The sequence below is a fragment of the Tyto alba genome, unplaced genomic scaffold, assembly GCF_018691265.1.
Source record: "Tyto alba isolate M040663 unplaced genomic scaffold, T.alba_DEE_v4.0 Super-Scaffold_10, whole genome shotgun sequence".
In the NCBI taxonomy this organism is placed as follows: domain Eukaryota; kingdom Metazoa; phylum Chordata; class Aves; order Strigiformes; family Tytonidae; genus Tyto; species Tyto alba.
The window spans coordinates 2,722,611-2,941,322 of NW_024881262.1; the positions used below are offsets into that span (position 1 = coordinate 2,722,611).

At 45.8% G+C, this 218,712-nt stretch overlaps 1 protein-coding gene across 4 annotated transcripts; it reads left to right on the forward strand.

Annotated features, from left to right (window-relative positions):
- The first annotated feature begins 4,485 nt into the window (after positions 1-4,485).
- On the forward strand, positions 4,486-213,469 carry LOC104362320 (schwannomin-interacting protein 1). Of its 4 annotated transcripts, none has more exons than XM_042793719.1 (11): positions 4,486-4,503; positions 74,040-74,104; positions 75,018-75,098; positions 79,275-79,425; positions 168,209-168,739; positions 202,860-202,978; positions 206,435-206,552; positions 207,219-207,416; positions 207,989-208,112; positions 209,421-209,514; positions 210,988-213,469. In XM_042793719.1, the coding sequence occupies exons 1-11, from the start codon at positions 4,501-4,503 to the stop codon at positions 211,037-211,039; spliced, it is 1,536 nt and encodes a 511-aa protein (XP_042649653.1). In that variant the 5' UTR covers positions 4,486-4,500; the 3' UTR covers positions 211,040-213,469. The 4 variants fall into 4 exon arrangements, with proteins under 4 accessions (XP_042649653.1, XP_042649644.1, XP_042649649.1 ...); XM_042793710.1 differs by lacking the exon at positions 4,486-4,503 and adding an exon at positions 24,334-24,443; XM_042793715.1 differs by lacking the exon at positions 4,486-4,503 and adding an exon at positions 70,186-70,234.
- The last annotated feature ends 5,243 nt before the right edge of the window (positions 213,470-218,712 follow it).

The window sequence follows — 218,712 nt, forward strand, 5'->3', positions numbered from 1 at the left end:
CTTCCATCGCATCGGGGTGAGGTCGTCACTCCGGTCTCGCCCTTCCGTACGAGGTCGACAGCGAGAACCCCGTGCTCCTTGAGATGAGATGCAGGCCACATTTTGCCTGCCTTTGATAACAAAAAAAGACACGTTTGAAGAGGTGTCTCAGTGCAGCGAAGCCGTAAATGCCACGCGGGCTCTCGTGCTGGTTGATGCGATGCTCTTACGAAGAACGGTGAGTGTATCGTGGAATCGGTTTCAGGAGGTCTGTCCCCGTGCAAACACAGTCATTGGCATTTTCTCCTTCGTTACTGAGGACATAAGTTTCCTTTTGAGGCTCCCTAGGCCTCTGAAAGCTTTAATGCACATTAAAAATGTATGCTTTTTAGATTCCTGCTTCATCACCTTGTCAGCTGCTATTGAGCTGCCCTGGGGAAGGGGAGGGATGGTTTTGTCGTGTGTCAAGCAGCCCGCTAAAAATGCCTTGGCTCTACGGGGGGTGCTCTGAATAAAGGCTTTGCCGCGCAGCACTAATCGCTTCGGGAGGAAAGATTGAACACTTTTCAGCTGGGAGGGAAAATTATAAATACAGATATCAGCGCAAACACATTTTTGATGACAGGGGCTTTAAGACCCCTGAGACGTGAGAGATCCAAGTCATGATAGGTGTGCCTCATCTCTAAAATTAAATACAGGGCAAATGAGAAGGAAGGTTAATGTTTGTGGAGTCCTTGGCGTGACATACTGTTGCTCAATTGCTGGGAAACGTGTAGCACTGTATTAATAGTGAGCTTCCAAAAAAGCTGAAAGGCTTAGATTCGGGGAGAAAGAAGAGATAATAATGATTAGGTGGCTGAGAAGCCTGGTGGAGGGAGTAATTGCTCACTATAATTGAGGAGGAAGATCAAAAGAGCTTGACACGAATGCTTGACTTAAAACAGTGGGAGGAATTACGAAGAGACTTCAGAAAAAAAAGTAATTAATAAGGGAAAAATTTCAGTCTGTTTTGTAGTTGGAAGAAGTCATTTAGATATTTGGCTGGTCCAAAGACCTTCTACTCTTTCTAGAAAGGTATTTCATCATCCCTCCAGTCATATGTGAGGACGTGGCATAGGACGCTCTGGCTGCTTGCTCTTCGGCAGAGGAGCAAGCCACGCTTCAAGGTCCACCAGCTTCTGGAAGACCATATCAAACTACATGTCAACTACTAAATTATTATTTATACCCTAATACTTAACGGACCAAAATTGTAGAACTGGGTAGTTTTGAAGGCTGAAAACCAGTGTTACAATCAACAGTGTTACAAAATACATGGGGAAGAGAAAGTTCAGGAAGAGGTGTACAAGGGAATAAAACCTCTCGTTGCCGTTTTCAAGCTGTGGAACTGCCCTGTGAGAGTAGTATATGCTAAATTAAAGGCTAGAGTCCGACGCGCTTGCTTATGTTGAGTAAGGACTTTAATTCTGTTGAGTTTAGTGTGCTGATGCATGCTCATGGTATTTTGCCCCTCGAGGTACTTAGAATCCCTGGTTTCAGTGACTCGCTTGAGGAGTAATCCTGCTTAACATGACAAGAGGTATCAGAAAGCAGCAAGGCTGTTTATGTAAATTCAGGTGGTCTCAAAGTATTGGGTTTCCATCCTTCACCAGTGACTTCAGCGTTACTTATAACTCTAAAGAGGCTTAAGCATTCATTTTCATTTGGGCAAAATTTATCCTTGACTCCCATGTAAGAAAAATGGGTGTTAGTTCAGGAGCTTGCAAAGTAACAGTTGCGTGCTAGCTGTCCAAATGTCGTAAAAGCCCTGTGACTGGTACAGACTGCATGACAGGCAGGAAGATTTAAGGATTTTCCTTAAGACCGGAGGGATGCAGACCTGATCTGAAAGAAAGGCTGTGCATAAAGGACTTTTAAAAAGCATACCAGGCGATTGAAAAACAAAAATGAGTGATGATTTGTGTGTCTTCCCTTGGGCAGGTATGATTTAATTGTATCCAGCGATGCACAGAGGTGGGAAATGATGCCGTCCTTCCCTTCCAAGTCAGGAGCCAAACTAGCAAGAGGCTCCAGCATGTCACAGGGCAAGCGTGCTGCTCCACAGGGACGGGGAGGTTTTTCCTGGAAGGAAAAACATGCCATCACCAAGGCTAATAAAAATGTTGATTCAGGGTCAGGTAGGTTAGCCCAGGCACCTTCCTTCAGCGTGCCTGCAGCTTTTGAAGTCTTAATTTATGTTACAAGTCCCCAGAAGCTAGGACCAGCTCATGGGAAAGAATGCAAAGATGTTCCTGTTAGTAGCATTGTTTAACCACCTCATTTACCAGGTATGGTGGGATGGTCCAGTGGGACAGTCCACGTGCATGTACCTGAGGACAGGCAGCTGCCCCCAAAACTCAGCAAGACTCTTATACAGCTCTCCTATGCCCAAAACATACACAGTCCCTCCCCAAAACTGTGTTTTATCCAGATGTCACCAAGAAATTGGCCAAAAAGTCTAGGCATTTTTGAGAGACTCTGGTAATTGCAGATGGCTAAATATATTAAAATGCATTTAGCTGCTGTCCTGTGTCAGAGTTTTTCCTTCTCCTTTGGCTGGTGTTGCATTGTAACTCTGGGGATCTCTAATCATGTCATGATTTGTGTGTGAAGAGTTCCGAGTCTCAGGGGGACTTTTCAGAAGGAAATATTTCATATTAAGGGGGAGATGGAAAGTATTTTTTGGATATTACACTTTGAACGCTCAATGTGTAATACACGTTACACTCACCAATCCAAAGACTATTCATAATTTTTCAAAAAGAAAACGGTAAGGGTTTTTTTGCTGCTTCTCTGCTTGGGTATTTCCTAATTTTATTCATTTTCTGGATTGTCAGTTCAGTGTTTGAGAGTTTTGCAACCTCTAGAAGTCTCCTGCGGAGTGGGAGCACAGTGTTTAATCACTGTAGCACTCACCTTCACCCTCTTCCCCAAAAGTGTTCAGATCCTGCCACTGAAACGTTACTTGGGAGGACAAATGCCTCCCTTGGTGCCATCAGCTTTTCCCCCAAATGGAGCCGATATGAAGATCTTCCAGTGCTTATTGCCCTTTTCTGGGAAGGTCTTGTTTAAAGACATCGCTTTAGACGTTTTCTCTCTGCAGTGTAAGAACTTGCTGCCTTTGAACTCTTTGTCTTCCCCGTGTCCTCCTGACTGATGGCACGTCTTCGCCTCCGTAGGTTTGGACCACCGTGGGTTGCACTCATGTTTCTGTGTGCTGAGGAGCAGAGTTGGCACCAGAACACCCAGCCCTCTGCCGTTGTCTCCTCCCAGCTCTGAACAGAGGGTTTCCTAAACCATTTTCTAACAGCAATGACTGAGAAAGTCAGTGAGATATGCCCTGAATCCCATCTATGTGTACACATATATATACATGCACGTACACACAGAAATAAGGATGAAGACCTTGTGTGTATGTGTGTGTGTGTGTATATATGTCTACATGTAGAAACTTATTTGTGTTCCCTCTTGGCAGAGATTCGGGTTTTTTTCTCCGTTCAATCTTTTTTCCACAGCAGCCACCACGCCGTAAGTGCTTTCGGAGATGAGCCTTGCACTTTGGGCTGGATGGGAGGGTAATGAGGGATTTGTGTAGGACTACTCCTGGAGGTGAAAATCAAAGGCATATGCAGCTTTTTATTTCCCCGGCAAAGAATTTATGCACATTGTTCAGAAGACAAAGGCCAGATCAGTAGATTGGGTATGATGGTGGTATTTGAGATCATAGATTGACTTTGGGTGCTTATTTTAATTTTTTTTTTTTTTTTTTTTTTGATGTTGTAACAGAAATGCTGTTTGTCTGCAATGCTGGTGCAGAGAGGGGGTCGTGGCTGTATCTGCACCCGCTCCCTTCTCCCGAGGATAAAGCACAACACGACTAATAAAAAGCTGCATCACCCGCTTTTCAGCGCTCCAGCACACACCTTCTCAAAAGGTCTGTGGAGTTTGGTAATTTATCGCCCGTTGTTCCTCTGCTGTGGCAGAATGGACAAACTGGTGCTCAGCCCCCGAGCGATGGGGATTTGGGCACGGGTCAGGGGTGGCAGCGGGCACCCAACAGCGGCCACTTCCCAAACTGTCACCCCAAAACCCCCTCCCTGCGCCGGAGGGGAGACGGTGCTCGGGGTGAGGAGCTGCCGTAGCTGTCCTGGCACAGCTCGCTGTGCACAGGGCACACGTGCTTTCTGCCAGCCCTTCGGATTGAATTCCTCCACGGCAGCGGGGCTGCGCTGCCAGCATTTCAAATTGAGAATTTTGTTCCGCGCGCGTGCATTTTTAACAGGGCGTCGGGTTCGCTTTTGGGGGGTCAAAATGGCTTTTCCTACCCAATGTTTCAGCGCTGTGGTTGGCTCAAGCTGGCCCCGGGAGCCCCGACCAGCGTTTGCAGTTACAGCGTCCTCAGCTGACAGCAGGAGGCTGTTTGCATGTTTTGCTCTCGTTCCTTGCATCTTCGTGTCTGGAAAGCAGATCGTTTTCTGAGAGATGGTAAGTGGCACTAAGGGAAGAATAAGGAGACTGGGGGCAGGTCGATTCTGTTTGCAGGAAAAAAGTTAATAAATGATGTGACAGGATGGAGGAGTGTGAACATAAGTCTCTTTTGATCTTCACCGCTGGCTTACAGATCATGTGAATTTAAACAAATTTGATTGTACCTCAATCTATTAGTGATACATGCTGTTGTTAGAGGTCTTTTGCATGTCTGTTTATAAAGCCCTACTTAACATACAACAGCAAAACTGTCATCAGTCAGCCAGAGATTTACTGTTCAAACCACAGTTCATCACGTATCTTATTTCTTCCTAGACACTTCTAGGTTTGTATATGAATCTTTATCATTCACTAATGAGAGTTGTGGGGATTTGGAAAAAGTGATGTCTAGTTCACCGTGGCATTGATGAAATGTCAGTAGCGGTAAGTACAGCACTTGCTTTGCAGTGGAGGAGAGGTCATTCCCTTAACGAGTTAAGATCCAGAGGTAATACAGAAGCTATCACAATTTTCTTTGATACATGAATCAACTTGTTACTTAACATCGCTTCTGGACATTATCATCCATGGTGATTTGTGTTCGGAAACATTCACGAGCATTTCAGTGCAACCCAGTCCCCAACTATGTCTTTCTACGGAACAAAGTGTCTATTTTTAAATATAGTCTTCCATTTTAATTCTATCAATATTTGGTGTAACTATACATTGCCCCTTATTTGGTAAATAATCTTCAGTCTGTTGTCTATGGTACTCAAACCATGTAGTAAATTTTGAAAACAATTAAGTATTGTCATAACTGCTAGACAATGTTGGTCTTCTGTGCTCGATTTTGGAGAGATTTTGTCGCATGGTCCGTGGCTCTCGTCCAAACCCTTACAACAGATGATTTCATATATAATTTTGTGAGGGATTGTTCAACAATACGAGCACAGCAGGCTAGTCTGGTGGTGAAATGATAAAACAGCCCTTCAGAATGAAAATAATAATTAAAAAAAAATAAATCCAGGACTCTATAAAGAAGTGGTTGTAGAGAGAAAGGGCAGATTCTTCACTGTAAATATTGGAGCTGGTAGAAAGTCAAGAACGTAGAGAATAATAATGCCAACTGTTAATTTTAAACAGGGCTTTAACTACTTGGCACTCGGTGCTGGTTGCTGCTCAGAGCCCAGGGGTGTGGAGGCTGACGGAGACGCTGAGGAGCGTGGCTGGGAGCAGGTCCCTGCCAGGCCAGGGGGCCAAGCTGGACAGCCCTGGAGGTTCCCGTCTGCTCAGAAATTAATTTTTGGGGTGGTCGCAGGGGAGTGTGAAGTCAAAAGTTAGCATTTTTGAACAAACATGGAAGTCTGTGGCTTTAGCTTTAGTTAGGCTTTAGGGATATGTTTTATTCAAACTGCTCCTGAGCAGAGAATTTGCTCAATAAAAGGACCAAAATTCTGATTAGGATCAGCCCGAAGAAAGCTCGGCTGTGGATCCACATCCACGTTAATAGCATCAGCCTCACCTCTAGTGAGTTGGGATGTGTTTCCTCGCGGTTTGGCAGCTGAGCTGGCTGCACAGTCCGTACCGTGCCGCGACAACCCGCGATGTCTGCAGCAGAGCCGCGCTTGCATTTTGGACTGCCGCCGTTTGTTTTGCCAATCGACGGGGTTAACACAAAGGACACGGACACCAAGCTAAAGAAATAGGCTTATTTTACTTTAGTAGAAGTAGAAATTTTACTATAGTAGAAATAGCAGAAAGAATAAGCAAGGTAATGCACCTAGACATTACTATTTAAAGCTAGCTATAGTGATTAAGAAAGATCCATCACCAATTGCCCTCCTACTTTACCATCATCCAGACCCGTGCACCAGCTGGGGAGCCCCGTCCCAGCGAAGGGTCGCAGAGCCTTTCCCGGCAATTGGGAAGTCCCACGCAGGGCGTCCGCTCGTAGGTGGGGTCTGCGTCTGTGCTGTGAGAGGGCCCAGCTTTTATACAGTTTAACAAACAAGTCTAAACAAAACGCACAGGAGATATCTGGTAGATTGACGTGCCTCACTCAGGCATGTCTGGATCTGGCCAGGATCCGGGCATGTCTGAGGAGTTTCTGTTTTTCTTTACATTTGGGATTTATAGTTACATCCTATTGTTTACTTATAGTTCCCAAGGATTGTTCCCAGGGTTACATTTTCATGCTGATAAGATACTGGTTGCTTCAGTCTGCTGATAAGATGCTGATTGCTGGTCGGGGAATTCACTCAGAAGTCAACTTTGGTTTGAGGCCTATTGTTTGGGCCCCTTTTTGTTTCACCGTTAAGCGCAGATAGAGGTTTATTGCCACTTAAAATAGCAATAGGATGAATTAAGCGTTTACCTGGGAGTTCACTGTTACGTGCTACCGTGGATGGAGAAGGGTCTTGGTGCAGTGCAGCAGCGGGACTGCACGACAGCCCTCGTCCCAGGACGTTTCGTGGTATGTTGTGAGGCACAACCCAACGCCCGTCCTCCTCGCTGTGTGACTTACCGAAATTCAGTTGGCAAAGGGAGCGAAGGCATCATTTCAGTTCAGGTGGACGGGGAGGACAATGAGAGAGGCTGGATCTGGACTCAGGTTCCTTTGTTGGGCGTGTTATTAATTTCCTACATTCAGTGCTGCGGCTTGCCCTGCTCCGCTCTGCCCGTCACACCGAAGAGCGAACGCTGAGCGCGATTCTCCGCCTGCCTGGCGCCGGGCAGACGCGGGCGGCGAAGGCACCGTGTCTCAGCCTTTGGGGGGGTCGAGGGCAGCAGCAATCCTCGCCCGGGGACTTGCTCGCTCCGGGAGCCTTGTCACAGTCACCGGTGGGTGCTGTCTGCGGGGGGGGTGATAGGTCTTAATAAAACGCGGTGGGTTTCGGCAGCGCCGCATCGGACCGTGCAGGAGTGCCTGGGTTTTGCAGCCCCGCTGCTCTGCTTGGTGGAAGCTGCTTAGTGGCGGGTTGCAACTTGGGATCTGAATTTTAGCTCAAGAAATCCAAAGAGGCTCAGGGGGGATGTCCTAAGGTGAGATTATTACATGTCGTTGAACATTGAGCAAGACTTGAGTTGGAAAAGATGTTACCACAGCTCCAAAAATGGCTTATCAGTATTTTTCTAAATTAGAGCGGGAATTGCGGATTTTCCCCAGGTGACATTTAATTTACATAAAAAATAATAAATTCAACATTTACTCATCTATTATTTGGCAAAACACGGTGCAATGCGTTGCTCACGTTTGGCTTTGCTCTGACTGTAAAACGAACTTTCTGCCAGTGCAGTATGACCACGTTCAGGAGCGGTCGGAAACCTTCTGGCCCCATGTGGGGCTGCAGCCCTGGGGCAGGAGACTTTGCTTGGAAGGAGAATTCAGAATGAGGCGTTTGTGGCTAAAAGACTGAGCCCCTGTACGGAGGTGCTGTGTTTTTTATAGGGTTATATGCAAATCAGAATACCCTATTTTCACCCAGCTGAAATGATGATTTTTTTTTTTAGCCCATCACGTGGTATATAGTAACAGATTGCCTCTAGGAAAAACTCTCAGTGTTGTGATGTGAAAGCGGTCTCCCGCATTAATCCAGACTGATCTATATGGATTAATGTATTGATTTTAGCCTTAGATAACGGGAGAGTTTCTTGCAGGGGTGATGGGTATGAAGAGACGTGCAGAAGCTGGTGATGCAAAGGTCTTTGTTCAGTTTGCTAAAACTCATTATGGTCTTTCTTGCATAATCTGGTATTATGCAATTTCATTAAAAAGAAAAGTTGAGTATATCTAAGGGTGGTTCCTATAATTACCGAATTTCTTTGAAAACTCAGTTAAGAAGCCATCTGGCCTAGGGATTTTATTGACCTGTCGCTGGCTAATTATGTCGAAAATTCAATCTTTTATGATTATCATTAGTAACTGCCCAGTGCTTTGAAAAAACCTTTTTGTCTCCAAGTGTTGTCATCTTTAAATTTCAGAAAGTAATGAGGGGAATGTTTTTATAGCATTAGAGGAAATGTTCTCTTAAGAGTGAAATCCAATATATTATAAAGATAATTGAAATGCACGGTGGTCAGGAAATGCGAAAGCTTGTTTTTAGAGCCCTAATTCAGAAAACACACGCCAAGGCTTGAATATGCATGTCCTTTCTCATAAAATTATCTTGAGACCACGGGATTCGGGGTCGGTACTTTCTGTGCTCCGACAGACTACGTCCTGTGTCCTTCCATGTGCTTCGCCTCTTGGCGTCTCTTCTTCACACAGAGCATCTCCAAGGTTATGCGGGCGTCTGAAGGCTAGAAATGAAGCCAAATCTGTAGACTGGTGTTTTGGGGGAAGAATACTGTTTTGTCTTGGTTTTGTTTCACGTCTGCGTGCTCCCGGTGCTTCCCCGTAGCTACCAAGCCCGCGGCCCCCACTGCGTGAGCATTGGAAGATCAGCTTGAAGAAGGCTTGCTTGGGAATAATGAATCTACATGTGAACTATGAATGGAAATTCACGGTATTCTGAATTTTAGGTGCTGGCTGGGAGATGCCCAGCCTGCCTGCTCTGCTGGAGCAACAGCCAGGGATGCTGGAGGGATGTGCCACCACCCTTCTCCCGCTCCCTGGCCTGGGTGGTGTCTGTGGGAGCTTCAAACACCCCTTTGGGTTGTAGCCTAAACGTGTATCAAATCCTGCCCAAGGGTGGGTGAAACCCCACTCGTGTCCTGGAACTGGAGAACCCAGGCGTGAATCTGCGTGGTGCCTATCCCATGGCATCCCATCTGGGCGGTGTTGTGGGGTCAGTTCGGAGGATTTTGGCTGAGTCCCCATCAGTCACGAGGAGATGACATTTCCCTGCTGGGACACCCTCTGGAAAGCTCCACCCCCCCACCTCCTCTGGCTCTGATGATTTTTCCATCCTGCCCTTGCGTCCCACAAAGAGTTCCTCCATCATCTTGCTATTAATTATGGATAGTATGCCAATGTTCTTGAGTGTAAACTAATTAAAATAAATTGCATTCAGGTGGGCATTAGGGCATATTGCTGTCTTTCCCCTGAAACATCTCGCAGCGCTTGCCAGCGGGCGACAGCCCCTTCCTCCCCGGGGATTTTCTCTGCCTGTCTTGCATGAAGAGCTTCCAGTGGCACCGTTTTAAATGGGATATTTCCACTATTGGTTATTTCTCTCACTGCTGCCATCACTTTGGAGGCGTATTGACACGAGGCAGCTGATCACCATCGCTGCAGACCCTGGGACCAGCTGGGTGACAGGGGAGGCTTTTACATCGGGCCCCCCACAAGCAGGTGGATTGTGGCAAGTTCTCCATCCCACTTATTCTTATTAGGACAGACATTTCTTCTGTATAAGTAATAATTTATCAAAGGAGGGTACTCTGCTAGTCTAGTATCATTTGATGAACCCGTGTTGCCTTATATCCCATTTTCCAGCCGTTCTTGCCTTTACAAAGTTCTTTTGAAGTCTAACGTATGTTTGAGGTCAGACTAACAGGTCCCAGTCTCTTTCCCTTCATGGCTGAGATATAAATGATGCATTTGGAATCCTTTAAGGAAGTATGTAAAACCTCCGTTTACGAGATGACAGTATGAGGTGCTGAGTTCTTGGTTTGTTTTAAGATATATTGGATTAAAAAAGTGTTTACCTATTAATGACTTCTTATCCACTGGAGTCCTTTAATATGAATTGCTATTACCAAAGAAGTACTATTTTATCTGGGTTTACAGTTAGCCTTCCTCCATTGGCTCCTTAGTGCAGCTAATTTAGCAAAATAGCATTTAAATGAGTCCCTGATGAGAGACCCAGAGTTCACATTTTTCTTTTAATAGACATGTTAGTCTTCCTGCATGCTAAAATTCCATAAATGGCTCTTTACTCTTCACATGCAAGACAGCTATTATATATCAGCCAGTGCATTATATTCCCGGCCTCACCGTGGGGAATTACCAAGTAGTCATGGTGCTTCTTTGAGCTGAAAGACAGGCTTTTAAAATTGGATAATTTATATTTATATAGTGGTTGGTGTCCTTTATCAGAGAAGTCATGTAAAAAAGCTTATTTCAACAAAGTTAATTTCAAAAAATAAATTAATTCAATAAAAATAAGATTATGTTTTTATTCAGGCTGAAGCCTTTGAAAGTTAAATTGTTTTAATTTTGGGCTTGCTGTTGGCAGCCTGTTACACAGTCCTGTGAAAATCCCGCAGCTGATGTGTGAAATACGTTAGCTGGCAAAAATATTGGGATGATCCAGGGATTCTCTCCTCCTCGACCTCAGTTGGACTTCTACAAAAGTCCCTTTCTGGCTAAAGATGAAAAAACATGTGAGCACAGTGGGTAAATATGTCCCTTCTCTTTAGGCAGGGTACCTGTAGGTAGAAAAGCCTGCTAGAATAAAAGGAATGAAGCCACACAGTCCTCTGTAGGGTTTTGCACCGTTTCATGTGGAAGAGGAGCATCTGATCTGCAGGCACGTTGGTCTGCGGCAGCTCTGGTGCCGCTTTAGTAGCAAAAGTTGGAAGTCCAATTAAAATATTCCTCTTATTCCTGCCTGACCAGGGGGAGCCTGCAGCTGCTCTTTGGTGCTGGGAGGAAATAACCTTGCTTTTCTTTAATGGGTTCCTACCCACGGCAGTTTAAGCTGGATTCTGTGCTTGGCAGGGTGCAATATTTTCTGTGAGTTTTGTGCAATGATCACAGTGTGAACCCAAGGTCGGTTCCTGAACCAGACCCACGTGTGCTGCAAGAAGTAGCCTTTACTGCAATAGTCTTAGTTCTCTGTTCTTAGGAGGAGCAAGAACAACATGTTTCGGTCCTAATTACTCAGGTGCAGGCCCTGTGTTGCCTGCAGCTGTCTATAGAATTGAGCAGAGGAATTCGCCTTTTATATGTGAAGAAAAAAAATAGTAGGGCGGTTGCCATCCTGTTTGCAACAGAAGAAGAGCTTTGCATCCGCACAGGACTTACTTTTTTCAGCTGGTCCTTGGCAGAGACAAAATGATCTAAAAGTGGCAGGTTTTTTTTTTTTTTTCTATCTGAAGTGGCTTACATTGAATTTAGTTATTAAAAAAAAAAAATACAAATTCATGTTAATGAAACGTCATTTTTCTTACTTGTGACTACAACATCTGTGCTATTGATTTTGCAAACCTGTTTGCAAAGTTCTCATCTAGGGCAAGGCTCTCTCTATTTTCTAACATTTGCAACTTTAGGGCTTTTCCTTGCCCCAGAAGCTGTGCTTCTGCTGCACACGAGAAACGTTGCCGGGGGAGGATGGACAGGAGGTGCTGGTAAATAACGGTGATGCGGGATGCCTGGGGCTGGGCAGGAGACAATCCTTTGTCCCTTCCCCACACCACGGACGTGCTTCCCACAAAATCCGAGCCTTGAAATGGGAGTCTCACATCAACCCATCAGCTGTGGGAAGCGGCGCTTGAGTCCTTCATTACTTGAAAAATGCATGTGAAGGCAAAGTGTGGGTACAAGCAGTGCTTTTCTGTTTAAATTAATTTGATTCGTAACCCGAGTGGCATGTTTCACGTCGATCGGCAGTGTCGGGTCCCCCTGTACCTCAGTGTCACCTCAGCAGTCTCCCAAGGAGAAAATGCTTAAATTGTCCCTGTAACCTCAAAACCTCTCAAGCAGTCGGGAGAGCTGCAGCAAATGTTTTGGCTGCCATTCCTTGCCTAGAAAAAAGGGAGGTGTGGATCAAGGGAAATATTTTATGAATTCCTATGAATTTTGATTAAATGCTTTGGTTGGGAAAAATTCCACACAACAAGTTTCATGTCGATATTTCAAACCAAAACATGGATTTATTTTATTTTTTCCTGTTCCTAAGTGTTGTGTTTCTAGTGTAACCGTTCTCTACATTAAGTGCTGGTGTTGATCTCGGAGTTCTGGTGAACCTTCTTCTTGTGATGTCTATCTAAAAAAAAAGAAAATACGTCAGCGTCCTGCTGCCAAGGGGGACTTTGCTGGCGCTGCCTTTCCTGCCCGATGGATTTCTGTGACAGCCTCCGGTGACCCTTTTATGGTTTAGTTACGTGTTTCCACCAGGAGAATTTGTTGGCAAAGCTGGTTGCCGGCCGCTGTGTCGATGCCGAGACCTTCGCTGCACCGCGAAGCTGACGTCGCTTCCCGGAGCCCCGTTTGCAGGGTACAAGCTCTTCCATTTGGCCTGTAAATCTCCCCCGCTCCTTATTTCGGGGGGGTTCCTGTGTGTCTCGGGTACCACGCGGGGAGCGGAGCTCCCTGCCGTGGTGTGCCTTTTGGAGCAGGCTCCCCGCCGATGCCAGCCGGGCTCCCGCAGCAGCGCGTCAGTCAGGTCCAGGCGCAATTAGTGATAATCCAAGGGTTTACTTTGTTTAGACTGATGCAATCTTTTAAATTTTATAAATCAGAAGAGACCATTTATCTTATTCCCCAGGCACCACTAATGACTAATTAAAACCCATAATTAACTGGAGCAAAACCATGAGAAATTGCAAGGCAGCAGAAACGCAGCTCCCAGCCACCTGGAAGAGCATCTCCCCCCGCACTTGCACCCTGGGGGTTGGCCTGAGAAGGGGGCTGACATAGGCAATGTAATGGATTTTTTTTTTTTTTTTTACTGTTTGCTCTTCAACATAAAGGTTTGGTATATAAATAAGATGATTAATTTATCTAAGTGAATTTTGGGCTCAAAATTCAGAAAGGATGACGGACGTCAGTTGGTATTACTAAAACAATAGAGCCAACGAGCAGCCCTGCCCTAAACAGCAATGGATACCTACACATGTATACAGCGATGTATATACTCAGTTACTCAAGGGATTTGTCTCTCAACAGCAGCCCAAACCCCGAAACCTTTTATTAATGCAACACTAGCATTTACCTCCACATAAGGCATCATTTTCCCTTGCAAAGCTTTGGTGTTTCAGCTGGCTGTAATCCCGGCACTCTGGAAGGTACAGGCTGGAAAGGGCATTTTAAAGAACTTAAATCGTGCCGGTAGGAAACAGGATGGTATTTTGAAGTTTTTCCATTCACTCCTGCTTCAGACTGACAGATGGGATGTCTGGATTTGATCTAAGCTCTATGGGAGTCAGCCGGGATTGTGCTTTAAACGAGCAAGGGCATCTCGCCGAGTAGCCTATGGAAAGACAAATGTTATACTTTCCAAGTGCTTCCACTTGTCCTGCACAGTGCAAGGACATTCAAAATAAACATTTTTGAGATAAATGAGTTTCTAAAATATATCATTCACTCAAAGTACCGTTGTTCATTGCTCTGGGAAGCCTCCTGAATGAAAAAAATAAGCACTGTGAAGCTTTAAATAGAGCAGGATTCACAGTAAAAAACAGAAAGGGGAAGTATGGCTGAAATAGGTCTTGGGCAGGCTAGTTCATTACAAATGACAGCTAATAAAAGGGATAGGAAGGACAACACCGAGTTTAAAGAGAAATTAATGTGAATCTGCACTATTTGTGCTGCTTTTCTGAGGCAGGCTGGGCTTTGCACCATGCAGCTCTGCTTTGGGATTGGAAGGGCGTTTTGTGCTGCAGATTTGTTGGTTTTAGAATGGAGATGTTGAAAATGTACCATTATTTCAAAAAAATGTGGAGACTGTAGTTGGACCAATAAATATATAACAGACTGAACCAGGAACAGTATCGGGGGAAATGACTTCTAAATTAGCTGCGGTATTAGAAGAATAATTAAGCAGTATTTACTTACAATTATATCCAATAACTTTTTTATGCTGTGATTAATTGAATTCTATGATTTCCTCATAGTCTCTGCATATATTAAACATGGAAATTAATTTTCTCAAACAACTCATTAAGGTCTTGAAATGCTGTGGATTCCGCTTTAATCAGTTATTTTTACTTTGCATTGTAAATCTTTACATACGCATCAATCAGTCTGAGTTCCCAAACAGAACCAGTGGGGAGCTGCAAATTATGGCCGAAGCCACTTACCTCTGCTTTTATAGAGTAAATTTTAGCTCTCTGTCTTTTGAGAAAATAAAACTAGTTCCCACTTAAGCCATTTTTATTTATTTATATATATTTTTTTTAACATTGGGTTCTAGTAATCTACCAGATAGGACTGAAGGGGGGAATTTCACACCAACAAAATGCAGGCACTGAAGTTACCTGCTGATGTAGATGGGAGCATGCAAAATCATCTCCTGGTGCTTTCGTGCTGAAATCCAGCATTTGTCAGGCATATCTATGTGGAACGTTTTTATTTTAAAATAATTCTTTAATTATAAAATCTTACTCAAATACACAAATGCTTCTATCTCACGCGTGAAATAGTAGGTGAAGTCTCGCTTTTCATCCAGACGAGGAAATCTGAAGCAAAATCTGAGGTCTGAAAGTGGTGAGTCCTGGGGGAGTTGGAATCGGGGCTCGGCAGCCTCAGCCCGTCACATCCTATTGGAAAAGGTGCGTTTTTGTGTGTATCGCTTGGCCCCCTCAATCCCCTTCCCCTGGCAAAATGGGAGATGACACCGGCATCTTCATGGATGCTCGGGAACTGCGTTTTCCAGGCTTAAAATGAAACCAGCAGTTTTGAAAGGAGTTAGAGATTCATACAGATACCCCCGTGTGAGAACGCTGCAATGAGCTGCATCCAGGATTCACTTTCTGTTGGATAAACATCTCTGGAAGCAACTGAGCGCGGGTGGGATGAGACAACTTCTGCTCAGTCCAATATTTGAATTAGGCAGTTCGATAATTGAATTCTTAAATATATTAAAGTCTGTTTCTTGAAATTTGGCGAAGGCTGTTAGAGCTGTCCAGGAGCTTTTGTTTGGCTGTGGTATCTAAGAGTTGAAATCCCAAACAGATACAGTACTAAGAGATTGCTGAAAATTTCCAGCAAGTGTTTCCACACTAATTAGCTCCCCAGAGGTATGAGATTTGAGCAGAGGGAGCCAGCTTTGCTCTTCTTTTCCATTGGCATTCAGGGAGTGTAGAGCTTAAAATCTCAAGCCATAGCTGATCGCCATAAATGATTAATATGCTATTTATAGGATACAATTCCTTCCGTATAAAATAGGCGTGGTTTAGTCAGTCTTTCAAGACTCCTAAAACCAGATTACACTGAAAGACTGCTTGTTAGGTCTGGCGCTAGTCAAAAGCCTAAACCGATTCAACATGTAGCCTTACACTGTTGTGAAGATGAACTGACACAGCATATATGACACATGTCCTGTCTGATGATGTCAAGGACAGACTTTACAAATCCCTTTTCCTTGATAGGTGACAGACTGCCCCGGCTGTGGCTCAGGAGGGGTTTTGCCTGTACCACAGCTATGCCCTCAAGAAGAGGCGTGAGATATTTCTGGCTCTTGCCCTGAGAGCTGGGGATGCCGAGGAGCATCTTGCCCCAACTGGACCACCCTACTCCAGCCCTGCCTGGGCAGTGAGGTCCAAAGCACCACAGCTCGTAAAACACAGCAGAAATACAGTTAACTTCAGCAGATGGGAGCAGCTTCTTCAGAAAAAGTTGGTTAAACCATACTGTCTCTCTTTAAATTATATCTGCATACATGCATGGCTGGATATATATTTAGTACTAGCTCTGTAGACCACATTGCATATCTCTTATCCGACTAATTAGTTGGGTGAGAAAAATACTCCTTTAGCTTTACTGACTTAATTCCTGGGCTTAAGGCTATTTACAAGAGGGTTCACAGGCAGTTTTGGGTGAGGCACAGGAACGCAGGGGCTCCTGGGTTTTGGCTGACTAGCTGTCTTAAAATCTGCTAGTTGGGCAGAGAGCCCTCGTTATTTAAAGAAGCAAATAGGAATTAAGCAGATTGGATACGAGCAACTTGCACAGACCCTCGTTTTCACAGCTATAGCTGTTTGCATCCTTCCTGCTCCACCAGGCACCAAGCGGGAACCAGCTCTTCTTCCTTTCCATCTGCTGTCCCAACGCCATCCATCAAGCTCTTGCCGTGGTCGTGCTGCTGGTCCACCAGCTCCTGGGAAAGTGGGGAAGGGCAAGCGCGGCTCCCGGGGAGAGCAGAGAGGGTTTTCCTGTGTGGAGGGATGAGGAAGAGGGCCTGAAGCAGAAGAGACCAAATAACTTCACAGAGAACTGGGGTTTGGAGGCGTGAAGGAGCACCGAGGGTTGGTTTTCTTCTCTTGGCATCAAACTTGGGAATGAACCGAGGAATGTACTGCCCAGCGTGAGAGCTGTCAATCTTGCCAGCTTTATTTTGTGCTCAGAACTCAGGGTTTCTGGCTGAGAGCAGACTCACGTGTGTCTGTCCTGGGTTGAGTGAGTGGTGGAGTTCTTTGGTGGCAGGGGAGGGGGCTATCGGGGCGGCCCCCTGTGAGAAGCTTCTCGAAGCTCCCCCAGCTCCAAGCCAGCTCCACTTCTGTTTGGGAAATTGAGCCAATCGGCTGCACCTCTGCGATAACGTATTTAAGAAGGGACGTGGTGACGTGCAGTCGGACTGGTGAGGAGGAGTTGCGGCAGCTGCATGAACACCAAGGTCAGTGGAGGAATGGAGGAAGAAAGGAGGGGGGAGGTGTGCCGGAGCAGAGACCCCCCTGTATCCTGTGGTGAGACGGCAGGGCGGCCCCCCCCTGCCACCCATGAAGATCTACGGTGGAGCAGACACTGATTTATGTCCTGTGGCTTCTTCTTGCCTGATCAAGGTTCTGTGCCCGAAGAAGGCCGGGGTCTCATGGGAAAAGGCAGCCCCGCTGCTGTAATTCAGCGCTTGGAGGATTGCAGCATGCGGGGGAGTCCCACGCCGGAGCAGCTCAGGAAGGGCTGCAGCCGTGGGAGGGAATCCAGTCGGAGGAAGTTGGTGACCCATGACGGAGCAGTGTGGGGAACGCTGCGGCCCATGGGAGGGACTCATGTCAGAGAAGGTTTGTGGAGGACTGTCTCCTGTGAGAGGGGGACCACGATGGAGCAGGAGGAACAAGTTCTGGACACTCCCCTCACCAAAGATAAGAGAAGTGGCAGCGCTGACTGCACCCCCCATTCCCTGCCCCTGTGCCACTGGGGGAGGAGGTAGAGATATCGGGAGCAGAGCTGAGCCCGGGAAGAAGGGAGGGGTGGGGGGAAGGTGTTCTCAAGATGTGGCAATGCTTCTCACTGTCCTACTCTGTTATGTGTTGTTAGTGTCTGTAATAAATGTATGTTGTTTTTTTTTTCTTCCCCTAACGAGTCTGCCTTTTGCTCGTGATCATAAAAGGGGGATTTTCCCCCATCCCAGTCCTATCTCGGACCCCAAGCCTGGCTCTCTGTCCCTTCTCATTGCCGGAGGGGAAGGGAGAGAGAGGTGCTGCATTGTGGTTGGCTGCCAACCAGGCCCAAACCACGACAGTGCCTTTTTGTGGGGCATGGTGGGAGGCGATTGTGCAGCCTGCTGGGGAGGGTTTCGTGGTGCCTTGCTGTGGCTCGCAAACTTTCTTGAAAAAGGCTTAGAGATGTAATGGTTGAGACGGATTTTCTCTTTTATTTATTTATTTTGACGCGGGGTATAATGTGGCAAGCTTAACTCTTGCAAGGCATCATCTGGACAATGTCTTACCACCGTGGTGAGCGCAGGACAGTGAAAATCCATCAAGTTTCTCGGAAGGTCTGTTCATTCCCCCTTTAAACAATCAAAGAAAGAATCCTCTTCTTTGCCGTGGCTGTCAAACAGGAGTGCTCGGGCTTCACTTACAGGAATAGGTGAATATTTCTTTCCTAAGTCACACAGGTGACTGCAAAATCAAAAATGCTCTTAAAAACTCGGTTTGCTGTCGATGGAAAGGAGAACTGTCGCTGCCCTGCATGGACAGTGGTCACCTTGCCTGCCAGGGGCTCAGAGTGTGAAAGTCCCTGGGACCCCCAGGCAGGGCCGGAGGGAGGGCACGGGGAGGGGAGGCAGCTCGTTCTGCATCTGATTGAGCTGGTGTGTTCATAGAAAATAGATCCTCCTTGCCAGATCTATAATTAGCTGACTTTGAATTGTATTAAACCGCAGTTAATTTTAATTTCTGATAAAGATTGGATAATAAAAATCAGATCTTTTTCTAATGGTGCATTATTATCTTACAGATAGAGTAATTCAGCTCATTAATTATTCCAAGATACCCAGGGCTTCCTTTCTTTATGAAGAAAATCCACATTTCTTTTCTTCCATTGTCTTGTCTAGTCCAGATTAGTAAAAGTTGCCACCATAGGTCTTGTATAACTGTGTTTTGTTGCAAAGTCTGATTTGGGATCCCTCTCTCAGAGGTGGCAGCAGCCTGGGGCCGTGGGATGTGCAAGGTCTGCCAGGAGGGTTTGGATGCTGCGACTGGGTCACGACAGCCCACCCCGGGGACAGGGAGGACCCACCAGCCTCGGGCAGGTGCCAACGCACCCAGTTCAGGTCCTATGTCTGGAGGAAGAAGCAACGAGCCTCGTCAGCTGCCTAAAAAAATTTGGGGCTGATGCCCACGCAGCAACTCGCTTCCATGACGAGCCCCCCGGTTTCATCACGGCGAGGCCAGGGGAAGGTCCTTTTCCCCTCTCTGCACATGGATTTGCGCACGAGATGGCTCCTCCGTGGTGGGCAGATGGCTGCAAGATTGATGTTTGCTTTGCTATTCCTTTCTTCTTCTGAATTGTTTTTATTTTAGTATGTGAAAAATTGATTATGAAGAAAACCCGGTTAAACCCAAATCCTTCTAACAGAGCATATAAAACTGAGCTGACCGTAGTGCGGTGGGCATGGGGGTAATCACGGGTGGGCCCGGGCAGCTGCACCTCTGCCAGAGACCTTGTGTCCTCTCTTTTTTACGCAGGCAAATGATAGAAATGAGATCTGGGATCTTGACAAAACGCTTGGCTCAAAGAGCAGCTTTCTGGTGATCTTTTTATTTGTGGGAAAATTAAATTTTTCTCTAACCAGTATTCTCCAGATTAGATACGCACCTTTTTATCGACATAACTCAGTGTTTATACAGAAGATGAGCATGCCTGGAAATCAAAATGTACACCAAAGACTGAATTTGGAAATGCTGTCACTGGTGCTAAGGAAGCTGTGGGGGGGGGGTGTAACGTTCCCAGGGTGTCCTGGGGAAAGGGGTCCAGTCCCCAGCACTCCCCCGAGCCCCTGGCACCAGTCAACCGTAACTTTTTGGCACTGGAACTGGGTTTTGACAGCATGGGAGAAGGGCAAACAACTTGTTTTCATTTGTTATTTTTATAAATTATATTCTATACTTTTATATCATTATATTGCTCTCTGCAAAGCTGCTCAAAGCAGAGGGAGAGTGTTTTTCAGTCAATCATCTGCTGTTATAAATTGAAGGGAACTTTGTGAAGTGTCTAAAGGCAGAAATCCAATGCTCTGGGAAAAAAAACCTCAGGCGCACATAAAGGATGTGTAACAGAGACCTTAAAGCCATTTCAGGCCAAGGTGTTTCGAGTTTTGTCTTTGTGGTGAGAAAAACAATTGCATGTCAAGCTAAATGAAGAAGTGCTGGAGCTGGAAGTTACGGCTGTGCTGACGTGGTTGTTGGGACTCACTGGCTGAGAGAAGTGATGTGCACAGCAGGCTGTCAGACAGCAAATAGAAAAACGGCAAAAAAAAAACCCCAACCTCAAATGACATTAGCTCCGAGCAAAATATGCTTCATCAGCTTGGCAACTTTCATTACCTATGGGTAATGATCTCTCTTCAGTCACAGGGAGACAGAGGACAAATTAAAAAAAAAAAAAAAATCTACTGAGCATGTTATACATTTCAGACTTTCAGTGCAATATGTAATTTAGACAGAATCCAGCTCAGGAAAATCCCTTGAATAGCTAATATTCGCACACTGGCTCTCTGCTACCTCTCCTTCCTCTGCCCAGCCTCTCGGAGCCCGTAACTCTTAACAGGTTACGACAGCTTCAGCATCTTCCCGGTCAAAAAAGTGCATGTTTCTTTTTACATGCCAAAATATGCGACAGAAATGGATATTCTAAATGTACCAATGTAGCAAGAGGGAATGTTGCTGAGGACAGGACGCTTTCTGAGTATTTACTTGTGTTCATCGTGGGACGATGCTGGGTCTGCGTGGCTGGATCTGGGATGTCAGGGACTGCCCATGAGAAAGTCCTGTGGTGAAAAGAAGTGACTTTGTGAGTTAGTTTTGCAAAATTCCAGAGTTGCTTGTGCTGGGACAGCTTTTTTCCCTGGCTCTTTCCCCAGGCGTGGAGCTGTCATTTTGAGGGGGGATGCTTTAAAATTGAGGGACCCTTACACAAAACCCAGGAATATTTTCCCATGGTGCAATTACCCCTCAGGTTAAATTCTACAAGCGGCAGGAGATTCTTTTTAATCTCAGTCCTTAGAAAGGACCATTGATCATTTGGTTTGACCTTTTCTTCATCACAGGCCATTGAGCCTCACCTGGGTGCCTCAGTATTAAGTCAACAGACATTAGTTAGACCAAAATGTTCCAGTCCTTGAGAAACCCACTGTGCCACAGGGGTTTGAGGTGCCTGTAGAGGCAGGGAAGTGGTGAAATAAGATATTTGATCTTGCCTTTTCAGGGTCTCCCAGGTTTCACTTCCTCCATGCAATCAGAGATTTCATCTGTTTTCATAGCCCTGATGTGTTTTCTCAGTTTTTGGTGAGGTTGCTCGCTAGATAGTGAAGCTGGCTGCTTTGGTCTTTAGGTCTTTTCCTGCCATGGCAACAAGAGGGGCTAGGGGAGCTGCTGGCGTGGCACGGGGAAAATCAGGGAGAGAGTAAGTGAGCAAGTGCAGCTCTCGCTTGTGGTTAGGGTGGGGAAATTGAAATAGGCTGCGGGAAGTGGGATGCAAATTAAGACTGCTGGTGAAAAGACTTCTGAGGTGAATGGAGGTGCATGGAGAAGCAAACTCGCCTCAGAAAATACTCCAGCGCAAGATGGGTTAAATTCGGGGAATTCCAAATCGGAAAAAAAAAAAAAAAAAAAAAGATTTGGGGAGAAACTTAAGGAAAGGTGGAGAGGAAAGTGGGTGTAAATGAGAGTACGGAGGAATTGTTAGAAAGTCAGCATGGGTTCATGTTAAAAACCACAAACCCATGTAGGTGTGAAAAGCCAGATGCTGTGTCGGCCTCCCGCCAGCCGTCCCCATCTCAGGGACGTGCTCCCGGGGCGGGTGCTGCCAGTACCTTTCTCTTCATTATTGATTCATTAATAAATACGGGAGCGGGGCTTTGCTGCTGCTTTGCCTGCAAGTCAAAGCAGGCTCGCTCTAAATCCAAGCCCTGCAAGCTCAGTCTGGCCTTGGGAATTCAAACTTTGTTCTGCTTCCTACTTGCCAGCGATCAGATCCCCGGCCGAGAAGTTGGTGGGTGACTGTGCTGGTTGACGAGGCAGACGAGGGGACATCTCACCCAGCTGCAACATCCCAGGCTCTGTCCCAATCCCCCCCCCCCCCCCCCCCCCCAAAACCCAGGATCCTGCCGGGAGACGGAGCACAGTTTTTTAACCAAGTTTCCAGGTTTTGAGCCATCCCGCCGATGCTCGCTCTGCCGCCGCGTCATCCTTCAGTTTCCTACATTCGTGTTGCCGGCCTGCGGTTCGCTCGGCAATTTCTAGTCCCGCTTGGAGGCAGTGAAAGCCATCAGCCCCCGGGAGCAAAGCGGAGTCGGCCAACAGGTTTATACAAAGCGTCCAGTCTCAACCCGAACTCGATGGTACGTGCGGTCTCCAAATCACCGCTTTTGCTTTCAGCAGTAAGAGCGCCCGGGCCAACCTCTTCACGTGCTGGAATGTCTGATCTTCCCTATTTTGTTAGAGATACCCGCTTTAGCTTTTACTAATGATGCTATTAAAAAAAAACTGGCTGTCTACCAATATAAATGCTCCGGTAAGAAGCGCAGATTCACAATGCAAACCCCAAGAGTAAGTTTTGGACAGAGTTTTCAGCTTATGTTTCGGGAGCTCTGCTGTGGTGGGTTGGTTGCTCAGCCACCTCCAGGAAACCTCCTCCTTCCCAGCCCACCCGTGGCATCGTTTGGGTTTAGTGTGTGCGTCCGTGGGGAAGAAATGAGCTGCCATCCTGAGTGGGACACGCAGCCAGCCCGGGGATGTGGGGGGGGGACCGTGGGCCTCCGCAGCAGGAGCTCCCGCCCAGCTCCAGCGTGCCACCGTCTGTGGAGGCAGCGGGAGGCGTGGACGAGAGAAGAGAAACGGGACTATTTGAACAAAATGAAATAAATCCCTTGGTGCTTATGGGGATGGCAGACGGATGCGGCCACGTTCCCAGCGCGGCGGGGACGGCTCGGGCTCCGGCAGCCAGCCGGTGCCTTCCTGAACTCGACATCGGCACAGCTGGGCACAGCTGGCGCTGCTCGGCCTCTCCGTCGGCGGGGCTGGGACTGCAAACTGGAGACGAACCAAATGTCGTAGCGTCGCTGACATGAGGGAGGTCTGTGCTTCTGTATAACCAAAATGGGCAGCGAATGTTTTGCTCTCTGTCATGGAGCTCTTCTGCCTTCCTCGGCATCGCCTTCTGTGTCACTAATGAATTCTTATTTGTTTGTTACTGTTTGATTTCCTTCCCACAGAGGGCTGATTTATTAATAGGAAGAAAACAAGCAATAAAGAATCCCTCCAGTTATTTAGCTTAGCTTGACTTCTTACTCTTCTTTGTCAGCTAAATTAAAAGCAATCCACATCTACAGGAACCTTACTACTAATTTGGAGCGCTGTAATTATTAGGAGCTATATTTGCCAAGGCACTGTCTGAACTTGTAACCAGATTTTAAACGAGTGCATTATCAGGGTAGGGAATAAAAGCAGCTGAATTCAGTTACGCAGTTTAACCCACACCGCGTGGAGCCTCCTTTCCCTTTTCATGCCAAGAAAGTGTTTATTTACAAATTTTTCATGAGTTGACATTCACTTTGCATACACGACTGCAAAATATCTAAACACAGCAGACTGCACATCCCTGAGACGTGCTGGAGCCAGGGTTCAGCATGAAACACCAAAATTAACCATGTTCACTACCAGTATTTAAAGCCACCGATTTTTGCATTTTCCACAAATTCAGATGTAAACGCTTTCTTAGTGATTGTGGTTGCTTACGCCTTACGGAGCCTTTTGACCTATGAAAAATTTGCAACTAGCAATATTTCTGGCTTATTATTTTCACTATGGACTTGTTTATTTTCCTTCAATTAGCTGAAAATGCATAAATGTTGGGACAAGTTTAGTCTCTGTGTGCTGACACTTTTGCCACATGCTTGAAAACATCTGAAGTATCTCTATAAAATGTATTTTAGCTTCCTGGCAATACTAGAAAAAAAGCCTAAACAAATCTGTTTACGTGCCTAAAGAGCATTATAAACCCCTGTGAATCCACTTTGATACATAACAGGAATTTGAGTTGCCACTGTATTTCTGTGCTGGGTTTAATAAAATTCACAGCAAATAGTTGATGGAATGAGCCATCTGAAGTTTGTGCTAGCAACTTGGCTGAGATATATGTGTGTGTGTGTCTGTGTGTATATATATACATACCTACCACCATGCTATTTAATTTGTGATCCAGCATTGTTCCTAGATGAGCCTTGTAAAACGAGCTGAGCTGCAACCTGTGCATCTTTGCAGAACGATTAGAGCAGGATCCAAATCCGCCTGTAAATTCAAGTTTCCCTTCATTTCCATCGCTATACGTCTCTGAATGACAGCAAATTCATTCCTGCGCTGGAGACTTGCCAGAAGTTTCTCATCTCGCTGTCTGTGGGCTGCTCGCTCCCGCTCTGGCTCTTTTTTTTTTTTTTTTTTTTTTTTTTTTCTCCTTTGAGGTTTTTCTGATGCCTATAGAGTGAGCTCAACTCAAAGGTTTGCAGCTTCACTCTCGTCTGCTATTCTGTAGGAGCCAGCCTGGGCGCCGGTACAGTCAGGAGTAGTGTGTGAACGTCGGATTTTCTGCCTTATTTCCCTGCAGGTGACTCAGAAACTTCACAATGCGGCTGGTAATGTATTTAATTTTCTAAATAAATACTTAAGCGTTCCTCTTGTGCAGCTTTGTCAGCTTTTAGATAGACCGGCTTCCTTAGAACTAATTAAATGAGGAGATGTCGGGGGGTGGCAGATGCCTACTGGGACATGGATGCTGTTTGTTTTACTCGCCAGCCAGAGATGTACAGGCAGATTTCCTCAAGGAATCTTAAATCAAGCAGCACTTTTTCCTTTAGATAAGGAGGCTTGAACAAATACAGATTAGCAAATGCAATTCCTAATGTGCACAGAGCTGCAGTAAGTTTATTAGGGAAGCGGAAATTTAAGGCTGTGTTATGTTGTGGGCTCGGAAAGGAGAGAATCATCTCCGTGTGCTAACAATTTAAAACAGTGTTTGAAAAAGATGCCTGAGGATTCGGAGGGCTCTGCTGAGCAGTGGTCATGCTGCTGTGGCAGAATTTCTCTAGGTTTAACTGCCCTTTTCTTTTTGCTCTGCAATTATTGGAAAAAAAAAAAAATGTGGCTACGGTTCATGGGGTAACCCTACAGGGCTTTTCAGCTTCGGTATTCAGCAGGCATTTCAGCTCCTCTAAATACAAGCCCTTGAATAGTAAGCAGATCAATGTAGGGCTCCTGTAGCCAAGAGTTCAGCTGTTTGTCAACATGTAAAATCTCACGGCTTTTGTCGGGTGCAGTACAGGCAGCTGGCTAGATTCGTATGAAGTCATCCAGGAAACGCTGCGGGGACCAATCCTGGCTCTGACAACGGTCCAAGGACCGAAGTAATTAATCGCAGATTGATTTGATTTTTTTTTTTTTTTCCATTCCTAACATAGTTGTTGAGATAGGCAGAGATGTAGTTTAGAGGGGCTAGTTGTACGTATTTAGCATCAAAGCTCTTTTAAGAGCAAATTCTGTCTGTCTTCCTTCAGCAGTACTTCCCTCCAGACTAGCTTATGCAGTGTGTTATCTTTACACCTGATGCTGAACGGTACATCATCTCAGTACAGGGCAGAAATAGCCCACGAGGCTATTTTTCTCATTTTCTTCTGCTTACAAACAGACCGCTTAAACGTTGTATGCATCATTACAAATCTATCCGTCGGAAGGCAATGTATTGAAATGACTGTATGTAAACACCACGGGGTAAAAAAATAAAACTAGGTGCTATTAACTCTGAAAAGACAAACATGCTTCTGAGACAACACATGGGAGTTAGGGCTAATTGTGAGTGGTAGCTGAGGCATTTCGTGGTGAGGTTTCAGAGGCAGCAGGTGAGGATACATCCTGCACCGGCAATTCCTCACCGCGTGGCATCCGCTGCTTCTCTTAATTCAGTGGGAAAGGAAGAGGAGGCTTAGCATGTTGGTATTGACGTATCTGACATGGCATAGAAGATATGGCTCTTGAGTTCGAGTGTGGGTGGATGTAAATAAGCAAATATTGAATTATCATTTCTACAAAGCTAAAATTAACCCGAGCTTTTATGTTTTCCAGGACAACTTGTCAGACAATGTAAACTAATTTGCTGAATTGCACAGGAAAAAAGAATGTATTAGGAATATCTAATTTACCTAGAGCTGAATATGTCTTGACTCCTTTTATTGCCTGTTTCAAGTTTTTCAGCATTCCAGTGGGCTAGATAAGCTCTGTAGGTAGTCTTAGAAATAAAAGAAATACATCAAGAATTTACCTTAGTAGTAAGACGCTGGGATTTACTTAATGTTCACAATGCAGCACTGTAAAGCTTCGTGCATTGTGTCAAATACTTTTCTCACCTGCTTGCCCTATGCCTTTCCAAGTATAGATCCTATAGGAGTCCTTCACTTGGTTTAAATCTCTGGCCTCTTAAAACTCTGATTTTATGTTACTTAAGAGTCCTGCAGGTTCTCACTTTTGCAGTTTGTGGACTCGTGTAATTTCAATAAAACCAAGGAGGCTGTTTATATGCCCACGGGCTGGATCATCTGTTTTGTGTTTAAAAGCTGGTATAGACCTGAAATACAGAAATGAGATCAAATGCAAGGAAAATGTATGTACTTACAGTAATTTCCCTGGATGCCAAAGAAAATACAGTAATAAATGGCATATCATTTGTTAGTATGCTCTCTGAAGGTTTCAGAATACCTGCAGCTATTATACAGACTTGTAGCTCTATGTACGGTGCGCAGTAAAACCAATATTTAACACTTTTTACACCCGAGAAACCTGCATTGTAGCATCCCGGAGCATTCGAAGGGCAGTGATGCAGGTGGGTAGGAGAAGTGTGGCCTCCAGACGCTGCCCCGGGTCACTGTGCTGTCTGCTGAGCAACGGGGGCTGCTACCTGAGTCCAGATACGCTCCTCCCCGACAGCTCGGAGGTGGAAATGCAGTGTGCACATCCACCCACAGCTACCCCAGAGGTAACTTGAAAATTTCTCAGGAAGCAAGGCTGTCGTCAAGAGTTTAACCGGAGTTTGTTCATCAGACAGATGAAGTCAGCTCTGCTCCCCCTGGATTTGGCAGGATTTAGGTGAGGAGACATTGTCATCTGGCAAGGTCAGGTCCTTCAAAGAGTATATAATGTGTTTTTGAGAAAAAACGGTGCGTGGGAAAATATCTACCAGGCAAGAGTAATGATCAGGTCTCTTCTTCAACACCGCTACAAGAACGAGAGAGTCAGCTGAACTTAGACAATTTTTCATTTAAAAGTATGTCAAAGAAGTGAAGGCAGACGTAGCCTAAAATTGTCCTTAGGAAAACTGTGATAAATGGGTGTTGGTGGAGCCAGGCTAACACGGTTTGTATGTAGATGCTGAAATGGGCCATTAAATGGGACTAGAGGATCCGGACTGAGCTGCTGGGAGACAAAGTGGAAAGAAGCTCCCAGCCCATCTGACTGGGTGCGTTTCCCAGGCAGTCTGCACGATGGATGTACAAACACCTCGAAGCAAGAGGCTTCCGAGTGGAGGCAGCTACCTTTGGAAATGGCACTTGGCCCCGAGCATCGACTGCAACGAGGCACCTCGGCTGTGGTCAGTGCTCCTGCCAGCCACGATGGCTCAGGGGAGCTGGTTCCTGGGAAGATGCTAAAAGTGAAATACATATCATTTGGCTAAATAGGAAAGCATCAGGAACGTAAACCACTCACCGGCCTGAAACTCTGTAGTTTTCAAGGAAGGAAATTGCAAGGAATTATTTGTTGTGGAAGGAAGAGATGTAATGAATAAGATGATAAAGGCATAGTTATCCTGAAAATCGGAAAATTTTCCTGTTGCAGGGTCCTTTTTACAGTATGCAAAATAACCTCTACAGGGAGCCAAATGAAATTTTACTACTTAAGCACTGAAAAAGAGCTGTGACAAGCTCTGTGCCCAAATGAATATGGCACATGTTGGATCAGGCAACTGGAGGTTTTTTTGTTTTTTTTTTTTCAAATCTCTATTACCATTCTGTGGCGAAAGAAATTTGTAGTAAAACTTGAAGTTATTTTCAGAATTCAATGAGGTGTTTAAATAGGACTATTAAATTATAAGTGTTTAAAACACCTATAAAATATAGATGTTCAACAGGGCTATTAAATGCAAAGCATAGCTGAGGTGCATTTCAACATCAGCAATGCTGTTCAACCTTTCTGGCAAGAAAATAGAACAATAAAACCAGGAGAACATGGTAAACTTCTCCAATAATTCTTGCCCAGGACTGACAATATTGTATCTGATGCTCTGTGCAAGCCAGCTGGGTGTGGAGATTGGTGCAATCAACCCACCATGCCCAATTTTAACTGACATATCTGAAAACAGCTAAGCTACTTAAATGCGAAGGCATTTGCAGGAAAGTGCTCCCAAGCCCTTTGCCTCTCTCAGGGGTGGCAGCACGGCTGCCAGTCACTTTATGGAATTACCCAAAAGTACTTGTAAAATCACTTTGTAGTGTTGGTACAATTCGCACCGGCACGAATCCCCCGCTCCCACCAGCAAGAGATTTTGCTGAACTTTCTCCGCCCAAAACCCCCCTTCCCACCCAGGCAAAGGGCACAGGAGCAAGAAGTTAAAAGTCTTGGTGGTCTCTGAGCACATTTCCCTCCTGGGAGCTTTAGTTTTTTGCAACGATTCTGAGGTTTTATGAAACGCTCTCATTTTAGTGCATCAAGCTAAAACCAAGACAGGCTTCAGCTGCAGGGTTTTCCGTTGTAATTACTCTTATTGCTGCACCTGAAATACCTGTAATTAGCCCCAGCCTGGTTGGCTGAGGGTGTAGGTAGCTAATTACCAAGGTGCCAGCATCTCCACCCTGGTGGGGTGGGAGCCAGCACTGCTCCCTTCCCTGCCTGTACCCCCCACTAGTGCCTCCTGGAGTGGGGAGAGAGCAGGTTTGCTCTTTGCTGCCTGATGTTAGAGCCATCCTCCACCTTCCATTTCACTGTTGTACTTGAGTGGTGGTGGGGAAGAACAGGTAAGAGGGTGTTATTTGTCTTCTCTGAAGGGCTGGGGATGTGCAGGCTGCGTCTGCTTGCAGGAGAGGGATCTCCTGTGGTTATTTATCTTTCGTATTTATACCCTAAGAGAAGGAAATCTAAAGCATGTCACTGGGGGGGGGGGGGGGGGGGGAAGGTGTAACTTGCCATATAGAAATATCCTGCAGGCTCTGGAGAGAGATGGCTGCTTTTCTCAGGCATTCCCTGCCTGCCCAGGTCCCAGGGGGTCTGGTGTGCTACTGCATTCATCCCGTGGCTCTCTGGAAAGCAGCTTTTCTCCCCAGGTTGTGGTGGGGTGGGAATGAGAAACTCTGTTGAGATGCTGTTTGGGCAGAACCTGCTTTTCTGAGCAAGTAGGTCACAACCACGTTGTCTGTGTAAAGCTTCTGTGATACCCTGTGCTGTTTCTTTTTTTTTTTTTTTTTTTTTTTTGTGGCTGTGCCCTAAAGCTGAATTACCTCCACAGACGCTATAGCTAGTGTGCATTTTCTTTGATTAGATGTCAGTGGGACGTGCCTGACCTGGCCTCGGTTGTGTTACTGCTTCTAAATTTAACGACTGTGTTTGATCAAATTTTTATGTGATGGAATGGACAGTACTTTGTGGTTTTGTTCACACGGTATGTTTGCCTCCCGGAACAGAATGCAATAGTATTTTCTTCGGGGATAGATATTTGCTAAACTCCAGCTTTGAGAGGAAGTGGTTTCCCCTGATCACAAACTGGAAATAATAATAATAAAAATTAAATATCCCCTTTGTTCTTAGCTGTACCAAAGGCTGCTGCCAGGGCCTCCTGGGCTTAGATGGGACCGAGGAAGGTCCCACCGCTGGTCCTTCCCCATGGAGCAAGAGCCACCAGAGATGGGCTGTGATCAGATCTGGAAGGGACCGGTGGTTTAGGAGAGAAGGGGCAGAAAGCTCCCGCCTCTTTGTTCAGAAGCTGCGTAGAATTTTGGTACCTGGAGACATTGCGATACCTGTTTAGAAGGGTTATAGTAACAGATCCCTGGTAATGCAGTTTCCAAACCGCGGGTGAAGCGAGGAATCTGGTATTTTTACAGAAGATGGTGTTACCGATGGGTGAGATAAGGTGCAGGTATGAACCGTCACCTATAATCCTGACAAATCTTTTAATGCGGGCGGGGCTGAGGCTAGAAACTTCACGGTGGTGAAAAGTGGCTGCACCCACGCACGGGTGGGTGCTGGTCGTGCCGGATCCTCCTGCCAAGGGACTGGGGTGGCGGCAGCACCGCAGTGGCCTTCGTGTCCTGGTTATATCGTCCAGTGATGCTCTGCTCCCATCTTGCTTGGCGTATCTGAAGCGTGAGCGGCGTCTCGGGTTGTTGTCCGCCGTTGGCTCCCTCGGCTCTGAAGGTGGCTCCCAAGTCTGGGAGCTTGGCTAGCGTTTCCAGCAGCGTCAGCTGGTGTGCTGAAAGAGATTCGCTCTGCCCACAAACCCGCTCTCTCCCGTAAGAGGGAAAACAAACAAACCAACCGGGGAGTTGAACCAGGTGATTTTGTTCCTCCTGCAGTTTCAGGGCAAAATATTTTTCATTTGCTGTACTAAAGATGCGTTGGGCAGCGCGGTGCCGTGTGGAAGCATTGCAGGGATTGATTACCTGCAGCCAATTTAATTGCAGAGGAACAAATACTGTTTGCAAGCCGCTCCACACTAACATTTGATGTGAGGTGTGATAAGGTATGGCACTGTAAAGCTTGATATTAATTTTTAATAATCTTTGGATACCCTTTGGAGGGTTGCCCTCCATAGAATATTAGTCCCTGCCCTTCAAAGCTACAGCTTTTTTGATGGACAAATTGTGCAGTAGGAAATAACTATTTCCAAGGGCTCACAATCAACCTCTACTTGTTTGGAAGTAACTGGCAGCATGTCTCCTGTCCAGGGGCATGTCTGGTTGCAACAGGACAGAAGCTTTTGATTATAGAAAATGTAAGTTGTTCCTAGTCCGATAAGAAAGAGTGTTTTGAGAAGCTCCTAAGGAAAAGATAACTCCATTAACAAGAAGCTGAGATACCCCTGGTTTTTTTTTTTGATTGTTTGTTTGTTTGTTTTTTAAAGAAGAAAACCTAACAGAATGCTTTGTAGGCTTTTATGTACTAGCTTTGTTTAAAGAACAGAGACATCTTTATACAGTGCTCAAATACATCAAAAAATGCAGTTTTTCTACACTTTGCAACTCTGCTCACTCTGAGAATGATCAGAAATGAGGAAAATCATTTTGGAGTGCCTTTGTCTCCTTACTTCCCCAAGTTCCGCCATACCTTTATGCATGTTAGTGAGTCCTAGCTCTGGTGTGTTAATTTAGTGCATCTTGCTTATTCTTGATAAGCATGAAACAAATTAGGGCACGTTAACATCTACTGCAGCCCTGCCTCAGATTGCCTCTTGGCAGATATCCGCACATCAATTTCTGCAGCACCGGAGGTAGCTGAGCTTGATCCTTCTTTTGCCACCCTGGGCGTAATCCCAGAAATATTGGGTTTGGAAGTCTTTCAGCAGAAATGGCTGGTGATTATGCTAGCTGCCTGCCAACGCGTGGCGCGCCAGGAAGCGGCAGGAATAACGTCCACACCTCGACAAATGGCCTAACGAGCTGCATTCACAGCCCTTTGGAAACAGGTTATTCATGAGCGCAAAGCGGGCCCAACAGCTCTTGTATTACCTCTTAGACCCTTCTTAATATTCTGTTTTCTTGCTCTTGGTAGACCAGTTTTGAATAAGCAATTACTTCTGTGTCGATATGTGGGTACCAGTCAGACGCTGGTGTTGCAGGAGGAGCTCAAGGGCTGTCGGCCTTTGCTAGTTCCTCAACTGACCCATCTCTGCTGGCATGACTTGATGTGGCCAGCTCCACCAACGGCTCCTGTAATGTAAGATATTGCAGGCTTTTGTATTTAAACCAGGAAATAAATGACTGTTATGAAATCGCAAGGAAAAAAAAAAAAATATCTTGAGTGTAAGCTCACGGGGTATGGAGATTAACAGGGCATCACAGCCTGTAAAATAGTGAAGGACAACCAAGGATGTTCTTCGTGGGCTATTCCCATCGCTGACCTGCTGGCACCTGCTGCCGACAGGAGTGGGTCACAGTGGACGTGCCTCTCTCACGAGCTGCTTTTCCTTTTTGTTTTCCCATCCTTCCCCAGGATGAAGCTGCAGCTGCAAAGGTCGCCAGATGTCAGATGCTGCAAGTCGGTGTTGTTATCCTTGGAAGAAAATTGCATCACTTAAGCTAATTACCAAATGGCATTTCTTCTCTGAAAAATTACATACCTGGGCTCTCTAGGAACACAGAGTGCACAGCTTTGAAAGCAAAATCATTCCCGAGGCTTTCTGAGCGATTTAGTTAACCTACTTCCTAAAGCACAATTAAATGTAGCTGAATAATGGTTGTACAGGAATGACCTTTCCTCAAAAAAAGCTAGTCCTCGTGCATTTGGTATTTCACAAAGAAGGTTTGCGCAGCAGCTAGCGTGCAGTCAGTGCTCAAAGAGTTACCAAAGTCATTCCCTGGGAGGGCAAGCATCTCTCCACTCTTGATTTCACCTTGGCTGCAGAAGGGTTAGCCCACTGGCCAAAGCACCCTCCCTTCAATTTGTCAGCTTCGTGGAAAGCAATGGAATGAAAATCTTTGGGATGGAGTTTGAGGGCGTGGGGAAGCAGAGGTGCTTGTAGGTGTTGTTTGGTCTATAGGTGTTGGTTGGAGGGGGTGACAGGCAGAGCAGCTTCTAGGTTTTGTATTTGTTTTGTTGCCTTTTTTTTTTTTTTTCCTCCCATAAGAGGATGGGTGAACAGATCGTTCCCTTTTTGTATGTTCCCAGCAGTTCATATCTTGCATAATCCTGGATGTTAACAGCAGTGGTACAACCCAGTAAAGGTTTGGTCTTGTTTCTGAGTACTTTCAGGATATTTTAAAGCCAGATGCAAAATTCTTAATATATCCCTTTCTTTCCTGTGACACTTTCTGTTAGAACATCCTTTAGTAATAAACCCAAAACTCTAATCAGTACAAGTGAACGAGTTTGAAAAAGCTGTAGTCAAAAATGTGACCTCAGCTTGTATTTTTCAAGCCAGCAGGTTGTCTGAGTCTCTAGCGTGAGTCCCAAAGGCAGGTTTTAGTGTAGCTTTCTGTTATCGAAAAAAGCACTGAAAGAGCAAAATCTGAAGAGGGAAGATTGGCTAAAATCGCACTTTGCAGATTCGCAGAGCTTTTTGCATCAGATCTGCTGGCAGGGTCAGATGAGATATTGTTGATACATCAGTATTAAGAAGAGCTTGCTGTTTGTTCTCCAGCTTCACGTTGTGCAGAAATATCCTTACTTCAGATTTTTAATGAAAAAATGTATTTCTGGCCTTCTGTGTTTGCAGAGGATAGCTTACAAATGTGAAACCCAAAGGCTCAAAAACCCAGAGCCAAATAAAGCACCAATATTTACAGCTGTTTAGAGTAACTCTCTTTTTAATTGAGTTTCATGACATTTGGTGTTTTGGTTTATGGATTTTGAATGATAATACACTGGTTTTGAAGTATCCTGCAAAGTATTAACTCTGTATCAGATTTCATAAGTTAATCTTAAATGGTATAAACTACCATGTGGAAAATATTATTTTTGAAAAAATATAGAATTACATTTTATGAATCCTGTTTTGAGAGATTTCCTCCCATCTCATAAATTACTTAGAAATTATTTAAGGAAAGAAGAAATAGAAAGTAAAATTGCAACCTTTGATTTAGTTTTTCTCTATTTTTATCTTTCTCCCCATTTTTTATCTCCTTCCCATTCCAAGTCTTTAATGTAGTGACTGAGGACAGCATTCCTTGTCCTCTGTATAAAATGTAATAGAAGGTAGGCTCATTTTTAACTATTGCTACATTGTCTAATCATCTAGATTTCCCTGCTGTTACGTGCATTATACTGGCAATGTGCAGTCTCAGGGAGGGGGAAAAAATTTTTTTTCTGTTCTTATTTTCCCTATTTTTTTTTTTTTTTTTTTTTCAAATCTGTCTTTTACCGAAGGCTCTGGCCACTGTGCAGAAGTGTCCCCGCCACAGCAGTAGCCTGGATCCCAAGTGGTGGTGGCCAGGCCAGCTGACATCCTTTTAGGTGAAATAATTCATTTCACAGTCCAGAGGCTTAGGTGAGCTTACATCCTTCTGTGGTAACCTAGACATCATGTTATCCTTTCTCCCTATACATCTAGACCTGCCTTGCCCCTGGCGTACTGCTGAGCCGTATTCTTTCCTGACAAGAAGCTCCTAAGCTCCTGAGAGCATGTCTTCTGGTCATATTTGAATTTGCTGCTTATTTTCCGATGAATGCCAATATCCAATCCTGAAAATTGTGGACCTTCAGTCCCTGTAATGTGCTGGCGGGTTTATGGGGACTGTTCCTCTCCACCCCCCTTTCTGGTGGAGAAGCTCCAACACTTTCTCCTGGGATGAGAAGCTCTCTCCATAGCCTGACCAGTCGGGTGACTTGTCTACAGGCTGTTTCTTCTCAGTGAAGGAACCTGGGTCTAATATCCCAGCTGCAGGAACGCTGCCATTAGGTTTGCATATAAACCTAATGATATCCTCCAGTGTCTGTTCCAGTTCACTCGTCAATGGTAAATTTAATCTACCCTTAAGTTCACCAAATTTCAGCATTCTTTTATGGTCTTCGCTAGGTTTGACTGAATATTAGTGTCATCTGCAAATCTTGCACCTTTGCTGCTCATCTGTTTTTCTATGTCAATAATAAAAGTAATACTGTGAAGCTCTTTTCAAGCTGTGAAAGTTTTGCTCATTTTATTCCCGAATGCTGCAAATATAAATCCTGATATTCAAGCAGTTACTTCATTTACATGCTATGTATAGCTCAGCTATCCCTTAACTACTGCCATTTTGTCCCTGCTTCAGAATATTATTTACATTTATTAAAAACCAGTTGAACGTTATCTGTCTGAGTTTATTTAAAAAACCCAGTGTAAACCAGCTGCTTTCAGAAATACATAGACACTTCAGACAAGCTTCCTATTAATACTTCACCTCTTTTTAGAGTATTTAATATGTTTTACATGCTCACAATTGAATAAATGAGCAGTTCTTTAAGCAAGCTTTTGTTTAAGACGCTCTCTACAGCCTATACATCTCCTGTAGAAATACACAGTTGCAGGGCGAGAGTCATTTTAGGTGATTTTGCATTTGTGCTTCGTGGCAAATAGTCTTGATTCTGGTAAAAGGTTATTGGATTTTAGGCGTATCTTAAAGAATTTATTTTCCTTGAGCAAAAGCTCATTGCACAAAGGTAATTTGGTACCAGCAGCGCTCCTAGGTGGGCAACTTCTGATTTATATGGAAATAAAAGTGGCAGAGCAATACTATTTCCCACCTTAGGAAGCATCTCCCCTGCCGTTCTCTTGTCATTCTGAACGAGGCCGCTCTTGCTGGTTCTCACTGCATAAACCGAAATGCTCAAAACCCTTAATGTTGCTGGCCCCGTGGCATCTGCATCTGTACTGAACTTAAAGGCTTAATTTGCTAGAGCTGATGCAGGGGTTTGCTTCACGTGGGAAACACATGTTGTCGTTGCTGTCCGGTCCGTACACTGCTCATCTGAATTTCATGTATGTGCATGTGATGTACAAGGTACGTGGAATAACACCATCTTTTCATTCTGTGAGAGGGGGAAAAAAAAAAAAAAATCCTCAAAACTCAAATGAGCAACAGAAACCCAAAGGCTTGTTCTCTCTTGTTCTCATTGAAAGGAACGATCTCATTAACAGTAATGCCGATTTTTCTGTTAACATTGCCAGAAACAGGCTGAGGCAAATGCTGAGAACATTTAAAATTCCCCTCTGTGCATTTAAAATAATACTAAGAAAGATCTTAGCATCACAAAAAAAAGTGTATATTTTTTGGTTTTAGGATTTCAGATTTACTATGAAAATTGTCATAAATCACACAGCAGCTGAGTTATCGTCTCACTTTCTAAGAGACATATAGCAACATTTAGCCAGTCTGGCATGTCCTACCTGTTTTCATACCACCAAGAAGAGGTAGAAGGAGCTTAGTATAGCTAGGCTCGACTCTTAACTATGAACGTCATACTGGTTTTGTAGACTGAATGAGATTTTGCACTTTCGGTTCTGCAGGTGATTTTTCAAATACAGTCCAAATACATACAGAAAAATAATAATCTTCTGTGTTACTTTGGATGCTAGCTTGGAGTAGTTTTGCATCTTCTCTTGGTGTGATGGGCAGGAAAACCTGGCTGGGTGAGCAGCGGATCTTCCTCATGGCTCATCCCTCTGGAGGCACCTTCTGGAGCCCTCGCTCAGGCTGGGGAAGGATTTCAGGCAGCCCATCCTGCCTTTTGCTTGGGAGAGAGAGCAACGTTATGTTATTCCAGTCATTTTGTCTGTTTGATTGTGTTCTCTTGCCTTGGATGAAAATTGCTGGTCAGGGCAAGTGCTGTCTTCCACCCTCTGTTTCAACTACACAATGAGGGTGGCTGTCTTTTGGGCACTACTGTAATGATTGCTTTTTTGTTGTGTTGTTTTTTTTTTTTTTAATGTTTTATTTTAAATCCACAACAAAAGATCCTTGAGGCTGTAACTTCCTATTCTACTAGGAACCTAGAGAGCATAGCGTTCAGTTTTTCTAAATTAGTACTTAGCTAGGTGCCTAAATATTACGGTAATTTTTAAATAGTGTACCTTCTTGTTTTGCCTCTCCCCAAAATGTCCCGAGCCACTATCCCCTCTCTTTCCTTCTTTCTATGGGAAAGGCAGGAGGCAACCCGGTGAAGCCAGCAGTGACTGATTGGGGCATTTTCCATCGAACCACAGTGCTGTTGTTGGGGGTATTGATCTGAAACGTGGGCAGCAGTGTGACCGCTTTGAAATCCTGATGGCAAACATCCGCTCGCAAAGGAGCAGAGGCAGAAGTTGGCTGGGAACACTGGTGGGTTTTAGGCTCAGCAGAGAGCTAAGGGGGTGTATTTGTGTGAGGGTAAGCCTCTCTTTTCTCTTCTTTTTTTTTTTTTTTTTTTTTTTTTTTTTTTTTTCCCCAGTATGTGTTTCAGCAACCTATTAGATTTGTGTCAACTTCCTCATCCCACTGGTCTTGCAAAAATAGAATCTGCTTATACACAAAAGCAAAGACCCAAACTGGGTGAAATTAAACCAGGGCGTTAAAGCTGAAATATGTGTCCCAGGCAAAATGACTGATCTGCAATTATCTGTTTAAAAACATCGCTGCTAATAGAAAACGATTCTCAGGGGAGGTCTTCATTAAATTCAGTATCACAGGAAGCATGTGGATGCAAAATGCAACTAACTTTAAAGTGTGACTTTGGGCAAACTTATCTTTTCATGAAGTCTGAAAGAAAGGTAACATCATCTCTTCCTTAGTACAAAGAGCACCAGCAAATTAATGTCACTGAAGCAGAGAATTTAATGGCTGTTCTGCAAATTAAAAGCTACTTTCTCTTTAGGTTTATGATTTGAAGTAACGTTCCTGAGTGAAGTGGTGTAATTAAAAGTAAAACAGAGGCCTGAGGATGATAGATGTGACCTGCAGCACTCGCACGCTGAGAAGTCTCTGTAATTTTTCCCCAGCAGAAGGTAGATGGGAGATTCATCATCAGGACAACAAACATATCCAAGCAGGGGTGGGGGAAAATTACATAGAGACCTGTCACTATGAGAAGCCTATGAATATTCCTACATAAATTTTAATTTAAAATATTGGTTTAATTGTCTGTTGGGGAACTTGATGCTCGCTTCATAAGCAAAGCAATGAGTTTGGTGATGGATGTGCCTCATCAAACTGGGAGGTGGTTCTCTCTGCGTGAAGATGAAGTGGCCTGAGACACTGAGTACTAGTGGTGCCTGTCACAACCCTAAAAATAACAGCATTAAGTAATTTAGCATCTTACATTTGTAATTGAGTATGACTTATCCAGTGATCTCTGACAGTGTAAATTGTATTGCACTAGGGGAGCTCAAACCAGTGGGCAAGATTAATGGTCACATAATGGGAAGAGAAGTCTGAAAACACTTTCTTTGTGCAGAAATTAAGAGGTATTAATTTAGACATAAAAGGCATAAATGTTTGAAGACATTGGCTTGCTAGGAGTGATAACATGTATAATAACAGCACTTTTCAAGTTTATTACTGTTTTCAGTTTCACAGATGGCTGCAAATTGTAGGGCTCTCTTCTATTGTGTCTTTCCCCTCTGCCAAATTAACAAAAGAATGTTAAATCTTGGCTAGCCTTAATACGGTGCATATGTTAACGATGGAAATTGCTTCATTGTGCTGCTAAATTGATGGAAGCAAGACAAGATATGAGGAAATGTGTGTGTTTTAGTTGGTACTGGGTATTATTTTGGGATTCAGACTTATGTTCTGCACATAGTGGGGCTCTCTGGAAGATGAATACATTTGCATTTCATGTTTGCCAGCACATTTCTGTTTTGAGTGCTTTCATGTTTCAGTTGCTACTGGGTATATTTCGGGACAGAAACTTATGTTCGGTATAAACTGGAGATCTCTAGAAGGTGAATAACTTCATATTTGGCAGTAGGTTTCTTTTTTGAGTGATTGCATCCCAACTGGCCATTCAGATACACGTTTCTGAACAGTGTGTTGCTCTGAATTACAAAGAGGCAATTGCCCTGATCTCAGCCTGGCTTCTGGTGACTGGAGAGGCAGACGGTGAACAAGTCCTGGAGAAAAAGCCAGGCTATAGCACGCAGGGGGTGATAGCTGCCCGCGCCCTGTGTCACTTGTTGCGGATTTTGAGAAGTGTGTCGGTGAGATGAGGGACTGCAGATTACCTGAGAGCATTACCCTAGCTAGTGAGTTTGAATGCCACGGGGGGATCTTGTCCTCCGAGCTTGTCTCAATGACAGCATTTGTGTGGGAGTCACTCAGGTCATGTTTCAGAGGTCCTGGTGTGACTTTGGCTCTTCTGGATGCTCAACTAATGACCTTGGGGTCTAAGCAGTCACAGCTGTGTCTGAAATCTCTGAGTATATCCAAGTGTTCTCCCGCCCTGCTCCCCACTCCAGCCTGTGTGCCCAAAATGAAGGAAAAGCTTTACTCTTGGTCTCTCTGCACCTCCAATTCACTCTGTGGAGTGGAAATTGCTTCAATTTCTTCCCCGGACTGGCTAACAAAAGGTTCTGATAATATTGTGATGAGCATATAGGAGAGACCAGAAAGAAAAGTAGCGATCAAGACTGCTGTTTGAAATGTATGTGCACAGATGTGGGTTCCCTCACCAAACAAAGGGCAGAAAGCAAACTGTAAAGAATAGAATATTATTTATAGAATAAAACAGCTTTTTGTGGAATAGTTTTAACTTTGACAGACTCCATCCAATGGAATAGGGTGGAGGTAGGGTAGAGTTGAGTTGTGTAATTAGAAAACGTGCCAGGAATGCATGAAGGGTCTGAGTGTTTGGGTTGGGCTTCTTTAATTCTAGCATTTAATTTGGCAGTTAATTCTGGCAACTTAAATGCTGACATTTAGTGTGACATCATTTTTCATGCTATACATGTAAGGTCTGAGATCTTTTTGCTCATGCCAGCTTTCCAGGCAGGCACGAGAGTGTTATCTCTGCTAGTCCCAGTCTACTCTGGACTTTGTTGGTAGAGGTCACTGGGCCAAGAAAGCATTGCACCTGACGGATTTTGGTGGTCAGCATAACCTTCTATCCTTGCTCTTTCAACTGCGTGCTCTTAGTAGTTTCTCTACCAGTTTGCGAAGGAAATGAGAAATTCTTATATATCCCCATACAGAAAGAATTTTTGCAGGGACTCCCAGATGACATGGAAGTCTTCCCTTGTAAAACCAGTAGAAAAGTGGATGTTTGTATTTTCTTATGAATAGACCTGCCTCTATTACTGGAAAATGTTTCCTACTCTTACCTACGCGTGGTTTAAGGAAAGCACACAGATGTGAGAGCGTAGCCACTTTGCTCTGCACTGGCCTAATATCACTTTTGTGCAGCTCAAGTTGTTCTTACTGAAAGTCTTAAATTATGTGTTTAGGTTTCCTTTCTGCTCGTTTTAGGCTCAGTGGGAATAATTGCATTGGCTTTGTCCACAACTTCTTGGAGAGTCAACAACTGGGCTTTCTTGTAGCCAGCCGACTTTATTGTTCACCTAAACAGCTCTGGTTTTATTTATTCTGCTTTTGAGCCATTCTGCAAGGTGGTGTGTGGCAGGGAGGGATGGGAACACTCCAGGATTTTCTCGTCAATATGATTTGATGAGAATCATGGTCAGATGGGTGTTTTCCTATCTGTGCCCACGTGTGTATGTAGGAATGCATTGTGGAAGTTTGAATAAATACGTTGGTCTTGGTACAGATCCCCCTTCAAACTCCATCTGGTTAGGGAATGTGATGATTTCCTGAAGATCCCAGTGGTGCTCTGAGATTTTCCTTAGTGTTTAATTTGAGCTGTAACAATATGGTTTGCCAAATAAAGACCAATGTGCTAATCAAAACTTGATATAAATAGGTTTCAATGACAAAATATTTGCAGGGAAGTATATTACATTTTCTTGGAAGTTAATAAATTGAGCTAAAAAAGTTAAAACTGTTTTCTTTAAACGATAAAGAATTGAACACATACTTTGTGTAGGAATGAGAAGGAAGGAGGTATTCACTGATAGTGTATCCATTTGAGGCTGCTTGGAACACAACCTACTTTGTATTTTCCCTTTTAAGAAAACCCAAACGTGTAACCAGAAGCTCTCCTTGACCTTCTCGCTCCAGTGTAGCCGTCCAGCTAAGTCTGCTAATGGAGTTCACTTTAACACAGTAATGTTGCTGTTTGGAGCACATTCAGGTATGAATTATGGCCATGAAGAAATCTTTTTTTTCTGATTCAGCTCTTCCACCCGCGGAGCTGCCCTGTGCAATCGCTGAGCCCGCAGCCCAGCGCGGCAACGCGGGGCCACCTGCGATCCGTCACCACGCACGGGCCCTGCCGAGACCTCGGTGCGAGCAGCACGGGGAGATGAAAGAAAAACCCCTGGTGCGTTGTGGTATAATTTATGCTAGTAAGCAGATTTAAATTATGTAAATTACTGTCTGCACTGAATCTGCCATCTGGAAAAAGTTATGCATACAAAAATCTGCCGGGGCAATGCGAGGGACAGAGTATCATTGAAAAGGGAGAAGGGTTGATGGAATAAAACCAACCTGCTCTAGGAAAATTTATTCCCCTGTTACAGTCCAGTGATAAAGCTATTCTTCTGTAATAGCCAGTTTAATTTAGTAGGACTGAAACAATTGTTTAAAGCTACTTTAGAGTTTGAAGACTTCCTTGTTATCAGGACCAGATAAAATGCAGGTTAGGATGCAAAGAAGGAGCCAGAGGGAAAGCTGGTGTGTCCAGAGCCTCAGGTGTGCAGGGGCCAGTTGGCAATGTAAGGTGCAGAAGAGATTGGATCTGGCTTGGAAATTTGGGGGCAGGGGACAGGTTCTGCAGCAGTACCGCATGTAACCTTTCTTGCAGTAAAGGAGAATTAGAGGGGTAAAAGGCTACAGAATTTACTGCCTCTCTAGCATGTTAGCCATCCTGGTGTCTCTTAGGACAGAGCGGACTCGTCCAGTTTCTCCTCTCCCAAAGCAAGAGCTCCCATGAGCTGGAGGAGTGTGCCTCTTGGAGTTGAATCCCCTAGTGATGTTTGTTTTCTGGGCAATACGTCCCTATAGGAACAGGTATTGCCTTACCTTCTGCTCCCAAGAGGTCCCAAGGTAAGACCTCTGCAGAGCGTGTTACAGAAATCAATGCTGACGGGGGACAAGGACTAGAAAGGCAGAGTTTTGTTCTTCACGTGCTCACAAATAGTAAAGCCGCTTGGCTTTTCAGTAAACCCACTTGTACGTTTCGACTCAGCTACTTCTGTGCGCCTTCAGTTTAGGGAAGCAGCAGGCTCTCAGTGATGTGTCATTCATTACAAGAGCGGCACAGTACGTGTATTAGTAATATTCTATAAAGCAGAGCAGTAATTACAGAATGCTTTGTCAAATTTTATTATCTGTTGCTACAAAGTATCGCGTGCACTACTGCAGGAACTTACAGAGAAACCTTACTGACTGCACGCCTATTAACTCGGTAGGCACGGCGTTTAATTTAAAAAAATAACAGTTGGAGACTGTCAATGATGCTCCCATAAAAAGTACGCCAGCTTCTGCTGCAATGCAGAAGGGAAACAAATGGTTCCCATTTAGACTTGGCATACTGTAACCCTACAGAGCTGACTTACTATGATAAACTATTGTCATTGAATTGTATTCCCACAAGCCATTACTATAGCCTATTTAAAAAGTGTAACATGATCTCATGTATTTCTAATTATTTGTGAGATGAAGGGATAAATGCTCCACAGTGCTATTTTTTGCTTACCATTCTTATAACTTGCAAAGCAGCTCTGAGTGCCTTGCCTCTTTCCATTACTGTTTATTAAACTGCTCTTTAATGAAATGGGTCAGCAATATTGTGAGGCACTGAGCTTTTACCTCAGACTGAAAAGTCTGTACTACTAGCTTTAGAGAGTGGGTTGCTGGACAGCGGAGGAACAGCATCGTTTTCTGAGACGATAACACTGGTTAAATTGAAGATTACCGAGCTCTGAAGAGGAGAGCCTCTGCAGCTTGGTGGTTTTGCAGGCTTGTTTTTCACAGCATACACTCACTTCTTTGAGGCTTAGGTTGTGCATTGCCGAGCTAATGGACTGTCAAAGTTGGTCGGTCTTTTGAGACAAGCTCTGTGTGGCAAGCTTTGAAGAGAGTATCAGTAAAGTCTGTTGTGGCAGGGATAATGAGTGAGGAAACACATCACCCCCGCGCTGCATGCTGAGAGTCACTCCCACCTCAAAGAGCCTGGGCGAAGTGTAGCTGGTCAGTGGGAGTCGTGCAGGAAAGGGCTAAAGGGATAAATTGGCGCTTGCGGTGGAGTCCAAAGTCTGTGCAGTAATTCAAGCTTAGATTCCCTGGTTCACCATCCTTGATCCTTTAAAAAGACCAGCAGCAATGCACTCCACTGCTGATTAGTTGCTGCTGTAGCTCATGTTCTTACAGTGTGCTGTTTCCTGCTGGATCCTGTCTTAGGGCTGCTCTTCTCAACCAGGGCTGTTGTCTGCAGCACAGAGCATGCATTCTGTTCACTGCTTCCTCCACCATTATTGTTTGTGGGTTTTTTTGGTGTTTTGTTTTGTTTCTTTTTTAAAAAAAAAAGACATCCAATGTTCTTCACAGAGAAAAACCTGTCGTCCTTGCAGAGAGTCCTAGAGGAAGGATGATTACGCCTGTGCTTGATGCCCCGAGGCTCTTCTAGGAAACTTCACCTGGGGGAGGAATTGCTGCAGCACATCCCGTCTGCAGGGTGCCCGGGCCCAGATCACCAACCTCTGCTTTCCACGCTGCCTCCACCCGGGGCATCAGGTCAGGCTCCCCTGGACAGCCCTCACACCTCAGCTGCCAGAAAGGGATGAATTCAAGTAGAAAATGAGGCCAAAATAATGACAGCTATAAGGATAATCAGTGACCAGAGCCATTTGCCTATGGGAGTGGTGGGTCCTCTCTTTCTTGAAGTCCCCCTGTAAATGTTTGGGGGGTCTGGTTTCTACCAGAGGTGTCTTTGGTCATCCAGGGGTTTGTTCTTACCTGCTGGAATGGATAGGAGAAATTCTGTGCGTGGTGTCAAATAGCAAATGAGACTATGCAATCAAAGCTGCTTTATGTCCTTCAAAATCCATCAGATGGAACTGCTACGAATGGATGGCTTGGTGCTTTGGTGTAAGAAAAAGCCTGTTCTTCTAGCTGGCTCGGTTTCCAGGTTCCAGCCAGGTGATGGTCTCAAATGTGCTTTGAATATATGTTCAAACCTTAAAATATTTAGATAGAAGGATTTGGCAGGATAAGAGTAGAAAAGCTTGTTGTACCTCTGAGAAGAATCAGGCCCCGACCAAAGCTCCTGCATCTGCACTGTAGACAGAGCTGTCACTCCAGGGTGTCTCGCAAAGCCCACGCTACTGATATCCAGGTTTGGAAAGTGTGCAACAACCTGACGTGTGATGGCAAGAACAGTAATGACTCTACCGTAGATAGAATAAGTATTGATTAAATGTATTGTGCTGCTTCTCTGTCTGGTGAAATTAGAAAGGGAAAACATAAGATTTAAATAGAAATCCATTTACTTTCTCAATAGCTTTTACTGCCTCTGTGCTAAATTTAGTGATAATTAAGTTCTTGGTGCTTGTTACGATGTGCTTCCTTCTCCCGGTAGCTCTTTCCCAGTGGTCAATCCTTCTGCAGAAGCACAAGTGTTTCCCAATATTGAGTATCATTGTAACAAACATGTTGTCCATATGAGTAGTACAGAGACTAGTCTGGAACAAATTTATCCAAGTAAAATCTTTTCCTTTATTAAAGGGTTTGGGTTTCTTGAGTAGGCAAGAAAACCTCCTCGAAAAATATCTTAATTTTCCTCTAAGCACCCAACAGGAAAAACTTTGGGGTCTAGTGTTTAAAATAGAGATTCAAATGTTTATATAGCTCCTCGTATTCTGTTATGGAAGCAGTAAAGTGTAAAAAATTCATACCAATTTGGACAGGCACCTCGACTGATGAGAGCCAGGTTTCCTTTTGGTATTTTGCTCTTTAAATGGTATTTCAGCACTAAGCAAATTTGAGAAAAATACTTCATCCTGGTTGCGGTTGGCTCTTTTTGGTACAGAGATGAGCTTGGCTGTGCTTGTTGAGGAGCAGAGCAATTCTTACTGACCTCTCAAACCACAAGTCCCCTTCTAAGGGAGCATCACAAGATTACTTTCACTTTTTGGCTGTTCTTGGCTGCTCCAGAGATGCTGTTGGGTTGGAGGCAGCTCCCCAATCCTTTCTCCAGCAGGAGAAGGGGTGAGTGAGGCTTGGGTCTCAGCAGGAGTTGCTTCGGTTGGGATGGCAGTGCTTTGGGGTCACTGTGCTTTTGCATTTTGTGTTGGCTTCCTCTGCCTATAAAAATGGACTGCGCAGCAAGGGAGCGCTCGATGAACCGGAGAAAACCCTTGCCCATGAGAGCCACTTGATACTTCCAGGCTTAAGTCCTAAGCTTAGGGATTATGGATCGTGGTAGCTTGTAATGCTTACAAAAGAGTCTGAAGGAGAACTATGTGCTTAAAATTACCCCAGCCCATACTTCCCTTTACACCAGAGAGCCCAGCACAGGGGCTGGAAGGGATGGTTTTCCTTTGCATGGCCGGTACCCACTGGTGTCCCCAAAAGTGCTCCAGCAACAAAACTATCTTTGCAATCTTTGAAATGATGAGCGTTGGCTGTCTCTGAGAGCTTACATAGCATTATTGATCTGACCTTTCCTTCCCATGGCCAAAGTTTATCCACTTGTAAGGAGTTTTCTGTAGAAGTAGTGATTTGACCTTTACTGCTTTCAGCAATCCGTGATAAATGGAGCAGATGAACACCCAGTGCCAACATTTGCTTTTTTTTAAACCTGAATCTCCAGATTTTGACAGATATATCCTGTTAATACTGCAGTTTCCAGAGATACAACCATAGCATTAAGGCAGCATCTTCAACTTAACATTTATGTAACATTTCACTCTAGCTCCCACCCTCACCCCGCCATATGCACACACACAAACTGAATCTGTAGGGATGTGACTCTGTGACCGTTTGACCTTTTCTTCAGCTTCTCAGTCAATACAGTTCACTTCTGTGACCTTATTGTGGCTTGGCAGTGGCTCTGTGTTATGATAGTGGTATTTCTTACATTCTTGTAGTATTAAACTTGGCAAAAATGGGATGTTTCACTTGTAGGATCAGCTGTGAAAGATCTTTGGTGTAATGGGCTAACTTTTAAAAATTGAAGGCACTAGAAAAGCACCTTGAAAAGAAGACATGTAATCAGGCAGGTTCTTTCATGTGTGAACCTAAGGGCTCTATCTTGCTTTTTGATGACAGAAAATTTCCAACTTCTGGTGAATTGAGTCTTTGTCCTTTCTGTCACTTAGATGGAGCAAAGATGCAGGCATTTAAAAGGAAGGTTTCTTGCTGTCCTCTTTCTGACATTTCATGCCTGTGAGTTGTCATATTCAGTTGTGCTCTTGGGAACCCAACGTAGAGGCTACTGTGTCCTTCGTGTCAGAGACTTGTGTGGTGATACCAGACAGTGAGGAAAGGTGTTTTCTTGTCACTAAGTACTTGGGTTTTCTTTTACTCGGAATAATTATGCAGAATTTTTGTTTAGTTTGGAGAAAGGGTGGATATGGCGGTCCAGAGCGAGATTGTGTCAGTATTTTCAAATATAGCTAAGCAAGAGCCAGCACTGGCAGTACTACCCCTGGGTGTTTTCAGTGAGTAAAGCGTGGTGTGGGTTTGATTTTGTTTGTTTGTTTGCTTTCTGAAGCTATCCAAAATCTCAAATTACCGTTATCACAGTGTGCAAGCTTCAGCCGTATTGCATCTTGCACAGCAAATGAAAAAACAGTCCCAGCTGCACAGGCTACCTCAAAGCAAGCCCACGTAAATGTCCCCTCGGACTATCTGGCTTTGCACACCACATCAAAGACTCCAGTCTCTCTGCTCATTGACCAGCCAGGCTTCTCTTAGAGCACAAATTAATAAGCTCATTAGCGGAAACGGAGACTATGTGTTCTGCCTGCCTGATTTACTAATGATCCTCAGGTGTCTTTCTGCTGATCCCCATCACATAGTGAAAGAGGGGGAAAGTATTTACAAGAATATGTTAAACTGGGGACATGTTTTTCATCTTTGCTCTGGCCGTTGCTCAGAGGGTACATCCACCATGGTCTTCTGCTTGCCATCAGGGAAAGCACTCCTCGGGGTGGTGGTTTAACTTGGGAAAGGAGGAAAGGAGACCTCGATGTTCACCAGCAGCTCCAGCAGCTTCATCGAGGGCAGTTTTATTCCCAGACCAGCTCCCAAGCCATTGCGCAGGATCTTAATGGGACCTATGGGTTAGGTCCAAATCCACATCCTTGAAATGGTGACAAACCTCAGTGTTAAATTGAATGGGCTGGTGTTACCTTTCCCAGCTGACACCATCTGGGGCTGCTTAGTATGTGTAATTCTTTTGTTTATGAACACTGCAATTTGATATTTTTTTTTTTTCCTCCCTTTTTTATCTGCTCTTGTGATGTCTGGGAGATGGGCCCTTAATTTCCTGTCCTGCTGGATCTGCCTTTTAAAGCTTCCTAAGACTGTATGCTTTCAGGAAACTAGGAGTATGAAAAAGTGGCTTCTGCACATTTAATCTGCAATAACACAGTTGCAAATCTCAAACGAGGAGGGCAGAATTAACAAACCAAATCAAGCCAGTATTGTATAATGTGGTCATTATAGACTGACCGCATCTGACTGAATTAGCTGAAGATGCTGCAGTTCATGAAGTCACCTTCAGATTTTACAGCAAGAAAATTCAGTGGAGCAAGACAGGATGTTACAGGAAGCCAGCAGGTCTGCGGGACAGGCTTTTTGCTCTATGATTGCAGAATCAAGCTTCCCTGCTATGTCTCAGCAGCGATTATTTGCTATTAGGTTCTCGGCCAAGCAGCAGCAAATGCAGTTTTATCTCTTGGGGAAAGCTGTAACCTGTTTAAAATCTTCAAGTAGTTATATTCTCATCAGACTGGGGACTCCCACAAAGTCAGGGTTTTTTTTTTCTCATTGCTTTCTGCTGGCATCTTAAATATATATACAAGTGGCCCCATGGCAGGTTTCACTTATACAGTGTTGTAGTATACTGTGTAAGTGTTAAGGCTGGGAGTTGTGTCTCTGCTTGACTAGAAAAGCTTTGAGGAGGAAGAGGTTTCCCAGCTTTTCAGGATGGAGCAGCCACAGAAATTACGAGCAACAAAAATTTTATGAGATGTTGAACAAGCTTTCCTGCCAGCTCTGGGTCAGCTCAGTGAAGCTAGATAAAACTGTTGTAAGCTGAGGAACAGGGTTAGTGGGACCTGGAGACTTTTGAAGAAAAGATCAATTTTAGTCTGCCTCCAACATTTGTGATTAACTTACCCTGACTCTTGTTCTTTAGAGCGGCAAGTCTGCAAAATCAAAACAAAATTGCTCTGGAGACAATCCAATTTCCACTGTCCATTAAACATCAGTACACATATATTTTCGTATTACTTGAAAGCACATTAACAATTAAAGGTTGATGCGAACATTTAATGCATGTGGCTAAGGCTTGGGGATTTCCACCCCTGAGAGGAATCTGCTTTGCGCTAATGCCATGACTGGTACAACTGTGAAAGAGATGTTCTGGGCTTCTTCAAACCCTGTCGATCCACAGTACCACTAGCTCTGTCATTTCAAATTCTCTGTGAATTCTGCCCAAACAAACAAAAGCATTGATGGAAAAGTCTGCAAGGAGGGAGGCTGTGGGAGGAAGCCCTGCAGCAAACTGGGATGGGTGGCGGGTAGAGAAGGCTGGGGGTGTCTGGAGCTGCTAGAGCCCCACGCTGGCTCAGGGCTCCTGAGAAAGAATTTGGTGTCTTTTCAGCCCTAGTGAGTCTCTCTTAATTTCTTTTTTTAGACTGGAAGATCTGAGGTGAAATGGAAAAAAAGTTGTAGCACAATGTGCAACAGAAAGCCAAGTGATATATATATATATATATTTTTTTTTTTTTTTTCCCCTTTTTAATCAAGCAGAGAAAAAGCAACAACCCCCCTGTGGCTCTATCTGATTGACATTGTCTAAACCCATAAATATCTGCAGCTCAATCACCTGTAGCTTTTCAGTAGGTGCTTTTCAGGCCCCAAGCTACATTTCAGCACTTCAGGAGTGCTAAGCCGTACACTAATGGGAGGCTTGCAGACTTGCTTTGTCCTGGAGGGATTTTTTTATCTCCCTCCTGTTGCTCTCACCTCGAATGAAGTCTGTATGAGTGGATTTACTTGAAGATCACAGAAGAAACATTTTTTTTTTTTTTTTCTTCCTTGATCTGCTAAGCATGGTGATTTATACAAGATGTGTTGAAATTTTCACTTGGATTTTCTTGGTATTGTGCACCTATATAGCTAGAAAAATAATTGCAGCACAAATAATAGTCTTTCTTGAACCACTTTTTTTTCTCTCTTGATGTTATTTCCAAAGGGTGTGTTGACAAATAAATTGTAATTTGTCTGTTTTAATAAGTGAAATGCTCTATTACAGCATCTTGCAATTTGATACGGCATGAAAACGTGCATAAGTGTGAATAGCATAGCACAACTTAGCAATGCAGGGCCTTAGATTATTTCAACCTTGATACCCTTGTCCAGGGTGACATGTAGGAATGCACAAAATAAGGTATCTCTAGGGGGAAAAAAAAAAAAAAAAAAAGTCTGGATATTTCCATGTGGCCCGTGAATTTGTTTCTCAGAGCTCAAAGGATGAGTACATCTGCAGCCACTTTGGGGCATGATTTACCCTCCAGGATGACCATGCTGTTGAGCCTTCAGGCCGTGCCTAAGCTCAGCCTGTCCCCACCATGCCCAAGGTCTCTCCCTCTGCCCCAGGTCTCCTGCACCCCGTGGTGCCTCTCGCCAGTCCTTCCCCAGCTGAGCTGCGCGCTCACCGGGAGGCTGGGCTCCATTTCTCTGGGGACATCTGGAATATTACAATATTATTACTGCACTTCCCTCAGTAACAACCTTAGTAAAGCAGGGTATTAGAAACAATGTGAAACAAAAAAACATTATTAGTCTAAAAAATCAGGATACAAATGAAGACCAAAATGAAGAATCACACTGCAAGATACCAAAAACTTCTGACGGCGCTTCAACTTCTGCCTCAAGCAAGCTGCAACATTAAGCTCTAAATTTGTTTTTTAGTATTTGTTGTTTTCCTTCTCTCAGGGCTAATCTGTAGGTGCAAACCTGTTTCCTGATGGTAGAACTATCGGAAAAATGCAAATTATAAGTTTCTAGAACAGTTTATTGCAACATGATAAAGAATAATTCATGTGTAGGTAGGGGTGGGGAAGAGAATTCAGACCTGAACAAATAATTTTTGCTGAGCTTTTTGGCGTGGATGTGTGTGCATGTATGGATATATGCATAGTACATATACGTGTACAGATGAGATATAAAAGTGTTGTGTTTGGACATAAAATCCATGAATTAAAAGAAAATTACAAGGTGTTTCTTACCAGAACCTTTCCCTCTCTGAGGGGAGAAAAATAACCCTGCAGTACTGTGTGATAACACCAGTAGGAATTTTATTGTGGTAGTGGATCAACCAGACTGATACAGATCTGGTGACAAATGGCAAACTGCATTTTCCCATCCTGCTTAAACTGGTCTTGAATCTTGACTTATGACACTGGGATTTAGCATGTAGCTTTCCTTTCCATATGCTTTGCATAACTCTCATCTTCTGACTGGACAGAATTTCCATTTTTGTAAGCAAAGTCAAATTCACTCCACTCTTAAACAGGGAAGATGTTGTGGGAGGCTTTTTGAATGTTTTTTTTTGTTTGGTTGGTTGGTTGGTTTGGTTTTTTGTTTGTTTGTTTTATCAGACTTGAAATGGAATACAGAAAACTGAAATACTTTTAGGACCTAAGGTCTGAATGATCAAGAAATACTTTTTGCCAGGTGTTTGAAGTCTACATTTCTGTTAATATTAAAAATTTTCTCTTAAACAAATGTTGAGTGGAACAGATACCTCTGCTTGGGTTGATGAATAATGAAGCAAGGTACCCTTTCTGCCTTTGGAGTTCTGAATGAGCATAAGCATGATTAACTAGTTGTAAACCTGCCATTAGAAAGTGAATCAGTGTATGGAATAGCACTAGGTGTCAAACTAGATATTCTTCTTTCCTTTGAACCATGTTCATAATAAGGTATACGTCTTACGAGTACCTAATTTCTTTGCTAGCCTGTCCTGAGAAATGGGTTTTTATTTCCAGATTACGTCAATAGCTATATCTGATTGCCATCTGGAAGCTTAATCTTTGGATGATACAGTGGCAATAAGCTTTGAAAATTAAGTGGCTGTTATTTGAAGACTTATTTACTGCCAAGTCACTGGTCAATGTGCTACATATTTTAACTGAAATTTTTGTCCTTCTGTGACTTTCTGAAAAAAGGGGTGATGTAGGGCAGTGAAGAAGTTTCCTGAGGATGTTACATTATTTGTGTTAGGGAAGGTGGTTGGTTGTGAAGAGTGGCTAAAAGAGCCTGTGACCAGGCATTACATTTGCAGACAAAGTTCACTATGAAGAATGTAAATTGATGTGTATATGGAGGAAAATCTGTACTTCACATCTAAATGATGGGCTCTGAGTTGACTGTTACCACAAGGGAATGAGACATTAGGACTGTAATAGATATCCTGATGAAAATGTCAAATCAATGCTTGAGAGGAGTAAGAAAAGAAAATACAAACCTAGTTATTATTAGGAAAATAACAGAAGAGAATGTCGTGATGTTATCCTGGTGTTATTGCATGCAGTGGTGCTCCTGCATCCCAACAGGACAGAGCAGAGCTGGAAACTCTGTGAAGGAAGGCAGCAAACAAAATCAGTTGTAGAGGAGCCTCTGTACGTGGATGAATAAGCAAGGGCTCTTCAGTGTGTGAAGGAAAGTGCTGAGGGTGAGGATGGTGGCTGAGCTATAATCCTGATGGCAATGGAAAGGATGACCAGGATCAATCACTCGCTGCCTCTTCCGCTTACGGGGCCAAGGCACGTCCAGTGAAGCTGGCAAGTACCCAGATGAAAATGAGTGCTGGGTGATGGCTCTTCCTTTGGTCTGTACGTCTCCAAACGATTGCAAGGGGTACCTGCCCATCTCCCATTCTGATAAAACTGGGCTTGAGCAGCTTCTGGTGGTGGTTCACAACCATGTGAACAGGCCAGCCTCTCAGCTGGGACGCTTTTTTAACTGTGTGTTTTCTGTTCTGGAAGCTGTTTGTTACTCAGGCATCTCATTTAGGGAAAAGAAACCGGTAAGAGTCAGAAATAAAGTTATTAATGTATAATGTATCCAGCTAGGATTATGTTTAAAATGTGAAGGTATGCACATTAATCTTCCTACAAATTAATAAAGTTTTCAACAAAGGGTATTGTATGCATGCCAATTGTGCTTTTTTTTTTTTTTTTTTTTTAAGGACAATTTCACAGAAATTAAAAAATTAGAGGCAGTCAGTTCCATAACCATAATGTGACTCTTTCTCTAAGCAGGGAATAGGGTTCAGATTTTTAGAGGTGAGATACTTTGGGTCATGTGAAAGTGTTAATTTAAATAAGTGAAATCACTCAATAGAGCATTCTAAGAACAAGAATGAGCTTTTCTTGTTAGCAATTATAACTGTAAATATAAAGAATGAAATTGTTTAGATGACTTGTTCAGTGTCAGTTTGCTCAGCATTAAGACTTACTAACAGGGAAGCATAGATAAGGCAGCTCTGGTAATCCAAATGATAAATTATTAAAATTCCCGTTAAAAATATCGAGCTAATATTTGGAGTTATACTAGTGTGCTGGGGAAACTCCATTAGTAAAACCACCTTCATTGCAGTGATGCTGTCTCAGGCATGTGTTAAGTAAAGGAAAGTCACCCCAACTCTTGAGGCCAAGGTCCTTCAAGTTCATAAACCATGGTACAAGCAACTGTCACCTCTGATGGCACTCATCCCAGTGAACGAATTTAACTGTTGGGAGGTATACAGCTATTTGTGAATATTTTTATTTAATTCCCCCTAAAGTGCAGATACTCCCCCAGCAAAAGCTTAAAGGAAGATGCTGGGTGAGTAGCTGGGCTGACTTCTGAGAAAGGGCAGCAATACCCAGAAAAGAAGAGCTGAAGCCGTGGTGAATTGTTGCTGTGGGCGCTTAAAGAGTGTCCACCTGTGCAGGAACTGCTGGGCCTGTGGAAACCTCTCTTTTTAACAGAGCAGTCCGTATGAAAAAACAGAAATTCCTAGTGCGCCGCTCATGTGTCTGAATGAGAACACATCCCATAAGGTTGTTTTATCAACCTTATAAATATTCACCATGACAACCCAGTTTCTAGAGTTACAAGAAACTGTGAATTCATTTTGAGAATTAGTGTTGATTATAATAATTTGAGTTTGGGGCCCAAATATTTAAATAATTTCAACAGAATTATAATGCTAAAGATCTTTGTCGCTCATTCTCACATAGTACGAGTTATATCACCTAACAGAAGTGAAGGGTTTCTGCTACCGTTGCCCAAGTGTCACTTCAAGCAGGGTAAATAGATATTGCTAGAAATTTTACTTGCAAAGATCTGATCTAAGGACCACAAAGCAATTAAGTTGGGGAATCTTCCTTTTTTTCATAGTATTAAAGAGAATGGAGCTTGAGAACTAATTTGTCTAAAGGTGAAGTTCTATTAAAAAGTTACCTGCATTTGGGACTCCTGTCCATGAAAACAGTCTTTCCCCATTAATTTTCATTAAGTTACATTAAGTTAAGAATTCACACAGGTCCATAATGAAAGCAAGCCATGTGCACTCAAAATGATACTTAAAACTATTTAAATCCATATTTTTTTTCACTTTGCAATGACGGCTGCTAGCGTTCATAAATTATGTCTGTCTTCTGAATGCATCTGCTTCCTGGTGGAGAAATCTAAATTAGCACAAAACTTAATTTGTTTAAAGATATTTCTAGCTAGATGGAAGTTCACCTTCCTCATTATGATGCAAAATTAAAAAAAAAAAGAGAGGGAGGGAGGAAAAATAATTTAATTATTTTTCAATCTGCTCTGGAGACCTTTGCAGTATCCTAGCCATAAATGTTCTTGGGCTTGCTTTTGTTGTATGCAGGAAAGTGTTTGGAACTTAATTAGTTTCAAAGAGGGCAGAGGTGGGCTGTATCTAAAAGTTCTACTGGTTTCCAGCTGGAAGGACGCTTGTGGGCTCTTCGGCTCATGGCCAAATTGCCCCCACTTTGCTGGATATTCAAGTCCATCACTTAGTGTTTGGCCAAGGGGTTTGGGAGTTCTAGGGTTATGGGGTGGATGGATACACAGGTGCTTGAACATAGAAAATGGGACTTTTTTTTTTTTAGGGAATGTCACTGAAATAATGAAAAAAACCCTTTGATCCTCTGAGAGCTTGTATGTTGATAATCATCCTGGTGCAAAACCTTCTGTGGCAAGTTTGAAAGCCGCCAACCTGTGAACAAGCACATTTGGGTGGAAGCACTGATGGTATAATGGCAGCGGGAGAGGGGTGGAAATTTGCGGTATTTGCAGGGATCTGCACAGTTCATTGCTCCAGGAGGACAGCACAGTGCTGCAGAGAAGGACCCATTACTGTTGATGTAAACCCCAATTCCTCTGCAGCGACTGCTTTGCTCATCCCACCAGGATTGAGGACAACCTGGAAGAGATGCTCATATTTCCACTAAAATGAATGATTGCACGGCAGTTGCTTTTCATGCATAATTTTAAATACGTGGAATTTCTACATATAGACACAGTATCTAAAAAATTGGGCTAGAAAAAGGGTGGATATATTTTTTTCCTTTCCTCTCTCTTTTCACTTTTTTTAAGAGTTCAGAGGAGAGTTCACAGTCTGTTATAAAAAGCATAACATAAAATTCAGGATTTACTTCTGGGCAGAGCCCTCCCAGCCTCAGGAGAGCATGCGTGAGCAGCCCTAGTTCTTAACAAAACAAGGAGGGCCCTGGAGTCCCACGGACAGGAATAACTTAGTCACTGTGACTCTCTATGTAAAGTGAAGCATAAATCATTGGTTTAAAGTCACGCTTGGGTGTTGTTTCTGATGATAATTTGAATCAGCTGTATTTTTGTAAGGAGCGGGTCAAGGGAGGAAACTTGTTTTCAGTGAATCACTTAATGAAAATGGGCTTCTGCTTTTCACCATGGAGAAAATTTTAAAACTAACTCGGATAAATGGACAAAATCAGAACATCTTATTTTTCTCATCAGTGTCCTTAATGCAAGGGCCAATTCTTTCACCTTAGAGGAGGAAGTGAATCCTGGCTCCGATTAAGCCTAATCTGATGATGCATGCAGCACCGAGCCATCTCCTCCTGGGTACCTGTGCCTTCAGGTGGCAGAGGCTATTACAGTGACTTAGGTAGTCTTCACTGCTCTTCATTTCCCCAAATCCAGTCTAGCTAACGCAGCCAGAGGAAGGAATATGCTCTATTTCTTCTTCTGAAAAGCAGCAACAATATTGTTTACCTTGAGGATCCACCCACAGTAACTGGATTAAGATAGAGCTTGTACAGATGTCAGGGACAATTCCTAGAAATAATGGAATTAAAGGCTCAGAAAAATGTTTTAAATCAATATTCTTTATATGTCATGTTCAAATTAAATGCTAGAAATGCTTTTTGACATAACTTTCTCTGTTGTGTTTTGCTCTTTGGGATTTTCTCTTCTTTTATTTGTTCCCATTCTAATTCCTTAGGAGAAGCTAACTTGCAAAGAGCTATGAATATTTGAGTAGAGAAAGACTGGTATTATAAACATGTTAGGATTTCCGTGTGCTATTTTTTCTTTTTAATTTGCTGATATCATTAATTGATCTGCAGTCCTCTGTAGCAGTTTTACAGCCTACAGCACTGATTTCTTACATCCAAAGTAATTAGGAATGTGCGTGGGAATGTTTTGGATTCCTTCTATAACCTAAGGTGACCTCTTAGCTACCAGAATTGCACCATGTTCATGGTTGCTCACTTTCTTTGGCAGACTGTGTGGTTTTTTTTTAACATTTGCTGTGCTTGACTCTTACTGTGTTAAAAATTTGCTGTGCAGCAAATAACAAAGCTGAAGACTGACCGTGAAGGATGTGTTCCTCAGTATCCAAAAGTGTTCTGAAGCAGATGCGTTGTCTCTTCGTGCTCCCTCTGTGTGCTAAGCAGCGCGGTTGGGTTGGCAACCGCCGATGGGTTCAATGGAAGAAAACTCTGTGTGTTGGGTGGGAAGTGTCTGAGCAACAGGGGAGGTGGTGACTGAACATGATGAGCCTCAGCACCCACAAAATGGGCTGTCTCTAGCTGGTGTCTAGCCAAATAACCTAGGACAGGGTGAACGTGATCTGTGAGCAGATAACGTCTTGTGGAAAAATTTCTTGGGGAGAGTGTGTTTGGCTTTCTCCTCTGGGATCAGGAGTTGACGGCACGTGCAGCTCAATAGGCTGAATAAACCTGGTTGGTAACCCAAGCCATGGTGGTGTGGGGACATGGATGGAGAAGGACAAACAACCCAAGCCCCTTGTTACAGTGATACCTGAACTTGAACCCGAGCAGGGCCTAGACCCAAACCTATCTGCAAAACATCAGTCCTCCTGCTCTTGCACAGAGAGTAGACACAGTCTTCATTTTTTAAGGAGAGATAAAGAAAAAAATAACAAACATTTTTAAAACCTTAATGGGTGTTTCTGAAAACACAAATACCGTTGATGTGCATTGCCTAGGAAACCCACAGCAGCTAATCCAGCGGGTTCTTGCTACGTGTGCTGCGGTGGCATTGAGTGCATAGGTTTTTCTCTATGTAGTTAAATCCATCAATGGATATTAAAGTGGAGGTGACCCCCTATCTTGGAAACCTAACATCAAAGTGGAATAATTGTGTCTTAATTTGGAGGTGAAACTCCCACTGGCTGGCGTTTCCTTGGGGTGGTGATGGAGGTCATGGGTGTTGAGGAGCCGCAGCTGAATTCACGGCAGGGTCATGGAAACAATCGTTGACTTCATCCGCAAATAGAGACCCAACAGCCCATTTTTCAAAGCGTTTTTGAAAAATATCCAAAGGCATATCTGCAATTTAGAAATCCAGCATATGCCACAATGTCTCAGCAACAGATCTGGGCAGTGGAGTCATATTTCTATAGACGTTGCATAAAAGTAGCCATAGCAATGCTAATTTGTGTGTTGTCTAGGGAGCAAACACAGATCGTCAGAACAAGACTAATCTCCCTCTGTGTTTTTTCTGGTAAAAAGGAAGAACACTAAATAATTAACATAAACAAATGAAAACTAATTTGCCAATTTTTAATTTTTATCCAATTGCATGATCCATGTTAATGAATAATTTACAAGTCAGAAACAAATATAAAATTAAAATATTTCTCTGGGGTATGCTGTACATGTTATCTGAACATCCTATCAGACTGTTTGTTTATATATATATATATATATGTATGTTAAAAAAGTGTAAAAAATAACCCCAGAGAAAACAGCATTCAGCATGAACCAGGCTGTAATAAAAAGAGCTGCAGACTCCAGAGAATTTACCATTTCCTTATAGACCCGAGATCATTTGTCTGAGGCTGTTTTTGAATTATTCATATAAACTGTAGCTCTTTGCTTTCAGAGATTGAATGTGACCAGCTTCTATCGTATGGTTTCACATGCTGCTTTTTTGTTTGCATTTAAGTTTGTTTTTTTTTATAGGGTGCCCTTTATTCAAAGGCTCTGCTGGATGCTGCAGTATTCCATCAGCCACACATTAAACATTAAGAACCTGCATTGTGGTTAATGCTGAGGGTTTCACACAGCAAATAAGGCAGCTGGTGGGAGAGTGAGCCAAGGAAACAAGGGAATGTAATAACGGAAGAGCTAATAAACCTTGGAAATAATGCCATGGTTCTGCTTTGACTTTGGAGTGCTACCACCGAGGAAAAAGTATTTATTATTTTAGCTCCAAATGCTACGTGTTGATTTTACAAATCCTCTGTGTCCCAGTGCCCCAGACCTACGTAAGACTAACAGGACATGAGATTGACACCAGTGCCTCTATATTAGCATTTTGGTCTGGATCAGGAGAATGTCTTTGAAACAAATTTCCCAATTGCCCTCCCTTACTGTACTTTGACTCAGAACATCTCGCACTGCCCAAACTGTATTTGTCAGGGCTGGAGCAAAGGTGAGAGCCACTGATGGGTGTTTGCCTATGGGACCAGGTTGTTGATATCCCTAACTGCTTATCAGGCTGTTGATTTTGCCGTGCAGATCTGCTCCTGTTCTCTCCCACTACTTGTTAACGTAGACATTGCCACGGGCCCAACCAGGGCATCACATCATCCCTTCAACCTCCCCGCAAGAAACCTGTCATGCTACAGGGAAGTGCAGTGGTTTGACTTTGCTACCCCTGCCCACGGCTAGTCTAGTCTGAAGACGGCAAAGAGGGAAAGGAACATCATCTTGGTGCTATTGGAGCTCCTTAGATCTTGGAATACAGATATTGATTGCTCTCTTTATAATTAGAAGGACATATTTTGGGTATAGCTGTCTGGGATGGATGACTACATACCGTTTTAAATTTTCCTTCCATCTTAGGTGGTTGACTTTCTTTTTTTTTTCTAAATAAAACTGAAAATGTCATTGTCCAAATATCTTGATAGTAATATTCTGGTCAAAACCAAGGCAGCTCTATGGGATCTTATTTATGAGGAGGGGAAGAATTTCCTTTGACTATCTTTATTTTCTCCTCAGCAGCTCAAGGACAGAATTTTCCAAATATTATATTCCTTTTAGCCATCAAATAGCAACATTCTTATGTAAAACATTATGACCTTATTGTCGTGAGACGAGTAGCATTCAAAACTGGCAACCAGTTTAAGATACTCCTCTGTGTTTCACTTGCCCGGTGTCAGGCATATAGAAGACAGTCCTGTTTCTCAGTTGTTCTGCCAGCTGTTGAGGTGAGAATGAAGATCTAAACCAAGGAAGAATAACAAAGAATGGAGGTTACCTAAGAGATTACAGGAGATTAAATAGAAAAGAGAATACTCTTGCCTATAGTTTAATCGATTTGCATTGTTTGCAGTCCATGGTTCAACATGATTCATCCTGCAGATAAAGAATACATTTGGGACAAATTCTCTGTGGTCCAGGCTAATTAGTCCTTTGTCTACATTACAGTAACAGCCCTCCGGAATCTGGACTTCAGCAAATAGCTCGGTATCTGCAGCCAAGCTTCAATAGGGCTGTCCTTGGCTCAGTATTTCAGAGTGATATTAGATGTGACAGAGCCCTGCTGTGTATCCTTATAGTTGTACTGTGATATGGAAATGCTACGTCAAAGGCTGCTTCTCATGGTGAAGGCTGAAGCTTGGTGCATGTAACACTGAGAGAGACTTCTAGCACGTGCTGAAGTTCATCCGAATTCTAGACAGCAAATTAACATATATTCAACACAAAAAAATCTAAGCAGATGATCAAGTGCCAGCTGGAGCAGAAGGGATTTTTTTGACTTCTGTGGCAGTTAGGTGTTCAGATCCACACCAGGTAAGCTAAACTTCCCTTGAAAGCCCTCCCAGCACACCTTCTTCTGGGGCTTTCCCAGGGCATGGCTCTTCTGTATCTTTCCAAGAACCCTTGACCTTCCTAGAAGCTCTTTTTGCAATTGGTTTTGTATTTGACATGTCAAGGCTGATGAAAAACGTCTCCTGCTCCTCCACCCAGCCAGCTGGATTACAAGATCGTGCTGCCTTTAGCAGCCACTCGTCACCCCTTGGCCCTATGGTACCAAGCCAGGCTGCTCCCGACCCATAAGCTGGAGCGCTGCTGATGAACAACCCTCTGAAGGTATCTGGAGACCTCAGAAGTGTCTCACACACACACATCTCTGAGCCTTCAAACAGACCATTCTCTGGGGACTTGCAGCTTGTTGCTCCACATTTGGTATTAGTGGGGTTTGGAGCATGATAAGAGCAACAAGTCCAGCCTTTACTCAGCAAATCACATTCTGGTCAAGCCTGGCACATGTTACTGACTTGCCATGGGTAGGAAAATGTATACGAATTCTTTTCTGAATCTGACATGCTTAACTGGTCACCGTATATTAGACCCAAACCCAGCAAATCACTGAATGCAGCTGAAGTAACATAAACCGTTAATATTTATACTAACATTATAATGGAAAGATGTTGAAAGTGAGCTATTCAAGCACTTAATAGTCTTTGTTAGAAGTGTGGTAACAGCACCAATAACCAGCTCTTAAACAGCTTGTAAAGGTTAGTATAGTAGCAGTCTTTCAACGGTAATCTCCAGTTACTAAAGTTATAAAGAAATCTTTCTCTGTGGTCTGGAAATGTGCTTTTTCTGATGCTTTTCAAAGAATCATTGGCCTGTTCAGAAAAACATCTGTGCACAGTTGCAAGTGCTCTAGTATTTTATCATTATGTGTTCAACTGAAGTGAAATCTTTTGAGTAAGAAAAATCCTGCCAATGCTATCTCGGTCTTGATAAGCTCTGGTTGCGAGAAGCAGACTGAAACGTTTGCTGGGCGAGAGGAGAGTTCTTCTAACCTGCGAATGAATTTCATTGGGTTTTCCCTGCTGATGGGTATCAGGTTAGAAGCATAACTTCTGGAAAAGCACTTGCAGCTCATTGTAGCGAGCTATTTCATTGCTGCTAATCAGATTTGTAAAGTGCCATCCTGATGTTTATCTGCTCCAGGTGAAAAGCATCGCTGCAGCACATGGGATGCAGTTGCTAAGCAACCGCCTTCAATTAAAACATCTTCTTAGATATCTGCAGCATATGAGAAAGTAGATTTAACTCCTCAGGAGCTCAAACAAGAGCAACCTCTGAACCTAGCAGATACTGCCATAGATCCCTCCTCCTTTACATCAGTGGTTGCTGTCACTTCACCTATAATATAAAGCTTGGCAGTGTTGTTTTATTTCTCTTCAGGTTAACGATGTGACTCCTGCACGTGCTTGTCATTAAATATTTTCAGAGTTGCAGGCATCTTGTTAATGTCAGAGAGCTCTGAGGAGGGAGAACCAACCTCTGACCTCAGGATTTTTGGACTTACGGTCTGGGAAGCGTAGCAATTCAAAAGGCTCAACCTTAGCCTCAAAACGGAGCTCAGATCTAAGTGCTGGAAGAGTGCTCATTTAAAATAAGCTCTGAATAGTTGAACTTTTCAAAATGGATTTAAGTCTAGGTTTTGGAAGGAGTTTGTCACCTCTGCCCATCACCACCACCTGCCTCTGCTCCATCTACCTTGGTCCATGGTGGTCATAGCTAGTCCCTTCCTCTTGCTCCAAAGGCTTCCAGCACAGACAGGAGATTTTCGTGCTCTCGACTCTGTGATGCACACCTTCACAGAGAAGCTTGCAAACGCAGCCTTTGCATCCTACGCACAGACTCCTCGGGTTTCCTCCTAAAAGCAACAGAAGGATGTTTTCTGGGGAAGTGCTATAATTTTTAGCATGCCTTTTTCAAGCTTCCCTACATCTGGAGTAGAAATATGAAAAGGGGTTTCTTTTACAAATTAGAAATATTTGCTCCCTGATTTTGATGTCCTAAATTCCCTGGCTGGTTTATGGTTTGTGAAAGGTAAAAAAAAACAAAAAAAAACAAAAAAACCCAAACAAACCCAAAAAAACCAACAACAAAACAAAAACAAACAAAAAAACACCAAAAAAAGACAAAAAAAAACCCCAAACCAAACAAATGGAAAGCAATTAGGAAGGTAAAGTGCTGCTGAGGGATGGGGAGGGACTGGAAACACAAGAAAGAGAGGCCTTTTATGTTGGGAAGTTCAAGACTGTTAAACTCTGAAAATCCTGTTTTCTAATCTCCGGAGTGCTCAGATACCTAAAGTTTGTTGAAAACTAACAGGATCTGAGTACTTTTTCTTGTATGTTACGAAAAATCACACCTAAGATGTTTTCATCTTAAGATCCCAGGCAGGCAGGACCATGGCTCTGTTGTGGGAGATGTTTCACAGTTTTTGTGCATTTGGAGTCTACCTCACGCATTTTGCTCAGGACCTGTGCAGCTTTTGGAGAAGCCCAGACAAAGCCAGAGTTTTCTGCTGTTTTTTTGAAACCATCTGCTAATCACATTCCTGGATGAACGTGAGCCTCCTGAAGGTAGTATTGGAAGCTTGGATGTATTGGAAGAAGTGGATAGTATTGGAAGCTTCTACATGCGTGATTTTAGAAGTTGATACTAAGAAGCATAAATACAGAAAAGCAGCAAACATCTGTTTCATTATATTTTTACAAGGTCCAGTGCCTTCACTTTTTCCGCTCTGTTGAAACACCCAATGCTTCACATCCTCCACCGCCTCAAATTACATGACAGAAATAACTTGAATACTGAACAGCAGCAGAAATTTAGCATAAGCTGTGAAGTAACTAAATCCTAGCTTTTTAAATGAAAGAACTTTGTATACCTTTTATGTCCTTTTAGTACTTGTTTTTTTTTGTTTGCTATTCACAAAAGAAAAGGGTCTGCATCACTACTCAGCTGCTGAACAGAGTATCCCACAATTTGAAATGATATTTAATTTTTGTGCAGAAAATTAGGTAGGTGGGTTTTGATGGGTGTACTTGCTCTAAAACCTGCTGTGTTCTGTGATATTTTTTTTTGTCCAGGATTCATAGAGCTATAGCTAATGTGCTAAAAACACAACTGAATAGTTTTGTAATTTGCCTCTGAGACTAATCTGTGGCCATCTTTTTAATGGGATTGTAAATTATATGCACTTTACAAAGGGACTACAGTAGACTGAACAATTGTGTTAATGACTCTTATCAAGAGATTAACTAGGAAGGCAGGGTGCAGAAGATTAGATTATTTCACCAGTGAGATTGTCAAGGGAACATCTTTATGACTTGTCTAATTAGCTTGGTACCATTTTATAGTGGTCCCCAGCAGTGCTACAAAAGTTAGAGGAATTTCTGCTGTGATCCCTCTCTTAAGTTGCACTTGTGGCTGTTTCCAGTTGTGTAGGGGTGAAATGCCAGAGCGTAATCAATCTCTTTTTGAAGCAGCTTAACAAAAAAAATTACTTACCAAGGTGTGACACCTGATACACATGGTGACCTGACCGTTCTGCCAGCATGGGGGCCCGACCTTGATAAATTTGGTATCTGGTTTGCATACAGCAAGCTGGACACTGAAGAGAAGAAAAAAGAAGAGAAAAAAAAAAAAAAAAAAGCTCTGCTAAGTTAAGGTGATGAGTTTTGTGAGAGGTTATTAGTTGGAGCTGTTGGCTTGTGCAAGAGCAGTAGCTGAGCTGGAGCCCATGTTGGGTCCCTGGCTTCCCATGTGGATCCAGCAAGGTGGTAATGATATACAGATGTTCTTCTCTCAATCCTAAAACACTACCAGTGTTGGGATCCAAGCGAGGACCGTGGCATTTGCTTTACCCTGGGTAGCCCTTTTGTTAATCTCCCTACTGATTTAGTTGGCCTGTGCGTGCCTCTTAGCATAATTATGCCCACCCTTAAAAAGGATATGATGCAGATTTATTTCTTGAGAGTGCTGAGGAAGCTTTTATGCAAGTTAGATCTGCACAGAGAAAGGCAAGTCTCTTGTTACTGCTGAGCTTCTGGGATGTAACGTCTGGAGTGGATGCTGAGGGACGATGGCTAGGCTGGATGCAGGGTGCTGTTCTGCTGAAGGGATTTGGCCTTGAAAGACTATTTCTCTGTTTCTGTAGCTTTATGGCTGAGCAGTTTCTGGCTTCTAAATATAAAATATTTTCCACTTCTATTAGAAAATAGCGCATTGTATGAACAAGAGATGGTGAGGACAGAAGGGAAAGTAGAACAGGGATGGAGACTGACATAACATGTGCTTACTGTCTCTAGCAAGCACAGCTCAGCTGGCACATTAATAAGTGGATTTCTGGTTTCTTGGTGTGCTGGCATAGTTATAAGAATCAGAATGAGTGACTAGTTTCATTATTATCAGCATGGAAAAGCTGGTTTTCATGTAGAAGACAAACGCAAGAGTGTTTGTTGGAAATTACAATATACATAAAGATTAAGACCCTAATCAAAACTGCTCGGTCTGTAGTTCATAACAGAGAAAATAGTGTTTCTGTGAATGCACATATTTTTCCATGAACCTAAAATCTGTAGGTGTGACTGTTCTTCTCTAGGGTCATCAGCCAGAGATTTCACGTGCTGGCACCTCTCACTTGTGTGCCTTGCAGGACAGGGACCATGTTAGTGACAATGACTCAAATGCCTGAAAAAGGGAGCCATGCGCAGTGGTCTGTGTGTTCAAGCTGGCTGGGAACCGGTGGCACCTTCTGGGAGCCAACATTGCTCCTTGATGCTGTGGCCAAGGACAAAGCTGCTACGTAAGGAGCAGCTACGTGGCGCGGAAAGGGCTTGATGAGCCAGACCATGCTGGGATCATCTTCCACGGCAGCCTCCTCCGTGTGTCCCCATCCACACTCGTCAGGGCTCAGGGCTGCTTAATGCTTCTGTCTCACCTCTGTCGTCCCCACCCTGGCACGGGGACGCCTGTCCTGCCTAGGGATGGATGTTCCCATGCATGCAGCACTGGAGGGCAAAGTGTCCTGGCATTAAACCCTGTAGGTGCATTGTCTGAGCAAAGGCAGTCACTTGAGTTGATGGCTTCGGGACTATTTTGTAAGTACTGCTACAGTGCAACGTAATAGATACTTGCGCGTGCTTTCCAAAAAGAAACTCATTTGGTTATGGACCATATACCTACTGCTTGGTCTAAATGGGACTTTCAGAAGTGTGAGTAGTGTAGAAAAGCATTTCTGTAATAGATGTGCAATTTTTTTTTTTTTTTTGAAAGTAACCTTTTGATTCTTGAACTAGTTCATCAGTCTTCTCTTTTGTGAAAATTAGTAGACAGTACTACAACCACATTCTGAAAAGCTGAAAATTGGATTAATATATTTCTTTTCAGTTTTAAAACAGTCATCTGTTGTTGTCAGTAGAAGTAATAGGCTCATGAGCTATAAAAAGAGCTCTGTACTTTTTCTGGGGGAAAAAACCTCCACTGGGAGTTCAGAAGATGGATCTGTCATGTCAGATTTTCCCCCTGCCTTCCTCTTCCTGGCATGCTGAAATTCACACTGGCTTGGTTGCAATCTCTTCAGATTTGTCTCAAAATTAAGCTGGACTCAACTGTAACTTGCAATGAAAACCTTAGAGGGAGCTGGAAGATGTGGGTTTCTTCCAGTAGAGTGGGTTGGGTGCAGATTTGTGTTCTTTATAAAGTAACCGTTAGACCAAAACACCGGTGTCTTTTCAACAGGCATCATTCTGCAGCCCTGCAGAGGAAGAGTAAAGTTACGGTAAAGATGAAGCAACTTGGACTGCTGGAGACACTTAAGGATGGACAAGTCTCTTCTCAATAAAAACATTCACCTCCCAGTCCCCATGTAATTTGGCCAGTGTTGTTCTTCCCAAGGTACAACCATAAAGTAAAACACAACACTAGCGTTGCCATTTTTGTTCATTCCTTGAAGATTAAAGTATCAGTCCACATATACCAGTAGTGGGTCAGAAAGCTTCATTTCTTTTGAAACATACTGTTCTTAGGCTTTGCTGCCCCCTCTGCGGTGCAGCATTCACGGGTGGTCAGCCCTGGCAGGCTTTGGCTCCGTTGCCTCCATGGCTCTTCCAGCACTGGACATGCCCCGTTGGGATTTTGGGTCTGCCTTTTGCTACTCAGGAAAGGCCAGTTGCTCTAAGAGTGTGTGGTGGCATTTGACCTGTCAAAATTGTTGGGTTTTGTTCCAACTGGAAACTTGCCTTGGAGAAAATTAGCATTTCCTACAGCATGCAGGTTTCTGTCTTGACCAACTCTAGCTCTGGTGTAGACTCTCAGTGTAGTAAAGACGATGTATAATGGACAACATGTAACACACGTTTTCTGCTTGGTGAAGCTGTGGTGATTCACACCAGGTTTTGCACTGTCACATCACGTCCCATACAAATGACATTAAAATCCTCTATATGGTTATGGCATCTCTTTGTCCCATCACTCATTTAGTGCCTGCTGCCACTTGTAGGGTAGCTGTCATCTGACTCAAAAAATTTCTGGCTTTCTGTGAGAAATTGGCTTTCTTGCCATGGACTTGAATACTTGTGTGTGTGTGTGTGTGTGTATATATATTTTTTTTTTTTCCCCACTTGAACTATATGAAACACTTTCTTCACTGAGTCTCCTATAGCACTTGTGTTGTTCCAGACCTTTTCCTTGGTGTTCAGACTGGCTGTAGGTTCAGAAGCACTTTGGTGGCAGAGAAGCCAAGATGTCAAGAGGCCTCATTCTCTCTAGTTGGTTCCCTTGGCAAAAGTTAAAAGCTTGTGTGTTTTGAGGCAGAAGCGGTGCTGTTGAAAGCCCTGACCGCAGTGACAGCGTCAGAAAGAGGCTTTTTAAAAGGAATCTAACTTGGCTTTTTAATGGCATTCATCTTTGTGCAAGGTTTCCAAAGCTGCTGTAACTATGAAATAATGTTCTGTATCCCTGGTGAGATAGATTACTCTTCCTGAGGGCAGAGCTGAAGGAAGAAAAAGAAAACAATTTATTGATATCACAGAAAGTGGAGAAGAACTCAACAGGTCATCCTGTGAGTGCTCCCGTCTCCTGGGAGATATCACCAGCATTGCTGCATTTCCCTTCTGGCAGTTTACACCCACTTATGAGAGGAATTAATATATCAGCTGTCTTGGGCCAGGATTGTAGCAAAGGGATTAGGCACAAGCTCGGTTCAAATATATGAAGGCCAAGACTTTCTGCTTTTGTTCCCTATGCTGGGCTTACACTTAGTCAATGAAGTTTTGTATGGAGTCCTATTTTGATTAAATGATGAATGAGAAGAGATCAATGTCATGATTTACAGGATTGGGAAGAGAAACTGTTAGCTGTTATGTCCATAGGGTATAAAAGGGAGGAAGGGCTTTACATGAGGAAAATGAAAATATTACCAATTCATCTATTAAGTGATGAAAGTGTTCTGTGAAATAGGAGGCAAACGCATCCCCTGGGAATTTTAAACAGCAATGAGTAAAACTGAGAAATGATGCAGCGAGGACAGTAAACTCACTGCTCTAATAAAGCTTTTCCTTCTCTGCCTCGTTAGGCTTTCAGTGAAAGGGCGGAGGGATGTGCCTACAACCCAACATTGGGTTCCAGCTTCTGAAACCCAAACCAGCGCCGGGTTTGTGCTGCTACTGGGTTAGCAGGCCAGGAGCAGGGTGAGGGACTCGGCTACCACTTCTTGTGTTGGATCACACCATGTGCTGAACCGGCACAGGGTCCAAAAAGCAGAAAGTAATCGAGAAACTTTCAGAAGTGCTGAGGTATTCCTGTAGCAATGTTTTTTTTTTCTCTGGGGGACAGTGTTACAGGAAAGCCTGATTCGAATGATCCCAAACTTGCACCCCTAGCTCCATCCTGACCTCCCATGGTAAATCTCAGAAGTCAGTCTGAAAGCAGTCCAAATCAGCGCGGAGATTTCAGAGTACTTGGAGGAGAAGTCCCTCAGCCAGAAGGGACTTCTCAGTGCTGGCAGTGTAGGTGATGCTCCGCTTTAGTATGTGTGGGGACATTATAGATATGCACTGCATGTGAAGGATGGGAAAAAAAACAATGGTACAACAGGAAAATAACTGAGCAAGTAAGAAGTCACAGAAGATTTGTCAACCGAGTCACATTATAAGGAGAACCTAAGGTAACCCTTGGAAAATTAGACCATATTCTGTAAACATGTTAGTGAGTAAACTTACAGGAAACTTGTTTTGAAAAAATTCCCTGCGAGCTGGCTTTTGCTGGACAACAGTGGAAAACAATGTGGTGATCCTTGTCAGAGAATAACCTAAATTGTAGCAATTGGGCTCTACAAGCATAACTTTGATTTTCAATAAACTAAGAAAGTGCATATTGAGTGAAGTATCTCTTAAGTATCCAGAATAATGGAAACATGAGCAATAAGCTGTGGGAGTTAATTACCTAATGGCTACTCTTCCCATATGTGCTCCATTTATCAGCTAGATCCTCAGAATCCTTGCTGCAGCACCAGCGCTTGCTCATTTGTGCTGAACGGCCGTGCTGCTTAATGCTCATCCCAGTGGCACGCTAATTAGCGGTAACCTCTTTCCTGCCTGAAATGTTTCAGCAATGCCTGCCTTTTGTTGCCTACTCTTGGCCTCGTTTTTGATTCAGTGTGACACACTCTTTCCTTGAGCAGTCCTCGGGTTTTGGTTGACACCTTCTTTGGCTTGTTTGAAAGACGAGTGTGTGGACAGAGCCTGCAACACACTCAGAAGCAACGTTTGTAGCAGAGGGACTGTTCTCCTCCTGCACTGAAGGTGAGATATGGAAAGGAAATACAGGCAGTATTTGGTGAAAGAGTCTGAAATTGTTTGCTATTAGTTAGTGCTTGATAACCACACTCTGTTTTAACTTCTCAAAGTCAGAGCCCTGATGCACAAGCAAAAAATAAGAGCTGTTCCCTTCCTTGAAGATATTGTGACCTAACTGGACAAGATGCACAGAAGAAAGGAGGTGGAAAGACCTCAGGTGCCACCGGAGGTCAGTGGCAGGCCAAGATACAGGATCCGACCTGAATGTCCATGCTGTATCTCCCAGCAGTAACTAACCAATTTCAGCAAGGCTAATTCATATTTTGTTTCTAAATCTGAATGTGAAACTTGTTTAAGTAGGTTTAGGTAGCTCCGTTGATGGCATAAATTTTGTAAAGTGATCCAGCAAATTGCTCTGACAGCTGTGGATCGCAGAGCCCCTGTACCTATGTTAATCTTGTGCAGTTAACCTACTTTTCTTGAACGTTCATAGCTGTAGTGTTCAAGGTTCCTGTTGGGTTGCCAGAGCAAATAAAATTGGACCTTCCCTCTCCCATCCCCGATATACAAAAGCCACTATCATCTGATGTGTCTTTCTGTTCCAAGATGTGAAGCAGTTGTCACCATCAGGCATTTAATTACCAACTTTACAGAATACTCAGTGTATTCAGGGAGTAGCATTAATTTTTATGTTCCAGCCCCTGAAATGGGATGCAGAACGCTCTACGCATCCCTGAAATGGGAATTAATGCAGTTGGTCTCATGTCTGTCCAAACTGGGGCTCCTTGGGCCTCTGATGTACCCCCACGCTGGGCACAGGGGTGCCACCAGAGATGCTGCTTTGGAGACAACTCCTCTGTTGTGTCCTGATAGGGAACAGGAGCTTTAGGGGGCTGCTCGTGTATGCCAGAGTGTCTCCCATGGGAGCAGTGCCTCCATACTGGTGTGAATGGGTGCCCAAAATAGTAGCAAGTAAAAGCCTTCACTGCAAAGGGTCCTGATCCTTCGATCCTCTTTAGACTCGTTGTATCCTGCTAAGAGGCTTAATTAACACAAGGCTTGACAGGCCTTGTCAGACTGAAATGTGGACTCTACATCATTTAATACAGGGTCTGTGGTCTTCCCTGGGAAAGCAGGGCAAAATATAAATGAAAATGAATACAATGGAAAAAATATAAAATGAATAAAACCCAAGATGCTTCATGGACACAAGAGTTGGGGGAAAGGGGGTGGGCTGGGAATTCTTTGTTAAATGGGAAACAAAGTCTTAAAAATAAGGCTAACAGCAGACATGGATCTAAGCAGCTCAGAACAGGATTGGCAATAGATTGTTTTTGAAAAGCGGCTGGGGTGTTTGAAAGACAGCTGAGGCTGCTGCTTCTGTGCTGAAATACAAATGGCATATGGATCAGAGCATGTGCTAGCGGGGGCTTAGTGCTGCCTGTGCTGTCCCCAGACTGGTGTGACGGGCTGGGGGCGGTGAGCGGCAGCGGCGAGAGCTTCATTAGCTTCTATCCACCTCTGATGACCACAGGATTTGGAAAACGCAGGAGGTGAGAATGTTAAAGCCTATAAATTGGCTTCCTAATAGGTGACAGAAAGAGGCATCAGGTGGCTTTGATCCGAGGATGGATCCTGTGTGGCTTCTGGTCTTAGCGGCAGCAGGCATTGCAGCGTTTCTGGCTCCAGACTGCCTTCAGCTGCGCTTGCTCTAGCTGTGCCATCGTTCCAGAGCCTGTGCGGGCAAAGGAACGATCAGTTTTGCACATGCCTGTGTCAGTGCTAAGGAGACGACCTCACACGTTTGCCTTTAAACGCAGCGGTGGCTCTGGAACGATGAGACGGGCTAACGCGTCCGCTGGCAAGAGTGGCTGTGGAAGCTCCGGTGATCATAATTGGTATTTCCAAATTAAAGCGCTCAGCACTAACTCCCTCCCTGCGTAGCACCGGCAGGCTGATGAGATGTAGTTGGCCTTCAAGGCAGTGGCCAGGCTGTCCTCTGCTCTGCTGCATCTCACCCGGGTGCTGTCGGGCAATGCTGATGCTCCGGCGCCTCTCCAGCATCCTCCCAGTACCTGCAGCCCAATGTAAGGGGCACATCCTGCTCCAAGGGGGCAAGAGCAACCGTCCCACTCCAGCGTAGGCTCTCTCTGGTCACCGTGGACCTTCTGTGTCAGGACGATCTCAACCTGGCACTGTGGTGTTTCATCAAGTGACTGGCAAGTAAGGAGAGGAAGACATGCACGTAAGTGGAAGTTTTCCTGCATAATAGGAAATCGTCATTTAACAAAATTTCTATTAAAATTTGGAAGAACATCACTGAAATAGAGAACTACCCAAAGTTGACATGTTTGAATAACTGCTATACTCATTCTTAGTTATAAAATGCAAAAAAAAAAAAAACAAAACAAAACCCATCTTTACTGCTATTTTTGGACTGTGGTTCTACTGAAATCAGAGCTTTCTCTTCCCACCTCCATCTCTCTGACCTCTCAGGAAGCACTGTTGTATATTCATTCAGTAGCAAGTGACAGACCTCTTAGGCAGAGATACTCCAGTAATAGCACACGTGTCCAAAAAGGATTTTGGAAATTAATTTTTAATATGTGGCCTCTGCCCTGATTTCTCTGTGCTAGTCTAAACCCGCAGGTATAAATAGCTCCACTGACCTGAATGGATGTTTCTGTGAATAGCAACCAAAAAAAAAGCCATTACCTGCTACTGGAGGTAAATATATATCTAGGTATGATTTAATGTCTGCAGGTTTCTTTTAATTCCTTAGAATTTGCTCTAATAAATGTTGTTTAAAACAGACTTCTTCAAAAGGAATTTGGGGACTAGTGCATTTAGGTTGGTTTAGATTTCTGCTCCTCTGCATCTGAGCCTGCCTTGATGACCCTGTATCTTCTGGCTGCCATCATCTCCATGGCCAGCCAAAGGAGAAGTGACATTTCAGAGCAAGCCCAAACAACGACCGAAGTCTACAGAAACCTCTGGCTCCCTCCATTTAAAAAAGACCCTGAGAATTGCTGAAGGCAGCTGGGTGAGGTTGCTAAATCATTGCACTGGACATGCACACACAGAGCCTGTCCTTGGGCTGCTTGGAGCCAAACGCAGCTGATTTGCAGCAGGAAAAGGTAGAGGGACCCAGAATCTTCTTGCTCTAAATAAATACTGACAGCCAAGCAAAGCTTTTATAACGTGTGGACTGCACTGGGAGCTCAGTGCACCTTAACACAGCTCTTTTACAGAGGCTTCTCCCTGGCACGAGTCTATAGACTTGAGCCCCTTGGTCTTTCCTGTCCCACAAGGTCACAGGCTTTCCTGGCAATAATTAAGTCATCGCAATAGCCTGGTTTCCTAAAAGTGCAGATCTACAGGCTGGAAAATAATTAATGTGTAAACAGAATGTACACGTTAAAGACTAAAAAAAGACGCTGTAGATTGCTTTTAACACCAGTCTTGCACTTCAAGCTTTCATTGCTTTTTCTTCCTTAAGTATTATCTATCTATATGTGTCCGTAGCTACCCAACTGCTGTTAATGTCTGTATTCAACAGTAGTAGGGAAATGAAAACTGCAGTAAATTTTACAATATGTTTATGTTATAACGAGGTTTATAGAGGCGTCGTAATTCATTGTATATTCCACCAGAAGCATGGATCTCTTCCAATTTAATTTTCTGAAGTTGGAGTTTGCAGCTGGGTCACTCCTGGTGTAATCTGGGAGACGAGCCTCCTAAGGCTGTGGGTTGGGAGAGCGGCGTCCCGGCTGTCACCGCCACCCATCAGTTACCGCGCCGGGGGCTGAGGGCAGAGCATCCGAATCGCTTTCTGTGGGCGCAGCAGCATAGCTAGCTTCATAAATTCTGTTGCAAGGAGTAATAATCAATACTTCATGGTTAATGACGCAAAACTGAAATTAGTATAGATTATATGTCGTCTTCTCTTCCCAATTATGCAAACATTACTATGCCCCTTCTGTAGTTGCCTTATATTACAGCTTTTATAAAGACTGTCCGGTGATGTTTAATTGAAAGACTGAATAGTCAAAAATGTCACAACCAATTTTGGTTTTTAATTTTTCTTTTTTTTTTTTTTGGTTCAGTCTTCACCCTGAGGTTAATAGAAAATGATGTCAAACACAAGAAATGATTTATGTAAGTCATGCAAGCTTTGTCACCCAGAGCTATATATAAAGTCAATTGCAAATTGTTTTCACATTCTAAATTACTGTACATAGCTCTGGGGTACGCTGAAAAAATGACCAGCAGAATAAAATGAGAGAAGAAAAGGTTATCTTCTGAACTGTGCTTCAAAAAAAAAAAAAATTTGAAAGTGGCTTGGTTTTAATATGCCAGAAGAAGGTGTTCCTCAGAGCAGGCAAAAAAAAAAAAAAAAAAAAAAAAGGGGAAGTAAAAAAAATAAAAAGAAGTTTCACATCTGGATTATTTCCGATGGCTGGTGAGCAGTAGGCAGCAGCCAGGCCTCCCGAATCTCAGGCAGTGCTTTATCAGCTGCAGTGTGTCCACAAAATGGTGCTACAATGAGAGACCCAGAGGGGCACAAGCTGGGGAAACATCTAACTTGTCGTCTTGACAAATCTATTTTATGCATAAAATATATTTTGCAGTAATAGTCCTTTGAAGGCTGTGAGGGAATGAAAGCTGTATTAGGAGTAAATCAGCTACCGACTGTGATCTTGTTTCATGTTGAACAGAACAGAATCTTATACAGGATTAAAAAGCACCATGTAAAATTTTTCTGTTTCATAAAATCAGCTTTATTTGGGAAAGCAGAAGGTAGAGCCGGCTGATCTGTTGTGCTCCTGGAGATTGCAACAGTCTTATTGGAAACAAAAATCTTTGATTCATCCCGAGGTCAGATAAGATATATAAGATGAAAATATCCTTGTTCTGCCTTTTTAATGTTCTTAGCCTTCCTGGGAATCCTGTCTCTGTATGCAAGGTAGGTGTGAAGTAAATATACCCTCCTTTCTTACTCTGACTAGCTTTTGCTTTTACATCCGATTCCCAACTTAGTGAGCTGAAAGAAGTCAGGAGTTAACATCTTTGTGTTCTGCACAGACTTCTCATTTTCAGGTGTTGCTTAATTATCAAGCAGCTGATGTATAAACACAAACCTGAAGGACCATCCTTGTGTCTCAGGGTGGTGATGCTCTATGTATCACATCATAGGGATGCGCTCTGGAGGGTTCAGTGTTTGCTTGTTGGCCCAGCTTTTTAGGAGACTGGGCACGTGTGCTCTGCACGTACGTGTCCCAGCAATGCCGGTGTACTCTGCAGAATTGTGCCCTGCAAAGGGGATGGAAAGCTCAGCCCAGGAATTGCATCCCCTGGATCACACGGTCCATTGCAACCAGGTTCTCCCCCACCCATCAGCTCCCACCCCTTCTGAACAATAGCACCCTGCCAGTCAGATACAATTTAGGTTTTTTTAAGCCCAATCTCTGTGCTGAACATCCCGGGTGAATTTTTTCAGGGACATTAGCATGGATGCAGGGAGCCTCAGATATGCCTCTGCAGTTAAATTTGTGACATCTCTGCTATCGAAACAGCATCTGATGTAAATACTTTGGAAAAGGCATTGGGCTGTAAATCTCAGCCAGTGACTTTCTTAATTATGAGACTGAATAGTGTTTGATTGCAGAACAAAGAGAAGTGCCTAAAAGTGTGAGCTGATGCTCACCTGCCTCTTACGAAGACCATCTCTTGATGGTTGAATTTGATTCCTCTTGAATCAAAGCAGCCGCACACCTAAGACATGAAAGAATACTTCCCTCTTTTGCTCTGCTTATTATTTTTGTAGGTCTGATATTTTCTTTCAGACTTGTGCTGGACATATCGATGAATATGTTGGTTTCTTTGTAGTTATTTTGGATATCTAAGTTTTAAAGCAATCCCGTAGACATTACCCAAGGGACTGTTTTGTTCAGTGTTTGGATCACAACATTTTGAGGTTGAGCGGGGATCTTCAGTTTCAACCAAGGGCTTCCCATAAGCACATTGAAATGTTTTTTCTCTCCTTGTAGGAAGAACTCAAAAGGCTCCAGCACACCTTGGAACAGGTCAACGATGGCAAAGACTTGCTTCAAAGGTAAATGTGTGATTTCTGCAGTATCTCACGCATGATACAGTGAAATGACTTTTATAAGACAACAAGCCCTTTCAAAGGGACAGTATCTTTGTTGTAGACTATGTTTTTCACTTGGTAATATACTAAATATTCAAGATTTTGCATCTCTCCCACAAACAATTCTTATTTTTAGTTACAGGAGGATAATTTCTGAAAACTGCTGCTGATTGAATGATGTTATTAAGTGTCCAGTAAAGTCTCAAAATAACTCCACAGGTTGGGGTCTAATCTTACAAATTTTCATGCGAAGACCTTTCATTCGTGTTGCTAGTCCCATCTAAAGCAGTGTCCAAGATGTTTGATTTTTATCTTCTAGCATTTTAAAATTGCTTTCTCAAAGCAATTGGTTTGCAGCACCAATTCCTCGGTCATCATTTATTACAAAGAATTTTTTCTTCATGTTTCTGTATGGCTTTTGCTGATGTAATTCATTTGCTACTGGCATTACCATTGTTACTTTCCATTTTACTCCCCAGCTTTTCAAATGTAGCCCCAGGGATGAAAGTTAATTTAGCAAGAATATCTATTATATTTGCCAGTGATATTTGTCAGTGTGGTTTTGGTTTTTTTTTTTTTTTTTTATTTGCAGCAGCTTCTTTGCTGGGTGTGCCTGTCTCTGGAGCTGTGGCATCTGGAAGGTTTAGTGCAAGGACTCAGGCAGGCTCCGATCTGGAAACTGGATCCAAATTCATAGTTTCTGTTAACAGTCAGATGAGGCTGGACACAGGGACCCAGATGCCTTCCTTCAAAGACAACACCACCTTCTAATAAGCAGCTCTTGTATGTTGTTATCAAAATTTTGGAATTAATTCACTGTGATTGCAAAAACGTCATGCTGAGATGCATTAAACCCATTTTTGATTATTTTCCATAGCCATCAGCTTGCCATGGATGAAGAAAATAACATCGAAAAATATCATATCAATTTACAGCCCTTGGAGTCAAAAGTGAAAATGTAAGTAATGAAAAATGAAGTTTCTGCCTTTAAATGCAGATGAGTTTGTCTGATTCCTGAACAGCAGAACCCAGACTGTATCCACTGTGGATTTCTGTGTAACTTTAAATATACATAAGCCTCAACTTAGCAAGTTTAAGCTCTTCTCTGCCTTTAAGCACGTGAACGTTCTCTTTGAACTGAGTTTTGAATGTTAAACTTCAATGTTGCACTAATTTTGTCATTGCCTCTGTGAAACTAAAGAATATTTGAGAATCTGCTGGATATTTTATATACACAGAGAACATCCTAGAGGGGGAAGGTGTAGCACAGTGCAAGCAGAAGTCTCTTCAGTGTTTTGTTGTTTTTTTTTTTCACATCTAACATAAAGCCTGGTTAAAGCTCCCCAGGCAGCTCACGGGATTCCTCTGCAAGGAGCGCTCTTGGGTTTGCACAGGGATGGAGATGTAAGTCTGGGGGGTTCCTGGGTTGGGGGGTGCAGCACAGCTCCATGGCACTGGGAAAGCTGGTTGTACTGGGAAGGGAGGCAGTTGCTAGCACTCGGCCAAGGCACGTGCATGACACCTAGCTGCACCACCGGGAAGGGAGAGATCAGCATCGCTGTCTTCTGGTAACGAACTCCCCAGCTTCCAAATGCAATCATTTTAGATTTTGTAAAACATTTCCCACATGTTGCTTCATTCGCCGCGGGGTTCGGTTATTCCAAAGGGCTTGACTGCGCTGTCTCAGGACACGTGCTAATTCTGGGGATGTAACTTAAACCTTACCCACGTGTCTACCAGAGCCGAGGGCTCCGCTTTGTGCCTCTTCCAGCACTGCTCCTCCAGCCCTGGTGCTGGCATTAGCTCCATCCAGGAGATGCTAACGCAGTGTTCCTGGACTTCCCAGCAGACAGCGAAAGCTTAACGCAGCTCCACTTGCATCAGAAAAAAAACATGAACACCTGTGTGCTGAAGCCCCCAGCTACTTCATGGCAAAATGTTGTGATACCAGGCACAGCTTTACCCAGCTGTGGAAAGGCATACAGTGTACACACACAATACAATGTACACGTTACTCCATTACATACTGAATTTCACTTTCAGTTGAAAAGCTATGGCTAAGTCTCTGTGCAGGACGTTAAAATATTAATGCTATATTAAAATATTAAAAGGACATGAAGTTTCAAATTAAAATCCAGCCAGTGTATTTTAATCATGCAAATGTAAGCCAGATGAAAGAATAATTTTTCAGAGTGCTTTCTAGAAGGGTAGTTATGCCTAACCTTGGTATATTCTCAAGCTTTAAAATAGAAAGTACATGTAAATATAAATATGTAAATACTACTTGTCCATATTACACAGTAAAACTTGAAACTGAAACAAAGCAAACTGTAAATACTTGAGGTGTGAAAATGAGGGGATTTTTAAAGCAAAATGCATTTACCAAAAGCTCCTCCATCGGCACTCACATTTGGGAGCTTTGATAGAAATTTCTGTCCATTTCAAAGCTGTTTTATGAAAACGACACAGGCCTTAACCTGCCTGACTGGCTCTGAAGTGCACCCATCCTGGCAAGGCTGTAATTGATGCTGGCTTGTTTCTAATCTGGTATTCTTCTACAAAATAAAGAAATACATAGATCTGATTTCCTCAACCTTGAGATGTTCCAAATGCCACGTGTGTTGGGAGCATTGTTCCTTGACCAGGAAAAATGACACGCCAGGAGGCACTTCCCACTGCCTGGAGCTCCCAGCACCGTGGGCAGTTGTTGTGGTTTAGGCCTGGTTGGCAGCCAACCACAATGCAGCAGCTCTCTCTCCCTTCCCCTCCGGCAATGAGAAGGGACAGAGAGCCAGGCTTGGGGTTCAAGATAGGACTGGGATGGGGGAAAATCCCCCTTTTATGATCACGAGCAAAAGGCAGACTCGTTAGGGGAAGAAAAAAAAAAAAACAACATACATTTATTACAGACACTAACAACACATAACAGAGTAGGACAGTGAGAAGCATTGCCACATCTTGAGAACACCTTCCCCCCACCCCTCCCTTCTTCCTGGGCTCAGCTCTGCTCCCGATATCTCTACCTCCTCCCCCAGTGGCGCAGGGGCAGGGAATGGGGGGTGCAGTCAGTGCTGCCACTTGCTTCATCTTCGGTGAGGGGAGTGTCTGGAACTTGTTCCTCCTGCTCCATCGTGGTCCCCCTCTCACAGGAGACAGTCCTCCACAAACTTTCTCCGACATGAATTCCTCCCATGGGCCGCAGCGTTCCCCACACTGCTCCGTCATGGGTCACTAACTTCCTCCAACTGGATTCTCTCCCATGGCTGCAGCCCTTCCCAAGCTGCTCCGGCGTGGGACTCCCCTGCATGCTGCAATCCTCCCAGCACTGAATTACAGCAGCGGAGCTGCCTTTTCCCATGAGACCCCGGCCTTCTTCGGGCACAGAACCTTGATCAGGCAAGCAGGAGCCACAGGCCGTAAATCAATGTCTGCTCCACCGTAGATCTCCATGGGTGGCAGGGGGGGTCGCCCTGCCGTCTCACCACAGGATACAGGGGGGTCTCTGCTCCGGCACACCTCCCCCCTCCTTTCTTCCTCCGTTCCTCCACTGACCTTGGTGTTCATGCAGCTGCAGCAACTCCTCCTCACCAGTCCCCCTGCCCGTCACCACGTCCCTTCTTAAATACGTTATCGCAGAGGCGCAGCCGATTGGCTCAATTTCCCAAACAGAAGTGGAGCTGACGTGGAGCTGGGGGAGCTTCGAGAAGCTTCTCACAGGGGGCCGCCCCGATAGCCCCCTCCCCTGCCACCAAAAAACTCCACCACTCACTCAACCCAGGACAGCAGTCAATGAGAAGTTGTCGGTGTCCTGGTGTTGAGCTTCATCCTCTTCCTGCGAAGCCAAGAAGTTGGACGTGCCAGTGTGTAATCAGATGTTTTTTCCAGCGGTGTCTGGGTGTTAAATGTTTTTTCTGGCTTATGGAGATGGGAGCAGAAATGACATCTTAAAAATGACATGTGAAAAAGGCAACGTAAAGAAAAAAATAATTATTCCTAGGGCAATATAAATCCATGCTGAAGGCTTTGGGCCCTTTGGTTTGAAGTATAACGCACACGGTAAGGTTCCTTCAGGAAGGAGCATTGCCCTCTGCACGGCCCTGGGGTGCGGGTGCTGGGTGTGGGAGCCCTCCTGGGGAGCACCCCAGCAGCAAGACTGGGTGCTGAGCCTGCCCAGCCCTGCGGGAGCGGGCAGGGTGGAGGGGTGCCGGCTCCCACCCGTGCCCCGCAGAGCAGCACAAGAGCTTGGCACCATTGAGAACAACTTAAGCGAAGGTGGTGGTACTCTACCCGATTAACAGACACACTGAAGTTTTTACTGGCTTGATAAAATAAAATCCCAATTGCTTAAAAATCCCAAACAGAGCTCGTTCTAGCTCATTGCACCGCAGCAAAGTCTCAGGTCAGAATTTAGCTCCTTTTTTCTACAGAGTTCACAGATCATCCTGTGTGCAAGCCCCCACATACTTTGTGTTAATGCCATTACTATTGTAAACACAGTTTTACCTCCCAGCATCTCTCCTGCTCCCCAGCCAAAGGCTGGCACAGAAAATGGAATTTCTTTGCAGAATTTCACACCAAGTTTTAGAAATTTGGTCAAAGTTTGTAGATTGGAGGCATTGCTCCTACTGCAACCCTCACATGTTGCTTTGGAGAAAGTTTTAAGTCCTCCGTAACGGAAGACTGGGGAGATTTTTAAGGATACTGGTCTGGATCTGAACTTCCAACCATATCTGTGTTATAATCTGAAAGCTGATATAAGATGCTGGAGGCTGTTTGTTCTTTTAAACAGATAATTGCATATTTTTCTTTTGTTTGAAAGACGTAGGAGAATTGCTGAGTTGTGTACAGTCTCAACTTTAAATCACTTCTGTAGGTTTAGGGATTTGAAATAAAGAATTGCTTCTACTTAACAGATGCCTCAAGTTATACTAATAGTGGGTAGTATAAGACCTACAGAAGGTGGTTATGAGTGATCGTTATCCAAATCGGAAAACAAAGTGCACAAAAAAAAAAAAAAAAAAAAAGGAGAAAAATAGCAAAACCCCACTATTCCAGTCAATAATATATATTTTAAATCCTTTCTGTTGTTGCATCCCCCACCCCCTCGAACCCTGTGCCTTGGTGTTTGCCTCAGTATCCAGCGAGCATGGCGTGAGTACCTGCAGCGCCAGGACCTGCCGCACCACGAGCAGCTGGACAAGCGCAGTCCCTCCCCGCCGTCCCTCTCCTCGGACAAGATGAGCAGATCCATCAGCATGAACACCTTTTCCGACAGCAGCACCCCGGTGAGTACAGCAATTGGGCTTCTTTTCCTATTTCTTGCTTTTTGTTGGGTTCCTTTTTAGGACGTTGCATAATTGGAAGCAAATTTATGGGCTGATCGTGAAAGAGGGACTTTTAAGGGAGTAGTAGTGTCTCAAGTGAACGTGCAAGCAGGTGTATCTCTTGTAGGTATGGTTGAATGTGTGTCTGCGTGTGTTAGATGTGGATCTTAGCAATATTGTGTGTTGGATGCAGCAGATATTACCGGTGCTCTTGATGGCAGAAGGTGTTTCCAAATGGCAGTGTGTTCTGCAGAAAGCAAGGATCTTCGTGTGTGTTTAGCACTTTGTGTTCTCCAAAAGAAACAAACTGTGGTGCTTCTCCTACAAATAAGTGGTTTGTAGAGTTGTGGTTTGGTTTTTTTTTTGTTTTTGTTTTTTTTGTTGTTGTTGGTTTTTTTTTTTGTTTGTTTTTTGTTTTTTTTTTGTTTTTTTTTTCCTAAAAGAGACTTAGAGAAGTTTATCTAGGGGTTAAAAATTAAATCTGATTTTGGAATAAATATTCAAGCCACCTTGCGGACTGGGTGACTAGTGGCTGGAGGCTGTACTTCTCTTTTGTTTCGGTGAGACTAAACTAGAAACCCAAATGTAGAGCCCATGTTTTGAATACAAGTGGCCTTGTGACTGTCTCTGGAGTGGGATCTTTTAGGTCAATAAATCAGCAGATAGATATAGAGCCTATAAATATTGCTTTCAGCTTTGTGACAGAATACATCAGATCTGAGGGAACTGTAGATTAGAGCGTGTGAAATAATTCAATAGTTTAAAAAAAATGCCAGAGATAGAAATTGCCCCGGTGTGTGTTAGACCAGCTAAATAAAAGCAGCTGGTGTCCCACTGTTCGACTGAGATGTGCAGGATAGGGAAGAACAGGAGTTTGGCCCCTTGCTAGGAGTGTGTACCGGTCAGCTGTGGGACGCTCTGTTGCCAGTCCCAGGACAGCATTGGGTGACTTCTGGGTTCACTATAAAAATCTAGAAATCATTGCTAGTAGGTTTCTTCAAGTGGACGGAGCCCCTGTGCAAGGGCGAGATGTTTATAAGTTGAACTCTGCCTTCAGCTGCAAAGTTGGAGCAATGCCACCTCATGGAAAGCACGAGACAGGCTCAGCGATCCAACAGAGCTTTTCTGTTCTGGGAACTCTGGTCTTGGACTTACGGGGACGGTTTGACTCTTTCCTTCACTGGACTGCATTACGCAGGTTCCAACTGAAGCTAGGTGAGCTGTTTCTAGCAGCTGCTAGTTTTGTGATGCCGTGGTTAGGCAGGCTGCATTGGATTTGACAGCATTTAATAAAATATTACTGAGAGTGCACTGTTTTAGTTTTAGTGGCCTTGTGTTCGTAGCTGGAGACGAGGATGATAAACTAAGTTGCAATATTGGATTATACACTAATGTCTCATGTATTAAACGAGTTAGGTTTAATGAGAGAGAGAAAATTTGATATAAATTTTTATCTGCCGCTGGTGTTTTTTGGAGCCTGGCTGCCAATCGGCCACCACAAGAGGTCCTTCGTACTCTGTGCAAGGAGGCTCCTGGGTGCTCTCAGATATTATCCAGCAGCTAACTAATTTGGAAAATGATGCATTTTCAAAGCTTTCGGGTCTTTCAGGGCAAAATGAGTACATCTGGGAGTTATATATTTGTGGGACAATGAAGCTTGGATACTGGAATCGCTACTGAATTTGTATTAATGCAACACGCACTCATCTCACTTCTGCATCATACTTGTTCAATGCAAAGGAAGATGGGAATATTTTCTTATGATTTTCTAGTGTCAACCTGTCAGCAGCCTTTGGAAAACTAGGTAACATTTCTGAAGGCAAAGGGACCTGTATCTATTTAGTGTCAGCTTGGTTATTGCAATACTTGAGGCTGTGAGGGACCCACACTTTTATGTGCCGGACGGCCATCAGTTCCTGGAGGAGGTATTGTGTTTCCAGGCAAACGCCGCTGTACTTTTCAAGGTCCTTGCAATCTTTAAAACCAGACCTACTGATTTAAGATGTTTTTCTCTGTCTGCATCAGAGTTCTGTGGGGTGTCATGAAAAGAGGGAGCAGATGGAGGAGGTGAGGAGAAGCCTTTAGTGTGGGAGCCCAGCAGGTGCCCTAAGAGGGGAGGTGGTTGAAGGTGTGAGATGTGGTGGGGAAGGCACTATATAGCTTAGAACAGCTACTGCCACAAAGCAGAAAGGCAGCAACACTGTTTGGGGTAGTTTTGTTTCCTGCTTGCTTCTGGTGAAGTAAAACAGCGCTGGCCCTGTGTGGATCGTGGTCTCAGCTTCTGCGGCGCGTGGCTGGGCGCACAAGTGTGTGTGCAGAAATGCCACCGGTGCGTGTTCCCCTTGGAGTTGGTCTGGGTCATCCTTCCTAGTCCTTGGACACGTCTGCTAAGGATAGGCTCTGAGCTAATGCAGCAGTGAGTATGTTTGTCTGACACACATGTGCTTTCCTGATGGCAAATGTCGCGTATTTTTTAGTTTGGAATTGATACTGTCAGGTTCGGAGCAGGGATGAGGCCAAAGCAAAACAGGGACAATTAACCTTGAACTGTTGACATATGAATGGGAGAGCAATTGATTGTCTCGACCAAAGAAAGACTTGGACAGAATTAAATGCACCATTTGGCCTGAGCCACATTTTCTGTTCAAGTATAAGGTAAACTGAAGGAAGGAGGAAAAAAACATTTGAGCAGAGAAACCACTGCTGGATCCATCTGTAATTTTATAGCCTCTTGAAGTTTTGTGTTTACAGGACCCAAGCTGGAAGCAGGGGAGGGGAGCTGGGGAATAATCAAGTAGTCGAACATATCTACTTGCCAAGACCTCGGTTTGGCCCACATTCCAGAACTAACCTTTGAAAAATGGGGCAAATTAATTATTATGCCATTTCTTTTGCATTTGAAGTGGCACTGGTACTCTAATATGCCTGTTGCTAGTCTTTGCATAAAAGTATGCTGTGCTGAGCAATATGGAGTCTCCCAAATTTCTCTTGATGTCTGGCAACCTTCCTCTGAAAAATTTGGAGGAGGGAGAAATTCAGTCTGAAATTTGGTCTCTTTGGAGGTTTTCCCATTTCTTTTTTCAAAGAGGTAGAAAGCAACCAGCATGTCAAAATATGTTAGCAATAAGCTCTGATGCAGATGGGAGAGAGAAATTTATGAAGTATTTTGAGAAACCACTGTCACAACACAGCCACTCAATTCAGCTGAAATCTAATCCTGGTTTTCAGTTTCTTTTCTCGGCACAAGTCTCTCAGTGTTCAGCTTTGCTGGATCCTCATCTGGATCTTACACACTCCTGGGGGCAAAAAAAGCAGTTGGCTACTTGAATAATGAAAAAAAGAAAGGATCTTATGCCCAAAGGATAAATGAGAGCCTGTGGACTACGAAATGCATGCCACTGCTGCAGGATGGGTATTGAAACCATCTACAGTGATTATCTATTTATTCCAGTAAGTGGGACCAGCAGTCGTGGTGAGGTAGAATTTTGAAAGTCTGTGTTGGATGAATAATACCTAAACGCAAGGTTTATTCAGACTGTTGGGGACAACCAAGCCCTGTCAGCATGTGCAGGTCTGTAGCTGGAGAGTTAAGAACAATGTTTGGTCATTTGTGGTTGAAAGATAAGGTCTTGGAGCTCATTTCCACTATTACTACAAGCCTCCTGCAGCATTTGTAAGGGAAGATGGGGAATTACTAAGACTGAGAGAAGTCAGATTTCAGAAGCATTTTTCCTCTCTTGCCGTTTAAACTTTTTCCTTCCTGAAAAATAAGACAAAACATGCAAACAGGAATTAGACCAAGTAATTAAACCCATAGGAAACTGAAATGCAGTGAAGAAGCCTGTACACTCAAATAAATCATGCCCAGAATCAAAGGTGTGGGACTTGTTGTCAGCACGTGCACGCTCGTGTGCAGGGTGGGAGGGCAGGTCACCAGCACAGGCAGTAACCCTGGGAGGACTTAGCAGTGATGACCTGAGCCTTGACAGCAGCGATGCATTCCTGGCATGCCGACACTTATTCATTTGTAATCATTAAAACTTTGTGAATTCATCAAATATGACATTTCCTTGTCCCAGCCAAGAAAATAACTGCAGAAACACAAAGCAACATTTTCAGAGTAACTTTAGGAAAGTGAGAAGGGGAGGTACCAGGAATAGTTCTTACTCTGCCTGGCAGCAATGAAGATACTTTCTGGTCAGCTGTACCACAGATTTCATGTTTAGTAGTTTTCATATGACTTTTTAAAAGTCACTTGGTTCCCATGAGATGGGGATAGCTAGGTAAAGGGGCTGTGCCTCTGGCCAGTGTGAGATGCCAGCCATGTAATCAGTCCATCACCTGTTCATTGGTATACAGTGATGTGAGCTCTCCTTGACTTGCTAAAGATCATATATGTATTTTATGTACATGGCTTCAAAAAGCTGTAGTTTAGCCCTGCTGGCTCTAGTTACCATATTTCAGTTGAGGCAGTCAACCTAATGGAGTGATTCTAAGGCTCAGAGGCTTGATAAATCATTAATTATAATACATTTGAATCAAGTGTTTGAACTTGGTTTGGATTAGCCAGCTGCCTTCATGAGTGCAGAAGACTGTAGCTCTCAAAATGAAATACTGATGGAAAACTTGCCAAACAGAAAATAAACTACTAGATAAGAAGAAAAAAGACCCACAATCGAAATAATTCCTTATTTTTGCTGCTACCTCCAGGTCTTGATAATTTCTGGCAACTCTTCTGTGTGAAATTTCATCTTAATTTTATGGCAGAGGAACTGTGTCTTACGGAATGTGGGACGCTGAATCTTTGCAGATATTAAAGGGAAAAAGACTCTTCCTTCAGGCTTTGTTTATGTGCCTCTTGCCCTCGAAGCCTGAGCATCTCATGGCAATCACGTTTCATTACAGCTGTACATGTCCTTTGCATTAGCTGGATCAAAGGTACCAGGTGGTAAACAAAACCACAATTAATTTCTTTTGACTGGCACTGCCTTTGCCTTCCCCATTCTGGTTCAAGGGTTGGTCAGAATGGCAACTGAGGAAAATAGATAATTTAATTCAAACTCAAATGATTGATCACAAGTACCTAGAGCAGTTCTAGGTAGTTGGAAATCAGTGGCTCTGTTTCTAAACTTTTAAAGTTAAACATATTTGTAGATAATATAGTTTAAGAAAAACAAAGATTGGTAAGCCTTTTCTGGGATTTAGTGACTTAAATAGCAAGATGAATGATTACTGTTCTGGAAAATTACTTGGAGAATAACATATACATCTCTTGGAAAAGTTTTCTGGTTTTAAGGCATACTTTTATGCTTAATAAAGTACACTCAATTTGATCTGAATATTTGTCACAGAAGATATTCTACTTTGAGATTCCCATCCAATCAACATGTATTTCTGCTAAAACAGTATGAATTCATCTGTCATGACTCTGAGGCATAATACAAGACACAAAATAGGACACAATGAAAAGCAATAAAAATCCACTATCAGATATGTAGATGGGAGAAATAAAGCAGTACACTCGATAGTCAGAAACTCACAACCAGAAAAAAAGGAGATAGTAACCTCAAAGTATTATATACATTGTAGAGTTGATGAACTGAGTTGAGTCTAGAATTTCACTTCTTAGTATTTTGAAGGTAAACCTAAGAGGATAATGATCTGTGAACATTTGTAATGAGTTTTCAGCTCATGTTTTAAACAAAATTATTTTCTTTGACAATGTCAGGCCAAATTGACTGCTCTGCTGCACTGTTTTTGTGTGGATTTGACTCTGACCCATGATTAATAATGTCCCACCTGAAACAAAAACAAATCCTCTTTTCTTTTCTTTTCATTTGGCTTTCTTTGACATAAAATACACCGGCCAGACCTAGAAGGACTCACAAAGGCTGCCTCTCTCCAGGTCTTAAGACATGTATGTGTGCTCAGTGAAAGCACCGTTAGTTCCCTAGGCTCCTGCCGGAGTACTTACTATCCTCTTAATCCAACAACCTTTCAGTAGATCAAATTATCAAGTAGTAGGTCATGCTTTCTGTTTACAAACAGATAAATCATTCTTGACATTGCAGAAAAAAAAAAGCGATGAGGTTATCTCAAAGTGTTTGTGCCACAGTCTACAATGTCCCCTTGGGCCTTCCTCGCAGTAGAAAACTGATATAACGGGCAGAATGACAGAGAAAGGACATAGCTTGAGTGATGAGATGGGAAACAGACTTTTCTTGTTCGGCTACTGCTTTGTAGGATAGCAAAGAAAGGATTTGCCAGCTGTGTGTGTGTAGTACAGGCAGTTTCCGAACTGCTGGAAAAAACCTGCTGTCAAGCACTTATCAGATTGTTCTGTTGGGAGCATACAAGCAGTATCTCTATCATTTTTAGTTGCTTTTGTTTCCCCTTTGCATGTTTATTTTTAATCAAAAATTTAGGTGCAAGACAAATAATAGATTAGAAAGCAATGTTCTTCCTTATAAATACTTTATTTCTTTTTGTTGTGTAGAAAGTGCCAAAACTTACCTTCCTATGTGGTGTGAGACTGTGTTTCTGCTTTATTGTCCCAAAACAAACAACTGTTTCTATAGCTACTAAGAAAAAAAGATTATGCTAGATATGTCCCACTAACATGCGGTTGTGGTTATGACCTGTTTTTGTGATGACATCATTGTGTCTCTTTAAATGGTTCAGTCGCAAAGACATGATCTCTGAGAGAGCCCCAGAAAACCTGATAATCCTCAGCAGACAAGCAAAAGCTTGTGCGAGACATACCTGCATCTAAGAGTTCTTATTAGAATCACACTGGGATCTTGATGTTTTGTTTTGTTTTGTTTTTGTTTTGTTTTGGGTTTTTTTTTTGTGTTTTTTTTGTTTGTTTGTTTGTTTGTTTGTTTGTTTTTGGTTTTGGTTTTGGTTTTTTTTTAACTTTAACCTGAAACATTGCCACGGAAATAAAATTAATTTCTTCCGCTCTGGGCCGAAGCGACTTTCGCGGGGTGCGATTTGACATGAAGAGTCAAGGAGGAGGTGTTTCCCCCAACAGACAGCTCCCACCCTGCTCTAGCTTTTGAGGAGGGAACGGCCAGTTGCTGCCAGACCCCTCGGACACCCCCTGGACCCCCCCGCGCCCTTCAGCACCGCGGACAGCGGCTGCCCCGCCGATTCCGTAGAATGATCGTTTTTTTCATCGAATAGGCTGCTTTCTGCTAAGAACTGCTCTTGTTAGCGCTATAAACATGTGAAACGTGCTTTTCCAAATGGCACCATATGGTTATTTTTCTACCCTTTCTTCACTGGTTGATATCACAGAAAGTCGTTCCCACGGTCTTCCCCCCTCCCCACAAGCTGGATTAGCTGCAAATACAACATAAACCAAATCCACATTAAAGACTAGATTCCTATTTTGTCTCACAAGAATACTGTTGACTCTAAAATAAATGTTACTTGAAGCTAATTACAGTGTCAAGTACCTGATATTTATTCTCTAGCGTTCAGGACAAGAGCAGTGAGCACAAATGCAAAGACGAGAGGTTCTGCCTGAACATTAGGAAATACTTTTTTTTTTTTTTTTTTTTCTACTATGAGCGTGACCGAGTCCTGGCACAGGTTGTCCAGAGAGACTGTGGAGTCTTCATCCTTGGACATGTTCAAAAGCCATCTGGACGTGGCCCTGGGTAAACTGCTCTAGGTGGCCCTGCTTGAGCAAAGGGGTTGGACCAGGTGACCTCCAGAGGTGCCTTCCAAGCTCAGACATTCTGTGATTCTGTAGAGTGATAAGCAGGAATTGGAGTGAAATAGTTAGACATGAAGCATAATATTGAATCAAAGATAATACAGACGACTGCAAAGAAATGTTTGCAGCTCATTCTGTTCACAGTTAGGCTTCTTATCTGGCTGGACTTCTTATCTTGTAACTTGGAGCATTTGGGCTGCAATAAAAAAAACATGTCTACTTAGTAAGAATCACCACATAATTTACTAAGTTTGATATTGGGGGGAGGGAAGAGGGATTCTTTGTAAAGTAGCAAAACAAAAAGGTGCAAAGTGTATGATTTCTTTACAAAAGTTTTTTTCATGTATATACTTTAACAGTGATGCATATACAGCTTTGCAAGCTTCCACTACTTACCCTGTGTGTATATAATTTTCTATACTACAGATTTGAAATAGTAACCTTTTTATGCAGATTTACTACTGACATCTATAACTACTTACTGTGGGCAGAATTTAAGTGACTATTTTCCATTAAATCATAAAATTTACAATGTGCAAGTACTCATAATGTGTGGGCGGGTACGTCTCCAGAAAACCAACAGTTCAGAACATTTTCTTCATAACTTGCAAACTTCTGTAGATGGAACAAAGGAAAAAAATAGCCACACTGTTACCACATGCTGCTCACTGAAAATTATTTAACTCTTTGATAATTGTTAGTTTCCTTTTTAGCTACTACCAGCCTTTTAATAAATGTTATTTTTAAAGGCTGCCTTGTTTGGATGAAATATATTCCATTTACCTTAGTATTGGTTACCCCTGGTGATCTGGGATTGCCATGTGGCTGAGTGTTCAGAAACACAGAGTTTTCTAAAAAAAGAGTTTTGGTCAATGGCATGTGTTTTCATATTTAATTTTCTCTACCAGAAGTTGTCACCCTGATGACTTAGGAAAAAAATGTCCTGTAATGCTTTCTAACATCAGATATTTATAAATCTTGTCACCTTTAGCTGAAGGGATCTTGGCTTTGGATACTGCAATGCAGTGCTATTTAGGAGCAAGAAAAAGGTTTAGGGTAAAACCTAGGCTTTATCATGGCAAGTTTAAAACTTCTCTTGACTTAATGAAGGCAGAGACCAGTCCTCCAGGGCCTGTATCTGGGTCTAGGCATTGGGATTTTTTGCATTATCATTAAAGTTTTATTAAAAAAAAAGAAAAAAAAAAAGTGAAATTTAACATAAAAGATTGAAGAGATTCTTTCAGTCCATTAATTCACCCTTTTTTCTCACACTGATGGGAAGTCATACATCATCCTGCCTGGCGTAATTTTCAATAACACATTTCCAAAAGAAACCTGCCTTCAATCAAAATACTGTCTTCAAGATTTGAAAGAAAGGACTTGTAATAGCGATGTCTCCACCCTAAATGTTCTGATGGGGCTTGGCTCCTCTGGCTTGTAGGCAGATTGTCCCCATTTGTAGTGAATTGTATGAGTGTTCATTTCACTCATTTTGGAGGCTAAAAAAAATTCCGTGCATTACAGCCATGAGGATTTCATGTCTCTTGCTATATCCTGTCTCAAAACATTTCACAAGATACTGTAGTTAAAACAGTGGTATAGAAAGAGGAAGTGGTAGAAGGCAAAGCCAGATGACATCAGGAGTATTTCCCTGCCCAAACCCTGTGCCAGATGGTACACACGCTGGAGGGAAGGTTTGCTCTTACAGCAAAACTGTGCCTGGGGAAGTCTGTGCTTCAGTGCCATCCTGAGCGCTAATTGCTGCTCTGACGCAGGCCTTGTGACATAATGACACGAAATAAGGAGATTTTTAGTTCTTACTAGATCAGATCAGTGCCCGTCCCTGAGCTTGGTTTTCCTTGGACACCCTGAAGCTCAGGTCTAACACCTGACTGAAGTTGGTGCACCTAGGGAGGAGGCCAGGTTAATCAAACCCTCCTGGTCTTTGGGGAATTTCTTCACACTGGTGGAAAGACACTCCTTTTCCTTCACCACAGCACTTGTGCATTCCCCCTCCCCCTATTTTTTCCATCTTTCTATTATTTTCTTCCTCCCCTTCTGCTTGCTACACCCCTGCAGTATCCCCCTGCTTACACCCTCCCTCAGTGTGAAACTGCAAATGTGTCTTAATTTGAGCACAGCACAGGTACAGTAAGTAGCGCTGCCTCTGCGAGTTAGCCCTCTTGGTTGAAATGATAACCCTCACCTAATGCTTTCCTCCTAATTCTGGTTTGGTTTTTGGTTTTGATTTTTTTGGTTGTTGGTTTTTTTTTGTTTTGTTTTGTTTTGTTTTTCTCTAGAGTCTTTTCTGTTCTGTTCCTCAGTTCCATCTGCTTCAGCACTACACACCAATCCCGCCCTTCTGTCCTGCTTAAAATAAACAAAAATATACTGTAATGCCTTAAAAACAAAACAAAACAAAACATTATAAAAATGAAGGTTCCACTTTTGGGTAACCAAAAATAGTTCCAACTTTCCAAACAGAATTCCTACTTTGTCTGATCATGAGTCCAGGACGGCTCTGGTGGGAGGGACATGTTTGAGAAAAATAGTATTTTTCTGAAAAACAGAATAGGAATTGTAGGCGTGATTTTGTAATGAACTAGTAATACTAAGTCCTGTTGCTTTGCCCTTGTTCAAGCTAAATATTTCTGCGCTTGGTTTTCTCTCTGTCTGGTTTGTTGCTGAGAGTAAATATTAAAATATTAGCAGGAGTTGTTCAAGCACGCACCAGTAATCCTGTGTAGCTTTAAGCAGACATGGATTAAGGTAGTACACAGTACAAACTGGGACTGTAAAATAGATTTTTACCTCTGGCAGTACCCAGGCAGTATTAGCAGGAGGGTGGTAGTTTGTTTAGGTGGAACTTCCACCAGCTAATGTAATTTGTGATGATTAGCAGAATGAGCTCCTGTGCCAAACAGGAAGCGTGACTTGATTCACTGCTTATGAATCTGTGACTCAGTATTGCAAAGAATGTCAGAGACATTAATTGTGATAAATGTATTAATGTTCTAAATGATAATAACATGTTATATATTTGCAAACCAAACCTCTCTCTAGCAAAATACTGATGCCTGTGCCAGAAAATCTCATAATTTTGTTCTGGAAGAACAAATGAAGAATTGCTATTATTTCTGTTTGTCTGGAATGGATTAGTAGAGCCCTTGTGGCAAAATTAATCCCAGACTAAGAGGTTTATGAAATAAGAGCAGATTTTACATGGTATGAAGGTAGTAGGATGGGAAGGACAGGTCCAGTTGGGAAAAGACCGTGTTGAACTACCACCGCCACCAAAAACCCGGTTTGCTTTGCTGGTCCTTCCTCCTTGTGTGGCACCTTCAAAGCTGCATTCGTTTTGCTCAGTGATGTATTAAGATTTGGTTCTGAAAGTGGAACAAAGTCTGTCTGCAGCTTTTGTGTGTGTATAGGTCCCCACGGCGGCGAGGGACCCCTGTGCTTATGCCAACTTCCCTCAGGTGTGTTTGGCACCTGCGTGAGCCATGAGAAGCAGCCGTGGGGAAGGGGACACCAAATTATTTAAGGCAGCACAGTCCTAACAAGCATTCTGTTGTGTTTACACCTAAAAAGAAGTGGAGTGTTCATAGCGGGAACGTTCTGTCTTTTCTATAATCCTGGCTTTGTGAATCTGTGAACAGCAAAGGAGACGAGCTGTCTGATAAATATTTACAATGCGATTTCTATACAATGTAAAAATGCAGATCGTTGCATTTGCTCTTGATTAACGTAGATGGAAACATAATTAAAGATGAGGAAGACAAATCCAGCATTAGGATGAAAAGGGCTTAATTAAAAATCAAATATTTAATGATTTTGTAAGAAACATTAATGCTGGTGTGGGCTATAAGATAACACTTGAAATTAAGTAAACATGGAAACAAATGTTATTTTCAACCCCTTTAATTTGCTTCAGATAATTTCAGCTCTAAATGTAAGCAGAGAATACACAATGCTTCTGGCCTGACATGACATTTATGTAGAAACAGTTCTTGCAGTGAGTTTGTGTATCTGTGTGTACATACACATAATAATCTGGAATTACTAATTTTGTTTAATTCTCTTACTAATGTCCCACGGGGCTTTTACATGCTGGGATACAAGAGGGCCATCTCAATTCCTTTCTGGTGGTGGTAGCAGAACGCCAATACTTTTCTCTTTCTTTGTGTTGTGTATATTGAATGTCGACTAGTGATATGATTAGTCAATTTGATACACTGCAGTTTGGTAGCAGCAAAATCAATTCAAAAATTATCTGAGTTGATGACAAAATGTCTAATAAGACACTTTTGAACTATGCTTCTGGGGGAATATTTGGTGGGGATGTGCTGCCTGAGACAATTGAAAATGATTTTGTTGTACTTTTGGAACAGGGACTGGCTTTGCTGTGGTGCCTCATGATGGGATTACCCTGTTTGGTACTGATTATAGGTCTTAAAAATAGCGGGTTTATTTTAGAGCTTCACAAGTTTCACTTCAAAAAATTGGGTGAATACTTAAGAAATGTTTTCCAAGACAATTTTAATTACAGCATCTCATTTATTTCCACAGCATGGAAATTCCATACCTTTCCCTTTACAAAGCCAGGCCCCCAAAATTAAAATAATAATAATAATAATGGAGACTTTTAATGGATAATCAAGCAGGTGGGTGCTGAGCAGAATCAGACCAGTATAGAAAGTTTTTGGAGGGTTTCCCTCCAGCCCTGTGGCAACACCTTGAAAATCCAAAATTTCATTTGTCCAAGGAACATCCCCCAAAATCACATTTCATCATTTTATAAGATGTTCTATACGTCTGATTTTTATGTCTCAATGTTATTTTTCTCATGTAGAACAGGGCTAGAGTTGGGGGGGTGCATTGCTCTGCAGTTACTTGCCAGCAAGTGCATGTGCTGGCAGCTGGGGTGACACGCCACGAGCAGTGACAAGTTCTGTGTGCTCTGTGGCCAGTGAGTCCCGATGATGGTATCTGCAACCTCTTTGGGGAGTGATCCCTCTCCACTTGAAAATGGTCTGATATTTTTTCTTTAAGCCTGAAAAGACCAGGTCTTTTCCTGCTGTTTAGGCTGCACAGCTAAAAGCTACTAACATCTGTAGAGTTACTGATGAGACTCTCTGGGATCCCAGCTTTGTACCCTGGGTGTTGGTGACAGTTTGAGGGCTGGGTATGGATGAAGAGTGAATACAGCAGAGCACACTAATTCCTAGGATGTGTTGGGGAAGAACAGGCACCGGCAAATCCAAAATAGAGATCTGTTGTGGTCATCCCTCCCGCTGTGTGGGGATGATGCTGTAGAAGACAGAGGTCAGACAGGCAAATTTAGAGACAAATATTTGAGCAGCGTGGAAAATGAAAATTACTTGTGAATGGGAAACAGAGGAAAAAACAAAAGCTGAGCAGATGTTCTCTGCGGTTTGCTCTGACCTGGCAGCATCTTGCAGGTAACCCATCCGTTTATCCCTACCACCCCCTTGGCCACAACTGCTTTTCTCATCTCATGGATGGCTTCAAGACTGGGTCTGTTACAGTACTCCCCCAGGGATAGGTACAAATTACTACGGAGAAGAGAAGATTGCAGAATTGTTTTTCTTTCCAGCAACTGCTGTTGCTGTTTAATTTTTCCGTCTATCAGTTGTGTGGGAAGAGTACATGGTGGTATGTCTCCAACTCTCAATTATTTGAGACCGGGAGATTTCCAACCTCAGGTTTTCCCCGAGTGTCATGGTTTAACCCCAGGTGGCAACTCAGCCCCTCTCAGCTGCTCACTCATTCCTCCCTGGTGGGATGGAGGAGAGAATTGGAAGGGTAAAAGTGAGAAAACTCATGGGTTGGGATAAAGGCAGTTTAATAGGCAAAGCAAAAGCCGTGCACAAGCAAGGCAAAACAAGGGATTAATTCCCCCTTTCCCGTGGCAGGCAGGCTCAGCCCTCCCCAGGCCAGCCGGGCCCCAGCACCGAGCGGTGACCGGGGCAGACAAACGCCATCGCCCCCAGCGTCCCCCCCTTCCTCCTCCTTCCCCCAGCTCTATAGGCAATTACCTTCACTCATTGGAATTAATTATATTTCGATGTTACAAAAAAAGGGGGGGGGAAAAAAAAAAAATCTAAGTAACAGACAATACAGTCATGATTAGCAGGACCAGAAGGAATTAAATACATAAAATACATGTAATGGAAGGTTATTAGTATGGAGGGAAAATCCTACTGACATAGCCAGAGCCAGATCCATTAAATTATAATAGTGGCTATATCGACACTGAAATGTGGCAGCATCACTTTAATGGTGTCTATTACAGAACAGTGTATCTTTCCAAATATATTCAGTTTCTATCCTCCCAAAGTGGAAAGCATTTATTTCTGCTCATAAAATAAATTTTTACATTAAAAATACCAGAAAGTATAATTTTACCTGAATAAATACTAACTATTTTAGCTATTTCTCTCACTGCTATGAATTTAAGCAACTGAATAGGAAACATTGTCCTAGTCGTTGGGAGACTGTAAATCTATTTCAGTAACTAAATTTTTTGAGCCAATTTTACTGCTTACATATATGAAATGACTTCTTAGGGTCAGCTAAAGTTCATTAGTAAGACGTATATGACATTTTTGGAGGGAGAATGTGCTGAACAGTTCTGCCAAAGGAATACATTTAAGGCAAAAGCCCTTATTTTCGTAGGCAATTTCTCTCCAAGTAGTGAATTACTTCACATTGGAAAAAAAAAAAAAAAAGCCGTTATAATTTTAGCAAAGAGCCCAAACTGGTGCAGTGGAGAAGTGCCTGGTTGTTCATGATTCATTTCCCATCTTCTCCGCGCACGGCAGAGGTGAGCCCAGACCACGGGGGCTCTGCTTTTGAGGAGGAAGGTTTGCCAGCTCTGCCTGTCGCCTGGCAGCTCAGCACCCCTCCAGCACCACTCCTCCATAAACAGAATAAACACGGCACAGAGCAGCAGAACAAGGAGGCTGGTGCAATCAGCTGTCCCCAGCACAGCGTAACTAAACCCAAATTGACTTTCTGTGAACAGCAGTTTAGAAGCCTTAAATACTTTCAAAAAGGTCTTAATTTTAACATTAAGATGATACATGAACTTTCCATAAAGGAATAATCAAATCTTAGTCATAACTTGAATTTGTTACGTGTAAATTACTATTTGGTTGGTTGACCTCTTAATGTTATCTATCCATTTTTCCTTTGGTCAAGTTCCAAGAACAAATGACTTTATAAAACCAGCTTGATCCAGACTGTCTGTCAGGGTTTCTATTAAAAATGATCATTTATTATTTCACCGTGCCTCTAATGTGCAGGAGAGAATAATTTCCAAAATTACTTCTTGCACAACTAGGTGCTAATAGTAATAGCTTTGTGAGCGGATCCTTCCCTGAGGTAATAGTTTTTTTTACTTAAATGGATTAAGACACAATTTTCTGATGTATTTGGTCATTGTTTTGTTTGAGAACTGATACTTTGGATACTGGAGATGAAATTACCACCTCTTTTCCCACATTTTGTAGCACTTGTCATGGATATATTGTCACAGATGATGTGGGTTTACATAGCATAAATTTAAGCGCTGTCTTGCACCATGCCCTCTGTACCATGCGTGTACCCAGAATGTGATGCAGCTTCTCAACATGGAAACTGGGGGGCAGCCCCAGGCACGTGGGGTCCGTGGGGGATGTGGCAGCTCCCGGGCAATCAGCTCTGTGGAGGGGAAAGCAGACGGGGGAATTTTCCATCTTGAAATAATGGAAAAAAAAATAACTGTGTGTAGCTGAAGAAGTATTGTTCCCAATGATCTTGGTTGTTTGGACCAGGTAAACTCGTATGTGTTTTTCAAGCCATGGATTCTTGGGTGGATTTAACATAGTTAATGTTACAGCCTTGATTTCATAGGATTTCTTTAAAAATATGGGTGAAGTGGCAGCCAGTAACATTGCACTATCCAGAGTCAGCACTTTCAATTTTTTTGTGTATGAATAAGACTCTTTACTGTTTTAATAAGCTGTTTGGGCTTTTTATGATTAGTTGCATTGATGTGACTGTTCCAGGACTTCAATAAAAAAGAACAACACAGGACATAAAGAACAACCTTTTCTTGTAGCTAAAATCTTTTGGAGTGTGTCTTATTAACATTTATTCTAATGGATGGAGCTTTATAAGTTATATTTATTCAGGTCTTTATGTTTTCTCCAAACCTCGTGTCTGATAACAGTATTTTTTAGCAAGGCCACCCTGCTTTATCAAAGGCCTTCAGGAGATCTAAGGATAGCAGTGGACCTTTGGTTTTTATTCTGTATGATGAATTGCTTCCATGATTTGTTTGATTGTATCATTTAAATGTCTACGGCATATAAAATCTATTTGGTCAGTGCTTAGAGCCGAGGCAAGATTGCTGCTTTTCCCTGGCTAAAAATCTTTGAAAATGTTTTCACATATAGAGGTGGGTAGGGCCCTCCAAAGAACCTGATTTCTTATAGCTGTCCTATTCTGTTCTGTTCTATTCTATGCTATGCTATTCTATTCTATGCTATTCTGTGCTATGCTATGCTATCCTATCCAGTTTTGTCTAAGCCATGACTGCAATAGGAACAAGTTCCAGTTGGGTTCGTGGGTTGATTTTTTGCTTGTTTGTTTGGGGTTTTGTTTTTTCAGAGGTAACTGCTCTTCTTTTGCAACTTTCTTATTTTTCCTTTGGATTTTTTGTGTTGCCACTAATTGCTTTTGACTGTTTTCCTCTTATGCTTTTCCTATAATGAGGCCTACAAACAGATATTTACTGAGCATGGAGTTAGAGCAGCTTATACTATGGGGGAAAAAAAAATATTAAAATCCCTTCTTTTCCACTTCTATGACTTTCTCCCTTGCCTCTAAAGTATCGGCCATTGTGAACCTCCTCTAGTTGACATCCCCAAACTTCCACTATCCTACCCACATAACAATAAATTTTGGAGGGTTTTCCCATTTCTTTGTTTGCATCTCATTCTCTTTTATACAGTAATATTTTGCTTCTCACTGCCAGGCTACCTAAAGCCTCACTCAGACTGATGGCACAAACTCCTGTGATTTCCTCCCTGAGGAGCTGAGCTGTGGCCTGAGCTTGGCCAATGCTCCAGTCACGTCGTTATCCCACCCGACTGTGGCTTAAACCTTTCTTCAGTGGTGGCTTGTGAAATTTTAGGCTTTATTTTGCCTGTCTGGGATGGTTTTATCCTTTTTAGCATCTTGCTCTCTCATTTGCATCCCATCCCGTTTGCAGAGAGCTCTTCTCCTACCCGCTGAGCTAACCATGCCGGATCCCAGCCCACTGGCTTGGGAGATACCCTCACTTAGGGCATGCCTGGATTCCCCTAATTGTCCCTTCTTAGGGGACATTTAATTAGACATTTTTCCTCCTGTTGTACAGGGCAGTTGTTGGGGGGAGCAAAAATGGTGGGGATCTGAGCAGTTAACCTCAGGGAATATATGAGTACCAGGTATCAAAAGAACCACAGGTGAACTGTAAAATATTGCTGTAGTATATCATATTTGATATTTTACTGCTGTGTCTAATAATGAATTCTTCACATCGTGTGCAACAGTCGTGTTGCTTCATTATTTTAAAATTTAGAAGCTTTTGTTTTTCAAACTAAAACCCATGTTTCCAGTTCCTCATTATGGTGCTGGTTTAATTGCATTACTCCTCTCATTGTGAGATTGAATATGGCCATTCAGCTAGAAAATTGCTGCTAGAATAATGTAAATGGCCAAGCTTTGGTCTTTCCAAGGTATTTAAAATTCTATTGCTGTTCCCTTAAGCCACAGGCAGTGGATTATTTTTCATGGACAGGCAGTACATCCTTCTCTTGGGGGTTTTATGGACAGACTGTATAAAATGATAATGCAATGAACGGGGCACCTGCCATACTCTATCAGCTGCCTAAATCAGCTGTTTCAGACAGAAATTCAATACAGTAGAATATGTTTCAAATAGATTTTCAGGTACGAGATATAACAAGGAATTTCAAGAGTATTCTTGATACATTTGCACCAAGATAGCTGTAAAGACAGGTTGCTTCAATAAAGGTGTAGTTAAGATGCTTTCAAACCATCTTCAAAAGAATAAAATTACTCTGGTACCCTGAGGAGCTAAGAATAATATCATATTATTATTATTATATTTGATTATGACAGTGTCCAGAAGTCTTAGATATTGTACTGCCTATTGGATAAAATATTACCGTTTTAGTGAGGAGCAAAAGGAGCATGTTGTTCTAAAACTCGGTTCAGGGATGGAAAGGAAGGGAAGGTTTTGTGTGCAGGAATAAAATCCTTCCCTGTAATTTTATTTTTATGCAAAGTAAGTGCAATAATGAAATATAAATGGATTAACATGTCATAATATTTTGCGTACTAAATTCACTGTATTTATGAACACCAGCATGCTGTTTGCCCTAACCTGTAAAAACCTGCTGCACACATTGCTGAGCAGCCCTGAGTGCCGGTGATTTATATTGTCTCTCGTGTTTAATTTTGCAAACTTGGAACAAAAACCTAAAGATTAAACCTTGAAGCCGAATTTCAGAAGCAGACTTCCTACCTCAGAGGAAATTGAAATGCAATATGGAGGTGCTACAGAGAATTCAGCAGTTTAGTCCAGAGCTGTATTCATTGGCATGCAAAGCAATTAAAATTATGACCATGGCTTCTCTACCAAAGACTGGCAAAGCACTGTAGGCAACACTGGAAATCCTGGCATGGTTTCTTTCCCACTTGGTGCCTATTCTAATGTTTCTCTTCCTGATGGTAAGATATTCTCTAGATTTTCTTCTGAAATAATTTTAAAATTAACTTCATGGGGTGGAGTTACTATTGTTGGGCAGGTCTGAACATCTGTCTGCCCCTTCCCATTTCCGAGCTTTCTGAATCTCTGCCAAAAACACAAACCCCCTTGACTGAGATGTAAATATTCTTTAAGATGGCGTGATGAGAAGAGGCTCAGAGGAGCTTAGACTTTTCACGTAGAAATCCCAGTTTGTGGTTTCCATTCTTTATTTCCATCCAATACATTTAATCCTGCTATACTTAGTTGTTAAGTATATCTGCAGGAACTCCTTCATTCTCTTCTAATGAAACAAATCCTTTGCTTAACCCAAATGAGAGGGAATTGGACAACTAGTACTTTGTGCATGATTTGTGACCTTTCAGGAGAGACTTTTGCTCCCTCCTGGAGAAGCCTTTGTGAGGGCACTGATCTCCTGCAACCCACATTAATATACACGCCCAAACCCAACTGGATGCTGTAAAAGTATCCCAAAGTTTCTTAAGTTACTTTCCAAGAGGAGGTTTAATGAATCAGAAAATTAAGAATATTCACATTTTCTCAATGAAGAGCTATTTAAATTTTAAATGTTCATCATTTCCCTCAGAGCCTTTAGCATAAGCATAGACCTTTGCTCCTGAACACTGCATCTGGTATAGATGTCCTTTCAACTGTCCTTGTCTTTGGGAGTATATTTCTGCCATGCCCCTGTTTTAGACGTGACTCGTTTAAACAGAAAAGCATTATTTCATGCATTAGAGGGCATTCACAACAGGAGATCATGCCAAAGAAATTAGAGACTGTTGCTGAATCCCTCTTGCTATGAAAAAGAGAATGTCAGTGCCTCTGGCTTTCAATTAATATATTTTCCAGCATCACTGAAGGGCATTATTTGGGTCTTCCACAGCATCATTGTCATTTGTCTTCAGCCTTTCCTGTACAGTGTAACTCTTGTGTGCTTGAATGGTTGATGTAAAAGGTCTTTAGAATTTGTGGAATCTCTTTCTGACACATGAGTCTCACTCTAAATAATGCTTTATTACATCAACATGAGCATAAAGCTGTATTAAAAGAGAGGTAAGGTTGTAGAAATCGCTTGCTTAAAACACGCCACAATGAATCACGCCTGGGCAGGTTTATTTCAGCCTCTGCCTCTTGGTTTATTCTCAAAGTGTGGCTCTTCAAAGAGGGAGTTTTTGTGGTTTGGTTTTTTTTGGTTTTTTGGTTTTTTTTTTAATATACAATTATTTTTTGCAAGTCTAGACTCTATATATGGCTGAGTTAAAAGTAATTTTTATCACAACCTAATGTTGTTCTTTTTTGTTCTGCTTAATTAGAACTAAAAAGGAACTTGAATGTAAGTTTGATATTCTAGTTGGTGTTTTACCCTGTGTAAGGTGGAGTTTAGCGTGTCCCCTAGTCACTGAGCAGCAAAATCAGTGGGGACAAGCTGTGTTTCTAATTCCCAGAGTGGTTTCGCTGAAGTGCTGTTGACTGGCTATTCTTCATTGATTATTGTCTAAAAGTGAACCCTGACTGTGGTGGCTCTTTTGCTCCTCCTGTGTGTTTTAAACATGTGCTGTGCCCTGCCATCCCCAACTCTTCAGAGTTCCTGTGCCCAGTGTTAACCAGGGTGCCCATTAAGGGGTTGGGGAGGGGGTCACAGGGTGTTGTTTATTTACTTGGTTAAATAACAGCTTGTGCCTGAGAAAAGTTTAAATTCTCTTGAACTTCATCTAAAGCATGAAAAGTGCATGAGTTTTTGAGAATTAACCTTGATGTAAATGATTGGGAAATGTAGCTATATTTTAATAGAAGTATTTATACCTGAGAAGTAATTTATAATTGCATGAGCAAGATGTTTGCCTCTTCCATACAACCTGCATGGATGTGTGCAAAACACAAACATAATTTTTTTTTTTTTTTTCCTTTTCTTAGAAGGTTGTCACATAATCGTGGAAAGGTTTCGATAAATGTTCATCTTCAAAGGAAGAAAATCTGCTTTGCGTTAAGCTTCCTTGTCTCTGTGACTGAAACCCACGCGACCTTTTTGCTGAAATTAGCTCTAACCAGAACTGGTGTGAATAACAGTCCCAGACAGTGAAGACAAAAAATAGCATGTCTAAGTTATTTGCCTTGTTTTAATATGGGTTTCATCTCCACTATTGCAAACGCCATACACATATCACTATTGGGCTGAAGAGTTATTACAGAGTATAATACAGTGGTATCTTTTATGAATTATTTTAATAGACGATGGTGGAAAACAGAGCTATACAGTCTTCTCCATGTGAGATGTTGGATCAAGAGTACCTAAGTGCCTGGAGCACCCTCTCCTTTCAGCAATACATCTTTATAAACTGATTTATCATGTATGGAGGAGGCTTTCACGTATGTATCCAAATCTATATGAAAGCCATGGGCACCTAATGCATGCTGCTCTCCTCTCGCACTGCCTCAGGTAACCATCTCCTTGTGAGCCTAACTGTAGTCCAGATGCAGAATTTAGCTCAATGTCCAACTTTGATTCCCAGCCTGATCAAAGATCTGGTCCTAACTTAGTCCCATCTATTTTCCTTCTTTATTTTACTCTGTGTTTGGCTACAGCTGAATGATAACTTTCTTCTTTGCTGCCCAAGACCTGGAAAAATGCTGGAAATATAGTATTTAAAGTCTAATGTTGTGAGATAGGGCACTGCCAGGTTAAATGTTAGCTTACAAAGATGTATCCATGAAAATTTAGGGCTAATTCAATAGTTTAAGTACTGGGGGAAGAAATGATGGTGTGCACCAACTTAATCCAATAATTTGGCAAGCCTAAACTGCAAAGGGAGGTAGAACTGAGCACACAAACAGCAATGAACAGGAGGACCTCGTTCAGCCTCTTTTCAGTGATTTCTTATTGCTTTAAAAATCTTATCAATTTAAAAATCTACCTAGACATTTAAATGAAAGAGGGAGTAGGAAGTATTCTTCTGAAACTATTCTGAAATAGTTGGAAAAGAGGGAATTAGTTTGTTCGCAATAGCATGGTTCCTTGGTTTACACAATTGTGAAGAAGTTATCTATTTGGAAATGATGTAAAGAGTTTATGTTTCATAATTTTTCTTTATTGTGGAAATATTTTATGCAAATATTCAGGGTAGGAAGATGTTGCCAGATGGAAATGCAATAGTTGTGGAATTTTTCCTGGCACTTTTGACGGAATACATAATACTGAATGGGTTTATGCTAATGCTTTGCACTGGAATTCATATTTTATAGCTACTTTGAAATGCAAATTTAAAAAGGTTTCAAAACTGAAAACCTTGCCCTCTAAGAAATACAGTAGTCTGCAAAGAGGTATTTAGCTATGTTAGCTCTCAAGTTTTGCCATGACGGGTGTGTAAGAAGATGATCTTTACGTTACAAAATGTGAGCTGGAAATCTTAAAATACTCCTGTTCTGCAGGGACTTTCTGCTTTGCCAGGCAAGTGCCATCCAATTGAGCTTTGGAAAAAAGTAATTTCTTTTCAGTGGGGCTGGCGAAATATTAAGGCTCCAAGGGTCATTGTAAATACCACGGAATTAATGTGTCAGGTAGTTAACAATGCCCTGATCATAAAACTACCTCCGTGGGTCTACTCACAGCGACCCAGCAGTTAGGATTGGGGTCTCAGATACCAACTAACCTTTCATATAATATCACAGCAGCAAATATCAAGATATCAGAGAATCTAATTTCCTACCAGTTACATCTCCTGTGAGTTTCTGCTAAGGTAAAGTTTTATTGATAGTCGTAGAAAGAAATAACAACTGCAGGAAAGCTCAAAGGCAACACCACTTCATCCACTCACAGCTCAGTCCCCTTTCCATGTCTCTCTGTTCTCCTTCACTCCTAAAATACTCATGTGGTCAGATCTTGTTCAGGCTTATCTACACCCAGACATAAAAACTTCTCAATTTAGCAGGAGTTTATGCAGTGACTGCAGTGAGTTTCCATGTAACCGAATGGTCCCTAATCCTGCCCAATTCTCAGGTCCAGATTTACCAGAGCGGCCAAGGGATTTGTAGCCTCCCTGCAGCGACGATCTCCTGGCCCCTTGCCACAGCACCACCACCAGTTCTGGCACTAGAATAAGCTTAAGTCCCCAGTGTTCAACAAACCACGTTATTATAATCCAAAAAGTGGAAATCTACACATGGCACCCAGCAGAGCAGAGTGAAAGGCTGAAGGGTGCTGAAGGTGATCCAAGACTTGGGGGTTTTTGGACTGGCATTCAGCCACTGCGATAAATTGCAATTCATAATCTGTTAATGTAGTGCCAAATCATGGTTGCATTCTCAGTTTAATTTATAAAACATGTATTTCACTGATGTGTAAGGAGTATTTTACACACTGGAAATATTAATGTTCATTGTGTGCATGATTTGCTGTTTCAGTATGGTGCAGTCAATTAATTCGCCATCAATGAGCATGTCAAATTAAGAGCTGACAGAAAGGAAAGTATGTAAAAAGTGAAAGGAGCCATCTAATATCCACCCGTATTGCAGCACAGATTTTCCAATTAGATCTTGAAAATTGTTTTACTGGCGATGAAGTTGTGAACTCCATGGGTCAAATGCAGAATTTGTACAAAATGCTTTGACGTAGAAACATGATATAAGACAAAATATGTTCTGTATTTGTTTTTTCTTAGGAGTCTTAACAGTGGAGAAAGCTGAAGTTGTGTTTAAGCTGTTTTATTGAAAATAATTTTTTTTTAATGGAAGATAATTAGTATATTCTCTGACAATCTGCAGATGAGGAGAGGATAGGGAGCTGCTTTAGGGACTCTCTAGCTACCTGCTGCCACAGTACTTGTGGAGTACTTGCAGAATCCTTGATTGCTGAATCATTGGTGGTTCTTTTCCACAATCATAGTCTTAGGTCAAAGCCAGAATTCCCCTTAGTTCTTAAATAGCTCAGATGTCAACGGAAGGAAAGACCCATACAGTCATTTCAGGGGATCATTTCAACTCATTTTTCATAGCACTATTTACACATCGGATCAACCTCAGCTAATCAGGAACAACTCATGCCGCATCTAACACATTTGAAGTAAATTAGGGATCACCATCTGGCAGAAAGGTTCCCTTAAAATTGTTCTCCCTTTTTAATTGAAATATGCTTTAATTAAAAACGGACGTGACAAGAAGTGTTGTATCAATTATTTTAGTGACAACAATTTCCAATTTTGGAGGGATGTATGCACCAGGAAAGGATCTTTGCCTTTTCTCTTAGATAATATTGCACCAGCTCAGGACAAGCATGGAAATAGCATCTTATGCTTCATTAACATAATATGTAATATAATCAGTGTCCATTTACCATAACCCAAACTAAACAGGACATTAGCAATATTATTAGTAAGAAATGGTACTTTTATGTTTTGCAATCTTGGTCTCAAGATTGCCTGAGGTTAAAAGTGGTGGGGATAGATTCCCAGTACTCAAGCTGGCTTTTAAAGGGTGTAGCTGTGTGGGGGAAAAAATATGCTTTACATACAAATTATGCACAAAATTATTAAGATTGTGCGACTTTCATAGCAACCAAATGTGGGGTTTTTTACACATTTCATTAATCATCCACATGCACAGTGGCTGCTGCCACCCACACAAATAATAACTGTACGTGTGAATTAGACAGAGAGATAAATGTGTGTTCTGACGTGCACAATTTTCAGAAAATTTATTCTCTTAAGTCTGAAGCTTTGCAGCAAAGTACCCATCTCAGGCTGGTACAGGATGCTCCCCATGGGTTGTAAGGGAAGCACTTATGTGTGTGCATCTGTTTTTACATACAGTAGAAATATACCCTCTCACTTACGTGTAAATTATTCTTCAACAAGCCATAAAAAACTGATCTCATCCAAATTTTAATGTTCATGTGTTTTGTGACCAATGCTCCAAGAAGGTTGAGGACCTACCTCGTGTAATATTGTCCTCTGAGCTTTGGTAAAGGCAGCCAGACTTTAGCAGTACGAGTACACTGTCAAAAGTTCCATCGTTCATCTTTATCTCAGTTGGCCAGTTGCTCATTTCCCAGATTTGCTGTGTTCATCACAGTGTTAATTATTGTTATATAGCTCAAAAGACAGGCCAAGGCTGATGGAAAGGGAGGCTGCCCACTTGCTGTCAGAGCAGCATACGTTTTTAAGGCAAGTGCTTTAAAAAGTTACCAACTTATTTTAACAGTTCATTTTGAGAAAGACTAAAATATCCTCAGTTGTGCAGTAGCAACTGTCTTCATTGTTGGTGGCACTGGAGTCATGAAATAAAGCGACCTAGATACATTAGCCTTGAAGCAGATTTTTAACAGCTGGCAGGTGGGATGTATTCATTCATAAAGTGAGTGCTGATTTATAGCATTTGGGAAAAAATGTCGGAAAATATGAAAATCTAATTTGTCCGTCAAGTGTCCTGGTGAAAACAACAGATCTGCTGGTGAGAGAGAGAGGAATTAGGACTGTCAAAAGCAAAGCTGTTATAGTTTAATGTCCATCACCATGGCTGGCAAGGTTTGAATGTGGAGTTATATGTATTCAGATGACCCTCAGATCTCAGACACCTTCCCTGTTCTTCCTGTTGTGCAAATAGTATTTCTTGTTCCCATTTCAGGAGGGAAAAGCTAATAAAAAAACTGAGCAGGAAAAATTTTAGAAATATTCTCTATTTGAAAATACTTTTTATTTAATATCTTTGGACATTCAAGCTACCAAGATATTCAAACAGAAATGAGAAGCTTATTCAACTTACTTCATGACTTCTGTTTTGAAGGTGCTTTATCAGTGTCAGTAAAAAAAAATAATTTAAAAAAATAATCTGACCCTTGAATAGAAAGTTCCATGTAGCCTTTCATAGTGAAGATTTTGCAAGACAGAAATGAAGAATTAACTTACGTGGCTCTCTTTACTTGTCCCTGTCCTGGAGCTTAGAAGTACGCCCAGCCATACCAGTTTAATCCAAGCTGCTGACTTCAGAAATAATAGCAGTGACCGATACTGGGGTAAGGCTGGGTAGTGTTGGAATTTAGTCACTGAGAAAGCCCTACATTCAGCACTAATTTCATGGTAGTTTTGTGGCTGGTGCTAATCAATATTTTCTAACTTGGTCAAATGCTGGTTTTTTGGTTTTTGGTTTTTTTTTTTTTCCATAAAAATATTGGACCCCTTTTTTCTCTCTTTCATAAAGTTCTGAAATACAGGGCATGAATCAGTGACATTATACACCGGTAGAATCTCTCTGTAGTTGACCAGGCTGATGGGATGACTCAGACAGCAATAAACAGTTTTATCAGAACGGTGTGAGCAAAAGGCACCCATCTTGTAATTTGTACTCAAGAAAATGATATTACGTGTCATCAGATTGCGCTTTCTGAAGAATTCTGACATTCGTTTGCCAGGTGTGGGCTTTGGAAACTCGGAAACTGCCTTTGGAGCCCATTTCTGCTCCAATACCTGCCTCTCCTTTCCCTTCCTCCCTCGGGGCTCACCTTGTCCTGTACCTCTCCAGAGGTATTTCTTCCCTCACCTACTCTCAGTTGCCAGAAAGTCAATTTGGTAACCAAAACTAAAGTATGTCAGAGAAGCAAAAATTGATGGTTGCATGGGAGGCTTCAAGGTGGCTGGGATTTTAATCTACTTGAATAGGTTCGTTATGTGAAGATTTTAACCTTTTCTCTAGTTTCTATTCACAAAATATTTCACTATTTTCATTGTGGTTGATTATTTCGAAGTTGAAAAGTGTTGTCTTTAGTACATAAGCACTAAAATCCTAGCACACCAAAAAAAGCAAAGTGTTTGCCTGTGCCGTCTTTTCAGTAGCCTGAAATGCGTTCTATAAATCGCTTGGAAAATTGCAAATCATGAAAACCTTTATAAAAGTGAGATTAACAGGAACAGTGTGCAAGCAGAAGAGGTTTGAGACATTCAGATAATAAACATCTCTCCTTATAGGCCAGAGAGCTGCAGTCAGGAGCATCCAGCATCCGTCTGCTGTTGCACAGCTTGCCCTTGCTCCTGGCCAAGGGATGCTCTGGGGTCCAGGTCTCTGAAGGAGCTCCCAGCCAGCACCTCCTTGGCTCCATAATTTTGTGATCCTTCAGAGAAACCTGACCTTTCCCAGTGACTAATAGCTTAACTTCCTACACTTAAGCAGCTAAATTAAATGATGTGAAAGCCTTGCTCAGTGCAGCTTGGTGATGAGGACAAAGAAACCAGAATTGGAAATCATTGCTTATTAAATATTTCGTACACGCAGTAATCTTTAAAAAAGCTGAATTTTAAAAGCCAGCTGGTTTAGGAGATCAGCAGGCTGGTGTGGAGATGGAGAAGGTGCAGTGAACCTCTCCTGATCCTAGCCAAGAAGCCTAGAAAAATGTTTCCACAGTGATACTAAAATCTTAATAACCTGTCAAATGTGCTGCTCAGAAGACATTTGGAATGAAAAATAGCTCCAAGATTTCCAGCTGAACAATGCAGAGTTCATTATACATCCATCAAAAGCCAAAGTGAAAGTTAATTTACCTCAAGTCATGCCGCTGAAGAAAGCCAGAGCCTACTTTTTAATTTTAGAGGAGAAAACTGGTAGTTTCAGCCACGGCCTTCTAACTGCCCACATTTATAGGTGCCATAGGAGCAAAATTTGAGCACAGAAAGATAAATCTAACTGTGAGTAGCCAAATACTGGAAGGTGTATTATGTCTAAAATAAGTGTTACCTAAAAACAAACTCTGGGAAAAAATGGATAGATGGAACTAGAGCCCTGTGGACTACAAGCGTGAACTGCTTAATTGACCCGACAGATGTAACTTGAGAATTACACCTCTCAGGTAATTTGGGGGGCCAATCTGATTAGGAAAAATTGATTCTATAAAATACAGTATACACAGAAAAGAAACCAAACACACACAAGCCTGCATCAATAAGGCGGTTTTGTAGCACGCCGATAAACCTCGCGGCATCTTCCCACCAGCGCGAGCCCCACGGGGAGAGCGGCCAAATTTCACTGGACCTGTAACCTGATGAGCCGGCCCCAGGAGCTGGTGTTCAGGAGAGCCTGGGCACCCACCTTTTTCGTGCTTTTGGGTGTCCTTCAAGCTATCAGGCAAATACGAGTTGTTCTCAAGGAACTGGTCTCTGGAAATAGAAAATCCCTGCCTTTTCCTACCATAAAGCTTGCACAGATGCTCTCAAAAGCTTTGCATTTTTTGCCCATCTTCATGGTGTTTGACTTGTAAGCCATCGCTTTATTTTGGAGGAAGCTGATGTGGTCACCGAAATATTCTTTATTTTCTTTGGAGCGACATGTTTGTTTATAACAGGGACTTTTTACCAGGCCTGCTGTTGAAGAAAAGATAAATTTTTGATCCAATTTGGAGGTAGTTTTAGTGAGAGAACTAAAGCTGCAAGTAGACCCAGGCCCTTGGCTTTCCCATTTAAAGTAGCAGCAGATTTCTGAATACTTCGGTGCAACAAGCCCCAACAATAACTTTGGTGAAGGAAATGTTTAACAGGCGTGGTACAGACAAATTGATGACTTACCTTTTCATGTAATTAAAAGCTGCTATCTCTAAAGTCTTTTGCAGAGAACAAATTAGGTGGGAACCTAGAATAGGAAAGAATCATTACTCTTAAAACAGGAGGGTACATTTCTCAAGTGCAGGAGATGTTAATTAGGATGTGGAAGCTAATTTAACAAAATGGGGGAAGCTTAAATTAAAAGTGTTTCACCTAGAGATGAAATGAAGAAATCTGAACTCCTGAGAATGTGCAAAAAGCATGACATGACTGAGGCTGTGCTTGCCCGTGAACTCCCAGTTCCCAAGGGATTCCTCCAGAAGGATGTGGGGATGGTCACCCTGAGGGGCACAGCTTGGCCAGGGGGCTCCCCGCACCCACGGGGGCACCCAGAGGAAAAGGGAAAACATCCAGGACAGGGTTTCCTCCTTTATTTCCACCTTTTTCTCACCAGCTTCTGACTTCCTCCTCCCGAGACTGTTACTCTTTATTTGTACACATGACACACAGAGATAGTTAAACACAAGATCAAATCTCTTATAACGATTCCTGTAGGAAAGGTGCAAATTAAGGGCTTGTGCTACGCATTGCATGTGATGACAGATAGATCCTGTCTTTGGCTTTTTGTTTTATAATAAAGATATTGGAGTAAGTAGCTGATTTAGTTCCAGCAGACAGAGTATTAGGTACAGTGCACACTATATTCCAGAAGATAAACTACAGCTAGTGGTGACTCATCCCCACTGCTGCAATAATTACAGTTCAGCCAGGAAAGATGTAACAGAATTAATTCAAGAATGTTTAGCCTGAAGGCATCTGATTATTTAGAAAATGTGTGAAATGTGTTTTCTTTGGGTAACCTTTTTAGAAAGAAGGCTTTTTGTAGCTCTGAGCAGAATGACCTAAAAAAATCCTCCCAGCAACCAAACTCAAGTTCCCAAGGTACCCCAAACACCCCCCAAAATAGCCCAAGGGAATGGGGAAACATCCAGGTGTGTTTTGTTGTGTGTTTTATCGGGTTCTGGAGGAAAAGGAGGAGGAGGCTGACCCTGCTTGTGCCACGTGGTCAGCAAGCATTTCCCACCCACCCAGCCAAAACCCAACTATTTTTGCTGGGTTTTAAGGGGATTTGCCATTTTCTGACCAAAAGTGTGAGCAGCAGACTGGAGTGGGCTCTGCCTCTGTACACCTGATACAATTATGTATGCAATAGATACAGTCAAGTGACTGCTATCTATAAAAGTCTTAGCTCTATGCTGTGTATTTTTGTGCTAGATACCTCCCCTTTCCTACATAAATTGGTTGATAACTGTCTTAGCTTTGCTTTTCATTAAAGCAAATTTTTCATTAAAAAGATCTTAATTACACAATACATGGAGCACAAAGCCGTGTCTCATTGGCCTCCAGACAATGGAAATCGGTGATAAAATACATTAAAGCCTTCACTGGTATTGTTTACACATTTAGAGCAGTGGTTGTGGTCTCCAGCGATAGAAAAGGCAATAAATAAAAAGTGCTAGGATTGCTTTTTTCATTATCATATGATTTTATAGCCTTCGGTGTCTTAACCACCCGTACATAAAATTGATACCGCTCGTAATTACTGGAAATAACTACTCTTAATTCTTCTGACTGGTATTTAAAGCTTTATCTGGGATTCCAGTGGGGTCTGACAGCACCGCTCTTTGCTGCACTTAACCCGATGTCGTGGTTTGGGCCTGGTTGGCAGCCAACCACAGTGCAGCAGCTCTCTCTCCCATCCCCTCCAGCAACAAGAAGGGACAGAGAGCCAGGCTTGGGGTTCAAGATAGGACTGGGGTGGGGAAAAATCCCCCTTTATGATCACGAGCAAAAGGCAGACTTGTTAGGGGAAGAAAAAAAAAACATACATTTATTACAGACACTAACAACACATAACAGAGTAGGACAGTGAGAAGCATTGCCACATCTTGAGAACACCTTCCCCCCACCCCTCCCTTCTTCCCAGGCTCAGCTCTGCTCCCGATATCTCTACCTCCTCCCCCAGTGGCGCAGGGGCAGGGAATGGGGGGTGCAGTCAGCGCTGCCACTTCCTTCATGTTCGGTGAGGGGAGTGTCCGGAACTTGTTCCTCCTGCTCCATCGTGGTCCCCCTCTCACAGGAGACAGTCCTCCACAAACCTTCTCCAACATGAATTCCTCCCATGGGCCGCAGCGTTCCCCACACTGCTCCGTCATGGGTCACTAACTTCCTCCGACTGGATTCCCTCCCACGGCTGCAGCCCTTCCCGAGCTGCTCCGGCGTGGGACTCCCCCGCATGCTGCAATCCTCCCAGTGCTGTATTACAGCAGCGGGGATGCCTTTTCCCATGAGACCCTGGCCTTCTTCGGGCACAGAACCTTGATCAGCAAGCAGAAGCCACAGGCCATAAATCAATGTCTGCTCCACCGTAGATCTTCATGGGTGGCAGGGGGGGGCCGCCCTGCCGTCTCCCCACAGGATACAGGGGGGTCTCTGTTCCGGCACACCTCCCCCCTCCTTTCTTCCTCCGTTCCTCCACTGACCTTGGTGTTCATGCAGCTGCAGCAACTCCTCCTCACGAGTCTGACTGCCTGTCACCACGTCCCTTCTTAAATACGTTATTGCAGAGGCGCAGCTGATTGGCTCAATTTCCCAAACAGAAGTGGAGCTGACGTGGAGCTGGGGGAGCTTCGAGAAGCTTCTCACAGGGGGCCGCCCCAATAGCCCCCTCCCCTGCCACCAAAAAACTCCACCACTCACTCAACCCAGGACACCCGTGCACGGTCCCGAGTGTGAGAGAGGGTGAGGAGGAGGCACATCTCCTCCCAGCAGCGAGATCTTGCCCGTGCAGCTGGAAGAAGCCAGAAAGAGCGTGCAAACGTGCAAGGACGCTGACGCTGCGGCAAAAGGGGGTGGGAGAGCAGGACTGCAGCGGGGTGCAGGGCATGGTGGTGGGGAGAAGCTGAGTTGGGGTCACCCGGTGGCATGGCAATTGATTGCTGTTCATCATGCCGAGGGATGTGTGTGATGGGGGAGCTGGTGGCATCGCAGCGTGCAAAGGGAAATGGAGACGGCCGCACTCGGGGCATTACTCACATTTAGAGAAGTGTCTTGGGGAGGAGCAGTTGCGTCTTGTCATACGTGAGATCTAAAGCTGAGTGCTCAGGATTTACTAGCTGTCCCTGGAAGTGGGGTGGAAGAATTGATTTTTAATAAAAAAAAAACAGCTTTTCTACCAAGCAAGCTGGTTTCTATATATATTTTCCACTTCCTGTTGAAAATTCAAGATCTGGTTGTTGGCTTTTTAAAGAAAAGTCACGAGTGCAAATTAAACCCCCTGTTGCTGTCAGCTTTTCTGTGTTTGCTCACAGTAACTGGGACACCAGTGTCCTTTCTGGGCTCTCACTGCACCAAAAATAGACAGGGGAAAGATCTTGTCCCTCTTTTGTGGAAGGGATGACAGCAAGTTGGTCCCCTTCTACGCAGGCAGGTACCAGATTTCCTGCCTGCAGGGATGGGCAAGGACCTCGCTCTTCTTTTTTTCAGTAGCCAAATTCTTTCATCTCCAGTCTCCCCTAGGAAGTCTCCTTGCCTTGTGTTTGAAGTAATTGTATTTGGAACAAAATTCTGAGATGTTTTCACCCTGACACCTTCCCAATTTAAGTCAGAGCCCTACGCTGGAAGAAAGGTGAAGCCTCCATCAATTCTCCTGACAGAAGGCAATTCTTTGTCATTGCAAACTCATCCTCAGGTCTGTTTTATGGTTGATGAGGAAGATCTGATCATTCTAATTCATTGATTTGTTTCCAGCCTATCTGTGACTTTGATCGCTCTAGCTTTCCAGCTGAGTAAAACTGCAATGCATTAGCCAGATAATAAATTTGCCTAAATGTAGATTTATTTATTTAACCTTCTTAAAATGAAATCCAAGGGAAAGTACCCAGAATTGATTTATTCTGTCATGAATCATCAACTCTGAGCTTGCTGATAACCTTAAGGAGGAAAAGTGCAAGTCAGCGAGCTCTGCTCCCCCGGGAGCCCCTGTGAGGTGACGTTGGGGCAGCGGTGACACCAACGCATCTGCCGAGTGCAGGATCGGCCTCGTGGGTCCCAGGGACTCATCAGGTTGTGTGGGAAAAGTTGCACTTACTGTCCTGTCCCTCCTTCCCCCAGACTGAGCTGGGCAAGGGGAGGGGGTCTTGTATGGGGCACACCTACAATATCAAGGTTCGATTTACCTTGGTGGGTTATTTTGAGGATTAGGGGGTTTTTAGTTTTGCATTTTGTTTGTGCTGTTTTGTTTTGTTTTAATTTTTGCTCTTCTGTCACGTTCCCTACTGCTTTATTCATCCCTGCAGTAGATTCCCTGGGAATGTTACATATGCATAAGGAAAACCAGAAAGGAGGCTTAAATCTGCAAAGCTATGTGAAATGCATTTTAGTTTTACCTTTCACACAATCAATCATGCCTTTAAGTGTAGAAATTGTTATAGACCAGCCTGAGATAGACAGTGTAATTTTTTTTTTCTGCTTTAAATGTCTCTCAGTTATACAGTATTTTATGAAAAAGCGCTGCCTTACTAGTCAACATAAGGAATGTGAAGACATACTTTAAGGAGTTTATTTTAACCGTTATGCATTTAAATTGTTCCATTAGAGTGGACATGCTCTCCCCTCTGCCAATAAAGATGAGTCTTAAGAGAGCAATGTAGGCTCTTGAAGGAATTATTTTTGCAATTTCAAAGTTTAATCGGCTACTCATTTTATGAAAACAATGATTTTATACAAATGAAGCAGCCTTCAGTTTAACCTTTGTGGCCATGTATTTATTTTCTGTGATTGCCATGTGAAGTTAGTATCTATTATTACAGATTTACTGAATAAATGAGTTAGCAGCAACCTGATCAGGCCCTCAAGGCACTGTATGGATCCAGACTTCTTGATTACCTGCCTTTCATTGCTCTCCACCAGCCAGCAGCAGTTACAAGGACACAAGTAGCTATTCTGAGCATTGAAAAATAGAGGTGGGGTACACAACATTTTCCTGTAATGGCTTTTGTCAATATATGATAACAACAAGAGCTGAAACAGGAAAAGGCAGGGCGTTTAATGCCTGTAGTATTCAATTCTGCTTCCATTTCTAAGGGGCTTAAGAGAAATTTAAAGATCAGTTGAAATATTAAAAACCTCTTACAATAAGTTATACGGTCCTAAAAAATATTAATACCTGAAAAATATCTTTGAGAAAGTCTAAAGCAAGACACACTACAGGAGGTAATACTTGCAGGACTCTGAAACATGGCCGATGCCAGAGACTGACTGTATTTACTATGTTCTCCAGAGGACCTAAAATCTTCCAGATTGCTTATTAAATGACAGCTGGGAAATAGCTATGGAGTCTCTTTGAACTCATCATTGCAACACTTATTTCTATAAAAGAGAACAGGGAAGAAAAACAGTTGATATTTCCAATTCCAACTAGTTATTAAGATATGAAAACAGATTAAAGGAATTGCTGACAAAATATCTTTTTTTTTTTTTTTTTCAAAAAATCACACCTGCATAAATAGCATTTGCTCAATAATGGCAAGAGGCTGCCAGAACAGTTCAGGTCGGTTGGATAAATCATATACAACAGCCCAGGAGTACCTCTCAGACTTTGATGATCCTATTGCCTTGCTTTTACGTTGTTCACAACGATGAGTGAAGAAGCGATGTACAAAGCCTGGTGAAACCTTAAAAAAAAATTGCTAATGTGAAACTCATAAAAAAACTTTCTAAATGAAGGAGGAGATTAACATAAGATTTAGTAAAAAATAAGGGCATTACATATTTTTGATTGTTACAACTTGTCCAACCCACTGTCATATATAACATCGTGGCAATTTCAAGACATACGGACTTGAATGCACAGACACGTATACATGTGCTCACACACCTCTTAATCTCCCTAACAATTTCTTTTAGCCCTCAGTTTTCAGAGAAATTTTAAAGTCCTTTAAAACTCTCAGGGCACATAAAAGAGTTTGTGCTCTATCGGCCCACAAGTGTTTTTAAAAACAGGTGTCTGAGCATGTCCCTGCCCTGAAGGTGCGTATTTCTGTGGAACCAAGGGAAATCGTACCCAATTCATTAGACTTTGGGGCCCTAGCAACTCAGCGAAAGCAAATTATTATGCATCCAGAAAATGATCTAATTCTAAGTCCCATTCCAAAAGCTCATTTTCCCTCCATGCCTGGCAGCGTTAGCTTTCAGACAAGTATTTTGTTAAGCTCGCTGCACGCTGTGCCTGAGACAGCTTGTCTTAAAGCCAAGTGAAGGTGAACCTGCGTATTGCTGGTTTACGGCGCTTCCCAGGCGGTTTGTTACAGATCCAATGGACTTTTTTGGTTTTTTTTGGAGAGCTGCTGGCTGTAGAAGTGGAAGCAAAGCAGCATTCCCCGGGTAAGGCGGAGGGCACGGGTGGAGGTTCTCCATCAGGGGCTGGAGGAGAGGGCTGGCTCTGCCCCTGCCTCACCTCCCTGAACTCATTTAGAGTATTTTGACAAACAAGTCATATATTCTCCTCTGACTCCTCTGACCACGGCTGGTTTGTTCTGGCTGGCTCTAGGTGAAAGGCTGTCCTACCAAGGCTGTCCTGCTCTCTTCTGTTTGTCTCCATCCGTATCAAATGTGGCATTCTCCTTTCCTGTATTCCTCTCTGCAGCCTATTAGCATTTTATTACTTTCTACCTAAGAAGCTATTTGGAAAATATAGGTATCTCTATCTCTTGACTTGTAGTTCTAATTACAAATAATGTAAAGTTAAAATGATCATCCTGGTGAGTGAATTGCAAGGTTCAAACAGCCAGGAGCTCTGTCTTACCACCTGCAGCATTTTCAGGAAATTAAAGTGTAAAACTGCGTTAAGTGATTGTTTCCATCACTGTAAGACACATGGTGGCATCCTCTGCATTCTCCCATAAATATCTTCATGGCAAATAGGACAAATTTCACTGTGGACACTTTCCCCGTGATTTAATCTTGTCCAACATCAGCCCAAAGGATTATTTTATTTTATTTTATTTTATTTTATTTTATTTTATTTTATTTTATTTTATTTTATTTTATTTTATTTTATTTTATTTTATTTTATTTTTAGAAAGGAGTCCTCTTTTGAGATGTGGTACAAGGAGATGTACTGACCTTTGAGTAAGAAGGATTAAAGCGAGCTAGCTTTGATTATTGGTTGACTGGTTAAACTGGAAAATAAGACATGGTCTCGTTTGTCAGAGATGACACAGATAAGAAGCTGTGAATTTGATCACATGGCAATAATTTGGAATGCTTTGAAAACAAAAATCCATCACCAAAACCTGGCTGGTTTTGAAAATGTTGCTATCAGTTTGTGCCGGTGCATAAATGGGACCATTCAAAACCTTCCACGTGTGGGAAGAGAAGAGTGTGAGAGCCTGAGATCCATCAGAAAGCCGGAGCAGCCCAGGGCTGGGGCCATGTGCGCAGAGCACATGCTGCAAAGACATCGTTGCAGTATTTGCTGTGGTGTGTTTTGACCAGAAATTTCCTCTTGGGTTTGATAAAATTCCTCAATAATGGCTTTGGTTCGGTGTAGCAACATTGACGGTGAAAACTTCCTTGCTCCCCGTGACTCAAAGATCTCTCCTCTTCTAGCAGGAGGGGGTATCTTACAGCAGCCGCTGATTTTTTGGCTTTGGCAGGACGTGCCGAGCCTGCCAGGAGAAGCAGAGCTAAAGCAGATGACTCCTGTTTGCATGATAAGGGGCTCCTAAGTGTGCTCCCTAAGTGATATAACCTGACAGCCAGGAAAATGAGGGAACCGAGTGTCTCGTTTAAATAAACTGGGTAAGGTTTTTAGAGAAGTTAACCAACATTAGCACTGTGTTAAGTACTGACACAGCTTAGGATATGTCCCTCCCCCCAAAAAAAAACATGAGATCTGGGCATTTACTGCATTTCAGTGCTGCATTTTCAACATTTGGACCAATGAATGCTTGCACAATTCAGCAAATAATTCTGGGCAGAGCTGGTAAACAGGAGATAAGCATTTAGTTAATGCTGATTATACAGTATTTTGCCAAGGATGGAGCAGAATCTGATGCTGCCTCTGCCAACCTGTTCCTCAAGCAGAAATGAGTGTTGGGGAGTAGCACAGGGCTTAAAGTGGGCAAGTTCTGCTGCTTCTCCCTGAAAACTGGTCAAGGATGGAACAGATGTCTTCCAGGGAGCCCAAGGGACTTGTACAAGCAGACACGGAGCATGATCAGTCTTTCTTTACAAAAGGTAAAAAATAACAACAAAAAAGAGATTGATAGAAAGAAAATAAAAGAAAAAGATAGAGAGAAAAGAAGACATATATGAAGAGTTATGACATTTCCATTGCCATCTACTTTTAATTTTCAGACTAATTTGTTTCCAAGGGTTATGAGTTTCACTTAGATGGAGGATATGTATTAAATCAACCTGACGATTTTGCCAGGATCTTTATTTAAAACCTTACCCCTTAAATTATACAGCAGTTATCTGACAGAAAGATGATTGAATTAATGAGGGATTATTACAATATTCTTGATGTGAAAAATTAGAAAACAACACCTCCCTCTGCCCCCAGGAGATTTGGCTGTTTCATTAACAATTAATAGAAAAAATTGACACCACGAGAGCTGCAAATCATGCTCACCATGAATAATATAAAGAGTATTGGACTCAAATATATTTAAAGTATTTTCCCATGAACCTGCCAGCTCTCATTTGAAACGGTTCTATGTCTGCCTGCTATTTTGTCTGACAGTAGATGGAGAAATGGAAACCAGCAAAGTAAATTGTTCTTTTTTCTCCCCCGGTGATAAAAAAGTCATTACCATGAAGACCACTTATCTTTCTGAACAGATACGGTATTGTTTGTTGAGTTTCTTTTCACATAAGTTTCCCAGGTAAGGCTGTGGCACTCAGGGTTGTCCTCTGATACACTATCTGGTTTTATTTATCACTTAAGTGATAGCGATCATTTTACTGAAGCCATTCAGCGCAGCCCTGAAACTGGGTTCCTCTACTGAAAGCTCCAATAATAAGGTGACACGGGAGGGGAGCAGCACACTCGCCCAGCTGACTGCTCCTTATTTTAATGACAGGCTACCACACTCAGAAAAGCTCCGCTGGAAAATCACCACTAAATTACCAGTTTTTGTGCCAGCCCTGCCTGCTGCGGGCAGCTGGGAGGATGCTGCCCACCAGAGATGGTGTGCTCCGACCTGCCGGGAGTTAAAAATAGATATTATGCGTTGTTTGGCCGGATCCCCTCACATTTTGCATTTGCCCCAGAGAATTGCATAACTCTGATAGTAAAGTCCGAGGGAGCACTAGGAGCTTCCCTAAGAAGGACAGATATTTTCAGTCAGGCAGCTGAGGCTTGGTGTTGTTAGGATTAGGAAAACCAAAGAGGAAATAAAGGGGACAAAAAATAATCCTGTGGATGTGAAAAAGATGAGGAATAAAGTAAGTTGCTGATCAGGCCTGTCATTATTTTGGAGATGTTACCTGGTGTTTCTGGGCCCCGTAACGTGATCTAGCAGTGATCTTGGACACCTTTTTAGATGCTTTAGCATAAGCTGTAAGCATGAGCTGTGGGGATCATAGTTCCAGGTCCCTCAGCCCAGCCCTGTTGTGGCAACGTGGTCCAACACACCCAGGTAAGGGCTGCTGGGAGGTTCATTTAATTTGATTTTGCGTGGTATTGGTGAATTGCGTTCCTTTTTCTCTTCTTAATATTTTAGCTCTTCTGCAATGCAAATAATTTCTAGTATCTGTCAAAGGAGTACATATTAGCACAGATGTGCTGCCCGTACGCAGCTGCACTAAACTGCCCAGGCGAGGGCTGTGGCTGCAGGTCTTCACTAAGAAAAATAACTTGATGTGTGGAAAGTGGTGCTGAGAGAAGATTTTGACAGAGTGTAGCCTTCCTGGGAAATTTTAAAAGGTGTTGGGCCATCTTCACATTACTTGTTTTTAGTTGCCGAAGTGCAGTAAGACATATCTTGAGCAGAGCACGCAAGCATAAGCATCACAAATTGTCAACAGTGAATCTTCCTTATCTTTGCCATAAGCAAGTTTGCAGTGGCTGTTGTAACAGCAGAAGGCAGCAATGCCATCAGGTCTCCAAATCTACCTCTGTTCTGACAGAGAAGGCACAAAAGCGACTGAAATTTAATTTTATCTTGGTTCCTGCAGAGGGACAGTGCTCAGCAGTTTCTGCAGAAAGGACATGGAAATTCGACAATATTATCAAACACCCCCAACTTGTGTCAGATGAATAATTGTGATATAGCTCAAAATTTTTGAATAAGGTATTCTGCAGTTTCAGCAAATAGTGTTACTTATTTATTTTCAAGGCTTCCACTTAAGCGCTTAGGAAGAGAGCTTAATTTTTTAAAAAAATTATATTTAAAAATATTTTCAAGTCACAACTTTTATGTTTATCACATATTATTAAATTACCACGGCCCATAAAAATGTTTTCAGTCAACATTGCTAATGCTTGACCATAAAAATGGCACGCAGGAATTTTTCCAGGGAATTCTTTCTGCAGTCACCTCATGCTGATGCTCGGGTGTGCCAATACCTGGGCGTGGTGTATCAATACCATTCACTTGAGATGTTCCCCCCAACCTAAACAAGAGCTGGAGGTGTTTGGAATACAATATTAACTCTCCTTAAGGGAATAAGCTATACATTGACACACTCTGCACATACGCACACTGTTAATGAGCTGCATACCATGCCTGGAATAAAATAAAATATTTATTATATTGAGCTTCCAGGTGCCTGCAGGTGGGGAGGCAGCGCGGAGCCGGTGGCAGGTAGGACCTGCTCGTGAGCGTCTCCCGGGCTGGGAGGAAGAGGGGGAAGAGGAGGTCGATGAAGGGCTCTTGTGTTCACCTCATGATGCTACTCCTCTCTGCCACATCCACGTGTCTGCACGTTGGTCTGTCAGTATTTACTCTGCCATTTTACTTTTGACTGAGCCGTTGGGTCAATTAAAATGTTATAGACTACTTCACTGAAATTTACATTAATTCAAATTCAGCTGCTTCATTCCTACGGCATAAATCATAGAAAAAGTAAATCAATACCATATTTTCATTTCAGCCTGACGGCTGGTAGGTTTAACTTTTCAGAGGTATTTCTCAGAGGTTCCCTTTTCCATCAGAGTCCCTTCAAGACTAGAAATACCTCTTTTTTCAGAGCTGCTTCTTTCCTGTTGATCATTTTAGCAGCCTCAGAGAGGCAACACGCACATCCCCGACAGCCTTCCCCGGGGAAGGACTGCATGTCAAAACAGTGCACAGCCACTTGGAAACCGCTCCTTTCCTTACTCCTCAAAACTCTCCCATTTCAAATTAAATGGAGCAGCTGGTGAGTTTCCAGGCTGCTGCATCGCAGAGATGCAGGACCCAGAGAACCTGCCTAGGAGCTGACAGCTGAGTTTTACCAAGATTTTTACTTTACTACCGGTTGCAATGCCTTCAGAAAACTTCCTCTGAAGTACATATTTAACAGGATTTTTTTTTTTTTTTTTTTTTTTCCTGGAAAAGATTAACTCATTCAAGGTTTGCAGCAAATATTTATAGCTGTTTGGACAAAGCATTACCGTCACAAAAAGGGGGCTAAAGACAATGGATGGAAATGCTGGCTGGATTCTTGGGGTGCATGGCTGGTGAGGGAGAAGCTCTGTTGTGCCTCTTTCCACAGCTGAGGAGCAACTACCAGATCTTTCTGAAATGTTGAAGAAGGGCTGTTCGGATCATCAGATGCACATATCCTGGTTACAGCGAGGGTGCAGAGGGGCGTGCAAGGCGTGGAGGGAGAAGAGATGCCGTCCCCCCAACCACATTCCCCCCGCAGGGCTGGTTTGTGCTACTCAAGAGCTGGTCTCTTACATGAAACATGTAGCTTTTAATCAGGAGATGTGTAATTACATTTAATTAAGACCACTGCCTTCGGTAATAGAAGGCATGAAAATAGTAAATAGAGAAGTCAAGTGCAGGTTGAAGCTTGAGCTATTAAGTGGCGAAATGATTTAGTGGCTCACTGGCTTTAATAAGGAAGCCTGTTGGATTTATAAGGCATTTAAAGGCAATTGTTTTCTGGCAGGGTAGCGGTGGGGGTTTAATGAGCTGCTCCTCAGCTGGAGCAGAGACATCCCCACCTGGTTAGTGGTGTCGGGGCTGGAGGTGCTGATTGGTGCTGTGATGGTAAAAGTGCTGCAGCAGGAGCCTTGATGAAAAGTGCTTCTTGTGAGGGGCTGTGATTCAGCAGCTCGGGGAGGGGGGGTGGAGAGGCTATCTGCGACGGTGGGGTGGCTGGGGGAGGCTGCAGGCTTCACCTCGCGGAATAAGAGCGTGCCTCTGGAAATCTCAGGTATGGCTTTATGTTTCTGTGTCTAAATTACCCCACCTGGTCAGGGCTGTGTTTTCTGGGCCCGATGAGGAGGAATCTGAGGCAAAGGGAGGGAGGTGTCTGCCTCTGTAGTGGAGGGTGGAAGCCGCTGGCAGTGCGGCAGCTGAGGAAATCCCCCGGCTGTGGGGAACGGGATCTAACCTGGCAAGACAGATGCTGAATGATCCAGAAGGTGCTGACAGCAGTGGGTGAGCCAGTTTGTGCACTGTCCTTGCCAAACCCTGTCCCTGGCCAGAGAGGGGATGCTGAGGGAGGGAGGATGACGTGACTATCTGTAACCCCTACAGAGCTCCCCTTGTGAAGAAGCTCTGGAAAAGGAGGTTTGGAAAGAAATACTGCTTTGCTTGCACCCTTTCCCCTTGGTAAAGACCCTGATGGGGCTCTGGGACTTGCCGTCCCCTTCGGGCTCCTGGCAGGAGAGATGATTTGTGATCTTTGGCCGGGCCACCCTGCTCGGGGTTGCAGCTTTGCTGTGCGTCGGCAGGATCCCGCCTGTCCAGCCCTGCCAACAGCACTTGGTTGAAACAGTTTGCAACTTCGCAGGCTGCAATCTCTTGTGAGAGATAAAACGTGAAAGCGCCTTTGAAAGCTGGACTTGTAACGCAAATGCAAGGGGCTGAATTGTAGGGTTGCCCTCCAGCCCCGGTGTGCTCACATACGTGCTCTTTGAGGATCTGAGGCACTGGGGGTACAGGAAAAAACTCTAATTTTTCTATTTTCGTGTGTACAACACTCTGATATTAAGCAAATACTCTCCTAGTCACAATTCGGGAGCTTTCTGAGGAAGCCCTACATTCTTCTGGTGCAACAAAACATATCTGTGTTGCTGTTTTTTAGAGGATCTCTCTAAAAAGCTTTAAAACTTCAAGTGGAGCAGCACAAGTCCTGACTTCGTGCAACTTAGGGGCAAAAGAAGTAGTGACAAGCACCAAACCTGTCTTTAACCTGAAAGGCGAAGTCCTTGGGGAAGAAGTTTTTCTGGGGCAATTGGAACTGATAACACAGGGTTTATATTTGTGCATCCAAGAGGAACAAAACAACTGTTATACCAAATTTTCTCTTTGTCTATACTTTGAAAATGGTTTTTCTCACAGTAACAATTGGAAACCAAAGCAGACTGAGCTTCAGTATTTCAGTGAAATCTTGGGCGATGCGAGCCTGCACGTTGCTTCCCCGCGTAGCTTGTCTTTCTGATAGGCGTAATGAAGACAATTAAGCCTGTTTTCTCCTTTTTTGTTGTTGCTCACAGTATGGCGAGAGCATTTGAACGGTTCCTGCAAACGAGCTCTTCAATCATGTTTATTGTTCCTTGACATTCTTTACAATGTCTTAAAACTCGCAGCTGTGTAGCGATGCGGCTGCCCTGCATGTTGAGTCTCTGGCATGCATCAGGGGCTTTATAATGCTTGTATTAGAGCTCAGTGAGTTAATTACTGCCATTAGAGGTTATGGCTCAGAAACTGCTAATCAAAAAATTGTAATGAAATGCATGTTCATTTTTGCCCTTTTTACCATCTTTGGCTCCTTATTGTGAGGGAACAGCGCAGTGTGCATCTCTTCACTGTTTCCAGGTTTTTTGGAAAGAAATGAGGCTTTGCCTACAAATAATTATTGCCATTTTAAGAGGCACAAGAGGTAAGGAATCAAATCTGTACAATTCCTCAGGCCCCTGAGAAGGGATCTTTGAGAAAGAGAAGGGTGCAAGTTGGCAATATTTTGAAATATAAATCACTGTATTTTAGACGCAAGGCAAGGACTCGTAGTCATGTCTGGGCCTGACATGCAGATGAGAACATTAACTCTTCATTCCCTGAAGTTCAGCTGCAGAGAAAATGGTGTTTGCATGTTCACCGCCACGGACAACCGCATTTTTTCACTGGGAAATAGGCTGTCCTCTGTAAAACTGTGGGTTGTGCTCCAAACTGGTGGGACCAAGTACTGGGGACTTAAAACAGGCAAATGCTGTAGCGTGGCGGATGGAGATGGGTGGTGATGCATGGGGAAAGGTGGGGCAGAGAAAGGCAGATGTGGGGGTCTGGGGCTAGAAATGGAGATTGCAGTTGGACCTTCCCATTTGACTGCTGTGTCCTTCCCTGGAGGCCCGTGGCCCGTGGGACAAAGCTGGTGGCCAAGCACTTTGCTGGGCAAAGGGGTCAATCTATATGCGGCTCTTGAGCAGGTTCCTCTGCTATTGTTAACAGACTTTGGCAAAACCGACCGCAGGAGTTTTTCTTTAACCTATTGTCAACATCTGGCCTCGAGTAGAACTGCCAGGAGCTCATCTGTAATTTTCTTTTGCTGGAGGTTTATCACAGCTTGGAGCTCGTGTTCCTCAGTACCAGCCAGTTCTCCCAGGGATGCAAATGAAAATTTCAGAAAACTTTTGAAAACCTTGTCGTTGGCTGTGACACGCTCCTATAAATTTTCTAACGCATTAAGTTGTTAGTGCTTTTACTGTGTGTACCTTGAAGATGTATTTTAACAACGATTGTAAATCTCTGGAGCAGATCAATGTTATTTTGAAATCCGGTGTCTTTGATGTATCGCTGTGTGATGGTGTGGGTGTTCCTTACAATACTAATGCACAGGCATATCTAGGCTGGGTGTTGCTCTTATTGAAGTCGATGAAAAGTGAACGGTTGGTTTCAGCGGCAGAAAGATGCAGTCCCTAAAAAAGAAGATATTTTGGGGGACAATCTCTTTATTTCTGCATTACAGTAGATGGCTAATATTTTATATATAGGAAAGAAACCTTGAATAGTTGTTTACCCACACATGGTGACCGTGGGCAAGTATGTGGAGATTAATTCGCCACGACCTGATCACCAGTGTCTGAATCTAAAGAATCAACATATGCTGAGCAAACTGCCCCTTGTTCCCCATCCTGGCCCCCCTCCGGAGAGCTAACATCCCAAGTGCCCCAGGCCTCTCAAACTGGAGATAAGTGTATGTGCTCTTCCTATGGATCATCAATTTTAGACCACAACAGATGTTATTTAAGAGACTTTTCAGTGACAGCATATGTAGATGTGACTGTGCAATATTGCAGGAAGTGTCTGCTGTGTTGTAAAGCAGCCCCGGCAATATATCTAGTGGGGGAAATAACGTAAAAAACTTTGCTAGTAAAATACGATAAGAATTTATAAGCCCAAATATAGTTCATAGATCAGTGTTTAAACAATGGTTGTTATGTACATGCTGAGCAAGACGTACAGCTTCAAATGCTACAGAGGCAAAATAAGCAACACTAAACAGGCTGCTGTTGCTCTTAAAAGATCTTTACCATTCATTAAATTATCTGATGCTGTCATCTAATGTTTTGGGATCAATGAGACTCTGGACTGCATTTGTGCTGCTATTAGTTTTTGTTACTGTATTTCCTGTGAGTGAAATTTATACTTGTGCTATGTTAACACCATTTTGCATGCTGCTGCGCCTGCTGTCAGGGGGCTTGGATCAATCGAATGAGAGGAGCCTTTGCTAGCTCATTGATTTTCATTTATCCAAGCCCATCTGTTTACTCTGTGTCCAGGTATGGGACTAGTGCACAGTCAAGGTGTCCATGGTATAGGCTAGCAGTGGGTACATGATGGAAAATAAAAGCCAATAGATTAAAAAAAATAAATAAATAAATACAAAAATTAAATGTCACTTCAATTAAGAACTGTGGGTTCAGTTTGGAGATCTTAATGCTGTGGATTTGTGTGGTCCTGCTGTCATCAAAGCTGTGCACTCTGAAGCCCTGGTTTCCACCAACTTGCTGAGCACTTTCAACCTGAAAGGCAGAGAAGCCAAACGCAAAATAGTTGTCGTTGCCTTAAAAAAAAAAAAACAAAAAACAAAAAAAACATAAACAAACAAAAAAACAAAAAACAAAAACAAAAAAAAAAAAAAACCAAAACAAAAAACAAACAAACAAACAAACAAAAAAAAAACCAAAACCAAAAACAAAACATTATCCAAGCAAGGGATTGCTTTCTCCCAGCTGGATTGCATCTGTCCTTAGGCAGAAGCAATTTGAGATCTGTCATAAAGTGATGTTTTCAGGTGCTGCTGTGATTTCCTTCAGGAAATGCAGGACAGTTTCTCCAGTGCAAGGCTTTGGACCTTTTTTGGGGGGGGGATGATATGCATAGTCCAGGAGCTCCCCGCTGTGCAGGCTGTTGGTCTCCCACCTCACTGAAAGCTGCTTTGCAGGGGAGCAAGGATGATGTTGAACCTGGGGTTTGGTGTCATGCGGAGCCATCTGTGCGCGTGTACGTGGTCTGGACAAGTGGGAAACTTCCAGCTGGCTGTGTGGTTTGTGTGTCTGGTAAGGACCTACCTACAAAACCAAGACCAAACTCCTCCCCCAGGAGGTGGTATTGTCATAATTATCTGGTTCTGCTTTTTTTTTTTTTTTTTTTTTTTTTCCTGATATAAAAGTATTTGGTAAATGTGGCTTGGTTGGGTGTTTGTTGTTTTCTTTTTTTTTTTTTTTTTTAAGCACTGAAAAGCAAGTAGTGCATATCTCTGGTCATGATATTAACTGAGATTCAGTGTAAATCTTTGGCATCTGTGGAAGGCAGGAAATAGCACACCATGCAGACAAGTCCTCCTGAAAGCAGAGCGAGCGCTTGGTGACCTCCAGCCCCAACCATCACGGTGAAGCCATCAAACCACAAGAGCTGGTTGTGCCCAGTAACTGCTCAGTATTTATTTGCAGTATCTGTTCCACTAAAGTCTGTTGCTAATGCTGAGTTGATTGGTTTAGGGACCTTATAGGGGAACCAGATTGTGTTAGGCTGTCTGGGGAAGCTGAATGGGTCTGTAGGAGCATGGGGTCTTTTTTTCTTCTAAATGCACCATGCTGGTTTTTTCCTCCAAAGTATTGAATTTCATTTGACTTTCAGAGGTACCAGCCTGCATTTCCTAGGTCTGATTTACTCTTTAGATTCAAACCACTGTGGGAGACCACAGCCTCTGTGCAGTGCCGGGCAAGCCCTCCCCCCCCAAACAGACTTTCGTGATGTTAGGAGAGTGTTAGTGGCCATACGTGCAAATAGCTTAGCATGCAAAATGTCCTGGAGAGAGTAAGTGGAGGCCAGACAGGATAAATTGTCCATCAGACATTTTCAGTAGTAACCTCTGCAGGGTGAGGAGGTCCCGTGGGATGCTGCTGGGCAGACAGTTACGTGGCTCCCCTGCCCTTTGTCTTGGGGTGGGGATGAAGTGGCATTCAGACACTGGCAAGCCAGTTGGAAAAGCCTGGAGAGCAGCAGGCAGTGAGGTCTGACCTGTTTTGGGGTGATTCTTGGTAGGGCAAGCTCTGTTTAGGCTGAATCTGGGGCTCATTTGGGGTCACTCCTTGAATCTGGAGGAAGACACCCAAGTGCCTCATGCCTAAAATATCCACCGGGAATGGAAAGATGGGAGCAGGAGAGGAAGTTGCAAAAACCACCTTGGTTAAATCATTGAATTAATCACTTATGAGATAGTTTTAACAAAGAAATGTCATGCATAACGTGGGCAGCAGGGATTATGCGAGCTATAAACTTCATAAAATACTTTGCTGCCAGGTCTATGTCTGTCTGTGCTAGTGGTGAACCACTGGCACTGCGAGCTGAGCTGTCATCATTGGGAATGGGCAAAGTAAATTCCAAAATATTCTTGGCAGAAGACGCTGGAAAAATTTGCCTTTCCCGCTCTGTGTTCTTATTGTGAGGTATACTTACAGAGAAACATATGATTCGGGTATTACATTTCCCTGCAGTAAATGGATATTGAAAGGCAGAAATTGAATAAAAGAAGTCTTAGTCACGCTGAACTACAACTGCTCTTTCTAGATAGCAATTTTGGTTTGGGGCTTTTCCTGGATTCTTTGGAACGTCTTACCCATAACTTGTACATGTGTATTATGGTATCAGGTTGAGATAACATATTTTGTATCTTTTGATGGCTGTAGGATTCTGGTACTTTAACTCCACCTGTACTCAGTATTAGCTCACCTAGCTTTTTTTTTACCCCAGAATGTGGGAATGCTGGGTGTCTTCCAGCTTGCTCAGTCGTCCTTCAGAGCCTTCAGTGCTCAGAAGTATGCATGAGAAAGTGTTGCACTGAATGCCAGCGCGTACTGGTCCTGCCCAGAACAGGTAACTCATGCCAGAGCTAAAATTTCACCGTAACTGTTCAATCCTATTAAAGGAACACTTAGCTTATTTTTGTTGTTCTTAATTACTAATACCTCTAGAGAAAAAATAATGACCGCAGCAATTTTTTCTTACACCTCAGTTGCACTGGGATTTTATTAGGGCAAAGCCCTGTCCCCGCAACTTCCATGGGGCCATGTAACACAGGCAGCCCTCTGCAAAACTCTTAGTGAGGGACTGCTGGGCAGAGGATAAACATTGCCACAAGGTCTGATCTTAGCACCTGCTTTTTTTTCCTTCTTTTTTTTTTAAAAAAAAAAAAATAGAGCAGGTCTTGCCAAAGTAATTAGCCTGCCTGTGATAGCTCTCTTGCTGTTCCTGGTGCTCCCACGATGCTAGGGCTCATCTTGAATAAAAAAGCAATTTGAGGCTCAACTGTGTGTCTCAAAGGTCCCTTTTTGTACACGCTTATTACACTAGCTCAACAATTATGAATTTGGGCAACGTTTTAATTGCACTCACTTCTCTGTAAGCAGAAGTGTAGAATAAGCCATACCACTGATTAATTTTACAGTTTGATTAAACTGTAAAAATGCAATGTTTTTATTTGAATCATGCTGCACATATGTTTACATACATTCACGTAGACCTTGCGGTGGCATTTCAGTAAAATCCCAACATAAGAATGGCTTTTGAGGCTTTATATTTGTGATCTAAGTGGTTTAAAAGGGGGGAAGGGGTAGAAATGTAGCTAAAAGTCATGTCATAAGATTGTCATTATTAATTGTCCACCAAATAATATATGTTATAATTCCTACCATGGGTGTTGGATAGTGTGCACTGAGGCCAGCTCCTTGCCATGGGATGTCACCAACTCCCTGAATCTCCCTCCTTGATGGTGCCAGGATCAATTTGAGCCTTTGGGGATTTGGGGCCCTGGCTGGGAGCAGGAGTAGCTCCCTCAGATGGGAAACCTCAGGCTGAGGAATTAGGTGTCTGCACAGCAGGTTTGCAGGACCCATCACATTTAAGGAACCTACTTGAAAAGCACATTTTTAACTATTTTCCTCTTTCTTTGAAAACATAGCTATGGCTGTGGTGTGTGATGCTCTGCTATGGGGAGCAGCAAGGTAGGGGAGCAATAGCCCCCAGCTCCAGGGAACCCTGGCGTGTTGCACAACAGTTTGAATAGGTTTGGGTTTTTTTTTTTTAATATATCCAAAAAATGAAATCCCAACAAGTCATTTTTGCAGTGGGGAAAGGGCATACTACAAATTTACTTATTCACCATTTGGGTGGGGATGGCCACAGTCTCTCCTGCATGCCCAGAAGCACCTGCTTACCTGCATTAACAGAATTATACCTACAGAGAAGGGTAAAAATGTCTCTGCATGTTGAAATTACTCACATCCCACTGATGGATATGCCTCTGAGGAAATAAGCAGCAGTTCCAGAAGTTCAACTCCTGTTTTAAATTAGATCTACATAAGCAGATCAAGCAATTAGCTTTGCCTGCAGCTTCTCTGATGCTGGCATTTTCTCACTTGCATCTTAAAATTTTGTTCAGATAATTATTCCAGAATAACAGGGAAAGCAAACCAGAGGCAATTAGTTTACTCTCGGGTGCATTGTGGGGGATAGCACATCGAGAAGACAAAATGCTGTCATAGGACTGGGAATGAGAAATCAAGGATGGCCAGTTTGGCGGTGGCTCCAAAAGCAGTGGATTATCTCAAAAAGCAGTGGATTATGTGGGCTGAGAGGACTGAAGTCTTCTCCTAAAAACAAAACACACACAAAAACACGCTGCCTGGATATAACATAAGTAAAATGCTACAGTAATTTGTATGGTCACATTTCCCCTGACTTTACCAGAAATATTCCACAAAATTTGGCTGGTTTTGCTTATTGAAGCAGTTTATTTGTAACTACACCATTGACATTGTCAGGATCCCCACTGAAAAGAGACTTGGTTGCTTGGGTTTTTGTTTTTGATTTTTTTTTTTTCTCCAGTGTGTTGCCTGTTTCTCATCCTTTCCAATCCCAGGGGTGTGCTAACATCCCTCTCCCCACCACGGTGGGTGTTGTGGTGCCCTGTCCCCTCTGGCACTGGGGATGGCTGGTGGGGTGCCCCCCAAGATCCCTCTGTTCCCTTGGTAAATGAGGGGGAACATCCCTGTCCCTCACCTCCCCTGCAGAGCCAGCAGTGGGGGGACAGAGCGCTGGTCCCCAGGTGTGGCGCGGGGTTGGGGACAGCCCGTTGATTTGGCACCTGTTTATTTTGCAGAGTTGATTTCTACCTTTAGAAACCAGCTGGATGGCAGCTGGGGCACACAGTTACCTCCCTGAGCAACGCCTCACAGCTGGTTCTGCTTTCTACCACCACGAGAAATCCCAGCTGGGATGAACTCAAAGCTTTCCCTTAGCCCCCAGGGTGATCTGACTGGACCCACTGGCATTCCCATCCCACCCCTGCCTGTTACAGCAGCTACACGAGAACATGGAACAGGGAGCACAGATCCACAGCTTGCAGTTAATAGTTATCCAAGATTCATGAATAAAACCGTAGATTTGCTTTGTCAGTGCTGCTGAGTGACATTACCTTAAAAATGCAAATGAATGCATTTGCTGACTCTGCTTTGTATAGTTGAGTTGAGCTCACTGATCACCTGAGTTCACCAACAAACTAAATATATCTATTTGACTAAACCTAGAATAGATTTTTGTAATATTAGGATAGAAGGGAATATACATTTACAGTAGGTATTTCTTTTGTCTTTTGCGTCATACAGTGCTGTAATTTTATTATACTAGATGATAATCTCCTTGATGAGATTTACATCATCTAAAATCAGTTGTTTCTTTCTGATTAAGTATCCTGATAAATACAAGATAGGTTGTAGAATAAATTAGTTTTAGGATCAGAATTTTATTGCCTTTAAATATTCAGTACTCCTCCGGGCTCAAGCGGAATGTATTTTGCCTGTACAAAGTCTATGCCTGTATGAAGTCACTATGCATTTAAACATTATTTTTGTTGTTAACTGATTATTGTGAAGCAGGGTTTTTTACAGTTGCTCTGTTTTGATCACTGGGGGGGAAAAAAAAAATATAAAAAAAAAAGAGGTGTATTCACAAAATTATGTGAGAGGATTTAATGATAAGACCTACGTCAGTAGTAGAAAAATCACACAGCTATATGCTGCTTAGATAACTTAGGGTTTCTGTTATGTTAATAACATAGGAACTCCATAAAGAATTTTCCTTTGTAGCATGGATCTTGCCTGAGCATCCGTAGCCAGGTCCTGCTCAAGAGGGATATAGGCTATTACCAGCCTAAATGGCCTTTTCATGACTTGAATGGTTTTTCATGTACTCATTAGCTGCAAGCTAGAAATAATACGAGTCCCGGGGGCTCTTGCTTTGCCAGCACACTGTTCTTCTCCAGGCGCTGCCCAGAGCTTGCCCAGGAGACTGGTGGTGGGTGGAAGGGAGCAGTGGTGATGGCTCCCACAGGAGAAATCAAGCATCTCCTCACTCAGCAAGACAGTGAGGACCGTGGGCAACAAAGACGCCTCTTGCCCCCACTGACATAGAACCAAGCGAGGCTTAGGGATGCATTATTTTTCCTTTCGATGTTGGTTGGTTGCGCCGCTCGGGCAAGACAGCTTGAAGCTCGTTCTGCTCTCTGCTGGCCACTGCTGTCCTGGCACTGGCCACGGCTCGCCACTGCCTGGGACCTGCCCAAAACTGGAGGTGCTGCTGGCAAGTGGCTGGAGGGAGGCACAACGTAGAATCACGTAGGACTGAGCAGCTGAAGCTTGGAACTCTCTTCCCTTCCAAGAGCTCTTCAGTGCAGTTCTTTTAGAAAGGCAATGCCAGTTAGCTCTGTCACGATTTTGTTTTTGTTTTTTTTTTTCCCTGCTTTCCAAGCAGATGACTGGGCAGGTTAAAGGAAGGCCATGAAGCAGGAGGACTGGCCAAAAAGCTCCGCACAAAGCTTTTGCCTTTCTGAAGCTGGCCGCGGTAGTTCATGGAAAACTGGACGCAAAATCTCCTTGGTTGGCTGGGGAGATCTTCCTCTGTACCCATTCCTCGGATAACTTAATACCTTTTTTTTTATATCCCTTGGTCCTTGGTTTGTGCCATACTCTTGCTGAAGTGCCTTGTGCTCCACGCACGTTCACAGGGAGCATCCACGGCTGCTGTGCAACAGGGGATGGTCTGAACCCCCAGGCTCTGGGCTTCCAGAGCTACGACAAAAACCAGTGAGCAAATCAGGCCACTGGTACCTCTGAAAAATTGATCCCAAGGACTTGAATTGCTACTCGCAACATAAAACCATGTCATGATAACATCATCTTGCCAGGAGTTTTGCTAGCAAGGAAAACAAGATTTTCAGAAAGCCTAATGTAATCAGGGGTTTTTTCTTTCTTCATCCTGTGGGTGCTGCAAATAAGGGAGGAAAAAAATAAAGACAGTGTCCTTCATGTTCAGTCAAAAGGAACCCATTAGTTTTGAGTTGCATCAGTCTGAGCAAAGGGCAAAATGACACCATGGAAGATGTAATTGAGAAAATGAGCTCTGGCCTTAGCAGAACTACCTGTGGTGTCCCTTTAACAGCCATGTGACTAGAGCTGTTGGCTCTTCCCAAAACTTCAGCAAAAACAAATGACTCCAAGAAATTCTTGCAAACAGACCTAATTACACTGACCTACCTTGTAGCAGCAGTGAGAATAAATAAATGTCACAAAAAAGGTGAATTCAGTCTGTCTTCCTCATAGGTAGGGCTTAAAATGGATTTCTGCCTCCCCCAACCCTGCAGTTTTAATACCTATTAATTATCATCTTATGAGAAAAATGGTTTCCTGCTCACTGAAGTTAGACTTTAATTAAAGCATTCTGCTGGTCCTAGATAATAGGATACACACTATACACCTCACATTAGGGGATTAATGCCATACTTTATAGTGATCAACGTACAAAAACTTTAAGCATCGTATATATGAAGCATTCTCTTATACTCTACAATTTACTGAGTACAAAAATCTACTGACAAAAAAGTACTGACTACAAAAACTGAGGTGTGATTCTTGGTTGTTTGCTTTTCCTTTCTTTTTTCAATTAAGTTGCAAGCTCTAGGCATGCTTAGTAATGTACATTTTTAAAGAAAGATCGACGATTAAGCCCAATCTATCTTCTTTGCAGTTTGCCTATGGAAAGGATGGTGTGAAAGGCAGTAGGAAAGACAGGATTTAGCATATGGAGATACCCGCGCATCGCAGTGGGATCCTGCCCAGCGGCTGCAGGTGTATGGCTTTGAAAGGAAATGGGACGTGCCCAGATTTCTAGAACTGAGGTGGCTTCCTAAAATACACATTAAGAATTCATATAGAGGAAGAATCATAGATACCGAGGAAGTTTGGCAGGAAGGCACCCTGTTCTCTCCTCACATCCCTATTGACTCATGCGGTATGGCATATATAGCTTAACTGACCGATTGAACTTATATATAACCAATTTTAAAAATCGTAATCTTTCACATTTTATTTCATATTTTCAGTGATTTCAGACAACAAAGCAGTTGTAAACCCAATGGCCACCATACTGCTGTTTCCCTCTTGACCCCCCTGGAAACTTGGTCAGATAATGTTCTGTGGGAGTTGTACAGATATGCTGAAACCTATTTTTTTTAGATCAACCTTGATTCATCTGCTGGCCAAAATATAAAGTAGGGTGGGAACTGTCATTTAAAAAAAAATCTTGGTTTATAAAGATAAGAGATGAAATGGAGAAAGTGCGATTAAGCTGTGTGCAATGGAAGTGGCTTCTGTAAAACACAAGCTGAGTGACAAGACATCCACCTCAGTATTACTAGGGTGAGAAAGGAGAAGGCTTTGGTTTGGGTAGGTTTTAACAAATTCAGTGATTACTGTCACATCCCTTACTGCCACATTCCTCCCTGGCACCCGATTGCTTACAGCTGATGGCAAAGACCGTGACATATTCTTTGTCATCAAGTACTGATGTGACAAACTTGAGCTTAAGACCACAGAGACCTCAGAAGATACCATTTCCAAACTCTGTCTTGAAAAAGGAAAGGGAAAATGTTTATTTTCATGTGCTCTGCAAGCTGTGCTGACTGGGCAGCATCACAGCAGGCTGCCAGGCAGTTCAAGGAATCTCCCCAGCAAAAGACCTGGTAATTTGCTTCACCCATTACTGAATTGAGCAGGGAAAAAAAAATATGTTGGTTCATGTCCACGTTTCAAATGCAACAGATGAATCTTCAAAGGGCTTTCATTGTTTTTTCTTCTGTATGTGTTCAGAAGCAGAAGTCCATGTCTACTTGCTGCTCTGAACGGATGTTAGTTTGATCACCAGGGGAGAAGGTTAGAGCGGATTTGTGTTTAAGGGTAGAAAGTCAATTGTGCTCATTCTAACTCCAGCTGGTGGTTTCCTCAGTCCGCATCCATCTCGTGGTCACCCTTGCAGTGGACGGAGCGTTTTTGGTATCGCGGTCGTGGTTGGGCCGGGCAGCCCCTGCCTGGCATCCCAAGGGATGCTGCCCTTGCAGGCAGGCTCTCTGCCCGTCCCACTCCAGTCCCAGAGCAGGAGTAACTCTGAAGTAGCAAACACCAGCGTGCAGAAGGATGTTTGAATGCTGTGGGTAGAGTAGATGCTTAATAATCAATACTAACCTTACCTCTGGGCTCGTGGGTTTTGTGGAAGTAACGTGGGTTATTATGGAGCTGCAGTGCGGTGTGTTGGTGACTGAATAGTTCTCAGGCAAGCTAGGCTTTTGAGAGAGAGAAAGTGGCGTGCACCAGTGCCATGGGATGCTGGAGGTGAAGTGGCTGTGAGATGGGATGGGGCAGGAGGCAGCTGACTGCCCGCCTGCTGTGGAGCCTTCTCCACGCTCTGAAAATTTAGGAAGAAGAACCGGCAAATGCCGTCTGCAGTGGGGCAGGGAGGTGCAGCCAGAATGAAGCTTCTCCTCCCTACCAGAGGGTGAATTCAGAGGAGATTCAGATGGAATTAGCAGTTATTAGCTCTAAATATCAAAGCTTAATAGTGGAAACTGTGTGTGGTATTACAGCAATTCATGCTGCATTCGAGTGATGCAGAGTACAAAACTCAAAATCATTTACCTCTTGAGACAAATTATTAAACATTATCATTTTAGTGACCTACTCGCATGCTGCCATGGATCGAGGGTGATTATCCATGTCACTGTGCAAACAAATTAGGGATTCCTCTTCAGAAGAAAGTAGATGGAGGCGTAACATAGAACTTACATATAATCAGAAGTATTAATACTAAAATCTCTCTTTGATTTTTGAAAAGGGGAAAATCTGTTCTATCAGAACTTTATCAAGATGAATTCATGCCAGGCCCAGGTTTTGTTGGGGATGCGAGATCAGGACTTTTTCACTTGTGTAATCCCTGAGCTGGGTGACCACAGCTGGGTATGGGCAGAGCTGCTGACGGCTCGCCGGGCGCTGCCATGGATGGGTGTGTGTTGACCACAGCTCTTGGTTTGTTCCTCCCCCCATTAAGTAGCTCCCTTTATCGGCTCTTGCCAATAGTGTAGAAAATAGACCTCTTTGGAAGCTGTGTTGGGGAGTTACTGTGATACACGCCGGCGTTGTTTCACCTGTGGAAGCCACAATTTATTGCCCCGAATATGCAGCATAGACAAAGAAGCGACGATGCATTTAACAACTCCACACTTGATTATATCAGGAATTACTGTGGGAACACAGAGTACGGCACTGTCTGCTGCCGCTTGCCTGTGTTTGCTCTTGGGGTCTCGGTGTATGAACGTATCAGTGGAGCAACCTCTGTCCCTGGATAGTAATATAGTTCTGGTCTAGACAAATTAGTCTCCCAGTATTAGTTTAAAACCTCGTATTTTACCCTGGTTAGAGAATTAAGGTGTTTGCATTATCCATTTGAGATGTTTTCTGCTTACCAAAAGGGAGGTGGCTCCAAACAATCTCTGTCCTGAGACTTGCTCATGTGCCCAGATGGACCCGTTTGCTGTATTTTTATAGCTGTGCTATCAAAACAAAAATAAAACAAAAATTTTTAAAAAGCAACAATTAAACGGGAGCACAAATGGAGCGAAATCCTTAGTTGAAGCTTATGCATTTGAACAAATGCTGGTGGAAACTGTTTCTCGTGATTCCCTGGGCTCTGCTTGTGTGGAAAGTGCCCATCAGATGGTGGAAACAGCTCCTAACAAAACTCCTCTCCTCTCGCCCCATTGGGGTTAATATTCCCAAAGGCAAGGATAACAATTATAGTATGTCTCTTATTCAACGCTGAGTTAAACAGACTGAGTGCTGGTTTATTCCTTAAATAATCCTGCAGGTTAGGCAGTCCCCACAAGCCATGTGCTGTAGGACTGAAGGCATCCCTGCCTGGGTGACCCCCAAATACAAATACTGTTACCCCCATCTTTCCCCAAGACCCTTGGGCTTCCCTGTGTGGGATGGACCCTTCCTGAGATTTATTCCTGCCTCATGCACAACAAGCAGGGCTCAAGCTGCTGCAATTAGTGTAGATTTAATGAAGCAGCCTTCTGCACAAAGACAGCCGGAGAGTAATTTCTATTACTTGGAAGAATCTGTATTATATATTTCATCTCTCTTGCCTTGCCTGTTAATTGGGGGCAACCTATTTCAGCCCCCTCTACCCTGCACTGCCCAAGCACCGCACCGCGAGCTCTGGCTGTAACGGCGCTGGGATGAGCAGCACCCTTGCCATAAGGAATACTGCTTCATTACAGCTGGGTGGTTAATTGCAAATAGACCAACGGTCCAGCGGGACTGTACGGGCGTCCCTTTATCTCCCACCCATGAGCTGGTGGCACAACCATCGCAACGCTGCGAGCTGTGATTTATCACACGAGCTGCCATCTTACACCTGTGATGCAGGTGAATGAGTGTTTAAAAAAAAAATAAGGGGGGGGGGAGAGGAATATATCTTGTGTAAATATTTGCATTTTAATTTTCTTTTAATTTCATGAGGCCTGTTTTGTGTTTATCAAGGCATGTAACAGCTTTGTGTTAACAACACAACAATGCGTCATTAAACGTGCGCCAGCTGTTCTACCCTGGCTCCCGTTACCTACAGCCCCCAACGGTTCCTGTCAAGGGGAAAAAAAAAAATACACGCTTTGCTTTAATGACTAACACTAGCGCTGCAAAACAAGAAGCAATAACAGAAAGACCCTGACAAGTTTCTTTGATAAAATACTGCCTGGGAACTCATTAGCTGGGGGTACAGAGGAACGCCCCATCCTGAGCGGTTCGTGCGGCAATTCGGAAGTGAAGGTTAATCCCAGGGATCAAATTGTTGATGTTATTTCTGATGACAAGTTTATTGATGTCTTATGAATCCCAGCTCCAAAGCAAATACTTTAAATTACGGTAAGTGCTTTCTATAAAAAAATGTTCAGCAAACCTGATCAGGCCTGTGCTAGGTGCTGGTGTGCTTCCATGAGATACTGCCCTGGAGCTGGGAGAGACCGTGGGGCAACTGGAGGGAGGAGATGCGGCTCCAGCATCACCTGGGGTGGGAGCCCAGGTCTTGGCTGGAGTAGTTGGCCCCAAGGTGGCCTCAGGACCATTTCTGTAAGAGGTCTGCTCATTGACTCTCAGCTCTGCTGGCCTATGAAAGTTCATTCCTGCTTGGGTTTTTTTTAAGCTCAAAAAAAAATATTGCCTACTGTTATGGTATACCCTTGCATTTGTTGAAGAGCAGAAAATGGCGGGTTTATGTCAACATCCGTTTGATACTTTGCCAGTACGAACACTATAATGAAGTGTGCGGGTGTAGGAGTGGAAATCTCTTTTTTCCACGGTGCTGTCCAAGCACGGAGTAGGAAGGCTGTGCCCTGGCACATTGCTTGCACCAACCTGGGGGAAGGACAGACTGCCCACCCCAGGGTGACCGCAGGGTGGGGGAGAAACCCCCGCCAAGCAGGTACACGAAGGAGGCACAGCCCAAACCTGGGAGGTCCTCTCTGGGTGGTTGGCCAGGGAGCCTGTGGATCCCAGCTCCTCACGGGGCTCCCTTCCATCAGATGTTGAACATCTGCCTCTTCCCCTTGGGCGGTCCCATGGGGTTCAAGAGTTAAGCAGGGCTTCAACTCTTGCAAGAAGCTGACACGGGAGGTTTTGCTGGAGGGTGTATTAGGGAGCTTAGCTCTGTTTGATGCCAGTCGTTGCTGACAGGAAGGCTCAAGCCCATTTATTTAGGGTGCCATCGAGCGACCAGATGATGCTAAATTAACAGGTAGGAAAAATTACCTTGATGTCATGGTCCCTGAAGGGATTAATTAGCTTGTGTATCAGTGACAAGATAGAGTATCATGAGCCGCCGTGAGTCATACACGCTGGGTTTTGTTGCAATTTTTGCACTGTAATGGCTTAGCTGGCCAAGGTACCCCAGCGTGATGGGGAGCAGAGCGGAGGGTGCTGAGCCCCGGCTCTGCCGGCAGCTCTGCTGGCTGCCGAACCCAGAGGCTTTGTGAAACCAGCTCTCACACGTTTATATAATTTTCTTACACGCTGCCAGTGCAAAACATCATTATAAGAGGTTCAAACAGTCTTTTCTATATTACAAAAAAGAATGCAGTGTCAACGATTTGGTACTTCATGAATGACAGCCAATTTGCACTTCCCCAAAACACAAGAATATATCATATTTACTCTACTATACAAAAATGGTGTATTTTGGGTATAGCTCATATACCAGCACCTGCTTTTTATAGGGAACGACACTAAGAAATCACTGGAGGGCAGTGTAAAAGTTTGCGTTTTGTCTGTGATTTAGGCTCAACAAAGAAACAATAGGTTTAGATTTATACTCGGAGGGACAAATTGTAATAGGTATGGTTTGAGCTCCATCACTTTCTGCTATATTAATACATATATATTGTTCTGCAATTCAGGTTATGATGTGAAGTTAGAAACTTTGCTGTGAAATCTATTACAGAAGACTACTCTGGAGCGTTTCCTCTAACGGGTGGGAAATGGCTGGTTTGACCCCGAGGCTGGCATTTCTCTCCCTTAGGTTTGGCCGTGTGAGAAGGGGCTCTCTGGCCTGTGGTTGACTGCCGAAGGAACCCAGGTGACTGGCTTAGACCAGTCATTAATGCTTGTATTAAGGATAATAGTAAGAACATCATCATTACTAGCTGATAGGCAAGGTTAGCTTGGGAGTTTAGTGTTGTATATTATTTCTCTGTTGATTTCTCTCATTTTGGCAGACGCTTTGGTGTCTTACTTTTTCTTGACAAGTCACCTGGGCCTTCAAATGCTTATTCAAATGTTGTGATTCCCTACCTTGCTTTATTGTAAAAATCCCATTCGTGGGATTTTTTCACAGAAGCAGCCTTTGGTCCAGCCACTTTGGATACGGGCTCACCCACCATGCATAATTTAGTAGTTGGTATTTGTTTGTCATGGAGCAAATAAAGGATCTACAAAACTGTATAATATAATCTATAAAAACATTTTACTTAAGCTTAAACATCTACAATAGACACAGCATTAACCACTGACAGGGTAAAAGCTGGCATCGCTGGAAATAATTACGCAGCGCTATTGGGCTCGTGCAACACTTGCTCCAAAACTCCAGTCACCTTTCCCTTAAATTCCCCATTGATTTAAAGAACTTCCTTTATTACCTGACAAGCTTCCTCATTCTCTGCATTTATTTTGATTTTGTAGAGCTTTCAGCCATGCCTTTATTGCTGCTGAGGAGTAAAATATCTGTTATAGCCAGAGCCATAAATCTCCCCTCTATCCAGGGACTATAGCCTCATGACTATAGATCACTTTAGTTATTGCCAAAAAGTGCCATCATATCACATTGCAAATTAGGGGGCCGAAAGACAGGACTTTGCTGATTATGCCGATTATGTGTGTCTGAGGAAAATCCTTTACTCCCCAAACTCAGTTTAGACAGTTGGACAAAGTTCAGGGAGAAAATCAGAAATTGATGGTCAGTGGCAGCTCTTTCCTTGGTTTTATCTGAAGATAAATCCTGGGAGGGGAAGGGTGGCCACCAGCGCATCCCCCTCGGGTGTGGGAGCAGGAGGCCAAGGCCGGTGCCCTCCTGTGGGATTTTGTCCCTCGGTGCAGGGGGTTTGGTGCTGGCAAAGAGCTTGCTTTGACACCTCGTGCACAGACAAGGCCAGGCGTGAGAGCTCCTCCAAACCATGGGCAAATAATACCCAAGGCTAATCAATACCCATTTAGCCACTGAAAAAAAAAAAAAAGGAGAAGTACTCAGCCGCTGTCCTCGGCGTAGTGGTACCCACCACCACCAGCACCGGGGATGTCCCATCACCATCCTGGGGACCTGCTCGCACCCTGCTGTGCTCCCGTGTCCCCTCCAAAATAGTGAGAGCCCCCAGGTCTTCATAATGCTTCTCTCCGTGATGGTATAGACCCACGAGCCTGGAGCAGGGGCATGGGGACAGCTCCTGCTCTTGCCTGAGACACCCCAAGAGGCACCTCTCATCCCCTTTAGCGCAAGGAATCGCTTAATTAATGATGGCTTTTAACGGGGCTGATTCCTAGACACCCCGCTGATGTAAGTGGAGATCAAAGGACAATTTAATGTAAAAACTGTAGTGAAACATACGTCTCTCGTAACGCTTGGAAGTACAGGAGAGAAAAAGCAGCCCTGCTGCTGGTGGCCAGAGCTTTGCTGGGCTCTCCTGGACTCCCCGCCTGCCCTCCCCTCTCCTAGTTACACAGTCCCATCCTTCAAGCCCTTCTTTTCTCTATGGAACATTAGTAAAGTAAAGAAATATGAATAAATTAAATGCAATATTAATTATTTACTAATCTGAAGTGTTTCTTCCCGCTTTTTCAGAACCCAGCATCCCTTTCTGCAGCACAGCTCTATTTTATTTTTTAAATTATCTAACACTTCTTTCAATTTTTAATTCCACCCCAGTATTTAATAATTAATGGACTAACTTTCTCTTTAATAACCTTTTCCAAACAGTGCTGCAGGGCTTAGGGAGAGACATGGGCCTTTCCCAGTCCTTTTTTCTGCTGGTCTAATTTCTTCCCTTTATCTTTTCTTATTTTATTTATTGGACTTCTCTCTCCTACTGTTTATCTTCTGTACCACTGCCACCCCCCACTGATACTCTCTTTCTTTTTTAGGTTTCTAAGACCCTTTCACCCCATTTTTTACTGTTGATTCTACTCTTTCAGTACGGTTTTCACATTTGCTTTGCTCCATGATTCTTCCTGTTAGCTGGCTATGCTGGAGATAGTTTGCAGCCAGTATATATTCATATTTCCATATTTTCAACAGCAGATGGACCTAGAATGCCAAATTCTGGGTTGTTTGTTTTTTTTTTTTTTTCTTCAGCATAGCTTGTTTCTGTTTCATCAGCATGTATTTTGATCCTTGAAAATGAAAAATTTTCTCTTGAATGACATTTTCCCCAGCTTTTTTTAAAAAAAAAAAAAACCTTTAAGGAATTTCTTGCCCTGTGTCTCTTCCCAGAAGGAATCCCCCGAGGCTTTAGTGCATCTCTCAGCAACTGCAATGGCAAAAGATAATGTAAATATCTTCTAATATAACATTTTTTTCCCTGAAGGAGGCTTACAGGTAGTGGTTTGTGCACAGTTCCTAGATGCTCAGCTAATGTCGTATTTTACATAGACCTATAAGAAAGACTTGAAGCAGGGCACTGAGGACACCTCTCCTGGGACTGTCTCTCTCCAAGTGTCAGCCTGAATTTCCTGTAAGGGAGCAGAATATTCCAACATCTGCGGTTGAAACTTTAAAAGCTTCCTTTTAGTCCATTAAGAAAGAGGATTTTAGCATTCAAAATAGGCTTGCCATTATCTAAGAGAATATTTCCCCCTGACGGGGGTAAGTTTTCCGAGCTTCGTTAAGGAAGAAGCAGATCGTGACAACTCCAAATGTAAAAAGGCAGCAGGCAGCGGGGTGTTGGGGATTGGAAGCGAATTAATCTGCGATTGCTTTAGCAGTGGGTTGGCTTGGAAAAGGGGAGACCCTTTCCTGCCCCCCGTGTCTGCCCGCTACAGACCCTATAGAGATGGGGAGAGAGATTGATGTACAAACTCTGCTGGTGCTTTTAAGTTAATCCCCATTTATGAACTTTCTGCAATTTGGACGTTGCTAGAACTATTTCCCATTTTCTCCTCAGATGATTTATAGTGGAGTCGTGCAGAGGATGACCTGTGCCATGCCTGGTTTGGTTCAGGTTGTGCAGGAGGGGGGTGAGCCAGGCCTGGGCTGCTGCTGACCATCAGTGAACTATGTGGGTTTGGGGGTTTTTTGTTGGATTAGGTCTTTTTTTTTTTTTTTTTCTTTCTTGGCCAGATTACAGCATAATGGAGAAGTATCTTGGTGTCAACACTGCGTGAATGCAAATCAAACCCCCATATGGGTTGTGGAAAAAGAGAAAGCCATGACCCTAGGAAGCTCCTTAAAAATGTTGACTGCAGTGTATCAAAAGGGCAATTTTGCCTTTGAGAGCCAGTTCTCCCATTTGTTTTCATAGCTCAGGCACCGTGAGGCTGCTGGGGTGTAGCTGGCAGCAGCAGGGAGGGCAGGGACCAGCTCTGTTCGTCCCCCAGGAGCCCTCAGGACTCCTGAAAAAAGTCCCTGCCATAATACAAACATTTAAACTGAGTGTGATAAATCCCATGCGAGCCCCAGCGCTCTAACACCTGCACAATTGAGTGGGCTACACACTTCAGCCCCATTAGAAGCATACTTTATTCATAAATTCAAATTATAGCCACTTACATACAGATAACACATAATTGCTGTTTAATACTTTTACATCCTAATACTGTTACAAAGGACAAAAAATTATTAGGATCTTTCTCCAATTATCTCTTCTGATGAGGAAAATATTAGCTGGGAGTTTTTGGCATTAAGTCTGAATGGCTGATATTGATGGCTTACTGTAAGCTCAGCTTCAGCTGGCAAAGAAGATATTTCAAAGCCCGGTGTAATACAAAGACGTGAAAATGAAGTGACATGTACGTTTTGAAACCAGCTTGAGAATATCTCATAGAAATAAAACATGGCTTTATAAGTTAAATCTCCCAAGGCCTGGAAACACTTAACCCCAGGCTATTTGTATTCAGCGTCCCTGGATGCTGTCGGCACTTCATTTGCCATCAGATAGGCAAGTGGATTCTTGCTAGTAGAGGATTACATTAAGTTGAGATTGTTCTTTATTACTGTTTTAGTGAAAAGCCTGGCTTTATCTTTATAAGTAAACAGAAGCAGTGGTTTAGACTGGGTGCTTGGAGCATCCCTCCTCTCGCGGGAGACTCCATGCTCTAGTCTCCTGCCCAGTGGCAGAGGTTGAAATGGAGATAACATGAAAATAAACAGGATGAGTGCGATTCAGGGCCTGGGTTCCCTCCAAAGCACCGGCACCGCTGTCTGACCCGTGCTTTCCCCTCCTGCTACCACAGCTTGTCTCCTCCTGACACTTGGTCCGTGCCATGCCACGCTCACCGCTGCTCTAACGGTGTGCTACGGGCAGGAGCACGGCACCGAGCAATCCTGAAGCATGGAGATTTTGACCTAAAATGTTGATTATTGCCCAGCAAGACTTTCAGAGCCTCCCCGTTTGCTGCGGGCGGCCAGGCAGGGCACAGAGGTGGAAGGAACAGGGGCAGGGTGTATCCTTATTCTAGGTTACACCCTATGAAACGTGTGCCCATGTGTATATTCACATACATATCCACCTCTTGGCCTTACCAACAAGTAATGATAAGCTGTGGCGCAAATTTTAAAGCTAGCAGTTAAGCTGATTCAAGAGTATTTAATTCAGCAACACCAAGTAGAGGGTTTTATGGGTTTCATTCATGCCAGCTGCACTTTCCACCCAAGTCCCTGCAGGGCTGGTATCTTACCAGGAGCTACTCTGTCTTCTCTGGTGGGATTCCTTGATATGGCATGGTGAAGAAAGACAAAAACTCCATCGCCTCCTGCATAGACTGGATGAAATGATGACTTTTCAGTGCTCCAACCTGGATGGTGTCCTCCCAGCCCAGCCCAAGGATAGCCTTGGGGCACCTCCAGCCTCCTGCTCTGGTCTGGGGTCTGCCACACCATCACTTTGGCTTTTTCACCTTCTTGGAAGAAGAAATGCCATTTCATACAATTGTATTTCTCTCTGAGAAGACATTTAAAATAAAATTTCTGATTAATCTCAGCCTGGCATGTCAAGGTTTGAATAGATTCCTAAAATATTTTATGCTTGAGGAATTAGACTGATCTCTTTGAGTGTAACCTCAGGGAAGGCAATTTGAAAGAGGGTTTATGAAGCGATACCCATCTTTCAGAGGTGACTGCTGTCTATCAACCTTCTGCAGTTTAATTAAAATGAATGATTGAGCTGTTATTGCCTGAATAGTTATGCTGACGCTGTACTCTTCTGGAATTGCTTTATCCCAGTCTCCGTTGTTTCATGGACTGGAAGCCAATGAATGGGACAAGCACCAAAAGGCACTTGCTGGTACCAGGGGGCCATGCCCAGTACTGGCCAGCCAAGGCAGCCCCAGCGGAGGAGGAGGAGGAGGAGGAGGCAGCACGAGAGGCTTTGCAGGCTGAGCAGCCCACTTCAAACAACACACAATTCCGCATGCATAGCAACTGGCACCGTCTATCAGGTTAATGAACCACAGAGAGGATTTATAAAGGAGCCATTACTCTATCAGGTCAAAGCATTTTTTTAAAATGCCTTAATATTAGTTTTCATAACAAGCCATTATCGCCAGCTAATAACTCGAGCAAATAATTGATCTGTCTTTTGAGGAGCTTCTCGCCAGGCATCGTGGGACGCCGTGTTAAACCGAAGCTAGAAACCTCCGACAGGATCCCCGTGCCACAGGAAAACCATCTTACGAAAACAGGCGAAGGAAAGGTGGCAGAGTGAGGGGTACCCCGGGTGGGTGCGACGGGGGCCCCGGAGCAGCGCAGCCCCGGACGGGCCGTGGGTGCGGACGGAGGCACTGCCCAGCGCCGCGGTGGCGCTTACTGGGAGCGGTGTCTGGTTTGGGCACCCTCGGAGGGCAGGCGCTGGGGGGGGTAGCTCCTTCCCAGCAGGTTTTCGGTTGGAAACGTGCCGCTCCTCTCTCCCTCGTCCTTCTTTCTGCTGGTTCCTGCCTGCGGGCCGCCGAGCACAAGGGCTGGGCTTCTCTGCGGACGCCTCGATTTGTCACAGTCCAGGTTACTGTTGAATTTCCCAGGAACGGGAGCTTCTCCCCCCAGGGTTACAGGAATTGGGCTAGTTTGGCCTTTTATCTTTTCTCCTACACGACTTGCCGCTTTCAAAATAATGCAATCGTGGCTATATTAATTAACATTCAGCTGATTTACTAAATAAATAAAAAAATGTCTCTATCCTAATGTCTGAGCAGTCCCAAGCACATCGTGGCCCTGCCAGATACCTGTTTGCATAACCCCATTTTAAAACTGCAAGCCTGTCCGTAAAGGATCTGGCCCTAAAGCTGCCCATGTCTCTTTTGAATTCAGCGGGTTTTATTTCAGATCAGGGCTGTTAAGTAAATCTCTCCTTCAAATATACATCAAGGGAATAAACAAAGCGCCATTATAGTGGCATATTTAAAAGGCTGCCGTGTTAAAAACAACATGCTACTCGGAACCACAGTCAACCAGAAATAAATCGAAGCAAATAAACAGAGCTTGCAATAAATGTTAATGCATTTTAATCTGCTCTACTACCCACCTGCCAATTAAATTTCATAATACGCTTGTAATAATGAAATAAAACATGGCAATAAAAGTATACAGTGGAGTTAACTATTGAATGTCTGAGAGACGGAGGTGTGGGAAGAACACGCCCTCCACCACCAACCTGGAAAAGGTTGAACAGGGTTGAGCCCAAGGCTGTGCAAGGAGACAGCCGTGCTCAACTAAACATTCTGAGCAAATTATATATTTTTAATTAGAAATTATTACTAGATTCTAAAAGCCTAAAATGGATGAAAAAAACCTGTCAACTTTGAAAACTCTGGGGAGCTGCATAATGACTGATGCTAATTATATAGTTACAACATGAGCTGAGCGAGCAGACTGAGAAGGCAAAATTTTAAGTAAATATAAATGACAGTGGGATTTAATTAAAACAGAAGGAACTGTGTGAAACCTGTGAACTTTACGTAGCTGCTCGCTCTTGCCAATCCCACGTGCAACGGAGAGGGGCTGGGAAGGCAGCAATAGCAAGAGCTGAGTTTTTGTCTGTCTTTTGTCCCCCCTTCCCTGAAATGTGAGGGATGGTGAAGGCTGAGAAGGGCTTTCAGCTGGTGTTTGGTGGGAAAAACAGCAGGGTCTGCTCTGCCCCGTGGGACCCGGAGAGGCTCCGGTGGGGCGGTTGCTGGTACCCGGGTCCTTGGCACAGGGCTGGGATCGGGTGATGCTGCTGGGGATGCTGTGGCTTCACCCACCCGCCTTGAACTTGGTTGTGTGGAGGGAACAGGGAAAACAGACAGCGTCCCCTCCTTTGGGTGGGGACAACAGCGATTCAAGGGGTTGCTAGCAAAAATCATGACTTATTTCTGGGCGACTTAGTATTGCAAAGCGGGCTAAATTCCAGTTCTCTACCAGAAGGTTTCTGTAGCTCTGGGGATAAAGCCATAAAATGCCCCTGGGGTAAATGCAATCCCAGCAGCCGGACTTCCTCGTGGTTATTGTCCCCTTGACACACGAGCAATGTCCCCTGCGATGAGTTTGGGTCGTGCTGCCTTTCCCCTGCGGCTCAGGGGATGCCACGTGCACTGGTCACCCCAGCAAAGGAGCCCAAAACACGGGTGCCCCCTCGCAGCCCTCCCCTCGGCCAGCGCTGCCAGCTCAGCGGTTTTAAAGGTGACTTGATGAAATATGTATGCAGATTACTTCAGGGCAAGTATTCTGAGCTATCAATTTATGCCAGGTCAACTCAGCGCAGCCCTTTGATTAAAGAAAACTGAAATACGATGCAGGTTTCCTTCGGCGGTCATCCCCTGAACAATGAAGTGGGGTTTGGGTTTCTGTTGCCAGAGGTGCCCACGATTGGTGTTGGTGTACGTGGTCGTGGGCTCAAGGAGCCTGGTCCTGGTGCTGTCTCGGCAGCCCACACTTTTCTGCTGCCTCCTGCCATCTTTTTTTTCCCCCCGTTCTGCACGTGAAAGTTGAGGGATGGATGTCACAGGAGAAGGAAAGGCTCTGTGGGGCGGGCGGTCTGCATGTGGCTCTGTGTCCTTCAAGCTAACTTCAGGAAACCCATCATCTCTTTGGCAAAGAGCAACAAGCACAGAGACGGTGAGAGACCACCCACATGCCACGTTGCAGAGACGAGCAGCTTCTTGCAGAGGCCAGGCCAAACGCATTGCCCAGGTGTCTTCTAGATGACAGCCAGACTTTTTGATTTTTTTTTTTTTTTGCCTTTCTCTGAAGGCCCGGGGATGGGTGAGAGTGAGGATCGTAGCATCAGGTGCTGGGCCCACAGGGTGAGGGGAGAAAGGGCAGTTTTGGGTTGTGTTTGAGCTGGCACGAAGAAGGAAGAGAAATAGGAAGAGCTGCTGGTCTGAGGCTCAGGGAGGAGAATGTCCTGGGTGAGATGGTGAGGACCGTGGTGGGGAGAAGGGGCCGCGAAGGGATGAAGCAACATCCCCCCGTGCACGGGACACAGCAGCCCAGCATCCAACCCACTCTGCTGGCTTTAACACAGGAGCCTTGAGGTGAAACGACTGCATGAGCGCTGCAGAAGTGAACACAACGTTATCTCACGGTGGCCTCTAGCTCTCTGAAGAGGTTTCCACCTCTCCCATGCCCCGTTCCCCACGTCCCTGCACCTCCCCAGCCCCAGGCACGCGCCGGTGCTCGGGCAAAGGACGCGGTTGGCTTTTCCCCGATGCGTCTTGCCTGAGTTGCAGCTCTCCCAGCCCTAAAATATCTCCACACCTGTACATTTTGCTGATGGGGAATTGTGTTGGTACAGCACTGCCTCGTTCCCGGGAAGCAGCACCAGCCCGAAACTCAGCGCTTCCCAGCCGGGCGTAATCAGCGCATTCACAGCCTTTCTTTGGGTTACTTTCATCCTCTTTCGCTATTCCAAATTTTGCGCAGGCTCCTCGTTACCCTGGTGGTTAATAGCAGCTTCAAATGCAAATCCAACAACACAAGGGTGAAATTGTGATACACAAAGGAGCCGGGCTCCTGCGCCTGCCTCAAGTGCCTCGTCCCACGGCTGCAGAGGCAGGAGCAGCCCCGGCAAAGCACAAGCACAGCCCTGCAGCTGCCAGCAGAAGGGAGGCGTAGAAAATCTCCCCAAGGGGAGCTGCATTTCAGAGATGCACTGAAGCCGAAGCTCAGGCTTCCTTGCTTTGTTAGAAAACTTAACAATGAGGAGAAATGTTTACCTGGGTTTTAATTTTTTTTTTTTTTTTTTTTTTTTTTTTTTTTTGCAGTTTGGGTTTGCAGGCCCCGCTACACGGAGTCTGGCAGACATAGGAGCTCCCGCAGCACCCAAGGGGGAAATGAGGGGTCCGAGGGGCTTCACACTGCTGAATCCATGCGATTATTACTTGATTTTATTTTCATTTTAATTTTTTATTCATTTCTTCGAGTATCTCCTTAGCCCCCAGTCTACAGGACACCCTCCTAAACCCCGGCAACTCTGCTCCACAGAACCATGCTCCCCGGCGTACCAGCTCCCCTCCCATGCTCGATAGCTTCTTCAGGACTTAACCTATGAAAATAATTTATGGTCCCCACAAGGCAGTTGTAGATTATCTACATTATGAGATTAACTCAGGATCCCACCGCATCCCAAGGAAGGAGGATGCAACATTTGGGACCCAACAAGAAGTGCTGCACCCAGTACCAGGCTGGGAGGGATGCAGGGTGCTTCTCTTTTCTGGTGAGGGGCACTTAAGTCTGGGGGGGGGGGGGGGGGGGAGCTTACCAGAGCTGGGCTGGAGTTTTGTCCAGCCTCCTGCCCCAACTCCAGCTCTGCTGCCTGCAACCCGTGCCCAGCCCCTCGCTCCCTCCTTGCTTTAGGCACTGCGATGTGCTGGCAGGCAGCAAGGAAGGCAACGTGCTCGTGGCTGCTTCAGAGCCATGGTTTTGGGGAACCTGAGCACTTGCTGAGATGGGTTCAAAGGATGGGGATTGGGGCGACAGCACCAGCGTCAAGAAAAACTTTTTAGCTGCAGAGATGTATTTGTGCTCCGCTCTCTTAAGGAATTAGCAGAAACCTCTTAGAGAAAGTCCTAATCCCGTATTGGAAAGGGGGGATTTAAGCCACCCAAAGAATCGCCGTCGTTCGGGCTGGCCGTGCCCGTGGGGCCGTGGGTGCTGCCGGCCCCTGCGTGGGACAGGGTGGTCCCAGCAGCTTTTTGCAGCAGCTTCAGGCACGGTGTCCCCAGTCTGTACCCCAACCCTGCCTCCCCCCACCGCCGTGGCAGCTGCCAGCCCACGGAAGGACCTTGCTGCAACTTTACGTGTAGGTCACTGTAATTTGCTGGGAGCGTTCACTGAAATATATTAATTGCACGCTAGAAAATAGTGAAATGTGTAATATCTTAGTAGATCTGCTGCCAGAGAGAGAGATACGAGCCAGCACAACCACTACTCAAATTTAGATGGAGGATTCAAGTTTAAAACGCTTCAGCATGGGGAGCAAGCTTTGATGTTTGTACGTGCTCAACATGCACATCCAACCTTTAATCACGTCAGTAAAATCAGGGTGCAGCTCCCAGCCATGCTGGTTAGAAATTACCTCTCGGCTCACAGTCAGTGATTTCAAAAATCCCACTAAACTCTGAGAAATACTTTCCCGGAGTTTCAGATCCTGGAGTTGTCTCTTGCTCAAGGGAAGGACAGCCCATCCTAAAGTGCAGCTTCACACTTTCAGCCTTAGTAGAAATCAGTGTAAAAATTCACTTCTTTGCAAAAAGAAAAAAAAAAAAAAGCTGTTGGGAATTATGCAGTAATTTGTCATATAGTTATGGGCTGGAGAAGGCAGCCAACGCTTGTGTAGCTTAAGTAAAATGTGAAATGCCAGTATCGTCATGAAGAGCAGTCATGAGAGGTCAGGCATGGTGCTGCGGGGAGGATGGGTGCTTGTCTGGCTCCCCACCTGGCTCCTACTGCTCCACTGCCTCTGGCTGCACACAATCAGCTCTTGGCTGGTTATTACCTAGAGGATAAGACACGCTTGCAACAGTTTGGGAGTGTAGAAAAGCTCCACAAATCTGTTTGTGGGGCAAGAAGCTTCAGGGATGCAAGTGTCCATCTGTCCTGGGCACCATGATGCTGAACAGTTCAGGTTCCCGCCACATTTCTGTTATCAAACCAGTTTGGGTTCTTATGTAAAATCCAGAAAGAAGGGAATGTGGTTCAAATTGATGGGTTATATCTCTTCCTATTTCAGCTAGATTGGAGGTGCATCTCAGGCTGGGTGGGGTTGGGGCAGTAACCAGGTTCCCTTCTCCCTTTGTATACACAGCCCAGACTCCGTAATAAGCCCACCTCAAGTACAGAAAATAATTTAAGGGATAATGAAAGCGACGAGTTCAGGCTGCGATTTTATTGGCAGCAGTTCCCCGCTGCTGAAATGTCATTTCGCTCTTCAGATAACGGGAGAAAAATTTCAGCTCTTCCAGCCTTGAGTCAAGCAGCAGGAGCCGAGAGAAGCATTAGCTTCCTGGCGACCGGCTAATTGCTCCGTCCGACTTTCAATTAATAAGTGTTGTCCGTGAGAGAGAGAGGACCCGGGGGGAGCGGGGGGCTCGGCCGCTGCGGTGGAGGCACGCAGGGTCCTGGCTGGGCTCCATGCAGAAGCAGGGAGGATCCTTCGGTCGATTTAATTTGTTTCCAGACTCCAGGGTAGGTTTGGGATTGCCACAAACCGCATCACTGGGCAAAGCTCCGGGGAAACATCCTGCTGGGAGCTGGGGGGATGCACCCGTCAGCAGCATCTCGGGGGGGCAGAGCCTGGCCCGGCCGCCGTCATCAAGAACGCCACGATTTGCCATCAGCTTTACTTAAAAAGGATGAAAACAAGCTCTTTTATAGAGTTCACAGCATGGTTACCTTCCTCGTTTTTTTTTTTTTTTTTTTTCCTCATGATGCTGGAAGCCTACCCTGCCTCCCGTCACCAGACAGGCTTGCAAGCTGGGAAATACTGCCAAAAGTGTGAGCTCCAAACATGGTTTGCACTGCTTTAGCAAGAACCAGCCGGCGCTATCCCTGTTCCCGGAGCTGTTTGAGTGGTATTTCCCACCAGGAAGGGCGTGCATTAGGATGGAGACATTTTTTTATTTATTTAGTAAATCAGCTGATTGTTAATTAACATAGCCATGATTGCGTTGTTTTGAAAGTGGCGAGTCGTGTAGGAGGAAAAGATAAAAGTCCGAAAGGATAAAAAGTCATGACATATTAATGATTGAAAATGTACGCTGGAGCTGGCAGAACAGAAAGTATTATGAATAATTCAAATGAGACAGGATTTCCCTTGCAAGGTCGAGGCATGTAAAAGGAAAGGCTTTTGGAAAGAGCAGCATCATATTCTCCCGGTGTTGCGGAGAGATCTCCATCCATCCGGAGGGTTAAGACGAGTTCAAGCTCCATCTAGTCATTCGGAGAGGAGATTATATTGGAAGCGATTGGCACCGCGGCTCCTTCGGTGGGACACGACAGCTGCTGGGAAGAGTTAAGCCAGAATCTTTGATGCCAAATGAATTGAAAGTCTATTTTTGAACTCAACTGGCGAGTCCTGGAGGAATGGCCACCGGCGGGCAGGGGAAGGAGGGAGCGGAGCCGTAGGCAGCTGGTGCAGGGCTCTGCCTGGCCCGACGAGCGCTGGGATCTCACAAAATGGCTTGAAAGAGGAGCCCGGATCAGAAGATGAATGTGAGTACACTGCAAATCGGATGCATTTAGGCTGGGTTCTGCTTTCACGCTGGCTGGTCTCTTTTTTTTTTTTTTTTCCTTTAACCACCTCTGTAGAAACACAGTTCGGGACACAGATCCTTTAAATAATGCCCAGTCTGAATGCCTGAGAGTGAGACTGTACGTCTGGCTCGCCACCTTACAAATAGTGTTGCAAACTGTAATGCAGTAGGAAAATCAGGACTTGAGCCCTTTTGATATAATCTGTGAAAAAAAAAAAAAAAAAATCCCGTACCTTGTCTGAATGAGCTCAGACCCAGCAGGATTTCTATAAGCACTGGGGAGAAAGCTAAAGGATAGTAAAGAACTTCAGTATTTCTGATTTCAGAGCCCCAGCTCAGCCTGAGCCCACCTCTCGCTGCTTTTCAGCAGCTTGCAAAGGTGTTAGGGGGTACCTAGCAAAATGTATTAACTAGTGCTCTGCATAATCAAATGTATTGCAACTCTCAGTCTGCTGATCAGCAGCCTGAAATATTTGTGGGCGCGTCTTATATTAATCTGCAATAGCAACAGTTACAACGGCAAATCTACTGGATCCTTGAGAGAGATCCTAACTCACCCTAAGTCAATATTTTTAACCTTAACTTGATTTATTTGATTAATTTTACATGGACTCTTTTTTTCTTAAAGAGTATATCAAAGGCAGTTGGCAGGTTTCTTGGTGTGACCTTAAGCTAGCTTGTGCATCTGGAAATTTTAAAGGAAATTATTCCAGCACCGTTTTTAATCTGGGGGTGTAAGTGAGACCCTGCAAGCGTCTCACTGCCACACAGGAGCCTTATGCGACTTGGATATCTCATTGCAACACATTCTGCTCAGACAGGCAAAAAATCTACCTGCGATTCCCAAGTGCGAGGGGCTGCAGCTATTGCAGTTATTTTTGGTGTTCGGCTCCGTTTGTGACTCAGCATCTTGAAAGAAGCGGCTGCCCTGGCAGTAGGTGTGCGGAGAGGAGAGGGGAGGCAGGCGGGAGCCCACTCTCGGGGTCCCTCTGTGGGTTATCTGGCTTCAGATGTTGCCCTGTGCCAGGGGAAACCCCCGTTTTGCCCCCCCCCCTCACATCCCCGGGAGGGAAGGAGCCGCTCGGTGCAGACGCTGTATCTCATGGATGTGCTCCATCCATCCTGCATCGATGGCGAGGAGGTGGCAGCACAGAAAGCACCCAGGGATGGGCAGAGCAACGAGCCCTGACTGGGAGAGGGGGTGTCCACCCCCCCCGCCTGCTCTCCTTTGGGGTTGTTTTAAACAGATTTTGACAAGGTGTGCATTCGGCTCCTTTTAGCCCGGTATTAACGCTCGGGGCTCTTAATAAAAATAAGTAAATCGGTTTTTTCACGTCTCAGAGGGGCCACAGCTTCAGCGCAGCTGAGGTTCCGTGGGAAAAGCTGGTGTATGGGTACTGCTGGCCACGCTGCCAAGAGCCACAGGAGTGATATATAATTCATTTTAATGACTCAGACGAGACACCGTTCACATAACCACATTCTCGGTAAGAGCTGGACCGTTTTGAGAAAAATTCATGATTGGAAAACGTGGCTCCGACCTTGCTCACGGGGAAAATGATTCTGCCTGAGCCGTGCACCCCTGGCCTCTGCGCGGTGTGGGGAAGCCAGAGGGAACCCCTGGCATGGCCAGCCCTCCACAACCAGGGAAAATCAGAATAACTCTTGCAGGGAGGGGAGGAAACAGCCCTTCCAGACTGAGCCATGCCAGAGCTCTGCATGGAGGAGAAGCCAAGCCGGAGCTGTGCATGGAGAAGCGATGCTGCACTTACCTACAGCGTGGAAAAATCGTGTGTACCCTCGGAAAGCAGCCTGCACGTCGCTCCTCTCCGCGTGTGATCCCTGGAAAGCTGCACGCGCAGAGCCTGCAGAAACAGGGAAGGGGCTCCTGGGCTGTATTTGGGAAAAAAGCCCGAGGGGTGGAGGCTGCAAAGCCGAGCTCTGGTCCTGAGTCTCTGCAGACCTGCTGCGTACTCTGGGGAAATGGCATTTCTCAGGCTCCCGACGGTATGACTTGTCCCTGCTCTTGCTTTGTCCCCTTTTCCAGAGATAAGGGCACAGAGGAAACTGACGTTTGTCGAGTGTTTTCTAGAGCAGGAGAGCTCCAGAAAGAGCTGGCTGTTGCTCCTCAGCCATGGTCAGCACCCCGCGGGGGTGTGCGGGAGGTGCCCCCGGGGCAGAACATCGATGCTACCACCAAGGATATCACACCTGGGGTGGGGAGGGAGAAGATACAGTGCTCCCTCTGCCCTAGCCGAGAGCCAGCCCTGCTGCTTGTCTGTCTGTCCATCCTGCCTCAACCTTGAAGGTTTTTTTCCTCCCAAACCTGCAAGAGTTATTTTCATTTTCTCTTCCCCCCAGCCTCCAAAAGCTGCACACTTATTAACTCCCATTCAATTAGCATCTCCCCTAATCTCATTCTGAGGCTAATCTCTTTCCAGTTGTGTTGCGACGTAAGAATTACACACTTTTATTTTGACGAATGTGATAAGGGGAGGAAGCTGCCTGTGCGAGGAGCTGCAGGTAGAACTGCCCTGGGCATGCGTGCCTGCCCAAGCTCCTGAATTTGTCTGTTTTTTGTCTCAAATCCTCTGGGCATGTGAAATACAGGAAAAGCAGCTTCTGGAAAGAAGTGCATCCTCGCAGAGCATCCGTGTCATCAGAGGTGGGCAGCCTGGAGGGATCCTCTTCACCACAGCAAACTCTGGGCTGTCAAAACCGCGCTTTCTTGGGTGCCAGCAATACTTTACTTCTGCCCAAAGAGCTGCAGAATACTCAAAAAAGAGGGAAAAATCCCCTCCTATGGTGTGTAACAATCCTGAGCTCTCTTAAAAAGCATTTGGGACAAAGCTATTGTCTATTTTTAAGCTAAAACTATTCTTGAGCATCATGTCCCTTTAGAGACACACGCAATTTTATCTGGCAGCCCAGTGGAAAGTGCTGGTTTGTGCCTACCGAAGCAATTCCTGATTTAACGTAGCCAGCCTCTGTTATCTTAAGTACGTTCTCATTACTTACGGGTCTTCACTGTTAAATGGAGAAGCTATCAAGTGTGCTAGAACTTAGGAATGAGTTATTCAGGAAGCACAATGACAAGAGTGCCAGGGGCGCAGGGCAGGGTGAGAGCAGCGGGGTGGCAGCTGGGGTGGGTGCGCTGGGTCCGTCTCCCCGGCTGGGCTGGAGGGAGGGAGCAGAGGATGCTACAGCTCCAGCCCCATCTCATCCTGTGCGTGTTTGGGGAGGCTTCTTGCTTTTTCCCAGAAGGAAAAATATTGAAAACTACCGAATTCTGTGATGAAGATGAGCAAACGAGGTTTTCCTTTGAGAGCAGTGCAACTTTTACACCCCAGAAATCGCGTTCGCACAAACCAAGGTACTCTGCAACCCTCGGTTTGAAAGAGTAACTGTAGATTAAATGTCAGCTTGCAAAGGTGGCAAGAGTTAGTTTCCAATTTAAAAATCCTGTTGACGTACAAGCAACTCTTGGGCTGTATTTTGTGGAGGGTTTGACACTATGGATGGGAAAGGGATTTGGTTTGGGGGACAAAACGAACGCTGAGGTCCAGTCACACCGCCAGCTCTGGGGGAGGAGGCAACACCTCAGGACTGTTTCCAGACCTCCAGCCCCAGGAAAAAGCAGCTTTGGGCTTTCAGGAGCATGTCCCAGGCCCTGGTTTATGGGGTTGTCTGTGGTGAGCCCCAGCACGAGCAGAGGCACAGGGGACTGGTCCTCACCACGCTGGGGTGGCCGGAGAGTTCCGTCCTCCATCGCGGGGACAGTGCTGATTCAGTGCCACTTTCAAGGCTTTTTTTTGGTTTGCTTTTTTTTGTGGTTTTTTTTTTTTTGTTTGTTTGTTTGTTTTGTTTTTGTTTTGGTTTGGTTTGGTTTTTCCCTGTGAGTTATTTTAGGACATCTCCCTTCTCCCAGCCCAAGCAGCCGTGCACTAAGCACGCTCAATTCTCTCTCCCTCCCGTAATTATTAACAAAACCTCCAGTGAGGCTTAGCTGCTGGTGTTAATTGGAGCACAGCACGGGCGACAGCAGCCGGCGCCAGCCCCGCTAAGAGGATTATTCACTTTCTGTTTCACCAACTTCCATTTCCAGTGAGAAAACTGGCAGCACGGGGCCGTTGCCAAAGCCCTGGCTGCAATACAAGCCATGGGGACATAAACATCCATGGCAGTGATGAGCTACACTTGTCCTACCCTTTATATAGTCTGGGTTGGTCTTGGGGGTTAACTTCAGGTTTTTTCTTCCATACAATGTAGGATCAGGCTTTAACCTGCTGAAAGGTACTTCTGTGCCTCAGCTCTGCTACCCGGCTTTCTTGCAGAGGAATGCAAACGTTGGTCCCACGCTTTCTTGCAGCACTGTCAGAAATACCCAACCCGCCCACTTTGCAGTTTAGGAATAGCTGAAGATGGAGTTTCTGCCTTGCAAGGGTCCTGTAAAATAAACAGACGAAGCTCGCAAGAGCTGGATTAAATCTACCACTTCTTCTGCACTTTTGCGCTTGGTATGTTGATTATTAAGGTATTTAAATAGATACAGTTGGTTTGATCAAGATATTATCCTGGAATGACTGTGGGGAACTGAATCTGCCATCTGTTTGGGAGCCACACTCCCATTAGACACAGCATAACCCTAACGCCAATTGCTGAGACAAAATACCAGCACCTGTATCTCGATTTTCAGTCTAAACCTTGAAGCCTTGCTGGGAATAGGTCTAGGGGAAGATGCCTTCAGCAATAACATCTCTCTCCAGCTGACTGAGAGCTTTTCTTCTGCACTAAAGCACAGGGCTCGGCTCGGGGAATACCAAGAGCTTCTGTCAATGACATTCCTTTCCGTGGCTGCAGGCAGGAGGCTTCTCCAGCCCCCTGGACTCAGATGAAGTTAACGGGCTCTATTGCCTGTCACTGTGCCTTAGGCAGAAGGTGGCATGCTGTTGAGCGTACGCAGCACGTGTTGGCTGTGCCAGTCTCCCTTGCACATCTTCCCACAGCCTCCAGCTCCCTGTCCCCAGGGCCAGAGAGGATCTGCTTTCCCATCCCAGCGCAGGCGAGCTCAGAGCTCGTGCTAACGCCCCGCAGCCGGCCGGAGCTGTAGCCTAAAGACCTGGAAATCATCCCTGTGCACCAATAATCCAGCCTTTTAACATTTACCCTGTTGTTCCCTCCGTGATAACGCAGCTCAGTCTTGCCGTGTCCTGCTGCATCATGCCGGTGTGTCACCGGTGAATAAGCAGCCAGGAGCTGGCAGTGACATTGCTGTATGCCTGAAGCTTTGCCTAAGTGGGTTACAGCCCGAGACTAGCTAGCAATACCTCTGTTTAAATAGTGCATGTATCAGAAATAGATCTCTTCGCTAAAGGAATAGGTCATGGCAATTTGCTTTCTATTTTTTGCTGTCCTACCCTGGCGTTTGTGCGTCGAGTTCAGCAGCGTCCCTCTGACCTGCTGCTCCTTAATGACAGCTTTCAGAAACAGCTTTTCGACTTTTGGTTTTCCATGGGGAGTGGGGGGAAAAAAAGCATGTTTCTCTGTCCCTGCAAACAGTGGGGGCCTTTCTGCCATGGAAATGACTTTGGCCTGATGCCACGTGCAAGGGGAGAGGTCGGGAAGATGCCCCGTCTGGGCAGGGCAGCAGAGCCACAGGCGCCTGGGACCCTTCAAACCCCTCAGCCCTCTCTGTGAGAGCTTCCCATTCCTCAGCCTTATTTAAACCCCCTTTGACAAGAGTCTCTGTACCCATCCTCTGTGATGGAAAATGGCTTTACAGGGTCAGAGGGAGCAGGGACTGTTGGTTCCCACGTCCTTTCCGCTGTCGCCAGTGCCGGTGACTTCCCTACGCGCTTTCCCGTGCCCGGTAGCTGCTTGTAGGCAACGCTTTCATCCTGTAAAATAAGCAGAGGTTTGTTTCAGTTGTTTGATTCAGCCTCAAAGCCATCCCTCACTTCACCTGGCTTTTACCCGCGTGCCCACCCAGTAACCCCTCAGCAGGATGGAGCCATCTTCCCTCCCACCACCAGCAGTAAAGAACATTATCCCTGAGATTTCCCCAGGCTCTGGGGCAGCGGGAGCTGCTTAGGCTGGCAAGCACAGGCACCATCCTGGGAAAGAGCAAAACAAGCAAGGCTCTTGCCTGCGAGGGTAGGGATGCCTACCGTGGCTGTAGGACAAGGCTGCTCCCATTAATGACACAGTGCAGTAATTGTTTACTTGCTTCGTCACTTCAATTTCCAGCACACAGATATTAAATAAGACTCCTTAGAGGAGCGGAAAATAAATTCTCTCAGAGAATTATGTTCCAGGAGATCCTATAGAGAAAAACATAAATTCATCACATGCATTTTGTAAAAACAGTTAAAAATAATTTAACTTGACACCAATAGCATTAAACGAGATTAAGAAAAGATGAAAAAATGAGCTCACCATTTAATAAGATAATTATATTAGGTACCTATCCTTTTCACCTTTTCTGGCTGTGATTGCGGAACATTCCTCCCACCACCTGCACCCCATGCGTGCTCCCACATCTCGTTTTCTTGAGAAAGAAAGACCCTGTGACAAGCCCATTGCCCGTCCACGCTGGGGTTTTGCTGCCAGCCACGCTGCAGTATGCCAACGGCCATCCTCAGCGGCCATCCCAGCTCCAGGGGAGCCTGTCTGGTTGGCATCACGCAATAAATTATAGATGATATAAATCAAATTGCAGAAGAAGACCTGTGGCTCTCACAGCAGCTCCTGTCTTGTGTAGGCACAGTCCCCATCCCAGCTTGTCCCCCCCGTTTCCTTCAGTGCTATAAACCCTAGAGCTCTGCCCATCACTCAGGGCTGGGGAAATGCCATCCCCATCAGCAGGAACCAGTGGCCAAGGGCAGGAGAAAGGTCACAATCTCAGCAGGGCGTGCAGCAAAGTCACTGCGTGGTCCACCCGCTCCCTCGTTGCAATTTTGGGGCTGGAAAAGCCACTAAACGGGGCCCGTTGCTGGAGCGAAGCTGCACCCGAAGGCAGTCAGCTGAAAAGAGCAATGAGTGATGGAACCAAGGCCAGACAAAGCACGTACAGTTGCTTTCAGGCTAATATGTAGATTTATGCAGAAAACAAATATAAAGAGCTGCATCTGTTGCAAGCGAAGTATAATTCATCATCAGGGAAGAGGGCTTGTTTCCTCACAGCTACATTTGCTGTAGTTACATATTTATTTTCCCTGGTTTTACGTGTCATGCGGGGGCTTGGGGGTTTTTTTGAAGTTACATTTCTTACTTTGAATACAGATGAGTACCAAAGTACTTCCCAGTGATGGGTGACCAGATTCCTAATGTGGTACATGAGAAATCTATGGCCATCAGCTCTTCGGTACCGTTTTGCAGAACCAAGTGGGTAAAAAGCCAGTAATCAGCCTTTGAATGAGTGCAGAGCTGTTAGTAGTGATAAGAGATAAGGCTCTCCTGGCCTTTTGGTATTTGCAATCTGTTTAGTCTTCTGCAACCCAAGGGATGATGGAGGGAAAGCTTTCTAACTGAAATTTGCCCTCTAACAGGCGGCTGATATGCATGCACATACATTTTGGAAAGCAGTTCTCCTTTGGTGCTCGAAAGGAATCTGTGACCGTGCAGCTGCGGGCCCTGACACCCTTTGCTGCCTCTTTGGGCTCCTGCTGCTATGGGGCTGCCCCACGGGCGCAGCACCCCGAGCCAGGTTATGGGGAGAACTGCAGGGAGATGCTCGGGGAGGCTGCTGGCTCTGCCCCTGGCCACAAGAAACGGGTCGGTGGTCTCAGCATTGCCTTTGTAAACACAGCTCTCATCAGCCAAAGCAGAAAGGAGAGCAAAGTGGGGGTCGTCCCCACACCACGCGGTGCTGGGCTGCCTCTAGAAAAACGAGGGGCAAAGCTGTGGAGGAGAAGGCAGTGCAGGGAGTTGGGTCTCGTCCCTGAAATTCAGAAGGTAAAAAAACCTCCCCCCCCCGACAAACTAAGAACAGTTCATTCTCAGTCTGTTTATTGAGCTGTTATGTTAATATTGCAATGCTGCGAATGGCTGTATTAAGCATATCATAAATCATTAGAGGAAAGGAAAGCAAAGCAGCAGTATGTACTCCTGTAAGCCTGAACTGCATCTAAATGTATATAGGCTCGTAAAGATGCGGAGACAAAGAAATAACAAAAGATAATTGCCCTTGACTGGAAACTGGGAATCAGCAACAGTTGTAGACTCAAAATTAAAAGGTAATTGAGCAGATTGATGGAACCTGATCCCACCCTTTGAAGGGCACCTGCAGAATTATCATCTTCAGCAGTGATTGCACCTTCCCCTCTCCTGGTGTGTAGGTTCCCTCCGCATCCCAGGTCCCAGCTGCTTTAGGCTGGGCCTATTTATGTGTAACCTGAATCCACCCCTAATCTGAACCCAGCGAGTGGTGAAAGGACTGTAAAACTTCTTGGTAAACATTACACTCAGGAAGAGATTGTTTGACTGCATAAGGAATATCATAACTTTATTTTTCTAAACCATTTTCTGTGACTCTTGTTTAATAGGTTTGGGCAAGAAATGATTCGCTGTCAGATATTTATGGCCCCAGAAAAAAATTCTCAGCCCTAAATCAGGCAGTGAGCTGGATTGCCTGAGTTGCAACAAAAATTTGGGAGAAATTCCTGAGTGTTGGTTCTTGCTCTAAATGTTACCAGCCAGACAGGATGAAATCTGCTGTGATACTGATGGAGCTGAGCGCTGTCCTCCCTGCTTAATAATTATCTTCAAGCTCCAGCTCTGATAACCAGAGGCCCCCAAGGCAGGTATCAGTCTCCTCGTTGAAGGTTAATTAAGGGGTTGATTCCTCCCCCTGCTCCCAGTGCCCTCAACCCGCAGCCCTCACCCCACACCTCTGCAGGGCAGCAGTGGTGATGCCCAGTGGGCAGGAGGGCTTTCTGTGCGGAAACACCGCGTAACCTTCTCTCCACACCTTGAAATTTGTGAGTTAATGCATTTAGAGCAACCAACATAAATATTAAGATGCGGCAGTGCTGTTGTGGACTCATGCATTTGAAATATTTCAGCTATTTCCCTACTTGCATTCCTTACCCACATGCCTGCAAAACCAGTTTACAAAAGGGAATTTTTTTTTCCACAGCCTCGATGATTATACTGAATTCCAGAGGCCTTTTGACAGATAAGGAGGATCCTTATTGACCTTGCTTTTTGTTTGCCCTAAGTGTTTTACTGGCCCTCCTGTGCCTGCCAGACTGGAACTGGCCCCGGGGAAAGCAGCTCTGGAAGGATGGAGAGCAGAAGGAAAGAGGAGTTCCCAACCTCACTGAGTGTCCACCAGCCCCAGCAATGTGTCCGTGTTGGAAAACTAGGGGATAGCAGATGTATTTCTGGCTTGGTTGAGGGATGATGATCAGGTTTCCTAAGGTAGCAAGCACATCTGCATTGACCCATCTTGGTTTCCTGGTCCCCAAGATGCCAGGTGTCACCCCTGAGGACAGTTGGGTGCGTTGGGTGCTGTCGTGTTGGGGGTGATGGGCACCCCCAGGGCGGGCTGGAGGAGATGGACATCCACACCAGGAGGAGTGGAAGGAGAAGGAATAAGGAGAACTCCTCATCTGGAGGTAACCATTACCCGAGCAGTCCTTGGGGAATGCCGCCACCGGACTGGTAATAACTTAATTGCAACGCATTTACTCCTTGAAGGGTATTTTTTGGTAATTGCCTTTAACGCACCTTTGTTAAAGCAATGAGGCAGTATTCACTTCCTACTGATTTCAGCATAATTTCAGTTTAAATATATTCAGGTGGTAATCCTCGCCTTGCCAAAGCAGTGATAAACCCTCTGGTGTGTGTATCAGCACATTTCACAGTGTTTGGGAATAAAATTAGATATCCTGGCCGCCTGCTTTGATTTCCTAAATGATAGATCTCAAGAGATTTCAGCCCTATTCTGGTCTGCCGTATTAAAATGGTCAAGAAATAATTTTAATTTAAGGGGCTTTTTTCCTTCCTTATTTTCTCCTTGATAATCCACTGAGAAGCAAAAAGGTGTGGCAAGCGCTGCTGAAAACAGAGGTGTGCCCTTTTTTCTTCCTTCCCCGCCGTTATCTTTTTGAGTATTCCCCAGATGTCAGAATGTGAATTTGTCATTGACTTTGGTCCAAGACGCTTGTAAAGAGAGTTAAATAAGATATGTAAGAGAGGTTCTTTGCCACCGGGTTCATTCATCCTTCATCCTGTAGCAAATTATTTAGAGGAAAATGAGTTTGGGCAGGACCATCTTTTTTTCTTCTCCAATTTGTACAAAGGAGAGGAGACAAAGTGGTCTTTGCAAGTGTGTTGGGACACCAGTAATGGCCATTTTGGCACCTTTATATTGCTGCAGCGGTACCGACATCGCCATCGTAGAGAGAGAGGGCTTGTCCAGAGCAGCTGTGGCTGCCCCCTCCCTGGAAGGGTTCAAGGCCAGGTTGGACGGGGCTGGGAGCCCCCTGGGCTGGGGGAAGGGGGCCCTGCCCGGGGCAGGGGGGGGCACTGGGGGGGATTTAAGGTCCCTTCCCACCCAAACCAGCCTGTGATGACAGTGGCACCGCTGGTCCCCGTGCTGTGACCCTGCCGGCATGAGGAAGACCTGCGGGAGGTCTGCGCCCCTCTGAGCCTCGGTGAGGGAGCTCGGGAAGCCCTGGCAGGGGATGAGCTGTGCCAGCAGCTTTTCTTGCTGTAAAAATCGAATCCCAGTATGGGGAACTGGAGCCTGACAGAGCCAAAAAAGATGAACACGACCTAGGAGGGGATTAGTTTTGAGAAGCTGCCGTTATCCCTCTCCTCCACTGCTGTTAGCTCCTCTGCCAGCAGAAGAGCTTTAATGAGAGCGTAATCACTCAGACTCTTGCTGCCTCATGCGGTTTCCCTCCCCCCCTCCCTTATCCCCCCTCTAAATTAAGCAAAAGATTCATTTGCAAAATTTAAATAGTTAAACCTGCAAATCCGAATGGTAACGTACAAAACCGGCGAGACCCCACATCTGCTGGTGACTACCCCAGCCTGCTAATTTTTACATGAAATGGCATTATTTTGCACGTTTTGGGGGGCAGCGTGTGGTTTGTTGCTGGAGCCTCAGTTGCAGGGATGCACGGGGCTGGCTGGGAAACTGGGAGCGATGCAGCATCCTTGTGCTTCTAACTCCTGAAGCCAAACCATCAGCATCATGGCCCGTGATAGGGATAATCTGAGTGTGCGGGGACTGCAAGATGTTATTTGTCATTTTTAAAGAGGAGATGGCCTTTCATGTATGAATAAGCAGTAGCAAAACAGCAAAAAATATTTTGAAATACCAGATGTAATGCAAGTTTTTACCCAATGCAGCAAGTCAACAGCACGCAAGGGCGTTTGGCTGCTCGAGCTTTTAAAAGGTTGTGAAGGTGTTGAGGACGACACTGGGCAGGACTGGGGCTGGAGGTGCAGCAGAGATTTGGCTATGCACCCACTCTTCCAAAATATTTCTCCCTCTGAAGCAATCACAGAATTTCTGTTCTGATCTGTGGACTGTTTTCAAGCATTTTTATCACAGGGCTCTTCCCTTGCTACTCTCAAGCCAAAGCAATCTCATTTTCTTCCTTTTCTGGTTTTATTTACTGAGCGGGGATGTATGCTGCTGGCCTCGGGGGTCCCTGAGCACTTAAACGGGGCTCAAACTCTCCCTGTAACCAAAGTACCGAGCAAAATCCCATCCCAGCATCCTGGGCAGGGGGGAAAGAGGGCTGCAGCCTCTTCTCCTTCACTTGGGACAAGACGATGCAAGAATCCCCGGTTAGATTTGATCACAGCTGCTCCCAGAACAGCCGAAATCCCATGAGGTGGGGAAATCTTCCAGGTGAGACCTTGTGGTCGGTATAAAAAAAGTTAGGGCAGGTAAAAAAATAAACCAAAGTGTCAGTGCCCGGCTGCACGGGCGAGGAGGAGATGGAAGAGGTGCGGGTACCGCCCGCGGCAGGCGGCACCGGGGAGGGAATAGCACCTCTCACAAGGGTGTATTTATAAATGCATTATAGTCATCGCTTCTGTATGAGTGATACATCCCTTTTCCCAGCAGCTCTGAGCTTAAATTTGACCTTTTTTTCATTCTCTCTGCCTACTCTGATGTCTGCAGAAATTATTTTAGAGGCCCCAATCTGCCAGCTCGGTTGTATCTGGGGCTCTCGGCATCACCTGGGGAAACAGCTAAATAACACCAACAAACACAACGGGGAGAACACTCCAGCATCCCCCCCCAAGTTGTGGCTCCATCCTCTCGCAGCCATCCCCAGCCCCTCCAGTAGCTGGTGGTGGGACCTTGCTGTGGCTTGTCCTGCTCCCTCCCGTGCTCTGCAAGATGTGCGTGGGGAGGCTGGCACGGCTCGGCACGGTTTGGCACAGCTCGGCACAGCTCGGGCAGGCAGCAGGCCAGGGCTGCCTTGCACAGGAGTTTGTTAAATCTCTCCACAGGAGCCTAGAAAGCGTGAGCGGTTCCTCCCGGCGCTATCCGGGGGCTAGGCTGGCTGCGAGGGATTAATCAAGCAAAGGGTACTAATAGGAAACAGCGACAGATGTCAAGCGTGTGTTGCTCCTATATATAATTTGGCCTTAAAATACAAATTCACGAGTTCCTGTTTGCTTTCGTAATGTTGGAAGGTGTCTGTCACCATGGTATCTGTGCCGCAGGCAGGACAGAACCAGGCTCTTCTCCACACCAAAAAAAAAAAACCAAAAAAAAAACAAAAAACGTTTTGGTTTGGTTTGGTTTTTTCCCTTAGAAATGGTGTAACGCCCATCCTGAGCTGTGGGGAGAAGCTGGGGGGTGTGCGTGGGATGGGGCTGCCGAGGGACACCCTGAGTGGAAGGAGTTTGTGGGCTCTTCTCCCTCCTCCTCCTCCCCAGCCGGTGCCGGAGCGGGGCCATGGCACGCTGGGGACAGCTGTGGTTCCTGGGACGAGGAATATTTACCAGGGTGGATATTTTAAAAATGCCTCAGAGTTAAGGCGGTGACGTGAATGAGGCCAGAGATCCTTCTGGCTCCTGCAGGCTTAGGAAGAAGAAACCACAGCTATTGCACTTGGCTTACGCCTTACGCAGAAGCTGGCAGATGCATTATTTGTCATGAAAGATTAGAATACCTCCACAGTGAGTTCAGCAAGGACAGACCCACGAAATGTGTGGCAGAAAACTTTTATAGAAGGCGGCAAATGGGTAAAAAAAAAAGCTCCTGAATAAAAATGGCCAGTGTAGGGGCCAGGGAATATATATTGTCCATCCGATTTTTGGAGGCCTACGCTCACTTGTGTGTATGCTGGGGTCCAATGCAAACTCCAGAGAAATGCTGACAGCCTTTCTCCCGCCCATGGGATGAAAAAAAAAAAAACAGAATTACTTACAGAGGGTTTGAACCAGGAAAAGGAAATGTGCATTGATCTCAGCGCAGTCCTTTTCCTTTTTAGGGGCGGTGGAAGCATAAATTCTTCATGTTCGGAGGAAACTGTGCATTCCTGTACTATCTCAGGGCAGGTAGCTTGGTATTATTTCCCTGGCAAGTCCCCAGCTGCACAATGACACTGGTCAGCTCTGCATGGAAATCAATTAGAGAGAAATCCCCTCAGAAAGCCCAGCCAGGCTTTTAAGGGAAACACACAGTTTCCTTGGACCAATTATGGGTCTAATTTGGGGCTCTCAGTGGGATCCAGGTTGCACAGGCACGAGCAGCAAACCCATTTGCTGTGAGGAACACAATCCAGTTTCAGCTGAAAGTACCCACAGGGTGCAGTTTTGTCCGCTTCCCTTGAAATGCAGCCCAAACTGAACTGGAGATCCTTTTATTGGGGCTCCTCTAGGAGACGAGAGACTAAATCAATGAGCCTGGCAGGAAAGACAGACTTGCAAAGCTGGGCAAAATCCAAGCTTTTTAAAAAGGCACAATCCAAAAGCATTTGGTTTAAAAATACCGGATCAAATCTCAGCTTCAATCCATCACTAGCTGTTGGCTTGAGTAATTATCTGAGGACTGAGTGATGCCAGGAACTCACCGGTTTCCCAGTGGGGCAGGTGGTCTGTGTGGTCCTCTAAGCATCTCTCAAAACCTACATCGGACAGCACGTCCTTTGTGGGGCTGCCCAGGGTTTGGGAGCTCAGGGTGGAGAGGAGGGTGCTGGGTGGTAGGTGAGATGAAGACCCAGCTGGAGCAGATGTTCTCCTACTTATGGGTTCGGATGATGTCTGTGGAGGCCAGGAGGAGGAAGCAGCTTAAGGGTGGTTGTGACTTCCCTGCTTCCCTCCTCCTCCCCTGACCCAAAAGCTTCTGTAATTTAGCATGGGAGAGAAAAAGCACATGAAACACATTTTAGAATGGGGTTAGAGTAGTGCCAAAAGGGTAAAATGAAATAAATTTAATAGCTTATGATAATAAGCAAACTGGCTTTCAAAATGGCCCTGCATTCATTCAATGAAAGTCGTAAGTATCTTATTTTTATGATATATTTCTGTTTCAGAATAAACTCAACATGCCTTGTTTGTATTAAAACCTCCTTGGCACTGAATAAAATAACTGTAAAGCACATTCTTTCATCTACAAGGGCTGGTGTTCACACTCTTCACCCTTTAAAATTCATATGAATTTCAAGTTTTTCATTGCGTTAGAAAAGCAACCTATTTGATGTAGGCTTGTAAAAGAGAGATATTACATATGTGTTTTGAATAACAATATCTGGTTTCTTCTTGCAAAGGGTCGAGTGGAAATATACTCTCCATGTATAATTAGAAATGTGGAGGGCTTAGTACAAGACTATAAATGATTGCAACTGTCTGTAATGAAAAAAATCATTTTTTTTTAAAAAAAAAAAAGAGAAGCTTAGAAAATCATCAAACACATGTATTCTTGTTAACCTCATGAGAGAATGCTGTCGTTTGAAGACAGGGCGGCAGGCAGGTGTTTGCAAGGTCTGGCAGTATGGAAAAGCAGTGCAGGGGCATCAACCAAGTCAACTGTGTGGGTTGAACGATGGTCACGGGTGGCTGTAACAGCCTTATTCCCCCCAAAAACAGGCGAATTTGCAATGGGAGGTGGCTGCCACCTGCATCACACCCCTCCGGGCATCGCACCCCCCAGCGCTGCACTGGGAAATTCAGTGGGCTACGTGGGAGGAAAACCCCTGCTCTCATCTTCCACGAGATGTTATCGATGCACTCCCTGCATCGAAGAAAAGAAATCTTCCTAATCAATCAGGCACACCGTGAGATCCTATAAATAAAGCTTTCCGCAGCCTGCGACTGCCAGACTGGAACCAATGAGGCAGCTCCTCTGCTTTGCTCAGCAGATATTCGCTTCTTAGGGTGGTGGTGATATTAAAATAGACTCAAATAAAGAATTACGTCCTGCAAAGTATGTCAAATGCCATCCCCCTCCTAGCCTTACAGGTGTGCAACTGGTAAAAACTTTTGCCAGTGTAATCCATTTCCAGGATCAAGGCTTAACTCTTGCTCCCTCCTGGCATTTGCTGGAATTATTTTTAAAACTGCATTTTGCACAGTGACTAGATTTATGAGTCCCAACCACAAGTGTCAGCAGCCTGGGAGGCAAGCAGGGACCGAGCAGGGGTTAACGTGAGGGTAATTTGGGTTAATCTGTGCTGGTAACCTGGAGAGCACCTGGTAGAGACACTTAACCAGAGAGAGTAATATTGTCTTGGCCAAATAAGCTGTATCACTCTTTGCCGTGGACCACAGTCCTGTTTTGTCCCTCCTGAGCTGTAGCTAGGAGCCAGGGTCTCCCAACCCATGGGGCACGCTTAGGTGGGAGAAAAGGGGGTGCCTCCACGACACCCAAGACATTTCAGGCCAAGTCTGTGCCCTGGCTCCCGGCAGCAGACAGAATCATTTCTGTCTGCCTCACGGTGCCGGTGTTTTGGTACCTGGCATGAGTTCCTGGGACTGAAATCACAACCCTCCGTGGCACTCGGGCTCTGCTGCCAAAGAGGTGAACGTTGAAGAAGACTTGTAAATCGGCAGAGTAGGCACGTCCTCCCCCCGCTCCCCGGCGCAGGTCTGTAATCTCCTCGGGATGAATAGCTGCATAGCAACGACTTCAAAAATCCCGGGAGTTAACTGCCTGCAGATGTTTCCCTCTTTCCCCTTTTCCCTTTACTCCTTTTGGAAGAACTGAGAACCCCAGGCTGGCCCTCCTGTCCATGCCACAGCGTGCGTTGCTCCCCTACGCTACAGGACATTTTTAAACCCCACGCAACCTCAAAGATGTGTTTCTTACATGGCTTTCCCTATTTCTGCAAAAAAAAACAAAACAAAACAACAAAAAAACCACACCAACCTCTCAAGCCAACTAAATGTTTGAATTAATTATAATTAAGACTAGTTGCTGGCTCTCCCCCTGCCAGTCCCCAGGGCTTTAAGAAGTTCACCATCCCCTGTATCCTGCCCTGCTGTATCTGCAGGGTCGGGTCTGTAGGTCTGTAGCCACCCAAAGATCAGAGGCCAGCCAGGTATTGCGGCATCTCGCAAATACCATGCTGAAGGTGCTCTTCTGTATGATTAATGCTCCCCATTTCAGCCCCGCAACCTTAAAAGGTCATCTTTAAATGAATTTGGGAATGGGAACATCTGCATGTTAAACTTGGCTTCGGTGACCCAGAATGTATGAACTAGATGAGGGTTTTTAGCAGAGTTATTTAGAGGCTACTCTTAACTAGTTTAAAATACTACCAGAAAAAAATAGAGGAAAGAAATTGAGAGCGTGAGAAGCAGTGATTTGTAACATGTGCCCCTACGTGTCCCCTGGGTGTGTGGCGGAGGATGCCACTCGTGGTGTAATTAATAACTAAACCACCCCACAAGCCCAGGCATCCTAACTCTGGCGCAGAAGCGATAGCGAAAGGCGCCACATGCCACCCCCTTTCCAAACCCCCTCTCTTTTTACCGCTAAAACCTGGTATTTGTAGGGTAAAACACCGTTTCCCGCAGCCCCTCTCAGGCGGAGGCCCTGCCCTGCCCGCCCCGCCGCCAGCCCTTCCTGCAGCCTCCCTCCTCCCGGGGGTCCCCCAGCTCCGGTCCCCCCCCCGCCCCAGGTGCTCTCCCAGCCTGGCCCCGGCTCCCCCCCCACCTCCCGGGTGCGCCCCGGGTCCAGTTCCCCCCCCCCCCCCCCCCCCCCCCCCGGTCTCGGTGCTCCTCCAGCCCGGCCCCGGCTCCCCTCGCCCAGGGGCTCCCCCGGCCCCGGTTCCCCCCCCCCCCCCCCCCCCCCGTCTGGGGCTCCCTCGGCTCCAGACCCCCCGCCCGGGGCTCCCCCAGCTCCCCCCCTCCCCGTGCTTCCCCGGCTCCGGTGCCCCCTTCGCCCGGGGGTCCCCCGGCTCCCCCCTCCCGCTGCTCCCCCCATCCCGGCCCCGACTCCCCACTCCCGGTGCTCCCCCGTCTCCATTCCCCACCTCGCCCGGGGGTCCCCCGGCCCCAGCTCCCCCAGCTCCGGTCCCCTCCTCGCCCGGGGGTCCCCCGACCCCAGTACTCCCCCAGCTCCCCCGGCTCCGGTGCCCCCTTCGCCCGGGGGTCCCCCGGCTACCCCCTCCCGCTGCTCCCCCCATCCCGGCCCCGACTCCCCACTCCCGGTGCTCCCCCGGCTCCGGTCCCCCCCTCGCCCTGGGGTCCCCCGACCCCAGTGCTCCCCCAGCTCCCCCGGCTCCGGTCCCCCCCTCGCTCGGGGGTCCCCCGACTCCCCCCTCCAGCTGCTCCCCCGGCTCCGGTCCGCCCCGCCCCCCCCCCCCCCCCCCCCCCGAGCCCGGCCCCGGACTCCCCCCTCGGCGGCAGCACCGCCCCCCCGTTCCCTCCCTCCGCACCCCCCGCTCCCGCCCGCGGAGGGCGCTGCGATCGCGGGGCCGCCGCCGCCGCCGCTTCCCGCCCGCCCGGGGCCGCCCCGCGGCGGCAGCGGCTCCGGTGAGCGGGGGCGGCCCCGGGCCGGCGGTTCCCGGCGGTTCCCCGCGGCCGGGCGGGGGAGGGCCGGTCCCGGATTATCTGACGCGGCGCCTTTCGCTTCTCTCCGGCAGGACTCCCGGGAGGATGGGATGGATTTAGGGAGCGACGCCGGCAGCAGCCGCTCCAGCTCGGAGTCGAACTCCAGCAAAGCCACGCCGTGCTCGGAGGGCAAGTCCTCGCCGTCCCCCAGCAGCCTGGACCTGGCGGCGCTGGACGATTCGGAGGAGGAAGAGGAGGAGGAGGAGGATGGGGGCTACCTGCCCTCCCCGCCGGCTCGCCGCCAGCCCCCGCGCTGCCCCGCCGCCGCTGCCCGCTGCCGCTCCGCTCCCGCCCGCCGCTGCGCTTCTCCCGCCGCCGCCCCCCGCCGCCCCGCCGCTCCGCGCCCGCGGCCGCACCAGCGCCCGCCGCCGCTGCCCCCGCAGGAACGGGGGGGCGGCGGGGTGACGGGACCGGGCGGGCGGCGGGCGAGGCGGGGAGGCGGCGGAGCTCAGCCCCCCCGGGAACCGCAACCGCCGGCCATGGACTGGGCGGCCCTGGAGAGGCACCTGGAGGGGTTGCAATGCCGGGAGCAGGAGCGCGGCCAACGGGCCAACCCCGCCTCGGTGAGTGGGACCGGGCGGGAGGGAGCGGCTTCGCCCCGAGGAGGTTCCGCCGGGGGGGAGCCGGGGCTTGGAGGGGAAGAGGAGGGGATGTCCTCCCCCGGGACCGGCAGCTGGGGACGGGGGGGGGTAAGTCCCTCCCGGGAGGGAACTTCCCCGGAGCATCACTGGGCCGGCTACAGAGGTGGGTTCCCCTTGGTTGGGGGGGGGGGGGTGGGTGGGTAGGAATAGCATCCTTTCCGCTGAGGGGGGCAGCGGCAGGCTAGGGGTGTCTATTCCCCTTCAGTAGGGGGAGATGAGAACCTGGTTGTCAGCCAGGATGAAAGCGTGTTTTTTACAGAAACACCACCCCCCCAAATTGTTCCGCGGTCGCGTTACCTCCAGAGTGTTTTAGAAATTGTATGGAACTTCGGAGCTGCGGGCCGCAGCGGTGCTGAGATGAACAAGCACTGCACACGCGCCGGTTGACACTCTTCCGTAATGTATGAATTAAAAGGAATCTACAAAAATCTCCTGAACCCGCTGCAGGAGCCCTCGGATGTGATGACACACGTGATGAGAGATGTGTGCCTCACCACCCACGCCCTGCAGACTTGCCGCTGGCGTGCTTGGGTTTTGGTTTTTTTTTTTTTAAGAATTTTTTTTTTTTTTTTTAAGGCATTCCATCCCCTTACTTCCTGTGAAGTCATCTGGCTCAGGAAGGTGGGGATTTCCCCCTCAATCCTTGAGTTGCAACTAATTGGTGAGAAAGCCGGGTGGGTGCTAGATATGATAAATAAGCTGATAGAGGAGTGGGACAGCTGCCGTACAGGACGCTTTTTGCAAAGCCTGAACATGTGTAGCCTCGGTGCTCTGAGGAACTGACAGGTAAAATGCTTAATTACAGTCATTTGTGCAGAAACTCAGCTGAAAAAAAAAAAAAAAAAAAAAAAAAAAAAGCTCGCTTTTGTGGTTTGGGAGCTTATTTCTACAGCGTTATCTGATAAACTCCTGCTGCCTGAGCTGCTGGCAGCATCTCAGTGTTGGAAACTCTTTGCCTCCAGGTATGTGCTTAAGCAGGTGAGGTGTCACCTAAAGAATTCTGCCTGTTCACCTCTGTGAGGATTTTCCTCCTCTATCCTTCCCTCCTGCTAGCACAAAGGCCCTCGGAGGCATTCCTGGCGGCCTCACGCCCCGGCTTGTCCTGCCGAGAGCCGGGGTTTGCAGCTCCTGCCGCGGAGCCGCGACGGGCACCCCAGGTTTGGGTGCTGGGGAGCCCAGTGCCTGGAGAGTGTCTCCCATGGGTGGGGCTGCGCTGCCAGTCCTCTTACGCTCACAAGCAACAACTGGAGTTTTCTCCTCTGCGGAGGCGAGTTTTTTCGGTGTCTGTGACCCTGCAGAGGCTTTCCTCAACCCTCCACCCAAGCAGCAGTCCTGGAGGCACCCGAACAAAGTTTTCAGTTTGCTTTCCCAGCTTTGTCTTTGCTTCTGCGATGCCAGGATTCCCCTTCTCCTGGGGCACAGGGAGGAGGAGGAGGTGTTCCAGCTCTACTCCTTCCATTTCCCACCTGGGGCAAAGGGAAAGGGCTGTTGGCAGCAGCCCACACCCTGCTGTGAAGGGACATTTCGCCTCCTGACCAGCTCGGGGGAGCTGTTTGATGTCCCCCGCTGTCCCTTCCCACACGGTTGGGACTATGTCTGTAGCACCCAGACCTATGCCCCATGAGCTGCAGGGACTCAATGCCTTCAAGGCTAACTAAAACCAGATTGAAAAGAAAAATATCTCTTTTTATGTTTTGCTTTGTTTTGTTTTTTTTTTTTTCTCCTGCCCTTGACCTTTTCCTGTGGTTCAGTATCTTGCTATTTATAACAAAACCTTACTTTGCCCTGCTGGAAGCTCAAGTGTTTGTAAACATGAAAATCATGAAGTGAAACCAGCCAGGAAGCAACTACAGAGAAGATGGACTAGCTTGCTCCAACTGCTAGCAGAATATATTAGAAAAAGGGAAATTTTAGTATTATAGGTCTTGGTTGGTATAGTCTAAATGATCTTGTCACCAGGGATGCGATGTGAAAGCAGCTGTTGCTTTGAGTGGAAGCGTTTCTTGAGCTGGTTTGCGTTATCAGGAATCCAGGGTAGATGTTCTATTAAGGGAAATAAAATCCCGCGCAACTCCTTATGAAATCAGAGGAATTGAGAGCTCTTTCTGCTGTCAGTACTTATATTTATTTGCTTTTTATCGTGCTCCAAGAGAAGGCAGGGCACAAGCTGCCGCAGTGGGATGGGACAGGAGTGACCCATCACGGCTCCGTCCGGCCTCAACCTTGCGGCTGGGCCGGTGCTGCGCCCCTCAGCATCGGGTCAGGCGTGGTGCTGGGTGCTGGGAGAGGAGCTCTGCCTGCTCCGTTCCTGCCTCCTGTCCCTGGCTGGCAGCATCCGAAGCTGGTTTCAGGAGTTTCTGGTGATCACAAGCCTGCAGTGACCTGTGCTGAGTCCTCGCTGAGGGATGTTGGTCGGGCTGGACTCACAAGAGAAGGAAATTTGGATTTCTAAGGAAGCGCTACCATGGATTTAGGACATTTTCTAGGCAAGGAGGATCTGGGCTGAAATGCCAGGAGAGGTCAGGAGGGCTGAGCTCGGACTGAAGAAAACACTTAAGCTGAAGAGGGACCTTTGTCAAATCTATATGTGCAGATATCTGCCTCAAGTTCTTAGGAAGGTTGGAGAAACTGAATATTAATTGTGTGGGAATGGCTGTTGTTTAGCTTCCAGATGCAATTACACGACACAAGCAAGAGCTGAGGACCAAGGCTGGTTCCTCAGGTTGTAGACAGGGTAATGGTGCCTGGGAAGCTCCTGCCAGGAGTTTTTGGGAAGAGGCTGGTGACTTCTCTTGGTGTCAGCAGCCCTGTTAAATGATGCTGGTGAGAGAATGACAGGACCTGCTGGGTTGGATGGTGCTGGGCTACGGGTCTGTCCGTCCTGGCCATGCCATGTCCATGGGCAGGTTGTTCTCAAGATGTGGGCTTGCTGTAATGCCACCCAGGTCCCTAACGCTGCATCGGTCCAGTGGCTCTGGGAGGGTTCACGCGGGCCAGGTACCCATGGGAAGATGACATCTGGAAATGGAGGATATTTCCTTTTTTCTCCCCGAATGAGGATGAAATGACTGTTTCTGGAGCTGCAGATGGGCAGACAAACTGCCTGCAAGCCCACTCTGACAAACATAAGCCCAATGTGTTGCGTTTGATGGCTCTTGAGTCTGCTGGGCATTTACCTGAGAGATAAAACGATCCTTTCTGAAGGCAGTTGATACTTAGAAGGTTCGTTAAGGAGATGCTTGGATCAATCTCATCACCCAGCTGTGTGAAGCCTGCCCCTCCCATTTTTTTCCCCTTTGCTCAGCTCCTGGCTGGATCCAGAGCGGTAACAAATGTGCTGTGAGATGATTTATGGTGCTTAGGAGCTGTTGAGGTGCTCGGGAAGCAACAGTGCTCTGCTTGCCGTTTCACTAATGGCTCTAATAAAATCCAAATCAGCGTTAATGGTTTTAATATTCTTTCCATTGCATCTCCGAGGATGGTAATTACAATCAATAGGATGTATTTTCTGAAAATAATATCTCCAAATTCCACAGTCAATTAAAAACACACTTGCAGGAGAGGAAATGGCTCAGTCAGCCGACTTGCCCTCGCAAAGAGACTTGGGTGCTTGTGACAGTCTGTAGATGGATGGCACTACTGAATGAATTTTGCTGTCCACAAAGCAGGCTTATTGCAGGCAGTGACAATAAAAGCTCATCCCTGCAGCCTCCAGGCCTTCTGCAGAAGCGTTCTGTATGGCTAAGGGTGTGCTGGAGTCGGTATTTTCCCTTTTCATCACTAAAATATTCCTACCATATGCTGTCGAGACAGATAGATGCCTGTTATCTGGACCTTTGGCACTACATATAACAGATCTCACATTGGCACTGTCTGCCCAGACACATAACTTCACCTCAGGCGTGTGGGCTTGTGCATTTACAGTGTGTTCGGAAGTTACATTTGTTTCATAGGATCACAGACTGGTTTGGGTTGGAAGGGACCTTAAATCCCCCCCAGTATCCCCCCTGCCCTGGGCAGGGCCCCCTGCCCCCAGCCCAGGGGGCTCCCAGCCCCGTCCAACCTGGCCTTGAACCCTTCCAGGGAGGGGGCACCCACAGCTGCTCTGGGCACCCTGGGCCAGCGCCTCACCCCCCGCACAGGGAACAATTTCTGCCTTAGGTCTCATCTAAATCTGCCCTTTTTCAGTGCAAAACTGTCCCCCCTCGTCCCATCCTCACCCCCTGACCCAGAGTCCCCCCCCACCTCTCCTGCCCCCCCTTTAAGCCCTGGGAGGCCGCTCGAAGGGCTCCCCGGAGCCTTCTCTTCTCCAGGCTGAACCCCCCCAACTCTCTCAGCCCGGCCCCCCAGGGGAGCTGCTCCAGCCCCCCCAGCATCTCCGTGGCCTCCTCTGGCCCCGCTTGAGCAGCTCCGTGTCCTTCTGCTGTTGGGGGCCCCCGAGCTGGCCCCAGCACTGCAGGGGGGTCTCCCCAGAGCGGAGCAGAGGGGGAGAATCCCCTCCCTGGCCCTGCTGCCCCCCCTGCTCTGGCTGCAGCCCAGGGCACGGGTGGGTTCTGGGCTGCCAGCGCACGGGGCTGCCTCACAGGCAGTTTTCCCCCCCACCAACCCCCCCAGTCCCTCTCCTCGGGGCTGCTCTCCAGCCACTCCTCGTCCAGCCTGGATTTGTGCTGGGGATTGCCCCAACACACTGGCAGGACCTTGCCCTTGGCCTTGTTGAACTCCACGAGGTTTTCCTGGACCCCCCTCTCCAGCCTGTCCAGGTCCCTCTGGATGGCATCGCTGCCCCCCCGCGTGTCCCTGCACCACGGTGCCAGTGGGGAACTTGCTGAGGGTGCAAGGTCCCACTCTCCGTATTGCTGACAAAGATGTTAAACAGTGCCCAGGCCAACACCGGCCCCTGAGGAACAGCACTCATCACCACTCTCCACTTGGACATCGAGCTGCTGACCGCAACTCTGGTTGTGACCATCCAGCCAATTCCTTACCCCCTGAGTGGTCCATCCATCAAATCTGTCTCTCCAATGTAGAGATAATGATGTTGTCTGGGACAGTGTTCAGATGCTTTGCACAAGTCCAGTGAAATGACATCGTTGCTTTTCTTTTATCCACGAACACCGTAACCCCGTTGTAGAGGGCCACCAGGTTTGTCAGGCACGATTTGCCATGGGCAGGGGTCTGTTTTTAAGGGCATGGTAGGACAGCTCTCAAGAGAGAGCTAGTTCAGAGCAGCCATCGTGGAAGGAGAAATGTGTAGACCAGGTTAGCGAGGAGCAGTAGAAGAATGAAGCGAGCAACGATGCTTCTGCACCAGTCAGGCCCTTCTTAGAGCCCTACGAGAGTATCGGGGTAGCGGGGCTGTCGGGGACGCAGGCCGGGATCAAGCTCAGAGCCTTGGTGTTGCGTGGTACAAAGCTTTGGTCTACCTCAGTGCGTTGTCCCTAGCATTTAGGGAGCAAATATTTGCTTGAAGATTGGCAGTAAGTTTGTTTGTTTTTTTTTTTTTCTCACTTAAGTAATAATTGTTTGCTTGAGCTTGCTTAAAGAGTTAGGTTCTTCATCCCTAGATGACCTTCAGCGTTGGCTTGGCTGTGAGTGTTGGGAGCAGGGAGTAACAGCCAAAGGGTTAGTGCTTGAAAGCAATTTTCCCCAGACAAGACCTGTCGGTATATTAACTTCTGACATACTGATTTTCAAAATCAAACTACTGGCTGACAGGAAATTGCATTTCGGTCATTGCTACAGCGTGGAGGCCCAGCAAGATCTTCCCTCTCCACCTGATGGCTCTTTTACCTATTTGATTTGACCATTTAACTCTTCATTGGGCAACTGAAGTCAAAGTCGTGATGAGAGAGGTTCTTCAGGGCAGTTCATTTGTTTTAAAGCTTAGCTGACATGAAAAGCAAACCTTTTAGCTGTGGGAAAATACTGTCATTTCAGTCAAACCAGGGGTTTGTGTTTGCTTGGCGCCAGTGTTCCCCCCCCCCAGTGTCCCTGGGTGCGTGGGACCCGTGGGGATGTATTGCAGTGGGCAGTGCATCGCTGCCGGGTTCTGCTGCGGAGGAATCAAAGCACCACTGTACTTTGGCCACTTTCCACCCAGCTCAAAGGTTAGATGAGGCTGGAGAGATATTAATGATTCTGCCAAAGTGTGCAATGTCATTAAGCTAAGAAAACATCTATAGGTACTCTAAAGTGCTTGTTGCTTGAAGAGCGTTGGTAATTACATAGATTGGAAAGATGTATGTTTGCTGCTTCTGAAACTAGTCCAGGCAAAATGCCCGTGATTAATAATCTTGAGCAAAAACTTTATCTCCATTGCTGCTGCAGAGCCTTTCATTAAAGAAAGTGCTAAATACGTGGGGTGATGGCATACGGCTTCTTTTTTGATGAATGATCCTCCTTTAGCCAAGTATTACTAGGACGTGAATTCCTCTGTGTGATGGACCCCAGCGAGCTGGCGGTGCTTCCCAGTCAATTGGTAAGTGAACAGTTCATATGGGATGTGGAAATCGCCGAGAAAAACTGAAAAAGTTGGGTTATTCGAATGCTAATTGCGTTGCAGGCAACAATAAATCTCCCCTTAATGCGCTCATACGTGATACTGAAGAGTCCTATTTGTGATGCTGGCTGTATGAGGCCAATGAGTATATTTTAAAAGAGTATTTTTGGTATTGGGTATCGTAAGTAGCAAATGCTAAGAATTTCCAAGGAGAGAAGTGAGACTTTATGTCAGAGTAAAAAAATTTTTATCGTCTCAGAGCATCGTTTTGTTGGTGTAACCTTGAAATCAAGGGATTCTGCAGTCTGGAGCCCTGTACCCCTCCCCTGCTGTGCCTTCGCTAATGCTTTCAAATTCCCACTTAAACCTAAGCGAGTGTCTCAGGTTGAAATCACAGTGGGCAGCAGGAACACTTATTTGACAGGATAATAATTATGTACTTGTGTATCTGTTTCTTGCATATTGGGTGTGATAAATGCAAGGGTAGTGGGTTTTAATTCTCAGAATTGGCCTGTGCTGTGTAAAACCTGTTATTTTTACTCGTGAAGGGCAGCAGTTACTGTGGTTGCCCTCTGCCTGGCAGTGGGGTAAGGACAGGGTGTCTGTAACACCCGGCGCTGTAGAAAATAATGGTATATGTAGAGAGAGACAGTATAGTCAGAGGGTATTTTAAAACTGTATGAAGAGAAACCGCAACTCAAACCACATTGCAGATCTACCGAGGAGCGCTCGAGAGCCAGGCTAGCTCCATCCCGGCAGCAACTGCCTGAGCTGCTGCTGACAAAGCCTTTCAGGAGCAGGTATTAAACTCCCCAGGCCCTCAAACTCTCGCGGGCACTTAGGAAAGGTAATAAAATAAATGTAGCGAGGAGAAAGCGATAGGGTTGAAGTCTAACCAGGCGGAGATTGCTGGAGGAGCTGGAATGAAAAGCGGTGATTTGCGAAGCACGGAGCGGCCCCTCCTGCCCCAGCCCTTGGCGCAGCAGGGTGGGCAGGCAAACAGGAGGGTGGGCAAGTGGTCTGCCCTGGAGAAATCTCTGCCTTTTTTGTGATCTTGCATCTGTAGGGCAGGACTGTCCTCAATTCCAAAGCTAATGGTCAGGGTTGTTGCACAAAGACCTCAGGCGTGTCTGCTAAAACTTCCTATTTAAATATTTGAAGTAATACTCCAAATACCCCCAAACCCTTACCAAGTGTAATTGGCTTAACAGCAGAATTGGCTTAGCAGTGATGTGGATGGGAGGAATTGTTATGATTTATTTCCTTACTCCTCTCTGCCTGGATTTAAGGAGCTTTTGCATTAACTGGCTGCTGGTTAGACAATCAAGTGCAATACTCAGTTATTTTTTAAAGTTTGTGTAGAAACTGCAGTGAAAAAGCTGGGTTCTGGCTGAATTCAGGGCATCATTTCTCCTACTCCTAACAGCAAAAAAATCAATAAAATTTATGTCAGTGGCGTAGAGCACCGATTCGTGGTGCTGGTGCACAGGCGGGCAGCTCGGTATTTATCTGTGCCCAAACACAAAACCCACAGGGGAATTGCAAGACATACTTGAGATTTACTCTCTCAAGTTTTACTCTCTGTGTGATCTGCTTTGTAAATGCTTCTATATGAAATAAATCATTTGCCAATATTTGGGCTAAGATGCTTTCGAGAAGGTAAAATAAGCTTTCTGAACTCCAAACTAGTTTGTGTTTGGACACGTACAACTTCCCCTACTGAAATAAAACGTTTCCTTTCTTGTGTCAGAAGATTTCAGTTTGGTAACTATTTTAACAAATAAGCTTTATAGACTTGGCTGTGCAAATTGCTGTACTTACAGCATGGCCCGGATGTGGTGGTACAGCCCAGAGGAGGTTTACAGGGAGCGCCATTTCATATCTGGTGGGAAAAAATGGACTTTTATGATGCTTTTTGAGGGGAAAGCCTGTTGTGAGGGTGTATAAAATTCCCCATGTTAAGCTACGAAAGTTAGGTGTAATCGTCACTGGAAAGAAATCTGATTTCCCAGTTTCTCCCCATGTCTCAGTATAGATATTTATTTTCTAAAACAAATAGCTGCTTAAAATAATCACGTAATCCGATCAGTTTAGTGTTTTCCAGGGCTGGCCCCCTCGGGCCACGCGTCCCCGAGCCGAGCATCGCGGCTGCGGGCGCAAGGACGCTGCTCAGGAATGGGCCCCTTCTCCAGCAGTGGGGTTTGCTCTATTTTGGCTGTTAAGCCTGCAAATAATTCCTCCTTTGCGCAAGAAGTTTCCTTAGCTATAACTAAAAGGATTTGAAACTATTTCTTCCAGCTCACACGCTAACCTGGATCCGAAATCAATCCTGCTTCTGTAAGCAAAGCACTGATGGCTTCAGTGGAAAACGAGTTTCCCTCTTGCAGTTATCTGCAGTTGTTGCCTTAGACATGAGGTGCTACATAATCGCTCTTCTCTTCAAGGGTTTCCAGCTTTTTCAAGTGCTTGTATCACTTTGGGGCGTTTTGTCTTTCTCTGTCGCGCCTATGGAGTCATTTGTGTCACAGAGGTGGTAGATCTTATTTATATCACCAATTTGGGTTTCCTGCTCAGTGATCTATAGATCTCCTTTAAATGAGAAAATCGCACTAAGGCCATTTATTTCAGCTCGTCTGTGCTTTGTTAAAATGAAATCCGAGCGTTCAGCTGGGCTGGAGGAAATCGCTGCAATTCGGAGGGGTTGGGGAGGAAAGGGAAGTGCCGGGCTGAGATTTAATCCCCTCTTAGCTGGAAGATAGCAACACTAAAAAAAGAGAACTATATTAAAGTGCTTAATTCTTTATGCATACAGAAGCTGCTAGTATGTGTGGTCTGTAGGGAATTGAAATGCTTTTAGTGAGTTATTAAAAATTTAATCTAAACTTTTTATTTAATGTAATTTCTATATTGAATTTATTAAAGAGGGACTTGGGGAAATACTAGAATTCTGTTACCTGACTTATGTGTGACCATCCTCTTCTCTGTCTCCTTTGCCTGAGAGGAGTTTGCTGATAAACTCTTCGTAGTAGTTTTGGAGTTTGTTGGGTTTGGTTTTGTTTGGCTTTTTTAATTAATCTGTGAATCATTTTTCCTTACTGAATTCTCTATGCTGTGCATTTGCATTAATACATAATATCCAGCAGCTTAGCATATATCCTAGCACAGTCTAGGTGGCCTTTTCTTTCGTCTTCTCCTTTCTCATCTATTATTTCTCGGGTTGGAAATTGTAAAGCCAGCTTCTAGCTGTGCCTTGCAAAGATGAAAGAGGCCCTTTCTCAGGAGGAAGACTCCCAGCTTGTTACTTCTGTGGGCTGACCTGGGAGCTGTTGGGAGCAGCAGGGAAACATCCTGTAACTTTGAAAAGACATTTCCAGGACCTTTCCCGGTTGTCTGATTCTGGGAAGGGCAAAGTAGGTGAAAATCAGGGCATGCGCCTGCAAGCCAGAGCTCTGTACAGCCTTGTCCCACTCCTTTTGTGGAACTCTTTGCAAACGCAATCTCAAATGACCAAAATGGCTTATATTTGCATACCTTAAGAGTAACTAAATTGCACACAAAAGTTGCTCAGGAGCTGATCCTGTCCTTGTCTCTGCACAAAGGCTGGATGTACTATACTGCTTCCCAAGAAATATCAGTCCGGGCCGTCCTTAAGACGTGTGGATGAGGGTTTCCCACATCTTATGGATAGTACAGTCTGTCCCTATATGCCATGTTGCCAGATACATAGATACACTTCCCTTGATGTAAAGATGCAAGGTGAGTTTTCCTGGTGCTGGTCCTGGGCCATTCCCCATCCCAGCCCTCTGCCCGGCGCGGTCTGGCACAAAGCAGAAAGCTGTGTTATCCCCAGGGACTTGTGCTGCTCTTTCAGGACGGCTCTGAATTCCCATCCTCTCCAGCACATCATCTGCAGTCCCTCCTACCTTCGCATCGGTCTGGTTTTGTACTCATTAAGTGATTTGGACGTAGAATTAGCTGAAGGTTAATATAATTGAAACTGCTCATACTAATAATAGATGCTGGAGAGCTTCAGCGGCGTCCAAAAACTCTTCCAAGGGCTCCAGTGGCCGAGCAGGGCTGAGCCTTTAGGAAGCCACAGGCTAACGAGGCTGGAGCTTGCAGCCAGTGTTGTCCGTAGAATATAACACACTGCTTAAGGCATGCCTGGGAATTACTCATATTTTTATATTTTGCATGGGACCAAACAAAACTGGAATCAAAGCTGGAGAAGTTTGATGTCTGGATCTGACCCTGCAGATGTCCCTGCTCCGATCCCCGAGGGACAGCGTTGCATCCCAAACAGCCAGCTTGCTTGGCGTAGTAACTGTAGCTTTCTTTAAAAGCTTTTTTTTGCTTGTTAAAGTAATGTGTTTGGAGGAAAACTAGTAAACATGTAACATGGCACAGGTCTGGCAGAGGAGGAAGAGCTTCTGGTAAAACCAACTTTCCACAGTGAAGGCCACCAGAAGCATCTCTGTGCCTTGGAGGTGCTGCAGCTGTTTCCAGCGTGGTGAGGAGTATTCCTCGGAGCACCACCCGCTGCAGCAAAGCAAAGCGCTCCTCTGCTCCCCAGAGCAGCACCCCGAGAGCCAGGGCAATTTATTTTGTAACTTTAAGCTGTAATTGCTTTGCTGTAGCAGCTAGCATTCTCCTCGCCTTCTCTTTTTCCTCCCACGGCTCAGGTGTTCGGTATCCCTCGTTCCTTTCAAGCTGTGCCACGATGGGCTTCCCGCCAGACCTAGGCTCTGCTCCCTAGATGGGGTGTCGATGCAAGCTCCAGCTCAGCCCGTGCCACCCCAGCTGGCCGGGCTACGACCCCCTACAGACCGTGTGGGACACGCGGAGGCATGGCCCCAAAACACCAAATAATTTCATTTATTATAAAGAGCTTTGCTTTGCTCTTTCCAGGTTGGAAACAGCAACCTGTCGGGTGGCAAAGCCAACTTCTCTGGAGCAGCTGACCACCACGCAGCTCCCTCTGACCTCCAGCAGTAGCTCTTTGGGCCAAAAGATGTTTTTTCTTACGCTTAGTAGAGAACTGACTGAGAGGAGACCCACAGCCAGCCCCGGGGGAAGGTGCAGGAGGCCGTGCAGGTTTGCAGGCTGCTTTCTGCAGAGGTGCTCCTCGGTGCGGAGGTGCCGGTGAAGGAGTGACCGCGATTCCTCGGTTTGCAAACCAGTGCTCCTGCCTGGCTGTTGCTCCGCTTTCATGCTAAAATGCCATTTATTACCCTGCTGCTCAGGGCTCGCAGCTCCCGGAGGAGGTGCTGGAGAGAGAAGCTGTGCAGCAGAAAGCAAATACCTTCTTTGAGAGTTTGCTTTCCGCGAGCAGCTTTTCCCCAGCTCCATTTGCACTGATAGTTTGGTAAAATCCAAAAACGTAAACTGTAATTTCTCTGTAGAGGGAGTCTGAGGCCCAGAAACAGCTTCTGTTTAATGGCATATCGAGAGATTGTGCCAATACCTGATTGCTGGGGAGTTCCTGAAGCTTTGCAAAAACATCACTGGGCTTGTTTGCAACAGGTAGGGCTTAGTCCTAGAGTCTCCTCAGCCTACCCTGGCAATGCGGAGGTGTACTGGTGGATTTAATGTCCCTGACATTAAATGCAGAAATCCAGTATACCATTAAATGCAGAGGCTGTGGAAGGGCACAGGATGGAGCGAGTACTCCTGTTCCCCTGGCCAGCTGCAAGGGCTGAAGTCAAGCCAAGGCAGAGGTTTTATTTGCAGCACTGCTCTCTTTTCTTCTTTGTATTTGACTTCTCATTTGTCTTCACGAGTGTTGAAGCGCTAAAGCCTTATTTCACTGCTTAATTATCATTATTCCAAGTAAACTTGAAAATTATATCGGAGCAGTGCGCAGAGCCTGAACGCATTGTGTGTGCATTAGTTCTGCTGGAAAAGGGGCTTGGAGAGGTGAATGCTGTTTCAGATGAATGCGATGCTTAGAGAAGCTCAGAAGACAGCCCCTATCATGAGAACAAATGGTAATTCTCTGCGTTTTGGCCTCGGGAACAAGGAGCCACTGTGTGCAAATGCAGCCCTGCTGCGCGGGGGTGACGTGCTGCTCCCCGCTCCCAGGTATTTTGGTGCTGGCTGGGTGGAGCGTGGCAGGATGATGCTGTAATTACAATTAGCACCAAGGGAGAAGACGGGGGGGAACGGGGCTGGTGAGGCTGGTGTGGCCCAGTGCTGTTGGGGCATCCTTGGATGGGGTTCCCTCCAGGCAAAGCTGTGTTTGGTTATTGATCCCTCCGTTGTCCTGTGCCTTCATCCCAGGAGAAAACACTGCACGTCGCACCTTCCCCTTTCTGCTCATCCAAATTAATCCTCCAGGAGCAAGCGCTGCCTTTGCTGGGTGCTCCTGCTGTCAGTGGCTCGATCATCACTTAACTCAAAGGCTCAATTTTGACACAAAGATGGTGCAAGTTAAAAAAAAAAAAAAAAAAAAAATCACAAAACCCCCCAACCTATAATAAACCCCTCACATGCCTGTCTGTCAGTATTGGTCCAATTCCAGCAGACACCCTAAAATGAATCACTAAATGATCTTTATTCTGTTTAAAGACTCGCAGGAAACAATACACCGTATTATTAGTAGAAGCTGAAGGCTGCCAGAGCAAGGCTGCTGGGGGGGGGGGGGGTGGGGGGGGGGGAAGAGTGCCTGAGGCAGAACGGGAGAGGGGAAAAAGTCTGATTTAAGAGACAAGAGTCATTCTCTTGCTCTTATATGGTGCTGCTCTGCCACCAGGCAGCAGCCCCGTGCAGCTCCCTTGCTCCATGACTAATAAGGCTCAGCTGGGATCCACCCTTGCTTATCCTGTTATTTTTAGCTTTTTCCAGCCTCATGCTCAGTGTGCCTGCCCTGCCAAGGGGTTATAACTTCACCTTTTATTTTAAATACTGGGTTTGCAGCCTGGCAGTCTCCCGTGCAGGGCTGCGGTGTCAGGAACGGGCAGGGATGAGGTTTCTTATTGCTGCTGGTATTGGTTTGGGAGTTTTTAACTGATGTCTATCACAAAATGGGCCGTGTCCATTAAGTGTAATCAGCTTGCTGACCTACAGGCTGCTGCAGCACAAGAGGATTATTATTTTTTTCTTTCTCAAGTGACAGTGGGGCAGGGAGTCGAACTCAGAGAATCAGCTTTACATCCATTCTCCGAAAGGATGAAAATGTAAAGCAGACCTAAGGCAAGAGCCAGGTTTTGCTCGCGTGGACCTGGGTTTGCTCCCACACAGTCATCACATCCTTCCAAAAACCCCTCAGCTCGACACAGTAGGGGTTTGAACCTCTCTGAAGGCTTACTGATTTTTGGAGAGTTGTGTGCATAGTATAAGTAGACACCCTCCCACCCCCCAAAAAAAATAAAAAAAAAAAGAATGCATTTCTGCCAGGCTGTGTCAGTAAGCTTGAAGTTATGGACATCAGACTTCAGAGCTGTGTGAAAAATCCCCTTCTGTCTATTTTTATCCCAACCATGACTCAGAGGGAGGTTTGTCTCCGTAAATTCACACTTATGTTGCAGGAGCATATAAAGGACACTGCCACTACCTGTTTGTATTAGTATATTCATAGTTATGGTATTTGGCTCTGTTTGAAAAAGAAACTTAATTTCAGAGTGAGTTTGTAGTATGGTTTGTTTACTTCTTCAGCCTGCAAGTCCCCGTTCTGTGCTTTTACCATCCATTTTGCAATTAAAATGAGTTGCAAAATAGAGCCAGCCCATAAATAAGTCCTCTCAGCTGTTCCCTGGTGGAAAGCACAAGGGGAATGGAAAGGGATAGATGGACTCGAGGCGACCGGTGGCAGAATAATCCCGTCCCCATCCACAGATGTTTCCCTCTGACTCAATGGCTTAATTTATAATTGATAACTCAGCACTTAATTTTTGTTATCGGCCAAACGTAGGTGCAGCCTGTTGGTACACGCCACGCTAAAGACTAATTAATTGTCCGTATTTAAATGCAGGTCCATATTTAAATGCCTGCCTGCATGGCCAGACTGGAGTTTCAGGGACTTTGCTGCAATTAAAAGGGCTTAATATTTCATCCAGAAATTTCTTTTGGCCCCAGACCAGTAGCTTAATGGTTGCTAAGTGTTGAGCATGGGACATGGGATTTCTGTATGTGCTTCCAACTCATCAACATTTCCATGTAAGTCCTGCTGTCCCCAGTCTGAGGAAGCTGAAGGCCAATCCTGTCCTTCATCCTCTCAGGGAAAATCTCTCTCTTCTTCTTCTCATGCCAGTTTTTTCCCTCTTCTCTCTTCGTTGTCGGAAAATACACTAATTCCTCTTACAGCCTGCTGTTAAAATGCAAGAGTGTTTAATGGGGTCCCAGTACAACTTTTTTTTTTTTTTTTTCAAATACAAAGAATTTCTCTTTGAAAAATGAAAATAAAAAACATAAATGGGGGTGGAGGGGATAGGGAAGCCTGACCACATGCTGCACGCAGCAAGCCTATGTGCTGTGCAGCCAGGGAAACTTGAAAATGCATAACTGCCTTATTAGCTCCATTAAAAACTTCTACCAAAGTTGTCATTAAAGAGATCTGACGAAGGTGTTACTCAGAGCTCACGCATCAGAAGAAATGGCTTTAATGATTTTCAGTTAGTCTGTATCACTATTTATACGGCTGCAGCTTTGGGAATCTTTTCTGTAAGATCTCAGATGTTTTGGGGAGCTGCTGTGTGGCTCCCGCGGGTGCCAGCAGCATCCCCTCACCCAGGCACAGCTTGGAGCAGAAAATGAATTTTTGAGACAAAGTTTGGGGGGGGGGGGGGGAATGTGCAGGCTGTCGGCGGGTCCCCCCTGTATTTCAGGCATTGGCGTGAACGTGCCGGGCAGTGCCTGGCTGCTCCTGGGGAAGGCGGAGGATGAGGTTGGGCGCAGCTGGTCCAGGCAGCGCTGGCATCAGCTCAGGATGCTGCTGGGAGGCAGTGATCCCCGGGGCTGGTTTGCACGTTGGCTGTGGGGAGAGCTGGTGGGCAAAGTCTGATTTTGGTTGGGTTCAAGGGGATGTGAAAATAATAGGCTGTGACTGAGCGACGCGTGGTTTATTCCAGCTAACCCAACCCCTCCGCTTTCGTTGAATGTCGGGTCTCCTGCACGGCGCCGTCTGCGTGTACAGGCCAAAAATGCTGAAAATTGGTTGTGGCTGTTGGGTTTTGCTACAAATCCTCTCCCAAATGGGACAGGAAGTGCTGCAGAGCGAGGTGGATTGTAGCATTTTAATTTATTGGCGCTAATACAAAAACTCACAGGTGCGCTCTGTCCTGCTGAAAAGCTCGTGTTCTCCATAGCATTTTGCATACTGTGAGTATTGCATTTCCAAAAGACCGGCTTATTCTTAAGAACATAAACAAAATTGCAAGGAGGCAGCTGTGGCTTTTCTGTTGCTGTCTCCCCATGCTCCTTAGGAGCTGGTAGATGAAATGGCTCTCCGTTCATTAGCAGTAAATATTTGGTGGGTTATCATACCTGCCGATCGTCGCACTGCTTGTAAATTCCTTATTAAGCACCTGTGATCCAGATTATAAATTCATAGAACCATAGAATCACAGAGTGGTTTGGATGGGAAGGGACCTTAAAGCCCCCCCCCAGTGCCCCCCCCTGCCCCGGGCAGGGCCCCCTTCCCCCAGCCCAGGGGGCTCCCAGCCCCGTCCAACCTGGCCTTGAACCCTTCCAGGGAGGGGGCAGCCACAGCTGCTCTGGGCACCCTGGGCCAGCGCCTCACCCCCCGCACAAGGAACAATTTATTCCTTGTATCTAACCTAAATCTCCCCTCTTTCAGCTTAAAACCATAATTGCACATACACTTGGCAGAGTACCTGATAACTAATTCCTTGATACACTCATCTGATGGACAATCCATAAACTTAGGATAGAATCACAGAGTGGTTTGGGTGGGAAGGGACCTCAAATCCCCCCCAGAGCCCCCCCCTGCCCCAGGCAGGGCCCCCTTCCCCCAGCCCAGGGGGCTCCCAGCCCCGTCCAACCTGGCCTTGAACCCTTCCAGGGAGGGGGCACCCACAGCTGCTCTGGGCTTTAAGTTTAAGTTGGGCCCCGATGAAGCTGATTTTCTGGCTGCAATTCCTGTTCACTGCTCTCCCTGCTTCCCCGCGACTCCTCTCCAGGCTCTGTGCATCTAGTGCTGGCACTGGCATCAAACTGGTAGGGTGGGGATGGATTGAGGTTCCCCTCCCTTGACAACTGTAGTTTAAACTCTCTTCACCACTTTGGCAAGCCTGTGTCCGAAGTTGCTCTTCCCCTTTTCTGACAGACGGACCCCATCAGCCCCCAGTAGGCCAGGCTCACAAAACCACTCTCATGGTCTAAGTAGCCTATGGCACCCGTCCCGTAACCATTTGTTGGTTTGCCAGGTTCTTTCAACCCCCCTTCCCTTTGACCAGGAAGACTGATGAAAAAACCACCTGCCCTCCAGAGTCCCTCACCACCACTCCCAGGGCTCTGTGGTCCTTCTTGATGCTCCTCAGACCGCTCCTGGCCGTGTCACTGGTGCCCACGTGAACCAACAGCAGTGGGTAATTGTCAGTGGCGTGGACGAGGCTCGGCAGTGCCCCGGTGACACCCCCGACACAAGCCCCAGTAAGCAGCACCCCTCTTTAGAGCACAGCAGGTCGGCAGATGGAGGGGCTCTGTACCCCTCAGAAGAGTGGCCCACCACTACCCCCCGTCACCTTTTCTTAATTGCGCCGGTTGTTATATTATACAATTGAAAATTAAGCCTGTGCAACACTATCAGCGAGTCTTTCTAGATGGGTTTCATGGAAAAGTCAGGTTGTTTGCCGTATGTTTTATATCACCGGAAAGTTATACATACCTGGGCGACTTACATTTTTCACTCCAATTCCCTGTAAAGCGTTTGACATGATGCGCATCGGAGCTATAGGAATGTGAAATTACCGTAACCTTCTGTTCCATGTTTTGAGGGAAGAGAAAATCGTGGTTTGATTATGTAATGGCAAGGGTGCCGTCTGTGGGACGTGCAGAAAACTGACATTTTTGGATGAATGTCCTACCACTAGAAATGGAGCATGAGACTGTTAAAAGTGCAAGATGTGCGCCTCTGCATCAAAATAAAAATGCAACAGGTAGCCTTGCCAGTGCTCCTTAATTCCTCGGTCTCATAACAATTCTAAAATAATAGTAACTCACTGCAGAATGAGGTTTTTCCTTGTATTTCCCTAATAATGTCGTATCTGGTCCTCAGAAGACCAAGAAGAGTTTTATTCTAACATTTCAGCGCACAGGTTTTTATCCTAAAAATGTATCAGCTGGTATCCCTGTGCTTCAGGAGGGGTTTGTAAAGCTGCTGCTTGTAAAGGACTCCAGAAACCTCTGTGGAAGCAAGAGGGGCATGGAAGAGGGAAGGGCACTGTTTGGATTCTTAAACCATCAGAGGTTTATCCCCTCGTAGAGAAGAATAACACATCCAAAACGATGGAAAATGCCTCAGCAGCATCTTCCTTAAATAAAAAAGTAATAGTCTAAAGCATTATATATAAATGTAATCCAAATACTCCCCGTTCCAAGCAGATGTCGAGTATTAACCGATTAAAAAATAATCTTTTTCTTTTTTTTCTTGCTAGATTTAAACCCTGAAAAAGCTTTAGCTAAATCCATCACTCCCGGTAAATCGTTGGCAAATAAAGCTGAAATCCCGTGATGCCGGGTATAATTCCCGGCTCTGTGCACCCTTGCTGTGCTTGGGCAAGCCCGTGGGCTCAGGATCAGCAGGAGCATCCCGGAGAGGCCGGTGGGGCTCGCTCAGCCTCTCCCTCTGCTAGTGATGAGGTGTTCTACTCCTCCCTCATTTTTACCTGCTACATGACCCCGCTACATATTTATTTTGAGATCTGAAGAGAAAGCATATTAATTTAGACCAGCTTTTTTGTGTCAACCAAATGGGCTGGCCAATACCCGCCTGAAAAATAAACTTCCCAGCGCTCGGCCTGATAAGGCCCCTCGAGGAATGACTGTGGGCAGGAAAATGTTTCTGGTGTTTTACACCGGAGATAAGGAAACCCATCGCTAGCCCGCCTTGCTGAGCGACCGCCGCTCCCACCCTTTGCTTTCCCCTTACACAGCTTTGGGGCCGAAGGGCTCTGCGAGCCCTTGGAGCTGGTGGGATTCAGGCACACAGGGCGGGGCCCCTGCGCATGAAAATAAATGTGTGGGACAGTGAGAAATGACACGTAAGGAAAAGGGCTGTCTGGGGCTTTCATGTGAGTAACACGTCCGGGCTCCTTCCCTTCCCTCCCACGGTGACGGGGACGTGCCCCGCTTAGCTGCCCTCCACTCCCAGGCAGCGTGAACGGGAGGGTTTGCCTTGACTGCATGGCTTTATTTTTTTTTTTTTAAGGAGTGTTTTCCCCGCGTAGGAATGGTGACGAGTGAGATGATAACCTCTGTGTATCGCCTCTTCTCCCCTGTTAATGATTTCCTTGGTCCCGGGGCAGAGGCACTGCAGGCAGAGAAAGCCCACAGGGCCAGCCTGCCTGGAGGAAATCCGTTGCCATTACGGCTGCTAGAGAGGGCCAGGGGTTGGGATGGCTTGTGGGACCCAGCCAGGGGGTTTTCTGGAAGTTTAAAAAAGAAAGAAAAAAAAAAAGAAAAAAGTGCTCAGAATCAGAAATTATCTATTTTCCCCCAGAACTGGGAATACCAGTTTTGGTACCAATGGGTACCAAATTGGGATACCAACTTTTTCTCCTTCTGCACATGGATAATTAGTGAAATCCTGTTGTTTCGCTACAAGAAGTTGAGTGTGTTTGGTAAAGCTGTGTCTTCTCTCTCTGTGGGGCAGCTGCCCCCGTGGCGCGTCCACGGGGAGGAAGTGGAGGAATGCTGCTGCCTGTGCCGTGGGCTTAAATTTCTCGTGTCCTCACCCCTGCGAGCATCCAGGGCCTCAGGACGGGTCTGCTCCTGGTGACCCCCCCCCTTAACCGCAGCACAGGTCCAGGCTGGGGGGGCTGCTCAGCCAAGACTAACCCTGGCCTGAGCAGCTTCTTCTGGCTCTCCAGACTCTCTGGAGGAGGAGACCTGGAGGGGGGAGATTTGAAGGGAAGCATTTCATGCTAGAGGTCCCCAGCTTGGTGTCAGACCCCCTGAAGATGTTCTTCAGGGGTTTCTGAACCACACATTTCTAGTTCAGAGCTAGTTTGGAGCAAAGCTTCAGGAAAACCTGTCTAGAGCATCTGATAAGTGGTATAAGATGCCCTAAGTTAGAGGGTGCCTCGATAAGGAAGGCAAAAAGAGGCAGTGCAGGTACCCCGTCACGTTTCTCTTCCCAGCTGAGAGGGGCTGTTGGGGGTCCCCGGGGGTTTCCTGGGGCTTCCCGCTGGGTTGTGAGAGCAGCAGCGCTTGTTCGGTGCCTTCATCCAGGAGCATCAGTTCCCACTGACCCACCTGGGCGACTGCCAGAAGCCTTTCACTCCGTTTAATCACTCCTTGCTTTAAGTATTACCTGCCTGCCCGCCTCATTTCTGGACGGGTAATCGCAAAGGGTTACAGAACAGAGGAGCAAATCCGGAGGTTGAGGAGGGTGCTTGGCCCTTTCCACCTGCATCACAAGCTCGTGCAGGGCTCCCTGCAAACGGGTGGCTTTTTCTGCAGCAGGCAACGTGCTAAACCAAACAGAGCCCTCCCTCGGGTCATTTTGCAAAAGGAATAAGCTGTTAAATAGGTGGGGGTTGGGTGGTTTTGCCCCGTCCCCCACCAGACCTGGGTGCAGGGAGGTTGGTGCAGTCCCCGCCAGGGATCTGCTGCACATGGAGCTGCTCTGAGTCACCGCCGTTATAGATAGACCCGCACGTGGGAAGTGGGGGGTAATTTCAGGAGTTTTCCTTGTGATGCACATAATAAATGGCATTAGAGATTATGTAATTCGTGGAGCTGCTTTTAGTTTGCCACAGATATTTTTCCAAAGCAACCTCAAGATTTATGCTGTATATTGAAAAGTGGGGAATTTTTATTCTGATGTTTGGAAATAGCTGCCTAGTTGAATGGGATTCTTTGCAGATCCAGTAAAAAAACAGGCATGACTTCATCCTCTTTTAAAAACTTATGCAGAATACTTTTTTTTTAAATGAAAGCTCTGATTTTTTAAAAGCTCTACTCCTGTAGGGGAGAGGGCATCAGGGAGGAGGGTTGGAGCTGAGGCAGGGCTGGGGGTTTCTCTCCATCCGTGCTGCCCAGCTGCACGGGGACTCAAGGGACTCTCCATCCGCCCACAGCTGCTCTGGCCTGTTTGTGTGGGGAGAAGCTGGGACAGAGCGATGATTCCACAAAGGCCTTTTTTTCTAAAGGCACATCTGGTGCAGGGAATCAAATTGCCCTGTGAGCAAGTGTTTTCTGGGTTTCACAATCATGTGCATCTCTGAACTTAGCCACAGCTGGCTGCGCCTAGAATCACAGAATAGAATCACAGACTGGTTTGGATGGGAAGGGACCTCAAAGCCCCCCCAGTGCTCCCCCTGCCCCGGGCAGGGCCCCCTTCCCCCAGCCCAGGGGGCTCCCAGCACCGTCCAACCTGGCCTTGAACCCTTCCAGGGAGGGGGCACCCACAGCTGCTCTGGGCACCCTGGGCCAGCACCTCACCCCCTGCACAGGGAACAATTTCTGCTTTAGATCTCATCTAAATCTGCCCTTTTTTAGTGCAAAACCATCCCCCCTCATCCCATCCCCACCCCCTGACCCAGAGTCCCTCCCCACCTCTCCTGTCCCCCCTTTAAGCCGTGGGAGGCCGCTCGAAGGGCTCCCCAGAGCCTTCTCTTCTCCAGGCTGAACCCCCCCAACTCTCTCAGCCCAGCCCCCCAGGGGAGCTGCTCCAGCCCCCCCAGCATCTCCGTGGCCTCCTCTGGCCCCGCTCGAGCAGCTCCGGGTCCTTCTGCTGTTGGGGGCCCCCGAGCTGGCCCCAGCACTGCAGGGGGGTCTCCCCAGAGCGGAGCAGAGGGGGAGAATCCCCTCCCTGGCCCTGCTGCCCCCCCTGCTCTGGCTGCAGCCCAGGGCACGGGTGGTTTGGAGCAGAATAAAGCCCTATTTGCCTAACGAAGGAAGGTGAGGCATGGAGTTTCTCTTCATTGCAAGCCAATGTGCTGTGGCCTGCCTGGGCAGGAGTGCCCAGTGTGTGGTGCAAGCCCAGCCTGTGGCACCACTGTTGCTCTCTGAGCATTTCAATGCCCCTTGGATGGGCCATGTCCAGCCAAAAATAGGACTTGAACATGAGACTTCCTGTGTCCTTGCCCCCAGCTGCGGCCAGGGCCAGCCTAGCCCCAAAATCTTGCAAATGAGGCTATCGGGGTGTGTGTTACCCCCTGGAAAATGAATGGTGAAGTCAAACAGAGCTAACCTGAGCTAGCTGAGAAACCAGCACTCAACAGGTTGGATATGCAGAGAATTATAAACTATCCACCTATACCACCATTCTTTCCAGTCTCTCCTACTCAGGGCTTTTAAAAAAATAAAGCAAAACTAGGGTTTGGGTCCCTGCATGTATCAGGTACCCAGCCTGAGCTTGCAAACAGGGAAGAAAGTTTGATAATCTCACAATGCTATTTTGGGGTAGCAATGGAGTATTCTGCAAATGACAGTGGATTCCTGCTGGGTGCATAATGATAGGGGGGGGTGTGCAGAGAGGCTTCCCAGCCCTGGGACGTGGGGATTTTGCTGTCCCCAGGCTGCAAGCACTGTCTCAGCCCACCAATCCATCCCTCCTGCAGAAAGCAGGTATTTGCTTGATCTTCACAGGCCTTTTTTTTTTTTTTTTTTTTTTTTTTTTTCTCCTAGAGAAATTTGTTTAGTGAAGGGCCTGTTGAGGTGAGAGAAGGGTGTTGGGGGGAGCGCAGGCATTGCCTCCATCCAGCCCCTGTGCCCAAAACCAGGTCAGGTCTGAGGTGGGAGCCCGGAGGGCTCCACGCTCACCTTCGCTGCAGGATATAATTAGCTGGAAATGTAGGGCAGAGCCTTTTCCAGTAGAAATTGTGCGATATTTTTGCGGCAGGGGGGAAAAGCGAGGTGTCTGTTAGTTCTTATTTAAGGGCTTGGTGTCTCGCAGCGTTTTGGGGAAGGTGATGCAGGCAGAGGAGTGCTTGGGAGCCGGGATCCATCACCCCGCCGGGACAGGCTGGGGTGGGGGGTCGGGGCAGCTTCCCAGCCATAGCGCAGCGTCTGGGGAGGGGGGAATGGATGTGAGTGTATATTTGGGTTTCTTACCACCCCCCTTTCCCCGCGAAGGACCCAGCCCTACGGGAGCCCCCCCGCTCTTTGTGCAGCCGGCGGCGGGGGCGGGACCGATCCCCCCCCCCCCCTCCCCGGGCCGCCGCTGCGCAGGCGGAGCAGCGCGGCAGCATCCATCTTACCGGCGGGCGGCTGGCCCGGGCTTCCATCCTCCTCTTCCTCCTGTTTCTCATCCTCCTCTTTCCCATCCTTCCTCCTCCTCCTTTTCCTCCCCCCCCCCCCCCCCCCGCCGGGGCCGGAGACCCCGCGGGGCGGCAGCGGCGGATGATGCACGGAGATGGTACACCAGGAAAACTGCTCTTACCAGGTAAGGGGAGAGCGCGGCCTGGTTTGTGTGACCCCCCCACCCGGCTCCGAGCCACCCCCCCGCCTTGGAACCGGTCCCCCCCCACCCTCCCTCCTCTCCCCGCTCCGACCCCCTTCCCCGCCGCCGCCGCTCCCCGTGTAAAAAACGGGAGGGGTACCTACCCCCCCCCCCCCCCCGAAGCATCCCGGGGCTCCCACGGCAGCGGGTTCAAAGCTGGGGGGGGGGGGGGGGGGGGGCGGTAAAGAAGCCGTTTGCCCGCGGGGCTTTTGTGCTCGCCATGTGATGCTCGCAGGCGCAGCAGGCGCTGGGGATGCGCTCGCCCGGAGGAGCGGCGGAGGGCGGGTTTGGCGGGCGGCTGCCTGCACCCCTCTGCCTGCACCCCCCTGCCTGCACCCCCCTGCCTCCACCTCCCTGCCTGCACCCCCCTGCCTCCACCTCCCTGCCTGCACCCCTCTGCCTGCACCCCTCTGCCTGCACCCCTCTGCTTGCACCCCCCTGCCTCCACCTCCCTGCCTGCACCCCTCTGCTTGCACCCCTCTGCTTGCACCCCCCTGCTTGCACCCCCCTGCCTCCACCCCTCTGCCTGCACCCCTCTGCCTGCACCCCCCTGCCTGCACCCCTCTGCTTGCACCCCCCTGCCTCCACCTCCCTGCCTGCACCCCTCTGCCTGCACCCCTCTGCCTGCACCCCTCTGCCTGCACCCCCCTGCCTCCACCCCCCTGCCTGCACCCCCCTGCCTGCACCCCCCTGCCTGCACCCCTCTGCCTGCACCCCTCTGCCTGCACCCCCCTGCCTGCACCCCCCTGCCTGCACCCCCCTGCCTGCACCCCCCTGCTGCCTGCCCACCTGGACGAAACTGCTCCGTGTAGGTGAGCGAGCTGCGGGTTTGCCCACCTGCAGGCTCCGGTAGGAAAGCGAGGGGCGAATCCTCGAATAAAATACACGGCCTGCTTCCCTGCGCTTTCCGGATTTAGCAAAGCGGGAGAGCTGACCCACAGCGTCGTTATTTTGAGGGGCAGTCTCGGCGGGGTTCGTGTCGTCCTGCTAAAGAATCCCTGAAAGACCAGGTGTTGGGTTTGGGAGTCAGCATTTCCCCTCCCTGAGCATCCCTGGGGGGGGGGCCCTGGGGCCTGGCAGCAGCGCTGGGGGCGGCTGCGCTGACATCCGTGTTTGCTGAGCGACAGCAGGATTATTTTAGTGGGGCGAGTGAGAGCTTGGGGTGGGCTGTTATTGCGGCTTCATCTCCCTCTAAAGAGAGGGGTGGGTGCCGCTGGGTGCACCTGCGCGGGGAATGGCATTTTTAGGGCTCGGTGGTGGAGGCGGATTATCAAATCCACAAACACCCGTCCACCTGCTACGGCGGTGCTGAGAAATGCGTTTGAGTGCATGCGGTGGTGGATTGTGTTTTGCAAAATACCCACCAGGCGTTCGCAAATGCGGAGCTGGAGCCTTCGGGAGACGGGGCTTTTGCCCAGGACTGCGGCTCATCCTCGTTTTCCCCCACCACTGCCTTTAACTCAAACTTTAATCTGTGTTTTAAGACGAAATACCGCATACTGCGAAATATATCAAGATATCAAAGCATGCACATGTAGAGAGAGAGAGAGAGTTGAAAAGATTTTTCACTGGGTGTTTTCAATCCAGCGAATGCTGCTGGAAATGAATTTCCATTTTCAGCTCCTTTGCCAAAAAAAAAAAAAAAAAAAAAATCCTCTTTGGTTTGTTTTCCGCCTCTGTTTTAGGGGATCTGATTTTTCTGCAGCTCTGAGCCTGTTGCTCTCAGCTGCCTCAATAAATGGTGCCATTGTTTCCACGCAGCGGATGTTTTCCCAGCGTCCTCGCAGGAACGCAAGGGTTAAAGGTTGCGCATTGTTTCCCGGGTGGGAGCTGGTCCGTGGCGGTGGGCGAGCGATGCTGAGCTGCGGCTGCGACGCAGGCCTGGCCAGCATCCCTGCATGTTAATGCGCCGCCACCGCTGCTGCCTTTTATCTACTGGCTTGTTTACGAATTGGTTCCTCTCCTCCAAACCGATAAATATTAGGGTGAAAAAAGCCAGAAAGCACGCGAATCGTAGAGGGGGGGGGGGGGGGGGGGGGAAAGTCCAAGGGAGATGGGGTTTCAAACGAAATCTGTTTCAAAACCTTCCTACGCCGCTGTTGAAGATTAGCAGCAACCCCCTCCCAAACCCATTAACCTAAAGGCCAAGTTTTAATCCTTTTGTGGCTGGCAATCCCGGGTTTGGGATCAGACTGGAAGCCAGCAATGATAGGATTTTGGTGGCTACCCGGAGTGCCCCCGGGGGAGGAAGGTGACAGCGTGTAACTCTGCTCTCCTCTCTCCTCACCCCCCTTTTTTTCAAAGCGGTTAAATAAACTGAAAATAAACCAAATAGAGGAACAAGCCAACGCATGGGGAAAGCATGAAAGCGTGTTTGTTTTGGAGGAATTCCACAGAAAAACCTCTGTCATGACCATGTCACGGCTGGGACATAAGCTCTGCGGGAGGGAAGGTGCTGAGGAAGAGGAGGGTATTTCCTGTTTCATGCCGTAAATGAGCTGTCACCGCTGGTCACTGAAATGCAGGTGGCCGTAGGTCCTCCTGGGGTTTTGGATGTGGCCAAGGCAGGTTCATCACTTTGAATTTAGGCCAGGTCCTCCGTGCTCAGGAGGTCCCAGCATCTGACATTGTTCCTGTGCCGCATCCCAGAGTCGTGCCAGCTGCCATCGCTCTTCCTGCCACCTATTTTTCTCATCGTTACTTCTCTTTTCTTATTTTATACCGATTTATTTTCCTACGCCGCGCATCTTGTTGAGGGCTCCGTATTTCTCCTGCAGTTTGACAAGAAGAATGTCAGCTCGTGCACACTGGGTGATGTTTTGTGAGGTCCTGAGCTCACAAAGAATAAAAGGCCAGCGTGCAAATCCAGGCCTTAATGCTGAAATAAAGGTTTTATTCTAACATGTGTATTAGCAGCGCTTTACTGGCCCGCAGCCTTAGCCAGTGTTTCAGTTTGCTTTGTAAACGCATATTTCCAGCGCTGCCCACTGGGTCCACCTTTGCAAGGAGCAAAATGGGACTCTTGAGGCTGTTGCCAGCTTCGTCTTTGTTTCTTTGCCACCACCATGCGAGTGGGCAATATGTCTAGATACACATCGTCTCTTTGGGTTGATTTTGAATGTGCTTTTAAAAGCAGAGAAACCCTCCCTGCCTAAGGCAGAGCCTCCAAACAGGCAGTTGCCCATGGGAACCGGGTTTGGCTCCGTGCGCTGGCATCAGTCACGGTCTGAGCTATCTGCTGGCGGGAGGGTCGCTCTGGAGATGTTACCGGGCTTTACACGTGCGAAGAAAGATAAAAAGGGGGGGGGGGGGGGGAAAAATCTGATGTGAAAAATTAGATTTTTATTTCCTTCGAAATAATTTCTTCGGCAGGTCGGGGTTATCTTTAGGGTTTTGTTGGCTTTCCTGGCATGTCGAGATACCAGACTGTCATCATCTTTTTCGTTAAAGTGAATACAAATTCTTATGGCAGAATATAACCCCAAGAGATGGGCCTTGGAGAAAACGTTAAATGCCACGAAACCCACGGTGGAGGGCTGGCAGAGTTGGAGGGCTGCTGGCCTGGCCTCTCGCCCATGGCTGCCGTGCTGGAGGGATGCTACGTCGTGGTACAGCAGAGAAACCTCAGCTCGCGTGGCCGAGCGCGCTGACCCTGCATCCCAAACAATGAAATAAAATAAAGCCTGCATTAGAGAGAGCTGAGGCTGAAGGCCTTTTTGTTTAGACAGAGATCAAGGAAAAAAAAAAAAAAAATAAAAGCTTTGTGAAATAAATAGAAAGCATTTGGTGTGCTAAAGCTCAGGGAAGCATCCTCAGAGGGAAGGCATGGTCTGCCTCATCCCTAAATTTGCAGGGACTTGTTGTAAGTACAGGCTGCTCTGTGCTGGAAGGATGCTGTGCTGTGAAGGGACTCTTCAGAAGAGATTTATTCCGACCTTTACAATAAAATAAATGGTTTGTGAAATAGTTCTGGCAACTTGAGTTTTTTAGGAACCTGGAAGTCACCTGGATACCCTTGGCCGGAGCGCCCCATGGCTGCAAACGCCGGTTTGGCAGGGAGGGTGCTCTGAGTGCTTTTATTGAACTTTGCTGGGAATTTAGGATTTTAATCTGCTAAATCGATAACCAGCAGTGTGTGGGAGCCTGACAGGAAGGGGGAGGGTGGGGGGTGTTTTCCTCCCCCCAAGGGAGTGTGCCCCAACAGCATTGAAGGGGCTTGCCATGGACTCAAGCAAGCGCGACATATGCACACTAGAGTTAAATTTAGCTGCTTGCTTGTCCATGAGCAATCGGTGCGTGTTTAAAGCACATAAAACTTGATGTGTCCTATTTCTTCGCTTTGCTTAAGGACGACTCGAGCTCTGCCATCCCCACCCCGTGTGCTCCCTGCGGCGCTGGCTCCGTGGCCGTAGGGCCACCTCTCCCCACCCTGCTCCAGATACGCCCGTTCTGAGCTCTCCTTTCACGCTATAAAAAGAAAAACAGGCTGAGGTGGCCGTGGCCACCTCTCCCCACCTTGCCCGCGGTGCCGTGGGCTACTGGAGGAGCCGCGGCGGCTGTAGCCATGGAGGCCAGTTTCTTCATGACGTGCTAGTCCTTGGCTAGCCATGCCAACGTGGAGCATACCTGGCAACACAGTCCCCATTATTGCCTTTTTTTTTTTTTTTTTTGGTTGTTTAAACATTCTACCTACAATAGGGTGGGTGTGTTTGAAGCAAAGGGACAGTAGTCACGGGTGTTTGTCAGGCGGTGGCCTTTTGCATCAGGTGGGGAAGGGGCTGAGCACCAAAGGGTTTGATCCCTGTGCTGAGACCACCACAGAATTCTTTTGTCTTGTTGTTTTGATATCCAGAGTTTAAACTGGCCTTTTCTCTGCTAGAGCGGGGAGATGCGCCTCCCAGGAGTGCAGGGTTGGGCCAGGTTCTGGCCAGCAAGGAGGGGACCCAAATTTGCCTCCAGCAATGGTTAGAGCAGGGCAAGGGGTCCCCCTCACCAGATTTGGCTTTCTCCCGTTGCCTTGAGGCTGCTGGAATTGGGATTTTCACCAGCTCAGGGGACGCCAGGCCTGGAACATCCCAGCTCAGAGGTGAGCTGGCCTGAACGCTGGGATGGGAGGCGAAAACATTCTTTAAAAATGCAGGCAAAAAAAGTGCTAAATATATTTCCAGTGAGGTGTGTCATTTCCTACCCTCAGGGGTGACTTTGATGTGAGTTGGGGTGGGGGGGGGGCTCACACCTAGCATGCGTTCACACGGCATCCCCTCCACCCGGCGTGTGTTGGGTACCACGGGCACAGCGGGGCCAGGCTGGGGCTCCCCATCTCCACTGGCTGGTGAGGAGGGGTGGGGACCCCCCCCGCTCCGATGGACAAGGGCAGCGTGATGCCGGGGACTCGGCCGAAACTGGGGGGAAGCACGTGGCAAATTGCAGACTCAGCCCCCGACCCAGTGCTTCTGGCCACCACATCCTTCCTCTTGGGCTATGGGATTTTTTTTTTTTTTTTTTTTTTTTTTTTTTTCAGAATTATTGTGTCAGGATCCATCCCCACAGCCAGGAGAGGAAGTCGATTTAGCAACAGCAGGAAAGGACACAATGAGTCAACGGTGGAGGGGAACTAGAGATAATGAAATATCCAGGGAACAACTTTGTTTCCTTTGGGAATTATAGTTACAAAGAAGTGTCCCAGGACAAGAATGGAATTAAACAATCCTGTTTTATTATTCCTGTTTTTTCCTGAAACTTCAGAGTAGTGTAATACCATGATGCAGAATTTGTACGTTGTATGGTAATCTAACTAGAATATGCGTTTTGGGCAAAATGATGCCAGCATGACTTGGATACATCATTTAAACGCGTCAGCTTTGTAGGGTTATTAAAATTATTCCTCTAGCCTGCAGCGTAAGCGTGTCGCACCAGAGATCAGTACTTTTCTTGCTGGTGTGCCACGTTTTGAGGATCACTGAGAAACTGTGGCATAAATCCCATCTTTCCAAGGATTCCCTGTAGCAGTGCCTGCCTCGGGGATGTGCTCCCTGCCTCTCGCCGCCCACCCGCAGCGGATCCGGAGCAACCGTCGCACAGCGGGCTGGGGGCGACACGGACGGGGTCTGGGCGAGGACCGAGCAGGATTTGTGCGGGGTTTGGGAGGGGCAGCGGCTGTGTTGGGAAGCCTGGATCTCCGGGCAGGACTGCTGGAGGCACGAGTGGAGCTGTAAGGGGTGCAGGTTTTGGCGGGCCCCCCCCCAGAACCTGGGGTTGGGGTGCTCAGCCACCCCGAGCAGGGACTAGGCGGTGTGGGGGTCCCCGGGCCCTGCAAACCCACAAGTGGCAGATTAAGGCTGGACGCCTTTTTGAGCTCTGTTGGTTAATTCCTAAAAAAAATTTTTTTTTTTTTTTTTTTATTTTATTTTTGCACCTGAAAAAGCTGGTTTAGCCAAGAAATAGCTCCCTCGGGTCCTTCCTGGCGTTTGTCGGGTAAAGAGTGAGAACAAAACTTCATCTTGTGGTTGACATTGTTGGGATCGCCCATCCCGTGCGAGGGCTGGGGACCGCTCCGGCTCACTGCCCCGGCCGTGGGCAGCTCCTCCAACCGCTGGGATTTCGTTAGGCTAACTTCCACGGTGAAAACCCCGGGAGAAACCCCCTTCCTCCTGCCGTGACTACGCTGCCGGGCTTGAATTTTGACATCAGACACCGGGTTTTTTCCTGCCCTTGTGTAGCCGCCGAGGGCTCGGGGCTATTTTTATCCGGCGCTGGCAGTGGCTGGAGGAGGACGCGGCTTCCCTGGCCTGCACAGCCCTCGCCTCCCTCTCATCAGCTGGCTGAGGCTCCGGCGCTGCCGTTGACTTTATTAGGGAAAAGCAAGGTGCTCCTGAACGGCCGGGAGGAGAGAGGGGCTGGGGAAAACATCCCAGCCCCGGGGCCGGGGGGCTGCCGCAGGGCTTGGCTCCGAGGGCGAGCGCTTGATCCCATGGTGCCAATTGAAGAGGGGAGGAATGAATTGAGATGCCCCGGCGGGAGCGTTTCACCGGCCACGTGAGGACCCGGGAGCGAAGGAGATGAGTCGGGAGGGTGATGGCATGGGTGACGTCATCAGGAAAGCAGCCGAGCCGGCCGGGGAGGGGAGTTATAAAAAGGTAAGGGACAAAAAGGAGCCTTTTGTCTGCCAACAGACTCTCTCTTGGCAGGAGGGGGACCCGCCGAAACGCTGCCCAACACCCTCCCGGAGCGCTGGGTTTTGGGTGCCGGAGCAGGGAAGCGCTCAGAGGTGTTTAACATGCTGGCACGAGGTAGCAAACCTTCCTCCCCCTGCATTTCCGTATCACTTCATGATAAAGAAAATGTAAAGGGATGTTTCGAAGCATGTCCTCGTCCATCGAGACCCCTAGGTTTTGAGGCAATTTGCCACGTGGCTTGAGATAGGCAAGTTAGACTCGGTTTTGCGTTTACCAGCAGATCCCCTGTGAAGAAAAAGGAGATAAAAACAAATGTTCTGCGGTTACAATTTCTGTTTGTAAATCCAAGAATAGCCCTTGTGCTTTACAGAGATAAAATAAGGTGCTGTCTGTGAGTCTGGAACTTTAAATATAGTAATTGTCCATGGCTGGTAATGACAGACCCTGGCAAAAATAGCCTTGGTGGCCTGGCCTTGTCCCGGTGTTCCTGGCCGGGGCCAGGCACAGGCTGTGCACCCTCTTTGGTGCTGGTGGGTGGCCCTGGCACCCAGCCTCGCTGCCTTGTAACCCCTGGCATCGCCCAGCAGTGGCACTGCCCGGCTGGGACGGGGTCAGAGCAGTGCTGGCACCCGTTCATCTGTATTTCACTGGGTGGTTCGACTTTCCCCTCTCCAAACGGGCAGCGCCTTTGCAAAGCACGGCCGGTATTTGGTCCGGGTTTGATACCGATCAGTACGACTCCAAAAGTGCTGGCACCAGCCGTTTCTGGGAGCTGGCTGCTCTACCCAAGGTGAGGGGTCTCGGAGCACGACGAGGAGCCTGGCAAAGCGCTGCTGCACCTCAACACCAAAGAGGTTTTCCATGTGCCATTTTACGTGCTGTTTCGGGTGATGCCTGTAATGCTGCTAGTACCGGTGCCTGCGTGCTAAATAGTGTGGAGTGTACATGCTGAAAAGAGCAGTCCAGCTACTGTTTCTTCAGTGGCATAAATAACATAGTATGGACTTTGCTCGGTTTCCCAGAAAACTGCAGAAATGTTGTGTGCCCACTGCCATGGGCGTCCGCTCCCCATCCTGCATCGGATGGGTCGGGGCGGCCGCCGGCATCAGCGGTACCTCCCTGTGCCCCCAGCCATGGGGTCCTATGGGAAGAAGGCACATATTGGATAAATTTAGGCTCTCAACCAAAAATGTGAGATTTGGGGGGGGCTGGACGGCGTGTCGGTGGTGGGTGGTGAAGAGCACAAATGGTTGTGTACGATCTGCAAACGCCGGAGGGGTGGTGGCAATGGGTTTATAAATAGAGATCGTGACAGCGGGCGATGGGGCTGGGAAGCGGCGTGCCGAGTCCACGGTGGGGAAAAGCTGAACCTCTCCTGGCAGTTTGCCTTCACTGGAACGGTTGTGTGAAGCATTGTACATGTAGGCAGTCACGGCTGTAATCTGACATTGTGTTTTCATTCGTGTACTTAAACAAAGGTAGCTACTGACCTTCCGACTTAGAAGGTCGACGGTAAGAAGGAAAACATCCGCCCAAAACTGTTTTGCCTTAAAATAAAAAGCAGCCTTTTGTTTAAAATAATTGTCTGAACCAAACTTCAGCTTTGCACCAGACCCCTCTTTCAGAAATACATACATTTTTTGATTGAGTGTCAAAATACACATTCAAATAACATGGGGTTATGTTTTTTCTTGCTCTAGTACCTTTGCATTTTGAGTATTTGATCCACTATTTTTTTTATATACCAAGTAAGTATATTTGATAGTCAAAAAACCATTTGCAGTTTTCCTTCTCAATTTATAGTTTTCAATGCCCAGCTCAGGGTGTATACTGCAGATGTCGGGTAATTTATCTAAAGCCTAAAGTCCAGTTCCCTTAGGTATATTCTGTTTCTCAGTAACTATTCCCTATTTTATGATAACAAATAGGACTCCTGGTTTCTTTATGGTCATTAGCCTGTGTCTGGTTTATAAAATGGGATATTCTGAGCTCAGTCCTGGGAGTAGTGTTATTTAGTATCCTCAGTAATGACCTGGTGGAGAAAGCAAATTGCACATTGATTAAACGTACAGATGTCAAACTGGGAGCAGTTGCGTCTCGGTGGGAAACGGAGCAAAATTTGTTTTTTAAAAGATCTGGAGAGACAGCCCCATCTGAAAGGGGTAAGTATGCGAAAGTGTGCCTGTATTTATGTGTATTTTAATGCAAAGAAGAGTAGTCTTCAGCGTACACAGAGTAGGTGGGCATGCTGCTGAGGGAGGGAGCGGTCCCAGCTGGCGTGGAGGCTGGGATGTGCCATCCCAGCTGGGCAGGAGGAGGTGGAGATGTGCTTTGGGCTCCTGATTTCTGCCGGAACATGAGGGAAATCAGAAGGAGATGGGAAGATGTGGGAGAGGATCATCTGAGCTGGAAAAAGGGGGAGGCTAAGTATCCGTGACTTCATGAAATATCGATGCTCCGAGGGATGCAGCTGGCACTCCACATGGATCGTGAGATGGGCAGCACGAGACACTGGCACGGGCAACCCTCTCTCTGCTTTCAGCCCATTAAAAAAATATTTCTTACTCATTTTTACTTATTTTTTTTCACTGCGTGGCCTTCACTGGCGGCAAGGCTGGCTATTTGTTCTTCTAAATCTAACTGCCTCTGTGTGATTGAGGCATCGATTAGTGAAAGCCGAAAAAACAAAGTAGAAAAACATAGCTGGGCCGTCTAGGTAGAACTTTGGAAACCAGGAGCTGAACTCAAAATCTTGATATCCCTTGATGCCATGGGGGTTATTTTTAATATTTGAAATAAAAGGAGTTAGGTTACAAATGGAGTATGTGTGCTGGGAAGGGATTGACAACATAATGGGCAGTGTGATAATGTAATGCATGCAGTCATCCCTGGAGTTGGAATTAAATTATTAGCTATTTTAAGTTGATAATTTGCATTTTGTAATATCTCACTTCCTTGTATCAAAAAAGGTGCTTTATTTTTACTTAGGTGAAACATGGGAAGCACAGTTATATTAATTAACACCATGGAAGCAGCCCATGCTTGCCTGCTATGTTTTCTTTTGTTACGTATTCTTGATTGGGTATTATGTGTTATTTTAAAATGAAACGTTTGAGGGCTTCAAAATGTTCCTTCTATCAATAACTTGCCGCCTTGTATGAATCTGTTGTCAGCGTTGGCACATAATCCATTAGTGACAGACACCGGGATGGTGTGGGTACTAGTTTCGAATCTAGATCCGTGATTTTCATTTATTGCGCATTGATTACACGGTCATCTCCATCATCATTGATCAGTGATAAATTTCAAATCACTTTGTAGTTTGCCTGTATTCAAAAAAACCCCATGTGTATATATATATATATATATAAAAATATGGTTTTAAAACTGAATAATTTGATGGCAATGGTTTAAAATAAATCTCTAAGCGTGTTGGCAGAAGGATTGTGTGGTTTTGGAGGCTGCTCAGGGAAGTGGAAGATGCTGATGGTGCAAGTGTGGCCTTGGTGGCTGTGTACGGGTAGAGGTACAGATATCAGTATATATATTAGGTATATATCAGATGTGTGTGTATATATAGATATATATATAGATCAGCACGTGGAGAGAGTGGGCTTCCCTGTTGGGATGGGCTGCGTGGGCCTGGTGCCGGGCATCACGAGCGTGGTGGCGGTGGGGCTGGTGGGACAGACAACTCCCTCCTGCGCTCCGGCTTCATCCTTTCTTGTCGCCCTTCCCTTCCAGGCCCAGAAGAATGAGCGGGAGTCCATCAGGCAGAAGTTGGCTCTGGGCAGTTTCTTTGACGATGGCCCGGGACTGTACACCAGCTGCAGCAAGAGCGGCAAGCCGAGCCTCTCCTCCCGGTAAGCCGGGCGGCCTCACAGCCCCAGACCTCTTTGGAGGCTGAAGAGTGTGAGATGCCTGCAGTGGGACATCCCGAGACCTGCCCTTCCGAGGATCCCTCAGTTTTTGCATGCAACCATAACTGTTGAATTTTCCTTGTTTTAGAACAACGTCTTATGCTCCAAACACAATAGTTGTATGTTATGTAAATAATTGTAAGTTATGTCCTAAAAAATTAGTTTCAAACTGTGTAGAATAGATACTTGGATGCTCGGGGGATAAAGCACATGATCTGAAGTTTCCTGAGTTAGCTTTCCTTCAGGTTTTCGTTTAGGAATCTCTGCCCTGAACTGAGCATTGCCTTTAGCCTTGGGCAGACCAAGAATGGTGGTAGAAGTACCGTGAATGCACTACTGGAGTAATTGTCAGGAAAACAGTTGATTAGGTTTTCGTTTGGTTTGGTTTGGTTTTCCAATGAGTTCTTTATGTTGAGTTGCAAAATACTGAGGATTTTAATGTCCGAACACCTGGTTTCATGCCAGACGTGGGTGTCCGAAGCAGGGCAGGGCTTGAGGGTGGTCCCATGGTCCCACCAGACCTGGGCCAGGCAGCGTGGTGACGGTTGGTGAAAACCCGTGACTTTGTGAAAGCTCATCATCCTTCGGTGGCTCCCCGTTGGAAGCAGATCTGATGCTGATAGCTAGCCCTGGTGACAGCAGGGCAGCGGAGAGCGATTAGTCTCATGCGCAGAAAGCACCAGAGAACGGGAAAAAAAATGAGCTTTAATGTGGCTCCCTGCCTACCCCCCCAGGTCTGCATGCTCCGTGCAGGCTCTACTCGCTGGACACGACTCCATCCCTGGGGTTGGCACACTGCACAGCACGGGTACCTCATTTATTCTGATTTTTAACATTTCTGCGTCAAATACACTCCAGAAAGGCTTGTTTATATTCAGCTGCTGGTGAGTAACCCGTGGCACTGGGGAAGCGTTGAACGCTTCCCACCTCGGGAGTGAAGATCTACCTGTTGCCATGGTGTGGGAGAGAAAAGAGTCTCGGAGAGGCATAAAGCCAGGAGGAATACTGTTATTACACCAGAGAGGTACAATTGTGAAATTAAATTGAACTGCAAGTCATTTGAAAGGGAAAACAGTTTTGCTCTGTGTAGTTACAGCTAAACCAGGAGCTGCTATCTTGTAATTACAGCGCGGGTCTAATTAACGCAGTGTGGCAGGGTTTGGCAGCTGTGCCACGAGAAATTACCAGCTGTACCTGAACGCTTTGGCGTTTCGTTAATATTTATAGTCCAGGCAAAGCGTTCGGATCGCACGCTGCTGTTACAGGGCCGACGGGGACCTTTGCCGGGCCGTTGCTCTTGTGCTTGCACGTGAAAGAAAAGGGGATAAATACCCAGGTTTCAGGCGTTGGTGTTGAAAGAGGCATGAGTCGTGCCCGTGTTTTGCTCTTGCTTTGCCTGTGATGCAATTTTAAGCCGAGCCGAGGGTGCGTCCTGCTCCCCAGCCTGGCTACCCCTGTCCACGCAGCGTGGCTTACAAGTTTCTGCAGAATTATAGAAAAGAATCATGGACTGGTTTGGGTTGGAAGGGAGCTTTAAAAAGCATGTAGTCCAACCCCTTTGCCATGACCAAGGAGGTCTTCAGCTTGACCAGGTTGCTCCAAGCCCCGTCCAACCTGGCCTTGAGCGTTGCCAGGGATGGGGCACCCACCACCTCTCAGGGCAACCTGTGCCAGTACCTCACCACCCTCGTCATAAATAATTTCCATTATTACTGCTATTTTATGGGAATAGTGACTAAGAAATTCCACTAAAATAAATGGAAAATAAGAGTTTGCTGTCTGCAAATAAGCCGCCCCCGGTTGAGAATGAGGAATAAGAGGCAGCAGAACGTGGCGGGGGGGTGGCCCCAATGTTAGCGGGTGGTGATGGAGTACAATGCACCGAGAAGGCTGACAGAGTTGAAATCTCTAGTTTCTGGGGTTAATTTTTAACGACTTTGGAAGCTGTGCAAAGCCTGAGCAGATTTTGTAGGAGGCAAAAGGGCCTGACCCTGGTGTCAGGTAGGCGACTTGTCCCGGAGACCCCCGGGGGTCTCTGGGGCTGGGCTGGTGGCCGCAGAGCTGCTCGGCAGCGTGAGCCGCAGCAGGGGCTTTCACAGACACCCCCCCCCCTTCTTGTCCCCCAAAAAATCTCTTCCCTTGTTTGCTCTCAGGGGAGAGCAGAGGGAGCCGTGGGGTCCCCAGGGAGCTCGGTGTGGCAGCACCAGCACCGGGGACGCGAGCGGTACCTGGCCGGTGCCCGGCTCTGCCGCGGGGATGCCCCTGCCCGGAGCTGCTGCGCCGGCCGGAGAAAGTCGCTCCCGGGGGGTGAATTCGGGTGGTCTTAACCTGTCCTGGTGGGGTGGTGCTGCAGGGGGTGCGGGAAACATGGTAATAATGGACAGTAGTACCTCTTGGCTGCAAACAGGCATATTACCCTTCTGAAGAAATAGTTTCAATTGTTAACGCATTATTTTGTATAATGCAATCATATTTCTATATATGATTTCTATCTTTACATGTAAATATATTATTTATATATTTTTCATATACATCGTAATATGAATATATAATCTATATAAATTTAATTGATATGTATAGTAAATTATATTTATATTTTTATATATTTACATGTAAATATATTATATATTCATATATTAAATATAGCTACATTATATAAAAATAGTATGTTATATATATTATTATGTACTATATTTTATATAGGCTATATAATAATTTATATTCTATACATAATATATCATATCATATATTATATATATTGTATTTAGAAATATGATTGTGTGTGTAACGTGTATATATATTACAGATTTATATATGTATGTCATATCTAAAATAAGTTCTATTACATATAATAATATATACATCTTACAGATACAATCACATTTTATATTGTTTATATACTACTCTATAAATTGGGTGTATTTATATATAATATTCTGTATGTTATATTCATATATTTGCTATATTGTCTATCAGCTTTATATATAATATTTTATTTAAGGTAGTAATACAGCCGCCCGTGATGACAGAAGCCCTGCAGTGTCTCAGTAATTCTGCAGTTCATCAATAGATGGTGGTAGAACCGTTGTCGTTACCGTGCAACTGTTCCCGGTGCCGCGCTGCACCGTTGCCCAGAAATGGCAGCGGGCGCTGGCCGGTGCCCAACCGCTGGGGGCCCTGGCTCTGCTTTCGGGTGGGGGACGACCCCCTCCTTGGGGGAAAAAAGAGGGGAAAACGGTTATATTTTCCTGAGGCCGCTACGACACCAGGCCACCAGCATCCTTCCGAACCGCGCCCGACTCGCTGCCGACGGCGCGGCGGGGAGAGCCGCGGGGTGCCGGCGCGAGGCGGGGAGGGGGGGGGGGGACTGCGGCGTCACCTCTCCCTTTGCCCCCGCAGATTACAAAGTGGGATGAACCTGCAGATTTGCTTCGTGAACGACAGCGGCAGCGACAAGGACAGCGACGCCGACGACAGCAAGACGGAAACCAGCCTGGACACGCCGTTGTCGCCCATGGTGGGTCTGGGATGCCATCCCGCCGGGGCGTTGGAGCGCGGAGACCGTAGGGCGTCCGTAAGGGAAGCTAATAAAGAGCTGACCCAGTTAAATAAACCCCACGGCAGCATTTTCAGCCATCGATTAAAAAAAGGCGAGATGCTGAGGCGCAGAGAGCAAACCACCCCTGGCTAGCGCAGCGCTGCCGTAGATCAGATGCCATCATGGGAAGATGTCCCTTCTTCCCTCTTTCCTCCCTTTCGTTTTGGCTCTGAGAATTATCGGGGCGGTAATGGGTGCAAAGTGCTATCAGCTCCCACCAGCTTCCCTCTCCTCTCTTTTCCTTGGTGACCATAGCACCGCGGCCCTAGATGTTTTCCTTCTGCTTAACCAGTCTGTCCCTTCAACACCTATTGATTTGGTTGGCTCCTCTTTCCATTTAAAGTGCTCAAGTTGCTATTTAATAGTCAAGGGGGCCTATCGGGGAATTACTCTGACTTTTAAAGATAATCTTGTGGTTTAAAGTAAAAAAAAAAAAAAAAAAAACAAAACCTGCGCTCTTCACCGTTTCTGTAGAAATTATGCCACGTGTAAGCGTTCAAAAATATGTTAAGCCAACAGCAAATGTCTTTGCTGAGGCACGGTTGGGGCGACGGGGCTCTAACAGCTGCGTGTCTGCTTCCCTAGAGCAAGCAGAGTTCGTCCTACTCCGACAGAGACACGACGGAAGAGGAGTCGGAGTCCCTTGATGACATGGATTTCCTCACCAGGCAAAAGAAACTCCAAGCTGAAGCCAAAATGGCCTTGGCTATGGCGAAGCCCATGGCCAAAATGCAGGTCGAGGTGGAAAAGCAGAACAGGAAGAAATCGCCGGTAGCGGATCTTGTAAGTGGGGGGCTGTGGGATGTCATGGGGGGGGGGGGTTTAACTCCAGCCCTTTTGCTGTTTCCTTTGCCTTGTTGAGACACGTGTGCCGGTCAGTGGTGCTTCTTCATGGTGCTTGTTGGCACGCGGATGGAGCAGTGGAGATAGGGACCGGCTGTCAGGAGTTGAAGGGTCAACATGGGTCGTTTTATCGGGGCGTTACAGGGGCGGGATGCGTGCAGGGAATGAGGTGATGAAGCGTGAAGGTTGTTACTGCCTCGAGGCTGGCATGATGCTGCTCATCCTTACGTTGTAGCCTGCTCGTCCCATCCCATCCCGGCGCACTCCTGCCTTGGTACAACACTGCTCGCCATAGGCTTCGCCTCCCTTCACATCAGTACATACTGCTGATGCTGGTGGATTTGAAGACTTGGGTGAAACATTGCATGGGTGTTTCAGCTCGAGTTGGTAGTCCCGGTGGAGTGGTCGATGCATGCTTGTGAGAGGAGGGGGTGCAAGCAGTGTGAACTGGCACTGCTCAGAAATACAAATAGTTCAAAGAAAACGGTAAAGAATTGAAAATTTCTTTTCAGCTGCCACACATGCCTCATATAAGCGAATGCCTGATGAAGAGAAGTTTAAAACCCACCGATCTAAGAGACATGACTATTGGGCAGCTACAAGTGATAGTCAATGATCTCCACTCACAGATAGAAAGTAAGTGATATTTGTTTAATTATTCTTTGGTATGTCCCATTTAATTAAGAACAGTTCTCCAGGATGCACATAGAAATTTTGGTAAATGTTCGATAAGATGGGTAGATGGAAGAGGCACCCTGCAGTAGTTGGAGATTGAGCTCTCCCCAGATTTGGCTTCTTTGGCTTTTTCCTTTTTTTTCAGTTGGCTCTGGAATGAGGAGGGGTGTAGCTTTGTGCCAGCACCTAACACCCCTCTTGTAACTCAAAACCTGGGCGGGTAAAAATAGTCTTGGGAAGTCTGTCTGTCCTAGAAGCACGTGCCACTCGTGGCTTTATGGCTGCGTTCTTCATGTGATGCTACGCCATCATCAAAACCCTCCATAAGTGGGGACGTTCTCCGGTTTCGCCAACGTCCCGGGGTAAATCCACCCTTGCAGTGCTTCAGCGCATTTCATGGGTCCTTCCGTTCGCCTGCAGGGCCAGTGCCTCATCTGTCTTCGCTCTCTCCAAAAGATCCAGGGGGTTTTTCCCCCCAGGGGATCTCCATCTTCCAATTAATTAATTAATTAACAGGTTTGGGGTAGACTTCTCTGGTGGCCGTAGGTCCAAAAAAAGGAAAACAGGCTGGCTGGGGGCCGCTGTGCTGCTCCTTCCCTACGCGCGTTGGTTAATTGGCATCCCGTCTGGAAGCAGCCCTGCTGAGGATGGAGAGCCGCGCTGCTGAGTCGTGATTTGTTATTTTGTGCTGCAAAGGGGAAAAAAAATTAAAAAAAAAAAAAAAAAAAAAGAAAAGAAAGCTTATTAATTAGCCTTACTTTAGAAAGCACTCAAGTGTGGGAGCATGAGTGTTAATGTCATTGATACCGAGCTTGCTTCCCAAACTGAAGAGGCATTAAACCAGTATAGCTCTATTTAAGCAGTGGTGACGGGCAGATCCAGCCTTCAGGGGAGCCCATACCAGCAGGTTAATTTTGCAGAAGGCCCTTTTTGTTTTCTTCTTATTATTCCCCACTCTTTGACACATCCCTGAGAAAGAGCCCAACATCATGAACAAGCTCTGAGAAATCCATCTTTATCATTGCTGCTACCCTGAGCTATTTTGAGGGAGGATCTGCTTGCCTGCAGCGGCGAGGGGGTTACGGTTTATCGCAGAAAACACAAAAATCTCCGTGCCTCTCCCCAGCATCGTGTGCATACTCTGGGGGGGGGTCCCTCCCAGTCCTCTGCCCCAGCTTACGTGTAGTGTGGTGGGAAGGCCGACGTAGTCATCCCAAACTGGGGGTCCCTGGGTCATCACAAACTCACCCCCTTTCTCCCCGGCGCCAGGCTTGAACGAGGAGCTGGTGCAGCTGCTGCTCATTCGGGACGAGCTGCACACGGAGCAGGACGCCATGCTGGTGGACATCGAGGATCTGACCAGGTAAAGGAGGTTCCTCAGGGTATTTTTCTCTCCTCACACGTCCCAGCTTGCTGTCAGCAGCGTGTAGGGGTTTTCTTTTCGCAGAATTTCACCACTAAAGCTTTTGCCTTCAAAGGTGAGGGCTGAGCAGGACGCTGCTGTCTCCTCCAGAACAAGAAATCAAGGCACGTGGGTTCTGGAGAGCGTCAGCAGGTTTCAAGAGCTGCCCAAACACAGGTGTTGGTGCCTGCTCTGGAACTGGTGTTTCCCTTTCCGAGGCTTGAAAAGAGCCTCGGATGCTGCAGACCCTCAGTGCATCCAAGGAAAATCCGTGTCTCCCTGTGTCACCCCACTCCTCTCGCCGGGGTGAGCTGCAGCCCATCTGCCTCCACCGTCAGCCGGGCTTGACTGAAGGAGAATTTCTGAGTCTCTTAAATATTAATGTTCAACAGCCAACTAAACAGAAAGCCTTGCAGAATATAGGCAGGTTTCCTAAAGAACTCCATCTCCCAGGCAGCAAGACTTAAGAGGCATTTTCCTTTGAGATAAGTAGTGATGCACTGCAGAAACACTAAGAAATATTGAAAACTTCGGGGAAAAAAGGCTGAGAAAGATGATACTGGTTATTGTCAGTGCATGAGGACTGCGGTTCCAGAACTGAAGCATTAAGCTTGCAAAAAATACGGCCTAAATTAGTTTCTATTTTAAAACATCGTGGTGCTGCGTTGAGATTTGGCAGTGCTCTGGATGGAAAAAGTTTCCGCCAGCTGGAGTGGCCAGGAGGTATTTGGGGAGCAGTTTGTTGCCCGGGGACGGTGGCCCCAGGGACAAGCGGGCTGGTTGCCATCTCTGGGTCTTGCAGGAGACCATTGCTGCTTCCCTTAATGAAGAGCAAGAGATGAAAGGGGGGGGATTTGAGGTGGGGGTCAGTCGGCCAACGCCACCTCCCATCTGTTTCTCCTCCTGTGCTTCGGGAAACATTTTGCTTCCTAAATGCAATTAAGGGCAGTTTAGTAAATTTAATTTATTGGGAAGCCGCTCAGCATGGTGGGGGCTTTGGTGCGTGGCGGGGGGCACCGGCCCTCCCCATCGCCGTGTTGTTGGGGCCATCCCTGCAGGAGGGGAGGAAACGATCCCAGTGGACCCAAAACTTCTCTGGGGAAAGGTTTCCTCCCCTCCTTATTCACATCCCGGTCCCCTCTCCCCGCGACGGAGCCCGGGCAGGGACCGCACATCACATCCCTCGCCTGCTGCTTGTGTTTGGGGTTTTTTTTTTGTTTGTTTGTTTGTTTTCTTTGGCTTTTTGGTTTGGGTTTTTTTGGTTTTGTTTTGTTCGGTTGGGTTTGGTTTGGTTTTGCTGTTGTTTTTTTTTTTTTTTTTTTTTTTTTTTTTTTTCTGGGGAAACTGCTCGTTTCGGTCCGCTGCCGGATCCTGGCTTGGGTTTCCACCTCCCCTGGGCGCAGCGAGTAACGCGACTTCTCTCCTCCTCCCCAGACACGCTGAAAGTCAGCAGAAGCACATGGCAGAGAAGATGCCGGCAAAATGAACCCCGGAACCCCGGGAGCAGAGCTCGAGCGAGACTTCATTTTGCTTCTGTGTGTGTCCATGCGCTGATGTCCACGGTGGCGCACGAGAAAACCAGTGTTAGTCATTGACCATGTCTGAAGCTTTATGTCTGGTGATTGGCCTCTGCTTCTTAATTTATTTTAATTTTTTTACTCGTGCCACTAAATATCAGGCATTTTAATAATATTATTACAAAAAATGTACAGTACTTATAACATTATAAATCATGGGTGAGAAGAGAGGGTAGTTTAACTTTATTTTTGTTTGTTTAGAGATTTTCAGTTGAATGATATTTTACCATTGACTACTTTTTTATTCTTCACTGTAGTTTTAAAATAAAGAAACTGTACTTGACGGTGCTATACAAGTCAAAAAAAATACATGCCTGCCTCGTAGTGAAGTTGTAGCTTTCAGTAGATATGTATATTTTAATCAGTTTTCAACATTTTGTGAATGTTGACTACCTGACATTCATTTTTAGATGTGCTATTAACATTCGGTTGGATTCAGAGAGTTACCTTGAAAGTTTTATGTATAAATATGTAAAATAAAAATTTAAAAAATTGTTTCATATGATACGTCTTTTTGTTGCTTAGTGGTTGACTTTGGTGATGCACCAGTAATGTATTCCTCAAACTAAATGTGCAATTCCTAATCTGTCATCACCAGAAAGAGCCTTTTTTTTTTTTTTTTTTTGCCAATCACATGAAATAATGGAGAGAAGGCAGGATTTTTGTAGAGTTATTTATTTGTAAGTTCATAATGTATGTATGACATGGACTTAAGAGATTCTTCTATAATAACATTCACTGGGCCCTAATATTGTGACTATTGTTAGAATCAGCAGGCACATACCGTAGATGGTTTTTTTTTTTTATATTTTATTGTCTGGGCTAAATATTTAAATGACTCACCAATGTCAAAAATTAAAAAAAAAAAATCTATGTTAAAAATCTAAACAGCATATTAAATGTATTATATATGGTAATTACTCACCTCTCTGCCTTTGGACTGGGCTCCCCGTTAGCGGCTGTGTCCTCCTCTGCGCGTACAGGAGGAGGGACGTCAGGAGACTAATAGGTCTGTCTCCGTCCCTCATTTATTTGATTTAATGCTGAAAAAGCTCAGCCATCCCCTTCCTGAGGCTGCCCGGCCATAGCCAGCAGCAGACACACATGGCGGGCGCACCAGCTTTTTACATTTTAATTCTTTTGTCCTCGGGGGCAAATTCATCTTAGTGAAGGGGCTGGCTAATGACTTATTCAGGGTGTTTTCAGAAAAGCATGAGCTGCATTAAAATTTCATCCCTCCCCCCCCCCCCCGCCAAGAATGTATTTTATAAGATGACTTTTTTTTTTTTTTTTTCCCCCCCTTCTTTTTGCAGCAAGTGCAGGTTATGGAAGCGCCAGCCTTGGGCAGGGTTTAGAGGGGCTGGGCGTGGGGCGGGTTGCTTTAACTTAGGGTTGTTTTTCTTGTCCCAGACATTGCTCCGGGGCTTTCCAGTGGGCAGTCCCTGTCCCACAGCCCCCACGGGGTCCTGTGCCCTATGTCCCTGCCAGGCAGTGTCCCCAGGCAGGGTGCTGTGCCTGCCCCCAGCTTTTGCAGAAAGATGCTGGGACATGTTAGGCTGGAGACCCCTCGCCCGCAGACCGGGGACAATATAAATTCTTACTTTGTTTTTTTGGGTTTGTTTTTTTTTTTTGGAATCTATGCAGAAAAAATATAGATATATTGGCGGGGTGTTAGTTTCCTTATAGCTCTTGGTTGGCTTGATGCTGCTGTCTGCACGTGGGGAGACCTGCTGGGGTTTATATTTCTGCTCTGTAAGACGCCGTGTTCACAGTGTTCCGAGGCCCAAAACCGTCCCCGCGGGGCGCAGAGCTGGTGCCTCTGTCAGAAGTGGCTGTTGGGGTGAGGAGGTGCCTGCCGCTGGCTTTAAAGCATGGACAGCAAAAGCCCCAAATACCAAAAGTTTGCTCTCAGCTTTAAAAAAAAAAAAAAAAAAAGGCAAGAAAGCCCCCCCAGGGGTGCTCCGGTGTTCCCCCCCACCCTCTGCAGCCACCCCTGGCATCACCCCCAGCAGGGTCCAGCTCCTGGGGCACTGGGGTGAGGCAGCCTGGGCAGCCTGGAGTTTCATTCCTTTGCTAAGTGCCTTGAACTTGCTGAAGAGAACTAGTTATTCTGGTCACCTACCACTGGTTTTCCCCCCTTACATCCTTAGGGGGGTTGTTTTGTGTGGGGTTTTTTTGTTTGGTTGGTTTTTGTTTTGTTTTGGTTTTTTTTTTAAGAAAAAGCGTGTTTCTGGGTAACTGCATCTCCTTGGCTCTGTGTCCCATGTACCGAGGTGTCATGCTGGTGTGTATGATGGCAATGCTGTGGAATTAATGGATTAAATGACGTTTTTAAAAGAGAAAAGTGTTGCTTGGTTTCTGAGCTGCTGCTGCGACCTTCTCATGGGCAATATATATTTTGTCACCTATTTCTTTCTGGGCATCGGTCCCATTTTCCGAGTCTCCTGTATCCTCCTGGGTGGGTTTTCAGTTCCTCCTCCCCTTGTCCCCACCAGCAAACAAACCCTCTCGCACGGGCTGCCAGCCTTTGCAATGTTTGTTTTCTACAGGTTGCCCTCAGCTTGCTGTGCTCGATGGGAAAAGTACCTCCGGAGACTAGAAGTCACCAAAAAATACCTGATGCAGTCAGCAAAAAAAACCTACCCACCCCACCCCGGGCAATGGCACTGGGGGGGGTCCCACAAGCTCCCCGCATCGCCCAGCCTGCTGCCCTCCGGCCACCAGCCGCCTTTGGCTGTGGCTAACTCTGTATTTCCATGGGGAATAGCTGCTCCTCACAGCGTGGGGTTTTGGGGAGCCCCATGGGGGGTGTGGAATTTAGGGGTTTTGTTCTGCCTTGCTTGCCTTTTTTTTTTTTTTTTTTTTAATTCATTTTTTTTTTCTCTGATGGTTTTCTTCCATGAATGGGGCATTTATGCGGTTGCACTTGGGACTCCCAATATCAGCACTGTAAGCCTGGAGCCAAATTCCCCGGAGGAGACTCAGAGGGCTCTCAGTCAGAAGGTTGCTTTTGTGGGGTGAGCTCAGCAGGGACAGTAATAAGCAGCTTCTGTTATGACAGCAGCCACTGCTCCACTTTGGGGACCAGGATTTGACATCCAACCATCGCGTGCCTGAAGCGGCCCCCATGTCCAGTGCCCCTCACCCATAATTGGGGGGAAAAAAAAATATATATATATTTGGAGAAAACATTCAAATGACTACAAAAAAATATATATATATATATATTTGGAGAAAACATTCAAATGACTACAAATATATATATATATATATTTGGAGAAAACATTCAAATGACTAAAAAAAAAAAAAAAATCAAAGAAAAATGCAGGGGTCTTGGACAGGCTGGGGCAGGAAAATGTCCACCAGCGTTAGCTAATTCATAGCATGGGGTGGGGGGAAAATTAAAAAGCTGTAGAGCTGTGATAAATGGCTGCAAATGTGCTGCAGTTTCTCTGGCCGGGGTCAAGGGAGCATGGAACAACTTGAGTGAAATCTGTATCACACCACCCCCCCCCCACCCCCCCCAGCTTCTCTGTGCCTGAGGGTGCCAAAACCACAGCTCACCCAACAGAGAGCCAGGCTCTGCCAGCCTCTGGGGCAAGGACAAGCACAGAGCTTTGGGCAGCTTGGAAACAGTTTTAGAGCTTGTTTTTTAGCTGTTGAAACCCTCTTTTTTTTTTTTTTTTTGGTTTTGGTTTTTTGTTTTTTTTTTTTTTTGCATGGTGCCTGAATAGCTGGGCAGGGAAGGACCTGCTCCCCAGTGTGCCACGTCCTGTCCCCATCCTGCTCCCCTCCGACTCCAACTCAGCCAGTCCCAGCCATCCAAGGGAAATTCTGCTTGCTTTTCCTTGCCTGCCGCCAGCTGGTCTCACAACATAATGTTTCTTCATTTTTTTTTGACTCTGTCTCTTGGTCCTAAGCACACCTGTGCTTGAAAAGCATGAAGTGTTGCATTAAAAAAAAAAAAAAATTAATTCTGCTGTTTGAGGTACCAGCCTACTAATGTTAGAACAGACCTTGGAAACAGAGCTGTGCCTTATGAGCCAGATGCTGCCTCGCAAACAAACCTTGTGGCTTGGGTTCCCCTCTTTTATTTTGTTCTCTCTCTTTTTTTTTTTTTTTTTTTTTTTTGGTGAACTCACCCAGCGGCTCCCCGTGCATGGGACATGCTGCACATCATCACCCTGAGCACCCAGGGACACCCTGCCCCGGACTGTGAGCATGTAAAAGCACGGCAGAGCGTACCCACGGCCTTTTAATTTTCTTATTTCATCCCTCAAAGGAGAACCACTAATGAAGGGAGGAGAATGAAGCCGCACGTGGATTCGGGTGAGAAGGGTTGGGGTGGTGGGACACCACCCCGTGCCCACAAGTTCCCCCCTCCCAGCCCACTCGAAGAAGCTCCCCGTTGCTCTGCACTGCTGCCGGGGAAGGTTATTAGCAGGAAGACGCTGGGTTTTTTAACCTTTTTAAAGCAAACCCATCCTTGCACAGCTCAGCTTTGCAGAGGGCATCCCCAAGGAAAAGCCGTCGGGGGTGGGGGGGGTGGGGGGGTGGGGGGGTGTGTTACACTCCACACTCATTTCCCTACAGAAGCCTCTGCCCACCCCCCGGGGAGTTTCTCTTCCTTCTTATTGTAAAGCAAAGAGAAACCCGTGTGTGTGGGACCCTGTGTCCTCCACCCACTATCCCAGAGGTGAGCGGGGACATCCTGCACGCTGGGCAGGGCCACCGGCAGCTTTGCCAGCAAGTACCAAACCTTGTGCTAAAGCAGAGTTCCTTGGGTTAGCCCACCCCTCAACCATCAGCTCCTTCTTCGTGAGAAAATATGATTTTAAATTTTTCAAGTCTCTTGACGGTGGTGGTGGGGGGGAAAGGATCTGGGCAAAATAAATAAACCCAGTTCTCAGCGATGCAAAAAGGCTCTGACCCATCGCAGACTCTTCTAGCCCATGACTTTACGTATGTGATGCTAAATTGGGCTGGTGGCTCCACTGCTGATGGAGTGATTGCCATGAAAGCCTGGCCATCGCCTTGGTCACCACCGTGCCCACCTACCCCTCAGCTTCCTAACGACAGCACATTTGGGGAAGAAACATGCCTTCAAAAGAAAAGTGAAATCGCTACGGTGATATGAAAAAAAGGGAATTGCGGGGTTTTGCGTGGATCTCCTGAGCTGACAGCCTGCGGGCAGCGGCTGTTTCCAGGCAGCTGGCTCAGCACTCAGCCCTGCCCGTCAGTGAAGCTGCGGCAGAGCTGGAGGGAGGAGAAATTTTCGCAGGTGTTGGCCCCAAGCCACCCTGGAGATAGGGCTGACACCCCCAGGCAGTTCGGAAAACTCCCCCATCGGATGCTTAGGGAGGTTTGCTGGAGTAACAGGCACCCAGAGCTGCAGGGGACTGACCCTCCAAAGCAAGAATAAAAGCTGGCGAGGAGCTCTGCAGAGCTCCGCGGCCCCAAAACCACCCGGAGAACTGTTGAACTGTTTTTTTGGGGAGTGGGGAAGGGATCCACGTCGCTGTGTCAGACCACTTGTCCCGCACCCTCCCGCTGCCTTGGAATGTGAGGGCTGGGAACAAAAAGGGACACCCAACCCCACGCCCGTGTCAAGAGCCTGCAGCAGATGTTTTTTGGGGTTGGACGATGTGACGAGAGGTTGTGTGGTCCTATTTGGGCTGCCTTTGAGCTCACCGTCACGCCGCCAGCCTGGAGCTTACCCACTTGGAAATGGCTCGAGTCCCCTGCACAGCCCTTGCTGGGCGCAGCCACCAGCAAAACGAAAGCCCCTGGGCTCTCGGTGCCTTCGCCAAGGGAAGGACAGCACCTGGAAGTGCCACAGGCCCCGTCCGCACGGCAAACGAACGCGGGGTTGCTTCTTCCTCAGCCTTGAAATTGCTTTTTGTGGTGAGCACCCAACTCCAGCCTGCCGAAACAAGATTGACCTCGTCAGGGTTCAGCGTGCCCAATGCACGTGCTTTCAGGGCATCACCCCCCCCCCCCCCCCCTTTATAATTTGCTGCACTCTGTATAAAATCCAATATTGCAATTTTTTTTCTTAACCAACATCTGGGGACAGCTGAAGACTCGTTTATGTTTGCTCCTCTCCATACTACACCTCCTCTGTGCTAGTGGTTACGAGCTAGCTGATGAGCCCGGCGCTGGGCCGTGCGGCGCAGTCGATGTTGCCTTGTCCTGGGAGGGAAAATACCCCATGTGAAAACACCAGCTCTTCTACTCCTCCTTACCCACCCTTGCAGCACCCGGACACCACCTCCCCTCCCTGCCCAAGCTCCCTTTCTCCACAGGAGCTGTTGAACCTCATCCCTGAGCAGTGACCCCGTCCCCAGCACACCCCTTCCCCTCCGCAGCACGTCTTTAGGGTGACATCCCAGCCCAGCCCGCCGTGGGACGCAGGGCTGCCCCACACTTACACGCTCAGCAAGTTTCTTTACGAGCAGCAGCTTCCTCTTTCCGCAGAGGAAGACCCAGATATCAGGCAGCGAGCCCGGTTGCAGCCGGGTGTCTGATCCCTGCCCGGCCCTCGAGGTCCTTCTGGCTCCACAAATATCTGAAGAGCAGCTTCTTCAGGCTGGCTACAAAGTCTTTGCTCCCTGCCAGTTAAGGCTTTGCAGCTCATATCGCTGAGACGTACTCGTGCCAGGCTCTGGAGAGAGCTAACAGGAGTTCAAATACGCACAAGACGACCTCAAGGGAAGAATCATCACACCCCTAAGGAAATAAAAATAAAATCCAACATGTACAAGTGTAGCTCACGGCTCTCCAAATCACTCTTTCTAATTTCAGAAGGCTGCTCCCCCTGGGTGTTGGGTACCACGGCTGCTACTCTTCTTGGGTGTTGGGGGGAGAGGTCTCTGTGTCCCACCTGCCCACAGCACCCTCATTAACGGGGCCATGAGGAGCGAAGCCTCATCGCTGCTGAGGTGAAGCCAAACACAACCAAGAGAACCTCCCCGGGGTAGCAGCTCTCCCTTGACGTGTGGCCAAGGGGTAGATCCTCACAAAAAACGGCCGGTGACACATGTCAGGGTGCCAACCGCCCCCTCCCCATCCCCACTGCCACCCACAGCCGGTTCCCACACACCCCCGTGACACCGTAGCCCCCCGTGTCCCCGTATCACCCCCAGACACCCATCCCTTGGCTCTGCGGTGGAGCCGGAGCCACCACGCTCTCCCTAGCTCGTGGAAATGAGGGATTATTCTGTCACACAGGACAGCACAGCCCCAACCTGCCCCATGGCTCTCACTGGGGCTTTTTTTTTTTTTTTTTTTTTTTTTGCTTTCTTTGCAATGGGCAAAATGCAGCTTTCCACACTCACTGGCAGGAGTGGGCCAACGCGTACAGGTTCCTGGGACCCGACGGGGAGTCTGCTCCTCCGAGCAATCACAGGGGCTGTGGGAAAAGAACTGGAAATAACTTACATATAATTACACAGCTTCGAGGAGTTTAAATGTGATGTTTCTTTCATGGTCTAATCAAACCAAATCCAGAAATTTCTATTTTGATGATTTTTAAATTAAAAATTTGTTACGTCTACATTAAAAATAATTTCAACGTTAAATC

Excerpts from the sequence above, each read along its gene's own strand:
- LOC104362320 (XM_042793710.1), top strand. Across the intron at positions 75,099-79,274 it reads TTGGAGTCAAAAGTGAAAAT|TATCCAGCGAGCATGGCGTG; the intron begins GTAAGTAATGAA and ends TGTTTGCCTCAG. Across the intron at positions 79,426-168,208 it reads TTTCCGACAGCAGCACCCCG|GACTCCCGGGAGGATGGGAT; the intron begins GTGAGTACAGCA and ends TCTCTCCGGCAG.